The sequence below is a fragment of the Copadichromis virginalis genome, linkage group LG9 (genome assembly GCF_057382275.1).
Source record: "Copadichromis virginalis isolate Kocher_CV1m ecotype Utaka linkage group LG9, C_Virginalis_male_GT1.1, whole genome shotgun sequence".
Taxonomy (NCBI): domain Eukaryota; kingdom Metazoa; phylum Chordata; class Actinopteri; order Cichliformes; family Cichlidae; genus Copadichromis; species Copadichromis virginalis.
This window is the reverse complement of record NC_140626.1, coordinates 23,237,399-23,525,756: the sequence shown is the minus strand read 5'-3', so window position 1 is coordinate 23,525,756 and position 288,358 is coordinate 23,237,399. Positions and strand designations below refer to the sequence as shown.

The window sequence follows — 288,358 nt, the reverse complement described above, 5'->3', positions numbered from 1 at the left end:
TGTATCTCTTGTTCCCATCAGTTTTAAGAAAGAGCCACAAGCTTGACTGAAGGACAATGATAAGTTGCATGCGGTGTAGGTCGAACCCATTTCCCTGAGGTGACCCGATCAATCGTGGGCCAGACAACAGTCTGTCCATGAAGCACTACTTGCTTCTTGCTGCCTTGTCTGTCTGTGCTCATCATCATTAGACTTGGCAGTGACTCACCCAAACTTCTCCAAAAGCCTGTGCTTCAATAACCTTTGTCTAGACTTTTAGATACAGCAAACTCGACAAGAAGAGAAATTAAAGGAAGTCCATCACATGCTCAGAAATGAATGATAATGGTGGGCTGACTGCACTCCCAAATACTGGCTGGAGGGGAGACAATCCCAGGCTACTGAGATGCCATTAGCCACTGGGCTAAGAGAATTAGGATTAGAGATTTAATAGGCTAAATATCTAAAATGGCTTTCTAATTTCTGAGGGTGGTATATAAAGATTAAGTTGAAGCTTGATCAGTTAGGGGGTATATCCTTCTTAGGCTCGCCTCCCTTTGACCCAAATTCAAGCCTTTATGTTGCTGCAAACCTAAGCGGCTCTCTGTCACAATGACAAAACTTGCCCTGTCCAACATTATGACTAAAACCTCCTTTGCCAAGCATCAACCTCTTCTCTCACGCCTGCAGGGTGGATGGTGAGATGTGGGGTTGTGGGGCCAGCCTGAGAGCCAGAGAGCGGAGAAAAGAAGAGAATACGATGGAGACAGCAAACAGAAGAGACAAACAGAGTGTCTTTCACTTCTACGCTCCAGTAGACAGGAGGAATAAACCAGCAAAGACCTGCCTGCTAAACACATCTCTCTCTTTGTTGTCAGGTTACAGCCCTGAATAGGAGGAAAAAGTAGAGCGACAGCAGATGGGGGGGATGGCTGATGGGAGGGAGGAGAAGGATGAATGCCCTACGGCTACTTTCATATACTGTCAACGGCTGTTATTAGAACGCCTTCATGTCTGTCCGGTCCTCGTTCGTGGTTCTTAACATAGATGTTGCTCGTTCGCGGTGCTGGAAGGCTCGCTGCGCCGCGTCAATTACCTCGGTGCCATTTTTATGAGCTTCCTGTATTTAAATTTTATACACAATAAGTCTGAAAGTGAGAACTACCGAACAGCGTGGGCAGGCACACGAGAGTGGGCACCTGAGCTTTGGATTCAAACTTGCCTATTGCAAGGCTTGATAAATACTCTACGTGTCCCACCAATCATTCTCCCTTAGCGCTCTTTAAACGGTTACTCTGCAGAAGTCATTAACGTCCGCAATGAGGCGTTGAGTGGGGAGGGGGGGATAAATTGGAAAGCCCAGCCTAATATTACATCCACTGCACTATCTCTGAGCAGACCTGGGAGGTACTCTGGTGTGTGTGTGTGTGTGTGTGTGTGTGTGTGTGTGTGTGTGTGTGTGTGTGTGTGTGTGTGTGTGTGTGTGTGTGTGTGTGGTTACTGCAAAGGTAGTGAATTTTACCAGTCGTCACCCAATCATGTTATGCTATTTAAAAATGCTGAGGGTGCAAAACTGCCAATGACACATCCCAGCAACTTTTACTGCTTTTTAAAGTCTTATCACTTCTTGTTCCCTTCACTGGATAAGAACCTTTTATTTCCTGCTTAGCAAAACCTTGAACTTGTAAAACATGGAGCCCAATGCTTTCCCACCCCCCCTTCCTCCCCTGCATGTCACAGAAATAATGAGCTGGGCTCGGGAGACAATGAAAGCAAGGGTGGAAAACAGACTCTTCTCATTAAAGACGACCTCATAGTGACTTCTAGGCCCAAGTCTGACTAATCTAATCTTTAAGGTTGTGCCAATTCGCCACCGTAGCAGTGACTGGGGGGGGGTTGTTGTGCTTTCCACCCCCTCCCTTGTAATACAGACACACTGGCGTTCTTTCGGGGGTAGATTGGATTGGGCTGAAATGTAACAGGGCCACAGACAAATGGGCAGCCTCTGGAGAAGAGGATGAAACGAATGGAGCGAGAGGCACAGGAACACACACCTGCGTCCTGACATCTGCTGACAAAGGCATGCCCTTCTACAGGGCCACTTGGGGAGGGCGTGGGCGTGCGTGTGAGAGAAAGCGTTCAAAAAGAGGCTCCTTGTTTGGGTGTGCGTGTGAGTGTGTCTCCGTGAAACGCCATCCGAGTGCATGTGAATGAGAATATGCAACGTGACCAGGGCTGATAACAACCTCTATTCAAGGGCCGAGTAAACATGAGTGGCTCCCAAGATATTGCCTTGGCTGGCTCGCAGAGAACACTGGACCATCAAACGCACGCACGCACGCACGCACACACACGTTGGACGCAGAGTTGAGTTTAAAAGGAAGCAGTTGCCTTCATCTTTGCAACCACAGCTACTTTCTGCGTAAAGGAAATTAGTAGTTGCAACCAAAGTGTGCAGCTTGTTAAAGCCCTAAGCCGGGCGTGGCGTAAATTCTCGACATTTTCTGTCTTTAACAAAACCTCGCCTCTTTGGAACAAACAAGCCAGGACAAGACTCGTAAAGAGTCCTGGGATCAAACTGTAAAGTTGATGACACGTGGCGGATAGACACAATCAGTCAGATAAAACGAAAGAGACAGAAAAAAATAACTTTGAACCTCAGTATAACAAAATGAACATTATTCAGTCTGTTTATCAGGGGGGATTAGTGTTAAGAAGGAGCCACATCTGTTTTGCAAGGCTTGAAAGGCAGGAGCTGCCAAGCTGGACCTGGGGAAAAAAGAAAGAAAAAAAAACCTATTGCTTTTCTGTGCAGCTCTCCTGTTGACCTTGTGTGTCTGGAGGATGTTTGGCGAACCCCGTCTGGCATTTTGCTGGCCATTTATGTTTAAAATCCAGTCAGTTAGTCTGCAGTGAGAGCTCAGACACCACAGGGGAACCAGCCTCATCCTAGCACACATGGTGCAACTTCTTTTCCGTGTCGCACGTCTCCCGCTGCTGCATTTCCTGCTAACCTAGTTTCCCCTCCCTCTCTCCCTTTGTTCCGCCCCTAAACCTGCGATACAGGGCAATGATCCCACATGTTCCAGACATCGGATCCAGGAAATGCCGAGTCACGGCACCACACTGAGGAGTGCATACATGTCTGCTGGTTGAGACAAGCCAACTGTGTAGATCTCTGAATTTAGAATAAGCCTGACCTTTCTTTATCCAGGCGTATGGCTCAAAGGCTGCAAAGTTACAGCGCGTACCACTGGCAGCAGTCTTGGGGAACATCCACATCCACTGGTGTACAACTCCACCATTCAGAACCCTTATAAAAGAGGCTTTGGAAAACATGCTGATCTGGCTGTTCCTTGGACAGATGGCCAAAAAGTGATACCTTTGTGAAGGATAACAAAGACAACTAATCTCTGATTGGGTTTAATGCATCACACAAGTCTTTGTTTCCCCACTCATAAGACTGTACTTGCTGTGACCACCCAAGTATAGTTGGAATTTGTTTTTTTTTGTTTTTTATTCTGTCTGAAAAAATGTGATAGGTTTTTCTAGTGCCCTCACTGTTATTTTGCTACTGTCGAGCAGTCCTTGATCTCAATCACTTGTCTCTTGTCTTATTCTGCAGTCAAACAGACTAACCACACTTTCTTGAACTGAGGCCGGTGACTGAGTTAAGGTAAGGGGTTGGGAGTGCGACATGTAGAGCTAGTGCCACTAGCTCTACATGTCGCCAGCTGCAATCAAAAGTGGTGGATTTGAAATCATGGGAGGGCCACTGTCTTGATACCACCAGAAATACCATGCAGTTCTGCAGGAAACACTGAAAACTAGGCCAATATATTACAGGTAGGGTTTGGTAATTTCCTTCTTTATGTTTGAGTACTCCCTTCCCATGGCTTCATCTGACAATGGACGATGTTCATATTACTGGTTTAATATCTTATTATACATGCTATGACAGCCTTTATTTTTCATTTAAAAGTCAATTAATGTCCATCTAGACAAGCGTGTGAACAGCCTTATGAATATCAGAAATCTTTGCATGTATAAAAACTGAAAGGACTGCTTGTGCCAAGTGGGAGATCAAAAAAGACACTCGGCTCATATAAGAAAACAAAACCAAGACATCGAAAGACTATGCACATGATTCAGTGAGGTACTTCAAGTCTTGATAGAAATGGGTTAGCTGGCTCTTTGAGTTCTGCAGGTCTTTGCTCTGCAGAGAGAATGAGAGCAGGATGAGGAATGAGTGCACAGGACGGCACAGCTCGGGGTTGCTAGTACACACTCCGCCGCTTACTGATAGCTGAAACCCTTTGCCGACCTGAACCTGAGCCACTGCACATGGAGTCACCCCATAAATCCCCTCCGCTGGAAGATGAGGAATGTATTAAGTCACACAGTTTGGCCTCAGACCTGAAGGCTGTGGGTTTGAGGCCTACATCAAGGGTTGTATATTTCAGAGCAGGCGCCAATTATCTCAGGGGCAACCATGTAAGCATACTGAGCAGGGAGACTGCTGTCACTGCCCCTGTACTCTAACCTCTCTACAGACCAGAGGATGCATGAAGAGAATTCCCCTCTACAAAGAGCAAATACACACATATATACATATTTATTCATTTATTCGACATGCTAGAGAAAGAGTCAAACATTAAAAGAGGGGCCTGTGAACATTTCCCTTTACATACAGTGAGCAGTTAAAATGCAGAGAGTTTTAGAACTAGCAGGGGTGGAAATGCCAAAACTGTACAGATGCTACAGATATCCCTAACCTCTTATAATTTCTCTGAGAGGAACCAAGTGCCTTTTGCTTTAATGCAGTGGGCAGTTTTATTACTGCAAGCAAACTGATGTGCTGAAAGGCATATTCTTGCTAACATTAGGGCCCAGGCTCTCCAGGGGACAGAGGATAGTAAAGAGCTGCTTGTTACGGATCAATATTGGCCATCTTAAGGGGTCCAGGGAGAGCTGTGAATGACTGTCTCCTGCACTGCAGAACTGTATCTTCAGGAGCAGGGCATAAGATAGGCTGGGGTGCACACTGTAACAGTAGGAAGCTTTGATGGGGGTGTTGAGGGACAAATCTAAAAAAGAAGCTAGTGGGTGGGATGGGAGGGGGGTTAGCCACAGGCATTTACCTAACCAAACACAGCTGTCAGGCGTGTGTGTGACTGTGTGTACTTGTGTGTGTGTGCACGCGTGTTTGGAGAGAGGAAGAAAGAGAGAAAGGATTATGGTAACACAAGCAGTCTGGCTCATTCAAACAGAGGAAAACACCACAAGGCTCTGGCTTGTACAACACACACATCCGCGTGCACGCACACACACAGTCACACAAACCCTCGGTTCCTCTCCTCCTTCTCTTCTCGCCTTTCCACCAGGGCCTCCATCCAGCGAGGGCAGCCAAAAAGAGGGGAGTCAAGCCCAGATAACTCCCCGTCTTATCCTAACAGGATTCAGTCTGTACACAAAGGCCTATAAGAATAATGAAAGGGGGTTTGGGAGCAGTTGAAGGAGGGTTAAGCGGCGTACACAACCTCCTCTCTTATGTGCTAAGAGCGTCACAATCCCCAAGACCCAAAAACAAAGGTACTAATCACAGACTACCAACTTAAATACTATTTACTGGCCGACCTCAGCCACTGAGCCAGCCTTTGAGACAGAAGGCTCTCACTTAAGCTGCGATAGCGTGCAGCGTGTGATTAAATGAAAAGAAATAAATAAAACTAAAAACAAAACAGGTTTTGATCCTCTTTGTGAAGAGGCACGATGACCCAGAAAACCAGACCATAAGGGTTTTCCTGCACGGAAATTATAAAGGCTTAAATTCTGTCGATACTTTGCCAGAGCAAGCATATGCTGCAAAAAAGACATTTTTTTTCCCCTGCATAAACTGAAATTTTTTTTACAATCCACATAAATCTTAAAAAAAAAAGTTTTTCTACTTGTTTTCTTGATATTTGCACGAAACATCACAACAACCTGTCTATAAACTTCAATATTGTCTCCAAAAAAAATTCCTCATTTCATTTCTTTTCAACAGCAAATTGTAAAAATAATTGCTTCTGTGCAACAAATAAGGTTACATGGGAAAATTATGTGCATATTAGTCAAAAAAATAAAAAAACCTCCCCAACAAGACTCTTGGAGCATGTTTTAAAACCACACCACCGTTTTAAATTTACAGTTATAGTCATTTAAACTGAGGGATTTAAATTTATGTTACCAACACAAAAATAAATCAAGGTTGTGCAGGTCGCAGCTGAGGTACCACATTTGCCTCACGTTGTGCCCGGAAAAACCCCAAACACAAATTGTTTATTCAGGCTTAGCTTCCTGAAGTGACGGAACATTGTAATGGATTATGCAGAGCTTCATTAATCAGCAGCATACCAAAGATGCATCCCCCCCTCCATTTTTTAGAGATTCAAACAAGCTACTGGTGTGTTTGCTCAGAGCTGTGAATGTTTCCTTCCATATTTGCATTAAAATGTTACTGTCAAAACTGTTAGGAAGAACAGGAGATAAGGTCATCCATGTAATCTCTCCCCCTGATTTAGCATCAGTGTCAGAGTTCTTGGGGAAAAAAAAAATACAGTGTTACGTGAAAGGAGCGTGTCTCCTTGTCAGGTGAGGCCAGAGCGTCGAACGAGTCGGTGGATCTGCGAAAGGTGGGGAGAGACTGTAATAGAAAAAGAGGCAGAGAGAGCTGAGAGGTGGGGTGTCTGGGAGTGCACAGATTTGAGTTTAGAGGAGATGAGAGCGCCACTGACTGAGTTAACCCCACAGGCCTGTCACATCCTATTCTCAGCTCCACTGAGCAAGACAGGGCTGAGGACCAAAAAGGGTGCGAGTACAGTCACATGCTTCTGGCAAACTCGCTAAGCTTAATGATTTGGAAGCGAGGACTAGGCTAAATTGTACTAATTTAAGGTTGGGCCAGATGTACTCCATCAAACACAACCATCACCTGATGAATCGGTGAGTCATCTAGCCGCAGGAGAGACGGCAAGGATGGCAAGTAAGATTCGAGCCATGGAAATGAGAAAATGAATTACTCGCTTCTCATGCAAACCGAGTTATTGTTGAATAAGAGGTCAAAATTAAACAGCATCATGTAATTCCGCCGCTTGGCAAAGAGACAACCCCTTGAACAAGCAGATTTATCAAAGTAAAAGAGAAACCTTTCCAGGGTAACTTAAACTGCACCGCTAAGAGGAAATGAGGGGAAAACGGATGAAACTGGATAAGACGACTCTCATTGCACAAGGATTTTTCCTTGTTTGGCTGTCGTCATTTTTGTCTTCCAAAAATATTTATTCCCCAAAGCCAAATTGTCTTCCACGTGACAGAAAAGTGGGGGTGGTGTGTGTGCGTGCAGCACACAAGTGTGCACTCATAGACACCGAGAACACAGAAAACACATTGTTGGCCAGACCCAAAACAACACAGCAGATTGTTTCCCACTGACAAAGAAGGTCTGGTTTCTCATAGTGAATCAGGGCCGATTTACTGCCTGTGGCTTCAAAAGACTGGAAACAGAAGCCTTTCTAAGAGAGAGTGCAGCTCGCTGAGCAGACAGCAGAAATGTTATTCGCATTATTCAACTGTATAAAGCCATAGGAGAGAGAAAGGGGAAAAAAAAGATCCCTATACAACAACACTGCTAGCTGATGACAAAAGGAAATTATTTACGCTAAATATAGCAAAGTTGAATTATAAAATGAGTGAGAGTTTCCTTTATTCAACCTACTGGAGAGGTGTTTAACTACAACCAGGCAAAATAAAGCGTCACTCATGACCTGACAGTGATAAATAGTTGAAAAAAGGCCCGGGTTAGATTAAATAACGAGTCATAAAACTCGGCCCACATTCCTCTATATCTTCTGTTAAAGCCTGTCCCCACACAGCAGCTCAAACCTCTAGCAAAAAATAAAGGGAAAAAAAAATAAATAGGTAGACCAAGGTGTTGTAGTACAGCACGTCTTCTGTTCAATCTCTATAGACGCTATTAATTCTTTATGGTCTGCTGCTGCCCAACCTTGTGCATAGGGCCCTTTCAGTCTCACAGCAAATTTTCTCATCTTTTGAGGTTAGTGATGCTGACGAACAGTCAAAGTACTCAGGATCTGCGAGTCTCTGAGAGGTCTCGCACATTTCTTTGTGCGTTATCTATCCCGGCAGTCTGCGCGCGCCATCGGCTATCCTGCGGCCTTGCGCGAGCAGAGACCCAACGGTTCCTTCTTTTACCCACAGGTCACAAGTTCAGGCTGAGATCAACAATTCATGAGTCCTTGTAAACATGTAAAGTCTCCACGGAGCGGGAAGTGGAAGGAGTTGTGGACAATGTGAGTGCATGATGTGTTTGTGCGTGATGTCTTAAACTATGTGTCCAAGATAAGACTAAGGCCGTGGTGGTGGTGGGAGGGGTGATTCCCTATGCCTCTGAACTGAAATATAACTGAAGTGATGGAATTGTCTGCACACGTGTGATGAAAAAGTAGGGGAGGAAGCCATAGAAAGAAAAAATAAAAAAATAAAAAGGGATGTTGTGAGAATAGGGGAGAAAGGAAGCGAGGGGGAGGGTTGAGTGACCGCACAAAGCTAATCAGATTTTATAGATTGACCAGACTAAAAAGCTGATCCCGCCCTTTTGTCCTCTGAAATGCCTGGAGGTGTCCAGTAACACATGTGGGGGACAGTGAGGCGCGGGGGGGGGCTAGTGGTGGAGGTCAAAACAAGTTATTGAATGTCTACACGGGCCAAGACCATTGTTGTTCTGTCCCCTCGTGAGACCCTCAATGCCAAACAGAAATTGAAATTGATTGGCCGCCTGTTAATCAGCGGGTGAAAAGGATGCGGATGCAGAGGAATACGCCTGCTTTGACATCAGGATGACTGAATAAAGGTGGGTCAGGATTTTTCTCCTGACCTCGTGTCAAAGCTAGACGTTAAACTTTTTTTTTTTTTTTTTTTTTTTTTTTTTTAAAGCATCCTTTTCATTTCAGCAAGATGAACCGTTTGTTTGGTTAGAATGCGTCAAAATCAAGAATGTTCTAATCTTCCCTGTACCGGACAACGAAGCGTCCTGTTGCATTTTCATCAAAACTAAACAGTACATATCCCAAAATCTTCTTTTAAAAAAAAAATTCATAGATAAAGTAAAACAAATTTCTTAAAACTGTTTTTTCTTATAGCAACACTGAAATTCACACAGAAAAACAAGTTAAAAAATATTTCGCAGGACGAATTAAGGATCAAGAATACTGGCACTGATACAGTTTAGCAGCCCTGCAGAGACTGCTCCGTTCCAGTCACACACAAATGATGACAATCCAGTGGACATAGACTTATATTAAAATTAAAAGCAACTTGGACCATTTACAGATGCATCCTTGAATAATTTAAAACTGCCCTACATATGGTGTTAAATATGCAGCACTGCCGCCAGCCAAAAATTGCCTTTTTCCCCTCTCAGAGCCCACAGCTCTTAAACCCTTCTCCATTCTAAGCAGAAGAATATTCTTGCTCCAAATAGCCGGCATGCAGCCTTGAAGTAGCCCTGAGTTTAGGGAGGACTTGATAGCCTGTCTCAGATCTAGGCAAGAGGAAGGAAAGGGATTCCCGCCCTGTAATTTAGTGGGGGCTTTGTGGGCCAACACACTGTTGCACTGATATTCTGAATCTCCGGGAGTAATCCAGGAGCCGCGTTTTATCATCTGCTCTGAAACCAGCTGCCGCCACGGATCATCTGACAAAGACCTCTTTGTCAGATGATCCGTGCATCTTTATCCAGATGCAACATTTTCCTCGAAGAGTGTATTTGCCGAGCATGATTTAAAACCAAAACAAAAAACAACAACCCTATCAGCTCTAAGACTGCTTTATACCCTGTAAACACGCAGATTTTAAGAAGTTCAAATGTAGACACAGTACCTGCAATACGAGTGGTTCCGGGTTAAATGCCAGCGTCATGAGCAGCTGCATTCTTTCCGTGTCCTTGAGGTTCTTTAGCAGGAAGCTGCCAGAGTCCTTGGTTTCGGCGTACCTGCGGACCACACGGTCCAGCAGTCTCTGAGAGGGGCAGTGCACCAAGTCTGACCAGCCCTCTACCACATCTGGAGTAAGCAGTCGAACATCGCCGTTGATCCGGGCAAATTCAGTCTTGTACATTGCCTGGATGAGGTCACATCGCGGCCTGCCTGTGGCCCTCTTGCAGATTTTCTGGTCTATCTCGGCCAACTCCTGGTTGGAGCCGAGCCGTTTAAGCACCACGCGACGAGTGCCCTCCCTGGGCTCTCCGTACTGCGCGAAGTAAACATTCTTGACATTGAAAACGTCTAGAAACCGCAGGCGACCCCAGGTCTCAAAGGAAACCTGGCCGTTCATGAACTTGCGGCACCAGCTGGTCCCAAAGCAGGCGGGACACTTGTTGAGATTGATGAATCGTCTGTCCGTGAGCTCATTCTTCTGGAAGGACGCGAACAGGTTGTGGGTGTTCATCAACAAGATGACAAACAATCCCACCACCAACAGGAGCTTTAGACAGCGGTACAGGCGGCCAAGTTTGAGAGGCAGGAAGCGCAGCATGATGTGGATGGGTCAGGAGTGGGGTGTTGAGGGACAGGGGAAGAGGAGGGGGAGAGGTATTGAGATGATCGTCAGGGAGCTAACCTCAATGCCTCTCCGTCATGGTGCAAAGGGGAACCTTCTAAAGCGGCAGACAGGGGCGAGGTTGGCACAGCTGCACTGTGCCAGACTTTGGCAGTGGCCAGTGCGTCATGTTCTCTCTGCAGTTTGTATGTAAACTTGGGCGAGCAGTTCTGAAATCAAACAGACAAAGAGACGGAAAAAAATCATTACATGAGGGAAAATATAAAAGCTACACCTTATAATACCAAAAATCCAGTGCCTTGCCTTAAGTAACAGTGGAAAAAGGTTGATTTAATTTCCTTCTCACCCTAAATGCTTACATGTGATCCCACCTTGTAAAACAAAATGCAGCTTCTCTGGAATATGAAATAGTCACACAAATTTGAATTGCTTGGGTCATTTGAGAGATTTCATTACTTTTTGAGCAGAAATGAGATGGCCCACAGCCAATGCAATAAACCTGCCTGTGCCTGTTTGAGTGCGTTCTCTTTGGGAAATCATTTCTTGTATACTCAAAGTATAAGAAAAATAAATAAAAAGGGAAAATAAAGTGTCAGTGATCAAATTAAGGGGAAATGTAAAACATCGTCCGCAAGTATTAAAATAAAATGTCCTGCATTCAGAGGAAGAGTCCCTCAGTGGGCCCTCCCTCTGCACCAATAAAAATATCCATCACTTTTTCTAAGATGTACTGCAGAATAACTTGCCATCTGAATACCTCAACGGTTACTTCTAAGCTCAGGAATCTTGATTTTGTTTCTCTTGCTTCAGATGGAGGAATCTCGGTTTGCATTGTGATGAGAGTCACACCGTGCAAAGTTTAACCTTTGATCAGAGCTGCCCTGCTTCGTTTTAATCACGCTTTGATGCGGTTTCTTTGAAAATGGCTGCTGTCACTAAAATAACGTTTCTGGTCGAGAGGGGGGAAAATGAATCTGTATATTTCTACTGAGATTATTAATTTTAGCCAAGAAGGGGGATGGCAAGCCCTATCTGAAGAAGAAAAAAAAAAAAAAATCTGGGATCACAGTGAGAGAACAAAGCACTTAGAAAAACCCCACAAGCCCCACTAAAATCTGTCCACGATGAAACCATGTTAGACCCCCCCACCCCAATCCAGCTTTTAGGCAGTAAGTATTTTAAGTCGCTTTAAGAAATACAATGACTCAGACCATGCAAATTAGCCATCCTCAATTAGAGCTCATTAGGGCATGCCTATTAGGACAGCTGACTTGAGAGGGCATGGCTAACGAGCAGGCACAGTAGTGTGATTAGTTTGTGTGTCGATGGGTTCCCTTGCTTTTAGATCGAAGAGGCAGAGATTCTGGTAGGACACGCGGGTTAAAAGCAACAGAGAAAGCGGCGGCTGTGAGAAACGTGGGCCTGCAGCACGCCAAATAAGAGCCGAATGGAGAAGCTTTTACCCAACACCTCTGTCTGGAAATACTTCGAGCTGATCAGGCCAAGTTGCCTAATGTAAAAATAGACCATATCCAAATAGGGAACTACAGAGTGCCACACTGCATGTTTTTAAAAGGCAAAGAAAAATGTTATTCGAGCATTTTTTCCCCCCCCATTCTCGCCACACCACGCACAATGTGACTCAACACAGCAATAAGGATATGATTTTTTTTCTGACATAAATAAAGAGTGAGATAATGAGTTACTGAGAAACTTTACACCTGCATTTTCTACATGGGTAAAAACCTTTCAATCAAGCTTAAAATGCAATGATTTTAAGTCCTATGGCGGCATTTTTTTAAAAAAAATTCATCTATTACAACACATTACAGTGAAAGTTGGAGATGCACTGATTTATCCGACAATATCGACCACTTTCACTGTGTGTCTTATTCAGCTTTTCATTAACTCGTATTATTGAACCTGGACTCTTGTGAAATAAAAAGCAGGAAAGCCGTCATTGCCTGGCACAAAAGGGATAATGTATAGCTACAGAGACACACAATGACAAAACATCTGTATCTGGAGTGGCCTTTGGCTAAATTGTTATTTTAAACATTGGCCTCAAATTAACAAATGGTGCATCCTTAATGATGGCAATATTTGGCTGGAATCATCTAGAGAGCACTTCGTGAATATATTGCAAGAGCTACTGATTCTCACATTATCTCATCTCAAGATAACTCAGAAGCGGGGAAAAAAAAAAAAAAAAAAAAAAAAAAAAGCAGAACAGAAACTGTTTTTTTTCCCCTCCAATTTATTTCTAGACAGCATTTGAAATTAGCTCTCTGAATAGGGGGGGATAAATACATAAGTAGGCCCACACTGGGCTGTCTTAAACAAAAGGATTCAAAAGGATGCATGTCTGTGCCTTTTACTACAGGGAGTGAGAGAAAGCTGATTGCTTGAGGGGAAAACTGAATTTCCCGTTGTTATAAAATCTCGATTCAAGTGCCATTTAGCATCTGACACAGGCAGCCATGACACTGACGTGACTGCAAGATCTTGGGAGCAGATATGAAATTTATCTAGGATGAGCTAAGGGCTCAGAGAGGACGAACCATAACCTCAGCGAGGCCAAGAAGTGTTTCACCTCTTCATCCGTGAGAGAAAGAAACAGAGAGCCGGGGCAAGCTTAAACAAACCCTGAACAAGACCTGGACAGCGCCGAGTAATGAGAAGCACAAGCTGGCAGCCGGCATGAAGAGAATACATCGCTTCGTATTCCTTGCCAGAAAAAGCGTTAGACCACAATTACATAAGGAGCATTACCTGCATTATGTTAGTAATCACACAATGCGAAAGGATCATTTTCTTCCTCTTAATGAAAGACAACTTTAACACTCAAATTATTGTCAATGAAACACACAAATCGGCCATCTATGGGTTTATAGCGTGCCACGATTAGCATGGCGCATGAGCGGGTGCAGTTTGAAATGCTACTGGAGTTGAGGTTTTTTTATAACCTGCTGCTGCTGCTACAAGCACAGTAATAGTGGGAATAAGATGAAAACATTCAGCTTTATTGGGAGAATGACATGGCAATTTAAGACAGGGATCTCTTTCCCTGGTAATTACCCCACTAGACTGCTTCCTCGTGAATTTTACACCTGCAAAACCATTTATTTAACTCCCCTCACTGACTATTGCGGTATGATGGGAGTTATTTAAGAGAACGTGGTGAGAGAGAAAGGCAGACTGCATAGGGCTCCATGGCAAGGTTGCCTACTCAGGTTCTTGCTGAGGGCAAAGTTCACTTAAAGTTCTAAATTAAAGCCAGATGTTTTTATTGAAGGGCATTGAAATTTAAAGCAGTGTTTTCTTTGGGGCAAACCTCACTGTGCCCACAGAAAACAGTTTAAAATTACCCCCCCCCCCCCCTTTCCTACCACACAACCGTCACAGTGCCTCTTCAAAAGATGGGAGGGATGTAGAATACCAAGAGGAGGGGAAAAAACTCTGTTTAGAATAAGCACCAAATTACTTCTCATGATACAGGGCCGCTGCCAAAAGTGGGCTAAGAAAGTTTTTCAGCGTACTCAGTCTACAAAGTATAGCGGTGAGCGCTTCGAAAGAGAAGCAAAGAAAAGAGGGCAAATCAAAGGATGCCTGACTCCTCATGCATGGAAGATGAGTCCCGCATTCAAAATGTTCCAAGTTTGGCAGATGTTAAGAGCCGCAAAATGGCTCATTACTGGGACTGAAAAGGCACAAGATGAAGCAATAGGCCCCATGTTGGCTTAAAACAGAATGACAAAGGTTGAGACAGAGGAAGATGACATGGTAATATTCTAATATTTCAACTTTTATTAAACTTAGATTTTAAAAGAAAAACTCAGATAAAGAGGAGGGGATTGAAAAGGAAATTTCTTTCTTGAATAATCTTTCCTAAAGCTCATTGTGTAAGAACCAGCTTCAGATAATGGTGTGCAAGGGCAAGGCTACTCTCCAGCTAACCCTTTTCTTGACTGCACCTGAGGCTAAACTTCATTATGATATAATGAAGTCAAGCCACACAAGAACATGCTTGATTAATTCCAATGGAAATGCAAAAGAGAGTGCATGGTGGGAAGTGGGGAAAAGGACTGAAATACAATGGAGAAGTTGGTAAAATAGAGAGAGAGAAAAAAAAAAAGATAACTGATGTATAACTAGCGGCCAGCAAGAAAAGAGAAGCTTTGAGTTATTGCTCTTGTGATTGAAATGACTGGAAATAGATCACTTGAATACAGAGCAGCACTTCTCCATCTCTGAATGGATGCACACAAACACACACGCGAGAGCAGCTACCTGCAGGACCGCTGGCATTACCCCCGAATCCTCAAAGCTGGAGGGGGGAAAAAAAAGTAACCTCTGCCCCTCACCACCACCGCTGCCGCCACCACCGCCACCTCACTTGCTTTGCAATGTGTGGTTCTAGCTGGAGAGAGGAACTACTGTTGCCAGGATTATCGACCGTGGGAGTCAATAATGTTTGATCACAAAAACATTCAGCCGCAGCCGGGTTGCCTCAGTACAGCAAACACATAGACAGTGATGGATAGATACAAATGACAGTAACATTCGCACGCCTAATGGAAAATTGAGTCCTCGGATTATAAGTACCAATTAGCAGCATCCCCACAATGAACATTAGTCCATTCATCTCTGGCCCAAACCAAACACGAGAGGGGTTTTAATGAGAATATCAATAGTATCTGCTTTGCGCCAAAATGACGCAGTTGTTAAGAACACACTGCGAAGACCTACTCTGGATTCCCCAACTGAAAACAGCTTCTCCCTTTTCTGTTTAATTTAAACAGCTGCACGGTTGCACAACCCACGATCTCTCTGGAAAAGTTTGGGGAGTTGGCATGAATCTGAATCCCATGTTAATGCTACTGCAAGGCAAACATGTCAGCCGAGTGAAATGATTAAAACAAGCTGTCAAAGCGAGCTGCAGGTTAAACAATCGGGAAATGCATTTGGATGGGGAGGAAATGAAATCGATTACCTTAAAGACATTCGTTCTCCCACCTTTGTCTGTTTCTCCGTCTGCTCTACAAGTTACTTTATCTGAGACTGATTTGGCATGTCTGGAGGTCAAAAACAAAAATATACTGCTGCTGTGGGAGCTTTTAGGCTGCAATTATGAGACGTTCCCCTGCCGAGCACTCAGAAACATTCAAATCAACCACCAGCAGAACGCCTTAAGTGTATCAGGCTATTTTCATAGTTCCCTCGTCAACTAACCTAGCAGAAAGCCTCCGCAATTAGTCTCCCGATATAGAAAAATTAATTTTAAGCAGCCCGTCCTATTCATTAGACTGTAAAGAGAAATTCCATAGGACTTATTATGAGCTTTGTGTGGAACCAAACACTAAAACTCTTGTGCTAATCTTTTTTTTTTCCTTTGAAGGAATCAAGGGCAGCAGTTTTCAAAGAAAGTGCAATTATTACTATGCCACAGAAATCTCATGGTCAGACCTATTCATTCGTTTTTTAAATCCTCTCAAAGTTAAGCTTATATTTTAGGTGCTTTTAGGCTTGATGGAGAAAAAGAAACAGGCTCAACCTGTTGTGTTTTTGCCAAAAGGAAGGCGAATCCAAAGCAAACCTGTTGAGATGAAGTGTTTTAAATAGCTTGAAACTACAGTGGGAAATTAAGGGGTGAGAATCGGGGGGGGGGGGGGGGGGGGGGAGCAATGTTTTGTTAAATAAATACTAAAACGTTAATAGCGCCTCCGGCAAACATGATACCTCCTGGACACCAGCGTTGTTGCTGTAATTTAGTATGATCTGCATACAAATAGAGTTCAGGGGCAGCACATTGTCTTCACTCTGCAGTGTATCCATTCTCATCCATTTTCCCCCCATTATGCTTTTTCCCCCTTTTTTGATTCAACATCAAATTGTGCATAGGAGTCTTGCTATAGTCTCTAATGCAAGGCAAATAACGAAAAGATTAAAAACAGCGTGTAATTAGAGGGAAACATAACCACCTATGCTTAGACTGTTCCGCTGCAACTAAAATGACACCACCAGCAGTAATAGCGGTAATAATATGCTTCTTGTCACCGCACAGTGGATGTGGGCATCTGATAAGAGTTTGTTTTTAAAAAGCGATGAGGTTTGTTGTCCTTTTTTGCTTTAATTATCTTTGCTTGATCTAAGGTCACACGACGGACACTCGAACTGTTATGCATCCTCTTACTGATATAAAAAAAAAAATCAAAACATTGAGTTTTTATTGCTTTTATGGATTTTTTTTTTTCCTTTATCGAACTGCTCAAAAATAGACGTGTGAGCGACTTCTGCAATGCACAATTTACCTCCTCTCGCTTTAAATAAAAAACAAAACAAAAAAGAAAAAGAGTTCAAAGGCAGCACGGACTGCAAAGAGAAGAAACAACTGTGAAACAAACCTGTGACTTTTCCCCCCTCTCCGGCTTTGTAGTAGTGAAATGGTTAGCGCTCAGCTGATATCATTCTTCAAAGTTGCGGCTACTTACGAGGCGGACGAGAGGGGACTTTAAAACACCGGCGATTGTATCTCAGCCGAAAGCTGCTTCTTCAAAGCTCGACGAAGATCTCTATCAAGCACACTCAAACGGGCTTCCCATTTCTAGCTCTTAGGTATCTAGCCAGCTAGCCTGCTAGCCGCTGAAATAAACAGTTGAGCTGTCGAGTCCTTAACTCTTCGTTTACCGGATGTTTCCGACTGGACGACGGACTCCTCTTTACAAAGGACAACAGCGTCCGTGCGGTGAATTAACGTCCATATCTGTCCGCGTGTTGCGAGTCCCGTCCGCGGTCACGGTATTGCCTCTTTTCTTGTTCTCTCAGGCAGCTGCTCACTCCTCTCCAACACCACAATGGGTTCTGTTTCGACTCTTTTCAACACCAGCCTCTTTACTCTTTACGACAACCGTTCTCTGTTTACGGGCACGGTTGCTAAGCGATTATTCTAATATTGTCTTGTCTGGAATGCCGCCCCCAGTGCAAACTTTACCAGAATTTCTATTTTTTTTCCTTTCATGTCGCTCCAATTAGGCTAACACCAGCCTTTTAAAGAATTTGTAACATTACCTGAAATTAATGTTCATTTTAGATTGTTGTACCGTTTAGTTTAATGTGAGAAGGAAAGAAAGATGCTAGAGGTGGTAAGTAAAAAAACCATACTGCTAATATAAACGGCTGCATAGTTAAAGTAAACTCATACAAGGTCTAATTGATATACTTTTTTCATTTTTTTCAGTCAACAAGAGCACAATAAAATAAAATAAAGACAATACACTGCAAGTAAAAGATGTCGTGCTCAGTCAATGTGGCCTAAAATAAAGACTAATTCATAAACCACTTAATTTTATTTTATTCTCTGTTAATTTCTGACTATGAATGATTCACTTACTGATAAAGAACGATAAACAGTACGATCAAATATCGCAGCAGCTGAGAATCACGCTTTCATATGTTTGTATTGTCTGCCATCTGCTGGAAAATAGGAGGATGACACCCAACGTGTGTTATTTTCTGTGGCTTACGAAAACACCGTCAATATTTTTTATTGCTTTGCAAAAACATAATGTCAGCAGAACAGGTAAGTAACTGTGACACGTATTCTTTTCCCACGCGATAAAGGATTTAATATATCTCTCTCTGAATGTCCAGTTCTTGCGTGTGCTTAACTTTTCTTTGATTGTATCTGATTTCATCGGCCTACATTTGTGTTGCATTAATGACGAAGCATAAAGAAGCTCTGTATTTCGTCATTTATTAAAAAAAATAAACAAACCCAAAAAGCATACCAACACATTTTTATTGCCCTACATTATCTTATCTTTCTTTTTTTAATTAAAAATATGGTGCTTTTCCCCCCTCCAAGCCTTCGCACGAAAAAACTGCAAATTCCAAGTATTACTGAAGGCAGCACGGGCTCTCAGGGCGCTGCTGATGCGGATGTTGCTGTGTCTGAGCCAAAAAAGTAGCAGTTCTTTCCGAAAAGTTTGACCCAGGCTTTTGATGATGTCGGGCGCTGTGCAGCAAAAACAAGATACTGTAGCGTTACCGGTGTTCGCTGCTGTCACCCTGGCACTCATAACCATCCTCAGTGTGTGGAAGTTAAAGCAGTTCAAATATAAATTGGTAAATGAAGCTGGGGTTGCAATGTTTTATGGTAAGTAGCCTAAATATTTACAGACTACGGAAGCCGTTATTCAGCAATACTTCCTGGACTCGGGGCTTGAAAGATGTATCGAAAATGTTTATAGAAGACATTTCTGGGGTTTCAGAGGCATGCAGTTTTGGACACCGGCATCTCATTTTGCTTTATTCATCATTTTATACGAGAACACAGCATCTTTAGGTGACTCCTGATATGCAGGTGTAACAAGCAATCAGTTGTCCTATACTTGATGCATGGAAATAGTTTTAAAATGTGCACATTTATGTCAACATGTGGCACATTGCACTTTCATTCTTTTCCAGAACCCAAAGTTGTTGTTTTTAGTGTAATATAGTGAATTACCCCTTTAATAACAGTTTTTGCTGTTTGTAATTCTTTTGCAGGTTTGCTTCTGGGGTTAACTGTGAGATTAATATGGACTGATAAAGGAGAGCAGTGTCCGGGGAACACAACAGCAGCAAATGAGCAAGCGAACACTTCTAACATCACGATGGTCAACATCACACCACACGGACATGTCGGAAATGAAAAAGGCCAGTTCAGCTCACATCCTGAGGTAACTGTGGTTGTTTGATTTCACCTTCCCTGACAAAACACATCAAAACAGAATAAATCCAGCGATCTGCCCTAAAATAAACATTTTCTCAAGAAAACAAAAATAAACTACATAATAAAAACCCCATTAAGAATATCTGAAAGCAAATAGCTGCATACAGGATGGTTTTTCCTCTGATGTAATTTCTTTTGACTGAAATAGCTTTTGTTTTCATTGTCTTTTCCTGGATCAGATCCATATTGTGCCTCTTGAGTATGCTGGCTATTTACATCAACAGAGTCCTCTAATGGTTCTTAGTTATTGGTTTTCCTTTAAACTCTCATGGTCTGTTTGTTCTTAGAAAAAGTCAAGAGTGGTGGTGCAAGGAAAGGGAGGACGAGAGAGCAATTTAACCTTTATTAAGGTTTTAGTCAGGATCAGATAGTGGGGATTACATTTTCAGGTGTGCCGTGCATACAGAGGGAAATTAAATTTAAGGGACCACATATGGACACAGTTCCAGTCAAGTAAAATGAAGCAACACAACACGGGTTTAATCACTAAACAACAAAACAACTAAATTAAGCTTTTGCTAGCAACTGTAGCGCTTTCTCGCAAAATTGCGCTCTCAAGACATTTCCCTGCTTGTTTACATGCAGCAAGCTTATAATGAGATACTCTTGCAAGCAGTTTTCTCTGCAGTGCAGGAAAGATGTAAGATAGCATCTCAACAGGCATTGCAGCATTTTCCTCTTAGAATAAGTTGGACACTTCAATCTGTGTCAGAGAACACAGTAATGACGCAAGAATGAGGGGCTATGATAAAGTAAATAATACACCAAAACACAAGGATTTGCTGCTGATGATAACAAAAAGACCCAAATAGGGGTATGGTATGATTAAAAATCATTTAATTGGGAGCCAGTTTGATGTTTGTGAAATCCGAAATCTGGTTTGAGCTCCTACAGACAATGATTCGGATTATTCAAGTACCATAAATACATGTTATTTCTGTCACTGAGGTGCAACAGGAGTAATGCTGCAACCTTAAGCCCCAAGCCTGCAAACTAATCACAGCAGTTATTTGTTAAAAAGGAATTAGCAGAGACTCTAACATCACTTCTAAGCAGAAAAGCCTAAGCCTCAAGAGCGGACCTTTGGCTGTCATCAGCATGAACACTGTTTTTTTCCGCCACGCTTTCATATTTTAGTGCCGTGATCAGAGATTTGTCATATCAAAGAAGCCAAACGATAAACCGGAGCTTCAGCCACACATGCACCAACGAGCTTAAGAGAACGCGGAACGAGGGCGTTCTAAATTGTGTTTCTTAATCTCGGTGCCACATTTCACCGCAAGAGAAAGGCAGCAGTGAGGCTTGAACGTTGCGAATCATCCCGGTCGAGTGTAACTCTTCGCTAATGGCTTGGACTTTTTGGCCCCTTTTGAATGCGGGGGTCTCATTAGCAAACCAGCAGAGGCTACCACAAAGGCCATTACATTGGTCAGACCTCTTCTGTGTTGCCTTCACGCCATTAAGCCTGATACATATGGGGTCCTAGCAGGGAGAGATAAGGATTTCATTGCATTACTGAGTCCATTACGTGCCACTGGGGAGTAAGGCATTAAAGTTTGTGGTCTGATTAAATTTAGTGCTGCTCAGCTGAAGAGGCAATTAGTGCATACAACACACCTCCATTCTCAAGTCTGTGGTGCAGATGGCCCTTTGTATAAAACCCCCAGCATATGCATAATTTATTGATTACAGTGTATCTGTATTAGTATGTGTTGCACAGTTTTGTATTTGTCATACACAGCCTGCATAAATGGGGAAAAAACATATATATAGTGCTGTGTGGGTAATTGCAACCACAAAATAGTAATTTGTATTGAGCTGGGTTATGGTAGCAAAGAAAGGAGCAATTTGTAGCTCTAGAAGCACCTCAAGTGTGAATTACTGAGAAAGCATATTGGCTTTCCTTACTCTATAGGGGACTCTACAGCATTCGAAATATTAATTTAAAAACAAAAATGCAATCTTCCAAATGTCCCCAACCTGTACTTGGGTAAATATTCACCAAAATGCAGTGCATCCTGGAAATAGGATTTACAGAGAGAGGCCTACTTTCATTCATCTAAATAGTCATGCTTCTGTGTTGTTGTATTTTTTCCATAAAGCTTCGTTAAAGCAAGCCAAATCTAGGTCGTTCTTAAATGCCTGTGACCACAGCAGTATGTCAGCAAGCGTCACTTCCCCCGTCTCACTCCTTTGGCCTGAAATGTAATTGAACTCGAGTAAGGTTCTGAGCAATGTAAGACCCTGTGCAATGTCGGAACCAAGAAAAAGTAGTTTTATTTTGATCTGAATTGAATATCGCTGCCTTTTGATCTTCAAAATGTATCCACAATAGACTTAAAAAGGATTCAAGGATGAAGAACATGAAAGGCTACCTTGCTTAGCTGCTTGCATTGCATCACATCGGCTTGGGTGAGAAACAGACAGCGAGAGAGCACGCTATGTATAAAAATACTTGTGGGCGCTGGTTTTTATTTGTATTGACAGTAATGCAGTTGGGTTTTTTTAAGATCGTGTTTTAATGACATTTACTTGTTTTCTGTGTGGATGTAGCACTGGGTTACCATAAATTCTGGGAGCTGCTATGATGAAGATTGACAGAAGCAGTTAGACCTCTCTTTTCTTGTTATGCCTTGCTTTAATCAGTGTGAGTCAGAAGACTTGGGCAGTACACAGTGATTATATCATCGAGCCACTGAGAGATCTGAAGTGATGTAACCGCACTGTAGCTGCCAGATTGAAAGTTCAGATTGTTGTTGAGAAGATTTCGTAGCATTTTATTACTAAAATGTTTTTGAGCACACAGATCTAGATAGGTGGGAGCCTGCTTTTGCTATATATCATGAGGTGGAAGCAGTTAAAAGAAAAAAAAGGTGGTACATAAGAATGAACACGGGTGTTTCCATGATTTTCTAAAACGGGGTGACACGGGGTAGACCATGAGCCAGTGAGGGTGAGCCATAGGAAACAATCAGAAATAATTACTAAACAGCTTGGAAACTGATATAAAACTTCAGCATTAGCTGGCTTGTATAAATATTAATGCCACAATAAAGACTAAACTAACAACATGCAGCACAGGCTTTTTGGTCATTAAAAGCAAATCACTGTATTTCACTCATACTTTGATTTAAGTTCACTTTCACAAAAACCAGGACTGAGGGAATAGTGGGCAGCAAACCAAATCATAAAGTTAAAATGTTAATATTTTCATCTATAACTAGAAAAAAGTCTATTATAACATTATTTATTTGTATTATTTATCACTATGCAACATTTCCAGTGTTGCACTGAGGAACCCAGGAGTGGGGTTACTCATTGGTAACCTTTGCTTCCAGGTGTGGAAAATGTACATGTATAAAAGATGGATAGTAATAGTTTGTGCAGACTTGTTTTGAAGGCTTGATATGACCGTTTCTACGATCATAATCCTGGCTTTAAAAACACACATGTGACGAGAAGGAGCAGGTCTTACTGCTCAGATAAGATCCATTTTGAAGCACAGTATGACCACAATAGGCTAATTTGATATGACCCAAAGTGAGTGAGTGAGCCCGCTATCTCAACAGGAATGTGTTTTTCCAGTAGAATTCTATAAGGCCGCAAAACTATCGCCATCTGGCGGCCTTCAGATAGAATGCAGGTTTAAGGCACGCCTATGCACGTAGCACATATCCCACTTTTGTTATTTACAAAATTTGATTTTGTGTTTTTGTTTTGTTTTTTGAAGAAAGGAGATATCAGGTACTTGAACACAATTGAGAAAAGGTGCATGTTTGCCAAAACAGGGCTGCTGAAATGAACTGTGTGTGTGTTTGTGTATGTAATCTGTCTGTCAGTCAGACTCTCTTGCTCCCCGTGAAACATTGTCAGTCACCAACACAGCAGCTCTGTCGTTTACAGGAGACCTTTGATCTGCAGGTCCTTTTCAATCTGTTCCTGCCACCCATCATCTTCCATGGAGCTTACACTCTTAATCAGGTGAGACTGCTCTCCTGACACGTCTCCCAAAAGGGTGTAAAAGGCCATTTCTTTTAATGTACATGGGTTGTCCATCTGTTAAGGACTTCCCATATGGTGCACTGTACTGATTCTTACACCAGATGTATTTAATGTCTACTAAACTGTTGTCTTGTTTGTTTTGTGAGTGTTACTAATTGGACTAATTTTTATTTGTTGTTCTAGAAACGATTCCTTGCAAACCTGGGATCTGTTCTCACCTACGCTTTTGCAGGTACCATAATCAGCTGCATGTGCATAGGGTAAGAATTCTTTGTTTATTTATGCAAATAAACTGAAGTAAAAGAAATACTGAGATGACAGACAAATGCGGTTAAACAATTCAGGCATAGCTTTATGGTGCAGTGGTTAGCACTGACTCACAACAAGAAGGTCCTGGGTTTGAATCTAGCATGTGGGCTTTCTGTATGGATTTTGCAAGTCATCTCTACATTGGTTCTCTCTGGGTACTCTGGCCTCTTCCCACAGCCCAAAAGAATGCATGAGCTTGAGGTTAGGTTAACTGGTGATTATGAATTGACTGTAGGTGTGAATGTGAGTGGGAATGGTTGTCTGTCATGTGTGTTAGCCCTCTGACAGGTTGGTGACCTTTCCAGGGTGTACCCAACCTCTTGCCTGTGACAGCTAGGATAGACTCCAGATGCCTCCGTGACCCTGATTTGGATACGTTGATGGACATTATCTAACACATGTCACCAGTAATATGAAATAGTGTTCTGTAAATGCCCCCATAAGCCAAATCCTGTGCTTACACCTGTGCTTTTGGTTCTACGACTAATCAAAATTTCTGTAATAACACTACAGTGCACCAAACTCAGCACAAGTAATATTGATTTTGGAGAGAGTACAGATATCTACTGATGCTATTGTAGCCTGACATAGCTAGATGGCACTCTCACACTCTGAAAGAATTTGAGGCTTTTTCTAAACCAGTTGTCACTGATGCTCTAATTGCTGCACAGAGCAAGTGAGAAAACCTCAGAATTCCTTAGTTGTTATTTTCTTGCTTTAACTTCAACACGTTTTGTGGTTAGAAGAAACTGAACAGTCCAGGATTTACACCCCCCCCCCCCCCCCAAAAAACAAACAAACAAACAAACAAAAAAACAAAACAAAACCCACAGCATTATTTCATCTAACATTTCCTTAATAGGCTTTTAAAGCTTCTACTAGTTGTCATTTTTACTTATTGTGTTTTCTGTTTATGTATAAATGATCTTAACTCCCCCAGTCAGTCATTTCAAACAAGTGGGTTTGAAGGTCATGTGCTTAAAGTATTGCCTGGAATTAACTGGCTAAAGGATGTTGCCTTCCTTCCTTGCTCCATCTATTATTCCTTTACCTGGAGCAGCATTTGTCAAACTTCCCCGTTCCCTCTGGGAAGCAGGAAAGGTTTTGTTCATGGCGCCTCATGTGCTCCATTTTTAATGCTAAGGCATCAGAGCTGGCCAGTCCTGCTGCTTGTTAGTGTGTCATATCCCATAGGGAGTTAGTGTCGTGAGAGTGTGGGAATCTTTCTGTCTCAATTTACAGTCCTCTTCCTGTCTTTTTCTGTGCCTGACTCTCTCATTTTCTCTCTGTCTCTCTCTGGATGTCTAACACACACACACACAAACGCACAATGCACAATTAATCATCTTAACCGCAAGTCTTCCTTAAAGATACACGAATAACACAGCTTAGTTGCTTGACCTAAGGACAGTGCTTTAAATACTGGCTGCAGGGGGCAGGTCATGTGCTGTCACCGACAGAGCTATGCCAGTGGACAGAAAGGTTCCCCAGAGGACACACTGGCATACTGATTATTATGGCATGCCCCACACTAACTGGATTAGTACTCAGCATACATCAGTTATCACTAAGGAGCTGAACTGACTGGACGCTTTATCAAGTCTTTGTGTACAGTTTTATTTTTTTCTTTATAAGTGAGATAACACAGTGGAGATACAATACTAGATTTATTTTTGTATTTGGCTCCAGAGCTGATAAAAATATTGTGTCATTTATATTTCTGTCAAAGTGCCCTTCACAAAGACTGTTAGTGGGTTATATTTAGTCTTCTAGGTCATTGTGCATGCACACACACATACACACTTATGCTGTTCTGTTATGTTGGAGAGTACCGTATATAACAGTGTCTTAAAAGAATGCAAACAGTTAGGATAGATGGATACTGACCCCCAAGATGGTTTGTGGTGTGTGTGCGTGCGTGGGTGGTTCCATTTAGTAGGTGGATGTGGGGTCGAGTTCGGAGCATATGGATATTCACACTCATTCGCATTAACATGGATAAAATAATAAAATTCCCAGCACAGTCGCAGCTTTGTGTGTTCGCTTGTGTAAAAAGGAGCTACGGCCTGGAAACGGGTCAACTCACCTGCTGGTAGCGTCTGGCCCCATTACCCAGACTACTCTAGGGGAAGCCCTGCTGTGGTTAGAGGGATGACTGATAGACCTGCTCTGGCTGGCGCTCCCTGATGACCTCACAGTGTTTCCTTCTGTCTGTTTGTCCTCAATCCCAGGGCTTGCATGTACGGCTTCACCAAACTGATGGTACTGTTGAGCGAACAAAAAGAAGAATTCTTCCTCACTCACTGCCTCCTTTTTGGTGCCATTATGTCAGCCACTGATCCAGGTAGTCACCCTTTATAAATAACCTTCTGCTAATAGCTCATCACTTGCAGTGGCAGCATTGATCTTGTGGTTTTTTTTGCATATGTGCTTTTATAATTTGTAAAGCAAACGTGCTTTTTTTTCTTTCTTACCACAAGTAAAAGATGAAATGTTTGGCTGTTGATCACAGTCGATATATAAAAGGCCCATCACCAGGCTCTGCCTTATACATACAAATTAGTTATAGAAATAAAATCCATATGTGTTGAGCATATTTGAGGAGCTGCATATTGCTCATTTCTGCAATTTTTTGGGGAGTTTTTATTTATTACTGCAGATTCACTGAGCAGTTAACGTATTAGATAACATGTTTCAAAAGGTCCAACCTGGTGCACACTGTTCTTTCACACCTTATTTTGTTTGGTTTTAAGTAACAAGGTGTAACATTGAGATTGACAGACGAATCTTTGTATAACAAAAACATTGACAGCTAAGGCTACTGTATATGCAGGAACAGAGCCACAACACCCACTCAGTAGCTGTAACTGCTTTAAATTCAGTGCACCTTTCTCCTAAGTGGAGTACACACAATAAAATCAGTGGTCCTCAAGAGCAGTCATGTAGAGTGTCATACAGCATCCTGTGGTAATGTCCTCATTTGGTAATGAATTATTTATACGGTAAGTGGCTGATAGGGGTGAGTGTCAGCGAGGAGCTGTAGGTTATGGTGCGGCTTTCACACTGATTGACATTATTTTTGCCACACCATGCTGCGTTCATCTCTGCCGACTCCGGCTCGCTTGTAGCTTTGATTTGAATCACACTGTGATGCACCGATGGCCGAAACACAGATATGCCTCACCTGCTTCCATCTCTGCAGCGTTGGTTTTCTGACTTTTGGAGAAGCAGCTGTCAGAATTTTCCAGTTCATTTCTCTTCCTCGTGAACTTTCAGTCACAAGGCTGAAATGGACGAACGCAACCGAAACAGGCTCAGTCTGTTACGCTGTAAGACAAAGACGTAGTGATTCTCAGAACAATGTAGACGTGTCATCATGTCATAACCCTTGCTTGCTTGACAGCTCTCTGGTTGTGCCACTGCCACATATATGCTGTAAAGCACAAAACTTTAGTGCTCTTTATTTGAGTTTTTAAAAAATATTTATTAAACAATGGCATTGGTGAGCCATCTGACTGATCCCAAATGTATTTTTCTGCTTGGAGATGACTCCAGAGATATAGCTGCGGTTTTAAAAGTGATACAAAATACTTGATTTGATTTTTTTTTTCCTGTTTATTCTACGTTGAATAAAGTGGAGGGATAGGTAATAGCATTTGCTGCAGAGCTGAAGCAACCTCGCTTAAAGTGTTGCTTAAAGTGGATGCTGATTTTACGCTGCAACTACCACTGAGGACACTAAAGTAATGTTACTGTATTGTTTTTGTGAAATTACCATCTTAGAGGTATAGGCAAAGTATAGATTTTGAGCTTTAGATGAATCTGATATTCTTTAGAACGTCGTCTTCGAGAAAAAAAAAGTCTGTAAGTGTGGAGGGTTTTTCAAAGCAGCATTTAGGCATAACTATTACAGAAAGTCATATGAATATTTCTGTTTTCTGTTGGTATTATCCTCTTTTCAAACACACGGCTCAGCTCAGTATGACTCAACATGTCAAAAATGTGATTAGCATAGTAACCTCTAAACCTAGAGAGATTATATTTGGGTCTTATCCAGGGCCCTATTCTTCAAAACTGCAAATGTACGTTTTCACGTCTTGTCTGTGAAAATTCATACTTGGGAAAGGTAGAGTCTGTCTGCTGACTGTTCATATATCTACGTAGGTAAATTTGCAATACCTCATTGTTAACATTTCACCTTTAATGTTTCATTAGATGAGGCTTCTTCTGGGTTTTATTCATCGTTTTTTGTTGGCAGAAGAAGCAGGCTCACAGTCTTGCTTTTCCTATTTGTTCCTTTCATTTGGCATCTATTGATTTTTAAAAAAAAAAAAACTTTTTAGTTCTATACAAGCCACCACAGAACCATAGCTGTGAAACCTGTTCCTCCAAGACTCAAAATAAAATGCATGGTTCAGGTCACAAAGTGGAACACCTGCTGTGCTGTATCCTCTAGCTGCAGGGATGGAGGCAGGTCAGTGAAACCCTCACTTAACTTCTGAAAGGAATGACTTCTGTTTCTGTGCTACCGTTTTGGCTTTCCTCTTTAAAAAGATTTATAAATACTCTCACACACACAGAGAGAGAGAGAGAGAAAGAGATGAGCACCGAGAGCCTTTGGAGGAGGTGGTCTTGGTCCATTTCCAAATGAACTCCTGAGCGGTTCTTTTATGGTGTGAACGTGATCAGGCCCCGATCTGAACCATCGTTTATTTGCTTCTGTTGCTCCCAGCCCTGATACATCTGCCCAATGACCAAACTGAACATTCTCATGTAGTTTGTAGGGACGCAGTTTGGTTTGCTGAAAGAGAAATGAGAAGTAAACAAACCATAGGTATGGCTCAATATACCAGCAGCATAGCATCGTCAAACACAGAATTTTAGGCATGTTATTGCAACAGAGGAGCAGAAGTACAACATAAAGGTAAACATGGAAGGCCACAATTGGTGCTCACTAAGCACACATACAGTATGTGTTTAGTCTTTATTAATATATAACAGGCTAAGTAAGACAAGTAATGTAATGCTGAATTCTGTGACCGGTGTGGTGCATAATATACAATAATTCATTGTTTGATGTCACAAACACTTTACCAGTTGCACATTTTGGTGCACTGACACTGACTTACAACAGTAATTTCCACCGTCTTGCATCACCTCTTCCTTTAATAACCCTTCGGTTTTTGGAATGGGGGGGCGGGGGGGTTTCATTATTTCTGTATGTATAATTTCATCCAGTCAAAAATTCAGGGCTTCCTTTGTCTTATTTTTCTTTTCATTGCCCAGACTCAGTCACATTGAAGCCATTGTTTTGTGATATATGTAGAATGTGGTTTGGAATTTTCTTGTTGAAAAAAGACAGTTCCAGCTATTGGGCAAGAAAATTGAATTTTCACACAGAAAATTGCCGTCAGTTTTAGTCTTAGTCAGTCAGAATCATTTCAATTCAGCCAGCTTGTGCCTGTTATGAACAGTCTGCATTCTGCCACTCCTCGGTTTTACCTAAGGAAATGCATTTAGCTTGAGGTGGAGAAAGAAAACCATCACAACATTGTAATGGGGGAGCTGGCACTGCAAAAGAAGTAAAACCTGAAAAAACTAGCTCACAAGTGTTCAATGAGAAAGCCAGAAAGTGTTTCCTCAGTATAACTTTTTTCTTTTTTCAAAGGGCCATGAGTATTATTTTTAAGACAATTTCTCTAAGTAAAGTGAATTTAAAAAAAAAATTTTTTTAAAGTGAAGAAAAAAGGCTAACAGGCAACTTTATGAATGCAGGTTGTTAACCACGCTTGCTAGCTTGGGTACATTTACACACATATTTACACTCCACTCTTTCATCCATATGAGGTAATCCCCTAGGTCCAAAATATCAACATAGCAGTGGCTAAATGCTAACATTAGCTAACTTTGACTGGTTCACAATGAACCTTCAAAATGCAGCGTGTAGTGGCTGATGTCACAGTGGCTACAGTGGGGCAAAAAAGTATTTAGTCAGCCACCGATTGTGCAAGTTCCCCCACTTAAAATGATGACAGAGGTCAGTAATTTGCACCAGAGGTACACTTCAACTGTGAGAGACAGAATGTGAAAAAAAAATCCATGAATTCACATGGTAGGATTTGTAAAGAATTTATTCGTAAATTAGGGTGGAAAATAAGTATTTGGTCACCTCAAACAAGGAAAATCTCTGGCTCTCACAGACCTGTAACGTCTTCTGTAAGAAGCTTTTCTGTCCCCCACTCGTTACCTGTATGAATGGCACCTGTTTGAACTCATCATCTGTATAAAAGACACCTGTCCACAGCCTCAAACAGTCAGACTCCAAACTCCGCCATGGCCAAGACCAAAGAGCTTTCGAAGGACACCAGGAAAAGTATTGTAGACCTGCACCAGACTGGGAAGAGTGAATCTACAATAGGCAAGCAGCTTGGTGTGAAAAAATCAACTGTGGGAGCAATCATCAGAAAATGGAAGACATACAAGACCACTGATAATCTCCCTCAATCTGGGGCTCCACGCAAGATCTCATCCCATGGGGTCAAAATGATCATGAGAACGGTGAGCAAAGATCCCAGAACCACACGGGGGGACCTGGTGAATGACCTGCAGAGAGCTGGGACCAAAGTAACAAAGGTCACCATCAGTAACACACTACAACGGCAGGGAATCAAATCCCGCAGTGCCAGACGTGTTCCGCTGCTGAAGCCAGTGCATGTCCAGGCCCGTCTGAAGTTTGCCAGAGAGCACATGGATGATACAGCAGAGGATTGGGAGAATGTCATGTGGTCAGATGAAACCAAAGTAGAACTTTTTGGTATAAACTCAACTCGTTGTGTTTGGAGGAAGAAGAATACTGAGTTGCATCCCAAGAACACCATACCTACTGTGAAGCATGGGGGTGGAAACATCATGCTATGGGGCTGTTTTTCTGCCAAGGGGACAGGACGACTGATCCGTGTTAAGGACAGAATGAATGGGGCCATGTATCGTGAGATTTTGAGCCAAAGCCTCCTTCCATCAGTGAGAACTTTGAAGATGAAACGAGGCTGGGTCTTCCAACATGACAATGATCCAAAACACACCGCCCGGGCAACAAAGGAGTGGCTCCGTAAGAGGCATTTGAAAGTCCTGGAGTGGCCTAGCCAGTCTCCAGACCTCAACCCCATAGAAAATCTGTGGCGGGAGTTGAAAGTCCGTGTTGCTCGGCGACAGCCCCAAAACATCACTGCTCTCGAGAAGATCTGCATGGAGGAATGGGCCAAAATACCAGCTACTGTGTGTGCAAACCTGGTAAAGACTTATAGTAAACGTTTGACCTCTGTAACATAACCTTTGTTGGCAATAACAAAGTATTGAGTTGTATTTTTGTTATTGACCAAATACTTATTTTCCACCCTGATTTACGAATAAATTCTTTACAAATCCTACCATGTGGATTCATGGATTTTTTTTTCACATTCTGTCTCTCACAGTTGAAGTGTACCTCTGGTGCAAATTACTGACCTCTGTCATCATTTTAGGTGGGGGAACTTGCACAATCGGTGGCTGACTAAATACTTTTTTGCCCCACTGTATATCCATACCTCATACTGTCTATTGTTAAAAGTGGTACCTCTTTAGTTTGTTGATTCAGTTGTGTTGTTTATGTTTAATGTGTTTTTGTTGAGTATTTAATTCAAATTATGAGAATTTTTGGCTCAGCTGTCCTTCAGTTCATCATGTGTAGCATCAGTATACAATTGGCATCAATTGTGCCTTCACAGATGTGCAAGCTACCCATGCTATGTGTACTCATGAGCCCCTTGCCAGATGCTGAACTGTGAACTGTTAACAGATCACTTGCTTCCTATCTAGAATAACTTTTATATATTTTACATGCTATATCTGCACTACTTTAATTTACATAGAAATAAGTGACTGTTTAGCAGTGACTTTTATATCTTAAATTTCTATAGTTTTGGTTGGTTGTTTTTATATTATCAGTATAAGCATAACAAATTGATGTGCATTTTAAAGATGTAAACATCTGGGAAATACACTGAGAACCTAAGGCTACGTTCACACTGCAGGCGAAAGCGCATCAAATCCGATTTTTTTGACCCTATGCGACCCATATCCGATCATGCTATGACAGTGTGAACGGCGCAAATCCGATATTTTCAAATCCGATCTGGGTCACTTTCGTATGTGGTACTGAATCCGATACATATCCGATGTTTTAGAAAGCGACTGCTGTTTGAACGGTCAAGTCGCATTAAATCCGCCTTGTACGTCACCGACACAAGACTGAAGCCAATTATCAGCGCCAGAGAAGCGCCCGAGAAGACATCGCGAACGCTTCCTAGCCATCCAGTGTAGATGTCAGTGAAACTGTTGGGAAGACAACGTAAACATTTTATTTGTACTGTATAATCTGCAGATTCTGACAGAAATCTGCAGCTATCCTTTGAAGCACCGCTCCTCTCTTAAACAGCAATAAGGATCATTATTAGGTTATCTACATTATTATGTAAATAACAAAATAACTTAAAGCAAAAATTGGGAAACGTAAAGTCCGAAGTCTTTATATTAACGGCCATCAGTCAAACTGTTTGTTCTTGGTCTAAACAGAGCGCGTTGTGTGTGACATCTTCTTTTGCGCATGCGGGCCGCTTTGAGCGTTCACACTAGAGCGCGTTTGCTGTCGCATTTTATTTGTAGTGTGAACGAGGAGACAAAAAAATCGGATTTGATCAAAAAATCGGAATTGAGCATTAAGACCTGCAGTGTGAACGTAGCCTTAGTTAACTTGTTCAGTCCAACTTGAAATGAAACCGTTATAAAGCCTCAGTTTTGGGTGGTTTTTTTTACAGAGCTGGGGAGATTATAGTAATTCCCTGTTGGCTGTTATCTCCTTCCTAATCCGTCATCTCTTTGAGTATTATATCTGCCTAATTTGGTCAAATCAGCAAGCAAATCCCATGCTTTCTGACTAAGATGGTCGCAAGCTTTGCCTCTGCTAAAACTCAGCAATGGGTAATTTGACCCAATAAAGCTCCCTTCGACCCTTTCAACTGTATTATGTCTGAAATAATTGTCTAGGCTCTCTACCTTATGGTGTTGCTGTGGAAACTGATGAACACTTGACAGCTGTAGGATGGAGTTTCCATGACAACACAGCCAACCAGCACCTTGTGAGTGTGAGTGTGTGCGGCGAGGGTGGGTGTTTTTATTTTTTTCCCTTTAGTGTTGGAGTGTGAGGAGTGCATGACATACTGTCATCGGCCAGGCATTATGGAAGCAGGGAGACGGAGCAATCCTTATTCCAGGGCCTACCCCACACTCTCCAGATAAAGGATTTCCCCCAACCAGAAAGAGCTTTAAACCTGTCAAACACCAAAGAGCCAGATCTGTCAAAACAAGTCCTGAGGCCGCTCTCTGGCCACCGCTCGTATTGTCAGTCTGGTCGTATCCTTGCTGTCCTGCCACCGCTGGTCTGTGTGTTCACAGGGCAAAACTTAGCAATCGTCCTTGGCTCTTTTTCCACATCAGAATGTTTCCATCACTAACTCAGGGTACTATTTTTGCATTTTGAAATCAACAAGTGGAATACTAATCCACCAGGAGTTGTTATTGTTTTGAATATGATAATGTCCGGCCTTCAGAATTGCACATGTCCTTGCATGTGTATGTTTATGACTCCGCATTTGTGTTGTCTTTCCTCATATCTGACATTGTTTTTTGTTATGATAATTTTGTTTTCCTTGTTTGGAACCTGGCCTGACTTCTTCTCTGGCAGTTACTACTGTCCATTATTAGATGCCTGCATTTATCTGTTTATATCAGTCTGTCAGTTTGTGCACCTATCTCTGCATCTCATGTAAAACACTGTAATCTGATCTACTGTAATTGAACCAATTCTAGAGCTGATATCTTGCAGGAGATACTTGAGGTGTCTGGAAGTCTGGAGCTACTAGGCATGTCACTATCTCTTCAGTGTCAGTATTCTGCCTGTCACTCAGTGTCGACACTTAGTCGCCTGCTGAGCTGAGGATGCTGTGTGTGCATGTGCTCATTCATATGCTCAGCATCTTCTATGTGATATTTACTCTTCGTAAACTCACCGTGGAGTTCAAGTCAGCTGATGCTGTGTTGAGACGGGTTTGGCTAAATAATAAGTAAATAATCAGTTTATTAGTATTTTTCACCACCGATATGAATTTCCTCACAAATGATATGAGAAATTAGGATTCCTGCAAGCCAGATTTCATAAATCTCATAAAGAATTTTTACTAAGGCTCTTAAAAAAAATCTGTGTGTGTTATGAGCCGTTCTCTTGCTGATACAAATACAGCCACCTACAGGGTTTACATGATTTCAAGCTGTACCCCAGGAGTGAAAGAGGCATCGACTCACCGATCTACCTCAGCAGGATCTGCTCACTGATTGTATAAGTGTTGCTGCATTGTGGGAATGAGGGGAAGCAATCAGGACTAAAACGGTGGCGTGACCAGAAGGCGGGATGGCAGACATATAGGACCGTTCTTTTCCTGCTCATGATCCCTTGAGCAAATTAGAGCTGTGATGAGGATGAAAGGAAACCAACCACAACTAAATACCGATTTTCCCAAAGATATTGCCTAAATGTCTCTTTCTTGAAGTATCATTCAAAGAAACTGGCTGGCATCAACAAATACTGCCAGTCACTAGAAAAGGCCTAAGGGATAGCACAGTGGTGGTGACACATGGTGACGTCAGAACACACCTGATGCAACAGAACAGTAAAGATGCCACTAAATCCAGACAGTAGTTGTAATATGTAAGATCAACAAGCACACAGGGGAATTAAAAGTGCCTAGGATAGTGTCCAGGAGCATCTGTGCTGACTGTGGGTCAGACTTCCTCGAGCACTGATGGAACGCACCACCAGAAGTGGTTTAGAAAAAGAGATCTTATGGAATTTTAAGTTCCAGATTCACAAGCAGCTGCCAACCAAACAAGCAGACACAGTAGTAGTTGACGAGGAGCAGAAGAGGACAGCGGTAATAGATGTGGGAATCCCATGTGACAGCACTATAAGGAAGACTGAGAGGGGTTAAAGAATCAACCGAAACAAATATGAAGGGTCCAAAGTGGTACCAGTACAAACAGGAGCCATAAGTCCTGTGATAGACTGGGAGAGTAGCTCCAGCAGCTAGGCATATGTTAAAGAGCAGGAAACAAATATATACAGATGGAGAAGACAAGAGTAAAAAATAGAGAACACTGAAAGTAATGGACAACCTTCCATAATTCATCCAAGAGCATACTGACAACATATCCAATAAGTCACCAAAAAAATCCAATGAAAATGGGCATAGAATGACAGGCGTCTCTCACCTCAGTGAAGCTCAGTGGTCAGGAGTTCACTATCTAAAGAGAAAGGGAGAGTGGTGAGACAAGCCATTAAGGCGTTGCTGAATTTCCCTACAACTCACCATTTGGGAGAATGCTCATTCATGCATGCACGCTGTCATTGCATTCACCTTCATTTTCTCCCATTTATGGGAGTTTATCCCATAATTGTGGCAAATCTTTCATTTTAGTCTGACAGATGAGTCGGTACTTGTCCTCCAAAAATTTCCTTCTTTTACTTCAAGTCTTACTTATTTCATAACTACTTTAATGTAAAACCTGCCCCCCATCCTCCCCCTTTTTCCCCTTACCACAACTGCCAGTTGGAGCTATGCATTCAACATTAAACATTCAACATGCTCCAAGCTTGCATCACAAGTTATAATTCAATGCTCAACATATCCATTTAAATGCAGGAAAATCTCCACTGCAACCTGTAAGTACACTGCGCATTGGGGAATTAAGCACAGTGTACCGAAGCGTAGTAATCAGTCAACCTGTGAGTTCAAAATGAAAAAGATCTGAAGTTGTCTGGTTCCTGCTGAGATGCTCAAAAGCTCTTCAACCGGAATAAAGTTCAGGGAGGGACAGACAAGCTCAAAGCTGCCAGCAGGGTCAGTATAAACAGTATATTCAGGTAGCAGTTTTTTCTAGCAGTGAGTTAATCTTTTATTTAAAGCACCACACAATCTTATCTTTTTTCACAGCCAGCCTCCTCTGATTCCCAGTAACCTAGTTGTTATCGCTCTCTGTAGTGAAAACTGTATTAAAGCCTCAAGCTAAAGAGTGTATGTCGATGTATATTCACGGTCACTGAAAATGAGTATGATATGAAACAGCAACACCTGCAGCTCTAAAAAAAAAGGATACAAGTAATTGTAGCAGCTGGTAACTGTGAGTGGCTAAGTGTATCTGAATCATGTCAAGAAATTCAGTCTTTCATATGTCTACTCTCACTACTCCTCCCAGCAAACCAGCAATGTTGTATATTATGTCTTTTAAACACAGGAAATGTGGCCCATGAAACACACAGACACGGTTCTGGACTTTGTTTTAATTATATTGTAAGTGGATTTCAAATTTAAACATGATTTTCATGTTTGAGATTTTAAACTTTGGCATAAATGAATGTAATTTTTGTAAAACTATTTGTCTATTTGGTTTGTGCTGAAACTAATTTGCCATTGGGCCCTTTAATATTCTCTATGCTACCCTTGGGCTGCATATTTGAAAAATACAATATTTCTTATCACTTTTACGCTGATGACATTCAAATTTATTGTCAACTGACTGATGATCTGTCAGCATCACTGCACTTCCTGTTCGATTGCCTGAGAGAGGTCAAAGATTGGCTGTCAGATAATTCTCTCATTTTAAATGAGAAAAAAAACTGAAGTTATGGTGTTCGACCAGCTTGTTGCCCTGCTGCTAACTCTCTCTCTGATTCTATACGTAACCTGGGTGTCTACTTGGACAGCTCCTTTAAGCTCGATAAGCAAGTGTCATCTGTATGGCTGTGAAGGTTCTCAGTCATCCAGGTCATCGTAGTCAAAGGAGCTTGCAAAGAAAGGCGTCTGGACTTCTTTAAGTTACTTGAAGACGTTTCACCTCTCATCCGAGAAGCTTCTTCAGTTCTAAGGTCAAATGGTGGAGAGTCCCAGATATAAACCTAGTGGGAGTAACCCCCCACAGAGGGACAAAAGGACCCCCTGATGATCCTCTAATCACCTGAGCCAACACAGAAGAGCCACCGCCACAGGACAAGACTCAGCAGTCCATCTGCATCTTAAGGATAAAGGACACTCTTTCGAGGATGCCAATGTTCACATTTTGGACAGAGAGGACAGATGGTTTGAAAGAGGAGTGAAAGAAGCTATCTATGTCCACTATGAGCGACCATCTTTGAACAGAGGCGGTGGTTTACGACACCAACTCTCTGCCATCTATAATCCAGTTTTGAGTTCCCTTCCCAGACGCCTTAACGCCCACTCACATCCTGGGCCATCTGATCTCAGGAATTTGCATGATAAGGTGGGGCCAGGTTTCACAATGAACTCACCCGAAACTCTGGCTGATTGGGACCCACACCCAGTTTCACACCTTGGCTCAGGCGATTAGAGGATCATCAGGGGTCCTTTTGTCCCTCTGTGGGGGGTCACTCCCACTAGGTTTAAATCTGGGACTCCCCACCATTTGACCTTAGAACTGAAGAAGCTTCTCGGATGAGAGGTGAAACGTCTTCAAGCAACTTAAAGAAGTCCGGACGCCTTTCTTTGCAAGCTCCTTTGACCAAGTGTCATCTGTAGTTAAATCTGGCTTCTTTCAATTGCGCCGGATTTCTAAAGCTAAGCATTATATACCACACAGGGACCTGGAAAAACTTATCCACACTTTTGTGACCTCCTGGTTAGACTATTGCAATTCTCTCTACTGTGGTCTCCAAGCCTTCTCTCATCGAAGGCTGCAGCTTCAGAATGCTGTGGCTCGCCTTCTTAATGGAGCCAGAAAATCTGATCCTATTACTCCAGCTCTTGTTGATCTACACCGGTTACCTATCAAATATCGCATTGAGTTTAAAATTTTGCTACTCACTTTTAAAATCCTGAATAATATTGCATCCAGTTACCTCACCGAATCCTCAATTTGTACACTCCTTGTCGTGCATTAAGATCATCAGATCAATTACTCCTGGCCCAACCTAAGTTTAGACTGAAGACCAGAGGTGATCGTGCCTTTGCTTCAGCTGCACCCAACCTTTGGAACAGCCTCCCTGCTTCTATTCGTGCCTTGGACTCTATCCAATCCTTTTAATCAAGATTGAAAGCATTCTTATTTGACCTGGCTTTCCTGACCAGTTAATACCCTTTTTAAACTTTATATTAAATTTATTGTTTTATTATTAATTTTACTGCTGTTTTTATCTTCTTAGTAGATATTTTGTATTCACGATCTGACCTTCCTTCTTTCTGTATTGGGGTTTGATACCAATTTTATTTAACTCTTCTGGTCTATTGGTGCCTCCATTCTGTCTGTGCTAGTGCCTGATCTGTACCCTGTTATTGACTTGAATGTTCTTTCTCCCCTAATAACTGTGAAGCACTTTGGTCTGCCTTCAGGTTTTTAAACGTGCTATATAAATAAAACTGTATTGTATTGTATCATCCATTGTTCATTTAACAAACACTAAGTCAACATGTAGAATCAGATTATTAAACTATGCCTGATGACTCAGTAGTTTAAAGAACCAACTTTACAAGCAATAACTTAAATACTGGTTATTGCTGTGCTTGAGAGTTGGTAGAGTATGGTGTTGATGCCGATGTGTTGTGTTTTGTTGTCAACAAACGTGGGACTGTACAACAGCAGTCCCCAATGCCCGGGCCACGGACCGGTTCTGGTCTGTGAGTCGTTTGGTACCAGGCCGTAAGAGTTGAGGCTCGGGTATGAAATTTATGGTTTTCAGGGTTTTTATCGTTAACTCTGTTTCCCTGGGTGTTTTTTTTCCCCCTGTGTTGTAGTTGTGAGCCTTATTTTGAAAGAAATATTTACAAGTTACCATAGCAACCAGAGAGCATTAAGGGGCAGAGAGGAGGATGTTACTCTCTTTTTTTTTTTTTTTTTTTCTTTTTTTTTTCTAAATGACATCAGAAACAGCAGTATGCGACATTACGTGATGGCAGAGCTTCAGTTCATCCTTTGTCATTTTTTATTTTTTATTTTTATTTTTTTTTTTTTTTAATAAATAGGACAGGGGGAATGAATGAGAGAGAGAGGGGGAGAGAAAGAAAGAAAACCAAAGGGGAGAAGAGACGGTGAGAAGGGGGGGGAAGAGAGACAAAAAAAAAAACAAAAAACTCCTGGGTCACCTGTATGGAGAAAAACAAAAAACAAACAAACAAACAAAAACAAACAGAGGAGACAGCAAACAACAAAGAGCAACATAATAATAGAGAAAACAAAGCACCATCACAATAAACTAGCTAGTCATAGATATCAGTATTTACTAAATAATAAACGATATTGTGCAGCACGCAAGATAGACAGCGCACAGTGTGCTTTGAGGCAGCAGCCAAGAAAGCTTTAGTCCGCGTCTGTGAATACCCATGTGTGCATACCTGTGTGGATCAGCATGCTTGCATTCCAAAGGTTTCTCCATGTAATGATCTGCTAGGGAGTGTGGGGGGGCCACAGCCCCGTCCTCCAGGGTGTGAAGCGGGTATGGAGGAGATCAAAACTCCAGACATCCAGAGGCCCCCAGAACACAAGAGACCATGGAAGACCAACAGAGGGGCAGCCGCGCCACTGTTCCAGTAAGAGCTGAGGAGAGTCCCAGATGAGGGCTCGCCCAGCAGCCGCGGAGCAGAAGTCAGGGGGAGTTGCAGTGACGCGCCCGTGAGCTCCGCCGGCCCCCAGCTGCGCCTGAGTGACCGAGCCCTAGGCCGAGAGGCCGGGGGCACCCCACCTCCAAAGGGGCCCGAGCGAGCCCCAGGCCCCAGGCCCCGACAAGCGGCCGCCAAGGAGTGAGCCGGTGTGTACCCGGACGCCCACCCCCAGACACAAAGAACCACCAACACACCGACACCTGAGGGAGTCCGCCACCGGCAGGGGAAGTGGTGGTGGGTGGAGATAGGCCTCCAAACCTTGGAGGGCCTGAGGTGTCCCCAGAGAGGTGGCGTCTGATACCCAACCTGACATATAGACACAGACATACAGGCACACACAGACACAAACATCCATTCCCACCCTCATGCTCTCATATGCACTCACTCCACACTCAACCAACGTAGAGACAGACATAAAGAGACGCTGTACACACAATCACACTCCCCAAGCGTACTCTACAAACCGGGTCTAGGTACCCTTGCCCCTGGAGGGGGGAATTGCACCCAGACCCAGGTGGTGTTACCCTTTTCCCTGCGGTGGGGAGAGGCAGACCACCCCGACTCCGCAGCAGCAGGGAGGCCCCACACCCCAGACCGCAGTCGGACGGCCAACTCCTCCTACTAGCCCTCCCGCTCCAGCAGGCCGCAGAGAATGGGGGTGGGAGAAGACTCCAAACCTCCCTCCACCCGCTCATTGTAGTGTTGATGCATATGTGTTCTAAGGTGCAATTAAAACCCAGGAGGGCATGGAGCTACCTGCCAGAGAGCAGCAGGTAAGCGCATAGTCCCTCCTGCTAACCCTCAATGACTAAGTGTATTTAAAATTGAGAGGTGGGCAACGACGTCAGGGGTGAGGTATACACCCTGATGGTGATTTGGACTCCGTGATTGTGCCCACCCCCAAGATCCTATATGTATGTGTAATGAGAGTGTGAATAATGTGAATGTCTAAGTTGTGGGATAAAATTGAGGCAGAGGCAGCCAGAAGGGGACAGGGGGGGGGGTAGCCTCCTCTGCACCCTGGTGACATACCCCCACTCCAAGGCCCTGCATGTGTGGGTGGTTGTGGAGGAGCGGGAAGAGGGAGGCAGCTGGAGATGGGGAGGGAAGGAAGGGAGGGGCAGGTAACCCCTCCCTGGGGCCAGCTCCCCCGCTGACCCCAGTAGGCACTCCCACCCTCCGCGACCCGCCAGGGAAGGGGGGCCCAGGCCCATCAGACCGGGGCCCAGTGCAGTAGCGCCCCCCGGCTCCACAGAGCCCTGGACAGTCCACCCAACCCCACCACAGAGAAAACTGCACCCACCCCACCAACCACACATCTTCCAGACTACATAAGACGGTAAACGCCCAGGCTGAGATCTTCCTCCACCTCTCCTGTATCTCCCCCTCCTGCAGAGAGTTCCTGAGAGAAGAAAGCTCCTGCAAGATGTAACCATCCCCCCCACCAGTTGAAGAGCCCCCCAGGCGGCTCGATGCACCGGCGGCACCCTGCTCCAGGGCCGGGCCCCCATGCACCCACCCGCCCACAACCCCGGCAACACACCAACCAGGACCCGAGCCCCCGAGGCCCGGCCCGGGCCCCAGCCCAGAGACGGAGCGCCCCCAGAACCTCACGCCCATCCCGGACCCACCCAGGGGCAGCCAGGTTGCCAGGTCAGTAACCCGCGTCCGTCAGCACAGACCCTCCCCTAGCCCCCGCTGCACGCAGCCGAGAGGATGTTACTCTCAATGTTGTTGGTGCATTTCAGGAGGACGCTGCTAATAAAGTTACACAATTACACAGTGAAAAAATACCACTGTTTTCGTCTTGGTGGTATCATTTTATTTTTTTGTCTTTATCTAAGACACCTTAAAGGCCGGTCCATGAAAATGTTGTCTGATATTAAACCGGTCCGTGGCGCAGAAAAGGTTGGTGACCACTGTTGTACAATATGTCTTTACTTTGGTCTCAGCTGTCCAAAGGTTATCGTTGCAGATGTTTTGTGGTTTGTCCAGATGCAACTTTGCAAACGTAAGCCGTGCTGTCACATTACAAGCCTTCCAAACACGCCATGCTTCATGTTTCAGTTCAATATTTTTCTACTTGTACTGCCATAAACTTTAAGTCCTGGGAAGACCAGATTATATTTGTTATGTTCAGTTACATAAAACCTTAGAATTGAAAGACAGTCTACATTTTCCCATAACTGTAATGTATAGGTGATTGATCCAGTGACACAATATAGGCCAAAAACTATGATAAAATTATAATAATTAAATAATTTACTTTTTCTTTTTGTAAAACAATATGCATTGTGTCCATGATGTAGCATTAGAGAACACCAAGTAACTGTATGTCATGTTGATTTAGACCATTACTATATGCAGATTGCCCATTTCAATGTAATGTAAAAGCAATGCTTGTCATGTTTGAGACTATTAAACAGTATAGGAAGTTTAAGGCAGATTGAAGTATTTATATTGGAGATACAACAACTTTATAATTTGTAGCAAAACATCCAAACTCATCATTGGACCATGAAAATGACACACTATTCGGTTACAACTCAAAAGGCTTAACCTTTATCATCACAGGATACATCGTAAAAACTGATAATTTCATTCTTGGTGGGCAGCTGGGTAGAGTAGAGTCTATGGAAAGGGGGAAACTAAAAATGGTAGGCTTCCTATTGGGTTTACGCATGTATCTAAGAATCTGTTTTTATTTCATTGAATATTAAAAGTGGCTGCATAATTTCATGCATGTAGATAAGAAATATCGCATGTTGGTTACTTACACTTTAAAGGGTCTTTCTCTTGCTAAGGCCCACTCACATAATGTAAAGTTTCATGAGTTTTCAAACATGTGTAGCACTCCAAAAGCCTCACATCACTCAATGCTTGGATCCTAAAAAACAAAGAAATGTAACGTTCCACTTATGTTAAACTTTGCATTTTTCTTTCATACTCCAATTTCCAGTTGTTACAGTGGGGAAAAAAGATTATGATGAGCAATGCGCTTAATTTGTTCATGTATCATTAACAAACATAGATATTATCTTTCCCAAGTCATTGTGTAATTTCTACATCCTGTTTAGCTTGAACAAATCTTTGCTTAGTTTGCCCAGTTGTCAAAATCTTTATCCCGCTGCTGTCGTCATACTGTAGTTTTTTGTCAGCTTACTTATTAATTCTTGTACTTTCTCTTCTTTGTAATAGCACAGGAGATACTGGAGGACACTTCTGCTGTGTAATTAACTGAGTAGTTTTTCTTTTTCTCTTCAAGTTGCTCTACTTCCTGCGGCCATTAATAGCAACACTTCTCCTGTTTTGTTTTTCTTTCTTTTTTAAAGTCTCAGTCCTTGGCCTGTTATCAGATCTGCGTGTGGACTTGGATCTGCACATGCTGCTGTTTGGCGAGAGTGTCCTGAATGATGCCGTTGCCATCGTCCTGACACAGTGAGTATTTTGCTTTAGTATTTCTCCAAGCCCTGAGAATGCAATCTATTTCAAGGTTTAATTGCGTGGGTGCTCAGACTTCTCCAAATGGCATTATGGGGGCGGATGTGGAGGAAGGAAGCCTGAGTGGGTGCTGCCAGCTTTAAGGAAAACAGCAACAATCCCTTAAATACTATGCAGCGAACTGCATAAGTGAGTTGCCCCAAGCACTATCAGCATCTCTTTTAGGTCCTTAATGCCAGAGTAAAGAGACAGTCCCATGCTGCGAACTTGGTTATCATAGCTAATGTTGACTTTGGAAGAATACAACACAAAATTCTTGGAAACTCAGAGCAGCCAGGATGCAGTCATGCATTCTCCATGCATTTCATTTGCTTAATTCTTTCCCCTTTTCTCCAGCTTTTTACAAAACTATGCATGCTTCTGTCCTCGCACATTGCTGTCATTGTCTGCTCTGTTTACACAATGCTAGTGAGCAGAGCTAGTCGTGTAGATGTGAAAGCAGATGGCAAGCCGGAGACAGAGAGGGGCGAAAACTCACATCTCCACAGTCACAGACAAGCAGGCAGACACACAAATAAAGCAGGAGGAGAGATAACATCTGTGCTTATTATCTTTAAAAAGACTGATGCAAATATATAGAACCTGACATTCTGACATCTCGCTTTCCAATTGAATAAATATGCTTGCCAATTCCTAGAAGGGGAGCGCAAATTGTTGCATTGTGTACATTGTACGGTGGAGGAGGGAGCCTGCAATTCTTCCCAGACAAAGAGTCAGATAGTGTTCTGTTTGTTCTTAGAGTGGCGTGACCAGCCTACATGCCATCTCCTTTCACTCGACTTGGTCACTCGCCTGCCGGTCGCCCTGGCCCCATGCACAAAGCTGGCCCTTATTAGTGAGCCAGGCAGGGTCCTGGCACTAGAATTTTAACAAGCTCCCAGAGCAGCTCAACCTTACGCTGATGTGCCATCTCACAGTCGCAAAACGTCCTGCTCCAGCAGCCCTGACCCAGCCACCATTCAGCCAGGTCCTGCTTTAACATCTTGGGATCTCAACTGGGATAACAGCCCAAACCATCTGAAGTTACAGTCTCCAGAAGGTCACTCTGATCACTGACTAGTGGGCAAATGCACCACAGGAGTCTTTCTTTTCAGGGAGGAGAGGGGGGTAATAGATTTCCCCTTTTCAGCATGCTGAGCTCATTACCATAGCTTGACTGATTCTTCCCCTCCCGCTATAGAGATTAGGGCCTGTTGTGATGTGTGCTTGCTCATTCCAGCCTGATGGTACTGAAATTGCAGAAACAAAACTATTTTAATGTTAGTAGGAGTATAAGACATCTTATACTTACAGTATATATGAGTGGCTACCAGATGCTGTGCGCGGTGTGTTTGTTTCTTTACTGTGAGCAGTAGCTCTGGGTCCCATTAAATGCAGGGAAACAAAACAAGTGCCACTTTGCTACCGTTTTTGCTGATTCCATAGTTTGTGTTTCATTTAAAACAATCTAAGTCCACGGGGGAGTACATGGGAGGGTCTTTGCCGGCTAAAGAGACTGTGTCATTCCACAAAGGCAGACTGGTTCATCAGCCACTCTCTTGGTCGCTTGTCTGGGCTTGCATTACCACAGGCACCCCCTCCATCCCACCACACACAGACATGCACACAATTTCTTCCTCCCTCTGTCCTCCCTGTGAGGCCTCTTTTGCACTCAATGACTTCCATATGGAGGCCTCCCTTCCTCTCACAAAGTAAATATTTATAGCAGTGTGAATAATGCTGCCATCTTTTTTTTTTTTTTTTTTTTTTTTTACTTGTTTCTTACTAACTACACTGAGATGTCTCTGAAACAAAGAAAAAATCCTAATATATTTTTTTTCTTTTTCGGGAAAAGATGGAAGTTCTAAGGGAAACCATGTAATCTAAAAAAGGAATGACTCCAGTAAATAGCACTTAGCTCAGCATAATAAGAATGTAAATTTATGCTCATTGTTTTCCACTAAGAACCCAGTTGGTCATATTTCTGATGACTGTTCTTATTGCAGAGTCATAAACGTTTTTTTGTTTTTTTTTTTAATTTGTATTCTCAGCATCTGTAGCAATCAAAGTGTCTCTGTTGTAATTATGCCTCTGGCTTGTTTTTGTTCCATAACGGCTCTGTTTGCATTTGCTTCATGTTTCTCCTAGTGCCATCACCACCTACACCCAGATGAATGCAGGACTCATCTTCAACCCCACTGCCTTTCTCCACGCCTTTGTTTTTTTTCTCATAGTGCTCATTGGCTCCTTCCTCTTAGGTCTCATTTTCACAGTAATAACAGCCCTCATATCCTTTTCATCCCGTCCCATCTCTGCCTCTACACCCCAGACTCAATTATCACCTCAGCATCCGCCGCAGTATATCCTGTTCCTCAACACTATAATTGCTTCTCTAACAAACCCCTACTGTACCACTTTTACCAACAAAAGCGATGCAGCTAAAGTCTAAAGTGCTCCTGCGACATTAATGGCTGCAGAGAGGTCGTCAATCAAGCCAATAGCCTATGATGAAGTTTCGACTTGCGCCGTTGTCCGGCGTTTCTCTCTGATCTTCAAGTAATTAGACTTTAGGATGAAAAATGGGAATGTGTCATGAGGGGTTTGGGCCAGGACTCAGCTCTTATTTACAGTGACTAATCTCTGGGTGTAGGCAAACCACAAAGTGAGCATTTATTAGATTTTGCTGATGCTAACCATAGCAGCATCCTGCTCTTGTGTCTGCTATTTGTTAAAGAAATTCACCTTGATGTGTAGTTGCTCATTTATCTTTTAATTAATAACCACACCTGTCCTTATTAATTACAAAAACAATCAGGCTTAAGAAGGTGTATTTTTATTATTGCATGCCCGAGGAGTATTTTAAGCGCAGCCTATTAAATACCCTTCAGGCCTAACTTTGTAATATTTCCAGTAGCCAAACTTACCCTTCGTTTCTTTCTATGTGGCTGTCAGAAATATGAAAATTCTAGTGCCTACTGTTTTGCCCAGAACACCGTGTAAAATATTGCTCTATGGTTTGCACCCAAGCTTTGCCGGAGGGGATGTGGGACAGTGGAGCTCACTGCCCGCGTTTACTCTGTATGGGCGATCCCCTGGCTTGTTGAGCACTATTTGCAGTTGCTTTATTTTTGCAGGCAGCGTACCACAGTTTCTCCAGACTGTAGCACTGGAATGCACTTGTGCAACAGTGGGAAATTTGTCCTGCATTTGCAATATGAACCCTGGCCTGATGCAAAGTGTTAAATACTTCATGATTATCTTATGTATCTTTAACTTTCATTTCACCTCACCAAATTCACTCGGCTGCATGAAAATCCCCTGCTGGAAACGTCAGTCTTCTTCTTGCTGTCCTGGAGCAGCTACCTCTCGGCTGAAGCCTGTGGGCTATCAGGTGAACACTGTGTGACTTATGTTGTTTGTGTGTCTGTGGCCATGTCAGTGCTCTGGGTAGCTGCCCTTCTCCCCTCAGGCGTCTCTTCTCAACTGCTCCCGCTGGCTCGCATACTGCTCTACAGTATCAGTGACACCCAGCATCTGTTTGACTGGCTTCAAGGCATTTTCTGTTTCCACTCACACTCCAAAAACCTGGAAATAATGTGCGCACATACTGCTGTCCAGTCATGACCATCTGCACAATTCCCTGCTTGCATACAAGATACAAGATTTCTCGACTCTGCTGCCTAGAATTGTCTTCTGTTTCTTTACTGATGTGGTGTAATGTTGTTTTGAAATATAAGTCGAGTATACATTAGCGCACATTAGTATTAATGCTCTCTCTTCCTTGGCACTGCTCCCTGTGGCCTGTGGAGGCAGAGAAGATGGTTTTAATGAGAAAGCTTGACCTTTGTCCATTAAATTCCAGATGCCCTGTTTATAAAGCGCATTTTAAATACTGCCCAGTGTGGGAGTCGCACCACAGAAAAACCTCAGTCGGTAATTCTCAGAGCCTCTAGTTTTCTAGTGGAAGTATATTTCTACATGCATTTCCTGGGCTGGTTTTAATACTTTGTTTTGACCTGAAACCTTTACTGTTATAAAATCTAGTTTAATGCTGATATTGTTGTCTAGGTAGTGAAAATTACTGTTTCGGTGATGAATGGTACCCTATACCCTATACAGCATTAACGGTAAAGGCGTTTAATGGTCGCTTTGAGATGAGGCAGCACATCATACCAAAGAATGCAATGACTGATGCGAGTCCTCCCTGGTGTCCTTTGGTAATCGAGGCTCTTTCTGTCTCTGTTAATTGCTAGAGTTTAGTGAGGGTGTGTCTAATGACCCTCAGCCTTGCAGGGAGCCCTGCTGTCATTAATCTTATGCCCCTCACAACTGCTCATTATGAGAAGCATCTAATCTGTTGCAAAGTGCTCTGTGTGGAAAAGACTTAGAAAGAGACTTAATGCAGCAGACAGGTGATGTGTTATCTCTGTCAGTGTTATGTAAACCAAGGACGATGTTGTTGCCCCCAACCAAATGGAACCAAAATGAGATCTGCCACGATGGCGTGCTCCATTAGATGGCGTTGCACAATGCTAAGAGGTATATTTTGACCAAGCATTACTGGAACTAGCATAGTGCAGGTCCATGTCAGCATCCCGATGTAAAGGCGGATGGTGAAGAGAGACTAATGGACTGGCTTAATTTAGCAGTCTGAACCACAGCTGCTATTTTGTCTCTGCTGCCATATTTATTACAGCCAACCGTGTCTTCTACCTATTGCTATACCCATCGCAGCAGTTTCACATTTTTCCACCTTCTGTTATTCGCTCAATGCGAAGGAAGCTAAAATGTGAAATCGAATTTCTGCAATGAACCAAGCGTGTCCTGCGAGGCAGCAGCCCACCTTTCATGCTTTGTGCTTCAAACTCTAGCTCTCTGGTCCAACCAGCCTCCCCTGTGAGCCTAATCACTCTCTCCACCCTCTGTCTTAGGAGCAGAGGCTGCTGTCTGTACGTCTTTCCCTTTTGTACTTTGCTTGTCGTGCATTTGTTTTTTGTTAGTATCTCCTCCCACGCAACTGACATTGTGATTGTGATTATATCACTTTTAAAACTTTTTTTTTAATCGTTTCCAGAGCCTCATGTATCTGGACAAGTAAATGTTTTTATCAGATATATAAATATGCTTGAGTTGGTTTGGGCAGCACATTTTTATTGGAACCAGGAGAGTGGGTGGATGCAAGGTTGGGCTGGTCTGATCCGGTTAATTTTTATATGAGTGGCTGCACACAGGAGGGCTTAATTTTTGGATGTTATAAACCAGTGCTTACATGAATTACTCTAACAGTGCTTTTATTTAATTTATCTTTGTCCTCATCTCCCCACTTTTTTCTGAATGTCGGCATCTCTGGCTTGTTAACAAAAAAACATGGATTGAACCATGGAGACAAAAGCTCTTTTCAGAAATGATCCTCCTGTGATGGTAGAACCTCCTACACCATATTCTCAGCGTGACAAGTCTCAAGCCTCTGTGTGTTAAGCAGCTCCCAAACATACAGATTCTCTCATCCTGATTACTAATATATGCACATATAAGTGGTTTTGCATACTTTCAGCTGATCAGATCCGGCGCATTATCAACTCCCTGCTGTTGACAGGATTCTCATCTATGAGCTTTGTCCACAAAATGTAAATGTTCACATTTAGAAGATGCTGTGGATGTTTGGGGGGGGTGGGGGGGGCCTATATCATTTTTGAATTTTCATTCATTTCAGAAGTATTGTTTATCTTTCAGGTATTGTGGCAGTGATGTTTTGCGGCTTGAGTCAGGCAAGGTACACAGTTCTCAACTTGTCCTCTGAGGGCAGGGCAAGGATCAAGCAGGTGGGTTAACGGAGCGCAACTGAAACTTGTTTTCCTTTTGCTTGACAGTCATTTTTAGTCTTCTCGTTTGTGTAGAATGACTCTTGTCGCCAGCATTTGCAGTTCGCACTCATTAATTGCCATTAGTGCTCAGTTGTCCAGCGGGCGTCCGTGTGGGACATCAGTCTCCAGCTATCTACTTAAAAGGCTGAGCACAGATGGAGGCTAGCACACTGTCACACTTTGCCAGCAAGCTTCATAGAGGAGCAAAACAAATCAGAAGTACACACATATACTTATTTGTGCATTTATTATTCATTATCAGCACCATAGTGCAGCTAACTGTTTATCACAGACACTCCTAAAAGGCAGCACAGTTGAAGCCTCTGCCTATAAAGTGGACTGGCTATGCAGGAGAGCATGTTCACTTGGCAGAATGCCTCTATCTGTATTTTTTAGGGTTTATACATGCAGCTTATGGTAAAATGTGATTGAGTGTATACAGGCAGTAGTTGAATAGCTAGTGGGACCGATACTTTTCTTTCTATGATCCCCAAAAAGTGCACTTATTCAGCTGGATATCTTTTTTTTTTAACCAGAGCTCTAAATCATATAAGAAATAAAAAATATGGTTAATGAAATTGTATCATCTCTTTAATGCCATTGCATGAACAGTATATGACACCAAAGTTCCTCAGCTTGGCTTAGAACATGACAAGCTGGAGCCTGAGTCGATGAGTTGTAATAATCTTCTAATAAAAAGCAGAGTTCATTAGCATATGACTTTTTGGGTCCCTAAAGATGTGCTGTTTTATCCCCAGTACGCTTCAAATGAAATTATTTCACACAAAGATGATGACAAGAACATGTCTGCTGTTACAGGAAACCACATTATGCCCTCGAGCTGTAGATGTTTGCAGCTGCCGCCTCAAAGGGAATAACATAAACACTGGATTTGTCGTGTTTGTACAGATCTAATGCTATTTATCCATTCCTCTACTTCACTTTCAGCTATCTTTCGGCACACAAAGTTGTTTTTTCAGAGGATGTCACTCATTGTGTACTCAGTGCTCGGCTGATTCTGACCCCTACCTTAACCTTAATATGGCCTAACCATAAACACTCACTTGTGCCCTGCTTGTTTGGCCCATTTGTCCTCAAGGGGAGGCAGATACCCAGAATGAAACTCTGTAAATAGATTTATGTGTTTCTAACAGCAAGCATACACACATCTCTCTCATGATCCTCTCAATTCCTTTTATAATTTGCAGCTCTTTGAAGTCTTCAACTTCCTCGGGGAGATTTCCATCTTCGGCTACATGGGATATATATTGTTGAAGTTCACTTGCCATAAATTTGAACCATACTTCATTTCTGGGGCACTTGTATCCTTTTCTGCTGTATGACAGAGGATTTTACCCCCTGTTGTGCAGCTTCTGAATTCCACTCCCATCTCAGGAATAGGACTCAGTTCTGTCTCCTATTAGTTTAATGACAAGTCATTTAGTAGATCATACTGGTTATCCTGTTGTATTTCTTGCTACCTCATTGCAATACTGTTACTTCCCCAGTCCTTGGGGGAGAGAGGGAGGGGCGGTGATCTTGAGAGCTCTGCAAATGTCATCCAGCTGGTTTCCGGCAGTCAAGATCTCTACAGATTCTTATTGTTACTGATGTTTTTGTTTGGTTTTTCTTTAGCAACGCTGTAATTAAACTGTTTAAATCTTTTTGCTGTTTAAAATAATCTTACCGTTCTTTCATTTAGCGGATTGAAGATGACGCTGTTTTAGCTTTTTCTGCATCTTTAACACGATGTAAAGATTTACGCTTTCTGTTCTGTCTTTTGCACAAAAATGTGAAAATATTGATTGGTTGCATTTCAAATATGAATCATATTGTGAATGTGAATAACGAAGCACAAAATTAATCAGCAAAAATATTCCAGCTATCGTAGAGCAAGCAGCCCCACCCCGGACAAGTTTTAGGGCTAATGCAGAGAGACAGACAACCATTCACACCTACAGCCAGTTTAGAATCACCAATTAACATGAATGTGTTTGGACTGTGGGAAGGAGAATATGCAAACTCTACACAAACGAGCCCTAAGCTGCCTGGCTGATTTGAATCTTCTTGGTGTAAGACATCAGTGCTAACTATCACACCACCGTGCCGCCTCACGTTTATCTTATAGCAACGAAAATGAGAGAATTTGCCATTTTTCTTACTTTTCTGTCACTTTACAGTGTTTAAAATTAGACCAAAAACCTGTTACATTAATCAGCTAGTCTTGACATCTAGATGTTTATGCTGTTTAGCAGAAAAAAATCACAGTTGATATCAAAAATAAATGCCAGGTTTTGAAAAAAATATGCTCGGAGATATCCAACGATCATAGCTTCTGCCTAGATTTAATATTTTGCATATAGTGTCAAATATGATACAGGAAGAAATCCATCACAGGCAGGAGATGCATATGTTTCTCCCCTGGCAGCAGCCTCTGTAGACCAGAGTACAATGGCGATAGAACTCGAGTCATCTTATCAAAAAACGATCTGCTCTTTAATGATAAATAGAAAAATCTTACTATCATAACAGATGTCTCGTGTTCAGAAGCTTTATTGTATCCGTCAGCTTTGCTTTCTGAGAGAAATGATTGGGCAGTGATGGACTGATGGCTGCTTGCTGTACAATTGTCCTTTCCTGAGAGCTGGCACGACCATAGTGTATGCTGGAGGAGCGACTCTAGTGGCTGCACTCCAAGGAGCTGTTCTTTCACAGTCCAGTGCCCAGATGGCCAGCAATTATTATTACAATCCATCTTCTACCATAGGGTCAAAGGGGCCGTAGAAATAGTTGACTGAGCAGATTCTTTATTCCAGTACTCTTATGTCCAGCAAAAAAAGAAAGAAAGAAAAGAAACAAATGATTTGAGCATTGGGTCTGATTTCTTTAAAATGTGTTTTTGGCAATCCGCCTTCATTAGATGGAAGTCAGGAAATGTGGGGAACAAGTGCACAGGAATTTAATCGGAGTTTTAAAAAGCTCCGGCTAGCTATCTACATATACAGGAAGATCAACCGGATGGACAAACATGAATAAGTGGATGTCGGTTTCCAGTTTTACGGCTCTAAAAGTGTCTATGAAAAAGAAATAACCCCAGTGATTCCACCCTGTTAATCGCTCTTTGGTTATGCTGTAGATTTTAATCGCTGTAGCTTGCAGCCTTTGCCAGTGACAATAGAGATAGGCTTTATTGGAAATTAGGCTGAGATGAAAGTGCTTAATTACCTCCATTCGAATAGCTCAGAGGCCTTTGATAAAGAAAAATGACTGCTTTTGGGAGCAGGATATTGCTTTTGAAAATCCATAGGGTGCGTGAGATGTAATATTGACTGCAGGGTGCGAGGGAGTACTGTTTTAGTAATAGCCCTGTCAGGCCGAGGTGTCCTGCCTAAAATATTGGTCCCTTTATTTATACCGTTATATTTAGACTTACTAAGGATAAACTCAAATCCCTTCTCTTTCTGATACCAAAGAAGGGTTACCTGTCTGCACAGATTAGTTTTTATGCAACAAATTTCAAAGAGGATCTTTTTTTTTCTTTTTTAAGAGCAAAGAGCTTTCCAAACCCTCTTCACTTTGGTTCACTCAGCTTACCCTTAACTTACGTCAGACTATCAAAAAGGGAAAAAAAAACCTATGAGAGGATCTGAGGCTGTATTTCTAACTTCTTCTAAAAGCATGACCGATGACGTGACGTGTATCCTGGATGGCAGCTATCTCCCTGGTAATTGTACAGATATCATCTTGATAACTTCTGCCCAGGACACTTAGCATTCAGTCTCATCCTACGTGAGACATCAAAGTGTGTGTGGAGGGCAGAGACAGCTGGCGCAGCCTGATTGGCTTCATGCCTCGGCATGGTGCCACGTTGCCGTGTTTTCATCCCAAACGGAAAATATCCAGACATTTTTTTTCTTCGCGTGTTTGCGCACATGCGTAATATTTAGTGTTATTCACAGGTGGACGTCTATAGCCTGACCTCACAGTGTTGCATTTATTTATTTCTGGATGCAGAAAATTGAGCAAAAAATGTGATTACTTATCAATGATATCCAGTTAACCAGTGTGATTTACGGCACTTTTTTATTCCCCGGCAGATTTTCGACAGTATAAGACCGAATGATCAACTTTCCGTGAAACCTGCAAGTCTCATAAATGTTCTCCTTAATCTGCATTCAATGCATACAGCTGTCCGTCTTTCTTTCAAGAGCATTCAACATCTACCCCTTATCTTTCCTGCTGAACCTGGGTCGCACAAACAAGATACCTTGCAAGTTCCAGCACTTCATGATGTTTGCAGGTACACTTTTCATTCTAGTTGTTGTTTTTGCTACGAGAGAAGGGGGGGAGAAGAAGAAAACTTTCACCCTGATTTATCCCATGAAAGCTCTAATTATTCCACTCTCCTCTTCGCCTGCAGCTAATGGCATGAGTAGAGATGCTGAGAAAATGTGTCCTCTGTGGAACAAGTGCGAGCTGGTGTGCGCATTAAGTCAGTTAAGGCGAACACAAAGACCAGCACCTACCTCGGGGTTTAGAATAATTCACCTTGTTGGAGGAAGAATTTTTGCATTAATCAATACTGTCTGAATTTGAGATTTATGTTTTTTAAAGAAGCTTTTTATCTATTTGTTACCTGTGAGTGGAAGCATATATAGAAGTCTTAGTCTTACTTATCTGAGGTATCTGAGACTAGCGGTTGGCACCCTGAGTGATTTGATGATGCAGGAGAAGGGAACCTTTGATGTGGGGTAGCGCCACAGCAGCATGTTTCTCTGCTTGTCTGACCCACTTTACGTCTTACGTAAGGTTTCTTTATAAAAAGCTCTTGTTTTGCTATTTTTCAAAACTCCCCCACCGTCGCCGCTATCACCTCCCTCATCTTTCTTTTTTTTCTCGTGGCAGAAAAGGATTTGCTCTGGGAATTGTTTTGGCTTTAAGCATTATGTCACCACTGTACAGCAATCTTGGAGTTTGTTTCAGGGCTATTTGCTGGTCAGCAAGTGGTCAATGATAGTGACTGTCAGGGTGTTATTTGTTACCCATTGACAGAGTTATTAACTGGCTCAGTTTCTGTGTAATTGGTTGGTAGATGGTTATCTGGTGGTTTAATGGAAGGCATTAATCCAGCTGTTTGCTCAGAAATGTCTTCTCTTGCCTCAGGTTTGAGGGGGGCTGTGGCTTTTAGACTGGCTGTAAAAGTCACAGCTAAAGAAGTGAGTCACACCATCTTCACCACCACCCTGCTGATGATTGTCTTCACCATCTGGGTACTTGGTACGGCTGCTGATCCCATGCTGCGGCGTCTGGACATCAGGTTGGTTCAAACACCTTGTCGAGTGATACAGATAGTGGGATGCGCGAAAGACCTGTCGTCCTGTCTCTCCATCTGCCCATCTGTGTCTTCTTCATTTGTTCTGCCAGTGCCCACAAATTTACTTAATTAGACTCTCACATGTATTCTCTCTCAAAATACAACAGCTCTTTGTAAAAGGAGCACATTTGAATTCTGAAGCCCCCTCCTCTTCTTCCTCACCATCCACACACAGCCTTTGTGCAAACGTGCCCTCCATTAGTGACTGGCACAGCTGGAGTGCACAGGTGCTCCACACAGATAATAGTAAAATATGTGCTCATATATATATATATATATATATATATATATATATATATATATATATATATATATATATATATATATATATGGGCGCGCATATCGAAAGATTTAAAGTCTGTATACTGCGATCAAGGCCAGTGGGTGATAATGATTAAAGAGCGCAGAAGAGGCGTAAAGGATGCAAGGCGGTAATTAGATACTTATATTGTTAAAGGGTAATCTATGGCCCAGATCACAGTGGTATAATTGACTCCCACAGTCTGTGAAAGAAGTCTGTGCGGTGTACATGGTTTCAGCTTGATGCAACTCTAAGAAAGATATCCTTACAAATCAACTAAAAGCAAAGTGTTCGGTATAATAATAGGAAGTACCTAATAGTGAACACGGCCTGATTTTCAAGTATAAATGACACTTCAATAAAAATTAATAAAATGATGAATATGGACAAATTTTGTTAAGTGGAAAAGATAAACCATAAACAAATGTTGATCAAGGGCAAAAAAACAACAAAAAACAAAACAGTAAAAGAATATACAGTAAGTAAAGAAGAGCTAAATGTGTGCCTGAGGATCTTAGGATGAGATCTGGCTTGTAGGATTGCGTCAGTCCAGCTGTACAGTAGGTCCAAAAGCTCCTTTGATGGGAAATTGAAACACACAGCAGCACAATTTGTGATGAGAAGCAAAACCTGGAGCTAACCTGCTGCTAATGAATTGCAGATTGGCTTTTGTAATTGAATCTAGTTGTTCATTTGAGCTTTTATAGTCAAATAAGCTTCATTTAATTGTAATTCTACAGTTTATGAACCAGAGAAAGAGCCAGTATCCGTGTGAGATCTCCCCGGGTGCTGGATTTGTATCCACAAACCCTCCTCTTTTGTGTGGTACAAGCTGAACTGCTTTGCGAACGTTTTAAGGCATTTGGCTGTCCACTAATCAAGCAGTTCAGTCCTCAGCCACTCCGCATACTGAAGTGTCCTTGAGCGAGACACTGAGTTGCAACCAAAGGACGGCCAGTGCCATGGAGAGCAGATTTGCCAACATTTGTGGGACGAGAAACATTTTGTAAAGCTTTTTGTACAGCTAAAGTAAAAAAAACAAAACATATACAAAAATCAGACACTCTATTAGGTACACTTGCTCAGTTAACTGATAATACAAATATCTAATTGGCCAATAACGTGGCAGCAACTCATTTACACATGTAGATATGGTCAAGACAACCTACTGAATTCATCATGGAGCATCGCAATGTTTCAGAAACTGCTGATCTACTCTCACTTCCACCCACAACCATCTCTAGCTGGTTAAATCATGTATATTTCTTTAATTTGATTTGTACTGGCATGTACTGTAAATCTTTACATCCATTATGTTAGACCCTTACATTTAGAGAGAGCTGTTGAGTTGTATTGCTGTTATACCTCCCACTCCCTCCCTTCTTCTTGCTTTTGTGTCTGTGTACATACTCTACATGTGCACCTGTGGATATTTGTCCTGAATAATGCATCTGCCCGCTGTTTATCCACATGACATGACTGTCTTTATGAGTAGTCATTCCGTCAACGCATCACAGTACAGTGCGTCGTGCCTCCAGGGCTGTCATGTTTCAGAGAATAACTCTTTTCCTCACTTCCCATCCCAAACTCCCACGACTGCTTCCCTCTTCATCTCCCTTCCCTCAACCGATTGCATGAAGTAAAGGGACAAGAAGCAATTTTGAAAGACTTCATTTTGGTGAATAATACATTACATTTCTTCACCTGGAGCAAATTTACCTCCTATTCCATCTTTGAAATATAAAGTGGTTTTGTGGAGGAGTCTTTGAAAGTTGTACTCTGTGTAAAATTATTTCTGTATATACAGTGCAAGAGGGTGTGCAGAGTTAGAAAGAACTTGAAAAACACAAGAAGCTATAACTTGTAAAACTAAGGAGAAATATTTGGAGTCTGCACTGCCTCTTGGTCAGAAAGCAAAGGTACAAAAATCTGTATGTAAAGTGCTATTTATAAATGCTACGGCGAGACTTCTTTATGTCGTATTCTCTTCTATTATAGGTAATTTGCTACTGAAAAGATATGTGGGTGCATAAAAGCATATCAGAGTGCTCTTACATGCGTAGACTTGTGAAAAACTTAAGCACACCCTTTCTGCCTCCATGGGAATTAAATGGGTAACCAGCAGCCAGGTGCTGTTAATCAGATGCACTTGATTAACTGATAATCAGCAAGTGTGAGCAGCTCGATAAAACAGAAGTTTTGGCAGTTTTGCTTGTATGGAGCGATCAGGTATGTGCTAACAAAATTACATAATTTTCCCAGGCGTGGACGTTACAGGGAAAAAAAACAACAACACAAGAGATACTGTCTGTGAGTCTACAGACCTTAAATGTTAAAGTGCATGACAGAAAAATAGTTTAGTTAAAAGACTGAACAAATATGGCTTATTTGGATAGTTACCTGGAGAAAGCCTCTTCTATCTAAAAACAACATGGGAGCACAGCTTAGCTTTGCAAAGTTGCATCTGAACAAACTTCAAGACATCTGGAAGCAATGTCCTTTGGACGGACGACATCAAAGCAGAGATGTTTGGCCATAATGTGCAGTACCATGTTTAGTAAAAACCAAGCACAGCATATCAGCGTGAACACCTCATACCAACTGTCAAGCACGGTGGGGTACTTGACAGTTGCCATTTGGATTTGTTTTGCAGCAAAAGGACTTGGGCAGCTTGCACTCATTGAGTTTATTATAAACTCTGTATACTAAAGTATTCTAGAGTCAAATGTGAGACCATCTGCCCATCACCTAAAGCTTGGTCCAGATTGAGTTGTGCAACAGCACAATGCTCCCAAACACAGCCAAGAGTCTGCAACAGAATGGCTGGCAAATAAAATAATCATGTTTTTGCCTTTGCCCTGTTCAAGTCTGGACTTGAACCTGATTGAAAAGCTCTGGCAGGACCTTAAGAGAGCTGTGCGTAAAGGAGTGCCTTCAAACCTCGATGAACTGAAACAATGGTGTAAAGAAGAGTTGGCCTAAATTCTTCCACAACCATGTGAGAGACAGAAAATGATTTCTTCCAGTTACTGCTGCTCAAGGTGGTTTAACAAGATAATGAGGGCATGGGGTGTTCTTTGTTGTTTCACTGGACTTCATAGGAAACTTTCATTTTTTTACATGACTGCCTAAGACAGGAAATGACCAGATTATCTGTCAGTGAAGGTTGTTTACAAACTGACATCAGAATTTTATCTCTCATTATAAAAGATACTGGGAGTTTTCTAACCACAAAGTGGACACAAGAATTCAAGAAGGACAAAGAAAGTAGCTTTTATAGCCAGGCACAAATGGGGGAAAATGTATTTGATTGCACTGTTTTTTTCCCTCTATTCTTCTATCTATAGAGGCTCACGTTGTGCTACACAGACACACAAACAAGTACACGAATACAAATCCATTGATGCATGCTACACACGAGTGAGCTGAGCTTAGAGGGGGTGAAGAGTCTTTTAGACTGCAATGTGAAATTCATGTGCTGCATGCTTAGATAGACTGTTAAAACCATGGACCATATGAGCACTGTGTAATAAAAGACTCCCTCAGTTTTCAGCTCACTGTCCAGACATCACACTTCACTTGATGAAATGTGCTTTTAAAGCTAGACTGTCTCCCAGTCCTCCTCTCCCTCTACAGTTCCTCCATTTCAGTCTCAATTTCAGGGTACATTATTGCCCACACTCACAGCAGCATGAGTTTCATCATGATGCCACAAAATAAACTGATTATTTACACCTTACTGCACGTGGTAATGAAAATGCTATTTTTCTTGATCGTACAGTCCCTTGTAATTATTGATATATTGAGACGCAACTGCAAAGCCGTGTAATCGTTATATTCTCTGGTTCTCCTCCTCTGCATTGTTGCGCTTCTTTCGTAAGCTCAACGGCAACCTCCAGAGATGTTGTTGTACTCAGCAGGGGGTGCAACACAAATTTTGGAAGACCAACTCCCAAAATAAAGACTCCAAAAATAACATTAAAAAGGAACAAAAAAAGGGGGTTCTGTTTTCACTGAAGTGCAATCAAGTGCAGGAGGAGCTAACCAACCAAAGATGAAAGCTCAACCTTGATGCAGTGCAGTAAAGTCTGACAGCAGGAGGAATTTTATTGTTATTGCAAAGCCAGTGTTTAAACATTGGGGCAGATTGCAGTGGACTTCAGAACAAGTTACTTTCAAATCATTTTTATTTTTGCTATATTCATCTGATGCATGGCACCGATAATTATAACAGCTATAAATAGTTGACATAATTATATGTTGGCCTGTGGAAAAAACAAAACGCAGAGACACACTCAGATGCATAGTGTGTGTTCTCAGTCTCGGTCCGTCTCCTCGGCTTTAATGTGGGCTGGAGGTGGCAGGGTGCCCCTTGGGGGATTTGAAACTCAGTCACAGTGAGCAGTCTGGGGCCAGTAGGCTTTGAAGAATAGCCAGTCATGTCCTCTTCAAGCCATTTCAGTTTGAATGTCATCATTTTCCTCAATCACTGTTATTATTTATGATCATCTATTACTAGCAGTGAACTGGTGCTTTGCATACTCATGCATTTATTGGCAAAAAAACATACATTGCTTAAAATTACTAAACCAACGCACAATGTAAGGTTTATGCCACAGCTGCCCTAAATTAACAGTACTGGTAATTACCAGAATACGTCTTTGTGTTTTTAATGTTTTAATAAAAATGTGAGTTCAGTCAATTCAGTCATTTTTAATTAGTTTTGAAGTAATACCCCCAAAGAATCAAATTTTGGGGGAAACACAGGTTATTTCTATCAACATAAGCTCTGTGCATAGCTACAACAAGGAGGCTAACTTGTGACAGAAAGCATAGTGAAAATTAACTGCCAGCTATCACTATTAACAGTATCATTGTAAGCATTTTACTAAAATCTCAGCTCTTGCATTGTACAGCCTCACAAAGAGCCTAGGTCGGCTATAGACTTGTGTAACCTGCGTTCTTCATGTCGTGAAGATGATTGATCGAGGATGTGAGAAGAGAAGAAAGCTCCCATGTATCCCATTTGCCCTTTGTGAAATTATGCCATTTCAAAATACTTCATGGTGCCTATTGAGGGCAGGCTTTGCTCTCTGCTGCGTGTGTGTGTGTGTGTGTGTGTGTGTGTGTGTGTGTGTGTGTGTGTGTGTGTGTGTGTGTGTGTGTGTTATGCCTTAGCCTCAAAATTTGGAGGCTAAGGCATAACAGCTGGAGTCTGGCTAATGACTGGCCTGCTTGTTTTGAGAGGACAGATGGACGGGTGGAAAACTGATGTCACTTACTCTCCTTCATGCCCCACTGACCTCTTATCTCTTTCTCACTCCCTCTCGCCTTCTCTTTCTGTGCCTTTGACATCCATCTGCCTCTCAAGTGTCAATATTGGGAGCTTTAACAGCAGCTTTCATCAAATTATAATGTACATTTGCAGTTTTTGCCCTTTTCAAGTCTTATCCAAGTATTAGAACAAGACTTAACACGTGTAGATCCTCCCTCTTCATAGTAGGCTGAAGGAGAGAGGAAAGTCAGCCACATATCCTCATGTACACAGGCAAATACACACTGCCCATAATAAAGAGACGTCAACCTGATCGGAGGGAAGATACTTCAAAGAACTCCAAAGATGAATGGCTGCTGCATAGGTTTGCCCCTTCTGTTAATGAAAGAAGACAACGGGGACAGAGAGACAGAAGCTTAAATCCATCATTGGTATATTCTTTATTCTGTTCAGTCAAAGTGATTGCTTTGCAACAAAGGAAGATGGAAAAACACAAGAAAGGTGTGTATTAGAAAACAAATCTACAACAAGGAATGACTTTGAAATTTAGACAGGGAACAAATACTATAATTTCTTCCCTTAAAAAATGCAATATATATTCAGTATTGAGATTTCAATCTTAGCTGTACAATAGCCTTGTGAACATCAGAACTTGTAAGAATGCTTGTCTTTCTTTAGTCCTTTTAATGAATAGATTGAGGGGGTTAGGTAGCTGTCTCCCTGTCAGTCTGTTTTGTCACAACAAAACACATTCATTATTAATGAAGGCCAATGATCCAGTGATGGATTGAAGCTACAATACTGAGCCCTGAACACTTTGTCACTGTTGTTTTTCAATATAAAAGGCAGCTTACTTCTTATTCTTCTTATTGTTTTTGTTTTGTTTTTGTTATCCTTACGTCTCTGTTCTCCCCATCCTTTGCTGTACCGAAAGTTAAATCTTATTTTTCATTGTATTAGTCTCATTGCTCTCACACAGTGGGGACTTGTGAGTTCAGCCAGCCGCACCAACCACTGATTAAGCTTCTGAAGTGTCCAAGAGCCGGGTTTTAACTTAACATTTCAGATGACTCTCTTCAGGGAAGAGGATCTGCCAACAAAATACACCCTTGGTCTTTTTCCAGCAGGAGCTCTCAGCTCCAAATATTCATGACCTCAAGCAGGCATTAGCCAGTTTTGTCTAGGCAAAGCAACACAACACTGATACCAGTGAAGCCTGGCAATCGCTGCTATGCTTAGGCTGAAGTTGTATTTCAAACTCATTCTGTATTTATGAAGGAGGAAAACAGTCACGGAGTTCAGCTTGTAAGGTTACAGCGTTGATGAGACTTCAGTGCCATATTCGAGGTCTTAAAAAAGGTTAGTTCCTGGAACAGGTAGGGACCTAGGTAAGGATGTTATTGAAGAGGAGCATCGTGAGACAGATGGAAGCTGGGAGATGAAGGTAAATTCTGATTCTGATGCTGATCAGACATGAAATGTTATCTCTTCACATTAGCCTGCCAGGGTTACTCTCGGGCACCAGATACAGATAGTCCTACCTTACCTTACCTATCAACACACATAGGAGTGTAGATAGTGTGTGTGTGTGTGTGTGTGTGTGTGTGTGTGTGTGTGTGTGTGTGTGTGTGTGTGTGTGTGTGTGTGTGTGTGTGTGGATGCAGACAAAAAAAGGTGATAGCTTGAGGGGAGCATCCAACCTGCTCTTGGTGTGCTGGTTTTCCTACACAGTTCAATAGGTTACTCTCATAGTGGATTGATAGTCGTAGCAGTGTGCAAAGACTAAACAGATTGCCGTGGTAACCACATCTGTCAGATCGGCCAATACAGCAAGTTTATCAGGTGGAGATTGACTCTGGACGGAGGACTCATACACTGGAGCCCTGTGCTTCAGCTTTCACTAAAAAGGCCCAGAGGCACGACCTAATGGATATGACGTCAATACAGAGGGAGGAGGAGGACCATTAAAAGGAACATCAGGGCAAGAGAAGCAGCCACATGTGTGTGTATTCATGTGAGTGTTTCAGGGAACAATGATGCTATAAATACAGAAATAGGGACATTTCGCATGAGGATGCAAAATATGCAAATGGAATAAACACAGGGTTTGTGGATGAACATTTTTTTTGGTCTTTTTAAAGAAAGAGGGAAACAGGTGGGGAAGAATATATTGGGACTGGATCAGTATGTTTTGTGTGTAACATTGGTAGGTGTCTGTGGGCTCAAAGAGGATCCACACATGAGTTTGAATAGTAAAATAGACGTGGGGTGCTTCTGCTGCACGCCCTCTCACGTATTCACAGATGCAAATGCACATTTTTCCACTCTGCTGGTGGATGAACAGTGCTATAAGAATGCAGACTGCATGGACTGCTCAGAATGAAAGCGGTAATGAGGACTGATGGATGGTATCGACGGGGCCAAAATTTGCAGCACTGCAGAGAGCTGCAGAGGTAGAGAGAGGAAGAGAGTTCGAAGCACTCTGGATCCCAGGGCTGCATCACTGTGCGTGCTGTTTACAAGGAGGCTGTGCAGTTTGTTTTTGTGTGAGAGTTGTGGGAGCTTCCTTTTGGAATTGGAGAAGGCTAATGAATTCAGCTTTCCCAGCATCCCCAGCTGCCTCGCGACCTCACCTCTCAATCACTCGCAATGGGTACCTTTTATTTATAGAGCCATTATTTTTAGCCCTCTATAATTTCAGCCGTCTGCCTCTTGAAGAATTAACGGCAGGCACATTGGAAGGAAAGATGGAGAAAGAAAATGAGAGAGAGACAGCCAGAAAAGATTGAAAGAATCAATTGAGTCAAGTTCATTTTTGTACTGCATAAAAGAAAATGATTTTCTTTACAACCTAGTTCTTATTTTCACAGTTTGGGCCTTCGTTTTTTATGAATTATTAAAACATTTTACTCACAGCTTAATTGGCAAGACTTGGAATGCAGCACTGAAGTCAAGAAGGTGAGACACATTAAAAATCTACATCTTCATATACTGTCTGGGACATCTCTTTGAGGCTGTAACTTTCCAAAGTGATGCTTCGAGTTGAATGTTTATGTCAGCATGCAAACATTTAGAGAAGCTCATTTCCCTACACAGCACTTTTTTGCCTAGATTTTATTACAAAATAACTAAAAATATCAAGTTATTTCCTCAATTATGAGCTATTTTAAGTTTGAGTCAGGAAGTGGTAAAATTTGAGATACCTAATTCAAAATGCCGACTTATGGGTAGCAAAGAAAACATTTGATTTGATATATATATCAAAGGCTAGCCACAAGGCTAAAACCTAACCATTTGATCCAAAATCTGCACTCTTAGTCCCAACTGTTATTTCTAGAGTCAGGAAATCATCACCCAGAGAGAGGACAAAAGTGCTGGTCAAATGTGGACTCCCAATACACAGATGAGGAAAGAAGGAAAAATGTATTGTTTCAGCAGATAGAAGGGAGCTGAGTGTCTGTGTGGGGTGGTGGCTAGAGACAGAGAGCGAAATGGATGCAGACTAACTCACTGAGAGACAATCAAGTGAAACGGGAGAATGAGTGCTGGGAACATGGTCGTTTATTCGGCCTCGAAAGCCTCCGAGCATTGGCACTGCACAAATCAAACCCATACAATCAAATCATCATTGAAGGCATCTGTGCGAACCAACCAGCACATAGCTATGGGTGACACTTCACCACAGAAATGTGGGTTTGTGTGTATGTGTGCCCAGCATCTGAGTGTACGGCCTCCTGACTGTTAGACCCCTGCCCCAAGGCAGAACCAGAGGAAAAGGAGAACAGTCTTGGCAGCCATTGAGTGCGCCATCTGTTCCCGTGGATGTGGTCAGTCTGAATTAGACCCTTCTGTATCTCTTGCACGCTCAAACACACACACAGAGATAAACAATCCCGTCTTGTTTCTGCTTGCTTTCTCATCTACTGTATTTCATGGGGCACAGTACATCTGGCTGTCCAGGCTGCCACGGCCCCCTGCCCATGTGTCTGGACTTCTGTTCAGAGGGTCCGTGGTTTCAGGGGGAGCAAAGGCAAAAAGAAAAAAGAAAAAAGAAAGGAAGGGTTGGGGCTGGGGCTGGGGAGGACTCATATCGATTCATACCCGCCAGCAACGCGCCAAGAAACTGCTTTCATAATCCTCCCTCTTAAATAATTCACCACTCGCCCTCAAAATTTCATCAGCACCTACATATAGAGAACAATCTCCCCCACAGCAGCAGCAGCAGCAGCATTTTGAGGAAGGTAGAGGATGATGAGGCAGCAGATGAGTGAGCAGGTGGAAGATAGCCTGTTGATAATATCCCTGTCAAAACCCAGAATCAGCTATCGCAGGCCACTTGTGTGGCTGCAACACATTCATCTGTGCATCTCCAGACATGACAGTATACCAGTTTTTGAGACGTGCGATTTATCAGATACATTTGACTAATGTTCAGACCAGCTGGCTGCAGTCGTAGGAGACAAATTTTACATTGTACAGCCGGCATTATGGAGCAAAGTACTCTATACTGAATAATCTAAAAGCAGAGTGCTGTTAACCATTCAACCATTCCTACAGTTGCCTCTGCAGTGGAAAGAAACAAGCCCATTTCCCTGGGCAACATATAAAATACAAAACAGGATGAAGTTATTGGAATTGCTTTGTCAAGTTAGTCTTGTTACCAGTGATTTCTTTCTCTGAGATTCTCCTGATGTATTTAGGTGGTGTCGGCAGACATCACCCTTGATCCTCAACAAGAAAGAGATGGCAGCATCCAAATACGACAACCAAAGATTAAGACATCCCCTTAGAGCCTGCCGTGGCTCAAAAGAAGGCACTTGATCTCATATCCTTTAGGGTAGTTTGGCAGGAGTGAGAACAGGAAAGAAGGAGAAATCAAGACATGCTAAAGGGGTTGTTCTGCCCCAAAGGTATGAATGATGTAGCAGTTGCCGGCAAATGCCACTAGACTAGTAACAGACTTATTGAAAGATTAATAAATTTGTGATTAAATCTGGTTTGATTTCCCTGATGCCAACGCGGTGACTTGTCAGCAGTAATGCAAGAGGCGAATAATATATTTTCAATCACTTTGTAAGTTATTAACAGTCATTATTCAAGTTGATGTCATAAAGCAGTTCAGCCTTCAGCTCAATATCTGAGCATCTTTACTTTTTACTTCTTTACTTACTTCACAAAAACTCACAGCCACTAGTAGTTCTTGCCAAACTCACCTTTAACTTTCTTTAGCATTGATAATATTATCACTATGCATGTAGACCCTCTAAGACTAAAATAAACATTGTTAAAAAAGAATTCATGTTGGATTTGTGCAGTATTGGGATGTTACGTTGCATCCTTTTGGACAGTTACTGTCCCGCAAAGTCCACGAGACTAAATTTAGTTTCCTTATGACATGCTGAGACATGCAGGTGGACAGCAAGACGGGAAATTAATTCTGTACAATAATAATATCTTTGGCTCGCACAGGCTTCTCCACTCCCAGCCATCTTTGGATACCTCCAGCAACTCAGCTGGCTACAAAGCTAAAAACGCTCCTTCCTGCTGAAGTGACACTGTTTCACACAGTGAGGAAATACTGACATTCAGTAATAATATTCTTTGTTGTTTTTTACATTGCTTTGTATATAATATGATGCACAGCAGGATCTAGATAGAAGATGGCATTGTGCTATGGTTAACTTGTTCTAAGATGAGAAAATAAATAGTCAAAAATACATATAAATATAAATTTCCTACTACGTTATATTGAAAAATTGTTATTTTTCCAACATTTCATTTATCTGATAGTGCCTACACTTTCTTTTACACTCAAAACAGCTGAAACATAAGCTATAATGGATTTATCTAACAAAGTAGTTTGAGCAGAAAGCACCTTTGTAACTGATCACATGTAATACTACTGATCATGATCCTGAGTTTTATACTCAGGATTTTGAGTACTTAGTTTGTATCCCCTAGTTTAGGATTTACAATATTTTATTATTAGTGGTATTATTACTGTTTTTATTTTGTTAATCATGATTAGGGTTTATATCTCATTCCACACTACTAATGTTAGGTTGCTACATATATGTGTGTGTAGTCTGTGTATTGGTTAGTTACTTTGTAACCCTTTGTCTTGTTATCTAGATTCGATTCACCTGTGCGTACATATGGACTTTGGGCATTTCTCTGCCTAAAATAAAGTATGCATTTGAGTCCTCGACCTCACAATTCATGACAATTACAGCCAGCAGCCACTTAAATTAGTTTTTCACAAACTCAAATAAAATGAGAGAAATTTCCATCGATCCATTTTCTTTCACTTATTCACGATAGAATACAGAAAAATATCAAATGAGGGGACAAATTGAAGGTCATTTTGAATTTGATGGCAGTAATACTTCTCAAAAAGTTGGGACATGGCCACTGTGTAGCATCCACTCTTCTTCTTCTTCCCTTCAGCCCATAAACATCTGAGGAGACCTGCAGCTGGACCTTTTGGAGATGACTGTTGTCCCGTTTTTGTCTGATATGTCATTCAATCCAAGGTCTTCCCTGAAAATGACATCATCTAGATGGGAGCATGTGTTGTTCTGAAACCTGTGTATAGCTTTCAGTATCAGTGGTGTCTTTCTAGATAGAAACTAATGCAAGATGATGAGATACTCGACCATTGTTTTTGGACTTTTGGTTGTTGTTGCAGATTTGTGATCCTCTGCCCGTCTTTATTTCTGAGAAACTCTGCTTCTCTAAGAAGCTCTTTTTATACGCAGTCATGTTACTGACCTGCTGCTATTTAACCTAATGAATTGCAAAATGTACCTCCAGCTCTTTCTTTTTTTTTTTAGCACCACTTACTTTTCCAGCCTTTTGTTGCCTTAGTCCCAACTTTTTCAAGACGTGTTGCTGTCAAATTCAAAATGAGCTAATGTTTAACAAACAGTAGTAAAATTTCTCAATTTAAACATTTGATACGTTTTTATACATTCTATTGTGAATAAAATGAGTGTTTGTGAGACTTGTAAATGATTGCATTTTGTTTGTGTTAACATTTTACACATGATGCCAACTTTTTTGGAATTGGGGTTGTAATTGGTGAGGTTTAGAGTTGCTGGTAGGTGGTAATGTTACTTAGGGTGGTAGATGTTTTCCCCTATTACCAGTCCTTAGAGAAATATGTGCAGCTGATTGCTGTGGCGTTATTGTGTTGTTGTTGGAAGACTAGACTGCTATTAATCTCCTAATCTCATCTGTGCAAAAATGTGATGAAGTAATATTTTCAGAATGTCTGTATTTTCTGTTATTGCACAGCACACATTCACATGTATGACCGTAAAGAGACGTTTTGATTGATTCTTTAATTCGTCAGACTGAATATAAACATAAAAGTTCAAACCAAGCATCAAAATGGGGAAGAAAATCGATCTAAGTGACTTTGAATTTGGTTATTAGAGCCAGATGGGCTGGTTTGAGTATTTCAGAAGCTGCTGATCTACTCGTATTTTCACACACAACCATCTCTAGTGTCTGAAAAAGAGAAAATACCCAGTGAGCAGTAGTTGACTTGGCAAAAATTTGTTGTTAATACCAGAGGTCAGAAGAGAATGGCCGGGTGCCATTCCTGTCAGCGAAGAACAGGAAACTGAGGCTACAATTCACACAAAATTGGACAACAGATTGGAAAGACATGGCCCGGTCTGATGAGTGTTGGTTACTGCTGCAACATTCAGATGGTGGAGTGCATGCCTTGTATCAGCAGTCCAGGCTGTAGGGTCTTTACCACACAATATAAAGCGCCTTGAGGCGAAAATTGAATTGAACTAAATTGCTGGTGGTATAATGAGGGATTATCTCTTGCATCCCTTAGTACCAGTTGAGTATGAGTATTGTTGCTCACCACTATTGCATTATGGCCACAGTGTACCCATTTTCTGTGGCACGCAAACTATGTCACAAAACTCAGACAATCTCAAACTCAAAGGACAATGAGTTCACTGCCCTCAAGTTGCCTCCACAGTCACCAGATCTCAATCCAGTGGAGCACCTTTTGGGATTTGGTGCAATGGGAGATTCATATCATACAGCAGCTGACTGATGCTAACATGTCAATGTGAACCAAAATCTCTGGGGAATGCTTCCAGCGTCATGTCGAATCTATCTAATCTCTGAATTAAGGCATTTTTGAGGGCAAATGGGTTTAGCTATCACTTCTCAGGCAGATTATTTAAATTTTTAGTTGATTAAAGTCTTTTGTCTACATGAAATGCAAATTAAATGCATAAAAAATACAGCCCAAGTTATAACAAATGTATTTTAAAAATGGGAAAATTCCATTGCAATGACTGTGCTAAATCTGTGAGTAATTTGCTCAAGGTTCTGACTAGCCAAAACGTCCAACTTGGTATTACATATCCAGAGTTATTTCTGGCCATCGATATCTCATAGCTCAGTTCAAACAACAGAAAAGATAACATAATATTTGGACATCTGCTGAGTGGGTGATCATTCATCAGTGAGCAAAATGGCCGAGCATATAAAAAGTTTTGCCTGGTTAGATGAGATAAGAAGAGGACAACGAACGAACCGTGCACTTATGTAAATGCTTTGCGCATCCCGCTAATATCTTTAGTACACGTGCATCTCAGGCACACGCGTCCCTCTACACTACCCTGCCAGTTTTATTTTTACACCAGCTCAAGTGATTTGAAATTTAGGTGAAAGCACATTCTGGGTCTTTGTAGATCGACCTACATATTACAGTCGAGGACTTGGTCATTTATGACGCTTTGTTTTGCTAGACTGCAGTATCAGGAAGGGAAATTTATGTTCCAGTTTTATGTCCTTATCCACAGCAGAGTCATAACACTGAGCGATACAGGGCTCGGCCATGACCGCGTGAACTTATCTGTCTTAAAGCTTGGAAAGACATTATGTTCTATTGTCCACATCCAAGATTGCAGTATCTTGCACAATATGTAATGTCTTAAACAGTCGCGCTTGACTGTTCAGGCACTTGAAGGTTTCATTTTGTGCATAGTTGTGGAGCTGATCGCACTGCAGAGCTCACGGTGGGGTGCTAGAGTTTTGTGGGTGTGAGAGAGCTCTTGGCTCGACTTTCTCATGACATCTGCAGTTCAAGTTCAGGATTTTGTTTCGGATAACGTGTGATTGTGGTTAGTCATCGCATATCGATAACTTCAGTGTTATTCTTCGGCAGCTCCTGCAGCCCGCAAGGTTTTTAAATTCACATTCCTAGCAAAGTATAAATGCCATGTAAGGATCAGGCGAATATATTTACACGTCTTATGAAGTCATAATCATGTGTGTCATTGTGTTTACTTACACGTAATGCTCGCACAGTGAGAGGGGGGCACATCTTTAATTTAATCTTTGCTTTACTTGAACTGCTGCTTTTTTTTATTGTCAGTGCCAAGCCTACACTACATTGAAATCTTAAAACCAGCCTATGAGTCATTGCAGGTATTGATGTCTGCACTGTTTGGGGATTTTATTTTATAGTCATATACGTCCTTTTTGCGATATAACCCGTATAACCTGTAGCATCTACTCACTTTTACTGATGAATTAACTGTAGTGCAATAAATTATTTGTTATTCAAATACACACATGTACATGTATTTTGCTTCCGTTGAGCTTGCAGTCGCCTTTATATGATATGGCGTATGTAACAGCATCTGTACACTTACATTCAATACTTTATTTAAAGTGCTCTGTTTTCTGGAAGTACTCTGTAGTTATGATTGGGGGTAAAGTGTGTTTGCTGTAGCTGGAAAGTCTGTGGGGCAGAATTTAAACCCAGAAAATATCCTCGCGTATGTGTCAGCTTTGGTTCTAGGCTCTGTTCCTGAGAGCTGTCAAATATGATATCAGTGTGTCCCCGGTGAGAAGAACAGCCAAATGGGATTTTCAAACAGGAAACTAGAAGGATGAGCTTTCCTCTTGTCCATACTCACAGTATATTGCACTATACAGTCCCTGTGAGATTCTGCCTCTTTGTCTTTGTCTCGCCCCCTCCCTATTTCGATTTTCTTCCGTGTTTTCCTTATCCCCTGCCTCTCTCTCGGAGCAGTGAAAAAAAGAACTTGTGCATCGCCTGCGCAGCACAAGGGAGGAGTGCTGTAACTTAATTTACCCTGCCTGCTAAGTATTTCATCCTTGAGCTCTTGGACTTAAAAAGAAGCTTATTTGATTGTTCTTAACTTAAGCTTCCAATTATATCTCATTTTCTTTTCCTTAATAAACAATTGCAAGTCGTTTTTGGGGGGGCAAAATCTCCGCCAAACACATTGAGACACTACCTGTAGACTCCCCCCAGTGTATAAATGAGGTATACATGCAAAGCAGTTGTAGTCTCTCAGGGGGCTTCATGTTCAGTGTGCCTGCAAGACAGTGAGCTCAGCTTTATCAGCCCATTACTGTCAGCTAGAGTGATAACAGTCCAATGGAGACGCGGGCACATATACATTTGCGCGTACACATTCCTACCGCATACTTCATCATTGCCCAAGGCCAAGTTATTTCACTCTTCCACTTCTCTCTCAGGCACAGTGGAAGTATTAACTTGTAAGGAGATATTTCTGTGTGTGCGAGGGTGCTTTCTGCTGTGTAATTCCAGCTTTTATGTATGGCTGCGCAAGATAAGGTAAAGAAAAGAAGTTCGTTCTCTTACATAAAAGAACTCAGGCCTAAAAACATGCTGTTATTAATAGCAATGTTCCCCGAAAGAACCGGCTGAGTCGTCAAGTAAGGGCCCCGTACAAAGTGTTGTGTCCTCCTGGAATATGTCCAGAGATGTTTGAGGAGCACTGGAGCTTATTGCAACACATGATTGTATCAGCACATAAAAAGGCCACTGATTTTGTACAATGCTGAGGACTTGCACAACAGGAGCACCAACTCTGTCTTACAATCTTGCCAGATTGCAGGAGATCGAGTTGCTCCTCTGTGAATTTCTTTTTGACTGACTTTTATTGCATGGGATGTGATTTCCTTACAGAATGGGGGTAACTCTGCCTCATTTGGAGAAACAAGTGGGTCATGGGAGGATCACATATTCCTGTGGAGGCTCATTACAAAAGTATCTATGACTCAGCTCTCGTCTGCGCCCCTATTTTCCTGTAGTAGATATGAATTTATGCAAAGTTTACACGCGTTTCCTCCTCTGTTGCGCTTTCTTTTCTCTCCCGCTGCGTTCCCCTGGCTGTCCACTTTAATTCATTTACAGAGTTATTCATGTGAACTCACAGTCACAGGGTAGTTAGTTTGGACTTGATTTGTCTGAATCCCAGTGCACAGGGTGCGTATCAATTTGAAAAGCAAGGCCGTGAAAGGACACCGGCTCACAAACGCCCACTGCCTTGTTATCTCCTTGTTCCGTTCTTGCATTGGGATTGAGTGAGAGCCCCACATAACTGTTTTTCCATTCTCTTTTATGTCTCTCCCTCTTTGTCTGTCTCTGGCTGTCTTGTCCTATCTTTCACTCACTCTCCCTGCCTCTCACACACACTCTCCAACATAGCATCCACTCATTCTGACACTGTCAGCAAAGATATTCTTCCGTCATACTCAAGAAACTCAAAACTACTTTTTTTGTTGTTGTTGTTGTTGTTGTTGTTGTTGTTTTTTGCTGCACTCGCCATCTCCTCTTTGCTCACACCCGCAGCTTTCTCTTCTCGTTCGCTTCCCTTGCAACATATCTGCCCTTTCCTCTTTCTTTCAGCTCAGCGACAGAGCCTGTCGCCACAGAATGCATTCCACCAGCTGAAGGGGATGCGTCACATGCAGTGCAGGCTGCATGTGCCTGTCACAGCCTGCCCCATCCACAAGGTTCTTCCACAGCCCTAAAATAAATTGTTCCATTTTAGCCCTTGCATGATAAAAGCAGTTCTCAGGGAATTTAAGAATAATTCAGCACAAATTTGATCTCAGTTCCCTTTCTGTTCCTGTTGAGAGAAAGAATTGATCCACGTGGTGGTGAGAAAATAGAGGAGAGAGAGATGGTGGTGAGAAAGAAGAACGAGGATTGAGAGAAGGTGAGAGGTGGTGATGAGAGGAAGAGTGATCTGAGAGAGTGAAATGGATATTGAAATGCTAAAAGGGGAGACAAATTAGCAAAGAGAAGATGAAGTGGGGTTGGAAGACAAAGGGGAAAGAAAGGGTAGAGATGATAGCGATATGAAAAATGTTACATTAAAAAGAAGAGGAGAACGACGGCTGGGGTTAAGTGATGTAAGGTAAAAACTGATGATGTGATAGAAGCTGTGATTAATCATATGAGGCCAGTTTCGCTAGCTACACACAGGCCTGATTACTCCCAGATCTGTTAAATCAAGAAATCACTTAAATAGCACCTATGTGACAAAGTGATGTAAGCTAAAAGATCTCTAATAGCAACACATCAAGCCACAGTCTAAAGAAACAGATCAGAAAGAAAATAATTGACATCTGTCAAAGGAATAATTATTCATATTTAGGGGTTTGTGATTACAGTGTACCAGAGTGAGAACATTATCCACAAATGGAGAAAATTTGAAACACTGATGAAACTTCCCAGGAGTGGCCGGTTTATCCAAATTACTCGATGACGCCTCCAGGAGGTCACAAAAGAACCCAGAACAGCATCTAAAGAAATGCAAGCCTCACTTTCCTTAGTTAAGGACTTTTTAAAAAATATTCCGTGGACTGATGAGAAACTTGACTCCCTTTACATCTGCTGTAAAACTAGCACAACATTTCATAAAAACAACATCAAGCCAACAGTTAAACATGGTAGCGGTAGTGTGATGGTTTGGGGCTGCTTTGTTGCGTCAGTACATGAACAAGTTGGTATGACTGATGCAACCACGAATTCAGCTCTCTACCAGCAACTCCTGAAGGAGAGTCCAGCCATCAGTTTGTGCCCTGAAGCTCAAGCGCACTTGCAGCAGGACAATGTTGGGAAACGCACCAGCAAGTCCACCTCTGAATGGATTCAAAGGGTTTTGGAGTGGCATAGATAAAGTCAAGATTTAAATCAGATCGAGGTGCTTGGGCATGAACTTAACAAGCCGTTCATGCTCGAAAAACTCTCCAAATTAAAACAATTCTGCAAAGAAGAGTGGGCCAAAAATTCCTTTACAGTGATGTGAAAAACTCATTGCCAGTTATCACAAATGCTTGATTGTAGTTCTTGCTGCCAAGAGCAACATAACCAGTTATTAGATTTAGGGGACAATTATTTTTTTTCACATAGGGTCAAGTAGGTTTGGATAGTTTCTTTCTCTCGACAAATGAAATCATCATTTAAAAATTGCACGTTGTGTTTACTCAGGTTATCGTTATATTAGACCCTTTAGATTTATTAGGTGACAAAGAGAGAAAACTCTGTAATAGGATATGCTACCAGCGTATATCAGGTGAGACAACAAATACATTCACGTCCAGATTTTTCTTTATGACAGTTTCAAACTACAGCATCTGTGTCACACTGAGGCACAAAGCAGCCTCCACTGCACTGTAGAAAATACAAAGACTAAGCTGAAATTCGAGAAGCAAAAACAAGATGAGCAGTCATCTGAGAGGGAGAAACTGAAGCACAGTCAAGACAAACATTGACAAAGAGATGGATTATGGAAGAACGGCTGCCAAGACACAATCTGTACAACCATTCGCAGAGCTGTAATGCTCTGATGAGAATCTCCTGTCTTTTGTGTTATTGCACTGCATTCTTAGTAAAAGGCTTTAGTATAGCACACTAAAAAAAAAAAGCAAAAGCACACATACACACACAAATGCACAGAAGGCTATTTCAAAATGTCCCGAGCAGTAATGCCAGGCTATTAGAGTTAACTGCTGACCTGCAGGAACAAGAATCGACAGCCATCTCCCTCCCTGCATCTCTTTAAGCCCCCAGTCTACTGATGGTGCTGCTGGTGCACTGTTTTGTGCAGTCGTATATATGTAGATGATTGCAGGTGGTAGGTTGTTATATCAAGATTTTCACCATTTGGCTTTAAGAAAGTCTGACAGTTTTAGGCTTAAAAGCAGCAAATGCACGCACACTCTGAAATAACACTCTCATTGCGAGACGAAGTGGCTCATGGGGACTGTGTCGGGCTGTTGTTGAGTCACTGTATTTCAGCTCAGAGTGAACAAGCAGCCAGTCGGCCTCTCCTCCCTGCCCTGTCGCAGCAAAGTGGGGTCCACACACCTTGACAGGATAATAACAGCAGCCGCGCATGATATCGAGCATAATTGCGTCGCTGTTTGTCATTTATCAAAGGTTTACCCAGCTGACATTTTCCCAGTGTGATGTGGAAGATGAGGCTGATTTTGATGAAACTGTTTGAAAGGTCATGTTCAGAACTAAACCGTGTTACGGGACTGACTGTCACCTTCCCTGCTAAGCTGCATGCAGCATTAGACTATTCAAACGGGATTGGAGATTTTCTCCAATACCTTTGTTCTATTCTTATAGAGCAAAAGCATCTGAGAATTCTTCTTCTTATTGGAAATTCTTATTATTATTGCACAGTGAGTCAGGATTTCACTGTACTTCTATTTTAATTCACTCTAGAGTGGGGGTGGATCCAGATGAAAACCAGGAGGACCGCATTTTTGAGGTAAGCGCAGTTGTTTCTACTATAGATAAATCTTTTTTCTAAATTCACTATATTTATTCATCCTCTTGTTTTTCTTTCTGGGATCAAATTTTGCCTTTTTTAATAGAAATGTTTATCAGCTTCCTTCTTTATGCACCACATATTATGTGACTGTCAAATAACTGGATTCGGCTAAATATTCCAAATTGATCCTTTTTTTAATTGGTGCTTTCTAAATCCTTCTCAGCACAATTTGCATTGATGTGCAGGCATCGCTTCTCCAATCCCATTTAGAAGATTGTATATTAGTGCCACTGTTTATCGATGGGTTACGGCAAGTTAATTGTCATTCCGTGTGCTTTAACATGCTGAAGCTTGAACATCATTGCAGTCTGTTTACGAATGTATCTGATTTGTTTCAGGGGGCTACTCTAGTTAGAAAGAGTGCACATTAAGCTTAAGAAAATAATGCTTCCAAGAATATGCTCAACACCAAAAAAAACAAGTATTGGCCCAACAGCTTCTAATATTGACTGTCACACAGTCACTTACATTTCACTGTGTTACAAGAAGTGATTCTGCCTACATACGCATTGTGTCGCACTGGAAGCAGCAAGCTTCGCTGAACATGTGAGAGAGGGCAGTCACATGACTATAAAACTTCGAGCGGTTTTGTGGTCAACACATTCTTCTTTCACACTATTTCTTATTTAAATATTGAGAACTGTACATTATAGGGATTTACTAATATGTATAATTTCTGCAAATATTGTACTTGCAGCATATCCTTCCATCCTCTCCTACTGACACATAATGGGCGTCCAGCCTTTAATCTTGGGTCTGCTGTTTATTTTAAGACCACATGGCATTAAAGTGAAGAACACTTCAAGAGGAAATGCAGTTTCGCTTTCGCTTTGAGTGATGGTCTGCGCAATATCCAGAACAGAGCACAACAGAGGCCCTCTGAGTGTGGCCTTTTGTTGTGCATACACCCACCCTGCCATCGCTGCTTCCCAGCAGCTCGCCATTCACTCTCTTATTTGAACCGACGATTATCTGCACGCTATGAATGGGACAAGGTCTGGGCATCTCTCTGGTATCAAGCGGCCAAATAGATAGTGTGGCCAAGTAAAGCTGGAGGAGGATCCCAGTGGGGAGACGAGCTTTTTTATTTCTTTTTTTATGGAAACAGTTGAATGCATGCAAGACCAGAGCAGTTGTTCTTACTGTAATGAGGAGGGATCTCTATTGGTAGTTCAGTTTTTGGGAATAGGATTTTCCCTTTATTAGGTCTGACCCTCTTGTTCAAGCTGTGGTCATGTGATATGGCCCTGCTGACCATGCACAGGTGCAGGTTTTCGGCATTTCCATCAAGCACCGTATACAGCCCACGGCAGACGGGCTTTGTTTGTCGGCGAGTAACATTGGTTCTCTTCTGGTTTACAGATTGCTACAGAGAGGCTAGACACAACACAGGGCCTGTGGCACTCTCTCGACTACAAGTATCCTTTCACTGCTTTTTTCTCCAAAGCACTCTCACATCTGCTTGCACTCACAATAATTAACGCAGCGCTCTGTGGAGCCCTACTGTTCTGTGAGTATCAGAAAAAAATAGTGCTTCATTACATAGACTTTGAAGAAAGACCCTTATCTATCAGGACAAACAGAAAGTTCAGAAAGAACGTGTGTGGCCTGCTAGCAAACATACACTGTGTATGACCTCCTTTGTGCAGCTATATTAGGACCATTTGCACACATGCTCTCATTGTAGTTTCCCTGATATAAACGATTCTTTAGGATGCATTTATCTAAGAGGCTCCTCATTTTCAAGTCAACTTTGAAACACGATTATCCATGTGACTTCTCTCATGTGACAGTTCTCAGCAATCACGTCTTATGAATATCGTGACTATTAAAAGAGTACTCCAACAATGCACTCCTTTTCCAGATAGAAAAGCAGCAAATATTATATTATATCTAAAATCTAATATTTAAATTATTTATAATTCATTTCTGTGGACCAAAACTCCACAGTCTTTGCTCCATGCAAGAATACATTTTGTACATTCCTTTGCCGTTATTAGATAAATTCACAGGTTGCATTCAGAAATTTACTCCATTGTTCACCTTTATTTTATTTTGCAACAATCTGGAAAATATATATATTTGCATTTGGTAAAGGTTGATGTTCTTGTCTGTAGCAACAATAAATAAAGGGCCAGTCAGCTATAGTGACTGTCTGAGGATAACAAAATCTGGCCAGGACCTCTAAAGTCCATTTCCAAAGCAAACAGTTTGCTTCTCTGTCAGTCTTTATTCTAAACAAAGTTAAGGGTTTACTAGCTGCAAACTTATTCTGTGTTGAACTTCCCTCCCCAACTGCACAATAGTATGTGTTATTTCCCAAAGTGCTTAACTATTGCCGCCTCTGTTGGTGTTAACAACGTGTTAAGATGGTCTTGTAAGCAGAGAGTGTAGTTGGAGAAGAAAAACAGTTGTACTCTTTGCAGGAAGATTTCACGAGGATTGCATTAAGTTTAAGCTAATTGAATTTTGCTCCCTAATGGATTCATGACCTGGTGCTTGGTAAGGAGCACATCATCTTACTTTATGGGCTTTATCTCTTCTGCAAAACAGTGCAATGTTGGATTGATGGCATCATCATTAAGAATAGTCATTTAATGCGTAATTGAGGTTTTGTTTGTTTTTTGGGGGGGGTTGTGCTTTTTAATTGAATGAGAGTGCAGAAATGGCATTATCCCGGCTACGTAGCTGACCTTTGATAATGAAACAAATCAGGCTACAAGGTTAATATTATTTTGGCAGCATGCAAAATATATTTAAATACATTTTTTTATACCGGCACCCATGAAAATGAATGGGTGAGTGTGTTCAAACATGACTGATAGTTTAATACAGAGTTTTTTCCCTTCTTCTCTTTGATGTAACTTACATTAAAGCAGGAAGAGTTATAAATAACATAAGTAACTCCTAAACACTCAAAAGGGTTATATAATTATCTATTTAAATTTTATAGGGATATCTAAGAATATGAAATAAATGTTTCTCAAAAGTTTGTCTCTTCTTTACTGATCTCACAGAAAGAGATCAAAAAGGAAAGGAAGGTCCCTGTGTCCCTCCTTTCCTGAAAAGTCATGGTCCGCTCATAACTATTAAAATAAGTAGTATAAAGTGTGTGTGTAGTCTGTGTTCTTGTTACGTCTTGAGACACATTGAAACAGTAGCCTGAGACTGTGAGGTATTAAATATGTTACTCATGAACAGTGAGAGCTGGTATGTGTAGTTCTGAAACCAGATACGACGAGAGAGGGTAGATCTGACTGTAAAACTGTATATTGGCTAACAGTAACAAGCTACACCCTGAGATTAGATTAAACAAACATGTTTAAACAATTACTAATTACTAAAATTAGTAATTATTTTTGCAGTAAAATAACCGTTTTCTAACAATTGAAATGAAAATATCACATATTTATTTAAACTTATATTAAAAGAATATTAAATTGAAATAAAAGGGACCTGTCGTTTGAAGGTGTACAAATTAAATTCTTACCACCAAACACCACATTGCTGATCCAGCCGATGGATCAAGGCATTATTCTCACATTTAAGGTGCTTTATATGTAAAACACCCTGCACCACCTGCCTTTGGATGTACATAAAATAATAAAATAAACATGCTTTCTAATTGATGCTTTTTCACCTATCACAGGGGTCCTGGAACGTAACCCTCACGATAATAGAGGGAATAATTATTTTATACTGCCCAGGGTTTTTTTGAAAAACTGATCATTTTTGGATAAGGGGATAGAGTGCTAAGTTATCAGCTAATGCTAACAGGTTTTGTTAGCAAGGCACATTAATATAATACTGCAGTCTATGGAAAAAGAGCTAATGCTAGAATTTCAATCACCAAAAAGAGAGCTCAAACTTTGTGCATATGCCACTGATAACATTAACAATGTAGGAAGTCCTGACTGATCTATCAAATGTTGCTGATATTACAGCAATATTTTTATGTATAAGTATGTAATATCAATATTATGATATTACATATCTTTTTTTTTATCTGATAAACAAAAATTTTAAAACTAAAGAAGAGATGCGAGAAACACCCTTCAGCCATGTTGTCTGTCGGTCTTGCATAGATTGCTCAGCAGATTTTGAAAAAATTATGCAATTTCGCAGCAGCACACATTTAGCAGATGTTTAAACCCTCAAGTATTGGTCTTAAAATTCCTTTACTGGTTGAGCTCTGACTAAATTCATTTCATGTAAACAAGTGTAAATGGGGTCATTTTTGCTAACATTTCAATAAGTCTGTCTTAAGTTTTAGTCTTGGAAAATCATTTCAAAGGAGTTCATTGTGACATATTTTACTCTGAGAACTGTTTTTAACAGGCAGTATTGGTTTATATTTCAGACAGATTAGAAACCATAAAGTTTGTAAAGGTTGTAATTAAATTCAAATACATGTAGCGTTCAGGCTACTAAACCACAAAACACAAGCAAGGTGGATGTGGTTGAGTGTACTGAGAAATTCTCTGATCTGATTAGGACATATTTCCGTTTTGTTTACGTGAAACGGTTTCTTCTTTCTAGTTTTGCAGCTTCCATTTAAATGTTTAAGACATATTTAGATGTTAAATATTGACTTGAGAATGAGCAGTGGGTTAATTTGATAAAGAATTATATTCACTGACCAAATTTTAAATAATAGTAATCTACTGTCTCTGTCTTATGCAATAGCTTCACCAGTAGCCTTGTGACAGACAGACTGTTCTTCACTATTTTTAAAGAGCCAGCTAGCCAGTCCCTACATGTGCTAGCATGCTAACATTTGTATGATATGTCTGCTGGTTGCAACACACGATTAAAAGCCAAAAAACAGCACGAACTGTACTCCTGCCATGGCTATATTTAAAGCTTATAATATTGGGTTAACTTGCACATTTTAACAGACTGTGTGTTTTTACCAGACCTCGTGTATATATCATGGGTTTTTGGAATCATGTAAAGCATGCAATATGACAGCGGGCGAGAAAAGAGGAGATGAGAGAAGCAGGATGAAAGGCCCGACCAATGTATCCTATTGATGAGGAGGAAAAACATATTCTGAAGGTGCTTTGAAGTGGACCAGGTGAGAGGAGCCTCAGCCGGAATCCTGCTGCCAGGTAATTGAGCCTCAACTTGGCTCACCATCTGCATCATTGAGGCACACTGCTGCTTCCTTAACTGTTTCCCCGTCAGCCTGGCTTTAGGGTTCATAAGGACAAGCACTCATTCTGGGGGACATCAAAGCCTGTTTGATCTTTCCAGCTGAATTGGTTTGCATACTGTGGCGTTAGCCCAGCAACCACGTTTTTGTTTTGGATCTGGAATCCCAGAAGCCCCCCATGTCTTCTCCCGTGTTAAAGAAGTACAATGCCGTTAATTACATGGGTGTTCTGTGGCTTGAAAATCAAGTCTAGGCGTGTTACCCATATTTTTAGCATTACAAGGCTAAACAATACCATACAACAAAGAAGCACCAAGTAGAGCATAGTGGCACCCACTGTAAATATCTCCTCCTTACATTTTGATGTTATGTAAGAAGTGTATACGTATTCATTATGCAATGCAATCAAAGTCTGCAATCATGGAAATTCCCATGTCTTTAGGAGAATAAGCAGTACTGAGAACAGTGGGTGTATCAGTGGAAGGGGCTAACAAAAGGCCATGCATCTCATGGCCTTTAATGAAGGAGGCCAATTCAACTCAGTCCTCTGAGCTACAAATGTACAGTAATTGTACTGTCAGTAAGGTATATTTTGACGTTTCACACTCCTGTGTGCTTTTGTACTCTCTGTTGTAGATGCTGCTGTCTAACAAAGTTATCTCTTCCAGGTTGGATGAGTCACTGACAGATAAACTTAGGGATATGTTATCAACTCAGTTTAAAAAGAAAAAACACAAAGCACAAACTGCCAAGGCAGCTCATCCTCTTTCTCTTGACAATATTTTCTTTAAAGATAAAACAAAAATAAAAAACATGACAGCTTGACCCTATTTGACCTTGAAGAAGAGGTCAGAGGTCCAAAGTAATACACATATTGAATTCCCTATATGCCTATATGTTCTCAATGCAAACAATGGTGGTAAGAAACATAGTTTTAAATAGCTCTATATAACATTATCATCACTTTGGAATTCAGATCGAGGTCAGAGGTTAAATGTGACATGATATTTTACATTTTTATACAGTATTTCTATGTCGACAGTACACACCACACTTGTGAGATACTTCCTAATTTATAAGCCTTTTTGTCATTTTTCTACCTATGAATGAATGAATGAATGAATGAATAAATAAATAAATAAATAAATAAATAAATAAGTGGGCTTTGAAGTACTTGGTGGATGTACATGAAATGGATGTACATGAAATTTTAATGGATTGTTAACTGGACCCCACTCTTCACCCCTACAAAGTTTTATCAGAATACTGTGCATTGGTGTTGAGAGTGTGATGAGTTAGGGTAACTGCAACTTCTGTCTGTTCTCTTGTTTCCTCACTAGTTGTACCACTGGACGTTTTTGTTTATTAATTGATTCGCATTTCATGTGTAATCATTAAGGCTGCCTGTAACAGCGCTTGTATTGGACATTTCCGACTACAGCGTTTGCTTAAATGTTAAAATACTGGTAAAACAATGGGAAAGTTTGTCACACAAGTTATAAACAGGCTATTTACAACCAATTTCTTAAATAGCATAAGTAACTTACGTTAGATAAAAACAGTGTGTTGTTGTTGGAGACGTTTTGCGTGCTATGTTCTAGACCATTTCTTAGAATGACTTGCTGAAATCTGTGTTGGTTTCCTGGCAAACATAGCATGAAAAGATTTCATGAAGCCCCTGAAAAGCAGCAAGCGTTTAACCAAACCACACTAACCTGCTTTGTAGTTTCTGAACTCTAGTAGCTGATCACATGTATTATAACTCTAATACTTGCCCTAACTCATGAAAGGTCAGTAAAAGGTTACCTGCGGGTTGTGCAGCGTGGGACTTGTGCTTGCTGTGATGGTGGCTGAAGCAGCAGTTGGTCTTCTACCCCCACATAACTACTCAGCATCTTTTCACACACACACACACACACGCACACACATATAATCTGACACCATTGTGTAGCAGAAAGCAGAACCAGCAGTTATAATTACCATCACTGTCGAGTATCATGCCAGCATGGAACAGGAGGACGCAGTGCCAACAGGAAGACAACTCACTCAGGCACATCCCAAGGAAGACATTATTCTCTCCTTTTCTCCCTCCTTAGACCCCTCCCCCCTTTTCCCCTTGTTTCTCATTTGAGACATTTTATGAATAAATCCTGTTAGCTGCCAGAATGGTGCTTATAATTCCAACCTCTTGCACATTTTCAACAACAGAACCCGAATGGTGAGAGCTGGTACCAATTTCCATATTAGATTATTTTCCACTTACCCTTGTTCTTTTGTACGCATGCCAGAGGACTGTGCACTTGTGTGCCACATTAGTCCCACATTACTCATAAAAGGCAGTGAGGTACAAAGGTTGACACTGATGGCACTGGTAAAATAGGAATTTGTCCGTTTTTTTTGTTGTTTTTTTTCCCCTCCAAAGCAAAAATTGAGGAAAGTATGACCCCTTGCAGAAAGGTGATTATAAATTAGATGCTAGCAGGGGGCTCCGAAATGTCACAAACATACTCACCTCCACTTTTCAGACCAGAGCTTATAAATATGCCACTGTTATTGTTTAGTTGCCACCTGCACCGCTTCGCTTCCACCGTCTCCTCTCAACGCTGATCGAAAATCAAAATGCACATATCTGCACTTTATCACATTTATAAGGCATTCGTGACCTTGCCTCTAGTTTCAATCAACTGCAAGGCTGACCCAGTTTGCTGAAACTAGATAACGACCCATTTGCTACCTTTCCTTTTTTTTTTTCTTGAGCAAATTATTTTTATCTCGATTTTGGCTCTCATGCAACATCCCCTCCTGGAAAATCTCTCTGTGTTGCATGGGAGCTTTTATTCCTTAAGACAACAACTCAGCTGACAAAAGCTATGTATATTAAATATGCTAACAGCTTAAGAATCTGGAACAAAAATAGCTCAAGTACCTAAAGCTTGAATGACTAATATCCCAGCTCTCTGCAGTGTGCCATCTTCAAAACGGAAGGCCAACTGCACTGAATGCCAGTAAGCTGACAGTGACCTCATAAGGGAAATAATACACTTTCATAATGTTTTTTTTATTGCTTTGAGCACAAGGGGACTATGATTTATTACACTTTTAGATTTGCATCTCTCATTTCTGTCTTCATATATAAACAACTGGAAGTCTGATGGCTTAGATCTAAAACAATTTGCAGTCACACGCTCAGTGATTATGTTTATGATAAACTGCAGTGATTCACTTTAACCACTTCTTTCTAACAAAGAGTTGGGCTTTCCCTCGAGCATCAGCTGCTAAAATAGGAAACCGACCATACCAGTTAACGCTTTACTGGAGTGCAACACCAGTAACATGTAAATTCCCTGACCTTTTATCCTGCACAGGTAAAACACCGTATCTGGTTACTGTCCTACTCATTCTTTCAAAAAAAAAAAAAAAAAAAAAAATATATATATATATATATATATATATATATATATATATATATAATTAATCTGATATGTGCTTTAGTGTTGTTAGCTATTATTGTTATGACTGTGGAGCTGGAGGACAGGCTAGACTACAACCGACCATTTCACCTTATTTTGTGTTTACAGTCACTGACACGTACACACGTTTTGAACAGTCCTTTAACAATGTCACAGATATCTAAAGCCAATGCTGACTCATTGTGGCCCCCCGCTGACTGAGTCACTGCCACAGTGTTGTGGTGTATTTGCCAGAGTCTTCAGTAGCCCCCGTGTGCAGGAGGTAAGACTTTTTTTCTGTGTTTACAACATGCCAGAAATATTGAGGAACATATGAGTTATTTGCCACTCACAATTCAGGATGATGAAGAAGAAGAGCTGTGTGAGATAGAAGCAGGAAAAAACACCCTGGATTTGGGGGAAACGGAGAGCCAGCAGGGATCGTCCGAAAGCGATTCTGCATCCGAGCACCAAGAGGACCTGCTGGACGGAGATCTGGGCCTCGGCACTGCTCCAGCTCAACCGAGGGAGGCAAGCGGCTCCAGTACTCAGCTCTAACCTCGTCTTATCAGCTATTGCTCCCTGATGTCAAAACCCCCACCTCCCACAGTGAATGGAGGTCACTGGTCAGGACATCTGCCAACAGCTGACTGAGAGTTAGAGTTTCAGTGGTTCCCAAAAGGTCATGCACTCCCCCTGTGCTGAAATGCACGCAATGACACAGTCACACAGGAAGGGAGAAAAACAATTACAAAGGCCACCGCTCTTCCTATTGCAACGCTGATGATTTCCTTGTCTCAAACTGGGGAAGTTAGAAACTGAAATAGAAATGTTAAGTGTGCCTTTCACCTTTGTCATAAAGCAGTCATAAAAATAAATAAAGGTAATATGTTAAGTCACAGATTCATTATAAGTACGGCAGCTACATGATACACGGTTACGTAATGCCCGAGTTTCAAGCTTTAGGGAGAATTACTCATCACTGTACTCTGTGATTGAACACTGCAGTATTTCCCTTAATCAGCTGAAATGGTATTTTCTTGCCAACTTTGCTTAGCTCTTCCCCAGCCCCTTATTAAACTTTTATTGCACTGTTTTCTGCTGCAATCCTTTTAACTGATTCAAATGTATTCTGCTAAATTTATTACCACCCCCACCACCCCATCTCCCTCCATGTCTTCCTTAGCATTCTTTGCTGTGCAAGAATGTATCCAAATGGTTAAAAGTACTAACAGCTTTCAGGGGGGAAAAAAGATTATTTGCATGTGAAGTTTCGCTCCAACTGCTTTAATTAAAGATTGCACTTTGCTGCTTTCTATGTGCATCACTGTAAATCTCAGGGCCCCATCTTTTTCCCCCTTGAGTCAAACAGGGGTGTTGTTTACTGCACAAATACGATTTGTGAAGGTTAGGCTGTACGAATATGCAGATGGTTCGCCGTGTATTAATAAAGCCATTGTCCTTGAAGCGGGGGCTTTTCGTTTTATGTTGTGAATGCATGGGCGCGTCTCTGGAATGTGTCTGTTAAAGTATACATTGCGTTCCTCTTTGTATGCACTCAAATTTAAATTTCTGAGCTTTTTCCAAGCAAGAGATGATGATTAACAGCTTTCCACCATTATTAGGCCTGTTTCTTAAAGCTGCAGCTTACTATCAAAGTAAACAAATACTTTCTGAAACACAATTGCTAGTTTTTATGTCATTTGGCCAGAGGGGCCGATGGCGCGATATGGCAGCCTCGTTTCTGTCAGTCTGCCCCAGGGCAGCTGTGGCTACAACTGTAGCTTGCCTCCACCAGTGTGTGAATGTGACAGTGAATGAATAGTGGAATTGTACAGCGCTTTGAGGGCCCCGAAAAGCGCTATATAAATGCAATCCATTATTATTATTATTTGCTAATATTTGAAGCAACACATCACTGTTATATAACACAATCTGTTGGCTTCTGTTGCATATCCGTTTGATGCAGAAAGTTTCCATACGGTACGTAAATCCAATTTCAGTGTTCACCAGGATCTACTTCCGCATGGGAGGAAGAAGCTTCTCTCAAGTCTCCTTTGTCGTTGTTGTGGGAGTCGCCGGCCACTGAGCTTTCAAGTACAATTTTTAGACGTTTTTGCATCCCGAGCAAAAGGCTGAAACTACAGTCAGGTGTGTAAAGACATTTAGCACAATGAATGTGTTTGGATGTTACTTTTACAGGTGACTGTTGAAATGGGAAATTTTGCTAAGGTGCTGTTGTCAACAGAATTGAAGTTGACAGTAACTGTAATTACTTCTTCCACCCAGCTATTAAAATATCCCCAGCTATTGTGACTAGCATGAAGTGCGCGCACACACACACTTCATGCTGGTGAGCAACACCGAATGTAAACAGTTTGCTTGCCAGAAACCTCCACAGGGCACCTTTAGGTTATGTAGAAAATAGCAACAAATATATGACACCTCTCCAGCACAGTGGTTCTCAAACAGTGACAAAAGGTGTGCACTGAATAAAGTTTTGATAAAGCTTATTCATTCAAGACAAAATTTGTTATACATCCTGATTGTAAATTAAAATAAACGTAGCACATTTATTATTATTCTGCTTCAGGTTTCTTCCTATTAAAAGGTGTTTTTCCTTCCCACGGTCTCTAAGTGTTTGTTCATATAGGGTCGTTTGATTGTTGGGTCTTTACCTTACAATAAAACCACCTTGAGGAGAATGCTGTTGTGATTTGGTGCTAAATAAATAAAACTGCATTGAATTTAACCGAATCATTCAATTCTGCATTAAACCCTTCATCTTATTTTGGTGTGCTAACTTCCAGGTTGTTCCCTGCAGCCAATTTTGTGAACCACTTCCACTCCCCCCAAGTAGGCGTTAAAATAACTGAGTTCAACACAAATGCATAAACTGTATTGTTAACTATGAACTTTACTCAATGCAATATTCCCAGATGTGTTTTTTTTTATAAGAGCAAGCAATTGTAAACATTGGAAATGGTAGAACAAGCAGACTGCTGACACCAACAGAGAGACTTTTCCAAATCTGGAGCTATGACATTGTCCACAGTGTATGATATCATCCTGTCAGGATGTGACGACAAAAAATAATAATAATAATAAAATGTAAGAAAAACCCAAATCAAAACATCCCCCTTTTTGTAAAATCTAGCCGTAGCACTACTGCTGTTCTGATCACACCTCTACCTATGGCACAAGAATCCAATCCAGTGATTGTCTCTGACACGTCTCAAATATTAACATTAGCAGTCAACTTCTTTTTTTCTTCTTTTTTAATCAGTTGGATTTTTTAACCCTTCCTTTAACTAGTTTCACTTTTACAGACAGTATGAAGACTGGAAAACAGATTTTTTTTCTTTTGAACATTCAAAAAATATCCCCAAAACATCCACTTTGAAGTGTCATCATAACAAGATACATGAATTATACAGTAGCTTCTTTTTTTCCTCTGAAAGTTGCAGCTTTGAGTCAATTGTTCTTAGACGTTGCAGTGTCGAGGTCTAAGGTCCCGTCTGGTGTTCCGGTAAAAAAGAAGTGGTCCTTTTCAACGGAGCTGCAATTGCTCGACTGACGGTACATTCCAAATGCGGCCGATGTAGATCCAGGAACATGGACTTAAAGTAAAGCTTTATTTCCACAAAATAAGGAAATGGCACTCTATGCAAAATTAACATTAAATTAAATGGTCTTTGGTGGTGAGGATGTTTTCACAGTCTGGAGTGTGTCAGTAGTGATTTGCTCAAGTCCTTGGCCTCCCCGGCTGTTCTCACTCTCTCGTAACCTAGAACTGACATGGAGTGGTGGCAGTAGTCTTCCACTTGTTTGATCTGTTGGATGCTGAGCACTGTTCTCCATGCACTTGCAGCTTGTGTGGCATTCCTGGAGGAGACTATAAATGGCTTAGATGAGGAACTGGAGCCACTGGTCATGTTCAAAGCAAACATCTCAATGTCATGGTTGGTAGTGAGGTTGGCAAAGCGGTAGACGCTCCTCAGGGTCTTAACTGGGTTTTCGACCAGGTCTTCGTAACGTACGGCCATGTACTTCCCCTTCAGCCAGCTGGGTGGATTTAAGGCAGTCCTCAAAGTCCTGGAGGTACGGTCGCAGATCACCTCCATGGCTCCAATGGAGTGGTAGTCTGAGCCATCCTTCTTGTTAGCTTTGTGCCCGGGGTCCACGAAAGGTATCCGCCGAAGTTTGGGGTCTCTGCTGCGGACCACCTGTAAATTCTCCCGTATCAGGCCGTGTCTGGATTTGATCCTGGAGTTGGCTACTGCCCGTGGGTCTCTAACCAAGTGTATCACCTTCAAATCCAAGGACGGATCCTCCATGAGCGGGGCCAGCACATTTACATCCAATATGCGGACCCCTTTAATGACTATGGTGCTATATTTCAGGCACTCTTCCTCCAACAGTCTAAGGCTTTGAGGGGGACACTTTTTACACACCTTATCATCCACCATCCCCACCACCTCCTTCCTATAGGCTGAGCAGAGGGGATATGAGCACACCACTTTATTGAGGGTGGCCCCAAACAGTCCGAGGGAGGTGAAATTCTTACCTCCCGGGCTGTTGTAAAGTTGGAAAACAGACAGATCACAGCGGTATAAGGAGCTAAGCATGTCCCTGGCCGCCCCTTGCAATGACACGGCATCACCGGGGTACAGTTTCTGCCAGATGTGCCACATTGGCTCATACAAGAAGAACACATCTGCATTTTGATTAAACAGCTCCCCAAAAAAGGAAGAGCCTGACCTCCAGGTGGTCAGCACATAGATAAGCTGCCTCTTCTTAGCCAGCGAGGGTCTGTACAGGAAGCGAATGTCAGATCTGCTCTGATAAGTGGTGCTCCTCATCTGATGATTACACTGCTGCGGCTCCTTAGTCCATTTATAATTAGCCAAGTTAAGCATAGTGAGCACGAGCAGTAACAAATAGGCCATAAATAACACAATCCTCTTCCTGCGTAGCACTTTCATCACGATCCCAGGCTGTGCTATTATCTTGGTATGATTCCTGTATGTTTTAAGCTTCCTTCCAAAGCCTGCATCCTTCTCCCAAGGCGCTGTCAACTTCAGTGGTTGATGATATTGTTTGCCTCGCATCTGTACCCTCGGAGAGTGGCTCTCACCGCTGGACGAAGCTCCTTACATTGACTGTGCACCAACACGCTCGGTAGTGTGTTTATGGGCTGCACCGGGAATTAAGTAATGTATTCGGCACCAGTTCGACAGCCACTAAACGATATAGCTTTTTCACTGCACTGCGCAATGTTCGTCATAGAAATGGCAGAAGAGAGGAGCGTTAAAGTTGTCCATATCAGGCTTTGCAGTGATTCTGTGTTTGGCCCGCGTTCAAAACAAAAACCAAGAAGCCTTCAGCATTGTAACAGACGCCCAGTTTGAGCACGTTCAGCGGAAGCATCCTCGCGCAGTTACCAGCTGGAACATCCTCAGAAATGCGGTGGATTCGGGCGTCGGTCACGATTCCGCGCGACGGGCCGGATCCTCTAAATTACTCCGCAGCTGCCATGATGGAGCAGAGAAACGCTTTTATCCGCAGTTAGGGCTCTTACACGTTTCTCCGTCTCGTTCTTCTGCTCGTCCAACTAATACAAACTGGGCCGATTCAATCAGAATAGCAGGACCAAGACCCGCCCTCCGAGAGAGCGCATTGGAGCGCGACGAGTCGACGCTCGTCAGCCAGCTTACGTCATTGGACCTGCTGCGAGCCTGTCACGTTAATGGTGGCTCCGACAGATCACAGCAACGGTAGATGAGGAGGGCATGGGGGATGGATGGTGGTGGTGCTGTTGTTATGTTTAGGTGAAGTCCACCTCACATTGTCTGAACCGTACTCTAGCCTCTCGTTTGTACACATCTAAAAGCGATTAGCAGTTTTCTGTTTTGTTTTTTGTTCCGTTTTTTCAATATACAACCTATTTTTACTATTTCTTTAATAAAAGTGTTAAGGCCGTGATTGTATTCCAAAGCCGGCCTTTACTTTTCCTTTTACGCACGTCCTCCTCATCGTGTGTGACTGCAAGAGAGAATCAATATTTCAGATTAAATGTATTAGCCCCCCCTCACGACAGCCACAAGAGGGTAGCCTGGGGTTTGTCTTAAAAGCAGCAAAGAAAAACCCTGTTTCATTACAAAAGAGCTATGCACATACCACCGAATCTAATTTTTCAAAAATAGAAACTCTTGAATTTTAAACTGATCTGAGAGTGATGGCCTACAGCATGATAGTAGAGGATGTAATAATTTTTCATTGGACGTGATAGAAACACTCAGCGGCAGTGACAAGCACTCCTCTCAAGTGGAATCAGCTGAAATGGGACATTTGACAGCTGTTCCCCAGGAACTGGAAAGGCCATGATGTTGTATGAAGGGAAACACATGCTCTGCAGATTGAAAATCATCTTTCCTAAGAGGCTTGCCTGTGCGGGATTACAACCTTGAACAAGCGGGGTGGGGAGAGCATAGACTGAATGAATTGAAACCGCTCGAGTCCCTTGACCCTCCCCAGCGAGGAACCTCTAAATATGTAGGGTAATATCCACGTTGTGATTTTACTATACTGTTTCTCATCAAGCCCTGCTCAGATGCTGTGCGTGGTGTGAGTCCTTCTGAAGTGCGACATATTAGGCTTTGTGTTGGCTATACAGTATTTCCTTCCTGTTCTCGGTAACGTGTGCTTTCAATATATCTTCATTTTTATTTTTGTTCTCAGCCAATGCGGGTGTCTACAGCGAAATACCTTTGTGCAGACTGCCCTCTGCTGGAGCATTGAGGTCCCACCCTTCAAAACGAAGAGCAGACTTCCACATCATGAACAAATATATTAATCATACATATGACATAATAATTTCTATTCGTTTTTCAGTGTGCAAGCATATAGATAATAGAGCTTAGTTTAAGAAAAATATTTTAATCTTATTCTTTTATAAGGAAGCTTGTTTTTAATATGAAACCTTTCTGTGCAACCGCTTCATTCCACCTGCATTTTACAGATGTTTATAAAACATAAAACAAAAGCTATATTAGGATTCGGTGCTGTTGGAAAGCAAAGAGCCCGTCATTGAATGTGTTTTTCTTGTATCAAGTCAAATAGTGAAGAGAATAATAAGTGCACGTTTTCCTCCCCGCCCTATTTTCAACATGTATTCACACTGTGACAGAAACCCGCCCAGGAAATTACTTCTGTTTCAGTGCATGGTATTTGTTCTGTTTGGCAGTGGAAGTGCTGAGCGTGGTGAGTAAAGTAATATATTTGTCTCACATCATCAGAAATGTGTGTGGTGATGATTTGCAAGCCGATATTCAATATTCACAAATTTCTTACTTAAAAAAAGAAAGAAACAAAGACCTTTCTACATTTTAGAAGCCAACTGTGTTACAATTATAGAAAAACCAAAGGTCGTCTTTAATGACATCTGATTTAAAACGTAATAATAATAATCTCGGTCTTAACTCGGCCTGCATGAGAGCAGACCATTAATTATCAGTGCTTTATCACTAAGCATGCTGACTCACTGTCACTTCATTATGGCTTATTGAGTTGGATGTGAAGGCTTGTTACATTTTGTGTTTTCTTTTGATTTCACTTGAACTGAATGAAGTACATGTTCCCTAAAACTGTATTCCAGTCCATATTAAACCCTTTCCTTCACTGGTCGCAGCATTTTTTAGCAATATTCTTTGCAGGTTGTTAAAAGTGGGTGGATTGATTCCAATAGCAAAAGTCTCGAAAACTGATAGTATCAGATACTAGTGCGATATGACTTTGTTTCTATCTATCACTGTGTTAAATACTTTTTTGGAAATAAAACGTATATCCAAGAAATCCACTATGAAAAAGGTTTTTTTTTGTTATCACTGTTTACTTCATCTATAGGTTATAGAACATTTAAACAACAGAAGCTGACATAAGGTGCTTTAAACACAGACACGTTTACATTTCAGCATAATTATAAAGAGATTTCACTGAATCAGGATACCAGATGTATTTCCTAACAGTCTGTCACGGATTATATGAGCCCATATGCCGCCATATCCATATCCATGTGCACTGAATGTCACCCATGCATGTCCCAACACAGCATTTCCATCAGGACTTTCACATTACTGCAGGAAGTGACCTGAGCAGGAGCCACAGCCATTGCTGATTTCTGTTTATCTCCCAGTCTTTACCGCTTAGCATACTGTATGTGTGTAGTTCATGCTTCAGAGTCAGCACGTGTGCATGCACTGTCACAGTGAACGCTCACACGCTGTGAATTTACACAGTGTACTGTACACGGCAAAGATGCACTGTTACGTAATCACGGCTTTGCGCCTGCGAAACGATCAAGCAGGTGGAGGAGGAAACATGCGCAGTGCAAACCTCGCCAGCAGCATCAGGACCACTGCGATGCAAGTGAGAAGATGGTGCTTGTAAACACGCCGCGAGAAATGACCGCGTTGTTTCGTCTACTTGCCGTCGCCGTGAACACTTTTTAACCCCACGTTTGAGATCGATGGTGCGAAAAGGGCTACAATAGGCGATATTTTAACCCCGAAAAAAGGGAAAAAGCGAACGCACCGGAGCTGGGACGGTAATGCCAGCGATTACTGGCACTGGTTTAAGTCGGCCGCTTTAAACCTCTGCTGCGCAACTACAGAAGCATTCTTCGCATGTCATCGCATATGACGGGATTTCTCGTGTAATGGTCGTCGGTTTCTAGTGGGATGCACATCAGCGTCTTGCCGTACTCGCTCTCCGTCGTAATGGCAGCTCTGTACCATGGCACGGACGCTTCCTCTCCGGACAAATTCCTGGCCTTGAAAGACGTGAGAGAAGTGAAAGAGGAGACGACTCTGGACGAGAAACTCTTCCTCCTGGCATGCGAGAAAGGTTTGGCTCTTGTTTCGTCTAATTTAATATCTGGGCTGTTGTTCCCTGTTTGCAATGCAATGGGATGTCCGTGCAACACGTGACTACGAGCTGAAGGAAGCTCGTTATTGTGATCATTAGGGATGCTGAAGCTACATGTCTCATGTAGGAGGTAGAGCGCACACGCAGTGACAGCATGGCAGATGTCATACAGGCTCATTTAGCAGCTGGCAAACTACTCAATCATTACAGATTCCCCCACTCCAGTGTATGCCACTCACAGCTGCCCACACTTTGGATACTGTGGTAATTTGCCCAAGGGGCAGTTAATAGTTAAATGTCTGCTCCACTTTAAGTTTCTCTCCCTGGTCTCCTGACTTTTCACAAACCCCAACATGGAAAGTTAATGCAAACAAGCTAAATGCCAGCAAGGCAAGACGTAGACAGTGTAAGTGTAAAATAACAAAGAGGCATGGGTTTTCTCAACTAGTCCCCGTGGCGTGAGAATATTTCATTGATAAGTTAAGAACATTGTACAGGCAGAAGTGTGCTAAGCCAATAACTGCCACTGTGACCATATAAAGTCTCCCTAAACGTGGCCCAGCAACAGAAATTGTCCTTTGAGGGAGATGTTATTGTTACACAAGATTAAGGGTTGCCGCTGGATCTGAGCCTGTTCTCTGAAAGAGCTCGCCTGATAACCGGCGCTGTGTGTTTGTGTCGTTTTGGCACCGCGCTCACACTAATGTTTCGCTTCTTCAAAGGATCCGCCTTTGTGAGAACTTGCCAAGGTGGATCACATTTATGATGTGTTGCTTTGTCCTTGACTTGCTTCTCAGGTGACTACTACATGGTGAAGAAACTGCTGGAGGAGAACAGACACGGCGAGCTCAACATCAACAGTGTGGACGTGCTGGGCCGAGATGCAGTGACCATCGCCATCGAGAACGAGAATCTGGACATCCTTCAGCTGCTCTTGGAGTATGGCTGCCAGGTAACAAGCAAGCACAGACTAGGGGTAAAATAATATACACAAGACATCATTTACATCACTAAAATTGTGCATTTCTTTCTGTGTAGGCAACAGACGCTTTGCTGGTAGCCATAGACTCAGAGGTGGTAGGAGCCGTGGACATTCTCCTTAACCACAGGCCAAGGAGATCTTCTAAGCCCTCTATTGCTGTAAGTCTGCTGTTATTACTCGTTTTCAAGAAAAGAAACACCATTAAGGCAAAAACTTGCTTATCAATTTCTATAATTCACTTACAGTATTTTTTTTTTAAATCCATGCTCTTGTCAGAAACTGATGCAGCGCATCCAGAATCCAGAGTATTCCACCACCATGGATGTGGCTCCAGTCATCCTGGCAGCCCACAGGAACAACTACGAGATCCTGACCATGCTGCTCAAGCAGGACATCTCTCTCCCCCGGCCTCACGCTGTTGGCTGTGAGTGCACGCTCTGCAACGTTAAAAACAAGAAGGACAGCTTACGCCACTCCAGGTACAGTTAACTAGAGCTCACAAAATACTTAAGTGGCACTGACTTTGTGCAGACGAGTGAATTAAGAGCACCAGCAGACTATTTCTTTGCTCAATTACTTTAAATTGGAATAGTCAATACCACTTCTGTTTTGTAGGTGATGTTTTGATTGTTTTGACCCAACAAATCAACCCAGTTTTGCTCCAAGTAAAGTGGCTCTTGTGAAACATTGCAGCCTCTTGTTTCGATGGCAGCATTAGGTTGAAAATCCAGTCTGCTGCTCCTAGAAGTCGATGACTTAATCAACACACTGGGTTTTAGGAATTCTTTAGCCATTTTTTACAGTCCAATGAATGCCCAAAGTATCTTCCTTGTCCCCGAGAGGACTCCTGATTTTCTCTGTTATTGTCAAGCTCGACTGATCTAGCTGTAGAGAGTCGGTATTGGTATTTTACTGAAATACAAAATCAATACAAACTCTAATTTAAGGGAAAACAGCAAAACAGCAGCAGTTCCTCTGGGAAGAAGGAGTACTTGGTTTCTGATACCTTCTCGGACTTGCAGATGAGATTTTGCTGATCTCTTCCGCAGGGGCCTTTATTTTCTCTGTGCAGGGCAGTGTGGCCTCCCACACAGTACACTAAATGAATCACTCTGCAGTTTGGCTGCCAAACAACATAGAGGTGAAAGAAGGTATAAATGAAACAGATAGAGGACTGAATGTTTCTCCTTATTTCTTCTCCCATCTGCACAAGTCTGTCATGTTTCCACCTATCCCCTTTGGGGAGGTTTTAACCGCCTCGTTTCTGTTGATGGTGGTGGGTTAGGTTCCGTCTCGACATCTACCGCTGCCTAGCCAGCCCCTCTCTCATCATGCTGACAGAGGAAGATCCCATACTCAGGGCCTTTGAGCTGAGCGCAGACCTAAAGGAGCTCAGTCTCGTTGAAGTGGAGTTCAGGTAGAGTCAACATGCTGCACATGCATCAGAGCGTTAATCCAATTTCTTTGCCTGTAAACAGATGTAAATACATATAGCGATGCTGTAAATCCTTTCTTTTATAGCCTGAGATTGATAAGAATCTTAACCTTTTAATATCCTCTTATTTGATCTAATTTATTTGCTCTAGAACTGACTATGAGGAACTGGCAAAGCAGTGCAAGATGTTTGCCAAAGACCTGCTGGCTCAGGCTCGAAACTCTCGAGAGCTAGAAGTGATTCTCAACCACACATCCACCGAGGATCATGTTGACAAGAGAGGCTTACTGGAGGAGCGCATGAATCTCAGTCGACTTAAACTGGCCATCAAGTACAACCAAAAAGAGGTTTGCATACATCACTGGGCAGGTAGTAACATACTGTTTACTGCTGAAGACACTCATAAGGTTTCTACAGAGGGCAAAAGGGCAATGTGACTAATAACAAATGAGTCCACCTCCTATTTATTGTTAGAATGGCTGCCCTGATTTGTGACAGATTATAGCAGCAAGAGCGTAAGGGAAGGTTAACAAGTTGGTGGTGAAACCTGCTATGTTGTGTGGTTTGTAGACGGTGGCACTGCCTAAAAAAACAGGAAGCCAAGCTGAAGATGCTCATTTAGAGTGATGAAGAGAGGGAGGATTAGAAATGAGTCCATCAGAGGGACAGCTCGGCTTAAGTTGTTGGAGACAAAGTTAGAGAGAAAAGGCTGAGATGGTTTGAGCATGTGAGGAGGTGGCATAGTGGATATATTGGAAAAAAGTTGACGGTAAAACTGTCAGATAGGAAGAGAAGAAGAAGACCACAGAGAAGAAGAAGAATGTGCAGAGAGCTGATGTGACAGAAGAGGATGCTAGGGATAGAGTAAGAGGGAGGCAGATAATCTCCTGTGACGATCCCTAACGAGTATCAGAAATTTAAAAAAGAAATGTTTATTGGTTCTGTTGCCTAAAGTTAGAAGAGGAGATTGATGCTGCTGTCGTGTTTGTGCGATAAATCTTAAATTGCAGTCTGCAACTGATTAGTAGAGCTTACATTATAAACAGGGGGAAGCAGGTTGGGTGTTGGAGCTATCCACAGCTCATCACACAGCTATTTATTCTTGAGCCAGTCTTTGTGCTAATCTTCTGGCTGTAGCTTCATATTTATTCCAGTGAAATGATCATCAAAGCAAACCCGCGCCCAGAAACCTAAGAATTGTTCTCACGAAATCTTTAACTCTTTCTTCACTTTGCTGATTTTTCGTAAAGTTTTTCTTTTTTCGTATTAAACATCTGTCCACCGATGCTTTAACTGCCGTTCTCTCTTGATGTCCCTTTTACAGTTTGTGGCTCAGTCCAACTGTCAGCAGTTCCTCAACACTGTCTGGTTTGGAGAGATGGCCAGCTACCGACGCAAGCACACCTGTCTAAAAATGGCCACAGTTCTGAGCGTGGCCATGCTTTGGCCTCTCCTTTCTGTCTGCTACCTTCTGGTGCCACGCTCCCGTGTTGGCCAAATAATCCATACCCCTTTCGTTAAGTTCATCATCCACAGCGCCTCCTACTTCACCTTCCTGCTGCTGCTTAACCTGTACTCTCTGGTCTACAACGAGAACAAGAAGAACACGATGGGGCCCGCGCTTGAGATGATTGATTACCTGCTCATCCTCTGGATCATAGGTCAGACTTTTACCCCGTAAATAACGCATAATGCTGTTTCCAGAGGCGTGTCATGCATTATATGTAGTTATTGTGCTTTATATATTTTAGCGCTTTGATAATTTAATACTTATCTATTTCCTAATGCACTTTAAGGAACTAGAACTAGAGTCAAAACCCAATCCCACAAACTAAAGGTTAATACGGTAACATGGCATGGTTGAGTGAAAATGAGCGCTTCCTGTTATGATCTGGCTAAAGTCCAGTATCCCGTGTCCATAATCACATCAGGCATTACATGACAAACGGCTGTTTCTACACCAAATGACAGAAAGCCCAGCTTGACCGGATTAAATCCGTCAGCCCTGCTTCTAATTGAGCACAATAGAAAAGAAACTGCAGCTTCTTCTTTCCCCCCTGTGGCCCTTCTGAGTGCTGGTATCAATGAACTCAACACACAGCCGTGGAAACATATTCACACATACACCAGCTATCTTTTCAGAAAAAGGGCGGATAGTGACAGCTGGAAATTGACTCTGCCTCTTTACCTTACCCTTCTGCCAAGAAACCATTAACACGGCTGTTTAGTCTCTTTAATGGCTCTGCTTCCGCAGTAGGCATGTTTGTCTCATTGTTGCAAAAAATCCGAGCCACTTCCACCAGAGACAAAGCATCACGACCACAGCATCTAGGTTTCAGCTCTTTCTTTAATAAATCTTCCCAGTAACTTCATGTGACGGGATGTGAAAGGATTTAGAAGCAATTGACATCTATTATTCAATGATATAAAGTGTTGTGCTGTGCTGTGGGGTAATTGTCAGTTTAGTTTGTACACTGCAGGATTGACATGAGTTTTTCAGTCATTAGATAAGAAGCGTAATAGGGTTTTCCATGGGCTACAATAGCCCACTAGAGGGAGAACATTTCCTTAAGCATTGCAAAAGAGCAGCATCAAAGATAAACTTTGCATTTTTTTTTCTAATGGTTGCGTCATTTTGAAAACAGCCTAAACTCCAAGGCGAGAGGCAATGGTGTACAGTATCCCTGCAGCGTCAACACGTCACCCAAGATGAGTTAAATGAGAGGAATGAGATTACTAACGGTTACCGTTCTCAGACAGCCTCCTGCCTTATGTTATCAGAATGGGAAGGGGAGTTCTTAGAGTTGCAACACTTTTTTGTTTTTTCTTTTTCCTCTCCATTGTTTGCTTTCCCTCTTCCTATCATCTTTCTCCTCTTCCCTCCATCCTGGTATTCCCCTGGGCCAGAGGCCTCACGTTAATGGGAAACTCAGAACTGTTACAGTTTCTGAATCAAGGCATAAGAAAATCCGACTGAACATTAACTTGCACCTGGAGTAATTTTTTTTATTCCTTTTGTACATTTAGAATTGATGAAATACCATTTAAACACAAAAAGACGCTAACCCATCTTAATTAAATTCCACGCACCTCCCTAAATCCCACAGATGACACATTTTCAGCACATTAATCTCTTGATTTCTGTGTCTCACACATTCCTGTTTCCCCCGGGCTCTCTCTGTGAGATGACTGATGGCTGAGCCTTGAAGGGATTTTAAAATGTTGTGGATGACATCCTTTTTCCAGTGGTGGGTGTGTGTGTATACGTCTGTGTGTACGTGGTAATGGTGGATTCTTCCCCCCCCCCCCCTATAGGAATGGTGTGGTCAGATGTGAAGCGTCTGTGGTATGAGGGGCTGGAAGACTTTCTGGAAGAGTCTAGGAACCAGCTGAGTTTTGTGATGAACTCCCTCTACTTAGCCACCTTTGCTCTGAAGATTGTTGCTCATAGCAAGGTACAGACACATAGCACACACTCCTTACATTTAATGGATAGATAATTAGATTTAAGGTTTCGTGGAATAACGCTTGTGCATATTAACGCTACACTCCAGGGAGGTGTTTTCATCTGTTGTTTCAATTAGATCTCAGATCAAGTTGAAAGCTGGGCAAAGCTATTCTAGGAATTGAGCTTTCTAATGCACCATTAAGACTGATAAAGGTGTAATGTGCCTCACCTAAGGCAGTAAATGGAGCACAGACCACACACAGCCAAACAGTTTTGAAATAGAGGTCTAACTTCTGTTTAGAGTTCTCGTTTCATGTCTTTAAGTAGTCTTCAGGAATAGTTCTCCAGGCTTCTTGAAGGACATTCAAAGCTCTTCTTTTGGGTGTTGGCTTCCTTTTGTTCTGTTCTCTGTCAAGACAATCCGACAGTGCTTCAATTATGTTGAGGTCTGATTTAAGGGAGGTCAGTTCATAATTATGTGGGTTTCCTACCCAGGTATTCGTTTACTCCCTTCTTTAAAAATGGTGTCTTGGCAGCCAACTTTTCATTGGGGCCATTTCTGATGAGATTTTGGCTAACAGTAAATGGTCCAGTAGATTAAGGTCCTGTTTTAGGTCTTTTGCTGGATGTTTTCCTCTTTTTTAAGAACTGTTCATCTGCATTATATAAATACTTCTTTTCTTCTCCACTTGGCTCAAGACTTGCATAGTGCTGTCCTTTGGAAAAATAATGCCTTCTATGACATTTAAAGACGGTGACAGTACATTCAGATATGTATCTTTCTCTGAATCTCTTTGCTTTGATCTGCAGTTTAAAGATCAGGAGCAGAACAGGAAGGACTGGGATGCCTTCCATCCCATCCTGGTGGCCGAGGGACTGTTTGCCTTTGCCAACGTTCTTAGTTACCTGCGACTTTTCTTCATGTACACCACGAGCTCCATACTGGGCCCTCTACAGGTAGGAAAACAGTTGGAATATACATTAAAGTAGCTGTGAGTGTTTTGTAGAGAGGCTTGATTCTCACTCAGTGCAAGCAGGCAACAACGAGATATGACTGCAATCCCTGAGGGTTTTAAGTGATATATCTGTAAAGCCCTTTAATGAGAAAAAAATGGCCTTATAGTTATGCAATGATTATAAAACTGCTTCGCCTATTTATTTATTTATTTAATCTTTGTCCCGGACGCCACACACACACACACACACACACCACCCACTCTCTTCCTCTGTTAGTGGATGTGAACACTGCAGGGCGAGCCAACTCTAAGCATCACACCAGCTGTGCTCAGCATAACCATCATCATAAGCATTAAGTATAAGCACAGTGAAGTGAGGCAGCAGATTAATGTGTTCTGCTCTGATAATGCGCACATGATAAACTGAAAAAGGATTTGCAGCTTATTTACCATGTACATCGCCATACTGCTATCATCTAAATGAATGACTGCCTTCACAGTTGATTTATTTAAGTATGTGCAATCTATACGATTTTGGCTGCATGGGAATAAATGCAGAGCGGAGAAGGGAAGCTCTTATTAAATACACTTGTGGGATGTTTTTTTTCTTTTCAAATCAAAATTGGATTTATTGTCTGACATTTCTGACAAGGAACATCTCTTATAGAAAATATATCAATGGAGCACTGTGGAAAATATCCAAGTGAAAAATATTCACTAAGCTTCCCGAAGCCTGGAAAAGCTGCACTGGATTCTCTTGATTAGCCTGTTTTTGTCACGGTGCGGCATGGCACACCGTGGAAGGTGTGGGGAAGGAGGACCCAGGCGCGGTGCTCTACGTATAGACAGTGTTTATTTACAGAGGGTGATATCAAACAACAATAAATCCCCGTGTTTCTCCCCAGACTCCCATGTCGTGTCCTCCAAGTGCTCTCTGCTCCCGTGTCTGCACTCCCGGTGCTCGCTGCTCCTTAAGCCTTCCACGCTCCTCCTGCGGGAAACAATAGCGGCAGCAGTCAGGACACTGAACAATGGCAGGCATACACTACACGACCAAAACCTAAACTGGGTAACTAACGTGGAGTCCCAAGCAATGATCCCGCGTCGGTGGGAGCTCTAAGACTCTCCTAAGTAGCTCCCCCGACGAGCCCTGATCAGCGGCAGGTGTGTGGCTTCGGGTGTGGCCAGTCCTTCCGCAGGGCCACACCCCTCAGGCCTGCAGGTGGCTGAGCTCCATCCTCCAAGCATCCCCGCAGACATAAACACACACACACACACACACACACACACACACACACAATCATGGAGGAGAGCAGCAGCAATACCAAAATACATATAATTATAATAATAATAATAATAAATAACTGCTCAGGGATCCTGGGTCGCCCAGTCCCAGGACCCTGACAGTACCCCCCCTCTAAGGGTCGGCTCCCGACGACCCCAAAACCAAAACAAAAAACAGCACAACCAACCCAGGGCGGGCGGCTGGGGGAACCAGGACGGAGGGCCAGAACCAAAACAAGCAAAAACAACAAAACAACAAACCGACCCAGTCCACAGTCTCAGAGTCAGACCGCGCATCCCGCAGCGGTGCAAAAAGAAAACGAAAAGACGCCACAAACAGTCACAGGCGGCCCATCAACACAACAAGAGAGTTCAGGGGGCCTACCTCGAGCCCAACGGCGGCGACGTAGCAGCTCCGGCGGACGGCCCCGGGTCCGGCGGCAGCAGCAAAACAGTTCAGGGGGCCTGCCACGGGTCCGGTGGCGGCGGCGCTGCTCCTCCGGCGGCCAGCCACGGGTCCGGTGGCGGCAGAACGGTTCTGGTGGCCTGCCACGGGTCCGGTGGCGGCGGCGCTGCTCCTCCGGCGGCCAGCCACGGGTCCGGTGGCAGCAGAACGGTTCTGGTGGCCTGCCACGGGTCCGGTGGCGGCAGAACGGTTCTGGTGGCCTGCCACGGGTCCGGTGGCAACGTCGCTGCTCCGGTGAGCAACAGCGAGGCGTGGCAACAGGTCCATGACGCGCCGATCGCTGACGTGGACGCACCGGACGTGGACGGCGAGGAGGCCGCGCTAGACGTGGAGGTCCCTCCGGTCCGCTGACCTCCTCGGCCGGCAGCGAGAGCTCCTCCTCCTCCGGCTCGCTGAGCTCCTCCTCCTCCGGCTCGCTGAGCTCCTCAGCTGGCAGAGCGGGCTCCTCCGGCTCACTGAGCTCCTGCTCGGGCATGCCGAGCTCCTCCGGCTCGCTGAGCTCCTCAGCTGGCGGTGCGGGCTCCTCCGGCTCGCTGAGCTCCTGCTCGGGCATGCTGAGCTCCTCCGGCTCGCTGAGCTCCTGCTCGGGCATGCTGAGCTCCTCCGGCTCGCTGAGCTCCTGCTCGGGCATGCTGAGCTCCTCCGGCTCGCTGAGCTCCTGCTCGGGCATGCTGAGCTCCTCCGGCTCGCTGAGCTCCTGCTCGGGCATGCTGAGCTCCTCCGGCTCGCTGAGCTCCTCAGCTGGCGGTGCGGGCTCCTCCGGCTCGCTGAGCTCCTCAGCTGGCGGTGCGGGCTCCTCCGGCTCGCTGAGCTCCTGCTCGGGCATGCTGAGCTCCTCCGGCTCGCTGAGCGCCTCAGCTGACGGTGCGGGCTCCTCCGGCTCGCTGAGCTCCTGCTCGGGCATGCTGAGCTCCTGCTGCAGCTGGACGAAGTCTGAGGTTTCCCCGAGCTTGCACTACCCCCCGGGCTTTACGCAGGGTGCAAAGGCAGGCGGAAACTCCCTTGAGCTGGCCGAGGTAGGGGTTTCCCTCCAGGATTGCCTCGATGGCGTTTAACCCCACCACTCTTGCTCTTGTGTTGGTGGTGTGAGTTACCCAGTCCATCAGGCGTTGGACGCGGGTGAGGTCGCTCTCTCCGGACAAGGCCGCTGGAGTGGGCAGTGGAATGGAGGCTGCTGCTGGTGGAGAAGATGGCTGAGCGTGTGATGTGGATGGTGAACAGGATGAAACGGTAAGCGGTGAGGTAGATGTCGCGGGGGATGATTCAGCAGGTGACGGCTGGATCACTAGCCGGGCGATAGGCTGAGGTACAGCGACCAGCTGGGCCGCGGGCTGCGCTTTGGCTACCGGCTGGGCAGCTGACCGTATAAACATAGCCCCAGAGTAAACAGTTGAGGTGAGTGACGATGAATTGTCCATATGACTCACCACAGCCGGCTGTTGAGATGTCTGTGGATTTAGCTGCGGTGAGGAACGCTGGCGGCGCGAACGTCGTTTCCGTGTCGGCGTCGGGGCCGGCGTCTCAGGCAGTGAATCCACCAGCTGTCCGAGCTGGTGGGCAGCCTGAGGAGGAGAGTGGAGGTGGAGGGTGGAAAGTAGGAAGTCCAGGACCACCGCATTAAGGGAGTCCACCAGCCAGGGGAATTTAAAAAGCATCTCCTGCAGCCGCCTCTCCACGGCGTGACGCAAACCTTCCGCAGGCTTCTCCCACCATAAGTCACACATGCGGTACACTTTGTCCATAATTTCCCTCCTGAGCCTCTCCTCGGAGACCGCTGGGTCCATAAGTGGCGGGATCATTCTGTCACGGTGCGCATGGCACACCGTGGAAGGTGTGGGGAAGGAGGACCCAGGCGCGGTGCTCTACGTATAGACAGTGTTTATTTACAGAGGGTGATATCAAACAACAATAAATCCCCGTGTTTCTCCCCAGACTCCCATGTCGTGTCCTCCAAGTGCTCTCTGCTCCCGTGTCTGCACTCCCGGTGCTCGCTGCTCCTTAAGCCTTCCACGCTCCTCCTGCGGGAAACAATAGCGGCAGCAGTCAGGACACTGAACAATGGCAGGCATACACTACACGACCAAAACCTAAACTGGGTAACTAACGTGGAGTCCCAAGCAATGATCCCGCGTCGGTGGGAGCTCTAAGACTCTCCTAAGTAGCTCCCCCGACGAGCCCTGATCAGCGGCAGGTGTGTGGCTTCGGGTGTGGCCAGTCCTTCCGCAGGGCCACACCCCTCAGGCCTGCAGGTGGCTGAGCTCCATCCTCCAAGCATCCCCGCAGACATAAACACACACACTCACATCTACAATCATGGAGGAGAGCAGCAGCAATACCAAAATACATATAATAATAATAATATAATACATAACTGCTCAGGGATCCTGGGTCGCCCAGTCCCAGGACCCTGACAGTTTTAGCTTATAATGCCAAACATTAGTTTAGAATTAGCTTGCATTTTCTTGCCATTTGCAAAAGGTTATAGATGTTATTAACCAAGTAGTGTTACTTTTGTCTGTGAAGATTAAAAAAAAATCAAAATGACTTCATTTGAATATTGGAGATTTCTTTGTAGCTTCAGAGAAGCCAGAAGTCTGCTTTGCATATTTTCTACTCAGGCGCCATAGATGTCCCTTTTTATCATATCAGGTTTTATATTATTATCCAGCTGGCAGAGGGAAATCATGAAGCCTGCCATTATCTGAATTTTTGTTAGCAAACGTGAGGTTCATTTTTCCCAATGTGTGACTTTTAAAGCGTAAAGAACTCTTGAGGTGCGCAGTGAGGTCAGTCCTTCCTGTCATTATTTCGAGGTGCTGTTTGTGGTTGACTTATAAAACAGTCAGGGTGCTCTGTAGCTTTTTAATGAGCATTTTTCAGCTACGCTGTTCCTGCTTCACTCTCGTTTTTTTTCTTCTCGCCCTTCTTCTTCACTCTGTGACATAACTGTCTGGCTTGACAGGATGGAAAATCAGCTTTGAAAATACACTTGGTTTGGTTTGGTTGGCGTGTTCGCAGCCGTACTCGCACTCACGTGGCAGACACACCTCTCCTCTAATGCACACGCACCCACACATTTCCACACTCCTGTGATATCTGGCATGCTAGGATTCAGTCCAGTCGTACTCAGGCATGGACACACACACAGACAGTGAGTCAATACTATGTGGGTTGGAATAATGAATGTTTCTCTCATTCTGTCCGCCCTGAAGAGGCCAGCTCATATTTCCGGTGGGTATTGCCCCCAACTGAGTTTGGAAAGAGTGACTGAAAGTGGGAGTATGCGTCTGTGGTGTGGGTCTATCACAGCCCAGACTTAACCTCACTGACATCATTAATGTGCCATAGGCTAACTGAGAGTCAGCTGGGCTATTTGAGTGTGTGTAAGAGAAATAGAAATAAGTCATGCTAAATGTATACGGATTAACTTTAGATGTTGTAAGCAAGGATTAAATTGAACTGAGTCTGTCTCCTAAACGTACAGCTTGTGAAATACTTTCAGATTCTGTTTCCATTAAGGAAACCTAAGGCTTGATCAGCTCCAGGTGTGTGTGATGATCTTCAGGTGTGGCCAGCCACCTGACAGGGCCACACCCACCAGGCCTGACTGAACCCCAGAACTCACACACACACACACACCTATCACACAAGCATAGAAAAAACACACGGACAGCAGCACAGTGCAGCACACATATCTACAAGATATATAAAAGTCCATAACTGTTCATGGACCCTGGGTCACTCATGACACTATATTTAACATTAACAGTTTTCTGGGCCCAAAACAGCTGAGCTGCTGCACAGATTTCACAGTTTCTGCAGTGAAATCAACAGGAACAAATCTCAGGATGAATCCAGCAACAGCAAAGCTGTAGCTTCCTTTTTATTTACTTTACTACATTTGGTTTAGCTGCAAAGCTGTTTTTGTTGCGGGAATGTCAGTGTTTACTGAAACTAGACTGCTATTGAAACTAGAATGGTATATGGCTGTTTGAATTGGCTACTCAGTAGAGACCCACCAACATAGTCTTCTGCCCGCTGTGAAGTAGGTGAATCCTGACCTGACTAAATGAGGCCTCATACACTTCCATGTCGTGGACATCTCCAGACTGTGTGGAGTTGGCATTTTCTCCCTGTGCCCACTCTGGCTTCCTGCCACACTCCAAAAATGCATTTGTTAGGTGGAATGGAAATTGTTAATTGATTGTATGTGTTAATGTGGGCTTTCAGTGGCTGCCTGTTTCTCTGTATCAGCCCTCTGATGTGCTGTGACCTGCTCAGAGGGTACCCTGCCTTTTCCCCTGTGACAGCTAGAATAGGCTCCAGCCTCAGGAACCCAAAATTGAACAAGCAGTTGAGAAAATGGATGGATAAATAGATGCATTTAATTTTCACTCTCTAAATTAAATAACATAAAATTTCCTCTCATTATCTAACAGTGCTGCATTGAGTATCTTTGGTTAGATTTATTTGAGGTATGCATTAGACCTCCTCCAGTCACGGTGAGGAGGTAATACTATTTCTGTTCTGTTTGTACAGTAACCAGTTTAGGATATCTGTCAGGCAGGGAGCACCCACATCTCCTAAATCAGATGTGTACAAAGTGGCAGATGAATACACTGGGGGAATAAATCACCCGAACAGACCAAACTTTCTCAAATAGACTCCCTGGGTTCCAGCACAAACTCTGTACTCACCATTCATCAAACATCATGATTCGTCATGCAGCCAGAATGGTTTTCTCTTACACTGGACACTTTATATGTGTTTGTGTTTTGCAAGGGTAGGAGTGTGTTCTGACCTTGTTTGACCATCTCGAGGTCCTTATAAACAGATATGCGGCACAAGCCTGTAAATAGTGGGTTTCCAATGCTTTAAGAAGATTTCTGTGTTCTCGTCCTCTCTCTGGCTTCCTCCGTGTTTGTCTCTGTGTTTCTTCAGGTAGGTTGAGAGAACTCTAGCAGCCAGAATAAGTAGGTTTTCTTCCTCTTCCCTGAGGAACCACTACTAAATCTGAACATGGGTGAAAAAACACGCTAAGATGGTCAGAGAGTGGTGAAGCAGTGCGAGCATGCGTCTTTCTAAAGTCTGAATGGCTTTGAAAAGAAGTACTAGAGTAAAAATTCAGTATACAAAGTAGAAACGAATTCTGCTGGACTGTTGTTGAATTTAAATGTACTACAGTGTTACTTTTACATAATTTACACTTTCTGTGACATTTTAAAAATCAGAGAGTTGCACTCTAATATATTGTAATTGTAAGTGTGTCTAATTAATGTGTAGTTGGGCTTTTAATATATCACAGTCCAGTTGCACAAAAGTTATTTGATTAGAGAACATAGAAAATCTAGTTTATCAAATCTTCTAAGTCTCTAGCATTACCCAGACTTTCAATAAACTTGATTGATTGGTGTTTTAAAGGGAGATCTAGTTAGCACAGAGAACGTGATACTGCAATATCTTGGTTGTTTTCATTTCAGGCCAGTGTTGTTCAGATCAGACATTAAGCAGAGTCAAGTTTAATCCAATCCAGCTGCTTAAAGGCTGATGAAGATTATTGAGATTTCTTTGAGAAAGCTGTTAGAGCAAGCAGCACAAGATTAACGGGAAAATGTTAATCTCTCGCTAGATCTCCATGGGACAAATGCTGCAGGAGTTTGGAAAGTTTTTGGGCCTCTTCCTGCTTGTGTTATTCTCCTTCACCATTGGACTCACCCAGCTCTATGGAAAGGACCAGAAAGATAAGGAAAACAATCCACCCAAGGACTGCGGGGGCATCTTCTGCGAGCAGCAGAGCAACGACGCATTCCACACGTATGGGCAAACCTCATTCTGTCATTTTGGACAGCGATGGCGTCAATGACTGTTTAGTGTATATGTTGAGGGATGTTGGAGGTTATATAAAACCTTTATATATGTTTTTATCCTTTATATATGTTTATATGCATACATGATCTTTATATACTGTAAAATTAGATCATAACATTGAAAGAGACAGCAAAGTGTGGGAGCACTTTAACAGTTATGCAGCACAGACTTTATTCAGTACTGTGAAGTCTAAGCACAAGGGTGCTTTCTTCAGAGCTAAAAAAAATAGATAAGTCAACATAGTTTAAAAAGCCTATGAGGCACTGCAAATGCATATGAAAGGACTGTTATAAAAATAAACACTGTGTAGCTCATACATTCTTCAATTCATGTACATGGAAAACACTAATTTAGACAGAATTTGGACAGAAACTAAACAGTGATTTTTAACATAAGCAGGGACAAATGTTAATAGTACAAATAGTGTGCTTAAATAAATACAAGAAATACACAGAAATCTATACAATACATAGAGTAAAACTTGTAAATGTTACAATTCAAGTCAGATTTTTAGGAGAAAATTGCAGCACAAGCTGTGAAGATGAGACAAGACATCCGAAGCATCACAAGAAAACTCTCCCTCGCCTTCCATCTTCATGTAAAAGTATAAAAACAAAAATAACTGATAGGTTACGTGACGCATAATCCTTTTTTTTTTTAATTTGAAAGTAGTCTTTTATGTAATTGTGCACATTACACCTTTTTTACAGATGAGTAAGCACATCTGTGTTCCCTGGAAGCTTTGTAAATCTTATTACGCTCTGAAGTAGTCGGTCATGTGCAGGTTGTGTAATGAAGTCTGCACAGCAGTCAGATTGCTCATGTCTCTCTCTGCTTGCTTTTCTCTTTTGACATTTTGTGCATCGGAGCACACCTCAGTTTAGAGCGGCTTAACAACAAATCATTTAAATCCTACATTCAGTTAAAAAATTTAAAACAAAGGAGAAATTGTTTTGCATTTGAAGTGACAGATTTCAGAAAATTTGGCACATGATCCTACTTAAATCACATGTTAACAACCCCTAAACTGACTAATTGTTGCACTTTAGAATTGTGTTTGTTTTTTAATGCCTGCAGGCCCAAAGATAATGACCACTGAATATTGGTTTTCAGACATTTTCATTGTGTGCAGAGATTTCTCCAGATTCTCTTAATCTTCTAATAAAGTGATATATGTAGGTACTTGAATCTGCATGCCCCCTAGCATTTTTACAATAAGAAATGCTATTCTTAAAATATTTCCCCACATAGTGCTTCAAAGAGTCCTGAACCCTTCCTCGTTTTTATGAAAGACTTTCTAGGGAGCTCTTTTTATGTAAATGTAGGTTTGTATTTATTTCTCAACTTTTTTTGGAGACAGGGTTGTATGTTTAAACCTGACCTGCACACGTACTAGCTTTGTCTCTTTTGCAGATTTATGGGGACCTGCTATGCACTGTTCTGGTACATCTTCTCCCTGGCACACGTTGCACTCTTCGTCACCCGCATCAGCTACACAGAGGAGCTGCGCTCTTTTGTCGGCGCCATGATCATAGGCACCTACAACATCGTGGTGGTTATTGTGCTGACCAAGCTGCTGGTGGCCATGCTCCATAAAAGCTTCAGGCAAATTGCTGTAAGTGTAAATAAGTTTTGGCGCTGATGGTCTCAGTGCTGCCACGGGCAGTTTGAATTTGTCCTGGCATTGAAATCTCCGACGGTTTTCGTTTACTGTTAAGGTTTAATTTTCCTCAAAGTAGCCCTGAATTGTTCCACAGATGTTAGCTACTTTCTTTCCTTGGAACCGCTCTTTGCGGCCTGCTTGATTTCGATTGCAATAAGTGCAACTTATCTTTCACAAAAATCTGTTCCCCTAAGTTTCCACTGTGTGGTGGTTTTGCATTTTCAACATTCCTCCTGTAAAACTGTGTGTGAAAGTTTAAATGCATGAAAGTTTTCCAACATTCCTTCGTTCTTAAGTGTTCTTATTGGCTTTTGGACTCCTGTAGAATCACGAGGATAAAGAGTGGAAGTTTGCCCGGGCCAAATTGTGGCTCAGCTACTTTGATGACAAGTGCACGCTGCCTCCACCCTTAAACATCCTCCCTTCTCCAAAGACTGTCTGCTACTTGGTGACCAGCCTGAGCAAGTGGATCTGTTCACACACCTCGAAGGGCAAAGTGAAGAGACAGAACAGTCTGAAGGTGAGAGATAAACAATATTGTAAAAGTTTGATTCAAACCCATCTTCTAATCTTCAACAAATGACCCTCTGTGTTAATGCTGTCCTTACAGGAGTGGAAGAACCTGAAGCAGAAGCGGGATGAGAACTACCAGAAGATCATGTGCTGTCTAGTTCACCGCTACCTGACCTCCACCCGGCAGAAGATGCAAAGCACAGACCAGGCTACGGTGGAAAATCTGAACGACCTTCGCCAAGACCTGTCAAAGTTTCGCAATGAGATGAGGGACCTGTTGGGTTTCCGGACCTCCAAATATGCCATGTTCTACCCAAGGAGCTAAAAAAAAGACTTGTTATTCTTTCCCCTCCTGTCCTCTTGACAAAATCTTTGCTTCTTGTTTATCTGGGCTGCTGTGTGACCCGAGCATGTGCAAAAAAAAAAAAAAAAAAAATAGAAAGAAAAAAATACTCTGCTCTTTTGAGTCACAGAGGCTATTAAACCTCACTTTAAGCCTGGAACTTAACTAGACAAATATGTATCCTCCACCAAAGCCTCCAGACTCAGGCCTCCTATCTATTACTCAGCTATGTAACCTTTTTTGTAAATAAAAAAAGCCATTGTTTTCAATAGATAAATAAAGATTTAAGAAAAAAACACACACTGGATATTTCATGGCTTTTTTCGTTTTGGCTGCAACAGGTCTGAAAGCAAAACTATTCAGCCAATCCCCGAGCTGTCCGCTCCACGAGAGAGTTGCGCTACAAACACCTCATCCATTCTGATGCTTAGCAGAGCGTGTTTGCCTCGACCGCTCTAAACAGACCCGATATTATGTGGCATTCTCCCAGGTGAAAAGTCTTACACAAAAAGAGGAACAATCTAAAGTGGTGAAAGCGTTTTATTTGGACAGATGACAAAAATAAAATATAAATAATATTATTAAAGTTTTTTCCATAAGAAAATAGTTTTCATTTCATACCTTTGCTTCTAAAAAAAGACACTAAGAAAATATCATAATGACGATGATGCTCGAGAAAAAAGCTTCAGCAAATAAGCTCCTCGCTTGGTTGGCGTGAAACCAGAAGAACTGAAAGAATATTGCATGTATAAAATATTGCACATTAAATCACCACAATTAACATTTCCAAACCTGCCCATTAAAACCGAACTTGGGAATTTAATGGCAGGTGCTAAACCATCATTAAAGCTACGACAAATAGCTGCAACAAATCCCCCCTGTGGATATTAAGCTTGTTAAATTAATGACTGGTCCGCCAAACTTGACATCTTTATTTAATGCATCAGCCCCATCCTTTATTCACATTGTATTCAAGAGCCTCAAAGGGTAAAACTGAAAGGCAGAATATGGAATACTCTGAGGAAAACTGCCACTATGGAATGCCAGAACAGATGTGCATGCACCGAATTTTTAAAATATGAATAATGTTTATCTTATGAAACATTATAATAAATTGGTGTTCTGCCTATTTCAGACACCGGTGACTGGGGTCAGTTTAATCCTGTGCTAGAATCATGACATGAATGCGAAAACCTCGAGTAATTGAAGACAGATGGGAATTTCTCCGTGTCTTGTTTGTTCTGTAATCATCCAATTTACAGTCATGGTAAAAAAAAAAAAAAAGAGAGAGAGAGAGAGAAAGAAAAACAAACAAAAAAAGTAAAGTACACTCACTTTGACTTCTAAGGTTTTATGTATCAGGACATAATAAAAACCACCTGCTCCTTAGCAGGGCTCAAAATCAGATTCAGATGGACTACAAAACATGACATATTACACAAAAACTAACCCTTAAATGCAGAAGCAGTATGTACACCCTTACTGCTTACATGTGAGTTAAGATGCCAATGAGGAGAAAGCAGCTGCTAACCAATGCATTCGATGAACTGATCGTCATCGAGTGTGAGCCCCTATGTGACACGCAAGTTTTGGCAGTTTTCTATTGTCTGGTGTCTTCAGCTGTGTGTTAACACAAAGCCAAAGAGGAAAGACATCAGCGATGATCTTAGAGAAGAAACTGTTGCTGAGAGCTGCTCTACGGTAAGGATGCATGTTTTTGTGTGTGTAAGTGTGTTTGTTTCCAAAGCCGGCCAGTGGGCCAGATTGGAATCTTTTCAGGCTGATTCTGGTCACTGAGCCAATTCTGGCCCGCGGGCCTTGTGTTTGACATCCCTGTTCTATACAGTCATTAAAAATATTCACAGGTGCCAATCTTCCCAGGAGTGGACATCCCAGCTAATTCACTTCAAGGTCAGGCCGCTACATCTCAGACTCTACAGGCCTCAGTAAACTGGATGGTAGCACAATTAGACAGAGACTGAACAAGTGTGGCTTATTTGGAAGGGTTGCAAGGCAAAAGCCTCCTCTCATCCAAAGTACTTAAGCATGGCTTAGGTTTGGAAAGCTATATCTGAACAAACCACAAGATTTCTCGAACAATGTGCTTTGGACATGTGAAACCAAAGTGAGTGTTTGGTCATAATCCACAGTCTCACGTTTGTCAAAAACCACACACAGCATATCAAAGCTCCTTTGTATCCCAAAATATTCTACAGTCAAATGTGAGGCCATCTCTCTGACAGCTAATGCGGGGCTGAAACTGGTCGTCCTTTTGTATAGAGAGCTCACGGTGAGCTCAGTGACTGCACAGTGTCCAGGTCCTGTGATCATCACCCCTCCACTATGGTGCGGTACTTGGCAGCCTGTATGAGGTCTTCATGCTTATATGCTGTTTGGTTTTCACTAAACTTGGGACAGGACAATGATCCCAAACATTCCAGCAAATCTACAACAGAATTGCTGAAAAAAAAAAAGAATCAAGGTGATACAGTGGCCCAGTCAAAGTCCAGTGCTGGACAGGATCTTAAGAATTCATCCAGAAGGATGTGAGACTGAAAAGTCATACAACTAATTTCTAGTTATTGCTGCTAAAATAGGTTCTTAAAGCTATTGACTCTTACTAACCTACTGAAATTGGCTGTTCTACAAGTGGCTTCTACCTTTTGACTTGTTTTTTGCTAAATAAATAAATTTGATTTGTTAAATGTATTTATTATCCTAACACATAAAATATAAGAAGTGACAGAGGATGTACTTTCTTTTTACCGTAACTGGACAGGAAAATGACTGAACACACAAAGTTTCCATCAACTGAATAAATCATGTAGTTTCCATGATTTGCAGCGGCAGCTCCGCAAACGCATTCAGATTTGTTTTCATAGCCTTCGTTTGTGTTCTTGAGAAGGAGATTGCTTTTGTTTTTTTCATGTAATAATTTCCATCCACAGATGAGCCTTGAGCAGACCAGTTAACAGAAGATCACCAGAGCTACCGGAACTCAGCACTGCTTGTTTATCAAAACGTTGAGTCCTTTTTGGTTCTTTGTCTTAAACGCCATAACAAAGTGGTGCGGGGCGATCTTTCCACGGCCCTCCTCGTCCACCTGGCCCATGAAGATGTAGTTCAAGCCTAGTGAGGTCACACAAAAAAAACCTGAATGCAGTGGCAGAATGGCAGAGACATTCAGGGAGGCCAAAATGTGAGAATCTGCCCACAGCAGGTCTGTATACTATATGTTTATATGCATACATATAAACTTACAGTACTTAGAGTTGAATTGACTGTTTGGACAGTGAGTTCTGCCGCTCACCTAACGCCTCAACTGAGAGTGACAGCGCATCACAGGAGGCAAACTCAGAGCCATAAGTTATTCAAAACAGTCAACCAGCATCTATACAATGTCATCATATTGCAGATAATAACCGGGGGAAAAAATTATATCGGGGACACTGAGAAAAATTTATTTCATCTCTACGCTGTACACTCACCTCTTCTGATAACTGGGCACTTTTTGCACAGGATAACGATCTTGGTGCTCATTGTCTTTCCTGCCTGCTGGATTGCCAGGTTGCCTTCTTTATACACGTTGATAATAGAGACGGTGGCGTGCATACTTCCACCTCTAATCACCGCTGTAATAACAGTTCCAGTTATCACTGTTGTAAACACAAAAAGCAGATGAAAAATTACTGAAACATTTCTTAGAAAAATAGTGTATATAACTCCCAAAAAAGCCTATACAGACAGAATACATACATGTAAAATCCACAGATACATTTTCTTGTATAGAAAACTACAACTGCAATGGCTCCCGCAAGTGCTACAGTACCTCAGTCTTCTTCCCGTCACCTACAACTGGGGGTTTCTTCCTGTTAAAAGGGAGTTTTTCTTTCCCACTGTTGCCAAAGGTTTTGCTCATATTGTTTTGCTCTGATTGTTTGGGTTCTCACTGTATTCTCTGTACTATTGTATGGTTTACCTTGCAATGTAAAGGCAACCGTTGTTGTGATTTGATTCCTTAAAATTGAATTGAATTGCTTTAAAGGCTCTTCTGCAAAAAGTGGAGTTTTACTTGGCCTCCAACCTTGTGCAGACTATAATATCCAACTTTGCTGGTCTTGCTTTGTCTTGGCACTTGTTCTGGGGTCTTTAGGCACATCTCTCACTATTTTTCTTTCCAGATTCTTTGAAATTTTTAACTTCTTACCTCTGCCAACATTGTTCTGTACTCTGTGGCTCTCTTTGAAATTCTTGATGATGCTTCTCACTCCAGTTTTAGACACTTGGAAACACTGTGATAACTTTGTATATCCACCTCCTGCTTAGTGAGCCTCAACAATTCTTTTTCTCAAGTCTAAAGTGATATCTTTTGTTTTTGGCATCATGCTTTCTCAAGTGATAGCTCAAACCCTTGCTGAGGTTTATCTACTCTATGTAAATTGGAAGATAACCCTCAGTTTTAACTTGATTGTACAAGTTTTGAGCATTACAAAGTAAAAGCACATCACTGCACAGCAGTGATTGTGCTATGGCTCAATAAAAAAGTCTGTTTGTATAATAATACTGACCCTAGAAATGTTTGGGTTTTGTTTTCTATGAATTAATTAAATTGTTGTGTGCAAAAAGAAACTATTTATGCTTTCTAAAGAAAACCAGAATGTTCAGAAATGCTATGTTGAACATCCCTCTGTTAATAAATTATGGCAACTGCCAGTACTAGCCCCTCATCCTCACATTCACGTTTGGTTATCATATTCATATCTGAGAGAGCTGTGAACAATATGTGCGTGCTACATCTCAACTCCGCTTCTTTGAAGTGCAGCCTGTCTTTAAAAATGTCACTGTGGATTAACAGCATAGACTCTATACATTTCCTTTCAGGCTGTGAGCGCTACACCCTTGTGACCTTTTTTTAAAGCTTCCTTATCCATCTATAAGGTAAAAGCTCCCTTTAATACAACATCAAAGAATTCCAACTCTATCAAACAAGAGGAAATTGAACGTGGGACATCATTAGTGTCACACAGACAGAAAGAAATCAAGGCGATAACGTCATTATAAATCATCTGACAGTTTAACTGCTCAGAGCAGAGATACTTTGCTACTTTGTTCCAGGTTTATTTTCCTGACTGATTCTGCTTAAACAATGCGACCAGTGTGCGGGGTGAAGTTTCAGCCATTTCCTGTTTAGACAGACCAGCTCTCACAAAAGAAAAACATACAGTTTTGCCGTTTGTTTCCACGGCTGGTGGAGAAGTGACGTTTAGCAGTGACAGCTGAGTGACACTGGAGCCGGTGGAGTGGAGGAGGAGGCACGGCTCATTCAGCATGAACAGGATTCTTTAACCTGATGGTACCAATGCGTCTGGACTTCACATGCTGCCTGTTTCATTTCCTGACAGGGATGAAATTAGCCAGAGGACTGCCTGTTTTAGTCGTGCTATTATATCTGTTGCTACTGTTACATAAACCAGCGAGCTGTATTTGATGATTTAATGTGTAGATGCCACATAATTTGATTATTTTAAAATACCAGCAGTGATTGGACCAGCTATTTTCAGCCTTGTCATGTCTCGTCTCCCTGTTTCATTCAGATGCGCCGATCACATAAAAGCGACTTTTTCTGCATTCGCCGCCACATCACTCGTCTTTCCTTTTTTCCCCCTTTTCCTCGACACAAACCGCATGTGTCAGATTGCCGAGCCTGAATAAACGCCTTCATTTATTGCCGCTTTGCCTACAGTCAGTGGCTGAGTATGAGTGTGTGTTTAGACTACAGGTAACCGTGGCCTACTGTATGCAATCATTCACTTCTTGACAGGCTATCAAGGAAGTCTTTGAGATGTGTAAGGGAAAAACAATCACAGAGCAAAGATAGCAACATAATCAGGACTATAAACTGCTACTTAAGGGGAGTTTTGGCTGTCAGCATGGGGTCTACTCATATATATCTTCAGAGAATCTGCAATTCAAGCTGTTTAGGATTAGTATTTGTGAAAGCAGATATGTTAAATGATACAAAAATGGCTGGAATTTATTAGTGACTATGGCTTAATGTGGTTTTTGATAAGTTACAGTAAGCTTTTATGTTCTCACCAAAATTGCTGGAGCAGTAATTGCTCTCAAGCGTTCCTTGTCTTTTGCATTTCTGCCGGCACAGGGCAACAGAGTACTTCAGAGCTGCACAGAGAGAAAAAGAAACACACACACACAAAAATCAGCCTCTGTAATTTTGCCCGCCAGTGACGCGGGCATGTAAGTTATGTTGCCATCTGCTTCTGCTGCAGCCTATTTACTGAGTATTCTTGGTAACACAAATGTCTCTACAGATGGATGGCTGTCAGTATCACAGACAATAGCTCGATTATGTGGCGAGGGAACGTCTGTTTTTGAAGTTAAAGATAGAAGAGAATCCATAAAGGAAAGAACTGAGGCTTGAAGTAAATACAATGTGACTGTGCAAATATTTTTCTTACTGTGGAGGGAAAAGTCGGGTGAGAGGGGGAGATAAGCCAACCAGAAAGCAGTGACACAGCATGACATCATAGCAGGGGGGGCGCCAAAATAACCTGGCCTGAGTGACGGAAAAAAACAACAATGTGTGGGAATGCGAGTCTGACTATGAAAATGAGCTGTGATTGCAGGTGCAGACGCACGCCCACCCCTTGTGTTATGTACAGTTTACACAAGAGAAAAGTCTTATGAGCATAACACATAGTTTTAGCATATGCTGTGTTACAACATGTGCTTGGCTGCATCTGTAATTGGACTACACTTTCCAGTATGTTCTATTGACTCACTGGCTGACTGCTATAATCTATTTACGTGAGCAGAGCATTTGCTCTTATGTGAGCCACATGTGTGGGGACAGTATCAGAATGCATGGCCACAAGCAGCACACTGTACTACTACTTAAGCACCTCGCTCTTTCCTTCTCTTGCCTACATTTGCTATTGGAAGCAGATTTTAGATCCTTCTCAAGTTGAAAGAAGGAGATAAAATCCCACATGTTATCAAAGAATCCAGCAGCACAAAGCAAATACAGTCAAGTCAGCTAATGCAGATATTAGAAGTCTGTGGATGTTAGAAGTTTTTTAATGGTTTCTATTGAATATAAGCTGCTACCTACGTATTGGCCTGGTGGTGACTGGCTGTGTGGTAGTTGCAGGCAGTACTGTTGTGGTGGGGAATTTCTTTGGTCTGAATTTGTAGTGCCCAATGAAGCCGTCGGCAGTCAGGCTGAGATCTGACAGGAACTGGATTAGGAGCTGATTCCCCTCCGACAACACCGGCCTACAGAGCAGCACGGGAAAGCAGACTGAGGATGAACTGAGATGAAATCACATGATGGTTTAGTGAAAATGAACTCTACAGCATGACAGAAATCACCTACGCTGGGGGGCTGTCTCCGCAGTATTTGCCAATCCTCTTCGCATCGTTTATTTCCGGCCCGTTGAAAATGGAGACGTGGTCGTAGCGGCAGTAGTTGTCTCGTTCCACATCGAACTTCTCGAACTTCACCTCAATAATCTGCAGCAGGAGACAAGTTATAAAGTATTCCTCTTTTTTCTAGCAGAAGCTTATAACAGGCCCTAGGGTGCATCATCTGACTAAAGTGTATGCTGTCATTTTTGAAAAGATATACTCCACCTGCGACTCACTGAGATTTCTTAAAAGAACGGCTCAGGTAACTTGCAATGTTTTATTTCAATAGAGTGTTATTCCGCCACTGGCATTTACTCATCATTGATATAGAGGGAAAACATGCACGGAAAAATGACTAGATGAAAAACTTCTGTATCTTCATTTATTTACAAAACTCTGTTTATCTGCTGTGGATAGCTTCTCCAGTTTCCTCAGATTTTCTAAGCACACATCACACACCATGTCAAGATATGACAATTTTCCTCTAAAAACTCTTTGGGAATCACTCTGTTGTTACAAAAATACTATATTCTGCCTGTCAAACTGTGTTTGATATTTGAATGGTGCACAGATATTGTGGCCTAATAAAGAAACAAACAAACAAAGATATTCCCCTGAAAATGTTCAGGTACAAGGACTGGCCTGAAAATGAGTGAAAAAGCAGCCAATGTTCAAAGAAAGCCTTTGAAAACCCTCCAGAAAGCCTGAAGAAGTATTGCTACACAGCACTTGAGAAGACAGTGTCTCCTTGGAAGCAAAATATAAAGAAATTAGGAGTGACTCAAAACTTTTGCACAATCTCCTGGAATTTCAGTTCATTTGAGGCCAGTTATTCAGATAGAAACATTTGCATTTACAAATTTTTTTAAGTAAAAATTTTAATGTATGACCTGGTTCTTTGGTGCTACTATATGCCAGGAGCAGGTCACTCCAGCTGGGTAGTCCTTCTCAGGCCAGTTGGGTGTTTTGAAAGTCCCAGAGGGCTTAACCAGCCTGCCTCCACAGTACTGGTCCCCTGAGGAGAAATGACTGAAGTTAGTGCTAGGATTACACAATTAATTAGCTAAATTCTGCTCCTGTTATTGCTTGAATGAAATAATGAATGTTATTTAGCAATCTTTTAAAAGCTATAATGGTGAGTCAGTAATGTGCTCGTGTTATTAACTGCGTCTGGGGGCTCTCACTGCCTTTTTGTCATTATGAACACCATAAAAAGCAAGTCTGTCATTAGTCATCTGTGGGTTTAAAAATAACTGCCATCAGAGGAACATCAGTTCAGAAAAAACACAAACTCTCAAAGGATCGAATCGCTTAAAAACACGCTTTCCTTATGACATATACTTTAACTGATTCTGCCTTTCCAGCATGTAAAAAAATACATTTAGCAAATTGAAGAAAACAAATCTCTACAAATGGGTGACACGTGGTGCAGCAGAGTTTTAACCATGTTTAAAGACAGGATAGCAACAGTCTCTCTGCCGGCGGATAAGAGCCTGGCTGACTGGTTAATTGACACTGTCCGCTGTCAGCTCCTACGGTACAGAAAACCAGACATTAAACTTCTAAAAACAGTAGATGGCCCAGTGAGGAAAAACGCTAAAGGCTCTAAGTGAAATTTCTGACCTTTGCCTTGCAGCACAATAGCCAAAAAACATGAGAAATTCCACATCACAGTGCGAGAAGAGTTAAAAAGCAGATTTCTTTTAATCCACATGGACTTTTAGCCCACAGACCTGCTCTTACTGAGCACTACACGAATGGATACATCCTGTTGTTTTACTGGGTGTCTGCATACAAACAAGGTAAGATTTACTTCTTAGTAACATTACAGAAGCTCCACATATTTCTGCATTACATGCTTGGATAGCAGCAAGATGTTCTGCTACCCTTGCAAACTTGGCACCTTTGACTAAGACAGCTGTGTTAAGAGGAAGCATGCCCAAGCTTCTTCTTCTCCCCATGTTTTCTTACCTCGCTCATGTGTATGGGCAGCAGAGAAAACAGCCAGGAAGCCACTCCCAGCAGTGTTGGCATCGGATACCATCTGCAGGAGCATCTTGTTGCCTGTGGAAACAAGGGCTCCTGGCTTGAACGTTCCACAGAAGCGACCCAGTCTCTGTCCATTGACATGGCCGCTGTAGACATCCACATAATCATAGCGACACAGGTTGTCGTTCTCCAGATCAATGAAGCGGAATGACAGTACCACCACCTTGCCCTCCGGGACCTGGGTGGGGAGTTGGTTAGTTAAATTATTATTATTATTAGATGGCATAACAAACAAAAGAGCATAGACCTAAATACTGAATATTGTTACTTTAATACTCTCAAACATTTAACCTAATTGTGCATTTTAACCCAGCTTATGCCGTTTTTCCAACCTAATCATCAGCTTCACTGCAATAAAGTACAGAAACATCACAGAGCCACTCAGCAAAGATTGCCCTAAGCTAACTGCGGCTGTGGTTAACTATTTTTAGAAGGAAATTAGGAGTTTGGACTAAGACAAAGATTGTCATACTGTATTTATTTTTAATGAACAATGCTTTATCACTGTCATCATATGCTATGAATGAAAAACAGAACTGGACTCACTGTGATTCTCCACACACATTTGGTATTTGGAGGGTAAACTCCTGGGTACCCCTGGCTCCCGATTACTCCAGACTCTCCTGTGATGTTTCCGCCACATGTAAAGATTGGTCTGAGGAGAAAGATATTTTCCATACATATAAATAAAATAATAACGGTGCATTACAGCAAAATTTAAAAACAAAGTTGATAATATCCATTGGATTCAGTGCATTCAGTTCCTCGCCACATGTCCCGAGGCAGCCCATACTGCACAATATTCTTCCAACTCCAGTCATCTGACGGTGATTTTCAAAAGGCTAAATGGGATCCTTACTTTTTTAATCTAATAAATCTTTCAAGAAAATTTGAGTTTGGGGTAAAAAAGTAAATAAATAAGTACCTCTGCTGGGACTGCGCACAGACTTCTGTCAAGAACAGTAGAGTCCATGCGCAAAAAATACTGCATGTTCTCCACATTGTTGGGAAAACGGAGCAGGAGCTTCGCCTGTTTTCGCCCGGTGGCGTGAATGGCATTGTGCTCAACAGGCTAAAACGGAGGGGAAAAGTACCCAGGAGCTCCTGTAAGGACTTTCAGCAACGGAAAACTCAAGCAAGCAGATGAATATAGCGTTTGTTCTGCGTGGTAGGAGGGACGGGGCGCAGGGTGCACATTTCTTTTTTTTTCTTTCTTTCTTTTTTTTTTTTTTCCCTCAGGGGGGGTTAAAGACGCGCTGGGAGGGGAGGGAGTGGGCGCTTGCATTAGTTGGCTTGAAAACGAAAAACCTTTAAGGAGATGGCATGAATATACTTGACTCCAGAAGTTATCTATGCATGGTTTCACATTCCGATCAACGTGTATATTTCTGAATTCAAATACCTGCATGTGCCTAAAGGTGAATGAGGCAACTTGTGTTGTGTTCTCCAATCTTATTTTTTTATTTTATATTTTATATATCTCTATAAACTGAATACAAAATACAATTACATGAAATATGGCTTGTTAGAGTTGTGTGCTGCAAAGGGGTCATCTGAGGATTGAAAGAGAGCACCACCTGCTGGACAAACTATGGTGTAAGCAATTTTATTATCACTCAAATTCCAATTCAAAAATGTGCTGTTCTCTCCATCATATTATGTTGTTTATTTGATTATATAATTATTATTTCTATTTTAGATGTTACCTATTTGTCCATTTGCATTTCTTGAAATGCTCAGTCCATGTCATTTGTTTTTAAATTTCATGAATAGTGAAATTACCTTATTTTCTTGCACTGGTACACGTGTGGTAATATTTAGGCTCCTTCATTCTTTGTTTATTTACCCTGATATCTTAGTCTGAATCTGCAGTTTGAATTATACGGAACCTGCATGCTGATTATGGCATATACACACCATTCACATCGGAATTTTCAGTGGGGACAAAAACAAACAAACAAAAAGGATAGAGTGAGATTGAAGTCACTTAGAGCAGCAAATGAGAGTTTACGGAAGCGTAGGTACGATTGTACGAACGTGATCCTATATTGTACGAACGTGATAATTATGTATATTGTAATAACGTGATATTATGTTGTTCAAACGTGAAAAGTATATTGTACAAACATGATAGTATATTGTACAAACAGGAAAAGTATCTTGTTAGAACAATAAACCTTTCACGTTATAACGTGATACACTTGTATTTTTCTTTTGCCTGGGTGGCAGCTCTACGCTTCCGTAGTGCAATAGTGGTATTAATTTTATTAATTTATACATATTTATAGTTTTAGTACGTGATAGAATTTTGAATCCTTGTGTCGCGCTTGAGAAACTGAAAGAAGAGAGATGGGAAGCATCGGCGATTCTGTGATTGATTGCGACGCCTGGAGTTTCACAGTTGCCACTATCATCAGCTCGGCGATCGATTCATTTCAGTTCCACAAAAGATGGCGGACCGAACGCCTGGTGGCTCTCAGAAAGCTAGCGCTAAGGTAAACTTATAGTTTGTAGTTGTCTTAGCTCACTTGCACCTGTTGTAATGAGAACTGTGCAAATAATCTTGTGCTTGAACAGCACTAGCTGTTTGCTGTAAAAGACCACAACAGGGAGTGTGCGCAACAGTGTCTGCTAACACTGCCGCGCTACGGCTAACTGAGGCGCCGCAGCCACACTGGCTGGTTTTAGCTAAGCTAAGCTAATGTGTTGGTCACCATAAACTGGATTAATGGAAGCAGTTATCACAGGAATAAACTTGTTCGCAAATCACAAGCTTTACACGTGCATTGTCTTCTGGATGACGTACAGTGGTTGTATATTTCAGTGTGGAAATAGTAAATTAAGCATTTGGGAGCTGGGGCCTAACCGTCATTCGCCGTTTAGCGCAATGCATTCAGTCCGTGGCGCTGCACCAAAAGACGACTTCTTAGGCCTCTTGTTAATTTAGCTAATTTCTTAATCTTTCCTGGTCTCCAGCTGCAGCTTGGTCGTAAATGTGTAATGTATTATACTTAAATAATTAGTGTTAAATGTCTGAGTAACGGTTGCCGGCGCCTATTTAATACAGCCGACTTTATAAACCAGCGGCTACAGTCCGCGCTGAAGTTACCCGTTTACGGGATAATTGTTAGGCATATTAAATAATAATAATAGCAGGACTCAACATTACTTGAACAAGTCGTGGTTGTTTCCAGTTATTAAATAGTCGTAATGTGTGCTTATTAAATACCTGGTGAAAACAACCATACTTTGTTGACATGTACAGGCGCTGCTTGAGAGCAAACTGAAGTCTTTCAGCATTGGCAAGATGGCAGTGGCAAAGAGAACCCTCAGCAAAAAGGAACAAGATGAAATAAAGAAAAAAGTAAGTATGGATTTTCCTTTTGCACAATATTCTCTGCATGAGTAATAGCTGTTAGAGATTTATATGATTTATTTACTTTGACACCTTTGTGCGCGTGTGTGTTCAGGAAGATGAACGAGCGGCAGCTGAAATTTATGAGGAGTTTCTTGCTGCTTTTGAAGGAGGAGGGGAGGGAAAAGTCAAAGCTTTTGTCCGTGGTGGCATTGCAAATGCAACGAAAGGTATACGTTTTGCATTATATATTTCTCAAACTGATTGCAAAATATGCAAATGTTAAAGAACAGTTCACCAAACCTTTTTTACTTCAGAAATTGAAACAGTAATGTGATTGGAGGGCGAAAACTAAAAAAAGGTTTTCTCCTTGCAGAGGAAGCGGCTGCTGATGACAAGAGAGGAAAGTTGTACAAGCCTAAGTCACGTTTTGAGACCCAACCAAAAAGCATCCTGCCTTTGGAAACTCCGCCACAATTTTTAGCATTAGACAAACGGCATGTAAGTACTGTTTCTGAGAATGAGAAGCATCTCGTCTAACTTTTGCATTGAATAACACTTACCTGGTTTCCTCATTGTAGGGCTTAAAGAAGAGCAGTGAAAAGGAAAAGAAGAAGAGTAATTTGGAGCTCTTCAAAGAAGAACTTAAACAGTAAGTTTTAACACAGGAAGGTGTTAAAATATTTTAGTGGCAGAGATTAGATGTTCCTAAGACTTTTGGTGTGGTTATTAAAGTTGTAATATATTAAACACAGATTTTAATCAGCTGTGATATGTGTCTGTGTCTTGTAGAATACAGGAAGAGAGAGATGAAAGACACAAGATGAAAGGACGTGTTAGTCGCTTCGAACCGCTCTCTGGGACAGATGGAAGACGCTCCTGTAAGTGTTGTTTAAGTCGCGTGACTGCCTTACGTGCACTAACTTGGCCTGACAGGGCCCTTTCCTGCCTTACGCCACCCTCTGTCCCTTTGTCCACATCTACCCTGAAACAAAATTTATACTGCTTTTCTGCTTCTTTTAGCGGATGGTTCTTCACGAAGAAACCGTCCGTCCAGTGGTAATTTTGACTTAATATAGTGACCGTGAATACCTTTATCTTGCTAAGAAAATAATGTTGGTCCTGTCAGACAGCAGCAGGAAATTCTTTTCTTTTCTCTGTGTCTGCAGTTTTGGATGACTGTGCACCAGGTTCCCATGACGTTGGAGATCCATCCACTACTAACTTGTACCTTGGAAACATCAATCCACAGGTTTGTATCTAAACATGCATGAAGTGGAAGTAATGTAAAGCATGCCATAAAAGGAGGGGCTTAAGCATGTTGCTATTCCTTCAAAATTTGCTACATATGCCCTTAATTCAGAATGGGAAATATTTATGCAATGTCTGTGTTTCTCAATTTGTATCATTTACTTCATAGATGAACGAAGAGATGCTGTGCCAAGAGTTTGGCCGGTATGGCCCGCTGGCAAGTGTGAAAATCATGTGGCCGAGGACAGATGAGGAAAGGGCTCGGGAGAGGAACTGTGGCTTTGTGGCTTTCATGAACAGGAGGGATGCAGAGCGAGCACTCAAAAACTTAAATGGTACGAATCTCGAATTCTTTTATTAAGTTGTTATATTACATCCTTTTATCTTCTTTCCAGTTCACATGTGCGTGTATAATTTAATGCACATTTACTCCCATAATAGGAAAGATGATAATGAACTTTGAGATGAAATTAGGATGGGGAAAAGGTGTGCCCATTCCACCCCATCCCATCTATATCCCTCCTTCTATGATGGAACATACACTCCCCCCGCCTCCCTCTGGCCTCCCATTCAACGCACAGCCCCGAGAGAGGCTAAAGAACCCCAATGCTCCTCTGCTTCCTCCACCTAAAAACAAGGAGGAGTTCGACAAGGTAATTCAATACGTCAGCCTAGGATTTTCTCATGGGATATGGCAATGTTTTGTTAATTGTGGTGGTAAGATGTTAGTCATAATAAGCAAGTCAGTACAGGATTTAGATTTTGAATTAGTTGTTGTGTGTAAGAAAGTGTCATTATCAAATGTCAATGTGTGCAAAATGCTCAGTGTTACAAAGAGGTGTTACTGTGGTAAAGTATCAGGGTTGTTTGGCCTCTAGTAAAACTGACAGCAGGAAAGGAAAGTTATTGTCTTTTTGCACTTTTTAAATGCATTTTTTATATTTTTCACCTGTTGCCTTTGTAACAATACTCACATTCTATGTTTATTATCTGATGTGACTTCATATACAGACTCTGTCGCAAGCCATAGTCAAAGTGGTTATCCCAACAGAAAGGTACATGTTTTTCTTTTTTTTTTTTAAATTGGTGTACAAACTTAGAAAGAAAAAAAACATCCCATAATGAAACTAATACGTTTGATCATTTGATCACTGCATGCTACAGGGGGCTGGTCAGTGTGGATGAGCAATGGTTGAGGCAGCTGCACGGCGTCTTCATACTAGTACCTAGAATAATACTGACTGAAGTTTGTTTCACATCCCTCCATCATTCATATTTTCTTTACATGTGTAGCCAAACATCATTATAGATCTTAATAACTATGCTATTTAGAGAAAAATATCATTACTTTCACAGTCCCACTCCATACATAGACATTAAATCGTGTTTCTCAACTTTAGTGATGTTGTACTCTGCTACATACATGATCTGCTGATTCTAGATCCGTAGTTGTGAAAACCTGTTCTCTGACCATTGCTCACTCAGACCGTCTCCCCCCTTGGCCTCTGTCACTATGAGGAGCTCAGTAAATTTGGCTCCTGCTGACAAATCCAAACCTGCCATCATTAGTCTATATATGACCTTTGACATTGGCCTTGGTGAGCAGCACAAGTTGAACTGTCTGCAGCAGCGAGGGACCTGAAAAGCATCATGGGATGGATTGGGAAAGTATACAGAATTTTACCCCGTCATTGGTACGATCGGCTCCAATACAAGTAAATGTGATTTGTGTTGTCAAATGAAAGACATCCTTTGTCTTGTTGGCCACTTTAGGCTAATTGTATGCAGCCTGCACAATTTATTTCCTCTACAAATTATCACAGAAGAACTTCTAACGTTCCCATTTGCACAGTTTTAAGTCGGTACCAACTCCACTAGTAGATAACCCGTTTTAAGCCAAAGATCATGTACTGCTTTTTCACGTTACATTAGTAGGAAAGAGTGGGAATTGAAAGGCACTGTACTGACAAATATTCCTGTTAGTACGGTGTCTTATTAATGTCTCGCTCCTGTTGTTCCCAATTCCACTCACCCCCACATTGTGAAATTTGAACTTAAAGATATTTTATATGAAGGTTCCGAGCAGTGCAATGTAGAGCTGGGCGATATAACGATAACGATATGTATCGCGATATAACTTTTACTCGATAGAGAAATTAAACTATCGCGATAGACCTCGCCGCTCTTGTCCTCTTAAAAAAAAAAAAAGAAAAAAAAAAGTCATCCAATCCAAATTAAGTAGCGCAGAGCCGAACCAATCACAGCCGCAGCGTCACGTCACGTGACTTGTTACGTACAGCACAAGTGCCAAGGCGCACGTGCGTATTTGTTTGTGAAGCAGCTAGCAGCTAACCGCCGTGTCGACTGGGTGATGGAGAAAATGAGTGCACCAAGTAGAGAAAAATCAACCGAGAGAACGGAAGAGAACACAGATGACAGCTCGAATGCCGAAGAGATTGTCGAAAGGAAGGGCCGGAAAAGTTCCGTAGTGTGGAGATATTTCGGCTATTTGAAGTCCGACAAAAAACAGAGTAGCACGCACTGTAAGTTGTGCCGACAGCATGTTCCCACCAAGACTGGAAATACAACTAACCTGTTTCATCACCTGAAGCAGTGCCACCCACAAGAGCACGCTCAATCTCTGACTGAAAGTGCTAATTTGTCATCGAAAACAACCGGGGGAATCCCTGCGAAGCAGCAACAGTCAATTGAGTCGGCTTTCTCCAGCGTCTTACCATATGACAAAAAAGCTAAGAGACATAGCGACATAACGAATGCCATAGCCTACTGTCTTGCTAAAGACATGCTACCAATAAACACGGTCGAAAATGAAGGATTCAAGCAGCTAATTAAGGTACTGGATCCTCGTTACCAACTCCCTGGACGTAAACATTTCTCTCAGATAGCGCTTCCAATGCTATATAGAGAGTGCCGTGAGGCTGTTGAGAAGGAGCTACAAACTGTATCGTTCTTCGCTACTACATCCGACATGTGGTCAAGTCGCACGTCAGAACCTTACCTTAGCCTTACTGCCCACTATATCGACCAAGACTGGAATCTGAAAAGCAAATGTCTTCAAGCTGCCTACCTTCCCGACGACCACACGGGTGAAGTAATTGCATTAGGACTGTCAGAAGCGCTTGCATCCTGGGGACTGAGTGAAGACAAACAAGTCTGCATCACAACCGATAGTGGGACAAATATAGTGAAGGCCACATCCCTGAATAACTGGACCCGGCTGCAGTGCTTCGGACATCGACTTCACTCAGCTATCGGTAAGTTGGGAAGCAGAATAAAATTAAAAATGCCTCTTTTAATTGTGTTTTTGAGCCCATGTAAACATATTAAAAGCTAGAGATCTAAATCACTTCAATGGTTATTGTTAAAAAATAAACATCAGAAAGAATATTCTTCATGTCAGCCTATTTATTTGAGGTAATAGTTGCTGTTGGCATGCATAATAGGCAAATATTCAGTCACTCTTCAGTGTAAATCAAGTTGACAAAATGTGCCAAATAAAATTTAGAATTTTGGGGTTCTATCAGGATCCCAATTGGCTAATACAGAACCTCAGCTCTTTAAGAACAAGTGATGAAAACGTCAAACAATGATGTTGATAACACCAGCCTCTGTCACCTTTTTAAATATAAGAAAAAAAAATTTGGTCATTCTGTCAGCAAAATTTAAAAAAGTAAAAGTACAATCATAGCAAGTAAATGTGTTTTCAGGGCAGTGAAATTTATTTGTGACTGGAAAAAAAAAATCAAAAATCTTAAATTAAATTCTGAGGTTAATATGTGCTATTATTTACCTTTTTATCCACAGAAAAAGCCGGCAAAGACAAGAGGATGGAGCGAGCTGTGGCCGTGTGTAAGAGAGTGGTGGCCACCTTCAGTTTCTCTTGGAAGAAGAAAAGGGAATTAGCTGCTGCTCAGGAGGAGCTTCACCTACCCCAGCACAAGTTAGTGACAGAGTCGCCCACCAGGTGGGGCTCACGCCAAAAAATGGTTGGGAGGGTTCTGGAGCAACATAAAGCTATCTCTCAGGTCCTCAGTGCAGATAAGAAGACCAGGCACTTGGTTCCCTCCTGGCAAGATCTAGATGTTCTGGAGTCTGTGCATGTGGCCCTGAACCCACTACTGGAATTCACAGATTCACTTTCTGGAGAGTGTTACGTGAGTGTGTCCTACCTCAAGCCGATGCTTCACCTTTTCAGAACACAGATTCTGAAACCATCTGAGGTTGAAACACAACTTACAAAAGACCTTAAGATGACAGTCATGACATACCTTGATGAAAAGTACAATGACCAGATTACAAATGAACTGCTTGATGTTGCAACCCTGCTAGATCCGCGCTTCAAAGTACAATACATTAATGCAGAACACGTTGATGCCATCAAAATGAGAGCAGTGTATGAGATGTTGGGGCAAATTGAGCACCCATCCACTTCAGCTGGAACGGAGGAAACAGAAGATGGTGGAGCTGCTGCAGTACTACCAACCCAGAAGAAACAGAGAAAGTCACTGGGCAGTTTCTTTAAGAAATCCCACCCCACCAGCACAGGGCTCACTGAGAAAGAGACAGTTGAAAAGGAGCTTGAAAAGTACTTGCTGGCACCTGATGCAGACAGTGAAATGGACCCACTTGAGTGGTGGAAAATCAACAACAGAAGCTTCCCAAGAGTTAGCTGCCTGGCAAAGCGCTACCTGTGCATCCCCGCAACCAGCAGCCCCTCTGAGAGGGTATTTAGTACAGGGGGTAATATTGTGACTTGCCACAGGGCCGCTTTAAAGCCTGAAGCAGTGGATAGACTTGTCTTCCTGTCCCACAACCTGTAGGCTTTTTTCAGACTAAAGTTATATATATATATATATATATATATATATATATATATATATATATATATATATATATATATATATATATATGTGTGTTGCACCTTGGATGTGTACCTAGGATTTAAAGAATGTTCTGTTAGCATCTTTATTTTAAAACTGTTGGAAAAGCTCAGCTATACAACAAGGAGAGTGAGAATTTCCTTTTAGTTCTCAGTTCATTTGATATTGACATTGACAAAAGTTAGTCAATTTTGTCTGTTCTTCTGTAAAAAAAAAAACCTAAGATTTATTTTTAGAATTAATATTTTGTTTCTAAGTGGAAGTGACAATTTAGTAGTCTGTTTTGTTTGTTCTATTTTCAAACTTAAACGCTTTAGCGGCTGCTTTTTGTTTAGTTTGCAATATTTGCCTTTATTTATTTGAAACTGAAGTCTCATTTTCCTTAAGTACATCTGCCCTGTTTAACTTATTATGGTAAATAAATATTTAAATCAAAACAAGCGGCTGATTATTTCACATTTTACTTGTGAGCAACGGCACATTTAAATCTTACAAATTTAGTTATTTGGCTTATATCGTGATATATATCGTTATCGCCTGAAATGAAAAAAACATATCGTGATATGGAAAAATCTCATATCGCCCAGCTCTAGTGCAATGTAATTAAAAGCTGTTGCACTGTAGCTTCAAAGAACACAGGCATGACCTTAGTAGATGCAATAAAAAAAGCTTTTCTTTTCTTTTCCTTTTTTTTTTTTTTTAATTGACACTAATGTCGTACTGTCACAAAATGTTTTTATATACATATTTTTTATTTTTTGCGTGTATTCATTGATGTTATATGTAGGCCCAGAGGTGTAGCCACAGTGATGGTTAATTTATTCCTGGTCATGTGACACACTCTGACAGTCATCTGTTGTCTCATATTCCCCGTCATTTAAACCGTCGCTATAGTAAATAATAAATGGGTATTGTGGTAAGATTTTAGAGTGATTTAGCCATCGTTCTGTACCAAGTATATAATATCACAGTAGAAATTTATTATTCAGGTATAGGTCAATACAGCTGCATTTATGCTTGCAGCATTTCATTGTGTGACATAAATTGTCTTTGCCTAGTCAGCCTGTTGAGTGTGTCAGACCACCAAGAATAAATTAATCTTTAATTGGGAGGTTTTAGTAGTGTTCAAGAGTCCGTCCAGTCTGAATCCGTTTGCTTTAACTGTGTTTTTCTTGTAGGAATTTGCTCTCTCTCATCCATCGAATGATCGAGTTTGTGGTGCGTGAAGGACCAATGTTTGAAGCCATGATCATGAACAGAGAGATCAACAATCCCATGTACAGGTGAGCTTAGCTGCACAATAGAAATGTAGTGTTATTCTGTTAGCTAAAATTCTATGATGTGCTGAGTTACAAAGGTTGTGTATGTCTTTTTATGACAGGTTTTTATTTGAGAACCAGAGCCCAGCACATGTATACTACCGATGGAAGCTCTACTCCATACTGCAGGTTAGTTTTCTATCTTGAAAAAAGTTGCAAAATTTCAGGGGGATCCAGCCATTCCACTAAGTTTCTTCTTTTTATCAATGTGTTCACTGTGATTTATTACTTCCTCAGGGTGAATCACCAGCCAAATGGCGAACAGATGACTTTAGGATGTTTAAAAATGGCTCTTTGTGGCGCCCACCTCCTCTTAATCCGTACCTCCATGGTCCTTACGATGACGGTGAGGAGGAGGAAGATGAAGAGGAGGCCAATAGGAAAGGCTGCTTAAAAGAAGAGTAAGAATATTTGTTTATATTCTGTTACATCTATGTTGTATTTGCTAAATTGCAGAAGTTCTGAGGTCTTTACTTGAAGGAACACTGGAGTCATGCTTTGATTTCTAATTGGCTTTGTTGATGTTCCCACCTGCTCCAGTGTTGTTACAACTGTTAATACTTTGCTGAGTAGTGACTCAGTATTTAGAAATCGGCAGGATAGTCAAGTTTCTCTGCATATCCATTAATTTTAACATCAACTCGCAGCTCACGCCTGCACTCGCACTCTACAGTTTTGCTAATCTAACATGAAAGTAAATGTAAAAACACAAAGTGAGAACCTGAATTGTCAACTGTAATGGAATAAACTTGTGCTTTGCAATTGAAAACCCAGGCCTACCCCAACATGCCCTCTCTGGAGCTCTACAGTTTCAGTGGACAGAAATACTTTTTTTTTTTCTTAACACTGACTTTTATTGTTAAAATTTTAGGTGTATTAAGAAAAAAAGCAGCCACGCAAATGAAGCTTTAATTTATTTTGGTCCTGGCTTTTATTATTGTGACAGATATAGGGCTGTGTGATATGACCAAAATCTCATATCCCGATATAAGACATCTATCGTCCCGATAATGATATAAATCACAAAGATTTAACATTTTCTGTAAATTATGTGAATCCCTGGCAGCTCAACTTGAATGAAGTGTTTCCAGCTGGGCGTCGTGTACCTGGAGTCGAGTGTTTTAACCGATGCATTAAAGGATGCATTTTTAGACATAAGTTGTAGCGGCCGCCGTTTTCTTTGTGAGTATTTATTACACGGCGTGCTGCGGGCCTGTTCTAACGTTTGAGTCTAAGGTTTATTTTTTAGCACCTGACGGCTCTTTTTTGCTTTTCATCCGTAAATAATCTACATACTCTTTCACGTGATTCAGTTTATTTTGAAAAGTCTCAACAGGATCTTGAGCTTTATTGTGAAAGGTTTATGTGGAACATAAACAAGCGGACACGTGATGGTTTTACCGTCGTTGTTGCTAACGACAACGCATAAAAACAGGCACTTGTCCGTCTGTAGTGTGGTTATATTAAATATAAGAGAAAGAGATAACTTTAAGAAATTAATATAGCCACTACAGTGACCATCAAAACGATGAAAAAATATTGCCATAAACAGTTTATTTTGCGACACCACGAAACAAACGATAGCGTAAAATGAAACGATAGACGTTTTTATATCGTCATCCGATATATATCGTTATATGAACAGCCCTAGACAGATATGAAAAGTACAGTAGTGCAGACAACAGCTGGGTTAAATGCACTCTGTCCTCACTGTCCTTCATCTCTGCAGGGAGCGGGACAAACTAGAGGAGATGCTGCGTGGTTTGACTCCCAGGAGGGCAGATATTGCAGAGGCCATGCTGTTCTGTCTCAGCCATGCTGAAGCTGCTGAAGAAATTGTGGAGTGTATCACAGAGTCCCTCTCCATCCTAAAGACCCCTTTACCCAAGAAGGCAAGACATTGACCAAAAGAAGAGAAAGACTTTGATAACAACCTGTTTATAGAATTACCCGAAAACCCTTCCAGAATCATAAACTCCGGTTTGCTCTTTGATGTGTTTCAGATTGCACGGTTGTATCTAGTTTCTGATGTGCTGTATAACTCTTCTGCCAAAGTAGCCAATGCATCTTACTACAGAAAATAGTAAGTTATGTCGTTTGTATACTTGAACCATATTATCATCAATTTCACTTAGTCACTCCTTTTTTCCCAGGAAATAAATTGCTCTTTCCTTGTTCGTAATAGCTTTGAGACAAAACTCTGCCAGATTTTCGCCGACCTAAACGCAACTTACAAAACAATACAAGGTCACCTTCAGTGTGAAAACTTCAAGGTACCAAGTCTTGTTAAGTAAACTTCACAGCCTTGATAATTTATATAGTTAAACATCCAGGTTACTTAGCTCTTTTTGTCCTAATTCTTTTTTTTTGTGTGTGTGTGTGTGCGCTAGCAACGGGTAATGTCATGTTTCCGGGCATGGGAGGACTGGGCTGTGTACCCTGACCCTTTTCTTATCAAGCTGCAGAACATCTTCCTTGGTCTAGTAAACCTCGCTGTGGAGAAGGAGCCTGTAAGCCTTGTTGTGGAGGTAAGTGAGGCTTTATTATTTAGTCTTTTCAGTACCATTAAAGTTATTGTATTATTATTGCTTTGAAATTTTACCATGCTGCTACTAAATTTCCATGTTTTTTCTTTTTCCTCTACATTTGTATCAAGCCTGAGCCAGCAGACGACATTGATGGGGCTCCTATCGGGGATTATGTAGATGGTACTCCACTGGAGGACGTGGATGGAGTGCCCATTGACTCAGTTCCCCTTGATGGGGCACCAATCGATGGAGCCCCTCTGGATGACCTAGATGGAGTTCCTATCAAGTCCATGGAAGAAGACCTAGATGGAATACCTTGTGAGTAGTGCATACAATAGCAAAGCATGTTTCCAAGAGCTGTTGGATCCATCAATTTCCCAGCGACTCAGTTCTTTTCTTTTTTTTCTTCTTTCTGTTAATATAGTGGATCCGTCCAAGGATGCTCCCTTCAAGGTAGCACCATCGAAATGGGAAGCAGTGGATGAGGCAGAGTTAGAATCTCAAGGTGAGGCCTTTTAAAGTGTCAGATTAGTTGTTACCTACATTATGTTATCATAGCTGGCGTGAGGGTTTTGCAATTACTTGACTCATATAATTGCCTTTGTTTGCTCCTCAGCTGTGACAACCTCCAAGTGGGAGATATTTGAGCAGCCAGAAGAAACAAAAAAGTAAGGTTTTTTTTGTGTGTGTGTGTTTGCCTTTTGAGTTTGATGTTTTGTGAATGCCTTGACACGCCTTTGTTTAAAAAAATTAATTGTGTTCACCTCTAAAGGGACGATGCGGACAGTGATGAGGACAGAAGCCCTCGTTCAGAAGATAATCAGAGCTATTCCAACCCGATCAGAGATGACTCTGACTTTAAGTCAAAGATGTCTGAAATGAACGAGGAGAAGCGCTCTAAGCTCAGAGAGATAGAGGTACTCCCCCCCCTTCTTTATTTATAAAGTTTTGCATGTGTAATTTGACATATCAGGCCCAATACAGCAAGTACCAACCGATACAAAGACATATATCAAGACAGATTAGGCCATTAAAATTCGGATGATAACAATAAAACAGAAAAAAAGAAAAACATAACATCTTCCAGCCAACGTGATTGGGCTGGAGGGTGAGGAGCTTTCCAAGAAGGCAAAATTCGACCTCGTGCCAGCAGTGAAGTGAAAGCGATAATATCCAGTTGCTTACGACTAAGGTTTAGGGTGGCGTCCTCAGAAACGCCAAAAAGGGCAACTAGTGGGCATGGCTTGAGAGTAACGCTCAAAACATGAGAGAGCACTTCAAAGTAAAAAGTCCAGTATAATTGAAGTGACGGGCAGGCAAAAAACATATGAGTTAAATTGCCGGGGGATTGTGTTGCATCTGTTGCACAGGTCAGGAATGCCGGGGTATATTTTAGATAGTCTAGATCTTGAGAAGTGTAACCTGTATACCGTCTTAAACTGAATAAGGGAGAGTCTTGCACATGAGGCTGAGGAATGAATTTTGTCAATTACTTTGTCCCAGTAACCTTCAACAAACTGAAGACCCAGTTCCTGGTCCCAACTCGAAGCAATCTTCTCGGTTGAGTAATTGCCCGATGCCATAATTAAAGTATATATTTGTGATATTAGAGCCTTACTGTGAGGCTTCAACTGGAACAAGTCTTCCCACCAAGGCTTGAGAGGCTGACTTGGAAACTCTGGCAAGATAGAAGATGCACAGTGTCTTATTTGAAAGCAGTGGAACAAATGATACGAGGGCAAATCATACAAAGAACAAAGGTCACTAAAACTGAGAAAAATGTTATCTTTAAAAAAGTCATAAAACCATTTGATACCTTTTCTTGCCCATATACGGAAGGAGTCGTCCACCAGGGACGGGGGGAAGAGGTGGTTGTTGCAGATTGGGGTCAGAGCAGAAGCAGAGACTGAATTGAAGTGACGCCGGAATTGATACCATATTTTTAAAGAGCCAATTAGAACAGGGTTGTCTGTGAATTGTAACAGGGAAACAGGAAGGGATGAAAATAATAGTGCTGAGAGTGAGGAAGAGATAGAGGTACTTTACAGATACCACAGACCTCAGACTGCACATGGCAGTATACAACAATAGTTGATTGTATTTCTCCATGCAGGTTAAAGTCATGAAGTTCCAGGATGAGCTGGAGTCTGGGAAAAGACCTAAGAAGCCCGGTCAGAGTATTCAGGAGCAGGTGGAACATTATAGGGACAAACTACTACAAAAGGTGTGTATTGGATCAGGTGTACTTAAAGTTTGGAAGAAAAATGCACACTTTTGATCATTTATTACTGGTTTATAATTGTTACATGCCGTGAAAAAAAAAAAATCAAAACCTAACAAGAGATTTTTTTTTTTTAATCCCTTTAGGAAAAAGAAAAAGAAAAACTGGAGCGGGAAAAAGAGAAGGAAAAGAAAGAGAAGGAAAAAGCTGAGGCACGGTTGAAAGAGTTAAAGAAGGAAAAAGAGAAGGAGGACACACCAACCAGAAAGGAGAGGTCAGACACTTGTTTAATTGCTGCGTGCTTTCAGTGATTCAAAGTGTGGATCTAGGGTTTTTCTTTTTTTCTTTCATTCATGGAACATTGGATTTATTTAATTTCCTGTGTGACAGATATTTGTCCCCTCCGGTTGATAGGAAGCGTCGTCACAGTGGATCACCGAGCCCAACGCGGAGCAGCAGCAGACGAGGCCGGTCGTCCTCACCTCGTTCAGAGCGGTCCGAAAGATCAGAGCGCTCCGACCGATCATACTCTAAAGACACATCCTCACGTTCTTCTCATAAAGACTCTCCTCGATCCAGCAACAGAAAGTCATCCAAGAGGTAAGATGGTGTTAAGCGCTACTAATATTAACATTTTAACATACTCAATGTGCTTGAAGTGGTCACTAAGAGTAGTAAAGTGCTACATATGTAGTCCTGGACCTGAATATTCAACAAATTTGATATTTGCTTTTCTGGGTATTCCCATTTTTTGTTTATTTTTGCCATTTTCTTATTTAGATCACCGTCATCACCTCGCACACCCAAACGATCCAGGAGATCGCGCTCCAGGACACCCAAGAAATCAGCTAAGAAATCCCGCTCCAAATCAAGGTCTCCACATCGATCTCACAAAAAGTCAAAGAAGAGTAAACACTGACATCTTTTTTTTTTTTTCATTTCTTCCCCAACTCCTCCCTCCTATTCTCTGCGCCATGTGTATAAAAATTGACTGATTTGGCAGCTGAAGATTTCTGCCCTGATGTTAAAGTGAGGACAATGAAGTGTGGAGGGTTTTGCATGGGTTTCCATCTGGTGTACCAGATAGATGGCGCCACTGCTGTTTTATATTGTAAAAAAATAAATAACGTGCTTGTGTTTCCTGATTCCCATCACCTCCAAATGGAATTCATCCATGTGGTAGACCACACCTGTAAAGAGTGTGACGACAATAGTCTTATTCATGCTGTCATTTTCTGTTTTTGTAGTTCACATTAAAAATAATTCCTAATAAAGTGATTTTTTTTTTTTTTAAACAAAGAGCTGAGGCAGACACTTTAATCATGTTTTATTTGATTTTCACCTGGCACATATGTAAGGGTGCTTCTTTACAGGTAGTATGTTTAGTAAGGTTTTTCATTTTAAAGTTTAGTGTTTTTGCAGCTAGTGAATAAAAATCAAGCAATCTCACTTTAGGGCCAAAAATGCTTATCGGGGCAGTAATAGTTTACTGCAGTGTAATGAAGCTGTGGCCATGTTTTTAGAGCTTTGCCTGTGCCTTCTTTAGTTGATCTCTGAGTTCCAAATAGGCTATAGAGGAGAGGTGCACCTCATCTGGTCCATCAGCGATGCGCAGAGTCCGCACATATGAGTACCTGAAGACAAATGTAATATTGGCATCATGGAAGGCATTTATCAAAGGCATTTACCATTAATGTGTTGGGACGGGTCCAAACTTACATCTGTGCTAGTGGAACGTCTCCAGACACACCTGCACCACCATATACCTGTATGGCTATGTCCACCACCTTGCAGGCCATTCTTCCTGCTGCAACCTTAATCATAGCAATCTAGTAGGCAGTGATAAAGATAAATGTTAGAGTTCAAAAGACCACAGCCCTTTCCCAATTCCATCCCACAGTGATTTCAAGCTGGGATTGCATATGCTATATTGCCAAAAGTATTCACTGATCTATCGAAATCATTGAATTCAGGTGTTTGAATCACTTCCATAGCCATAGGTGTATAAAATCATGCACCTAGTCGTGCAGACTGTTTCTACAAACATTTATGAATGAATGGGTCGCTCTCAGGAGCTCAAATCAATTCTAGTGTGGTCCTGTAATAGGATGCCAGCTGTGCAACAAGTCAATTTGTGAAATTCTGAGCTATTGACTATTCCATAGTCAACTGTTAGGGGTATTATAATGAAGTGGAAATGACCACTCAGCCACAAAGTGGTAGGCCATGTAAAAACAAAAAACAGCATGGTCAGCAGAGGCTGAAGTTGCCAACTTTCTGTAAAGTTAATCGCTACAGACCTCCAAACTTCATGTGGCCTCCAAATTAGCTCAGGTAGAGTGTCTAGAGGGCTTCATTGAATGGGTTTCCATGGCAGACCAGCTGGATTCAGGCCTTGGATCACCAAGCACAATGCAAAGTGTCAAATGCAGTGGTGTAAAACACACTGCCAGTGCAAGAGCAGTGGCGAGGTTGGTCTTTGGAGTTATTGAGTGATGACTGGAGTGTCTGGAATCTGATGGATGAGACCGGATTTGGCGGTTGCCAGGAGAACAGTACTTGTCTGACTGCATTGTGACAACTGTAAAGTTTGGAGGAGGGGGGATTAGGGTGCCTTAGTTCCAATGAAAGGAACTCAATGCTTTAGCATACCAAGACATTTTGGACAATTTCCAGCTCCCAACTTTGTGTGAGTTTTGGGATGTCCCATTCCTGTTCATGATTGCGCACCAGTGCACAAAGATAGGTCATAAAGACATGGATTAGCGAGTTTGGTACAGAAGAACTTTACTGGAATTCACAAATGGACTTCCAGAAGAGTGGTCAAAAATTCCCATAAACACCTCTATTATGGGATGTCACTCAAGTTCATATGTGTAAAGGGAAGTGATTGAATACTTTTGACAATATAGTGTATGTCATGATAAAAATGACTTTCAAAAAAAATAAAAATATCCAAAACGCAACAGAGAAGCCATTGGTTTTAGAAATACAATGTTATTGTCCATCCCAAGTAAGATATCAGCACATTTATATGTGTTTGTTTTGTTGTTTTAAATGTGAGGGTCAAAAATAGTTTTACCTCCTTACGAGCTGCCCGACTGCCTAGTGTATCCAGTGCATGAGCAGCATTGAGAGTAAGCAGGCGAGTCTGCTCTATCATGAGACGGCACTCTGCTATCCAATGAGCAATAACTTCCTGGACAATAGATAACACAGAGATCCATTAGCTGCATCTAAAAAGCTGTCCACTAGGTGTCAACAGTAGGACATCTCTCAGCACATACTGCCACAGCCCCAAGATTTAAATCTGGCATATCTCTTGGGTTCTCTCTTTGCAATACTGTACATGTTATTCTATTTAGGCAGAATAAACATTCCCAATGCTGGCAAATACAGAAATGAATTTAACTTGCTATAAATGGCACAAAAACTGCGATTATAAACCCCATTTCCTGATATTTTTCTTCTTCTGTATGCTGTAACCCCAAAACTGGCAGAAAGCCATCAAAGCTCTGAGAACCTCTCCTTCAGATACAGCTTCACTCACATGCTGGTACAGTTGTTTTCCAAAGGTGTGTCTGGTGGCAGCCCGCTGGCAGAGTAGCTCCAATGCCAACTCTGCTAGTCCGACAGCTCTCATACAGTGGTGCAGCCTGCCTGGCCCCAGGCGACCTTGGGCAATCTCAAATCCCCTGCCCTCCCCTGGAAACCACAACAGTGTAACACAGAAAGAGAGATAACAGAAGAGGCCGTAATTATCTCATTCACAAAATGTCAAGTCAACACTGCTTTATCGTTCAAACATATTCTGTTTCTTGGGAATATAGACAAAACAATAAAGGCTTTTACCTAGAATAATGCTGGAGGCGGGTACGCGCACATTTTCAAAATGCACTTCAAAGTGGCCACCATGGATCGCATCTGAGAACAGATACAAGGATTAAATCGTGTCAGGAAAGCTCAGATGTCATCTCTGCACGCCCATACTGTGGGGAAAAATAAACAAGGACAGATGATATCATTAACTTACCATCCTGACCGAACACAGTGAGTGGTCTGATGAGCTTTACACCTGCTGTGTCCATAGGTACGAGGATCATACTGTGCTGGCTGTGCCTAAGAGACAGGTTTACAGCCGAAGCATGTGATGGAATTATACTTTGAGCACAGTGGCCATTTTCACAGGTTTTTCACGCAGCTATAAATATGATACTGATGGGAATCTCCATTCATTGCAAGCAAGGGTGTGTGCCTTTTACTGCTGACAAACCAAGGAGAAGAGTTATTATATTCTGGGTGTGGTTGTTAGGAATTTCTTTTAATTAATATCCTAAATTATGCCAATTAAACTTCAAGCAAAATTTAACACACACAAGAATCAACATTAGACCGACTTTTTTCCCCCCTGTGTGTTATACAAACATCAGGGCAGAAAGCTAGACCGGTGCTAAGGGGCATGCTGGGAAGTAGGCTGTGTCTCTAAGCAAAGTCCATTTCAGTTATATTGGCAGCAGAAACAGAAGAAGTCTAGTGGGACAAATGGCTTCTTAAAAAAAAGTTCAAAGGAACACACAAAACAATCTCACATAAAACCAAAACTAGAAATGAACAATACTAATAAAAATCCTGTTGTGGTGAAAAACATGACATCAGAAAACTCTGGAAAAAGGCAGAAACAAATCTTTGCGTGTTTGTTCCCACAAAGAAACGTGGACGTATATTTCACATAACTGTTCTGCTGACCTGATGTTTTCATCCCGAATGCCGCTCCTGCACATGACAATGGCCACTTTGCACTGGGGATTGCCGGCACCTGGCGGGACAAGGCAAAAATCCTGTGGGTCATTTACATTCAGGTCACGTTGCTTTCTGGTGCAATAAATCAATGGGGCTGGTAACTTTTCAGCGACTGCCTCCGTCCTTAACCAGTCCATGACCCCTACTGCGGCCGGAAACTGCGAATTTTGCTGTCACGGATGTGGTAACCATGTGGTTGCTTAATAATGTTAATGACGACAACCGGTTTCCTGAGTTAGTTTTTTTTTTTCCACTCCTCAAATACAGTAACTTTATTACTTTATTAGTAATAAAGTTTGAGATTTGAGATTAAAAAAAAACATCATAGAGATCCTCTAAACAAGATATTACAAAAGTGGTCACAGAAGGAGCAATTGCAGAATCCTTTGGAATTTCCCTGGTTGAGAGTCCACTTTGAGACAAACCCTAAGGGCACAAACAGGGGGACCAACTGATGGTGTCGCCTTCCTGTTTAGGTTTTGGTTCAGCTGGCACAACTGTCCCCTCCAGACAGGACATATGGACACCAGACAGCAGCAGACATCTTTAGTTTAAGAGCTCTCACAACACGAAAACCACGCGTGAGAGCATGTGAATTCTTAAACTTGATTTGACAGGGGTTGAGGTTTTGCATTTACTCTCTGGCTACAGAAACGCAAACAAACAGTAACTGATTATTCTCAGACTGTAGCGAAGAACTTTACAGCAGACACCACCCATAAACCACATTTAGGAAAGCCCGTTTGGCCCAGAGGCAGGTGAGGTTTTCCTGTGAACCCATACATAAGGGTCCATGATCCAAAGCATGCCCATGCATGTCATATCATTCCTGGTATGAATTTAAACCTTCCCAACCCAGTAATTAGACTTCCTGACAGAATGCTATGCAGCTGATTTTTCCAGAAAAAAAAAGAAATCAAGTCAATATGCAATTTTAACATAGCTAAAGGCCCCTTTTCCCCTCTAATGAAAACTAATGTTCCTTTTCTTTGTCTGACTGGAATTTTTATGGATACATTTCATTATTTATTTCTGGCCCAAATCCAATTGTCTTGTATATTTTTGTTTGATATATTTATAAGAGTGTGGCAGTCAAAAAATAGCTGAACGTTTCTGAGGAAGCAGAAATAAGGAAATAGTAGAAAAAACAAAACAAAAAAACATTACTCTAGTTTCACTTGTATATTTCAAATGACCAAAGCTGCTGCTACTAGGAATGAGGCTGGTGAAGTATGTACAAAAAGAAAAGAAAAGAAAAGGACAACCACCAATAGGAACTCCCTGTGTGTAAAACAACCTCTCTTTATATGGTGCATTGCACAGCACAGCATAAGAAAACAGACGACTCAAGGAATTTGTATTCGTCTTAGACATGTCTCCTTGAACCTGATCCACACTCAAACACACACACACACACACGTGCGTGCGCACACGCACTCACACTGACAAATGCTACGTCTGTGTTACGTGGTGAAGGGACACGCTCCTACAGTGTCAGAAGTGAAGGGAGTGGGGTTGGCTGAAGCAGAGATTAGTCACTGCAGTGCCAGAGTGCATGCAACCTTTTTCCTCAGAATACACAACAATAAACGGATCAGTGTTAACTTTACGGTTCTTGGACAGGAACAGAAACACGGTAAGAGCATTTTGACTTTTCTTTCATACCCTTTAGTGTAACGTATACTGACAAGAGATATACTCCTTATATTCCTTCCTTGAACTTTTGTTTTTTTAAATAATATTACACTTTTAAATCTTTAAACTACATCATTAAATACATAGCTACATTTTACATATACTTATTATACACAGAGATATGTGATGTTGTGCATTGTTGTTTTACTTAGTGAACGGTTAACTTTAGTCTTTGACTCACAGTCAAAGTCCTGCTTGGTATATTTTATGACTAAGCTTCTTTATATTACCTCATTAACACTGTTGTGTTAGGTTTGTGTTGCTCTGCTTTTCTCCTGAGCGCATAGCTCTTTGTAAACAAACTGTTCTCTTACTCTTCTACCTAAATACAGGTAGTATATCATTATTACTATAAGCATTGTTGGACTATATCAACTTTGTGTCATAGATTTTGCTTAACTAAAGATTATAAAATGCACAAATTCATAGAAGGTGTACACAATAATGCCACTCCCATGCCCGTGTTCGACACCTTTGAGCAAAGCATGCAGAAAAATAACTGAAAAATATTCATATATTTTCGATCGACGGCTCTTTATACAACAATAAAATCACCTGCATTTGCGATATCATTACTCATGTATGTTACCAAAGCAATATTGACTTAACTCAACTACAAAAGTTTTCACCTAAATACATTTTCTATGTATATCCTAGTGTCATACCTGCTATTGTATGTGTATATTATAAGCTGCTCTATTTATTTATAATATTTTGTCTATCTATTATATGTCCATTTACATCATCTTCCATTACTTTATTTGCACTGATGCCACTACTGTGCATAGGTTCAATTTTTTAAAATATCCTTCCTGGAGTGTCCTTTTATCTTTTTTCCATTTTCTTAATTCCTTTTATTCTACATGTATGTGCAGTACACATATAATTGATAATAAAATCATTTTAATCTTTTTTAATTAATTTGACTAGTGAAATCCAAACAGCCAAATAGCTGCTGTGAAAACAAACAAAAAAAAAAAAAATCTGAAAAAACCCCCCAGCTGACACACGAAGCCCATCTGTAGCCAAAAGTCAATATTTGACATTTTTTCTGAACGTTCCAGTGAACATCTGCTTCAGTAACTACTACTCCCAATTCAGAAGAGAGACACTTGTTATATGGCTCGTTAAGGGACTGCTGTCATCTTTGTAACAAGTGTGAGTTGCCAAAAATGCTCTTGACGTGCAAAATATTCAATGCATCACCTCTTGGTCCTCAGCCAGACGTTACATCATCCGCAACGTAACATGTTTTGCTGTTCGGAGTTCGCACTTTCCTCAATTCTTCTTCCTCAGGAAATGAACAAAAACCTGAATGAAAAGGGATTTATGGTTTCTAATATACAGGGGAACAATACAAGATCTGTCCTTGGAGCTCAGTTAGTTTTTTCAAGGGATTATTGGATCTAACAGAAAAAAAAAAGTATCTATTTGTGACAGTAAAAGTATCCACGCAGGCACAGTATCCCACTTGCTAATGCTTGAGTGAGATCCTTACTGGCAGGGAACAGCTTGGCTAACACAACAATGGGTCTGAATGAAAGAGTCACATCAATGGGACATCCTGTTGAACCAGCAAATGCCACATATAGTAAAAACCAACATCCTGGATTTTAATCTGGCAGAAAAAGATCCCGCACTTGCATGACATTCTCAGGCCTTTCTCCGCATACTTCCTCCTCACTAAACTTTAAAAAAAGACCAGAAATTGGATTGGTGTTAACAAGCTCCAAAAAAAAAAAAAAAAAAAAAAGTCCTGTGCATTGCATAATAGACATCATTAGTTTGCAGAACATCTTTTTCCCTGTAATTAAAGGATTAGCAAATCAAAAGCTACCATTTTCTGGAGTGTGTAGATCACTCAGCACCCACTGGAATACAAAGTAATTCAATTCAAAAACTTCACTAAAAGATGTGTAACTCTATTGTCTCTCTTTTTTTCCCTACTGGAGTTCATTCAAGCCCACACGCTCATTTCTGACAGGCTGAGCTAAAGCCATTAGGGAAACCATGCAGGAAAGATTCCTCTGATGCAGAACACACAAAGAACTCGCCTTTCCTGTTCCTGGTACAAAAAAAAAAAAAGGGGGGGGTTCTTGTTCTGTTAAATGATGCCATACATGTTAATGATGGACAAGAACTCAATTGTTGGTACTCAGAGTAAACTAAAAAGGTGGAGCTTTTAAAGAAATGTTTCTCTTTTTTTCTCTTGTATTTTTTTCCCACAGAAAAAGTATGGCCGACTTTGACTATCACCACGACGATGATTCAAATGAAACTTACGACTACAATTATGAACACACCATCTGTGACAAGGAAACAGTGCGTTCCTTTGCCGGCGTCTTCCTTCCGGTCATCTATGCCCTGGCTCTGATAGTAGGCCTGGCGGGAAACGCCTTGGTAGTGGTGGTTTACACGTCACGGCTGAAACTGCGAACCCTGACGGATGTGTGCATCCTCAACCTTGCCATTTCAGACCTGCTGCTTCTCTTCACCCTGCCTTTCTGGGCAGCCGATGCTGTCCACGGGTGGATGCTGGGTACGGCAGCCTGCAAGCTCACATCCTTCCTCTACAGCACCAACTTCAGCTGCGGCATGCTGATGCTTACGTGCATCAGTGTGGATCGCTACCGCGCTGTAACCAAAAATCCAACGGACAGAGCTGGCACCAGATCCCAAGTCAGGAGACAGTGGTTCCTGGTGTGCCTCATGCTGTGGACTATAGCCAGTATTCTCGGCCTTCCTGAACTTATCTTCTCCACAGTGAAGCACACCCATTACAGGATCAGCTGCACAGCCATCTACCCGCACAGCATGGCCCGACCTGCAAAGGCTTCCCTGGAGCTGCTTGAGGTGATCCTGAGATTTGTGATACCTTTCCTGGTCATGGTGGTGTGCTACTGCCGAGTGGGACTGGCGCTGAGTAAGGCCGTCGCGGTGCGACGAGAGAAAAAGTGGCGAGCCCTGCGGGTCCTCCTGGCTGTGGTGGCCGTATTCCTGCTCACCCAGCTGCCCTACACGGTAGTCAAGCTTTGCCGAGCGATGGACATCATTTACATGCTCGTGACCGACTGTGATGTCAGCAAGGGCTTGGATCACGCTATGCAGGTGACAGAAAGCCTGGCTCTCACCCACGCCTGCATTAACCCGCTGTTGTACGCCTTCATGGGGTCGTCCTTCAGGAGTCACGTTCTAAAGACTGCCAAACACCTTGGACAGCGACTTGGAAGGCACCAGAGACACGTCAACGAGGAGCCCGTGGAGATTGCGCTCCAAGCGTGTAATCAAACCCAATCCCAGTCGGATTCAGAAGAACAAGACACCAGCACCTTTACTATTTAAGACTGGAAATATTTATCTATTTTTTTGTAAACTTATATACAAAATTGCATGTACACAGTATAAATATATTTACGTTCCCTTACTAACATGCAAGACAGATCCCCATAAATATAAATGTTAATTCTCAGTTTAATAATTGTATATGTACAGTGAATTTATATGCACTAACCAGCAAAGTATTTTGTATAAATTATGTATTTTGTTAAATAAAAGAACAAAGTTTTCAATAACACGCATCTGTCGCAACTGAGTGCAGCTGACGCTCTCGTTCTCGAGTTCTTTGCAACTAATCGAATACAGCTTTACAATCTACACCGCCTTAAACGAGCTCATCTGCGTCTCATTTCATTACATCCCGTGGTTTTGGGTTGGGATGACGGATGACTTGACTGCACAGTGGGTGACCCATCGAGTGGAAAAACATTTGGCAAGCAAAGACAGGACAGCAACCAGCAGGAAGCACCCCACCATGCTATCAAAGCTGAATATTGTTTGGAGAAGTTTAAAGAGCGACTGCTGTTTTCATCTAATCTTCTTTTTATCCTTTCAATAACACAAGTTTTATAGTTTGCAGTAAAACCCAATCCACCGTTTTTTTTCCAGATTATGCTTTAAACTTAGAATCTAGGCTCAGCCCTTTGCTGTAGATGGGTGATAAACCAAGAGGTCAAAGTTTACTCAAGCCTTTTTACACAGCAACAAAGAAGAGTCAAAATTCTTGATCACAACTCCCACAAGTACCTCATGAACATCAAAGACAAACATGAATTCACTGTTTACCATTCTTTCCCTCTTGTTAGTCATTCTTTTCCAGAGCAATGCCTTAGAAGCGTGATTGAATGATCCCCAAACTAGGTGTGTCTAGCACATGTTTAGGACACAAGTTGAATAATTTCTAAACAGAGAAACGACTGGATAAACAAACGTATTAAAGGTGCATATCATAAGACAACATAAGCCAAAGTAAGCCCCAAATCCTGCATGATTCCGCTTACCTGAACTATGCCTTTGAAAGTTATGGTAAAAACACAGTTGGATAGGTGTTTTCATCTTTTTATTTCCTGAACAGTAACACAGCCTGGCCAGATGGTGTTGGAGTTGAACTCAGGATCTGCTTGCTGTGAGACAACAGTGCTAACACTGCTTATTTTTTTGGACTTATCATATTGTGGCCTGACTGAAGCCAAAATGATTATGTCTTCTGTAATTCCACTGACAATCTCACAGCTACTGCTAATAATGAAAAGCATGTATATCAGCTCCGTGAGTGTGTATGCAAATACAAACGCCTGTGGCTTGAAGATAAAACACTAAACGTCTGGGAATCATTGTAGTGCATTAACATGCCTATGGGACCAGCTTCAATAGCTTCCACACCGCAAAGCTGTACTGGAAATGTCTATAGACCCTTCCATCTAGCAACAAACTGCCTTTTGCACCACACAGCTTTAGAGAAAAAGGGAACGCGAAAGTGCGTGTGGATTATGGACAGCATTTTTTAATTTAAGGGTTATTTTCGGTAGCTTTTAGTTATGATCGGTAATTCTAAGAGAAAGCAGCAGTCAAGAGATCGCAACTAGGAATGCTCTGCGATTATGACGTAATACAGCATGAAAAAGTCTGTCGTTTCTGTTATTGGAAACAGTGCTGCACAAATAAAGGCAGAGATCCATCTGTTTAAGGATTCCCAAGTACTTGGAAATCATATTGTGGAAAACACCCATAGCACATCAGTGAGGAACTGCGAGTTCATATTACTTTTGTGATAGGAAAGAATGAGTTTTACCATAAAAATAAAATATCTGAATACAATAACCACTGGTTTCACTTCTACTTTTGTTCGAACTAAAGTTGGACTGAATATATGGAAATCTTGTCTCACTCAAAAACAAAAAAAAAAGGAAAAGAAAAGACTGATTTCCACTCAAGTATCATACGTTTTGCAACAAAAGTGACAATGGGTCACACAAAGTATGAAAGAACCCGCAATCACACCCACATTCTTTTCCGACAGAGAGATATATTCATGCGAGGAAAGGAAATTCTCATAACCCCAGAAGATTTGTTTCTCCTGATGGAATTTTCACTTCCAGTCAAAAGAAAAACATTCGAAAAGGACAACATAACCGCCGATGAATGATAAAGTCAAACTGTGCGCTAGATAAAAATGATGAGCTGCAGAAATTCTGCTCAATTTATTTTTTAAAAACTGCAGCATTTCAAGCTTTCAGTTGCGAAAAGAAATTCCAATTAATAAAAACAACAAGCCGCTGCTTTCATTTAACTTGGAAGCGAAGCCCTCGGAGTACACAGACTCTGCAAGCGTCATTCGGGTCTAAGGAGGTTACGCGGGAAAACAAAACCACTACTCTGAGTTTTTGACATTTAACTATCACGATCAAATCAAGTCAAACAGGATGTTAAACACCAAGCTTGTTTATAAAGACAAAGATAGTCCAAATGACCAAGAAGAACAGTGATTCACACATGAGTCACAGATTTGTGTTAACCTCCAGAGCATTAACACACAGACTGAGGGCCTACACACACGTGCCTGTGAGCATGAATGCAGTGTTAGTAAGATTTACCCAACAGTTGTAAATGTTTGCAAAAGCACGTTTATTTTACGATTTTAAGGCCAATTTCTCTTTCATTATGACTCGTATATAATGACTCATTTAGAAGTAAGCTGATGTCAGCTGATTTAGTGGATCCATGACCTTACAGTGCTGTGAAAAAGCATTTGCACCTTCCGGATTTTATTTATTTTTCATTTTCGTTTGCATATTTGCAAAATATTTTAGATCATCAATCTATTTTTAATATTAGGCAAATATAAACCAAGTAAATTTAATTTATCAAGGTTCAAACTTTTTTTTTTTTAAATTCAAACCTACCTAACCCTGTGTGGAAAGGTAACTGCCCCCCCTAAACCTAATAACTGGGTTGGACACTCTTGGCAGCAAGAACTGCAATCGAGCTTTTGTTATAACTGGCTGTGAGTCTTTCACATCACTGTGGAGGAATTTTGGCCCACTCTTCTTTGCAGAGCTGTTTTAATTCAGCCACACTGGAGGTTTTTCGAGCATAAACTGCCTGTTTAAGTTTATAGCAAAGCATCTCAATCTGATTTAAGTCAGGACTCCAAAACCTTCATTTTGGTTTTTTAGCCTTTCAGCGGTTCACTTGCTGGTGTGTTTCTGATACTTGAGCTTCAGGGAATGAACTGATGGTTTAACATTCTTGTTCAGGATTTTCTACTAGAGAGCAGAATTCATTCTTCCATCAGTTACGGCAAGTCGTCGAGATCATTACACTACTATCACCATGCTGCTGGTATGATATTCTTTTTATGAAATGCTGTATTAGTTTTATGCCAGATGTACTCAAACCTTCCAAAAAGTTCAACTTTTGTCTCATCAGTCAACAGAATATTTTCCCAAAAGTCTTAAGAATCATCAAGATGGCTTTTTTCTTGTTAAATGTGAGATAAGCCTTTGTGTGTTTTTGGTCACCAGTGGATTTCTCCTTGAACTCTCCCACACATGTCATTTCTGTCCCGACTCTTTGTTACTGTTGAATCATGAATTCTGACCATAACTGAAGGAAATGACATCTGCAGTTTTTTAGATGACGTTCTGGGTTCATTTGTGACTTCCTGGAAGAGTCATTGATGTGCTCGTGGTAGGCAGGCCACTTCTGGGAAGGTTCCACACTATTCTGTTTTTTCCATTTGTGTATAATGGCCCCCACTGTGGTTCACTGGAGTCCCAAAACCTTATAAATGGCTTTGTAATACTTTCGAGCCTGATAGACGTTGATGACTTTGTTTCTCAGCTGTTCTTGAGTTTCTTTAGAGTAGGGGTGATGTGTTGCTCTTTGAGATTTTTAACCTATGTCACATTCGTTTGATGATTCGTTTGGGAAATAGGCAAATATTTTTTCGGGGCACTGCAACTGTTTGCAGCAGCACATTTATTTTAGGATTTTAAGGCCATTTTGTTGTCTTTGAAAGTTGATTCATGTGTGATGACTCATCATTTAGAAATAAAATGCCAGTTGATCCATGATCCTATACTGGTTCAACCTGTTGGAAAACTGAAGCCAGGTTTCTCAGAAAGGCATGAAGCCAAGGTTTTTCTGACTTTTAAAATTATTTATGTTATATAATCCTTCCCGCAAGAGTCTGTTGCTCTTTTTTGTTGCCCATTTAAGACATTTATGATCAACAACACTTTCAGGTTCACCCTTTTAAAAACATTCTTTGGTTTATGGGGACTTGCTCTAAAATATTTTAAAGCAGGGATTGTGATAAAACAACTGCTTGGTGTTTACAGACTTTAGGCTCTCTAAAGTAAATGCAATGAAATCACACGAGCCACAGCACTAATTTCTTCTCTGTAGCTGTTGCACTCAGTCCTGCTGTTTATGTCAAATCACACCTGCAACATTTCATTAATCTTGCAAACTTGGGACATTTTCCAGCTGACATCAGCATACTACAAAATTCCTGTGGGGTACTCCCTGCAACATTAAGAATCTCCAAGGCCACAATTTGCCATGGCGACAGGAACAAACAAAGTTATGAGCTAACAGCAAAACCAGTTACTTCCGGCATCCTAAACTCAGTACACATGGGCTGGAGCACACCCATCTTCAAACTTGGCCCCCATTCAAGTTTCGTACATAGCTGCATCGTTGACAAAACACTAATAACACTCCAAACTGCTTTTGTGGCAGTTCTGCCAAAGCTGATGTCTCCAGGAGACAAATGAACAAACAAATGCCAGCTAAAAAAAACAAATACTTACCGCTGCTCCACCATTTTTTCCCATTTATGATGTAGTCGTCTTTATCCCTGTGAAGACTGCACTCCATGTTGGTTGCATCACTGGAGGCCACATCAGGTTCTGAGGAGGGGACCACAGGAAGTACTATTTTACAGGAAGTACCACGACAATACTGATAACATATCACAATACTTAATGAAACTCAACTCAGACTCATGTTTTTACACGTCTGGTAACCCAAATTATCTTAAGCTTCCCTTCACAGCCAAAGGGTTCAAATATACAGCAGACGTTACCAGAAGTTTAAATTATTTATCAGTGCACGACAAAGGGTTCTCCTCATCATCCAGTGTAATAGAGTACTGTGCAAAAGTGCTAATTTCTTCTTTTGCTCCCTAATTTCTTTAGATTTTGTTAGGAAAAGGGAAAATGGTTGCAGTGATGTATTTAAAAATGTGCAAACATACATGGAAATAAAATATATTTTGACAATTTTGACAGGTTTGAAAAATCAATATTTGATCTGACTTTCTTTTTTTCTTCTTCACAGCCTGAACCTTCTTGTCATATCTTTAAGTTGTCTTCAGGAATAGTTCTCGTTCTTGAAGGACATCCAAAGCTCTTCTTTGGATGTTGGCTGCCATTTGTTTTATTCTCTGTCAAGATGATCCCACGCTGCATCAATAATATTGACGTCTGCAGTCTGGAGAGGCCAGTCCAGGATTGATAGCGTCCCACTGTGTGCTTTTCTATCCCGCTATGCTTTTGCTGCAGTGGCAGTGTGTTTGGGATCATTGTTGTGATAAAAAGTGAAGCAGTTGCCAATCAGATGCTCTCCAGATGGTATTTCATGGTGGATCAGGATCTGACAACAAAACTGTCAACCCATGTTAACCCATGTTTAAATAAAGACATGGGAACAAATTATGTGTTTTTGTGACAGGCTGCTAGCAACAGTGTTTCTTTGCCAAGTTGTCTCTATGAGTAGACACAACACTGGTTCAACCCTTGAACTGGGTGCCTTTTAGCACTGAAATGACTCATAGGTCAGTGTTAAGTGGCTTAACAAACAAACAGGGAGGAAAAAAAAAGATTCCTCTGAAAATGGTGAGGTATAAGAACTGCAATGAAAATGAAGACAACTTTAAAAGACCTCCAGAAGACCTTGAGAACTCATCAAAGCCACTTTAAACAAATGACAAGAATGTCTGGCTCCTTCAGCACTTCAGACTGAGTACTTTTACTCAATACTGGAAAATGTCTGCACTGCTGTGCAAAACAAAATGTATCCAAAACACTATTAATCTCTATGTGTTGATTAAAAAAAACACAAGGATGTTCGAAACCAGCGTAATCACCTCTGGCAGCAGCATGTCACTGTTTCCAGGCAGCATTAAAAGCAAAAGAGAACAAAACAGGGAGAAATTACTCATCGGGATCTCGTGTTTGCTAGGGCCTTTCACGCAGTCAGTAGCAGCCATGCCTTCTATAACTTAGCCTGATCAAGACCACAATCTGCACTTGGCAGAAAACAATGTGACTGAAGACCACAACACATATTTTGAGAAGTGAACATGAGAAATACTTTGGAAAAGGGAAGAAATTTTATGAATTCATAACAGAAAGTGTTCCAAACGACACCAAGAAAGCTATGCTTATAGATATGACAGATTCCTCAAACTTTGTTTTCAATCACCAACACAGATTTTGGTATGTTTTTCTCTAAGCATTTTTTTGTGACCTGTTCTTGGAACTACCTGTCATACAGAAGCAGGAGCGAATCTCTCCTCTGAGTAAAGGTTCCAGCCATTTCTTCTTCTGCTCCTCACTGCCAAACATGTGGAGCACTTCCATATTTCCTGTGTCTGTGGAAAAAAAAATAGTCATAATCTTCCAGTAATTACTAGCTGAATTTGGTAACCTTTATGCTCTCGTGGAAGACTGATTTGATTTTCCTAACAAATAAATACCTTAAAAAGCTGAATCTGGAGATTTTTGTGTGGTTTGGAAGATATATTTTTAAAACCCCAAAATGGAGTGTTATGACTAAAACGAGGTTGAAATGTTGACATCTGGAGAGCCTTTTTCCTGACTAGAGAGAATCCTACTCATAAAAAAAGGAGAGAAAATGCAGTCTAGCTTCTATATACAAAGAGCAAGCCCATCCTAGTAGAGCAAAGTAAGGGACAAAATTGATCTGTAATATTATCAAAGGTCTTTGATGTAGATATTTTACCAGGAGCCTGGCAGTTAAAGACTTCAGGGGCAAACACACAGTGGCCGGTTTCTTCAGCAATATAGGCATAATCCAGCTGGGTGAGCCCACTGACTGCAGGCAGGAACAGGTTCCACAGCCCGGCTTCCCTGGCTTTAATCTGCACACAGACACATGTTATTATACAGAGTGAAAATGCAAGCCACGGCTTCTTTCCCTGTCTATGCTGATAACAAGCAGAGCTCCAGAAATTGGAACAGATCCACGCAGACACAAATAATAGTAATTTTGTTCAAACGCCAAATACTAATGATGGGTTGCAGTGCGTGGGCGTCTCAGGTGTGCTATTTACACAAGAGTCAAATAAACTTGGGTGTTGAACTTTCTGGACTAGTACTTAATCTTAGACAGTCCTCTATCACATGTGGTTGTATTTTTTTGTTTTGGAGGGTTTTTCCCCTTATCTGTCATTTTAACTATGTAGGATTTGTGTAAAAAAAGAGACTGAGTTACTAAGTTTAAAAAACAAAAACAAAAGAAATCAAACCTACATACCTTCAGATCCTCTATAATTTGAGGGGTGTGCCATCTCTGTGGAGACTCAGCGTGTTTGGTGTAATACTGTGCAACCTCCTAAGGAACAACAATATTTTTCCACAAAGTGAATTGTCAAGTGAGTTCATGTTGATGCTACAAGCACTCAATGGTAACATCAGCTCAACAATATATTCCTGCAGAGATAGCTTCATGGAAGAGCTTGTGGTTCTTCATCTGTTTCACTTTACGTGAGAATGCTACAAAGCCCTGCCATGTGATGATGCCCATATGCAGCATATTTTATGTAACCAGGAGACACATTGTTCTTTGACTCTACTTTATTAGCCTTCAGTGAAGAAACGAACTGCTGTGTACACAAGTTAAAATTTCATCAATGCACACAAAACCCCTCTGTTCTTGGCAGCTCTTGGAACTGACCTTCTGAGCAGGAAGCACATATTGTCTCATGAAATCTTTGACCTGCTGGAGAACAGCCCGACCTTTAGCTGTCTGGAAAAACAATCTGTCCTTTGTTGGACCTGTGAGGGGCCTGGCATGAAACACATTTCAAATGTTAAAATTCTAACAGAGAATATCAGAAGCAACAGCTGGGTGTCAAATTCCAACTGCAGCTGTCTTACATATAATCAACAGGTGGGATCTATCAGTTTTTTTGACCTTCAGTGACGAAGGATTTAAAAATTTTTTCCTGCTATAGCAGAGTGTTTATGCTAAAGTTATGTCTGAATGTGTCAAAGGATATCAGTGCATTGCTGCACAAGGAATTCATTCATTACTGAAACCTACCTCTGCCCAAGCTGCAAGGCAACCTTAGCCAAGGGCTCCACACACTGGCCAAACTGAGCTGCATTCGGTGCACTGGCATTACCCAGGAGGTGACGAGCGTAGATCCCCTACGAAAAACAAATAATAATTTTAAAAAAATCTTAATTTTAATGAAAGATTAAGTGACTACATTATGTGCTTGTCTATAACTTTTAATTAAATTTGAGGAAATGAGGTATGGAGCTCTGAGTTGCACAATACTGTATGCCAGTAAAAAAAAGAAAAAAAAGAAAATCAGCCTAGTGTTGAAATTTGGTACAAACCTGGGCAATTCCTGCCATTTTAAAGACAGACAGGGCCAAGTAGAAATTCAGTTGTGGCAATGCAGGGGGGATCCCCCGGCACCTGCAGTAAATGGAGATCAGGTCTTCCACAGTTGGGATACCTGCTCATTGAGGAATAAGACCAGAGGGACAAGACTGTGAGCAGACATAAACAAATAAATAACAGATATAAAATCATAATCAAATACAAATTTCTGAAAACAACAAATCTGTTTTTCCACTGTCTATAAATGTTAATCACTGTCAGAGTTATCAACAGTTGTTGGCGTTACCCTCTATTCCTTTTAAACTGCCCATCGTGCTGATAACGCTGAGACTTGCAGGCCAGTATTGTGGCATAAGGAAGTAGGCCAGATCTGCCAGGGGCTGTCCAGTGGTAGAAAGCTCCCAGTCCAACACAGCGATCACACGCGCCTTATCACACAAAACAGACTTTGTGAAGTATTCACAGACAAATGTAGCAAAGGTCTAAAAGTAAAGATCAGACAAAGTGTACCTCTGTTGGATGGAATATTAAGTTATCCAGTCGATAATCTCCGTGGACAAGAGTCACCTCATTGTCACTGGCTGGTAGATTCTTCATCAACCAATCAGACAGTTCATTCATGGCTGGAATGTCTCTGTGGGCCGCTGCAGTGTACTGCTTGGTCCAGGTGGAAACCTTTACAGATAAAAAGACATTCTTTAATTTCACAAATCGTGACTAAGTTCCAGATCAAATAAACAGTAAAATGACTTCGATTTAATGAATGTTGTGTTAACTCACTTGTCTCCTGCAATAACCTGGCCCTCTTCCATATGCTTCAAGGTTCACTGATGGCAGATCCAGTGAGTGCAGCTTTGCCAGGACTTCCACCGCAGCCACATACAGAGCTGTTCTCTCTGCTGGACTCACTCCAGGTAGACGAAGATCCCTGAATATGCGCCCCTAATAAACAGAATTGCACGATTGCCGTCAAACAAAAATAATATTTTCATCTTAGAAAAAACCATTAGAAAAAAATATTAGATTCAGGGACTTGTGACTCCTAAGTGCAAAAAAAAAGTACCTTCACATGTTGCATTAAGTAGAACTCTGTTCCAATGACTTCAATATCAGCGCAGTGCAGAAGGGGCTGTGGAACGGGGAAACCAACAGAGAAGAGGGCCTTCTGCACTCGATACTCCCTGTCCACCTGTGAACGAAGCAGAAAAATCCACTTCTATGAGAAACTTCACCCACTGAGTGAAGCTAATATGATCACGTGCTACTTTCCCAAACATTTGGGGAAAAGTGAGCTCTTTCATTTGATTAAATCCAATTAGTTACAAGGTCACACAAAACAGTGTTTGTGCACAGATGGTAAATGTAAAGCACCATTTAGTATTAAACATAAGTAACACGTATGAAGCTTTCATTAGATATAAATATATTCATTCGGGTTATTAAAAAAAATAGCTTAATTTTTATAACTAAACATAGCCAACTTGGTTATATCCTAAACACGTAATAAAAAAACAACATTTCCATAATTGTTTCCAGGAAATCTGCTACATGGTCGTCTAATGACCGCTCAGATTTGTGGCCAGGAACATTTTTGTAAAACTTTTGAGCTTATTTTTTTATCATTGAGCGCTCCCTGACTCACATATTCCCATTTCTGGTCAAATACGTAAATCCTGCAGTCAAACCATATAAAAAAAACAATTCTCACTAAAAAAAAATCAAGGCTGAAAAATAAACTTGTGACTTGTTACCTGATGCACAAAACCACTGTGTTTTGTCTGTATTTGTCAACTATTTCAGTGGTCAAAACAAGGTTATTATACAACCATAAAACCAAACTATAAACGATGACGACTTTATTAGGTACACATTGCTAGTACTGATTAGACGACCTTATGCCTTCACAACTGCCTTAATTCTTTGTGGCACAGAGTCATTAAGGTGCTGGAAACATTTTTCAGAGATTTTTTTATAAATACTGAAAGTATCACACAGTTGCTGCAGATTTGTCAGCTGCACATCTATGATTGAATTTCTGGTTCCACCACATCCCAATCGTGCTTTATTGTATTGAATATGACTGTGTGGGCCGGTTTGATTTTCTGCTACTGTAAACCATCTAATTCAAGGTTCGACGTGTTGTGCATTCAGAGATGCTCTTCTGCATATCTTGGTTGGAACAAGTGGTTATTTGAGTTGCTTATGCCTTCCTATCAGCTCAGAGCAGTCAGTCTATTCTACTCTGACCTCTGATATCAACAAGGCACTTCAGAGCAAATAAATGCTGCTCACTGAATATCTTCTCTTTTTCTGACCATTCTCTCTGTAAACCTTAGGTATGGATATGCAGGAAAATCCCAGTAGATCAGCAGTTTCTAAAATACTCAGACCAACCTGTCTGGCAAAAACAACCATACCACTTTAAAAGTCACTTAAATCACCTCTTTCCCATTGTCTCGCTGGGAATGATCTTCAGCAGGTCATCTTAACCTACACGCAATCCTAATGTAAAAATATCCCCCAGTTTATTTATTGACTTATTTGCTGTTTACCACTTGAGGTTGTGGTTGCTGCCAAAAATAATGAGAATTAATTAAAGCACGTATTGAAAACATATGGCTGGGCAGGCTCCAGCAATCCCTGAACTGGATAAGTGCTGAGTGAGTGATTCACCAGTTAACCCAAACTAAACTAAAACACAGACAGCACGAGGAAGCATTAGTTATAGGAGAACACATAAAAACAAACTAAACCTATCCATTTAAAATAGTAAAAATTTAAGTGAGGAAACTAACTCAGGACATTAACAATATTTTATTTATTTTTTAACCAGAACTACAATAACTGTGGGGGGAGCCTTACCTTGTGAGCTCCTGGCAACAGCTCACCTGGGGGTTGCTTCCTGAGAACATAACTGTTTGACGGCGTCTGGATTAGGAAAGTTGGGTTTGACTGACCAGCACTGAAAAGATAAGCGAGTGTCCCTAGCATGTTATCAGCAGGCGAAACATTTGCACAAGATTAACTTTGACACTACAAAATGAAGACAGACCTGGCTACCTTACCTGTACTGTCTTACAGTCAGGGTGTCATTGTTTGACAAAAGTGTCTTGGCAGTCAGATATCTCTGAAGCCTGCCAACATTGAATTTATGCTGCTGTCGTACAGGAGTGGTCGGTTCCTCCATTTCGCAGTTATAACTCTGGATTAATCATTGTCAGATGTATCGTTGCGCTAGCTACGTTTAGCATTATTGATATGATGGTCGGACCGTTTATCGATAGGCACAACGAGGTAACGCCCCTTAAAAGTTATTTTATTGCCACAAATTTATAAAATTATAAAACCTAATGACTAGAAGATTTTCGATACTAAAATAAAATAATAAAATAAGGGTTTAAACAATCCACTGGTGAAGTGGGAACAATGTAGGGTGTTTAGGTCGTTTTCTCCACGAACACTGTTAACGGGAACACACATCCTGACAGCTGGTTTGAGCAGCGAAGACGTGTACTTTCTGTGTCGATCCCTGTAGGGTTTTTAAATTTACGTTTTTGTGTACAGCATTATTATTTCTTTTACATAGTTTAGCCTTCGACTGTTTTCCTGATGGCGACGGTGGAGGAGCTGAAGTTGAGGGTGAGAGAGTTGGAGAATGAGCTGATAAAGTGTAAGCAGAAGCAGTGTGCCGCGGAAGATGCTCACAGTCAGGCACTAAATAGACCGAAAATTGACAAAATGAGCGCTGAAGTTGTGGATTCCAACCCGTACAGGTAAGTTTGTTTTTTAAATGTATTCATTATATGGTCTTTTAATTGATTTTTGTGTAGACGGCTCACTATGTTGAGAGCCGACGCCTTCCTGTGAGTCATACACCACAAGCTAATCTCAGCTGTGTTTTTATTTTAGTCGCCTCATGGCTTTAAAGAGAATGGGCATCGTAGATGATTACGAGGTATGTTCAAAGTTGTTCTTTGTTTAATAGTGCACGGTTTCTGGTTACTCTCCCTTCCAAGAGTTCATATTTCATATTAAACAATAAAGAAAAACTGCTGTTACAACATTAAATTACCTTTATCTAGCGATATATGTTTATAGAAACCCAAACCCGATATTCATAATAGCATGATTACATACAGATGTTTACCTACACTCATTATGGCCATGAATGTCGTGGTGATTTGGGGCTTTTATTGATTTCTTTGATCTGTTCTTTTTCTGGGGTGGAATGAGTAAGATACATGTTTAATCATTTACAAAACAAAACTTGGGTTCATAAGATTGAATTCATGTTGGATTTTGTCTAATCCACACAGGTTCAAAACATAAATTAAGTAAATAAATAATTACTACTAGTACTAATACTTGGTTAAATGTCTTTCTGCCAGTTGAACCTCAGCTAGGTTTTGCCATAACTCTCACTGGATATTTGGCCACTCTTAACAGCCGTTAGGCATAGTCCACTAATTTTAAATAGAGAGACAGAAAAGAGTTTATTTTAAACATGTGTATATATAACTAAAACGTTTTGAGCACGGTTGAGTTCGGAGCTTTGGGAATGGCCGTTGCAGCAGCCTAATGTTAGTTCTTTTATCCATTCCAAAACCAGTTTTGATGTGTGTTTGGGATCATTGTCCTGCTGGAACACCCAATTTTGTCAAGGTTCAGCCATCTAGCTGTTGATTTGGGGTGAAGCTGAAAAGCCCAAACGTAATGACATTCATCCCCAAGATGAGTGTATGTAAATTTCTGTTCACAACTGTAGCTATCAAAGCAAAGTTGGAGGCTTTTGTGTTGAGAAATGTGAGTAATTATTGTTTATAAACTTGTTGACAGAGAATTCGGACATTCACAGTAGCTGTGGTTGGAGTTGGGGGAGTTGGCAGTGTGACAGCTGAAATGCTCACTAGATGTGGCATTGGTAAGGTAATAGAAGCTTTCATTATCTTTCACTTTTACTTGATTTAAATTTAAATCCATGTCCATCTGTGCTGATTTTACTCTTACCGTGGCTTGTTCTCATTTTGTGGCATCCCAGTTGCTCCTTTTTGACTATGATAAAGTAGAGCTGGCCAATATGAACAGGCTGTTCTTCCAGCCTCACCAAGCAGGCCTCAGCAAAGTGGAAGCAGCAGAACACACACTCAGGTACACTGTTATTAACAGACATCCACTTTTCCACCAAAGCCATTCAGTTTCTTTCAAATATATCTAACTTCCCTTTTCCCCAAACAGAAACATCAATCCAGACGTGTCATTTGAAACCCATAACTACAACATTACTACGATGGAAAATTTTACACATTTCATGGATTGTATCAGGTTAGGATTCATATTGTATATTTTTTGTAGTTTTCTTCCTCTGTCCCTTTTTTGCACCAGCAAATAACTGTGTGTTTTCAGTCATGGAGGGCTGGAAGAAGGAAAACCAGTGGATTTGGTCCTGAGCTGTGTGGACAACTTTGAGGCCAGAATGGCCATCAATACAGTGAGTGTGTATACATGTCAATGTCACAAAAAAAGAGATTTAAAAAAAAAAAATACATGTAACTCTTACAAGTTGAATTCATTTTGGTGTTTGTTTCAGGCCTGCAATGAACTAGGTCAGATCTGGATGGAGTCTGGTGTCAGTGAAAATGCTGTGTCAGGACACATCCAGCTCATCATTCCTGGGGAGACGGCCTGCTTCGCTGTATGCTCACACTTAAATAACAACAACATATCTTTGCAATATGATGACGTCCAGCTCTTACAGAAAAATGTAGTTGCATTCTAAAACCATATAACACCCTCTCTCTTAGTGTGCTCCTCCACTTGTGGTGGCAGCCAACATTGATGAGAAGACCCTAAAACGGGAGGGTGTGTGTGCTGCCAGCTTACCAACAACCATGGGTGTTGTGGCAGGTCTCCTTGTGCAAAATGTCCTCAAGTAGGTTTATTTTCATGTTTTTCTGGGCAGGTTCAAATCTAAAAGTGTAAAGTGAAGTTCAATATTATTTATTAAATGTTTTGTCTTCCAGATATCTTCTGAAGTTTGGTACTGTTAGTTATTATCTTGGCTACAATGCCATGCAGGACTTCTTCCCTGCCATGGCAATGAAAGCTAACCCCCAGTGTAATGACCGTCACTGCAGGAGACAACAGGAGGAGTACAAGGTGTGTGTGTGCTCACTGTTTGCTCATGTAACATGATTCCAAGACTGATTAAAGTCCCATTCTTACTGCTTTTATATAGTGTTAGAAAAGCTAACCTTACTCACTTGTTTTCTGTTCAGAGGACAGAAGCAGAGCGGCCCAAAGTGGAGGTCGTACAGGAAGAGGAGGAGGTTGTACATGAAGACAATGAATGGGGTGAGCAAAAGAAACTTGTACAGTGTCCTAAATGTAACATAGTTTTTGTGTTGTTGTTTTTTTGTGTTAATGTGTGTTAATATACAAAAATGTGGTGCGCAGGTATTGAGCTGGTATCAGAGGTGACTGAAGAAGAGTTAAAGGCTGCTTCAGGTACTGTGCCCGACCTCCCAGAAGGCATCACAGTGGCTTATACCATTCCAACTGAGGTTAGTACGCTTTAAGATACCACAGCTTTGAAACTTTGAAACTAGGAGCCCTGTATGGGTAGACTCATTAATTTTAAAAAAAATATACTGACATTTATATCAAATACTTTTTTGCCTTAAGTAATAATGGTGAAGTCAAATATTTACAGCACTAAGTGACTTTTAGTGACTCTTCAGTTTTACTTTCATTCCATACTGCTTTTAAATGAAATTACTGTGGAGAGTACTGTTGGGCTTGAAGATCATTTCTAAAAAAAGCGGCATTTTGTTGTAATGTTTTAGTGTTTGGTCTTGTCTATGAACCCAATTCAACTCATTGTTTTCTTGTCTTTGAACTAGGAAAAAGCAGATGGCGAGACAGTGGAGGAGACTGAACAGAGCCTTGAAGAATTAATGGCTCAGATGAAAAAACTGTAGGAAACAATCTGAAGGTGCATTTCTGCTGTTAATATGAGACTAACCTTTTCTTGCCTGTTCATTCCAACATCATTGTGAAAATGCTAATTGCTGTACGATACAACCAGTTAAAGAATGAGTTCATCTAACCGCTGAAGACGTGGAATGCAATGCTGCTTGTGGTATTTCACACGCCGGGAAAAAAACCACACACAAAAACATCAGATATGTAATTTGCTGACATGGTAAAATGTTTAGCACTTGAAATGGGAACATTTTCTAATTACATATCAATAAACCTGAAGATATCAGTTAGTGTTTTGCTTACCGAATGTGCGTCCCAACTTTTCAACATCCACAAAAAAAGAAGAAATGTTTCCTGTAACATCACAGAACAATGTTCAAGTTGTCTCAATAAAGTATTTATTAGATGGACATGTTGGACTTTATTTTTATTTTCCTATACAGCTTTTACAGATGTTATTAACATGGTATTAATACATGAATAGATGCAAGCAGTAAAACATTTTGTATCTTGCAATAGGTTTTGGTACAATGTGTCCCTTTTGGCCTTAATGTATTGTACCTGAAGCCTTATATGTCACAGTGATGTCTTTGGTAAGACCCTATAATTATTTTGAATAAATGCATGTGCACTTAATTTTGCATAAACACAGCCTTAAATCAGCTACAGATAATGATTCTTCAGACATGTGTTTTACTTAATGGTCCAAGTTTTCCTTCCTCAAAACACTGTTGGATATGCATTGTATGTAACAAACGTTAAAATATATATATAAAATTCATAATGTAAACAATGTATATTTAAAAACAAAGTGCTGGGATCTGACAGTCGTGTTAATCATCATCAGGAGAGTTCACATTCTAATGTTTCTTCTTCTGCACGTTCTCACTAACGCCCTTTTGTACTGGGTGTTTAGCATGATTCACACGGAACAATTTGAATGCCTAGATTGAAAAACTAACATTTCAAATGTGAATATAATAATATAACCTGTTGTACCATACAAAGTTGGTCATAATTAAGCATGTTTTTATGGCTGGAGTGACTTCATACCCACAAATAAATCTAGGCTAAGCTGAAATTTGAGTTTAGTGTAGTGTAGACCTGAGTTTAAAGCCTGTTAAAGAACTGATTTCTGAAGTGTATTACACATGACTGCATGCAAAACACCACTGGCAGATATGCAGGTTTTAAACATGAATACTGTAAAGTTCACATTCCTTTTGGCAGGTACAGTATGTACCTTCACCCACATGTGATGACTAAATTTTAAATTAGTTTTGGTGAAATCAAAGGATTTCAGTAACACTGTATAATAGTTAGAGCTGTCCAAACAGCCATTACTAATCAGCTGCAACCCTAAGCAGGGTCACCTCTGAGCATGTGGGAGGGGAGCAGGTCCTCTCACACTAAATGCGTCTCCGCTGGAGGAATGGCGAGATGGGGCGTTACCACACACTAATGATGGCTCTGCCTCTTTGATCTCCATTGCACGCTTGTAAAGCTCTGCTGCCTTCTCGAAGTCACCCTCTTCATAGCTAGATTGAAATGTAAATTAAGAAATAAAATTTATAACGTAACCAATAACATATTATTCATAATTAAACTTTTGCTAAATCTCACTCACTAATGTACCTTAGCACAGCCAGGTTTTTGAGGGTCTCCCCAACCCGTGGATGAGAGCGACCCAAACTGTCCTCGTAGATTTTCAGTGCTCGTTCATAAAGGGGCAAGGCATCGCTGTGCTTCTTCTGCCAAAGACACAAAAGAAATCACAGTTAGTTTTGCTCTGCATAATCTAAAATGTTAACAGTCAGTGAGATGACAAATAAAAATTTATACAAATCATTTAAATTCACTGGTTCAATACAAGTTAAATATGCTTATTATAAGTAATTTACTTGCTAGCAGAGGTAACTGCCCTTGCCTGCCTTTATTTACGATTACTGTTTTACATACTCATTCTATGTGCATCATAATATGTCGAAGGGGGGAAGAAAATTGTACTTTACATTTATTAATGTGAGAGTAAAAATGTAAATATATCATTTGATAGGATCACAACATAGATAATAAACATAAAGTTCAAAAAATTTAACCAGCTGTGTCTAAGATGCGGTACTCAAGAGTAGTACTCACATGCATTAGTAACTGTAAAAATCCCATATAAGTCATCATCTTTATTTATAAAGCAACCACAGCTGATGCAAAGCGCTTTACAGTGTTACTAGATAATATAAATACATATGATATAAATAAAAAACATAAAAAAGAAAAAGGCCAGGACAGGGGTTATATGCTCTCTTTTACGATTTCCTGTTATCAGTCGTCCAGCTGCAGATGTGAGAGCAATGACTGACTGACTCCCACATAAAGTGACATGCAGTAGTTCAGACGGGATGAAATAAAAGCATCGATCACTGTTTCAATGTGCTGTGTAGAAAGAACTGACTGACTGTTGCCAATCGCCTTGATGTATAATGTATAAGAAGTACTTTAATTTTGTGAATAAATGTTCATAATAATCTATTTTGATTTACATTTTCCTTAATGTAATGTTTTGAAGTCGGATATAGCTATTTTTTCTTAAGTAAGATGATCCCTTTTTTTTATTGAGGTATGCAATTCTGCAGTGCGCAGTTGAGACAACAGAAGCAGGGTAAGTCTCACCAGTTGGCAGTAGATTACTGCCAGGTTGACCAGTGCGGTGGCTACACTGGGGTGCTTGGGGCCAAAACTTTTTTCCCTGATTTCCAGCGAGAGCTCATAAAGTGGAACAGCCTTCTCTAGTTTCCCCTGAACAAAACACATGAAGTGAAATCATTTGCCTAATTCAAGATAACATCAACAGAAAGTATCATGTGAGTGCCATTTGTCTTACTCTGCGTTTATAGAGCATGGCGAGGTGTTTGAGTGTGTATGCCAGAGAAGGGTGGTCAGGAGACAAGGCTTTCTTGCGGATGTCTAGAGCCCTTTCATACATGTCCTCAGCTGCTTCATATTCTCTCCTTTCAGTGTGCAGTGCAGCCAGGTTGTTCAGTGACTGAGCACAGTCCGGGTGATCAGGACCGAGGACCCGCTGGCGCATCTCCAAAGAGCGGGTTAAAAACACCTTGGCTGCACTGGTGAGGGCAAAGAGAAGGATTTTAGTTGAGCTGATGGAATTTAAAAAAACACACACACATATTACTGATCATTTGAAGTACAGGTACTAGACTGGAACTATACACCGAGGGCATTGAGAATCTATAATATTATAAAGCAAAAACTGTGGACATGCTAGGTGCTGTTTCCTTACTCTAGGTTGTTCTGGAGGTAATAAAGAACACCCAGTTCATTTAAAGTTTTGGCACAGTCTGCAGAGTCTTTTCCTAGGGTCAGCTCTTCCAGCTGCAGGGCTCTGCGCCTCAACAAACTGAAGCCATACTGAAAGGAGAAGTAGATAAAAGACATCCAATATCTCTTATTAAAGGAGTATGACTAAGTGTGTAGGAATCTGAGAACGACACTCACCATATGACCTTTCTGTCGAGCAGTTTTCTGACGGATCTTCACAGACCTCTTCCTGAGTTTCTCTGCTTGTTCATACCTGAACAAAAGCACCAGATGTTAGCTCTTAAATGTGTTTCTTTAATTGAATCCTGACTTGTCAGAGTGTGATTTAGTCCTCTGAATTTTTTTAATAATCACAACAGCTGGTGTTTGTCTTTAATGAAGATATAGCCTGACTGAAACACCTGCAACTATTAACGGCAATTTCATAACATTAGCCCCAAGATAGTCCTGTTTACTTGTTTTGCTTCTGATAGAGCATGGCGAGTGACTCCAGTTCTCGAGCCACACTGGCATGCTCGGCGCCGTAGGCATTCTCGCTTATCTCAAGGGCTTGCTTGTACAGCTGCTCAGCATTTCCATACTTCTTCCATTGGACATAAACTCCAGCCAGCTGGTGCAGAGAGCGAGCTACACTGGGATGGTCTGGATCCAAGGCTGTCTCTCTAATCTCAAGAGACCTTTGTAAAGGTGCTACAGCCTAAACAAATAAAAAATAAACAGAATCAGACATATACACAATTACCATGAGCTCATTCTTAGCAGGAAAAAAAAAGACTAGACTTCTTCAGACAATGTAGGCAAAATTTAAGCCTTTTAAGACTAGGCAGGAAAAGATGTGTGGTGAGGAATAAACATAGTGTTTTTAATATTACAACCATTCACCCTACCTGACTAGGGAGGCCCAGATCTTTGAGGAAACGTCCCAAAGTCTCATACAGATTTGCGAGCCTGGTCATGCTGTCTTCACTCTCGCAGCTCTTCTCGTAGCGCTTCAGAGAGTCAAAATACTCGGTGGCCATGGAGCTTTTGTCTTTGCCGACATACTGCCAGTAGGCCAAGAGCTCAGAGAAATGACCCCTAAAAAACAAAACACACATCTTTGGCAAAGTAGCTGAAGAAATGCATCAGGCTTTGTGACAACGCCTCGTATGTATGCATGCTTTCAGGCAACACTAACATGTACCTCTTGTAGAGATTTTGAGAGACAAACAAGTTCAAGAGGCTGAGCTGCAGTTTAGGTTTGTCCTCCTCCTGCTGGAGCAGCCAGGGAAGTTCATCTGCGACACGCCACGTCACTCGATCCTGGCTAAAAACACACACACATATAGATTGATATGAGTTGTTCTGACAGAGCCGTGTGATTTGTGTGGATCTCTGCAGGACCTGAGTTGCTGGTTGAAGTAATGAATTAGTTTCTCTCTATAAGTGGTGGAGCTACTTCCTCCAGTCAGAAACTCTAGCCTCACAGCTTCCCAAGCCTGTCAGAAAAACAGAAAGATGAAAAATGCTAAATTGCAGCCTAATTCTATTATGCATTTTGTTTTTATTGATGCTGTTGTATCATTTTACCGACTAAGAAGCCTAATTACCTGTAGATGTTGAAACCTGATGAGTCCACAACGGAGTGTTACAATGCAGAGTCTGTTCAAGAGGTACAGCAGAGAGGACAGGACAGGCAACTCTACCTCTGGGAAAAGATCTAGTACCTCTGATTCACTCACTCCATTATGGCTGGCACATACAAGGCCCAGTATCTAAAGGCAGACAAAGAACAATCACCTATTCCTCTGCTACACATTGGAAAAAAACATCAAATAAAGAAAAATTTTCACATTCACATCAAAACCAGAAAGGGTATGTGTTTCTCTGATGCCAAATTAAATTACACACATATTTCAAACTAAAAGCAATAAGGACGGGAAAATCTGTGTTTAAGTCACCTCTCTCATAATGTGGCGCTCTCTGTCTGTGCAGAGAGAGTTCAATGTCATTTTGAGTGCCAGGCGGTAAAGTGACATGGTGTCCTGACACTGCAGACACTGCTCCAGGCTCTTCTCCAGCAACCCACAGGATCTACTGTTAGGAAGCAGCAAAACAAAACAAACAAAATCGAAGTTATTCAAAAAGAAAAAAAAAAGGTTACTATTTTGTGAAGCGAACAATTAAAATTAAAATAATTTAAAAGGGTCAAACAGGCTGTCCAACTCTGCAGAGGATACATGCTGGATTTGAAGGTTTTTATTTTTTTCATTCATTTACTTCTTTATTTTTTTTTTTTAATAATGTATTTATAATTGTGAAAGCAGAGGTGGCGAACCTGGTGATCATCCTTGCCAGCAGTGTGACATATAATGCATTGCATGTCGATGCACAGCGACAGTGCCTTTCCAGCTTCTTCTCCTGAAACAAAATACACACATTCCGGTATCACAATCTTTAAAAAACAAACAAACATACTGCTGCTAAGGATTTTTAAATGTCTTTGAAGGACCTTGTGAAGGGGTCACAACTGACCTGATCCCTAGTAAGTTTGAGATCCATGCTCTGGCACTCTGCATTGACTATACTCCTGACCTCTCTGGGACTCAGTGGGTCTAAGTGGAGTGTGGGCCACAACCTAAACACACAAAGTCGCAGAAAAGCATATGAATAGCCATTTTGACCAATACTGGGATACTGGGAATTCACCGATTGTGTATTACCTCCAAGCCTGAGGACAAGTCTCTACATTGACAGACACCACCACTCTGACATTGACAGGCAGAGGGTCAATTAGCCACTTCATGTGTTTTTCTGCTTGCTAGAGCAAAAGGGGACAAACAGTAGTACAGACAAAAATATACAGCAGAGAGTAAACCCAGCTGAGTTGAATTTTGAATTTTATATAGTTGTAGAGGCTGTTAACCTGTATTTGGTCAATGGAGTCAATGATGATGATAATGTTTCCTTGATGGCGCGCTGACAGTCTTTCAAGCCAGCGGGGAAACTCTTCTAAGATCTTACTGGGCTCCATGGATAAGCCGGAAATGGACCAGAAGTGCTGCAGCAGCTGTTTGAAAACAGACAGAAATAAAAACTGTTTCTTTCAGTAGTTTAATAATGCAGAGTCATCAGTGTAAGAAAGCATTAACAAGAAGCAATCAGAGATATCCCTTACTTTAACTGTGAGGCGTTTGATAATGAGAACTGGCTCTGAGCTTGTTGAAAGTGGCCGACCAACAAAATGATACAGAAACAAGGTGTTGGGGGATTGTTTCTGCTGGAGCTCGATCCTGAAGAGAATTCAAGACTAATTAGCAAAGCAGGCAAAGCATGCAAAAGGTCCAGAATATTCCAGATCATTAAAAAGAACATACTTGTCCATTTAATATATAATATAAAACAAGATTCTTTTTCCCAAGGGTGCAAGAGTGTTGGCCTGAAGTGATTGGAGAGTTCAATTCAATTCAGTTTTATTTATATTTCGCCAAATCACAACAACAGTTTCTTCAAGGCGCTTTATATTGTAAGGTAAAGACCCTACAACAATACAAAGAAAACAGAGAAGGTTGAACGGTTATAATTACTTTGTAACATTTCTAAATGTACTGCTTAAAAGTTTGGAAACCTATTAAAGACTTACAACAGTTTTATTTAAGAGGAATTCATGACGGATACGTTATAATTAACTGAAGAAATTAGTTCTTACCATTTGGAGAGTAAAAGAGATTTTCCTGAGCCTGGACCCCCAGATACCAGGAGAGGTGGTGTTGGAGGGGGAGCAGCTATCATGTCATTCAAACGATCTATATACTGAGGTCATTGATGCATCACAGCATTAGTAATATCAATGAAAAGTAGGATTTGAAGACAAAATCAAAAGATTGAAGGGATCAGTAAGAACTGAAGTACCTTCTGGAAGCTTAATTGTGAGGTGGTGCCACTACAAGCCTGTTGATAGGCCTCGATCTGCTCCTGCTCATCATGTAGGTCCCACAGCACATCTCCCGAGTCTTCTTCGCACCCCTCGTCCATCCCAGAGTCCTTAGACTCAACGTCTGCTACTTCAAGACACAGCAACTCCTGGATGAAGCAGGAAAGAAAAAAAAATCAGACAAAAAAAGGTTTCAGTTTTAATTCTTATACCACAGACTTTAAGCTTTGTGAATTGATAAAAATAAGGATGTTAAAAGACAGTCTGTACCTGCTTGATGATTTTCTCTAGCTGAGCATAAATCAGACTGGCCCCCTCCTCTGCAGAGCCACTATGATCCACTACCTAGTAATGTTCAAAACAGGTTTGGGACAGACACAGTATTAGATTGCATTTAAAGACAATAAACAGAAAAATATCAGCTTTTTCTCCACAGTTATTATTTTATTTATACTGATGCATTGCATGAAATGGGTTGAAACTAAAAAAAAAAATTTCTAAACTTATTAACCATATAAGTACCTTGATTTTAGCAGCCTTGTCTGCAGCATTGACCCGTTCGAGCAGTTGCCTGATGGGTCCATTTAAATTGTGATCTTCTTCGGTCCTAAGATACAGCACCAATGGACGGCCATCTGGATTCTTAACAAAAGCCTCTTCACAATCCTCCACCACAGAGCTACGGCAATGTATTATGCATGAATATTAAACACAAACCTTCGTTAATCTTTCGAGAAAAAAATTATTTGTGTGCAATCTTTATTATAAGGTTATCAATTTCCTAAACTCACCATACCTAGGGACAGTAGATTTGAGAAGAAGAACACACAGAGAACTCCTTTCAATCTCCTGCTTGCGCTCTACAGCGTATGAAGCCGCATTCTCCTCTGGGAAGAAGACATTAAGGTAGAAATGGCCTAGACTCTCACATATTCGCCGCAATACAGAGGTGTGTTTCTGCAATTAAAACATTAAGCACAGTTTTCCCAGACCTGATTAATAATAAGGTAGAAGGTTATAATAAGGTTAAAGGTATTTTTCACAAAAACTGCCATTTTAAACCCACAATCCCACACACAGATTTTCTCAAAGATAAAATCAAGTTTTGTTTTTTCTTTTAATTTGATTCAATTAAAATTCTATGAGTGGATCTGACTCAATGAAATACAAAATGTCCAAAATTAAAAAGAAAAAAAAATCCAAATAATGATTTTACTGGCATATTTATCGAGTCATTCATTTTTATCTTAGCTTAGTTCAGCCTTTCATAATATAACGCTACAGTCCTGTTACTTTAAGCCATGTCCAAGAAACAGCCACGTAAAAGTGGGCAGCGTTATAGTGGTACAACAACATCACATGAAAACAGAATATTTACAGTTTTTACAGTGCTCATCTTACCGACCTTTATAAATATATCCAGCTCAGCTTTGGTCTCCTGGGTGAAGATCAAGTAGCAGCGGACTGTGTTGCTCCACAAGGCCTGGGGAACGTGAGGTGACACCTGCAACAGACTCGCCACAGCAGCATCCCAATCATCTGACAAAGACAGACACATATGGTAAAATATACAAGTCATGCCCATGAAGAGATTAGTGAATATGTGCTTCAAAAATACCTGCTTGCAAACAGAATGATGTTAATAAAAAAAATCACAATAACTAGGTCATCTAGAGGTCAGTTTCTCAGAAACACTCTCTTCCCTCTCAAAGTTTCCTTACCTCTGCTCACATTAGCAAAGGGCCCTTCCACATCTATTAAACTGTGTGCAAACTCTGGTCCTCTGAATGTTTGTTGCAATTGCATCATGCTGCCCATAGAGGGCTCACTTCCCAGCACACCGCCAGTCCAGTACTCGCACTGTGTTCCTGTAGCTGAAGACATTTAATAAATCACTGTGGTGTTTTATCATCATATTTGCTGGACAGGAAAACTTATGCAGAACCGATTGATGGCTTAATAACAAAAAGTCCCCAATAGTGTGAATTTTTGTCTTACCAGTGACAGTGGTTTGGTTGTCATCGGAATCCGAGTCATTTGGGTCATAAACCTGGATTCCCTGAGCCTGTAACTGTTGAAGTTTGGCTTCCAAGTCCCTTTTAGCCCGCAGGAGATCCTGTATCTCCTTTTCTTTTGTCTCCCGGAAAATCTGGTGGTGATTTTGCCAAAAGGTTAAAGCTGCAAATGTGAATACTAGAAAGAATGCAATGCCACAATCGTTCTCAAACTGTGAGGCACAGAGCTGTGTCAGGGCTTGGACAACCAGAGCCAAAATTTTGGGTCAACTAAGATGAATGGATGTTATTGTACTTTTATCATACTTTGACTTTGACTTCAAATTTGATCATTTTATGCTTGTTTATTGTTGATGATTGTAAAAGAAAGACATGTGAGGTATTAGGGGGAACTTTCACCCTCTTGTGAAATGAGGCGTGATGCAGTGTACTAGTGCTGTGGGATACTGCAAATTTTAGTACAGATCCGATACCAAACAAACGCAGGGTCAGTATTTCTGATACTTTTAACCTATAAAGCCAGATTGTGTAGCGGAGAGCAATGTGTCAATAAATGTGTCAATAAATTTACAAATTCTATACAAACACATTTTAATGACCACTAAGATTTAGACATTTTCCATAGTGGGCACTGTTTGAGGATGTTTGATCACTAGTATCAATCTGATAACAATACCAACTTTGGTATTAATCTGCCTACGTCTATGATGTACCTTAAACTGACGTTTTACTTTGTCCCTGTCATGTTCAAATGTGGCAGCCCTCTCCATAGCTTGATATTTTGCCTCAAGAGCACTCTCTTTCTCTCTGAGGATCTTCTGGTAGGTCTTCTGCAGAGCCTGTGGTGACATTGAAAATAGCAGCATCCCACCGTCACATTAAATCATCCAAAGCCCACAACTTTTTCAGTGAAGTTAGAATAAGCCTTGTGCATTTTGTTCATTATCACCTGCAGCTCTGCTCTCAGCCTCTTGTTCTCCTCATCCAGCTTTGCTTCCTTCTTTTGCATGGATGAGATCTCGTTGTTCTTGCTGACACGGAAGATTTCGTACTCTTTACGGAGTCTTTCATACTCTGCAGCATACTCTAGATCCACAGATGCTGTGGATTTGAAACTGGCCCCAATCACACGAGGTCCTCGGCGGAAAGAGCTGCGCAGTAATCGGGCTTTGGGCTTCACCTCGACGGGTATCTCACAGGCTTCCCCGCCTTCACCCCCATACCCGTCCTCGATAACCTCCCCTGGGCTCACCATAGAGGATGCGGTGCCCATGGTGGCCAAATAAGTTGGAGAAAAAGAACTGCTCAACTTTTTTCGATGCTCATAGCTGCTCCTGTGTAATAAAAGACGGGGCGGGATGGAGTGTCAATTAAGGAAATCTTTTTTTGATGGTTTGTCACTGGCATTTCTGATCTTTAAGTTGTTTTTTTCCAGGCCGTCTCGTAAAACAACAACAAGCAAAAGGCTAAGCTCTTTCCACAAAAGCAACAGGTAGCATTAGAATTATTTGTATTTATTTATTCATGTATTTATTATTAAGAACTGAAAAAATGACAAAGCAACGCGTTTGCAGTTACTATCGAAATGGGTTTAAGCATACCCGACTAATAGCAACAAATCCAGATGAACTTAGTTAGCTTCGTTAACATTAAGTTTTGGAGCGGTTCAACACCCTAACTGCGTCATTTATTAATGTAAAAACTAAAGCAACGGCACAGTAAAGTGTTTTAGCTGAGAAGAAACCTGCCTACACGCCCAAGTTTGGCAAATGAAGGTTAAACAAATAGCTACACTCACGGTCCGCTCCCCTCACAGCTTCTTCCTGGCTGCCTTGGTAACAAGGAGAAAATACGGGTACCCGCACAAGTCAAAAACAACAGAAGTTTATTCCCCTCAAAGGTATGGGAATTACCCCATCTCTCGGTAATCAAAGAATTGCGTTTCATGATGTAATAAAATCTGCCCCAACACGTAGTGCTTAAAACATTGTTATTTTTATCATCATCGTCATCTTCTTTGAGCTGCTCCCTTTAGGAGTCGCCACAGTGGATCATCTGCCTCCAGCTCACCCTATAGTTTGCATCCTCCTCTCTCACACTAACCTTCTACAGGTCCTGCTTCTCCACGTCCACGAATCTTCTTTGTGGTCTTCCTCTTTTCCTCTTGCCTGGCACTCCCATATTCACCCCGTACCCAGGAAATACATCATCTATGCCTCCTCTGCGCATTTCACTTTGACTGACCAGGTCAAAGTAGGTCTCACTACCATCTTGTAAACCTTTCTGAAACAAATTACAACATTTTACTTCATGTAATAGGTTTACTTTATAGTCTACATCATCAGGTCTGCTCTTTTAAAAACTGTGTTAAAACTACTCTATCAGTTGGTTCAATGTTCTACTTGTGTCAAATATCAAATAAGGTATTTATATTGTTTATTTTACTATGACATAATCTACAATCACAAAACCAACTGTTCTGTGTGTTTGTCACCATCAAGTGGTCGATTTGATCTGCTGCAAACTTCTTCAATCTTAGACAAATACTCTGAAGAAAGTTACGAGCAAACTATTTAATATTCAGATGATTAATTTTATTTTCAAAATAAGCGATAATTAGGTGCTAAAGCTTCTAAATGAGGTACACTTTTTGTAAAGTGGACAAAACCCCCAACAACACACAGAGAACCTTCAACTTCCTGACACAAAGAAACCAAACCTGTAAAATAGCGTTTCACCTGGGAGGCCTGAGCAGTTGTGCTGCATATTTTACACTACTGAGGCCATTGTAAACACACCATTTAGATTTCTGAAAATGTGCACATTCTTCTTCTTGTTTTGATCCCAACAACATCACAAAAGCTAAAACAGTGGCACGCTTATCACGTTGTTGCATCATCTATTTTTAGCAACATTTTGTAGGTATTAAGGCACTGAAAGCACCACACTATCTATATCCTTAACCCTCTGTCTCATTTTATAATGTACCACGTGGCTCCACTAGGTAACGCATTTAGACTGCAGAAAGGAAACTTTAGCAGTCCACAGTTCTACTGCTGAATAATGCAGTTGCCTAATAACGCTTCTGCATCTGATGTGGATTTAACCTCTTGGCATTCTTACCAGACCCCCCCCCACACACACACACTCACACTATTTCTTAACAATGAAATGTGATTATTAAAGTAGGGTTTTTTTGTCATGAAAACCAGGATTCTTTATTCAAACTTTGAACTCTGGAACCAAAATAGACTGCAAGAGGCAACAATTGTTTTTACTTCCGCTGAGGTCACAGACTTTCAGTTACCTTTTGTGAGACAAATAAAGTATCGTAAAGCAGAAGCTTAGATGTTTCACTCCTTTGGGGATAAGATTTCTGAGTAATTCAGAGAATAAAAATTAAAAATAGAATAAAATAAAAACAGAATTTCAAAAAATGTAAATAAATTTAAAAAAATGTCTCAGTCTTCAGTGCCAGAAAGCTAACAGGTCCCAAACTGACAAATTATCTTTGACCTATTATAGTTCCCTAAACAAGTACTGGCTAATTCTGACAATTTCAAAGTCGATGAATCAGGGGAAGTGCAGTTTGTCTGATTTGCGGTTAGGTGCTATAGGAACCACGCTGATGTTTTTAACATGGTTAGCATTACCTCCATTTTTTCCCCCGTTTGCATTTTTTATATGACATCTTCCCTATTTTTACAGAACAGCTTAAGAAATGTTTTCCTGTATAGACGATTCAAAAAGAAATACATGACAGGATCCAGTATACCACTGATACAGGTGAGTGCAGATGTTATCTGATTGGCTTTTCTCAGCCCCTCAGTAATATTTCCAAAGCTCTGCTGTTGAATGTAGATTATTCTGCACACATGGTAGGGCACAAATGCGAACAGGAAGTTCATCACAACAAGTATAATCATTTTTATAGCTTTGTCTTTCACCGGTCGTTCTTCATTTTGCTGCACTGTTCTTAGTTTCAGCAGGATCAGTATGTATGAAACCACTATAGTGACGAGGGGAATTGCAAATGCCACAATAGTGGAAATTAAAGCTGTTGGATTTGTCTTTTCTAAGTACAGTTTGTTACAAATGCCAGATGAGTTGGTTTGTTTTCTTCCAGAAAAGAGTGTAGGACTCATGCAAACAATAACTATCACCCACAGTATGCCAACCGCTACATTTGCATACAAAGGCTTCCTGAATGATTGTGACTTTAAAGGTATAACCACAGCCAGGAGCCTGTCCAGGCTGATGAAACTCATCAAGTAGAGGCTGCAGTACATGTTTAGATAGAACAAGAAGCCTAACAGCTGACAGATGATGTGTCCAAAGGGCCAGTGGTTATCAGATAGGTGGTAAATTATGCGCATGGGTAAGACGAGGACATAAGATATGTCGGCTACAGAGAGGTTTCTCAGGAAGACTCTTGATGGAGATGTGCTTTTCTGGTGAAAGAAGGCCCACAGAGCCAAGATGTTCCCAGGCACTGCGATGATGAAAATCAGGATGTAAAAAATGGAAAGAGAATAATTCCACAGAGCTCCAGAAGTGCCATAGAAGCTCTCTCCCTCCTCCCCGGAAACATTCATAGTTGTTGCGCAGAGGATCGGCCTGGTCCAGCACAAATTAGACACAAACAGCCTGTTATAACGATTGACAGCCACATGATAGCCTTCGTTCACTCACATGATGTTTTAGTGACTTTTTAAATTATCATAATGAAACTAAGAATGCAAATAGAAAAATGTGACATAACGTTATAAAATCATATGCAGAATCATGTGTGTATTACACATTAGAAAGAGGAACTACTCTTGCGGAACGTCAGTGTAACAAGCAAGCAGGATTACATTTTCATTAACATCAACAAAAGAATAATTACATTCAAGAGGTACTTTTTTTGCTAGTATAGCATATAAAAATGCTATATAGTAGAACTAACATATCCCTGTGTATGTGTCTGTGTGTACATATGTAAAAGGTAAAATCAACCAGAACATGAAAAAAGTCAACCAATCATAAACTATAACAATCTAATTAAATGTATACTGATAATGATACTGCCTTTAAAACCCAGTTAGCGACTTTGTAACTTCATTTGCCAAAGACACTTTGCTCTGTTGCAGAAAAATTCATTTGCATGTTCACTTAAACAATAAAGTGTACCAAACATGGCTACATGACTAAGTACAAAATTATTAGAGCTTATATGTTAGTGAATTACCTAAATGTTTGATAGTTTAATCCAAATGTAGGGTAACTCCAAACTGACAATAATCATAAATCATCTCCTTACCTGTAACAGTAATGCAGAGTCGTGTTTTGCCACCAGTCGAATAGCAATGATGTGTGCACAGGATACGGGCGAAGAAGAAGTGAGAAGTGAGAAGTTGCATATCTAGTTTTGTATTTACACACAACTACCATCTGTGAATCAGCCCAATAGGAAACCACAAAGAACTTGAAAAAGCCACGGAAGCCTGATGCACTACAAGCATGCAAGTCTTTATTACTACTCCAACACACTTTTGTCTTTATTACATAGTTTCTTTATAGCATGATTTAAAGCTTTACAAAAAAAATGAGAGAAAATCAAATATTTACAAAATCTATCTGTGCAAACGTCGTCTTTTACACCACTCTCCTAAAGTAATCAAAAGGCATGCATACAAATAAACTTTGGTATGTTAACAAAACTACTTTTTTTCTTAGTAGAAGCTTTTATGTACACGTGGTAGAACAGGTTTATCACTTTGACTTAAGTACATTTAAACAACAATACATGTTAACTTAACAAACCGAAACCAGCAGTGCAAACACTGAGGTCCACACTTCGGCCATCCACACAGATTGCATGTAAATTCCCCTAAAAGGTCATGACTGAGTTAGGCTTGAAGTGAGTCATTATACAACAACTTTGGCAAATAGGCACAATAAAATGAAAACTTTTATTATTTAGTATACCTGTTGTAAATCTGTAAAATAAACCGGCAGTTCAAATGGGTGGAAACATGAGAAAATACTCTTAAAAAACTAAAGTTACTAATGAGTTTAAAATGTCTGTATACATCGTGTATACATTCAGAAAAAGGCATTTACAAGGGCAGCGTCGAATGTCCGGCAACATAGGAAATATAGAAGATTAAATATACTACGGTTATTCAATCTCTTGTTTCAAAAAAATATAACACAATTTTTTTTTACATGATATTTTGTGATTGTACATCAACTCTCTATTCCCTACTCATAGCTACAGCAAGAAAATACATTTTTGAACACCATGAAAGCCTTCCACTTCAGCTACAAAGTGGCAACACTAAATCGTTTATAGTTACATTGCAAAATATTCTGTCATCTGGAACGCCTTCAAGAGAGAATCGATATCCAAGTAAGCATGATCCAAAATGTGAAAATGAAGATAAAAGTAGCAGTGTGTGAATGCCAGTGTCAAAGGAAAAACATGATTTGAGTCCATCACTTAATACTTTTACAAAAAAAAAAAAAAAACCTTTAATAAAAAGAAAATGAACAACAATCCAAAACCAATATAAAATATGATCAGGTCTACCTGCTATGCTGTAAAAGCCAGAGGGGTGATAATGGGGCTAAGTAGTGTCCTTAGCTGCTGTGGCTGTTGGGATGGAGGATTTGCCGCTGCTGCCGTTGTGGGACCTGTAGCTGGTGAAGCTGGGGGTGTGTATGGTGCGGATGCTCTTTCCACCTGGGCCCAAAGGTGTGGGCGACAGAGGGGAGGGGGAAGAGGATGAGGAGGAGGAGGAGAATGAAGAGGAGGAGGAGTGGACTCGACCATTCTGCGAGGAAAACGAGAGAGCTTTACCTGTGTGCTGTGAGGGTGTGGGAAGTTTGAGGGATCCGTTTGACAGGGAGGGGATATGGGTGGAAGGTAGGGAGCTGGAACGAGGTGGGTGAGAGGACAGAATGGAGGACTTTGTCACAAAGGAGGAAGAGGAAGAAGGGTTAATGGGGTTAGTAGCATCTGAATTCTGTGTGGACTGGGAGCTGCCTTTAGTAGAGCTAGGATAAAAAGCAGGGATTTTAGAGATGGGTATAGTAGGGGAAGTCGTTTTATGATCCCCTCCCACTCTTTTAGCACTTCCGTTAGCCTGTAAACAGAGATGCCAAAACAGATACTTGTTGTCAAAAAAAGAAAACTGGTAAAATAATACAATTAAAAAAGGCAAGACAATGTTAAACAAAACTACAAGTTAATTACATGGACAGACACTATGACTACACAAGCATTAATATAACTAAGACAGAACTAAAAGACACCAAAAAACAAAACAAAAAAAACCAATAAAAATACCCAGATACAAAAGCTGTCTTTTTTTTTTACTGGGTTGCACAAAAGGTGAGAAACTGAACTGACAGACATGTTACCAAGAAACAGAACCAGGCAAAGGTTAGACAGTGCAATGGCAGACAGGATGGGTCTCTCTACAGAGTGGCTGTTTGTTAGAGGGATTGTTAGGCCTTGGGAAGAGTGTTGGAGACATTTCAGAGAATAGATACGCGTAAGAGGTCCGGAGAGAATTAGGTAATAGGGTTAGGTGTTTGAAGAGTGATAGCAGATAGGGGAAAATGTGGGCCAGTGTTCCAGTGAAAGTGACGATGCAAGGTGGGTGGGTTATGCCGAAGTCTTGACGGTAAGAGAATGTATCACCTTGGGGTTAAGTAAGCTGTGCAGTGATGTTGGGTTTGAGCAGAGGTGCATTGTGAGAAGGGAGGAGCATAGCCAAAAAATGTTTTTAAAAAGTCAGATAAGTTTGTATCAAACATAGCCATAAGCATCTTAGGGCTTGGCAACACTGTTTAGGAACTCAGCTGTGATGGGAATTGGAGATGTGATGACAACTCAGATGATGACAGGATAGGATTCCGTTTGTCTCCGCCTTTTTTCCTTCTTTTTTTTTTTTTAGCCACCAACACAGTGAAAACCATGAGCAGTGTGGACATGCAGAAGCATACAGTACAGTGATGTTATGGGGATAACAGTCAAGAGTCAAACATGCCTTCGTGTCAGAGCAGACTCGAGAGAAACGTGAACAGATCCACAGTCGCCACTATCGTGACTTTTTTTTTTCCACAACACTTGAAACCTCACAGCTTTGGAAGTCTTCCCACCCCCACCCTCCCTCATATGCCACATGCTTTCGATTCCCTATATTTGTTCCCTGTAGTCTCTGTTAAGACCCTACAGTAAAACTACCTGTCGGAACTGCCTCTGAGCGTCCTGCAGTTTTTGCTGTTTTCCTGCTTTGTCAGTTGTACCCGGTGACTGCCTGGACTTCGCAGACAAAGGGACGGGCATCCGACTAGTAGGGGAAGCGACACTGGTATTCTGCAGGGGATCCAAATGAAAAACAAAACAGAAAATAAAAAAAAAGATAGAAAAAACACACCAAATAGGAAGTATGAAAAGTCGAGGCACTAACAGGTTTAAAACACCCCAAAAAAATCCCCGTTCATTCAATACGTCAACAATCAACGCCAGTGAAAGATCATGCACCCAGTGGGACCACAAAGCCATTAAACACAAGGCATGCAGTCAAGAACAAGGATAATTAGAGCTTGATCATCATGACAGTGTCTCTGATGATGAGTGTGCCACTTGCTGAAAACCTCTTGAGTTTTAGCAATAAACTGAAGAAGAAAGATGGTAGCCAGGAACCAAAAAAAATGCTACACCCAATCATGTCACCATGATTTTGTACTGAAGAGGGGAGTCATTTCCATTTCCAAGCACCTGTGGGGGGAGGGGATTAATGATTTTGTAATTTCAGTGGTTAAGGTGGGAGTGGAGGTAAGTTAGAAAACTGAAAGAGAAGAAACCCAAAGCCTCCGGGAACAACAAGAGCTAAAGAGAGACCTGTTGTACGGTGCTGGGGACACTGGGGACAGTGTTGGTGTTGGTGGTGGTAGAAGGGTTGATTACAGGGCGTGGAAGGAGCTGAGGTTTAGGCTTCTTCTGCAGTGAATTTTTGCTAGGTACCTTAGGGCCAGACCCTTTGGAGGTAGGCAGAGAGGACGACCTCTTCAGCCCTACTCCGACTGAGCTTTTCCCATTCCCTGTATTTGCTTCCTCGGTGTTAACCGACTCATCAGGGGAGCGTGGTCCCATCTCACTAATCGTGGTCTCTAGCTGCTTGATGGTCTGCTCCAGGCTGTCTAGCGTCTTGTAGGTGTTCTTCCGAATCTCATCCGTCCTGCCGAGAGCTTCGGAGTTCTGCTTTTTCAGCGGGGCAGTGTCTGTTCCCCTGGGAGTATCTGCAAAGGATTTTGAGCGCGTAATCTCATATCTCTTCGCTTCTTTGTGCTGCCTGATTGTACCATCGGATTCTTCTTCATCTTCATACACAACCACCTGTAGCGTCTTCTTGCCTGACTTGGTGCCTGTGCGAATGGCCTGAGTCAGTGCTGCCAGCTGTTTCTTAGGGAACTTGAACTTGAATTTCTTCTTCCCATCCTTGGAGTCTCCATTTGAATCTAAGTTTACCCCGTTGTCTGTTAGTTCAGATATCGAAGAAGAGGATGAAGATGATAGGCTGGCATGATCTGTAGCTCCCTGTGAGCTGCTGATTTTTTTGCCACCAACCATCTCAGCCCCTTCTGCGATGACCGGCAGCCCACTACTTCTCTCTGTATCGGATTCCTCACTCTCCTCCTCAATGCGCTCTTCTGCAAGCATCCTCTCCAGTTCCTCCTCGCATTCAAAGATGGTAGAAAGGCGCTTGTAAGCTGAACGGATATCCATCGGCTCATCAAAGATGATGATGACAGGCTTCTTGTTGAAGCCGTTATCCTGCGGCACTGAAGGATCAGCTGTGGTGTTTCCTCGATTCGCTGCATTGCCTACAGTAACAGTCTGCACACTTCCTTTTTTGGCATTGACCAGTTCTTGGTACTCTCCACAAGACAGTGGCTGAACCTTGGTGTTGGTGATCATAAATGCAATGTTGTCTGGGGGTGGAGGTGCCTCTTCTCCAGGCAAGTCAGGACTGAGACTAGCACCCCCATCAAGATCATCAATAGTGTTTTTAGGTGGACTGCTGTTCTCGTCAGAAGTCTTTTTGGATGGAGCACCATACCGTTTAGGTGCTGCTTTAACAGCACCTGTTTTTGTGGTCGCCACTGGGTCAGTTACTATATTCTTACTAGACGAAACAGGCTCCTGGACGAGCTTACTTTTCTTTTCTGTATGAACTTTAAGGATTTTTCCCTTCTGCATTTCTGCACTGGTCTTCATGGATTCAGAGCGTTTAACATGCTTCTTTGGCAGTTTAAAAGCATTAAGTCCCACAGGTTTAGGTGATATAGGTGGGGGTGATTTGGGTGTTGGAGACAGTGGTGGCCGCTGCTGTTGTTGCTGCTGCTGGCTTGGAGAAATGTCATTAACATTGACATTTGACACCTGTGTCGGAGACTGTGGGGGCTCTCTGTGATGGTCGTTGGTGTCTTCCAGTCGTGATGGGGGTGGATGATCTTTGGGAATCTGGCCCGTCACATAATATATGACCTGTGATTGTGAAATTTAAAAATGTGTCAATGTTTCATAGCTTTCTAACGCTAGAGTATAAGTTAAACATATGTGATTATAGTATATGTAGTTAAAAGTCATACATACCCCTTGGCTCTGTCGAACAGTTGTATTCCCATTTTCGTCTGTGTCTGGATCTTTATCCTCTCGACTGGGCTCTGAGCTCTGCTAGGACAGTGTGTGGGGGAATAATATTACAGTGTAACTGGCGTGCCAGGCTGTGCTGGATTAACTGTGAAATCACATTTGGTTGCAGAACGATCTGCGGCGTCAAAACTACAAGATTGGTCAATTACCTTTCACAACTGCTTTTTTATACTGTTACAGTATTAAATCCTACATAAAAATGCACATAGTACAGAGTTTTGAAAAGCCAAAATAAAATATAATTCATGTTGATGGATGTATAAATATATAAATCACATAATATAAATATAAAACTGAATTAAATATTTTTTCTGTTTTTTATTTCACATATCGAGTTTTACATCATTATACTATATTTAAAAGCCAGCTGTAGACTCAGCATCTAAAAAGTGGAAAATGTGGAAGTGCCTTAAACCTGCATTCTTTCTAATGACCAGCAGGGGGAGACTGCTAAATTGTGACTGTTCAATAAAAGTCTGTGACATATTTATCTTATTTTTTAGTTAATTTATGACCTCATTAAACACATTAATGATGAGCTTAGTCTCATTTGGAATTTTTGAGTCTTTAATGGTGCATGCAGCTTATTTTGTAAATTGTTATATGTTTTAGGGTATGGTTAACCTTTAACCAACTTATCAACCTTTAATTGATAAGATGCTTTTTTTGGGCGGGGGGGACGACATCACAGAGCCTATGTACATCTTTAAATACAGTTTATGTTCCTAACTTGTTTCTCTTTTTTTCAGTGAAATAATTAAAATTTTTAAACTTTCAGCAAAACAGTAAACTTTAATGTAATGTACTATTTACTGTGATTGTAAGCTTAACCAAGTAGCATACCTCCTATTTGTTTCTCTCAGAGAGCAGATACTTCCAGTTCATCTTTTCAAATCTAGTAAAAGTTGATGCACTTCACACACCTAGTCCTATTTGCTTTATCGTTTCGACTAAAAAAAAGGTAATACTCAACATGTATCAAATGATTGGTTAGGGAGGTGTAAAGCTGGGAAAAGCGAACTGAGATGAAGTTGTGCAAAGAGAAACGGAAAAGTCATTCCTCAGAAAAGTATAGGAGAGGAGAAGGAGCATGCAAAGTGGTCAGGCTGACCTCTAGTGAACCAAGTCTGCAAAAATAGATTGTGTCTACAGTGCATTTTACTGATGTTCTTTCAATTGTCAAAAATCTAGGGCATATCAAGCAATTGTCAAATGTCATTAAAGAAAGACACGAGACGATTTAATAGCATGTAAGGTACAGTGCTGAGGTTTTTATTGATTTGGATGAAAAGACAAGTGAGAGTTCTGAAACACATCATAGTCTAGACCAGGCATACAGAAGACACAGCATCTTTTCAGAAGCTCAATTTTATGCAGACTTAATCCTGAAAAAAAAAAATTAAAGCTCTGATATCCAGCAGGATCAAAAGAGGGAGGAAAACTCAGGCAGCAAGGAAAGGAAGCTTTGTGGAGGCAGCTGCTACAGGTTTCTCTCGAGCAAAAGCAAGAGCAGAGGAGTGTTAAGACACAGCCATTGATTGTTTTATACAGTTGGCAAAGGCAGGCAGTTAGCTGGGCAGCTGCACCGGGACATATATTTTACCTTTTTCTCTTTGAGGGGTAATAAAGCCCCCGGTCTTAGCTCTCTGATTTGTGGTTCAATTCGAGCGGTGGGCTCTACCAAATTTTTCACCCCTACATCCTTAACTGTGCACTTCTGGAAAACCTGAAGAGTGGAGAAAGGTGAGGGGAACAACGGGACAAGGGTTTTGAGGAGCATCTTCACAACTGCACAGCTGTAAAACGCCACAAGTGCAGTAAAGTTCAATGAAAGTTATTTCTTTGGCAGCTGTCAGCACCCATCCTTTGCCACTTCCAAGGAAGTCACCCACCACAGGAAAAAATGATAAGCAACCCACTCCCACAACGCAGAAATCAATCAAATCCAGCATCCTAATTTCCATATGTCGGTTAAATTGATTGTATTTGCGCATGTTTGAAAGGAGCGTGTGAGTGTGCGTGTTGTATATGGATCTAACCTGGAGCTCTGCCATGATCTTGTCCCCTTCATCTTCCTCTTCTCTCGTAACCAGGGGGGGAGTGGCTGGCTTCGGCTTGGTCTCCGGTGCAACCTTGGTGGGCTTGGGTTGGGGAGAGGGAGGTGGGGCCTCCTCTTCGCCCTCCTGTGAGAAATAATGTGAGGGAAATTATTCTTGTATTTTTAACAATCAGCAAAGTTTGTGGAAATGAAAATGGATACTGCATTCATGTTGGATGAGCGTAAAGACAGAGTTAAACAGTATCTCTCCTGAAAATGGCAACCTTTACACTTTGGAGAAAGCCTAAATAGCTCTTTCCCCTTTTCTTCCAGTTTTAATGCAGTGGCTTAACTAAACCCCACTTGGCTCTACGCTTAGCGCACAGACACAAGAATGGTTTTCTTTACTCTCTCCAACCTTTTAAAGCACCAACCTGAGTCGAGACAGACTCCTTCCTGTTGGTGTAGACGACCTCACCAGAGCGTGTAGTGGTCATGCCTGAGCTGGAGCTGGGGTAGGTTTTCCTTGGCGGAGGCGGTGGTGGGGACTTGTTTGGCTTTTCAGACCCCTGTTTTGTCAAACTTTCAGTGGCTGCTGGCTTGATGGCAGTTTTGGAGAGTTTCTCTAGTGCTGGCTTGGCAGATTTCTCCACCAGAGGCTTAGGGAGTTTCTCGGACCCCTTCTTTGCTGGTTTGTCTGATTGAGGGCCTGACTGGGGCTCTTCTGTCATACAGGGCAATAGGAAACAACATTAAGGTGTGTAGATAAAGCAAAAAAAGAAGTTGTTTAAGTTACATTTGTGTGTGATTTCTACCTGATGGTAGCTCAACAGGGTTGTGAATGTCTTCTTCTACAATACCAGCAGCAGGCAGTGCTGTGTTCTCTTCCACCTCTAGACTTGGAATTCCCTTCATCATGTTTGCCTGAGCCTCTTGTAGGATCTTCTCAAACTCTTTTCCATCATAATGACCCATATTCTGCCTCCTCTCTTCCCACTCTTTCTCTGCCGCCTGGACAGTGCAGACAAAAAAACATACCAAATAGTCAGAGAAAGTTTACGGCTGTCAGAAGTGCAAACTAAATGAGGGACTATTATTTCTAAACAAAAACAATACATTAAATACATTAGAGATTTTCAGGACACTCATAAAATAAACTGAGTATTAGCACGGCTAATGTCAGCATATACACGTAAATGAAAATTACAAGGTGGGTAAACATACCTTTATGGAAACAGCTCTGCTTTTGTTCTTTTCCTTACTGCTCTGAAGCTCTTCTATCACAAGATCCTGGCTGGCTGTTCCATTACTGTTCCCATGAGTCTTTTTGTAGCGGGTGGGACTCGGTGGATCTGTGTCAACCGCTTTGGGAGCCTCACGGTCTTGACTCTTGCTAAGGTTGGGACTGGAGATATGAGTGGGGCTAGGTGTGGCTGGGGGACTAGGTTGAGATGTCAAAGCCGCAGATTGCTGGGACTGCTGAATGTGGACCGGGGAGCTCTGGACATGATGGATGACCACCGGGGATGAAGGCATCACCTCGGATTTGATGGTGGAGCTCTGAGGCTCTAGCGGGGCTGAGGTTGAGTCAGGTTGGCCTGGTGCTGGAGAAACATCTGCAGGGGTGTCTACTGCTACTGCGGGGCTGTTGTCCACTGTGGCATTACTGGAAAGCTCAGGCCCTTTCTGAGAAAACTCAGTAGCACACCTGCAGAGGGAAGGGAAACAATAAGAAATACACATCATACAGAAACACTGGCGAAAGAAATGTTTGCGCAACAACGCTCAGAAATTTGTATTCGCAAGTTATGGTCTTTTAAAACTGTTATTAGGACTATACTACATCAAATCTTGCTGTAAAGTAGACAAATAATACTACATATTTAATGACATGAGGGATAAACCATCACAAAATCTATAATGCAACAGGTGGGTTTGGCAACAGGGCATATTTTTGGTTAAAAAAAAAACAGAGGGAGAGCAAGAGAAAAGTCAAGAGCCAGTTTGGCATCTGTATTAAAATGGAAATTAGGTGCTGCATTGCCCACCAAATTAATTCACTTATCGGTTGCGTGAAGGTGATGGAAGTAAATCTGGACGCCAAAGCCATCTGTCCGCACAGAATGACCTCTTTGATGGGATGAAGGCTGGCTTGCCACTATAATCAAACGGTACAATCTCCCACATCATAGACCCCATCGAGGAGCCCCGCAAAGTGCTTTTTGTTTTCATCTTCAATTCCCCCTCTCGCACTCAGCTCCCATACTCCAACACATCTTCTCATTTTTCCCTGCTTTATCTTTTCATTCTCCATTTCCCCCCTACCTTCTCAGGCTGCTGAGTGTGTCGGTCAAGCTCTTCACCCTTTTCAGCATACTGTCCAATTTGTGGGGCTCTTCTTTCAAAAACTTGACAGCTTCTACTTCCACCCTGAGCACAGCCCGCATTCTGGCTTGAAGGGCTGGGAACTCTCCTGATGAAATTTAAACAGAGAGGAAAAAAATTGTAAAATACTCCTATTTTAGAATATTTCTGCTCATAATCCTTTTCTCTTTAATTGAGAAATGTTAATTACAATGTGATTTTTTGTGAAAAATTGCTTGTATTTGGCATGGATTTTTGCTGCGCAAACCTGAATGATAATGCAAGTATACTGGAGTAATGAACATTAATGTGATGGGAAGGCAGTCATCATACCTTTAAGCCCTGCCAGAGATTCTCCCACCTTCCTCAGGGTTACGGCTCCCTCTTCCACATCTTTTAGGGTCACTGCTCTGTGTGTTGTGGCTGAGTCATTCTGCAGAGAACCTACATACTGTTCCAGCTCGCTGCAGAAAAAAAGGGAAAGTAATTTAGAGTTGAGTGACTTTAAAAAAAAAACTGCCTGACAAATTCACTCACTGGCCACTTTGATAGGTACACCTGTTCGTATCTGCAAATATCTAATCAGCCAATCGCGTTGCAGCATGTAGACATGGTCAAGATGACCTGCTGCAGTTCAAATTGAGCACCAGGGCGGGGAAAAAAGGTAATATAAATGAATCTGAATGTGGCGTGGTTGTTAGTACCAAACAGGCTGGGTTGAATATTTCAGAAACTGTTGATCTACTGAGATTTTCCCACACAGCTATCTCTACGGGTTACAGAAAATAGTCTGAAAATGAGAAAATATCCAGTAAGTGGCAGTTATCTGGGCGAAAATGCCTGAAGATGCCAGAAGTCAAAGGAGAATGGCCAATCTGCTTTGAACTGATAGGAAGGCAACAATAACTCAAATAACCACTCACTGCGACCAAGATATACACAACAGTATCTCAGGAAGCCTCCTGTCAGCTAAGAACAGCAGAATTATGCTACAATTGGCACAGCCTCACCAAAATTAAGAGAATAGAAGAGTAAAACAAAAAAACAAAACAAAAAAAAAACAATCCCTGGTCTGATAAGTCTCAGTTTCTGCTTAGACATTCAGATATTAGGGTTAGAACTGGGCATAAACAACATGGATCTATTCTGCTTTGTATCAGTGGTTCACGTGGTTTCATTTCATAGAATAGTATAAGCACCTTACTACAAATTGAGCACTGCTTAAACGCCACAGGCTACCTGACTATTGTTACTGACCATGTCTATCCCTTTATGACCACAGTGTACCCATCATGTGATGATTGCTTCCAGCAGGATAACACACCATGTCACAAAGCTCAAATCATCTCCAGCTGGGTTCTTACACGACAATGAGTTTTCTGTACTCAGTCTCTAGACCTCAATGCATTAGAGCACCTGTGAGATGTGGTGAAATGGGAGATTCTCAGAAACTGTGTGATGCTATCATGCCATTATGGCCCAAAATTGGCATCTAATGAGTGTATACTTGAAAAACAAAACAAAACAAACAAGCCAAAAAACCCTGCATAAACAGGCTCTTATTATGATTGTTTGCACTGTATAAACACCAGGGGGCAAGATACAATCATGTTTCTTAAAGATCATAAGCCAAAACTGGGGAAAGGTAGGAAAAGTCTCTGGGATTGATGCATGAAAAGCAATAGTGCATATGATATGTAAAATTCATATTTTAAGCTGCGAATAAACATCTTAACTGTGCAGTCCTCTTTCCTGTCTACACTATATTGCTTAATCTAGACTGGATCTGGTCTTATCCCAAACCCCCAAATATTTACACACTGAATGAGGGCTTATTTGTGAGAAAGCACTTCCTCACATAGAAATCATATCACCCTGCCTGAGAGCCATCCCGGTGCTAGAGAAAGCTGGCTGTTCCAAAGGGAAATGTGCTGTATGATAACATTGTCTGCAGTGTTGGATTGCATGAGAGGGAACTAAAATCACATTTCATTGTGGCCAGGTACCCTTGAGAAACACTCTTTTATAGGAGTCCCCTGAAGGGATTAGGAAAGGCAACAAGGAGACAGTGTGTTAAATGCCCTTCTATGCAAAGGCTTTTTGGTAGTGAGAATGATGGAGTTTTCCTTTTTTATGAAGCCTCCACCAGAACAAAAATACTGTTTGTTCAATAATGTATCCCTCTGTTTGCCAGGGTATAGGAGGCAGCCTTTAAAGACCACTTGCGTTGCATTTGCATGAGGAATTTGGCACTTTTCTTACTTCCTTTCATAATTCTTTCTCGTGAACTGAAACGGGCAGTATGGGACACCAAGAATTCCACTTAAGGCGAAAATAGCTTCAAATACTGCAGTTGTTCAGCTTTCATCCACTGAAAATGACCACTGTCAGATTTAATACGTTTTTTTTCTTTTTCTGTGTGACTTCATTAAGGTTTTCCTGTGTTTTTATGGTATGACTTTCCATATTTTAAGGGGTGAGTTTTAAAAAAAGGTTACAAAATATGGTCTGATAGATTGAATTCTCTCAAGAGGGCAGCAGTTTTGACACCACGCACTCCAAATGGTTCTAAAGCCAAGCAGCTCTAATTGCCATGCCTTATTTAAGGGGCCAGGAGCTGTGTTTTGCTGACTCACAAATGGCTGCATACCAAGTGTAACAAAGGGCTTAACACAGCTTCAGTGCCCCGACTTCCTCCTGTTCATTTCCCAGAATCCAAGAACTGCTATGATTGTGTTTATTGGAGCATATGTTCGCCGCTGTCTAGCAAGACAACACTGTTTGACCTTGTCTGTAAACATCCAAATAAAAAGGATTCAATTACTGCTCCCTGTTGGCAAGACGAGGCGAATGAATTCAAATAAGAGCAGGGCGGTGAGTAATTACTCCACAGTTGAGTCCATTGTTTTAGACCGCTGTCTCTGAGAGGCAGGCGTAGCTTGCCTGCATAAACCTGTGGGCTGTAATTTAGAGGGTGTTGGCTTGTCAAAGCGTTTAGGATTGAATGGCTCAGGTGAGCTGATAACAGCGAAGCCTTTTGGGGGCTTCCTATAAACAAAGGCACAGCAAATGTAGTTGCAGATATGTGCACTACATCAACTGTCAGACTTTTGAAAAACTTTGTTGAATGCAAACAAACGTGTCTATCCATTTTAGACACAATTTAAACAAAACAGCATCTGTTGTGTTGGGTAATGAGCGAGTCCTGAGCAGTCTTACCTGAGCTGTGTGAGGACACGCTCCTCCAGACCCAAGTACTTGTGCCTGTCCTCTTCTACCACAGCTCTCTGTCGCTGAACAGGGTCCTCCATACGCCGCATTGCTTCTGCAAGTTTAATACTGATTTCCTGCTCTGCCCGCTTCAGCTGCACCCGTAATGCCTCCTGATTCTGGAGCTGAAGTGATGTACATAGCAAAATGAAAGTTATTAGAGGACCTGGACTAGTAAACCGAGATATATGGCTTTTTGGGTATCTCACTTAATCACATGCATATACACAGCTGGAAATGTGAACAAACGCAACAGTTTAATTTAATTAAAATGGAGACAAAGTCTTGCCTGCAGCTGCCTCATCTGATGCAGTTGCATCCTGAGGTCAGAAACATTCTTCCTGAACTGCAGGAGGTTTACTTTGAGCGGAACTGAGCCCTTGTCTGGTGGGCTTGCACTGTTCTTGGGAGACAAGACCGGAGAACCACCTGGACCAAGAGAAGAAGAAAAAAACCCACACAGCACAGCTTAAGTTTGTTTTCTGAAAATTACGAGCCATATGTACATACTAAAACCTTTGAAATCAAAGCTCATAATTACTCTTATCAACTGTAAAAATTCTAGTAAACATTATTAGGGAGGCTTTAAAGTGTATAATTTTTTTTCCTTTTTCAAGCACTCACTCTGCTTATTAGCAGGCAGATTGTAAATGCCCGTAAACACACTTTTTCTGACCTAATGTCCCAAATGTTCAGCAAAGATTTCTTCTAATTTTTGTGGCATCATTTCTACTTCATTTGTACTATAGATATGTTAACACTCTTATTAGTTGCAGCTGGAAATGGCTGTCAACTAATTATTTCAGTCACTGCTAAAGATGAAGAACAGGCTGAAACCATGGAAACCAAAGTAACTTACATCCATGGTGGAAGTCCCTAAATAGAAAGTAAGAGCAATATTTCAAACTGCACCATGAGATTGAAATGTAATGACCCTATAGAACTACACGTTCAGTCACAACAGACAACATTGGTTTTGTCAAACACAGCATGTAAAGGAGGAGCTTGAGTGGGTTGCAAAGCAGCTTGCAATGAGCACCAACTGTAGGTGGGCTAAAGCAATTTTAATACTGCACCCCACTTGATCAGGTTACTTGGTCTTTAAGTTTTGTTTGCTAGGTTATATAGTTAGGGTGTTTGTTTTAGTATTTATGTTCTCCTGGTTCTTATCTAGGGGCTTTGTTGTTTAGTTGTTAACACATTTGCCTTACAAAAGTCTTAAAAGATCAAGCCTGGCAGGAAACACAAATCCAGCCTCGGGGTTTCACAGGCTAGTACCGATAACAAGCCTGGATAAATGGGAGGGCATATTCATTTGCTGTGGTGACCCCTTGGGAAATAACAGCTGAAATTACCTCATCTTCTAGCTCTTATCTATACACAGATGTGCTTCCATTTTTTTTTCTTTTAACATATATGAATGCCATCAGGGACTGCAGTTACAGGATCCAAGTGCTCATCTTAATTATCGTGCATTGTCCTTTTTAAATAAACCTGAAACTAGTCATGAGGATATCAGCAGAGGTGTCAGCTGATGTGGGATGACAGTGAGGTCAGCTGAGCTTGACTTTGTGTCCTGTGTAGCTAAATTAACACTGCATGCACTGAGTTTTACAGTAACATATCTTTTCAAAAATGTGTGTCAATTAACCTGGAATCTTAGTTCACTATATAAATAGTTGAAGTTGGGCCAATTTTCTGGTAGAGAGCAGTTTCAAGGTCTGTGTATTATCCACAGTAACTTGGAAATTCTTTCTGAAAGGACGCATTTGTGCTGTATTTTTATCAGAATTATGAAATGAATGTCTGTCTCTGTATATTTGAGACAAATGTGAAAACCATCTGCAAGAATGGATACCAGAAGAGGCAAGTACAAATTTTTTCGTGTAATTAAGAGCAGCCAATCCTTTAAACACAAAAAAATACAAAGAAAGTAGTGTCCATCCATTTTAGTTAAGAGAAACTTACCAGTGCTCCCTAAATTCTTTTTGACATATACCATGACGCAGTGAAAGAACACACTTTTGTCTTTGTAATCCCCCAAATCTATTTACAGCGTGAACAGACCTGAACTACTGGTTACAATGTATATTTTGAAAGAAGGACACGCTGGGTGGTGACAATCAAGAAGCATGTGAGGGATTAAACGAATATCCTCACGTTTTTTCATGTTAGAGGCTGTCTGGCGAGATCAAAGAAGACCCTGTAACTTTTCTGATGTTTTGAAGATTTGCTCAAACACAGCATGACAAGTAAATCCCTCTGAAAACTACATACTCCATGAAATGTTTCTTGAGACACGAGCTTAGCTTTCAAGACACATAAATAGCGTTGTGTTTGTGCTTCGCCACTGGTGAGGTTGCAGATCTTTTTATCAAGCTAAGGTCTGGCCGCAGAACGCTGCGGCGCGGAGATTGAATTGCTGAATCATCTTGGCAGGCTTGAGAAGTAATAGCATCTTGTTTTAAGTAGTGCTTTGAGGGGCTTGTGTTAGCTGCGCTGGCTCTCGTCTCTTAACTCCTATTAAACTGGATGAACTGGGTAAAGGAGTGCAAGGAAATATGAACTGATGACAAGCAAAGAAGCCTGACTTTGTTTTTCCTCCCTCCAGTGCTGTTCATTGCAGACTGCTGACTGACACTGATGTGTGGGCTTGTCTGCACATGATATTATGGCATTTATATCAACTAAAAAGAAAAAAACTCCAGAAATCCCACATAATAGAAGAGATACTAACCTGAACTATGAGCACTGTGGGCTGGAGATGTCGTCTTCGGGGGTCTCTCGCTGCAGTCAGAGAGAAATTTATCTTACAAGAGTTTGTGTAACAGAAATAAACAGCACTTTGCAGCACTTTAGATTTACAGCTCGATATTAGTAAGGACAAACAAGTTAAAATAAAGAATGATGGAGCAGACTGACAAACCAGAAAGGTTAAAATGATGTTAATGATGTTAACAAGCTTCATCATCAGTGCATACAGTAGCTACATTCAAATTCACAGCAGACATTTTAGACTAGGCGTCAAGCAAACATTTCCAAACAATATAAATAAATAAAGAAGATAAAGAGCTGAAAAGCAGCCAGATGAACAATAGTGGCCATTTATCTAGAGGGCAAAAGGCTTCGATAACAGATTCACATTCAAACCGATTTCCTTTTTAGCAGACACTATTTTACCTGAGTGTCTGATATGGCCATTATTGAAGGGATAATTTATCCTTCCTCCTCTGACTGAATCACCAGGCTTTTCTTTTGAAAAGTCCATTTCACCCGATGCCTCCACTCTGGCCTATACTGTGATTGCTTACCTTAGAGGCTCCTTGGTGCCACTAGTGTTTGGGCCCTTTAAAAGTGCATGCTGAACAAGACCAGTCAAGCTGGCAATCTGTTGTTCCATAGCCTTCATTCGTTCTCTGCAGACACATCAAAAAATTCTGCTTTCAACACCGAGGCCTATTGGATATGACAGCTGCCACTGGAGCAAATATTAGCTCAGAATGAAAACGGGAGGGTTGTAAACAGAATAATCAATCGCTTTTAATCACCTAACCATGAAACGTTTTGCCATTTTGTGAGATGATTACACAGCAGAGATTTTTCTTTTGTTTTGGAATTGATTTGCAATATGCCACAAGTAAATGTTGTCTCTGGTAAATATGAATCGTTTCTGAATTACAAATAAAACAAAAATGTAAAAACCCCAAAAGCTCGTGTCCAAATAGAATAAACAAGACGGACAACTTCTTGACACGCCTAAGCTTGACACCCAAGGTGCTCGGGTCATATTGTTTTTTTGACTGAGTCACATGTAGTGACTGCCAAAAAGAGAGTGAAAGGATTATTTGAACTGTATGACACTGCCTTAAGAAAGCCTACACTGTAGGCAGGTGAGGGAACTGGCAACAGAACTACTTTTGCTTTATAAGGCACATAAGATGTGCCTTATTTAGTGTGCTTTCATCTTGTTTTGTCATTTATTTATGTTGTCTTGCTATTTATATTTGCTGCAGAGTCTGTTTGGAGCACCCACGATTTCATTGCACATGTACAGTGACAATAAAGGGCTATTCTGTTCTATTCATAATTTATCTTGAGGCACGGGGCATGTTAAGGACACAGTGCAGACACAAAGTCTATGTGAATACAACAATGACCACAATATTTTACACGAGTATATTCTATGACACCTACAGTTTATTTTGAAAGTGAAGCATGGTACTTTCCCAATCAAATTCCTTCACTCTTTCAGATATTCCCAGGGCATTTCTAATGGAGGTTTTGGGCTTCCCAGGTGGTCTGGCCTGATCTGCATGACTGGCCATTTCAAATACTTTTTCAACCTGGCCAGTATTTGCTTTGGGTTTCCAAGTTACACACAGAGCCCATGTACCCTCCTTTCTAGTTAAGCATTGCTAAGAGGCCAGCATCCCTCTTGCACCCTTTCTGTGTTTATGTGCTCTCAGTCTGAGAAGACAAACCTAACCCAGGTACTAAAATATCTGTTAGATTAACTGAAACTGAATAGAGTCTGTAAGGGGTGTTCTTGTTTAAATATACACTGATTAATAGAGCCTTTAGATACTATCCTGTTTCACTAGTGGTAGCTATGCCTGGGCTTACACGCTCATCAACAATATCAGCTCCAGAATTCGAGTTAGCAAGATAAGCAAGAGCTGGCTATATACACAAACCAAACTCATCAAAATGTGCTTCATGTGCAGATCTTTATGCTGAAGACAGTGAGAGGGCAGGTTATATTTATTCTTCACGCATGGATGATGAAACAGAGTCAGACCAGGTACTGGAAAGCAGCAGTTCATGGTTAGGGTGACACTGGGATGCAGAGTTAGTCCATGCTCCCATGCAATGTCTCGGTAGTTATTTTAACAACCCCCCCCCCAGCTACTATATGCAACACTGTGTCCTCTGCTAGCTTACCGTGTCTGATGGTCACTGGCAGCTGGGATTGGCCCCTGGAGGTCTGGAACCACAGGTGAGCCCATGCTGTTCCGTGGCTTTGTCCCAGTTACTTCTTCCTTCCTGAAGGACTGGCGCACAGGCGAGCTTCTCTCCATGGTAACACTATGAGATGGCATGCCATGAGGAGGTCCACCATGGATGTCAATCATTCGTACCTCAGTCATCCGATGAGGGGATGGCGGAGGTGTCTTAGAACCCAAAGTCGGCAGCTGGCTGTTTCTGGACTTCTGCCTGTACAGAGAGGGGTGATCTATAGTGTCTGTAGGGCTAGGTCCACCATAAGAACTCGTGGAGCGGATGGAGGCACGGTGAAATCCCCCCATGGCATGCTCTGGACCATCAAGACCAGGGCTGGGGTGTGGTCCATGTGCTGCAGCAATGCCCATTCGTCCCTCTTGGAGGAGGTATGGATCTGCGTACAAGCCCTCATTCCCTCTAGAAAGAGTGTGGCTCTTTCCAGCCATATCCTCATCTGGCTTGACATCTCGTCTCTCTAGGATGGCGCTGGGACAAGGAGAGTTAGAGCGGGCCGGTGGGTTGGCATTGGAGATTCTGTCCCTTGGGATGGTGGCGCTCCCAGGTAAAGAGCCCTGCCGTGGGCCAAATGGGATTCTGGAGGGGGATGGAGGCATAGAGTGGGGCGTTGGGGGGAGTGCTGCTTGCATTGGGTGGTGGGACGGGGGAACCATGGGAGGATGCCTTAGAGGGGGCTGGCCATCACAGCCGGCAAGTGCCATTTCACTGTGCATCTAGAAAAAAGAAAAAAAATCATAAAAACACCCAAAAAAAATGATTTAATATATATAAGTACACAAAAAGTTCCTTCTTTTAGTAGAAAATCTTAAATTAAAGATGCATATTTCTGTCAACTTCAGTTACTTCTTACTTTGTGTAGGTCTTGTAACTTTAGACTGGAGCTGCCCTTAAAACAAAAACATCTATCTATCTTACACTGTTGCTTTTCAAAGAATATATACTGTCAGCAAATTTTCCCAGAAGTAGAAAATAGTTCCTGGACACACAGCATATCACTCTAAGCCCTTGATATCGTGCCCACAGGCTTCCATATAAAACAATATTGCATGAAGTAGTAAAGACTATTCTCCCTGTTAAAAAAAACTGCACAGTTTCTGCTTTTTGAAAGAAGGTGAGGTTAAGTGTTGCAAATGCGCTCCAGGAGATAAGACTATGGCTTTCTACCAGAGGTTCATGGAAGCCTTCGGGGTTAGACAGTACCTTGGCTAATTTGCAACAGTATCTGTCTGTCTGAATAGCAAATACAGTCCACAGTTCTTTAGCTCAACCACCTTAAAGCTCTTTGAAGGCTAACGTGCAAAAACCTAACCTCAATTAATTGGAACACTTTTCTTGGTTAAGGGATATAGAAGAATAGTCAGTGCAAAAGTCTTAAAGGTACACAGTGTTCAGTCTTTACATTACTTCCTCTACTTTTATTTTGACACTTTGCATAAGGCAAGACTGTGTTTTGCTTAACGAATAAAAAAAGAATTAAATTATTTCCAAAAAAAGTTACTTGATATGCAACATGCACCCTTGGCCAGCCATGCAGTGAAAGCAATAATGGAAATTTGATATCGGCTCAGAAAGAACAAGCAACAAAACAATAAAAGTCATTTCATTTTAGATTGAGTTTTCTTTAGTTTGTTTGTTTTTCTCTCGCTCTCTTCTTTACTGAACTAAACATGTACAAGCACATTTGAAACCTAAATTATAAACACAGACAGAATTCATGGATACACACTCTCCTAGAGGGTGTCACAAGTGGGTATGAATCGAATCTGTTTTCCAGTCTAACTTTCTATTCCCGTCAAACACACAAACTATTGTTTGTCCGACGTATGACTCACAGGTCTCACCTAAAAGTCAAGACAAGTCAAAAACGTAACGCAAAGTTTTTGTGTTTTCAGTCTCGTCATTATTTATTACTTCCCAGAGTACCAACAAAGATTAGCACAGTGAGGTGAACAATAAAGTGGGTGTGACCCTTGTGTGTGCAAGAGTAGGTGTGAACTGGAAAACAACAAATGCACACAGAGAATACAGTAACAAAAGAGCTCAGGCTTGGCTGTGGTGACAACAGTAAAAAGAAAGAAACTTTGTAGCAGGGAAAGTTCACGCAGCAGTAAATATGACTGCAACAAGTCCGACCAAGCAGCAAAACACTAAGACTTCAGCGCAAAGAGCCACTGCTGACCGTCACAAAACCATAAAGACTTCTACTTTTTAAGGTGCACACTCTGAAGCCCTAAATAACATCTGACTGCTTTTCCAATCCCTGCAAAGCCATATAAGAACATTTTTAGCCAAAAGGCATCAGCTCTTAATCCCAAACAGATGTTGCACCTTTGAAACACCGACCAAAACATCTAAAAATATCCCTACAGTACAGAGATCTCCTTGCTTTGTGACAAAACAAAGAAGTAGAAGCTCGAAAAACAAGCACACGCAAAACCATATCAGGCAAAAAAGATGCAATTTATCTCCCAGACCTTTCTCCTTTCTCCATCAGTCTCTTAAGCTTCCAATTATGAGAGCGGCATGTCTAGTAGGAGTTAACAAAAGTTGCCTCAATCTCTTGGCCTGTCAGAGTTGGAGCGAGTTTCCCGACTAATTCACAGACGTTTCAGAGCCTCACAGCGAACAAAGCAGGCCAGATAAAGAAGAGTCGTGCTGCAATGTTCGTGAAGAAAGTTGTAAATATTTAAAGAGCTGATCGAATGGCTGAGTGTACTATGCGGATGTGCTGTAGGGCACTAAATGGTGTTGGTGAAAGAAAACACTAATTATTAGAATTGTAAGTTGACACAAGATGAGCTGTCATCTTTTTTTGGACAAAGACAAAAGAAAAAATGGTGGATTGTTTTTAGGAGAGCAAATCAGAGGCTAGCTAATAACTCAGCTACTGTTTCCAAAACATCTTCTTAACTGGTGTGTACATACTGTCTCTGTCGACAGCCACTATTGACTATACTGTATGAATTCAAAGCAAAGCTTGAGGCACTATCCCATACATATATAAATATATGTATCAGTAAAGATTAATGAGTCAAACTTTTGAAATGCAATTGCAGGAGAGTTATTTGACCGCCTGAAGTTTATCAAGTTACGTGTCCATTCCTGTGTACATCTATCCAACTCGTATTATTGCAGCAGTTGTTTTTATAACCAGAGACAGCTCTATGCAAGTTTCGCTTGCCAGACATTTTCAAATCGATAGCCGAGATGACTGCAGATCTCAATTTGAATCAGATCTGAGGCCTGGCATCCCTGCAAGGCGAGGGCATTCTCTACGGCCCAAACACATGTGAGGTGCACCTTCAGTGAAACAGTGTTTGAACAGGTGCTAATTAAGCCCTAGCGACACCCTTTTTTTCCTTTGTGCAGCCAATTTTCTATTTCCTCAATAAAAGAGGTTGAATTTTTAACACTGCCAAGAATAGAGAGGCTGATAAATATTACGTTGAAAACTGTGTTGAGTCTTAGAGCTTTTCAATATGTTTGTAAAGGAAGGGAAGTTTGCCAACAGCTTAACAGCTTGCTTGATGCGGAGCACGTTCATCAACCTCTGTTGTTGTATTTAAATAAAGCGACTTGACTGCAATAGAAGCAAACTCTCGAGTGGGAATCAATAAATGGCATTTTAGGTAGTTTTCTGTAGTGTTTACACTTAAAACACCACCCCACAGCCATCCTCTGTATCTGGGTCAGCTGCTGCTGGGTTAAAAAATGACGGCAACAATCTTTTTCTTTATGTTAGCATTGCACTGTGTTTGCATAGGAACCTTTAAGAAGTTGCTTCATACATTTCAGTTCATCGAGTTCCAAGCTCTTTTTTTAACACCTGCAGTTTTGACGAGAACCAGAATTTCAACAACAGCAAAAAAAAAAAAAAAAAAAAGTTGGGGAAAAACTTCTCTACACAATTGGAGTTTTTCTGCTGATGTACTTTGAAACTTTTAAGCTCTCAAAGTAAGATTCCCCTTTTCACTTTTTCAGTATCTTATTTAGCCATCTTTTTTTTTTTTGAAGAGCCGTCTTTTATTCGCCTCCCTTTGAAGGACCCGATTGGAGAAAGTCAGCAACTTGCCTGTCAGCAGCAAAGAATAAAAAAGAATTTCTGCAGCACCTCAATGTCACTGTGGCATCTGAATGAAGAGCTCTTAAAACCATCACCTTAGCTGCCTCATCACTCCTTTAAACTTAACCAATTTCACTTTAAACTTAGGTGACCATACGCAGCACTGCATGTAGTGTTAGTATAGCGGGGGTTAATATTTAAAGCAAAGCAATTGTGCCAAAATGCTAACTGTAACTGGCAGACGGACAAAGCGAGGACAGATGACTGGTCAGGGCAGATTAGAGGAGCGGATCTGAGGAGGAACAGTAGACGAAAAAAAAGGCTCTTTGGGGGTTTTAGTTTGTTACATCAGCAGGAAATAAACAAGATAGAATCAGAATAAAAGAAAAGAGATTAGAGCAGATATTGGGAGGAAGAATTCAGAGAGGAAATAGTCCTGAGAGCTGAGTCCAATTGTCCCTTAAACAAGTCGCACCAGAGCGTGTAGAGGACGGCCAAACGCAGGCCCCTGGGAGAACAATACAAGACCCCCTCTGAAGAGATTAACAAGAGGCAGGGGGACATTCCTTCCCTTTACTGCATACAAGATGTGAGAAACCGGAGACCGGGCTCGCTATTCTATCTGCAGCAAATCTTTTCTCTACTCAGCTGCCGCTTTTAATGAGACAATTTCACTGCTGTGCTGTGGACAGTAAAGTACTCACCCTGACATCGCCATTGGTAGGTCGGGGTCCATGGTTGAATGCCTGTGCTGGATCTTTGTGGTAAACCTTCAGGCAGGAGTGGTCTGTGATGTTCCTGTAGGAGGAAGAGGTGCTCAGTGGTAAGAATTTAGCCCAGATATCGCCATCAGACAGCGGCCGATCCTGCCTCAGTCGGGTTCTCTGCAACAGCCCCACCAAGGGCACATACCCCGACAGAGGCTCTGACTGTTCGCTATTACCTGACATTCTCTCTAAATATTCAAAATCCATAAAAATATTAACTAATACTATCTTGCTACATGAACTGAGAGCACACCTGCTGTTTCATGTCCTGGGCTCAATTTAACTATGGCATTATGGTCGCCCGTACAGCCCTTAAGCTATGACGAGACAATTTTTTTTACAGCCCTGATAAAATATTACTCACAAAGTACACATTGCACTTGAGCAGGAGCTCTGCAGGCAAAGGGCAAAGTTCGTATGCCTTCAAGAGTAAAGCCTTTCCTTCTGAAAAACAACTACAACAAATGGCTGCCTGCTTTCTCAGAAGACAGAATCTGCTGTATTACTGATAAGACATGCAGGTGAATATCAAAGTAGGATAGTACTGGTATGTATGTTTATAAATGAAGCAATGAGAGCTTTTTAAAAAAAAAGCAAATATTTCTTAAAGATTTGCAAAGTCAAATTTTTTCATTAAGACTGGCAACAACCACCAGGAAAGGTATCAAAGTCAGCTAAAAGTAAACCTTAGTTTGTTTACAGTTAATGCTCTTTTTTTTTTAAACTTTCTCTTTAACATTGAAGGAAAGTGGAAGTGAGCCCATTTCCTGACCAGTGACATTTCCTGTTCAGGGAGAGCTGAAGAAGGAAGAGGATGGAAAGTGTTCACAGTGGGTAAATGGAAATAGGTCTATCCGATATCCTCACATTGTTCCATAATGATGTTTGTACAGGATCAACATTGCATCTGACCAATCACATTGTTATGATGTCATAGCTTTGTGACTTGGGGAAGAAAACTGCCGATGTCCACTCAGGAAAAACATCCAAAAAGGGGGCGGTTAGGGTCAGGGTTAGGTTTGAGGGTTAGGATGTGTCGTGGTTTGGGTTAGGGTTACGGGACTATAGTTACGGTTATGGTTAAGGGGTTATGGTTTGGTGTGTTGTGTGACGCTGTTTCTATGTCATAAAACTTTGACATCACGTGTGATTGGTCACTTGCAACATTAGTTATATCGATCCAAGAGCAACACCAACACGACAATATCAGATCGACCTAAGGAAATAATAAACACAGTATGCGATGGCAAATACATGCTCCCGATCCGTTTCTGTTACCATGTTTATCACATGCAAACACAGTGCATCTTTACCTGACATCAGCAAGTTCGTAATACACGTTCCTCATGTCGTCTTTGACGTACACGGCAACACTGGGTGACTCCAACATCTTCATGTTGAGCTGCTGCGGGAAGGCACTGACAAAGAGAGCTCTGATTGTGTCAATGCTGGTGATCTCATTGGGCATGCGAATCTGTTTGGTCTCGTCTCCGTACTGCAGGTACAGTACACCTAAAGGCAGGAAGCAGGGAGACTTGGTGATTAGTCCTTTCAAATGTTTCCCGTGACTAAGACAGTCCTATTTGAATTCCATAACTTGCATTAGCAGTGACGCATTGTTTCACTCCCATATGTTTTCTAAAGGCCTGAAGAATTTCAGCCCTGCACGCAGTGTTAATCTGTCAAGACAAATAGAACATTTCACGCAGTTCACTGAAATTGTGTCGGTGTTATTCCAATTACAAACCAGTGGTCTGCTTTTACTGTTGAGCTACTGTATAGAGTACTGACTGTGCAAGAATGCTCAATATATTGCAGTAAAATCATTGGGCTTATGTTATTTCATGTTAGTGCAGTAAACAATGCCAAAACTGTGGTGGTTAAACAAAAAGGGACGCTTGTAGAAGTTTGGGTTGGTTTAAAAACCCTTCAATGGTGAAAAAAATAAAATAAAATAAAACATCTAACAGCATAATTCCAGCCTTGTAAAAAGAGTTGGCAAGGGCCCATGTGACACGTCTGGTCATGGCCGCTCAGTGCAGATTACTGGCCGGACTCAAATTTTCAAAAGTTCCCGGTGTTTTTTTTCTTCTTCTTTTTTGTTTTGGTGCAATTTGGATCAACTCCTGCACAGTCCCGAACGGATAAGAGAGTCTGAATTGGGCTTCAGCATTTATTCTCAGTTGAACTGTGGCTTGGAAAGCATCAAAAACAAAAGTGCATGAATGTAATCATGTTGTGTGCAGGCTTTTGCTAAATATTTGTAATGCACTGCGCTGAATCTTTTGCTTATCACTTGCACAGGATAAATTATTTGGTACAGGCAGTGAGCTTGGGGGTGGGGTCAGGAAGAGAGGACAAAACTAGGGGTGGATCAGTACAAGTTGTGCATCAAACAGACCAAAGCTTGAACCTCTGAACCCTGGGTGTGGCATTTGTACTGTGCTTTAGAAAAACAGATGGCTCTTGAACAAAATTTATGGCCACGCCTACAGAGCAGTTGTATAAACAGTGCTGGGGGGGGGGAGACAGAAAAAAAACATTTCTATTTTCAATCTGCGATTCATTACCTCAAACAGCTTTGTGCTGATCTTCACAGGCAATCAGTGGCAACAATAGAACGTAATGAAATGATCAGAGCAGTTCAATCAGCTCGTGTTGTTGTTTTGCTCATATTTCATAAGAAATCATCCAAAATGTCACATTTCATTAGCTGCAGAGGCAAAATTGTCACTTGTGCATTTGTGCACTGGAAATAACTTGCTTTAAGGAGAGGAGGGTTTGGTTTTACTTGGTGTAACCCCATAAAAGGAGCTAGCCAGTAAAAGCTACCAGATGTTGGTGAAATATTATACAAGATCCTACATGCACCACGAGACAGAGTGAGACAGAGAGTGAGAGAGAGAGAGAGGGCAAATCCAGGAAATAAAATTGCTGAGTCTATCCGTTGCTTTCTCTCTCTGGTCTGTCTGGGTTCCTGTGTTGGAAAAACTTAACAAAGTGCCCATTTGCAGAATAAATTCATCTTTCCCCTGAGAGCTGTTACGTTAACGGCCGTGTAGTTTTCATCCAGATGTTCGCAACTAGGGCGAAAGAATTTGATGACAAAGCACCATTGATTGAGATTGCATCGTGCACACCTCTGTACTCTTATTTGCTATGACAAAGTTGAATAGCTCAGTTTTAACAGCTGCATTCCTGAGCACCTGGTTTCACTGAGGACTGGAAACAAATAGCTAGTGGGTTTTTCTGACCAAATGGGCACAGTTTTTCCACATCTCTCCAGTAAGACACAAAAGTCTAAAACAAATAAAGTCTAGAAATATATGCTCATCGCAGCGATTGAAATGCAGCGAAAAGGCAGACGACTATAATGCACCCGCAAAATGAAGAAATTCAATACACTTGATGCCACACTTAAGGATGAATTTGATACTCACGTTTGAGGTTTTAAGGAATCCCTGTTTTTCTGCTCGCTGTTAAGATGCTCTCAAAAAGCCAGAAGCTACTACACCAAAAAGACACTTAAAAGTCCCAAATGTCTGCTGGGACCAAGCGAAGCGTGTGCCTGTCTGTTTGTGTGTGTGCATGTGTGTGAGAGGCAGTGGTGGGAGGGACAGTGTTGTGAAGTGGTGCCCCCCACCTCCCCCCTTTTTTTTCTCCTCCCCTTTTTCCTCACACCATAACCCCCCACTGTCTTAACACTCTGTCTTGATGTTTTTGATAGAAGGACAGAGAATGATGGGACATGTGTACGTGCATGTGTAGAAAAACTTTTCAGACAAAGCAAGAGGCACTACTGGCACGGGAAAGGAATACGACACCCTGCAGTTTCATTCATTTTCACTTTGGTCAAAAGTCTCTCAGATGCTTGCCTATTATCCCGTGGCAGACGCCTCGCCGAGTTGTAGGCTGCGCTGACGCTACACTTTGTTTGGAGAGTTTTCTAAGACTTTGCATCCCTCTCAGCCAAACACAGCCACCTAATTCTGCACAGCTCTGAGCCTTTGCTGCATATGTATGCAAATGTAGCACCGTGCACGTTGATAAGACGACCCGTTTCTAATCCTGTCAATACCACGATGGCACACTGTGGATGCTTTTCTCCTATCTTTCACTACAGAAGAAATGAATACTAATTAAAACAAAACTGTGCGCTCAGGTTGAGAAAGGAGGAAGGGTGGAGACTAGCAGACGGATGGAGTGAGAGGAACAGATTTGGACTTTTAGTGAAACAATGACATCATACTGTGGTTAGGAGCTATTACAAAGAGTTATGCCAAGGTTATGCTAAAAGAACGTGTCAAACATTACTAATGCTAGTTAATGCTGTGAGTCTTTAACAGGGCAGATACAGGAACTTCCTTATAGCAAATTTATTTGGGGATTTTGAAATAGAGCATTACAAGATTGTCAACTGAATTTTCTCAAACTAACAGAACTGCCATGAACCCAAAAACTAATATAACATCCAGCATACCTAGTGAGCGGTCCTTTGTCTGATTGGCCGATCGCACAACAGGCAGGCTGGCACGAACCCGGCTGCCACGGGTGAAGGTTGTGGGCGCTTCAGCCTCAGACATGGTGTCCAATGATTCCAGGGAGGCTAAGGACAGGTGGTCGACCTGGTCGCCGATACTGTGCTGGGTGCTGGCGCCGTGCTTTGGGCTTCTGCTCTGAAATGGGAGCACATGGAAACAACACCGTAAGAGCAATACCCTGTACACAAGTGTACACAAGATGATACTTTACATGCTTTAGTATTACATTCTCTCAAGGACACAACAAAAAAAAATATTTTTTTCACAGTATAAGAAACTTCTTTGTGTTATCATGCATTTAGTGGAGCAGAAATAACACTTCCTGACAATGTCAGGTGTGCTGTGAGTCACACGCATTCTTTGCAAAGCGAGAAAAATAAATCTTTAATGGTGACTTTGACTGCAGCAACACACAAAAAACTATGAGTCTACTCATGCAAATGTGCAACAAAGTGTTAATACACGCACTACAGGATCTTCTGCTGCTATTAAATACACACCCACAGGTATGCATGGTTACTAAAAGTACCAACACCCTAAAAGAGTTCAAAGAGATTCCTAAAATGTTGTTCCAGAAAGAGAAATTTCTAGTAACCACTGATTAAACATCAGGACTTGTGTGATCAAAACGTGAAGATCAGTTCACTTCTCTGTAATCATATCTGCATGGCGTGGCATCCTCGAGCTAGGGATACAATAAGAAGATCTGTGACCTGACTCCTGAGCCCACTGAGCTATTGTGCGGTAAGGTAAGGTGAGCTCCACCTCAAGGGGAAAACTCTGAACACTGGGCTCTTTATGAAATTGCTCCCCTTTCTGGCAACAAAAATGGTGATGTAAAGCCATAGCAGATGAAGGCACAAGACTACCAGGCCAGGTCCTATGGGTTATCTTGAACAAGCCAGCCTGCACATGCTGCCATTATCTCACACTCATATTCGCAAGGGCAAAGAAAGAATGTACCGGTAAGCATATTAAGATAAGTGCAGTTGACAGATGTAGTTTAACCTGACAGCCAAGGCTGGCTGACAGACAGGGCAGACACTGATAGACTGACAGACAGGGCAGACACTGATAGACTGATAGACAGGGCAGACACTGATAGACAAGGGGGCACTTGGCTTTAGGAACATGGTCACAAAGCAGATGTTAGCGAGTGTGTGAACATGGTCACACAAACACACACTCTGACAACACTGCAGTATGATGCAGATAAGATAAAAGGCTGACTAACTCTGTGGGGCAATTGGATTTTCATCAAATACCTCTGAATGTCAAGCTCAGAGTGAAGGGAGGAGAGCATGGCCTGTAAAGACTGATGGAAGAAAAAAGAGGAGAGGAGAAAACAAAAAAGCAAAAAGCTTAGAAATGCCAGTGGGAGGTTGAAATGGAAAAGAAATGTTCATCCGACAAAACAGAAGAACCATGGCAACGAATCAATGTCGACGGCAGGCCATAGAACAGAGGAATGAGGCTAAGTGCAAAGACAGCCTAAGTGCAAAAGTTAAACATAGTCTAAAAAGTTAGATTGTATTTACTTTAAATCATCACTTTTTATATGCTTACGTTTGTTAAAATTAGCACTGACATGATAATCCTACAAATCCTACCTCTTAAAAATGTCTACAATAACATTAATTGCAGCCATTTATACAATGCCATATCCTTTAAAAAAAAAGACCATTTAAGCTCATCAAACTTCACATCCCTGTGTGATGTTTGCTGAGTCAGTATGCAAGCATTTTTCTGAAGTACCGTCACAGCAGCTGGGCAAATTGGTGAGCCACACCTCAACTTTTATAATTCCATTAAAATATGCTTATACTGCAGGACTCAGAGATTTAAAGTAATGAATAAAAATGTACTCTTATTTTGTTAATACATGACGATAGCCACTTAAATAATAATAACAATAATAAAAGAGAGGTCACACACAGTTGGGCTGTCACCTGAAACCAGTCATGTGTCTGGAATTTAATCTGACCACTGAATGATACATGACCTTATTCACTGTTGGTGGCCCTCCCACACTGCTTCTCATATGCTACTGTGTCACCCCTGGGAGTGTTGAATCATTTTGGTTTCTTCCATCACCTGTAGGTAGTAATTATGTCAGAGTGGTCTGGCAGTGTAATCCAGTGTTTTCTAAAACTACCGAAGTGGAGAAAACGGCAGCCACATTCAGACTTTAACTTTAAGTTCCCTTAAGGATCACATTTCTGAATTTGCTGTGCGAATTGATAGCGTGGTTTCAGATGTGCTTGGCCATGAGGCTGATATCAGTAAACAAAAACTTAAATTACTCATAGTTTTGGCTGGAACTCAAAATGTAGGGGAGTAGAGGAAGATTAGATCATTTTGTTCTTTGCTGTAACTTAGTTAAGAACAGAGTGTTTCCTCCTTGATTGAAGGCTTTATGCTAAGATAAGATAAAGGTAAGCTAAGCTATGCTAAGCTAAACCCCGCCTGGCTTCAAATGCATATTTAATTAGAAGGTCCTTAAACTATTAATTTTTTTTTTTTTTTTTTTGCCTGTCCCGTTTGGCTCTTTTGCCCTCAGAATTGTTGTCTAAAGGCAAAGAAAGATGCCCAACGGATTTACTTTACCAAACTGACCATCCCAGCCTTGCCGTAATGGTCCATTTGATTCACCTTTTATTGTTTATTTTATTTTCACTTACTGAATACGGGACAGACTTGACTGGGGGAAAGAAGGGGAGAAAGAAAGAGGGAAAGAGAAACAGCTGAGAAGAGGGACGGGGGAGAAGGGCAAAAGACAAAAACCAACAGAACGGGCAGAGAAAAAAAATGCATATATCAATCACCTGGGTCACCTGCTGAGAAAGAAAAAAGAAAGCAAGCAGAAGAGAACAAGAGTAATAGAATAAACAACATCACAATGATATATGGGAATATGACAGTAAATACTAAATGTTAAACATTATTGTGCAGCACATAAGATCAACAGAACACAGTGTGCTTTGAGGTAGGAGCCAAAAAGGGTGTAGTTTGTGGGTGTGATCACCCGTGTGTACACCTGTGAGCATGGACGCGCTTGTTTTTTGTTTTTTAAAAGGTTCCTTCATGTAATAATCTGCTAGAGGGTGTGGGGGGGCCACAGCCCCGTCCTCCAGGGCATGAAGCAGGTGTGGAGGAGATCAAAACTCCAGACATCCAGAGGCCCCCAGAACACAAGAGACCAAGGAAGACCAACAGAGGGGCAGCTGCGCCACTGTCCCGGAAAGAGCTGAGGAGAGTCCTAGATGAGGGCTCACTCAGCAGCCGCGGAGCAGAAGCCAGGGGGAGTTGCAGTGACGCGCCCGTGAGCTCCGCCGGCAGCCAGCTGCACCTGAGTGACCGAGCCCCAGGCCGAGAGGCCGGGGGCACCCCACCTCCGAAGTGGCCCGAGCGAGCCCCAGGCTCCAGGCCCCGATAAGCGGCCGCCAAGGAGTGAGCCGGTGTGTACCTGGACGCCCACCCCCGGACACAAAGAACCACCAACGCACCGATGTCTGAGGGAGTCCGCCACTGGCAGGGGAAGTGGTGGTAGAGGGAGATAGGCCTCCAAACCTTGGAGGGCCTGAGATGTCCCCAGAGAGGTGGCGCCTGACACCCAACCTGACATATAGACACAGACATACAGGCACACACAGATACAAACAACCATTCCCACCCTCATGCTCTCATATGCACTTACTCCACACTCAACCAACGTGGAGACAGACATAAAAAGACGCTGTACACACGATCACACTCCCCAAGCGTACTCTACAAACCGGGTCTAGGTGCCCCCGCCCCTGGAGGGGGGAACTGCACCCAGACCCAGGTGGTGTTTCCCTTTTCCCTGCGGTGGGGGGAGGCAGACCGCAGTCCAGACCGCAGTCGGATGGCCAACTCCTCCTCCTAGCCCCCCTGCTCCAGCAGGTCGCAGAGAATGGGGGTGAGAGAAGACTCCAAACCTCCCTCCACCCGCTCATTGTAGTGTTGATGCATGTGTGTTTTAAGGTGCATTTAAAACCCAGGAGGGCATGGAGCTACCTGCCAGAGAGCAGCAGGTAAGCGCATGGTCCCTCCTGCTAGCCCTCAATGTCTACGTGTATTTAAAATTGAGAGGTGGGCAACGATGCCAGGGGTGGGGTGTACACCCTGATGGTACTTTGGACTCCGTGTATCGTGCCCACCCCCAAGATCCTATATGTATGTGTAATGAGAGTGTGAGTAATGTGAATGTCTAAGTTGTGGGATAAAATTGAGGCAGAGGCAGCCAGAAGGGGACAGAGGGGGGGGGGGGGGTAGCCTCCTCTGCACCCTGGTGACATACCCCTACTTCAAGGCCCTGCATGTGTGGGTGGTTGTGGTGGAGCGGGAAGAGGGAGGCAGCTGGAGATGGGGAGGGAAGGAAGGGAGGGGCAAGTGACCCCTCCCTGGGGCCAGCTCCCCCGCTGACCCCAGTAGGCACCCCCACACTCCGCGACCCGCCAGGGAAAGGGGGCCCAGGCCCATCCAGACCGGGCCCAGTGCAGCAGCGCCGCCCGGCCCCACAGAGCCCTGGACAGTCCACCCAACCCCACCACAGAGAAAACTGCACCCACCCCACCATCCACTCATCTTCCAGACTACATAAGACAATAAACACCCAGGCTGAGATCTTCTTCCACCTCTCCTGTATCTCCCCCTCCTGCAGAGGGAGCTCCTGAGGAGAGGAAAGCTCCTGCAAGATGTGACAATCTCCCCCACCAGTTGAAGAGCCCCCCAGGTGGCTCGATGCACCGGCGGCACCCTGCTCCAGGGCCGGGCCCCCATGCACCCACCCGCCCACAACCCCGGCAACACACCAACCAGGACCCAAGCCCCCGAGGCCCGGTCCGGGTCCCAGCCCAGAGACGGAGCGCCCCCAGAACCTCACGCCCATCCCGGACCCACCCAGGGGCAGCCAGGCTACCAGGTCAGTAACCCACGTCCGTCAGCACAGACCCTCCCCTAGCCCCGCTGCACGCAGCCGCGAGGAAACAGTCACCTGAGAGCCAACAGAGCCCCTAACCGGACATGACCGCTACCCCGGGTTGAGCCCCCCAAGGAAGATGCCTCCGGGGAACCCCCCGACGCCCTAAGCCTGTCCCTACCCCCACACCAATCACAACAGTGAAGGCGGGACCAAACTATGACCCCCCACCCCCACTAGGTGATGGAGCTGATCAAAGGAGCCCAGAGCAATTGATCTGATGTGGTGGCAGAGGCTGTATCAAGACTAATGTAGTCTAATAGATAATTTCTATATTGGTTAGAATTAAGATTATTTTTATTTTTCCAGTTCATGAGGACTGTTTTCTTGGCTATGCATAGGGCAGTGAAAACCATATGGGCTATATTCTTTTCTGAAGTGACATTATCTAAGCTGCCCAAGAAACACACTAAGGGGGAAGTTGGAATGTTACATTTCAGACACTTCGATAAGTCTTCACATATCTCGCGCCAAAACTTCTGAACTGGTGGACAGAACCAAAGAGCGTGGATATAATTGTCCGGTGAATTGGTTTGGCAGTGTGAGCAGTTGTTGGTAGACGTAAAGCCCATCTTGAACATCCGATGACCTGTATAGTGCACTCTATGTAATATTTTGTATTGAATTAATTGAAGACTGGGATTTCTAATTAGATGAAAGGTTTTTAAGCAAATCTGAGACCAGAAGTTTAGGTCTAAGTTAACTGATAAATCCGCTTCCCATTTTGCAATAGGAAGTGATATTGATTCATCTGTTTTAGAAAGCATTCTGTATATTTTGGATAGTAATTTGGGGGGTTTAAGAGTAAGAAATTGAACCACACTTGGTGGTGTTTGTAGTTCAACTTGACCCGGTTTAAATTTCTTTTTTACTATGGATTTAATTTGTTGATATTCTAAAAATCTTTTCTTGTTGATCCCATATTGTGTAACTAGTCCGTCAAATGAAATAAATTCTGTTCCTTCTAGTATATGTTCTAAATATTTGATTCCTTTATCACTCCAATCTGAAAAGTTTATCATATTATTGTTTTGTAATATGTCAGGGTTGTTCCAGATAGGTGTACGTTTGCATGGGATTAATGAAGACGCCGTCAATTTTAGAAACTCCCACCATGCTGTCAGAGAAGAGCTGATGTTGATGCTTTTAAAGCATTCATGTCGTTGGATGTTTGAGCTGATAAATGGTAGGTCTGAGATCTCTAGATTATTGCAGAGTGCTTGTTCTACATCTAGCCAAGGTTCATCTAAGAGGGTGTGTTTTAGCCATCCTGAGATAAACTGAAGCCTGTTGGCTAAGAAGTAGTGCTGAAAGTTAGGCAGTTCTAGTCCTCCTTTATCCTTGGTCTTTTGTAGTGTTTTTAAGCTTATGCGTGGGGGTTTATTTTTCCAAAGGAATTTGGACATACATGAATCTAGAGATCTGAACCAATCTTGTGGCGGTTTAGTTGGGATCATTGAGAATAAATAATTTATTTTTGGTAAGACCATCATTTTTATAGCGGCAACCCTTCCCATGAGTGATATGGGTAGACATTTCCATCTAGCCAGATCATCTTCTACCTTCTTTAAAAGTGGGATATGGTTTAATTTAGTTAGATCTGCAAGCTTGGGAGAAACATTAATACCTAAATATTTTATATTTCCCGATTGCAGTGGTGTAGAAGAGGAATTATGGAAGGAGCAATTAATCGGTAGGACTGTAGATTTTGACCAGTTAATTGAGTAATCTGATATTCTTGCAAAAGAGTTTATCAATTCAATCACCCCAGAGATATTGGTTTGTGAATTTTGGAGAAAGAGTAACACATCATCCGCATAAAGGCTGATTTTATGTTCCACGTTCTTGCATTTTATGCCCTTAATTACTGAATTCTGTCTAATTGCTGCTGCTAGTGGTTCAATAAAAATTGCAAATAGTGAAGGGGAGAGTGGGCATCCCTGCCTGGTGCCCCTCAAGAGACAGAAGCTGGAGGATGTCTGGTCATTTGTTCTAACACAAGCTGTTGGGGAATTATATAATATTTTTAACCAGTTTATGAAAGAGGATCCAAAACCAAATTTGTGTAAAGTTGCAAATAGAAATTTCCAGTTAACTCTGTCAAATGCTTTTTCTGCATCTAAAGAGAATATTGTAGTTTCTAGGTTTTTACTGTATGAGTAGTCTATCAAATTAAGTAATCTACGTGTATTTGTTGATGAGTGCCTACCTTTTATGAAACCAGTTTGGTCAGGATGAATTAAGAGGGGGGTTATTTTCTCCAGTCTCTTTGAGAGAGCTTTGCAGATTATTTTAAGGTCTACATTTATAAGGGATATTGGACGATAGCTTGAGGGATATACAGGGTCTTTGCCTGGTTTTAGCAGGAGATTAATGTTTGCAGAATTCATATTTGATGGAAGTCTGCCCTTTTCTTTAATTTCCAACAACGTTCTGTAGAAAACTGGTGCTAGAATCGACCAGAATTCTTTGTAGAATTCTGCAGGAAAGCCATCTGGACCTGGAGCCTTATTATTGTGCATACTTATCAGGGCTTCCTGGAGTTCACCTGGTGTCAGTGGTGAATCCAGTGCCATTGCTTGAGTGTCCAATAATTTTGGAAGAGTTATATTGTCCAAAAACTGATCAATTTCTTTTTTAGATGGGTTTATTTGTGGTGAATACAACGTTTTATAGAAATTCCTGAAAATGTTGTTTATTTGTATCGGTTCATATAATGTGTTCCCAGATGAATCTTGAACAGCACATATAGTTGTTTTTTCTTTATTTATTTTTAGCTGGTTTGCTAGAAATTGACCGGATTTATTACCATGTTCGTAATTTTGTAGGTGTAGTCTTTGTACTAAGAATTTTGTTTTTTTTTATCAATTATCTCATTTAATTCTAGTTTTGTTTTGCGTATTTTGTTCAATGTTTCCTGATCTTGGTGGGACGCGTAGGCTTCTTCTAGTGATTTGACTATTAATTTAAATGATAGAAAACCAAAACCATAGTTAAAGTAAGAAAATATCATTTTTGGTACTTACTGTATATATATATATATATATATCTATATATTAAAAAAAAGAAGGAACACGAGAAGCTGGAGAAATACCAAGGGCTCAGAGAAGAGCTCGAGAGGATGTGGAGGGTGAAGGTAACGGTGGTCCCCGTGGTAATCGGAGCACTAGGTGCGGTGACTCCCAAGCTAGGCGAGTGGCTCCAGCAGATCCCGGGAACAACATCGGAGATCTCTGTCCAGAAGAGCGCAGTCCTGGGAACAGCTAAGATACTGCGCAGGACCCTCAAGCTCCCAGGCCTCTGGTAGAGGACCCGAGCTTGAAGGATAAACCGCCCGCAGGGGCGTGCTGGGTGTTTTATTTATTTATTTATTTATATATATTTATATATATATATATATATATATATATATATATATATATATATATATATATATATATATATATATATATATATATATATATATATATATATATTTTTTTTTTTTTTTTTTTTTTTTTTTTTTTTTTTTTTAAATACAAGCACATTTAGCCACAATAAGCTATAGCAATATGGCTATAGTGCAGTAGGGTGTCAAAGAAGAATCTGTTTAAAGTGACTTTTATTTTTATGTATCAATAAAAATAACTGTTTCACAGGAAGAACCTATGTGATATATATTTGCATTAATTTAATTTTCTCCCTCACCTTATTTACTTGGCAGCATTGTGCCCTAAATTAATGGGACAGGATCACACTGAAAAAGCAGTTAACTTCAATTGAAGCATAGGGGCTAAAGCTTTAGAGCCAGAATGATACAGGATTTTAAGGATCGATACCGATATTTGGTACTGTTTTTTTTTTTTTTTTTTCCATTCAGACACACAAAACAAACAGAATTTCCTAACAAAACTTGTTTGCAGTTGTTTATTTATTTGTTCATGCTCTACTGGTTGTTGCGTTTGTGCCATTCCAGACAAGCATGCTGCTAAAACGGAAGTTGCAGATTGCCTTGTGGTCAACGAGCAACTCAACACTGATAACATGGTGGAATGGTGTTTTTCCTGTCTCTTCTTAATTTTTTAGATTTTCATTTATCAACCATTATAAACGTTGGATCTGATAGACCGTCGAATATCTGCCGATAATTTCAGGCCCTCAACAAATCGACCAGGCTGTGAAACTATTACACCCTATTCAGTGACATAAACAGTATCCATGGCTCATCATAGTACTCAAGATAAGATCTTTAAACAATGGTGGCACGTTTCTTTGTTACAGCAGCAGCATTTCTTTGCAGTGACAGTACACTACCTTGACTATGCAAAAGAAGAGACATCATTAAATTGACATCCAAAATGAATCTCATTCACATGGAAGGCATGCTTCCTTCTTTACACTAAACAGTGGATAATGCTGGGATGGCACACCCTCGATAGTACAGAATCTAAAAAAAAAGAAAAGGATATTTATTGGATATGTACTCAAATTTTACTTCAAAGGGAAAGTTGTCTTATTTAAAATGTACTTTTTTAATTTCTAGAAAATGTTACAATGGGTACAATGTGACAGTTATTGCACAGGAGAGAAAGGCTGTTAAAGCGAAAGGAGTCAAACATAACGATGGAGAAAATTGCAAATGAGACCTTCTACCTCCCTGTGGAGAGGTGGGGTAATTAAGTTAAACCACTCCACACCACTCCACATCTGACAAATGAGGTGTCTCCTCAAAAGGTTAACAGTTTAGTTCAGATTAACTTCTCCGTCTCTCTCCCTCACTTGCATACGTGCATAGATTCTCAATTCAACACAAAATCTCTGTACATATCATATCGTCCTGAAGTATTTGAGCCACAGACGCTTCCTGTCCAAGCTTACCCCTTCCTGCCTTAAGGGCCAAATGTGAAAGCCACAGACCGCCCGCTGATTAGCAGTATAAAACCTGCTTCTGCCCACACATACCTATAGTACATTCCACAGCAGCAATTTCCCCTCACTTCAGTCAAAACCAAACGGCCTGTGATTCTGCTTTTTCAGCAGCGACTGCCTCTGTACACCACATTGGGTCTGACAGTTATGATGAATGTGAAACTGAGACATCAACATTAGCTCATACACAGGAACATGACAAGTCATAAACTGATGAAAATAGCCCCTTGGGAAGGAACGTGTCTAGAAAATTAAGCTCGAATCTGTCAAAGAAATCAGAAAATGTCGACTTCAACGACGGCTTGGTTGTCTGGTGCTGCAGCCAGTGTCAGCGGCCTGTTTTTCCTTTTTCTTTTTTAAAAAAAAGTAAACCTGTGTCAAATAGTCATCATGATTAGAGTATGTTAGAGCAGCTCTAGAAATAACTCAGTGGAATTTGCCTCATCTAAATGCTGATGTTGTGTGGCTTAGAGCCTTTTCCTCAGGCTCTTGCTGGAAAAAAAAAAGAACTGTCTTGAACACTACTTGCTGGAGCCTTATTATATTAAATGGATGTCAAAAACTGTACAGTGTGGGCAAGCAATAATTAGGCAAACAACCATGCTTGCGGAGAAAATAGATGCAAGATAAAAGTGTTTCAGTCAAACTCTGTCTGTCCCAGTGTGTGTGTGTGTGTGTGTGTTTGAAAGCCAAAGAAAGACGGATACACAGAGACACTCAGTGTGTGCATGAGTGAGTCAGGCCATTGTTCCAGAAAATCTGACCCGAACCCAGGACATCCTGCAAACATTTATGCAACAGTGGTCTGACAAACAGTATGTTGTCATGAGAAAGCAAGCGTTGGCTTGCATGTCTGCATTAACAAAATACATGTAATATTCAAACTTTATAGGTCAGTGCTCTTTCATACTATGCCCCGTACACTTCACTTGATTCACTTTTCACTATACTTCCACCTTGTGATCATGCGTGTACAGTGTGGGTGCTTTTCACTGTAACCCGTCTTGATTATTGCAATGCTACTTTCACTGCAAGGACAATGTTACATGATTTCACAAAGCAGAGCAGAATATGTTATATCACGGTCCCCTGGTCTTAGTCTGACAGGTTGACATGCGGAGTTGAGCTGGGGCGATTAAAGTAAATTACAATTGTTAAGAATAATGGCAGCCACCATCAGGGTCTTACTGTGTCATTCACTGAGATTTAAGTATAGATATGGTCCAAAAATTGCCATGCACCCCACCTGCTGCCAGTCCACACAAAGCCCACTGATTGGAGCTTGACTTCTTATAGAATCAACGTGGTGTTATAATAGCTTAGCCTAGCTTTCACCTTAAAAACAGGGGTATTAGTCTGCTTTCCCTGTAGTCATGGTGATCATTTTCCCCTTTGGGCTGCATAACATTGGAGATCTTTAAAAAAAAAAGACACAATGCAGGTTTCACAAGCATCCCAAAAAGCCAAAGTCGACCCATCTGTGGCTGTATTAGCCTAAACAACATCCACTACCAGGGTCCGACTACAATAGTGTTCAGTCACACGTCATGTTCTATGTAAACAAACACAAAGAATGCACACAGGCAACCAGAGGAACAGGTTTCATTGACTCGTTCTATACTTCCTTGCTGGACATGAAAGAATGTAAACATGAGAGTTGAGGTTGAAGCTTTAAACACAAACTCAACTGTTGTGAGCACAGCTTTCCACTTAAGATGCTAATTTGGCTCGAGCTCTGGGGAGCAGAGCTCGAGCCAAATGTAATTACCTGGTCCGATCTGCATGAAAGACGACGGTGGCTCGGTGTACTGTTAACCCTTCGCTCAACTTGGTGCTATAAGCGAGATATCAGAATGAGACAAGTTGAGCGAAGGGTTAACAGTACACCGTTGTCTTTCATGCAGATCGGACCTGCCGTAGTTGATACGATAGGAATGAATGTGTAGTAAAACATAATCAAGAAAAGAGTTCAACAATGGAAGCGCCAAATTGTCAGAGCTAATTAGCAAACGTGAGTCAAAAACTTAATGCCGCTGCAGTTCTACACAACTCCGAAGCATAAAGCCCCTGTCAGTCAGCTGGTCAGCTCTCAGTCTGTATGTCTGTGGACAGACCATCACCCTTTGTCTACCTTAGCCTAAATGACATTATTCCAAAATCCCCCAGTCATCCATTCCTATTCACTGCTACCGAATCCCTCCCTCCCTCCCACCTCTGATGCATTCCTCCTCTAATCCCCTCATCAAAATCCCCAGATGACCTTTCCAGAGATGGTTATATTTGTTTAATTGTTGCATTCATTTATAGCGTCTACAGCTGACCATGGACGTGTGAAAAGATAAGATCCTACTACTTAAAAAAAAAAGTTCCAAAAATGTATATGCAAACAGTAACCTTGACTGTTACCATCTCATTCGTAAAATATTACACCGAAAAATCAAATGTAACCACAGTGCACTGCAGGATGATTATCTCTTACACCACTTAGGACATGCTGGACAACAGCTGAGCAACACTCCCCAACTGATTTTATCTGCTCACACATATACAAGTGAGCCAGGGTTATCACTAGCAGACATCGCCCTCTCCACTGAACAAGCAAGGTTAAAAAAACGGCAACTCTGCGCAACCCATCGGATGTAATCGTCAATGTGTGGTCATGAAGTAGAGAACGCCAACTTCACGAGGTTGTTTCGTGTCGTATTCGTTTACTTTGCATACAAGAATAAAAGTACAGATTTAGCTAAATGAATATGATCAAGCAAAAATCAAGTTCCACATTAGATGTAAAAAATAAATATATGTGAAGACAGCATTTACCATGCTTCAGAAATGACAGTCTTCTTCCGAAGGTGACTTCCATGTGAGACTGGAAACTCCCTGGCCTAAGGGAAACAGGGTTTCTTCCTCCAGTGTTATTTCAGCTCTCGAAGCACTCAGTACAACTGCCCTGTCCAGCTTCCTTCTCTTTCTGTTCTACCTCACAGCGGATGCCCCCCCTGCGCCCAGTCCAATGCACACACTCTCCCACATCCCTAACGATCCAGCAACACAATACAAACACACACAGTCCACACCAGGCAGACAGCAGGGGGAAGCCATTGTTTTTCTGTGTGCTTTTTACATTTGTGTAACACTAAGACTGTATCGGAGAGTGAAGGACATCTGCACAAGTCATGATGCTCAATATTTCTTATTTTCAGGCCATTCCAACATCTGAGGGGTGCAAAAGATCGGATTCCTGCAAACAGCTTTAAATTCCATGAGGTTTCCATTTTGAGATAAAAAAGGAAAAAAACTAAATACATTTATCTTAAAACAGCAGCTTCAGCATAAACTCTCAGCCCAATCTCAGCTTCCATCGCACTGCCTGAGGGTGCGACTGAAGACAGAAAGATGACACTTGTGTCTCAAGGAGATAAGACCCTTCTCCAAGGATCTCGAGGGCTTGGCAGGCCCTTATCCAGTAGTATAAACACATGGACACACCCATGAAAATATATGTATGATCACCTTGCTGCAGTGTTTCTGGGAAAGCTTTATTGAATGTTGGGATAATTACAAAAACTATTTGTGCTCCTTTGTTAAAAAGCTTTGTTGTGCTTCAGGCCTTGCACTCGTTCGAAGCCGTTACATAAGAAAGCAGGCCCAGACTTAAACTTAGACTGACAGATCATGTACTAGCCTTGCATGCAACGATTTGCACACGTCTATAAATGTGCACATACAAAAAAAAAAATCTCCCTTTCTCACCCTCTTGTCTCTCTTACCAAACAAATACATGCAAAATATTTGCTGACAGGGCTGGAGAGACACGTTCTGTTCAGACTTGCTCTTCAATATGACTTTATCAACAGAAAGACAGGTTTCGTAGTTCCCAACCCTTGGAGCATCCCAAAATAACACAAAAGCAACAGAGTATTCCTTCATGGCCAAAAACCACATCCACGTCCTGGGCTGTCAACACAGAGCGTCTCTCTCTCTGGGGGGAAAATAAAGGACTTTCCAGGTCTAATTTAAGCCACCCTGTGTGCATATCTGGGCATCAGAGGATGCGTGCGTGTGTGTAGCTCTGTGGTCAACATGACAAAGAGGGCTTTCTTCTCTTTAGGGCACTTTTAATCCTGTATCCTCTATGATGTCACACACACTGTATAATCTAATAGAAACAAGGCAGCATAATTTGATTTTCTTCCACCTCACCTTTTTTGATTACCATGAACAGGCCATTTTTTCTGGTTCTAAGTCACAGTATTTTGTCAAGTGTCAAGTCTCCTTCTACTCCCATGAAAGCAAGCCTGATAATGGCTTTGCTATTCGTGCCTAATTAACAAGTCACCAAAGACCACACAGCTCCTCCACCGAACCTAAGATTTATTATACCCGCTCTCCCAGAGGAGAGCTTTTTGGTGTGTCTTTGTGTTTGTGTGCACAGACAGACAAAAAAAGACAGATAATCACTAATAGGTTGAACTTTTCAGTAAGCCTGATCCACATTAGTTTTCACTGTCTTCCCCCTCCTCACCAAGGACTGGCCGTAGCATACAGTGTCTGTTATCCACTTCTAATTCCAGCGTCTTACTGCTGAGCTGCAAATGAGACCAAAAAGTAGCTATTCACACAAATAAATAGACACAAAATGCTGGCCCATGTGTTTGAGGTTACGCAATTGCTATGTGAGATTCAAGTCCTCTTCTTCAACGGAGAGCAGTGGAAATTAAAGCTTAAGGTGCTAAGTCACCATCATGTTTCCACTCTATGACACACTTGTTTTGTTGGCTGTCATGTTAGCACTAACTGCAATGTGTTAAACAGCCCGCTAAACACAATGTAGCACGGGCTGAGTTGCACGACTGTGTGAAGGGTTGTATAAACACGAACCAGAGCTAAGGTAAAGAACTGAATCTGTAGCACACGCTCTACTTCTGTCAAACCGGCTAATTTATTAATTCCAGTATCTGCCCATACTTGCCTGCTATACAGTACTCTACATTCCAGGTGTTCCCTATCTTCTTTATCGTCTTGTTTAGCAACAGTAAAACCTGTGTGAACCTTTGCATCTATACCGACTTCGACTAGCGTTGCTGCACTGCTCTCCTCTGTGCACCTAACACTGCATTGCCTTTATCTTCATTGAGAAGGGCCAAGTGGAAATAAATGCAGGAGATCAAAATGAAGTTTGAACCAGATGCTCAGAACTGGTCCTGTCAGTGGTAAAAAATCCTCTCGGTGTGCCTTTTGAAGTCAGGCTCATACCTTTGGCCTAAGGTGGAGTCCAGATGCTGGGTTGCATGCAAAGGCTTGCAAAAGAAGGGCACAAAAAAGGGGTAAAACAGCCCCTTTTGCCTAGTTATGATGTTTGGAATCTCTTGGCCTATATATAAGAACAATAACAATTTATGATATAAAGTAATATTGCTTATTTTATATTGTAGTGTTGGGATGGTTTTCAAAATCCATTTCAATAGATAATACATGCCCTTACTTGTAATTTGAAGTGTATTATGTTAAGATTGCTCAGAGTGAGTAATGCCTTTACTTTAACTTTGTGTTAAACTAACATTGCATTGAGCGTAACACTGTAAATGAATCTGGCATTTACTCAGGCTTCTACCCAAAGCGAAACTGAGCCCAGGAGTCTGTCTGACGAAAATGTTTTATCTAGCAAATACATTTTTCCTTGACCTTTTATTTTTCTACAGCATCAAGTTAGAATGAAAACTAGTAAACAAGATAAAGGGTAGATTGAATTTACACTCTTTTTAGAACATTTTCTTGTCGACTCGACTTGCAACTTTACCTCTTAAAACAGAGAAGCACTACAAAGGCAGCTTTTACCTTCTTTGTTTTCCTACAGCATGAAAGAGGTAAAAAAAGAAATAAATAAATAAAAAATCTGCAATGCTAAATAGAGGAGGGAGGCTAGCTTGCACACTAAAGGTTTGTAGTTCTCAGATGGCTGTTTCAAAGTTTCTAGACTTATTTTGAGGGAGGAGAAATAATATTAGGGAAAAAAACTTCCACATCAGGCGTGTTGTTGTGGACCGTTCGTTAGTCAAATAGTGGTGATGTTAATGCTCATGTGTTGACCAGCAGGTGTATACAGTAGCAAGCTCATTTGGCAATTTTAACACCAAGCAAGCTAAAGCAACTAAAATATGACTATTTTTAAGTTTTAAAATAATACAGGCAGACATTTAATTGTACCATCTAATTACACTAAATATATTACCCGACATTCCTTCTCATTTAAAGTTAAGGTTTCTTAAATCCAGATTGTTTCACCTCACATCCCTCTTTTTTATTTCCAGCACACCTTAAAATTTTAAAGTTGTTCTAAAATAATAATGATTCTAACTTTGGAGTTTTAAAGGAAAAGATGCGATGCAAATTTTGTGAGTGGCTTTACTGCAAGCCATATTTTTATATTATTACTACTAATATTGAAGAATTAAAACTGCACTGCAGAGTTCGCTGGATGTAATCAATGGGTCCTGCTTTGAACTTACCACACTTGCGAATCTCTAATTATTCAAGACCTCGCAGAAACCTTTTTTGTTCTATGAATATATGTAAATACAATTTTAAAAAGACAGAACAGAAAGTTTGATTTTTAGCATGACCACATATGATATGATATGAAAACACTGACTGCTATAATTTAACATTATTGGCAGGGACAGTGTTAATAATAATGAAGTCAGTGCTAAGTGAAATAAGGCTAGCATGGCGTTGAGTCCCTTCTCCTGTACACAGAGTCCCTACAGGAGCAGCCTTGCTTGTTATCTCTGCAACATAGTGGCGATGACAGGATAACATTCCATTTTAATAAAGCTGCAAGTTTAAAGACAAAAGTTTGCAAGTTTGGACAAAAAGTCAGCAGGGCCAATAAAGGATGGAAATGATCCCCATACCACCAAATGACCAAGAGGTTGTTATTTCATACCAGAGGTACATGAATGTGCACAGTTGACTGGTCAAGCATGCTTATAAAAAGGACCCTCAGAGATACTGTGCTCATCTTTAAGCAATCTTAACCAGCAAAAGGTGGATTAGAAAATGATCAGGGAATCCATTAAGATTGCTGAATACAACTAATTAATATGGGACTCATCGTATATCAAACTGTGCTTTACTCAAATGTCTAATCACCCTTTCCTGAACATTGTAGCTTAGTTATTAGGGTTTGTAAGAGAGCAGCAATGTTAATGAAATAATATAAGCAGTTACTCTCATGTAAGGCTCCTTGGGCTCCGACCGCTGTATTAGAAATGCTCCTGAGTGTTAACAAAGGAATGTAAGGGCGTGAGCTTAAACGTGTCCCATACATCAGACTGCTGCAGATCCTTGTAGCAACTACCTGTACGTTAAGCCAACAATGCATCTGAAGATAACTGCTGATGTGCGACTTTAAGAAGGGCTAATACGGCTCTGAAGAGAAGACTGAAAAGAGCTCAGACCTGATTAGCTGGTCTGATTAACACACTGGCATTGCGTTTGAGACAGTGTGCAAAATTCTGTCTGGCTTCACTCATTATCAGCAGTGATCAGTGGCAGGTCCATCAGGGCCCTCTGTCAGAGCAGCTTAACCGCCCCCCACCCCAAACCCCCAACGACACTCGGGATTAGACACAGCCGTGGCGCCACTCTTTAAACCACTTGTCCCCTCGGTTGGGGTGCTGCGTCCCCCCCCGCCACGTGACCCCGGTTAATTGGCAGGTCAGTGCCTGTCCGTCATTAACCTTGCGGTTCTTGTTTGTGTTACCGAAAGCAGCTCTCAAAGTGTTACTTCATGCAGAGGTGGCAGATGCTATTAAAAAGCAATCCAGAGCCATTTCCAGGGTTTGATAATTAAAAACAGATGTTCTGCCGCAGACCTGCAGGACACACCGACTCATTGTGTGGTTTCAGATGCAAGGTGCAACACAGGGAGTGTCTTGTGAAAAGACATCCGTGGTTTTAAATATTTCAGCATGCAACACCTGAATGTGTGCATGGTGATGTCCCAGTCACTGCACGACTATTGTGCCGGAAGGGACAATGACAAATGATCTTTTCTTGTGTGGGCAGATTACTTAAAATCAGGAACAACACTCCCCCCAAGACTAGTTCTGCTACTTCTTCTGTTTTTTTCCTCTTTTCTCTGATCACGGTCGCATCTCTCTCATGGAGTCTATGCATGTTTGAAGCCAGTTTTATCTAGCTGACCTTGGCTTCAGGGAGCAAGAGTGTAGCAGGGCCACACAGAGAAAAGTATGTGCCTAAATGTTGCAATGCCTTGGACTCGGGGTTTTTCCCTTTTGGACTTTTGAATTGTTCTTTATAATTTAATGCTCCATTGGCTTCTGAGATCGATTATTCTTGATCACTGTCTTTACTCTTGAGTTCTTGGTATCAGTGAATTGTTTTCAGTTAATATTTTGCTTAGGGATTAGTTTTGCTATTTTTTATGTTTTTATTTTGGTAGTCTTTTGTTTTTAGTATCTTGTTTCGCTTGCCCTGTCTCGTCATTGTGGATTTGTTTCAGCTGCGTCTCTTCCCTGGCGTTTCCCATCTCCCTGGTTTCCTCACGTGTTTATTTATAGCCTCGGTCTGTCTTAGATCACTGTTGCGTCTTACTGTTTATTTTCCTGCACGCCTGCCTGCGAGTCTTTCCCCATTTAATTTATGGATGTTGTTTTCTGCCTATTGCAGTTATTCTTCTTTACCTGAATAAAAGCTTGATTTTTGTTCATTTACCCCGGTCTAAAGAATCTGCATTCGGGTCCACCTTCACACCAATACATGACAAATGGATTAAAAAGAGGCTTAGACATAGCATGATGTTTCACATGTGTTGCAGCGTTGGCCGACTGGATGACTACATCAGCGACCTGTGTTTGGGTAGCTGATAGAGTCCACTGTTGGTTGTAATATATAGTGAGGCAACTTTCTGTTGTACCCCTGCACAAATATCGTGACCGCAGGTTGGTGGACTGACAGAGACTGGTTGGAAAACTTTACCCTATCACTCACACATTATTGTGACCATATACCCTTAATTCACGTTTTATCAAACATGTGTGCCATAAATACAATACCTATGGTAATTGCACAGAACACAACATGACAATGGCACCCTGTATATTTGGTATATTTGGGTGCCTTAAAAAGTCTTGTTTAAAAACTCTCTTTAATTAAAGAACAAACTGTTCAGATCACACTCTGACCGTTCATGTTGCAGGAGAACTGCATTATGAGCATCTCCTTCCCAAAAACATTTGCCCATCTTGAAATATGTGCCCTCATAAGACATAGGCCAACAGATTATCACAGCTTGGGGGTGCAGACCTTTCAGTCTGTCTGTCTGTCTGTATGATGCCCACAGCTGCAGACAGCTGTCCTAACATGGCCGCCCCACTCTGGAGAGAAACCCGGAGCCTGGCAAGTCACAGCTCATCAAACACAGACACTGGCACACAAGCGGAAGGAGGGAATTCATTGTGTGTGTGTGTTCGTGACCAGTCGAGCAGCTCGGTTTGTGCTTGTCTAAGCCCCTGGGCAGGGGGAGAGGGATGAGAGGATAGGTGGCGGTCAGGCCAACGGGATCTTATCTCATCTCCCTTGGGTGGAATCCAGGTTTTTGCAGACCCAATGAAGAGCAGAGGAAATTAAAACACTTCTGCTTTTGTTGCGGATTTAAAGATCACAGAAGAATCAAGAATCAAGGGACCCCTTTTATAAGCATAAGGCAAGCAGTCTGTAGCTATGTGTGAGGGTATCTGTGTGATTATTCCTAAAAGACTGGGGTCATCACTTTTCGGGCTGACACAATATCATCTTCCTAACCTCTGGTTGACCTTGAAGCATCTCCGCCTTTGTAACTCAAACCTGCTTCTTCCTTCTGAAGCACGCATCGCCACTGATGTTGCTTTTCCTGTATGGTAGGCATGTTTGAATCTGCGTGAGAACGGTGGCAGGTCTATTTTTTTCCCACACTTTCACAAGAATGTGGCAAGATGACACATTTTCTGGCAGTTATTTTTTCCTTTAAATCTGAATAATTACACCCCTCAGGACACCGAATGACAAACACTTCAATAAACTTGTCATTATTTTCATTTTCTGCTGCTTCTGTTAGCAGTGAGTTATTGCATTATTCTTGACATCCAGAATTGGATCATGCCAACTGCATTCTTCACTCATCTTTTTCTCATTTATCAGCGTTGAATTTATTTTCCAGGCATTGGTGCTCGAAAGCTGCCTGCTTTTTGACAGCGTCTTGTATCTTCATCCTGGACACGATGTATTCAAGACCCATCAGCGCCCGAATCCCATCCCACATGTCTGAGTAACACATATGCAGTTTCTCTCCAAAAGAAAAAAAAAAATCAATTTGAAGGTGTCACGCTTTGCAAACTGACAGTCAGCACCAGCAGATCTCTCATCTCAGTTCAGTGTTTCAGCAGCTGAGAGAGGAACTTCACAGGACATAAAACTTGACATTTTCAGAGTAACTGCATGTCACCTACAAATAAAGACAGTAAGCTCTCTGTGACTCCGGAATGACCCATAACATTTTTTTTTATACAAGCTCATCAAAAAACAAAAGAAACTACCATGTAACAGCATGTTTACAGGCGGCAAGTAGCAGCCTTGATTTTTTTCTGAGTAAATAACCTTCTCCAAAACCCTGAGAGATAAAAAAGAAACCGGAACTGTCCTGGCAGCCTAATCAGGGAAACAAGCCCACAGCTTTAGTCTACTCGTATTAGTGCATAAAATATTAAATGAAACATTAAAGCACGAGCCACAAAGTTTGGGAAAACACAGCAACTTTCAACAAGCTCCAATTGCGGATCTTTTTACGCATAAGCACACAGCCAAAAGAAATATAAGATGACACACAAGATCTCACACGCCTGGTATGAATCTTCACCTCAACTCACCAGCAACAACAACAACAGGAACCAGCCGCGTAGCAATCACAGCTATACTGTCATATAATCATCATCACCATCATTATCACGCAAGATGCAGCACGTTATTAAGGTATAACCCCAGACGTCCGTTCACAATGGATCATTTGCTTTGCAATTATAGCTACATAAGTGGAAAAATTACGGGGATGCTGCACACGGGATTGCACATTTTGGATAATTTACACCTCAAGGCGTCGACCCAATTAAATATGTCGTTGCGGTTAAATACTTTTCGTCGATTTGTATTCTTGGGAGAGAAGGGGGAAAAAAACTCGTGCACCAAGTTTTGCATTTGCCTCTTGGAAGTTTGCAGCACCTGACAGCAGCCTGGTGCGCGCTGCCTCTGGCGCAATAGTGAAACTCCAGGGCGTTTCAGTGTGCTCATAAGAGCAACAATCCATGCATCTTTGTAGTACTTCCACGCGCACTAACATGTGAAAAGGCACTGGACGTCTAGAAAAAAAGAAACCAGTACATTTTCCGATGTATCCTACCTTTTCTTCTTCTCCCCTCTGACTGGACTCTCGTCTCCGTTGTGATAAATGTATTCCTTTGTACTTAAAAGAAAAAAAAGTTTATTCTTATTCTTCCGCGGGCTTCACGTACAGAGAGCCATGCTTCCAAACAACCTTCCGGTCCATAGCCTGCACAGCATTAAGAGCGCTCCTGCACTCACACACACACAGAGATCTCACACTGCCAGGATCCCAGCTCTCTCCGACAGGCACCTACAAGTAAACTGAGCCCTTCCAGCTGTGACATCACGAGTCACTATAGCAACTCTGACTCCACCCAGCCGGGAGCCGAACTTACCTGTCTGACTATCTAAACTTCACAACAGAAGTCTTCCTTTTTATCCCCACTCGTGCGCAGGATAAAACCACCAAATATACACTTACCCCCTCCCCTCCATTTTTCTCACCAATGAGAATCGGTGATTGATTCGAAGGAGAAAACGATGCATGTGCACAGTGCAAGCCCACTGTGTTCAGAAAGCAAACAAACCGGTTGATCAACCTGTGCAAATTCGATACCATCATTCATGACGAGTGATATTAGGCTATAATATTGAAACTGCACCTCATGAAAAGGCATCGCTTTGCATGTGGGCTGGCCCGAAAACAGCACACACACACACACAAAATTCTTTCTTCTTTCACAATACCTTGTGCCATTTCCTGGAGCTCCCTGTGGCTTTGTGCCAGTCTCACTATTACCTCGATTGTTTTGGCTACAAAGCCAGCTAGCCTCCCCTCCATCTTTTATCTCCTCTGACCCTGAGCAAACGAACCAGATCAGGTGAGCCAAATGTCCACCTAGAGACTCCCTTTGTGCTTACGTCCTTACTGACTTCAGAAAGGTGAAGCACAAGGAGAATTTATAACCTTTAAAAGTTCCCACATAACAGTGGGAAAGGCATATTTCACACAAACGCATATTTTAATACTAACACCTGTTAATTAAATAATGGATACCAAAACAGGAAAGTATGACCCGCTGGTTTGACCCGCTTTTTTTCCCCTCCAACTCCTTCATAAAAATACAACCTCATTGCTCCACAGCAGCTGTGGGAGGGAAATGTGACAGGCAGATTTATTGGACACATTTCACATCTAACCTGCAGCAACAAAACAGGAAGGAAAGAGTTGTGCAGATAAAACTGCAGTTTATAAAGGAACTGAAAACTATCTATTCCAAGACTGGATAAAGGCATTTTCATATCTTATACCTAATTCTGTGGAAACTAGTTATTTACTTTGTGACCTAACTTGCACTATCATGTTGAATATGGTCGTGCTGTAATGAACTGAATTAAATCGCAACATTAAATACAGTCTGATTAATGCAATTCTAAAAAACAGTATTATTATCTTCTTTTAGTTCAGCTAAAATGTCCTGTATGTACTATATTGATAAGTACATAGCTATACATCACTGTACACAAATAAATATTATATTATTACTGACAATATTTACTGTCAAGTCATGATGTATATAATTTATTCCAACATCTTCTCACTCTGCACTGCATTGCACCTGTGTACGTATCAAAATAAATATGCTATACATGTTGTGATTATCCGTTTCAATATTCTGTGAAGTACATTGAGAGCAATGAAAAAAACAGAGCCCAATTCCTTGTATGTGTAGACGGACTTAGTCAGTAAAGCTGTCTGTTTGTGAAGTAGAGGAAAACGTCTTGTTCTTTAACTGTTAAGTGTGCCATAAGCAACAGCACCTACCATACAGATGAATTTAGCTCAAAATCAGGTTGAGAGAAGATTTCTTTTTAAAAAATAGGATCTGAAATGCTTGTTGATGCACTTATTTATTCCACAGATAAGAAAGTATAGAAAGAAAGTATAGTGGCTCAATGCATAACACTGTTACCTGTGGGGGGTTCAAACTTGGGCAAGTTGTGGCTGGCACCTTGGCCCAGGACACTAGATCTTCCCAGCATTTGAAATCTCAAGAAGTCTAGTTTTTGTTTATTTATTCATTTTTTTATGTTCAAACCAGGTGCGCCTGGTCGAACAACATAACACACGATGATCTTTCTGCAGCCTACTGACCTGTTCCCTCAGCCTTTCCTGGTGACCCATGATCGCCGAAGCATGGTGGGGGTATTTTTGCTTCAGATGCTCCAGAAAGGCCTCCCTCTTCTTGTCCATATCTGGCGGCTGCATAGCCAGAATCTCCTTGGTGCTGCGAGCTCCTCCTAAAGTGTGCCTTCGGGGGATTGTGCGACTGCCTTTGGCATCCCCTCTTGAAGGGGCAGTCCCATTTGGGGACGCCTGTCTGCGGCTTATGTGCTCAGCGTCCTCTGGGGACGTTACCTTTAGGTTGCTTTTGGTTTGTTCTGAGGAAGGGACACACACACACACACACACACAAACACACACACAAAGAGAAAAGGGGTCAAATGTGACGCACTCACGTTTCGACATCAAGAGCGTGTGTGTGCATGCATGTCATTCTTCCATAAGTCAAAAGTAGGGCATGTCAGTGCAAATCAGCCATCTGTAACTTTGTGAAAAGGAAATAAATAATATTCTCTCTTCTTGGTATAACAAAGTCTGTGTGTGAATATGAAGAACAAACATTTTATGCATATTTGAATGACTGTTAGCAACACTCATATGCAAACACTGGTACACACTTCATTACATATTCATGCAGTTTTAAATTTCTGCAATAAATCCTGGATTGAACGTGACAGACACAACACTGAAGATGAAAACGCTAAATTGAAACAGCTGTTCAGGTTTCTTTCCGTTACGAAACACAAGGAAACCCAGTAACAGAAGGAGGCACAAATGGAGAAACTCGGAGACGATATCCAGAGCATCTGTTTATGCATCAAGTGCCTCATGAAACTGGGGGAGTAAACAGAAGCTGCCAGGTGCAATCATTTCAACTTTTTCAGGAATGAAAATAAATAAATAAATAAATAAATAAATATCAGAGGAGCTACCTGCACATGTGGAGCTCCCAAATATTCCATGTGTTCACAGAATTAAAGAAAAGCAAGCAGCCCTCCAGCCATTTTTCAACCTTTTATGTCCCTTCAGGAACATTTTTTTTTACCCTTTTATCACATGTTAAAAATACGCAGAACACACATATTTTATGTGGTGTGGAACTGAGGTAAACACAGCCCTGTACTGTTGTTATGATGTCTTAAATCAATCATTGCACGAAGAGAAGAGAAGAGAAGAGAAGAGAAGAGAAGAGAAGAGAAGAGAAGAGAAGAGAAGAGAAGAGAAGAGAAGAGAATGAAGGAGGCGGTTCTTCAACTGTGGAAAAGAGGGGGGAAAGCAATAAAGCAAGCTGATCTGCTGCCTTGTTTTGTAGACAGGTAGCTGGAGCTGTAATGTGTACCTTTCAGAGGGTGATGACGGAAAATAAAGGACCTCTTACAGAGTTCAGCTCTTCAACAGCTGAAGGAGGAAATTTCGAGTGATTTGCCACTATTTTGCGGGTTGCTTAACGCAGCTTTTCTTGTCTTTTTCTTTGAAAGCGTGCTGTGAGCCACAGATGAAAAGGCAATTTCTCGTTTTCTTCTCAGACATGTTTGGACTAAACTAGTTTCGGAGATTTAACTATTGGAGTAATTTGTATTTTTTTTAAAAAGTGCTTGTTTTCTTCCAGCATCTACTACATCCTTTCCACCTTTCTTTCAATCTAGAGTTGTGTCTGTTTTGCTCTAACCTGCAGATCTGCAAAGCATAAAACTGCTTTCATCACTAAGCACAAAAGGCAGGCTTAATTTTTTCATAATTATCGTGCGGTGGTGCGTCACGCTCAGAGCCCGTCACCAGCACACCCACACCCCCACCCTGCTCAAGTTCAGAGCAGCAAGACCTCTCATGTATTTCCAATTTCTATTTTTAACTCCCAAACACAGTTTCCCCCACTGCTAACCAAATTACACTCAGCAGACAAAACACACTCAAACCCTCTAAAGGATGTGAATTCATTTGCTGGTTTCATGTCACAAAGCTCATTACCTTCCTCAAGTGAGCAATCTCTGTCTTCATCTGCAATTTCTTCTTCCATCGCGCTCTGAGATCAATGCGCTCAGTGCCCGTGAAAAAGCGAGGCCGGGGGACTCAGCCAACTGCTTGCTTAGAGATTCCAGACATGGCTCACATGGAAAAGGGGGCTTGAGATAGGCCCTGCCCCACAGCCCCAGGATAGACTGGTGGGGATTTAGAAAGTCAACTGCATTCCAGGACAGAGAGTGACTAGATCCTCACCCCTGAGCTAAAAGCTCTACTGTTGCTGCCATGCATTGGTCACAGACTGTGTAAAGCAAATGGTATAAAGACCACTACAAAAGAAGATACTGACAAGAAGCATCAAGAAATCTTTTTAAAACTGGACACTGAGAGAGGTGTCAAACAGCCTGTGACACACAAACACATATGCATGCTCTCACAGACAGAGTCTGTTCTTTATCAAGACTTTGTCTGCAGGCTGTCTCTTGTTTAGCTCTCCGTCCCTGTTGAGGGGCCCACTAGACGCTAGCATGCATCCAAATGTGTCATAACCTATTTCTGAGCCACATCCAAACGTCTCTCAGGCTGTGGCAGCGAGCTAATATGTGATCGAGTTATCTGATCAGCAAAACAGAATAAGACAAGCATCACTCCTGCAGGCAGTGTTGATTCCAACTGGGAAGTTCTCAGGAGACACCAGAGGCTCACGCTGGCTCCTGATCTTCAGCTTCTGTACAGCAACACAACATTTTGTGCAAATATGTTCGCTGGCTTCATACGTGTGTGTGTGTCTGGGTTTTTTTGTTGTTGTTTTTTTTTAAAGCAGGGGGATAGGGAAGACATACATCCAATGTCATTTCTTTGCAGCTGCTGATGTAAGTGACCGGATCTAAATGTAAGAGAGGAAGGCAAAAGTTGATGTACCTTAACAGAAGACGTGAGGGGATCAATAGCGTAGCTTGTGGGCCGTGTAACTGAAACTGCCAGGCCGAGCGCACGAACAAACATGCGGCAGCTGACCTCTAATGTCTAACATATGGAGACGAGGCTTCTTCCACCCACTTTCTGTCTGCTTTCACCCACCCATGTGCCCAGATGCTTCACTGTAAAAGTCAGAATTAGCCGGCCAGTAGACAGGGAAATCATTGAGTCAAAGTGTGAAAAGACATGTGCAAATGAAGTATTTTCATCCAGTGTGACTGCAGATAAGTAGGAAAAACAGTGAGTCAATGCAGCCTGCTGTTTTAACTTTGCAGTAAAATGTTATTTAAAAGCCTTTATTGGCTGGCAATGACAAAATGAGCACTAAGTTGCTTTACTAAAACTAGCTTTGTTGCAAGCTTAGCCATCTCAGTAACATCAGTGTTCGTGTGTGAAAAATTCCTCAGTCAGGACAATGACACATACATCATCCCAAGCAACCACCAGGTCAGTTCGGCTAAACCAAACACATAATTAAAGCAGCTCCTCCAAACCAACAATTACATCCTGCGCTCCTTTACTGACAGCTTTCCAGACCCCAAAAAAATGACCTGCTTCTTTAAGAATGTCACAGGGGATATTCAAGTCAATTGCTTCTCACTCCAGTGGCTCAAGAGTGTAATTCTCTCTTTCACAGCTGCCATGTTGACTAAATGATGGCCCTCTCAGTTGAAAGACAACACGAAGCACTTGTGCATGAACACCAGGTCTTACAAGGAGCAGGGGCGTCCCACTGTTACTGCAGTTACTTTCTCGCCGTCACGTATTTATGGAGGAATGTATCCCTGTGCACACTCCCACTCTCCCCTACTATTACTATCCCATAACTACGCAGTTAGATACAAAGCCCTGTTGTGTGCAATAAAAGTAGGGTTCATGTAGAAATGCCCTAAAGACATGACTGGTGATGCACGTAACCGCTCTGGTCCACTGTCGAGTATCTGAAAGCATTTTTATTATGTAAAACTTATCAGAGTTAGAATATCAGTTAATCCTTCATGTGGAACTGAGCCATGCATACACAGAGGATCTCATTTAAATATGATTACAGTAAGTCGGGCTCCTAATGTTGTAATAATATCCATTTTAACAAGTCATTAAGACTATTACAGAGACAAAAAAAATCCTTGTTTGAATAAACACTGCCTTCAGGGTGTAATGATTATGACCCACTTTAAATTTTTAACCATGCTAGTGGTGAGGGATAACAGTGCTGTGTCATCTGTTAGCCAGTTGGCCTAATATAAAATTTTGCACACACATGCATGAATTCCTCTGACTTCTCATTCAGCCACTGGCAAGACAAATGTTTTACCTCGACATCTCCTGGGTTCATTTATTTCATTTTTTCTTCTTCTTCTGCACAAATTCTGAACATTAAGTCTGAATCCTAATGTATTTTGTGATTTTATTTATTTTACTTTACCCCTTATGTCATCCTGTTAGAGTTTTAACCTTTTGGTTTTAAATTAAATGTACTGATAGAGATCTGGTAGGCAACTAGCTATGGCTAACTCTCTCTCTTCTTCTTTTTTTTTTTTTTTTTTACCGTGGCAGTGACCTGAAATATGAACGTATTGATATACAGCACAGTTCAAAAGCCATTCTTCATCTTTTTACAGTTTGCTCCCAAAGACCGAGACTGGTCTTTCAAAGTTATTTTTTAGACTTTGGCTGCTTCTTCATTCATGCTCAGTCCAGCCTTTGTACCTGACCATGTTGAAAGGAATATTTTTAAGTCACTTAACATTGACCTATCAATCATTCAAGCATAAAAACGGCACCATGCTAAAGGAATAAACCAGTGTTTTGTCTACACATGACAGACATCTTAGCAAAGAACCAAATTTAAATAGCATCTTCAGGCACTTTGTTATTAGCAACCTGTCTCAAAACACTTTCCATTTCTTTAGATGACAAATACCAAAAACAAGTCTGACAGACATAAAAGTGTATTTTAGGAGGCCAAAAAAAGAAGTGGCAGGTGGAGGCTCTGTCGTGGTTTCAACTAGTGGTCTTGGAGGTATTGTATAAACTGATGGAATTATCAAAGCAGAAAAGCACCATCAGATTTGATCCACCAGACAGCAATGCTATCTAGAATACATCTGATTCAGAATGGCTTCATTTTTCAGCATGACAGTAATACCAAACACACTGCGAATGAAGTAGAAGCATACCTGGAAACAAAAACATACACCGGAACACTCTCAGTCCTAGACTAGCCTTAAGCATGGACCTCAAGATTACTGAAGCAATATGGGATCATCTTGACAATGAACAGGACAAAAAGCACCCATATATTCAAGTAAGAGCTTTGAATGTCCTTCAAGAAGCCTGGAGAACTATTCCTGAAGACTACTTAAAGAATTTACAAGAAAGCTTGTCTAAGAGAGTTCAGGCTGTTAAGTACAAACTGTACCATTCTATAGACTACTTCCCATTTTCCTAGCAAAATAAAAAGAAATAAATAGGATGCTAAAGACTTTTACACGGTACTGGAAATTAAATTAAACAGTCCAAATAGTTATTGTCAAAAACTAAAATTTTGTTTTTCCATTTGCTTTCCTATCACTTTTACCTTTTCTGTTAAGACCAGCTGATTCCATGTCCTCCACTTATCACATTACCGTCCTCCACCCACAGCCAGAGCTGCACACTGACACTGCCAAGCTGCAGTCACAGGCTAATGCGAGTGCCATTGGAGGTGACCTTCTGAAAATAAACCAGTTTCTACAGTGAAATCTCGCTGATTGCTGATCTGATAGATAAGCTGTTTCCGTGGAGGTAAGTGACAAAGAATTATAAAACCCCTTTGCAATGCAGCTCTGCAACATTTCTCGAAACTAACTCATATGAACACAAACGCAGGCATTCAAGCATTCGCATGCAGGGGATATCTGACTTCCTGTGTGGGTATCTGTTTCACTTTTTACAGATACGAGGCAGAAAAACGAAAACTTGTCCGGCAAATCAACACATGCAAAATGATTTCTGATACAGAGAAAGGGCCAGATAGACTATTTCCATAAGGAGGAACGCCACTTCCAGTGTAGCTTAAGACTCAAGGAAACTACCCACCAATCAGAGAGGCTCTGTGAAGAAAGTGACTCAAAAACCTTCCCTTGAAAATCCTGTGGCTGAGTGGGCTGTTGTTTTGATTCAAGGGGTTGATTATATCATTTTCAGGTCAGGATGACACCAATCTGCAGAGAACAACGGGCTGTTATATTTGAAAGAAAACCTTGCGATCTAGCTGGAATTCATGACTTATTAGAACTTAAATTTTTATCCCATAATTTTATCGTATGCATGTGTTGTTTTTGTTGCTCCCCTTCTAGTGTAATACAATCCTCTTTCTTCCTTTGCCTTTGTTTACGTGACTTGTTAAATCAGGAGTGCTCCACAAAGCCTCTGTGTGCAGAAGCGCATTCACCCATAGCTGTGGTGTCCATACGGGACACTGGGCCTGTCATATTGCACCCTACAGTAAATAAACAGCAGTGTTTTCCAAATGTCTCTGGCTATCCTTCCCATTAAGAATATAAAACAGTCCACTCCATTGTGGAGGATTTAAACACTGCATATGACATAAACATATTACAACTTACAAAGATATTCCTAAATAGATTCCTCTATTTAGAAATATAATATAAGTTATTTTTCTATTTTCTTTACATTTTCTGCCTTTCTGTCATTTTTTTCCCCCTCAACCCTCCCACACTTGTTCCCATCGCTATCTCGCACCTAATGAGGCATATCCCAGCTGCCCTGTCACTAGTAATGACCATTGCTCTTAGCCAAGACCACCACAACATCTGTCTCAGCTCAAACGAGCAGATACTCAAACTTCCGCGGCGCGCGCCCCGATCACAATTTTCTCTTTCAATTAAGATATATGCACGTAGGTATGCACAGATACAGACGCTGTGGATGTCGTGTGCATTTGAGTGTACGTAGTCAGATACTCTGGCCTTTCCAGACTTTCCACTCTGCTGAAGCCATATAAACAGACAGGCCTGCCAACCTGACAGGCAGTCGGCCAAAAGATATGAGTTACAGACATTTGGTCTCGTGTGTATGTGGCTGTCAGCGCTGGGAAAAGTAGCAGCAGTGTGGTAAAGTGGATGTGATGTGAAAACGGTTATGGAAGAGCAGAGAATGTGACAGCTTAGCATTGCAAAGTGATGGTTAAATACATATTTATCAAACTGGATATGCTGAGAACGTTCAAGTAAAGCTTATTGCTGTAGCTGGACTCAATGAAGCATGGCAAACCGATTTTACTGCTTAGACACTACCTTGAAGTGGAATGGCTTATCGCAAGTGGTGGATGAGACTCGCAGATCTTTAACTGAAGTGCAGAGTCAATGGCATCTCAATGGACTACAGCTTCAATAAAATTAAACTCAGGTCAGGTCTGACATCAACATGCATCGTGGGTAATCCGACGAATAAGTGGACAGCTGTTGAAAAACGCTTGTAATCTCTTTTGTAATCTAAATTCTGAGTAGTATTTGGTTGCAATCAGATAAACATACCATGTGGCCCGAGACAAATTTAAAAAATCAAGTGTGAAGTACTGAGACTCTTCATCGACACTTAGAGCTGCTCATTTGTGATCGGATCACTGCAAAACGCATCTCAGTACATGGTGTGAGCAGAGCCATAGTCTATGACATAAGCAGGACATGGTCTTAGTTTCTTGTGAAATGAAATAATACTTGAGACCTGATGAAATCCTTGATAACACACACACACATTTTGTTACTTCTTGTCCATCTAATAAAGCAAACAAGAGGGGAGGGAAGGCCAGGAAAAGAGCCATGGAAAGAGGACGCCTATTAGTTCAGATAACGCCGTCTAAAGCATTCAGAGGACAGCTCAAACTAACAACTGTGTTCACTGGCAAGCTGCATTCATGGGCACATCCACCTGCTACAACTTTCTAACAGACATCAGCCCTGGACTACTTCAAAGCAAGAAAGAAACTTCTCTAACTAAATATGTTGTGGTAACTTTTAAGATGCCCTGCATTTTCTTCACACCAGGGGGTGCTCTTGAACATGCGCCTGGGATGCTGAGTAATGATTAGGAGAAAATGACAGCGCCTACATGTGCCTGAGCATGAGACGGAGAGAACAGGAAGAAGACTGCGTGTTTGTGTAGCTTTTCAAGCACCCACAAGGAAACAGGTTTGATAATACTGTCTTTGTCATTTATTAACTAAGACAGTAAGAGCTGCTTAATGAACTGGTGTGTTTGTTAGAGTGCCTGTGTGCACAATTATAAATGTGTAGGCACATATGTTTGCCAGGAAACGCCAGCAGCGTGCACACTTCATTAACTCCTGGCCAGAGTAGGTGTAAGTCAACCTAGCCACTGGCTCAGATATCTGCTTGTCTCCCGTGACAACAGTCTCTGGGCCAACGGTGAGGCTGGTGGCGTCCCAAGGGTGAGGGATGGGGAGACGCTGAGAACAGCTGCGACTGGGAGGAGGACAACTACCCATGAGTCAGAGGGGAGGTATGCTACCTCTTGTTGCCTGTCTGAGGGAACTTTTTTCTTTTGAATCTCGAGTCATCCTTCCTTTGTATCCGAATCTCCGGAGACTATCCTGTCTTGAACTCTCTTCCTGGATAAAGAGATACGAGTGCGCTGGGGTAGAAAATATTTCATTGCAGTTAATTGAACGGCAACCGATCCCCAGCGTGACTCATCTGTTTAATACCCTACCAATTGTGACTGGAGCTCGGTATCATCCGAAAAGCAGCACAGATTCGATCTCTGGGTTTCAATATGTTTTGACATAGCTATACCTCACTGGCAAGGAACTTACGCCACTTTCCATGCCCTTTCATTGCATGTGAATTTTATTCTTTATCAGCTTTTCCATGAAAATCTTACATTGCTGATTTTTCTCCTGACACAGAGAGATGTAATTTCTCTGCTGAATTCTGGGCATCTCATGATAACTTCGCCACATATGCCCAGTCTGCCTACAGAGTGTTCATAAGTGATGCAGCAAGTTTAAATGCATGAAGTGATAAAAAGTCAAATTGTCAGGCCTCTCTCACACTGTGTGCTTGGTGATAAGGTATCTCTTATCTGTTTTGGCAAGTTTTCCATGTCAACACATTTACCCATTAAGTGCACACAGCAGAAATGCATGTGTGACTTTTGCATACAAAAGCTCACACAAGCATATTAGCACAAACACACACACACGCATTATATATATATATATATATATATATATATATATATATATATATATATATATATATATATATAAAAGATGGACTCAGACAGATTTTAAGACAGATGAAGATACGCTAGTTAGAGTACAGCAAAGTCCTAAACAAATAAGGGCACATGGCATCCATTTAAATACGCCTTTCAATATGCCAGCTCTCTCTCAAGTTTATTAAAAAGTGATTGCACTGCAATTGACTCTCTTCATAGTGATAAGCAGCTTAGGGCCCAGACTTTTGCAACCAGCCAGTCGTATGCTCCTCACTTTCCCCCTCTGCCCTGCATATCTCTCCTCCGTTTTTCACTCATGCTAGCAGGGCATAACCGGCGTTAAAAGTTGTTTCTAACCGACATTTTAAAAATGCAGATTACAATGGTAGTTTTAATCTGACTGAATTTGAGCAGTCTGTCCCTTTTCTTAACTGCACTTGCGGAGTGCCGTACAGCATGCAGGCTAGGACGAAGCACCTGAAGGAAAGCCAGAGAGCCCCTGGGAGAACATGCAAACTCCACACAGAGCACCCACAGCTAGCCAGGAGATCCAAACCAGGAATCTCCGCACTGTGAGTTGGCCTCTGCACCACGGTGCCGTCCCAGCTTGTGTGAAGCTGAATAGCTGCAAAGGGTTTCTACTCTGGAGAGGTGAGTGCTGTTCGAGCTGATAAGTGATGCAGGTGCTGGTGGTATATGAAACGGGCCGTTGGAGGGGGAGTCACTCTGAGATCCAGAGAACACTAGTGCCTCTGTCCCAGACGTTATCTGTAAAACCTGCTGCCTGCTGTCCATGTGTTGCGTGTTTGTGGCTGTGTGTTCCTGTATTGATGTATGTATATGTGTTTCAGTCAGGTGGTGGACTGACTCCAGGCTTAAACCTCTCTGGAACAGAAGGTACTGAGGCTGGAAGACCCAACCACTGAGACGGAGAGAATTCCTTAATGCACAAAGGGTGATTTAACCGTAATGCTGTAGGCTAAGTGCATTCTCCCCCCTCACTAAAATGGTCATTTTGAAGATATATAGTTTTTTGCTTTACCACAGAAAACATATTGTAAATATTTTCAGTAGTTGAAAGAGGAGACTTTCTTTTTGCTTTGTGGAATCACAAAAGTTCAGGTGGTCAACTGAGAGGTGAAGTAAGAAAAGAAACAACACAAGCTTTATTGTAGTGTGGTTGCAGGATGATGAAATGCTGTTGCTTTCCCATGGCAGAGCAGGAGAAAAGTGAGTGCCTGCAAAGTTTAATAGTTTTCCCACAGTGTGGTGACAAGCAAAAGCTGGGATGAGGTCACGGGAGCAAAGGCTTCTCAGCCAGTGATTAGTTTACCCCAACAGTGAAAGTAATTTGTATTTAAATCTGATTTGATACTATATTAAACTCCCTGAGTGCTCACACTGTTGGCACAATAGGCGATTGTAGCAACTGGACACTACAGAGGTCAAAGCTTTATACTACAAGCTCCACTTTTAGTATAAAGAACAGCTTTATTACCTAACTAACATGTTTTGGCCTGTGACCTTCATCGTGTCATCTTGTACAGTATAAAAACTTTAAAAAGTCGCAATGGGCAAAGTGAAGATGGTTACTCATCGAATGATTTTCAACTGTGCTCTGATCAATGACTTCATACAACGTGCAAGCTATCACTCCTAGCGATGAACTCACAAAGGGGCTTTAAGACTTTCAGTCATCTGTTTTGGTTTCACAGACAGCAACTTTAGTGTTCTGGGATTTCAGCGTTCCTGTTGCTTTGTTTCAAATCTGTTTCCATGGGAAATTCGTGGATAAACAGATTAGATGCTCCCTTTACAGCAGCAAGCAATACACTGACAAAATTAGAAAGTACTTGGTGGACATAGCAGAGCACTTCACAGCTAAAGAGACACTTCAGGAGGCAGCAAAGACCAAAACAGACCTAAAAGCTCAAGCTACAGAGTATGAATTTAATTTCTTAGGAAGCCAAAGTGTCAACTCCAAATGAATTGCTAGTATTTACATCATAACCGCTTTTTTATTAATCATATGTTGGTGCTTAATATGTGCGGCACTGCCCAAAACAGGCCGAGAATCTGAGCTAGTCTGTAAATAAGGGCCACACCAAAAGTAGCTTAACAGTGTAGCTACAAGCGTGCGCCGCCTCATCTCAAATTTTTCTGGGAATCAAAAGCCTCACCAGCAAGAAAAGAGTGCAGCACGGCACTCATCTGTCCCAGAAGACAGACACAAAACAGTTACTTCATTTACTATTAATTTGTTTCACGCTAAATCCTTTAAGACTATATTAACGTGTCTGTCTTCTTCAGCAGAGTCCACTGCAGTTCGCTCCTTCGCTCTGTGGCAGCAGCAGAAACAGCCTCTGATATAAATTATTTTTAACACAGGCCTAAAAATAACCTCAGGAAAAGTGCGCCGGACACAAAGGCTCGATGATTTGAGGAGGGGGGAAAAGACATTTTCAGAGATCTTTATATTTCAGCCTAAGGAGCTAGCCAGACCCTACCACCATCCACCACCCCCAAGTCCCCTGATTGGTTATTAATGACATCATCTCCAGGACCAACCCTCTCCTCAGCTCAACAATGTCATCAGTGCCGAAGCATCTCAGTGATGTAATGCAGGGAGGGCCATAGCAAACAGTCAAGTAGAACCCCTTTCCTCTTTCCTTGCCTAACTCCTTTCTCCCATTTCTTCTTTCTCATTCCCCTTTCCAGCTTCACTATTTGATCACTCCATTTCAGCTCATCGGCTTTAGCCAGATAACATCTTTTCCCACCTGTTTATTAGTGCTTAAATACAGGACACGGAGATTTGCAGTTAAGCCCAGAGCAATTAAGAGATTTTAAACGGCTGCTAAAAAGACAAGGAACAATGACAGAAGCATTTACACTTCCTAATCCTGTCTGTGTCCCGCAGCTGTAATTAAAATATGGATCAAAGATCATGCCAGTTTTATTCCAGCTGAGTGTGAGTAAAGACTTTAAAAAAAACCCAGGTGTGCATTATGTCATTAGATCCTAGTTATAGCCTCTGTAAATACAAAGCATGAGACTAGTCTGTACTCTTAGATGAATGGACACAGTGCTATAATGTTATGTAGTGAACTTTAAATCAAATCTAAGTAACCTAAACTGGCACATACTGTAAGTACGTGCAAATGTGCAGTCAGCTATCCGAGTGTTATGTCACTTTGTCCCCATTTGATTTTTTTCAGACTATTCCTTCTTTTTGGCTTGACTTCACATCTGTTTTTTTAATCACAATTTGTGAGAGTGTTTGTATGTGTGTACGTGTGTCCTGGGCAAACATCCAGAACTCAAGCAGATTAGTGAGGGGACTCTACCCTGATCAAAGCAGCGCAGAATCCAGCTTACTGGGGCATACTGTGTAACACATAACCCCCATGGAAGTGATACTGTACATACTGCAGGCTCACGGACCACCGATTGCAAAGCACTAAAGATGTTTAAATGGATCAGTTGATATTTTTTTTCTTTTTTGTATGTGTCCTTCCGATCATCATGACAGATTTCATCAGAAAAAAAAGCTGAAGTTGAACTCTAAGTGTAGCCATCAAGTGTGAAGCATGCAGCTGTCAGCTGCGCCTTAGAAATTGTACTCGAAATAGTCCAAAGAGTCCAAAGTCCAAAATTTCCTCTGGTGACACGGATACATCTTTGATTCTGAGATTACAACAACATAATTCCAAATCCCAAAAATACAGAACAACATTTATATATATATATACACATATATATATATATATATATATATATATATATATATATATATATATATATATATATATATATATATATATATATATATATATTTTTTTTTTTTTTTTTTTTTTTTTAATTAATTTTTTTTTTTTTAAGGTTTCATGATGTGTGCACATCCAGGCAAACATTTGTTTGGGGTTTTTCTTTGGTTCCTGAGTAAAAACACAATGTGTTGCTAAAAAAGAGGAAGACCTGCAAACTTCTTGAATGAGGCCTGAGGAAGATTCTTTGGATCAAATGTTCCTTTTGTATAACTGTTTTAAAATGACATTATTCCTTGGAGCCAAATAATGTGCAGATCTTTTGTTTCAAGTCTGAACATGCAAATATAGAGCCACTGGCAACACTGTTGTGGAGCTGTGACCCCACCCTGCAACTCAACAAGCACTGAGCAGCTGTTTTCTTGGGGAAATGGCTATGACAACCTCACTGTTCCCCACCTGCCCAGCAATAAAATGCACAACAACCATCTGGGGAAGATAGAGGAACATTTAGTGGCTAAACTGCCAGAAATTGCTCTAGGTTGCAGGATGCAATTATCAATGAAGAAATCTCTAGAGACTTAGAACAGCTTCTGGGAAGCTTGAACTTTCCTGTATATGAGTTTTTAATAGGGTTCAGTCTGCCAACTTTATTGTCCTAGTTTTTGCTCGATTTTGCTAGTTAAGTTCAGAAAATGTTTTAGACTTCCAAAATGAAATGTTCTCTACATCGAACCTTTATTTTTATCTAAAAATAGTGTGAAATAAAGTAAAATGGAATTTTTAGAGAAATATATATTAAATAGATCCTGGATACAAGCATGCCCAGTTGCATTTTGAGGGGCATTTCTCATAATATTTGTCATTAAAATCTCCTACACTGCAGCTATTAATGCAAAAAATCTACTGATTATTCCGTTATGAACGTCAACCTCCCTTACAACCCTGATGTTCAGTTGTTGACATAAGGTTGCACATCTGCATGGTGACATGATCATTGGTTTGCTCTAACTGGGGCCACTGATACTAAGTAAGACATGCATTATGAATGCACTCCCAGTAAATTCAGATTGAGATCGCGACTGTAATTAAGTCATTCTGCTGCTCCAGAGAGAGTCCTCAATCAAACTGCCTGAGCTGAGCATTGAGAGGCCAAATGGGATGCGGCTAATAATAAAAGTGTTCCACAACCATGGCAGGCATCTGTCAGACTGTGCAGACACTTAGGAACTTTTGCTTTAATTCACACAAAGCCAAATATGAATTGATCGCTCAGCATGTGAACGAGGGATGTGAGGCACAACCCTCCTTTTCAAAGGCTTGTTTCGTTATTGGTGTTCCGCTGGCTGAACAGGCAGCGTGCCGGGTTTCAACACAAAATGTACATTCTGGGACGATTGTTTTTGTGATGCCTCTGCGGCTTACCACCATCATCAACTAGCTAATGGCTTTTGCATGTGCCTTGCCGCTCATTGGCTCCAGTCGTCTCAGATCTTGGAGAGCTGAAATGAAGCAGGGCATTGTTGTGCTGCTGCCGGGGAAGGATGCACATGCTTGTGAAAGGAAACCCGGACGGGAAGGAAACTTCGAAACAAAGTGCTAAGAAAATGGTGATAAAAGGCGCAAGGAGAGAGTTGCTGTGTGGGTGAACGTGTGTGTGTGTGTGTGTGTGTGTGTGTAAAGATGCAGTTTTTAGCTCTTCCGGCCTTTTATATAAACTAATGGAAATGCTCTGAGGAATGTTCTTGGCCTTGGATTTTAGGTAAAAGCAGATTGGGATCTTGAGTGAATGGAAAATCCAAGAAAACCAACAGCTAGCCATATTTTCCACCATAGCTTTTAAGGAGAATGTAATAATAGGCTGGTAGACCCTGTGACTGCTCTATATTGCGGAGATGGTGAGTAAAGATGAGCTTCAGAATACACAGGCACTCATCTTGAGCTTTTGAACTTAAAAAGTCAAACCAGAGCCTTCCCACTACTTGGCAAGCTAAAATTGAAGCATACCTAAAGGCTATTGTGATTTTCAGCAATAAAGATGGAAAAATATTACTAAAATATTCTCACCCTAGGGAAAGCAGCTGCTTTTATTAAAAGTAATAATATTATAGAGCTCATTCAGGGCACTGAGGTGGAGTAGAAAGGTATAATACTTACTCAGACATTGAAAATGTCAAGTTTTACAAGATGGCTTTTATTACTCTGAGGGGAGCCTGGGGTGGAATAGCTCACTGGCAGAGCTTGGTCCAGGAAATATGGAGGGAACTGAAAATGTTCTTATACAAAGAGCCTTTGGAAATATTGTATGTATCAGTATTGTTAACAGATCCCAAGACCAAACGCAACAACAAATAGATTTCACTAATGCTCATTTAGCCTACGTGGCCAAAGTCTTACTTATTAATCCCTATCTTGCACTTCTTGTTTTGTCTATAAAATCTTCACTAGAAGAAACAAACTGTACAAGCTGCGGTGGCTGACATGCTCTCTGTTAGGGCGAATGTGGGCTCTTATTGCTATTGATACAAGCAAGCTCACTAAAGCGTCAGCTGAAACCTATCCCCGACAAATGCACCATTTACTCCTGTTTGCTAAAAGTGACATTTATAAAAAGCTAAAATAAGAATGAAAAGGCTTTGAGGATGAATGCCGCAGAGATGCTAAGCATGTTTAGAGGACTGACTGCTGCAACTACAAACTGACTGTTGCTGGTTTTGGTGTTTTCATGGGATTTGTTTCGAAAGAACAACAACTCACAAAGCAGCAGCTCGGGGATGACGTCACACGGGTTTTTTTTCTTTCTTTTTTCTTTTTTTAATTTACATTTCAATACAAAACACTGTGAAGTTGCTGGTATGATTGGACAAAAAGACATAGGATTTACAACAGTAACTGCTGCCACATTGTTTGCCATCCATTAGTCAAGATTTCCAAACTTTGACTTAGTAAATCAAACGTTTGCCACACCTAACTCAATTGAAATTGAAATTTAGCTCTGCTAAACAGGAAACAAGCATCAATCAGGAAACAGGCTCATTCTATTGGCCAGCATTAGCTATTTACAAATCTTTCGGTGATCACATTGACAATGGCTGACAAGTGAACATTTAAGAGTAAAGAAGAGAAAGTGAGTATTGATGTTGCATACATACAAATATGTATCACAGTATTGGATATGATGACAAGACAACTAGAGAAAAACAAAGGTGTCCACTACAGCACATCACAAGGAAAGGATGTTAAAGAAAGAGCATCTCCAGAATCGAGATTCCTGCTCTGAGGAAGAAGTATGTCTGGTTTAAGCTTAATGGCAGTGACATATACATCAAAAACTTGTGAGATATTAGAGTGTCACCTAAATTGGTCGACCCACCAATGAACAAACTAATGTTGCCACACGAGCGTGGAAAACAGTTGGTTAGATACAAACAGAAAACAGCCACAAAACTGGCTATGCTTAGTACGTGTGACAAAATCTGTCCTGAAATGCAATGTGGATTTAAAGTTAAGCAGTGTCACGCTTGTATAATCCTTCTACTACTTAAATAAAGTCCTCAGAGTATACGGACTTGATTCTGTGCCTTCACGTAGCCAGACACAGTGAAAAATAGAAACTCGCTCAATTCTCTCTGCACAACTGTCCTTACTTTTTGACTGGAATGCTTTTATTTGATACTGCCGGGCCTCTTTCCAGTATTTACATGGTGCCGCCTATTTATCAGTCAGAGCAGGATGGAGTTCTTCAAACAGACCATGTCCAGATAGAGGACAGGTTTCCTCAAAACTTCCAGCTCCAGAGCTCACTTAGCCACTGTTCCTAGAATATCCCAGCTTAACAAAAACATCCTGTGTGTCACAGGCTTTACCGAATATATTTACAGAGATTGGCGCTTCGTAATGTGGACCATAGCTAAACGAAAGTGCACCGAGTTTGTCAGGCAGAGGGGTAATTATAAAATCGTGCCACCATAATGGCGTCATTAGTGAGCAGTCAATTGGGTCAATGGAAAACAATAGAAAGCCAACATCTGAGGGACAAGGGCAAGACACTGCAAGTTGTTAAACAGGGTGGTGGACAGAAGTCTCATCCATATTTATTAGGATTAGGCAGCTTTAAAACTCAAATTCATACTTTCCTTAAAAAAACGCTTTATGAGGACAGAAAACCTTGAATGCTTTATATGCTTTTAAAGAGTGAGAATGATGTTAGCGAATAAAGTCTGACAAACCTTACACTCTAGGGCATTTGTAGGTTGCCAATTAGAGACAAAATTCTAATTATCAGTACATTTTTTGCATTTCATCTATTTCTGACATAAGTTTGGTCCCAAGGTTAATTCGCACGGAGACCAGACCCTGTAGATAAAAACATACAACTCCTTTTCATGTGTACACAAAGCATGCTTGGTACTGAACAGAAGGAGAAAAAAAACCCGGGGATGTTCTTGTGTGTTGTGGGAGGCACTATGTCAAACCAAGTGACTAACAGAGGAGATGGATGGGACAGGCGTAGGTGTTTACATTGGGAGAAAAGGGCATTTAACAGCAACTGTCGGCGGCACTGTGTCCCACCTCTATCTACCCCCTTCTCGTTGTTGCCAAAGGAAGAGGATGTTCAACAAAATGGCTTCACTGAGTGAATGGTAAGCCCTGCGTCTCTTCAGCTGTCCCCATCGAGTTAAGGCAAATAAGCCAGCCTTAAAAAAAAGAAGCAAAACCTGTATTTACCAGTTGCCAGGTGTTTTATAGCTGCCCTCTTACTCTAAGCCCAATTTGATCTAAGATCCTCCCTGCATGTAGACTCACGGTACATACGAACTTAGTTTTCTATCTTGGCAAAGTCTCCGTTAGCTCCACAAGCATCTGACGTCACTACAAGTCTATTATTTCCCTCTGTGGATAATCCCTGGCATAGAAGCCGCCCACATAAGTGACCTCTACCATTGCCCATAGCGCCGCAATAACAGACTGAGAAGATATTTGCCATACCACTCCTGTTTTCTCTGTGTGGTCACATCTCAAGATTTTTATTTGTGGCTTAACTATGCATCTCTCTAAAGCTTTAGAAATGTTATAAGGCTAAAAACCATCAAGCCAGACCTATTATAATATCAAAGAGTGTAAAGAAATGAGGAAAAAAAACTTAAAAGGCTGGTGTTAATGAATCATTGTTAGGCGAACTACACATTGCTGCCTTATTAAATCATTTTCTGCTGGTTTGTCACATTTCTCTATTAAAATGTTGCCATTACCAGCCGCCTTTTACTTGTGACTAAGAGGAATGCATAAAAAATGACATATCTTCTGGCGCTTTAAAGAACGGCAAGATAAGGTGTTTTTATACTATCTTACAGCTACTGCAGGAATTTAAAAAAAAAGAAGAAGAAAGATTTTCAAAGAGCACCTTTAACTATTCTACTGAAAATTATTTGGCTTACAATGAGGTTAATTTACAACAAGTAGAAGTCAATTAACATGACAGAGATTCTGTGTGATAACACCTTCTTATAATCCCCACCTCTATTAGACTCAAGATGTTTTGGCCATAAGGACAGCTTCTGGTCTAAGCTGCTGAACTGATAGAAAATCTTCCTGCAAGATGAGATATGTTACTCGCAGCTAATTGAGAATGTAATCTGCCTCAGTCAAAGTCTTAAAGCATAATGACTAAAATAAAAAAAGTTTTATACTGTGGATGTTACACGAGCAGTGGACACAGTCCCAGAGAAATGAAGCTTTCTATCAACTTTAATACCAAGAATTAGATTGAGATTAGCTTGGTTTGAATAACAAAAACTAGAACATTTAGCTCTAAAGGGTCAATCCAAATTATATACACGTACATTGTATCATCAGGATGGCCTGGTGTAACATCTGTCAAGTTAACAACAACCACCTCCGGTGCTGTTGGCCAGCCGTGTGCTGGAGGAAAGTGCGCTACTGTTGGTCAAAGACAAAAGAACAGGAGATGGGAAGGTGTGTTCTTAGGCAGCGAGAGAGAAGGAAAGGAAGGAATGTGGAAGTGAGAGCAGGGCCTTTAAATTTAGGGACCATGACTGGTAAAGAGAGAGGGCTGGCTGATAACAAAGAGACAGGCTGAAGTGCAGGATGCTGGGATTGAAAACGCTAAAATATTCGCTGGGAGTGACCAGGATGGACAAAATAAGAAACAAAGTTAGAAAAGCAAGGCTGAGATGGCTTGGACATGTGCAGAGAAGAGACAGTGGATATATTAGATAAGAGATGTCAAAGATGGTGTTGTCAGGGAGGAGAAAAAGAGGAAGACCACAGCGGAGGTTCATGGAGGACATGCAGAGGGTTGGTTGAGACAGAAGAAGATGCTAGGGATAGGGGGGGATTGAGGTAGATGATCTGCTGTGATGAGCTCTAACAGTAACAAGTCGAAAGATGAACAAGAACAAAATATGTCAATTTAAAATTTGAGGTTTGAGCATAGACTACTTTTCTAATGGCCAGCATGGGGCAACTCCAAGTTATACAAAGAAGTCTGTAAATAAGTCTACAAGAAAGCGCCTCTAACGATCACTTGCTTTGTGATCTTATTAAGAATTTCTTGAGTTAATGGTCTCAACCCTAGTTTACTGACTCTTTTAATTCTTGTTGTAATTATGATGTAAATTTAGCAAATTATAGTCAAATTCACAGTCAAATAGATGATAAAGGAAAGTATGTGTTAGACTGGGGTTTCTCTGTGATTGACTTAAGTGTAAGGATGTCGTGTTCTTGACCTCTGAGTTATAATGTCATAATAACATGTGGTTTCAAAAACCCAAGATGGCTACAAGGTTTCACTTTCACCTGGGAATTTTTAATCTGACAACAAAAAAGTCAGCAAGTCACAAGTTTGACTTGGGTTACTAAATAAAACTCTCCATTTCTCTATTTCTTAGAGTGAACAACTGCAGCTCCCTGTCCATAAAAATATCCCCCATGTGACCAGATCACAATGAGGTCTAAAGTTTAGAAAAATATGCATTAGCACCATTTCTACTCTCTTTCACGATCATTCTTTCTTTTTCACCAACACTTTGGTGATCTCCACTACGTGGGTGTGTTTCTATCGCATCCATAACTCACCCACCAATGGGAGCTAGAATGAAAGCTCTCTAATGAGTTTTGATCAAACCTTGAAGCTCAATGAGACGTGGCGTGAGCTGGCTTGAGGCCCAGCGAAGGATGACAGTGCAGAGAAACACCTGGTTAGGCCTCTCACCCCATCCACCCCCACTGGCCTCACTGCTGCTTGGCCACATGCCGCTGGCCCAGGTGTGTTTCCCCCTAGCTCATGGAAGCCGTCAAACTTTACTTCCCCAGATTTGAATCAGCTAATACATTTGGTCAGGTTAATACCTGATCTCCTGTAGAGATTCAGATCTGCAGTGTTATGTCTGGATACTGATGTAACAGACTAGTCCAGCCAAGTAATCAAGTGCTCGTGTCCTAACCTTAGTCTCTCTTAATGATATTTGACAAATGGAGGCCTACGGTCAGGAGCTACTGTGTGCCTTTGCTTGTAAAAACACTGCCAAAATCACTGCACCTCATATGCTATCACTTAGACGAATAGCTTGGTAGAATTATACTGGCAGCCAAACCCCTGCCTTCCCGTTAATAACGGTTTCCTCTGGTCTTGTGAGAAACTGACAACTTGCTACATCAGCAAAGCGGCGATAAAAACTTGTGAGAGACAGTCTAACGTTGTGAAAGTGCCAAAACGAGCGATGAAAGATGAGGTTTAGGGGCACTGTAAAGGGGTGCGAGTGTGCGAGCTCATTTGTCTCTCTGACCCGTTTACCTTCCCCGCCTGCGGACTGAGGGAAGCTGATGTATTTATTGGTGAGAGACAAAACAAATCACACCCATCACTAAACATCTGAGTGGTAAAAAGTAGATGATGGAACTTAAAGGACCAATATGGCTTAGGGATTAAATACAAAGCACAACTGAGGGTTTCTTTATCTGTCAAAAACAACAACAAAAGAAGAAGAACTTCTGATTAGTTATCGTGTGACTTTATGGTAATAAAAATAGAGATTACACAGTTGCATGTGAAAATCTGTGAAATTAACTCTCATTTTTTTCCCCATTTGCCTAGGATTGGGCAGACCAGTCTTTTCCAGATGCTAATCTACTCAGCAGTGGAAAAAAGTTAATGCAATTCCCACAGTGCTGAAGAGATCCAGACAGGAAAATATAGGCCTGTTAAGACAGTAAAATGCTTCAAATTCGACTCAACTTTAAGATTAGTGACAAACTGTAAAAAGTAGTAGTTCACTGTTTTCCCTAGTTAATACATCTACTGTATGTAGTGTGAAGAGCACAGCAACTTAAAGGTCGCAAGATATATACTGATGTTCCCTTTGAGAGGAGAGAAGCAGCAGCATGGGAAATGTTGCGATCCGCTTGACGTGACCAAACAGCATCACAAAATCTGCACTAAAGCTGATCCCCAAACAGCCACTTTGATGATACAGATTAAATTTCTGTGTGATCTCAAAAGGCAGATGAATTTTAGAAGATTAAGAAAACTTGTTAGTTTATTCTAAGTTCTGATCCCAGACAATTAATGTAACTGATAGTTTGTGCAAGGGATGTGTTTTATAAGAGGGACAGCGCTGTTTTTCCAAGTTCACCCTCTCATGGTTTGACCCTCACCACTCTTCTCCCTCCAACAGCTTAATTAGACACAGCCACACACACATTAGATGGTCTCCCCCTTTTTTCTCTCTTTTTTTTTGCTTCACACACTGAATGGTTGGCTGCGGTTCAAGGCACAGCAAAAAAAAAGAAAAGAAAACAGCTATGGAAAACAAGCAGCTTTCGGAGCCAGGGGAAACCATCAGCAGGCAGCACACACACACACACACACACACACACACACACACACACACACACACACACACACACACACACACACACACACACACACACACACACACATCAAGAACACCATAGTGAATGCAACTCCAAAAAACTGTCTGGAAATTTAAATGACACTGCATGCAACAGTAACAGCGTGCCATCTTCTCTCACAGTGCAGGGATGTCTGCCTTACAGTGCACCAATCTGAATCTATGGATGGAAAAACTGATGAAGATGGGAGTTTATAGTCCCGTGAGCGTTTATGTATCGGTGTAAGAGAGGCGTGTGCTCTTGTGCAAGATGTAGCTACTCACCTTTTCTTTCTGGTAGGCTGTGGTAAAGTATGTCCTGATAACCAAGTCTTTTTTTCTTCACACTCACCCAGAGTGACACAAACTAACACACTGCCTCAGTCCCAAAACTTTTTGCTCTCTCCCGGTAGATCTACACTTCCACTGATCCCTCCCTCCCTCCGTCTCTTGCTCTCTCCCTCTCTCTCTTTCTGTTAGACTTCCTGGGCTGCTGTTTATGCTCCAATCAGGCCTTCCAAGAAACTACCGCTGCCCCTCCGCCCACCTACTCTCTCTGAGCCAGCAGCGATTGTTTGGCAGGGGCTTGTCACATGTAGACGCCTGTCTATGTATGTGTGTGATCCCTCATGACTAAGGTTTTTTTAACCTCTTGCCACTATCTGGAGCTGGGCTCTCCTCAGTCACGAGAAGAAGAGTTTGGGAGACGCAAACTATGAGCTAAAAGAGCGAAGGTGGAGGGAGGATAGGATAGGAAGGAAAATGCACAGTGGGGGCTGCCAGCTTCAGTCTTACTGAGACAAATACACTTTTTCAGGCATGGGTAAAAAGGGGGTTGGCTGTGTTGACTGAGAGCTGGGGGGCGTGTCTGGAACTTTCTCTCCAAATCCAACAGCTTGTTGTTATAAACCGCAATGAGGCTCAGCCCGTCACAGACCTCAAAGCTTAGTCTCCACAGCAAGTTCCCTTTACCATAGCCTGCCAAAGGTTTTCAGTGTACTGTATGCGCTCTCACGGTGCCAACCTCCAATTCACAGTTTCACTATAGCTGCCCAGCCCCATGCATCCCCAGCTCTTTCCAGCCTCTGAGTGAAATAAGAAAGAGTAGAGGTGTGATGTGTGTGTGTGTGTGTGGGGGGGGGGGGGGGGGGGGGGGGGGGGGTGCAGAGCAGTGAGGTGAAAGGTGATGTGTGGGAGGGGACAGGTTGACAGCAGCACACTGAGCTTTTGTTGGCGCTGTTAACAGTTCTATCATCACAAGATGGTAACACCATGCGGGGTGTGGAAGTCCTTAGACAACTCAGGCACCGCGCAAGCACTTCGACTTTGTACCTCTTATAATCTGCTATTAAGGTAAAACTTTGCACTGGAATAAAAAGAAAGCATTTCATTCAGAGGATAAACATTACGATTTCTGGATTATGAGACAAACATAGATGATCTAAACCACTTTGTATGATGGTAAAATGAAAAATCACAGCACTGCAATGGGGAAAATAATAAACCAAACTACCGTAAGTTTGGCAGATTAAAGCGGATTCTGCTCAGAGGTGTTTACATAGATCGTTTCAACAATAAGGCTACTGTAACTCCGCAATTTTCTTTCAAATACATTTGTTCCAGCTAGGCATGCGAGTCTTTTTAGAGTTCAGCCGCATGGGTAGATTGGGGGGTGTCTCTGTGCCAAGTCGAATTCAGGAAACATTCATCTTGTTGTTTAGTCTGGGCACCATGTGCTGGAGCAGGGAGCCTGCTCTCCTTCACGGACCCCTCCTCTTCTGAACACAAGCACAAAAACCCCCACGCTGACAGACATGATCCAGACAATCACAACTGCGGTTCATTGTTTAGGGGCTCAGATGCACAAAACAGCAAAACTTCAAAGCAGCAGTTAGTACAAAAACAGCATGAAAAGATCAAATGTGCTCAGTCACTCCCTCGGCAGCTCAGGTGTGCCGGCATGTAGGCTTTGTACGTCAGCATTTATTTCTCCTGCTTTTATCACATAATAAAGACAGAGAAAGAGCTTTTGACTCTGTGCACGATAACAGAAAGCAGGTGCAGTGATGTCTATACAGTGCCGTACTTGGATGGGTGTGTACACATATGTAACTGTATGCCCATGTACTCATGAACATGTTTCTGGACTTGTGTTGCCATAAGAAAGTGGAAATACTTCTTCCTTACTCTCTTCCTGCATGCACATTATAAACAGGGCCCACTCTGACTAATCCTCTAGCACTGAATCCTTCCAGTGCTGAAAAGACATTCAGAAAAATAGAAGTGGAAGCAAAATAAATCAAAACATTCGGGATTTAACGGCAAAGAAGCAGGTGAGGATTACACCTGAGGCTATTCAGCCTGGCGGCTCAGCCTGTGCCAGTCTGCCACCAAGGAGCCGAACCTGCAGTCACCCAGTGAATGAGCCACCTGTGTGCCTTGGAAGAGGCTGAACTCAGCCGTGCTCGTGTAAAGCAAAGAGAGTGAAATGACAAGCCGTTCGCTTTCAGCAGCACAAATTAAGATTCGGGAAAGGAGGCTCGCAAGCTAACTTTTTTTTCCTCTTTAGGCCAACGTGCTTAACAATCTAAAGATGAGTCACATGAAGAAAAAGAACTGGATACACTGTGTCACCTCCTTTTATCTGAAAAGGACAGCTTGTCATGTGACCTTTGCTTTAAGCCAGCTGATGCATTGCTGCTGGATGTGTTAAACAAGGCTGATACAAGGACTGCAATGTAATGCAAAAAACCAAAAAACATTTGAAACCTACTGGTGACACTGACATCTATGATTTTAATGTACTTTTTTTGTTTTTTCTCTTCTAACATTTAAGCAGCGTTAACAATGAATAAACTCTCAGCCTTTTTAATTGTTATTGATGTATTTAGCAACTGTTTTTCCATGAAGTTGAGTCTATAAGTGGCACAGATGGAACAGTCAGTATATAAACTAAAATAATACACCTGTTTATATCTGTTTTTACAGTCAGGGGTATTGTTGCTGAGTTCTTTTTACTTAAAAACTCTGAACTCAAAGTGACAGTTTTTGTTGGCTCTTATTTTTGGTTTTAGTTTGCAGGGCATCTTTCAAACTGATACAGAGCGCATAACAAAAACAGCAAAAAAAGGAGGCACCAAAGGCCTTGGCTGCCTTCCACCCAGATCCCACTCTACCCTGTGGACCGAGCTGCCTTTTACATATATTTAGCCTGAAATCATCTAAAGCCCCGTTGAGCTGCTGCTCTGTATTTTAAAGCCACTTTCATAATCTTCCACAGGGAGGCTTCAGAGCTGAGCTCATGGCAACAATGGAGCCACTGGACGAGTGTGATCTCTGAGTCAGCATCGGATACTCTGAGAGGAGTCTTATTGAAGTTTAGGCTCACTGCCCTTCAGGTTTGAGGGACTGTCTGAAGATGATGAGCTATCATTATGTAAACAATGCACAGTACCGTGCATCACAACCTGTGTTTAACCCATCACAAACACACATCTGAGCCTCCAGAGACCCTACCAGTCAAGCCCATAATTTGATGTAGCAGCCCGATGAATCTGCTGCCATTATGCATTTCCGGGGAGGAGATCTTAAACGGCTATTGATTAAATAAATTAATAAGAGCCTGAAATAATGAGAATGCGAAGTGAGAGGTGTGAGATCACAGCTTGGCCGGAGAAGTGAATGTGGCACTATGAGGCCAGTCTGATTGTCCTGTGGCCCACTGCAACAGTGACAGAAAGGAACAATGAGACATAACTCACCCAGGAAACATAGCACAAAGGGTCAGAGGGGTCACATGACTCTGTTTCTGTTTGTCTGTCCTTGAGTCACACGTGCATAAATGAATTAAAGTGGCAGCACCGGAAATTATATTCTACAGAGAGCATTATGTGCATCATTCTGTGGTGAAGACTGGCCAGCACTGATCTGTCAGAGTCAAAACTCAGAAGCAAAGAACAAGACAACCAGAGCGAGGCATCGAAGTCATTACAGATTAAGACAGGAAGCTACTTCAAAGTCAGCTAGCCTGCTAACGGTTTGAAAAACTGGCCTGTGATTTTAAGATCACAGCTCTGAATGTAAAACTGCACAGACATTTCAGTAAAGAAACTGGTTAATACAAAGTAAATTACATAAGTGGTTAATCAGGAAGTTTACAATTTTAGATTATTGAGAAGGGAGTGAGGGCAGCTATAATATATCTGTGGAGGTATGGAGATGTTCACGAGAGAGGCTAGCGAAAATTTTAACCTAAAGGTCGGAAGGAGCTTCACTGTGTGTTTGTGAATCTAGAGAAAACATATGATAGGGTGCCAAAAAAGAATCTGTGGTACTGTATGTGGACATGTATGACGACAGTGAGCCAGTGGTGAGGTGTACAGTAGGAGTGACAGATAGGATCATGGTATAGGTGGGACTATGCCAGGGATCAGCTCTGAACACCCTTCTTGTTTGCACTGGAGATGGACAGGTAGACAGATGAGATCAGGCAAGAGTCTCTGTGGACTGTGAGGTTCACAGATGACGTGGTGCGCTGTGAGAGCAGGGAGCAAGTGGAAAAGAGATGGAAGTATGCTCTGAAGAGAAGAGGAGTGAAAGTCAGGAGAAGAAGGTTGAGTAGTTTGGACACAAAGTTAGAGAGGCGAGGCTAGGATGGTTTGGACGTGCAGACGAAGAAAAGTGAATATATTGGACAAAGTATGTTGAACTGGGGCAGGAGGAAAAGATGGAGACCACAGAGAAGGTTCATGGATGTGAAGGAGGAAATGCCGAGGGTTGGTGTGGCAGAAGAGGATGCTAGGGATAGGATGAGACAGACGAAGTGTCATGGCACCTGGGTTGTTGACCCAGTGTTTGGGGTTTGGACTTTTTGTCATTGTTTAGTTTCTCGAGTCGGTTTCCATCTTTATTGTGAAAGTCTCTTGTCCTATGTGCGTTAGGTTTACTTTTGGTTACTCTGTTTCATTAGTTAGCCGTGTTCCCACCTGTTACCTATCCTGTTATTATCCTGTCTCTTTAAGAACTCAGTTGGTCTCTGTTTCCGGTCATGCTGTCGTAATTTCCTCGTGTGCATGCACTCTGTTTATTTCAATCGTTTATTAACCTAGCTCCAGTTAATAAAAACTGTGTCTTTCATTTGGGTCCTCTCTCTCCATTCCCAGACACCTGATCGTGACAGGAAGATCCTCTAAAGGGAGTAGCAGAAAGTAGGAGAAGACACAAGCAGTTCTCTCCTTCAGGAGCAAGCGTCAGAATGGCTTAAAAACTGCTTTACATGAGGAAAAAAAGAATCCAGAATAGAAAGAAAATCCATTTACAACCATGTGCAGTTGTAAAGAATTATGTTAATTTTTCACACCCTTTAAATCTTTACTGGTTGATACTCATAATGATAATGTCTTAGGTCTCAGCTTCTATCAGCATTAATATTGTAATTGTTAATATATCTTAAATCTTCTTTATATTATAAAAACAGCTCTTTCATCCCAACTTGGGAAAAAGATTAAATGCATGTTTTGGAAGTGGTTTCAATGTAACAGCTTGTAACGCCATAAAATACAGAAAAAAGGGTCCAATAAGAGCCGCCGGGCAAAGAATATGACTAAAAACCAAATTTTTTTTCAATTTAACAATTCACCCCATTTTCACTCGAGTCAAAGACTCCAGTGCTGTAGGGTGTAATTATGTGAGCAAAGTATTACAAATACAACACAAAGAGACATTCATGCATTAAAGTGATTAACCAAACTCTGATTCAACACACCCCTGCCAAGTTTCAGCTTCTTCTTTTTTTTGCTGATTCTCGGCTTGTGGGCCAGTATAACAGAATCCTTATGGCTCGCTTCAAGACAGATTTGAAAAACTGTGAACCCGCTGTTTAAATCTACAATAACTCACGGCAAACAGCTGGATCCTCACTTTGATATACAAACACGTGTTCTTTATCAACCAAGCTGTTCATGCTTTAAAAAAAACTGTGAATAATCGTCTTTGCCTGACAAAACATTGGTATTTTGAAAGTGGACTTAGGGATGCTTTTAAAGTCCATGTTATGTTCAAATGTTAGGCAGTGTTCGACCTTGCATACAACTCTGACTTTCACACAGTGCAGCTCGTTGTTTTGGCTACTGCAGCAACATTTTGACTACTAAAGCGCAGCTTAAGTGAAGCATGAAGCAACTGTCAGAATGACATAAGGGACGCTCAAAGATAAGGTAATGCCATTACCCTCTGGTCCTCCACAGACATCCGCTTTGTATCAAATTGCTATACCCATGAACCAACAGGTCTTAGTGAAAGTCTGCAGATCTGTTGGCCAATATTGAACTATATATCTCCATGTGTGCTGTTCAATTTCCACTGATATTAATAATATATATATATATACATATATACATATATATATATACATATATATCTATATACATATATAGGGGTGCAACGATATTCGTATCGATATTGAACCGTTCGATACAGTGCTTTCGGTTCGGTACGCATATGTATCGAACAATACAACATTTGTAATTTATTTTATCAATTTTCCTTCTGACGATGCTGTCTGTGTTGAGCGCTCAGTGAATCAGTGTCTACTCCGCCTAGGCTGCACTGTCGAGCGCAGATCCACTGAGCGCTCAACACAGACAGCATAGACAGAAGGAAGAGCGCAGGGCACCTCCCCCACCCTCATTCAGATCTGGCGTTTGGAATTATTTTGGTTTTCATGTGACGTATGACCCTGAAGGTAAGCGAGTCATGGACTAAAGTAAAACAGTATGTTGGATGTGCCATGCAATGCTCAATTACATTGGTGTGAACTAGTGTGTTAGCGCAGTTAGCTCGTTAACGTGTTGGCCGTCTAGCCCCATGCACGGAGCGATCGGCGGTAGCTCGTTAACGGAGATTTGCCGTGTTGTGGTGTTAAGGTCATTTCAACGAGATTAACCTGAAAGCACTAGTGGGAACACAACGAATATGACTGCACATTTACGCCGACATCATCCTAGTGCAAAGACAAAAACAACAAGCATGCTACTAACTTTAGCCGAGTCATTTAGACAGCTGTTAGCACATGATTCTCCTTATGCTGCTGAGAATATAGCCCAGAAGAAGCGTATAGTATAGCTTTTATTTTGGAAAGAGACATTTCTCTGTAATAAACTCTCTTTTCCAAAGATGAGTGATTCCTCAATCAGATACAGGGCTCGCAATATCGCTAGCCCGACGTCCCGGAGCTAGCGATTTTTTCAGTCGGGCTACCAAAATCTATCTCTGCCCTGCCCGTCGGGCTATTGTAGGAAGGAAAAATATATGTCAATGCTTTTGCATTCTTTCGGAAATGTAGCTGGGTAATTATGTCATTGGCATCGGTGAGCCACTGTCAATATGTGACATATTGAAATCACGTTTGAATTTGCGCTTGTTTTTTTGCTTTCACTTTGCAATCGCGTGAACTGTGTGTAGAGAGCGACAGTACTGATTGGTGAGTGATGATAATTTGCGCACCAATTCCTCTGGCATCGTCTTATCAATTGTTAGCTTACTATGCAAACATGACAAGTGAAATCTCCCGCAGCAAGCTTAAACATGTGAGAGGTTGATCGCGCAGAGAATTGCTGAGCGTTATGTGGGTGTGTGTAAAAGCAGCAGGATATATATTTTAGTTCTGCTGACAGGTCAGGGTGAAGAAGTGACAGCCAAAGAAAAACTTACCACAAAATGGAAAAGTTATGACAAATCAGACTATAAGGCAAAAAGAAAGTGCAGCTTTATGGTTTCATGGACAAAATAATTTCTGTGGCTGCAATATGACGAGCTATATAACCGGGGCTGCACATAAGTGGTCCGCAGGTGCGCATTCGCTGTCATAATAAATAAAAAAAACGCGCACAAGATATGAAGTTGCAACGCGTGTTTGCATACATAAGATTTTCTGGAGGAGGACAGACATTTGTTTAGAACTCTTAAAGATGTCGAAGAAGCAAGCTCCTTTAAGCAATTACTTTGGTGTTCCGCCTCCAAACAAATGCCAGAAGGAGTCCTAACCACAAAAGAAGCACGTATTCTCGGAAAAGTGGTTGCAGGAGGTGAGCTGGCTTCAAACAAATGATGAACGCACAGAGATGTGGTGCGGAATGTGCCGTGAAAATCCCACTCTAGCGGACAAAAACAGTGCTTTGCAACTTCTTATCTGGTGCGCGTCTTTTATTTTGACAGCGAATGCGCACATGCGGACCACTTATGTGCACCCGTGTAAATAACATGATGTTCTGCCGGGTGTATTGTTGGTTTTCTCTCGATTTCTGAGTCAACAAGCGCCTTTGTTACTGGGACCAGTCATTTTAAGAAAGGCCCCCATTAGAACCCATGAGAAATGCAAGAAATGCATTATTGCTCAGTCTGCAATATCTTTCCCAGAACAAACACCAATTGCAAATAACATACTAAAAATAAACCTGAAAAATCTGTTTAGAACAGCGTACTATGTTGCAAAGAGTGAACTACCACTGGCAAAATTTAGCAGTCTTTGCAAAATTCAAAAAGCAAATGGCCTAGATCTTGGTTCCACTTGTCTCTTACCCGTGACTTCAGTGGAAATTTCAAATTCAGGATCTGACACAGACTGATTCATCTCCTACACAGTTCTTACAAGTTCATAGAAATTTCTGTTCAATTAGAACCAAGTATTTGAGTTGATGATTGTAATTTTTATACAATGTTGTAATTTGTTTTTGTTTTGATTAATGTTTTGTTTCCTTTACAATATTATACTTTAATGTATAACATTGTAAAGGAAACAAAACATCAATCAAAAAATTGCTCTCTTTTTTATTCGGGCTACTTACATTTATTTTGGGCTACCAAAAACTGAAGAGTCCCTGCCCAAAGGGCTACCAGGGATTTTGAAATTTTGAGAGCCCTGAGATATATTTATACCCATTTCGTGCCCATGAAGTAGTATTTTGTGGCCACAATTTATTTATTTTTTGGACCATGTCATCAGAGGGGCTCCGTAGCTTTTACATCTCCACATCTGTGCAAATCCAAATTCAAATTCAAATTTTATTTGTCACGTACACAGTCATACACAGTACGATATGTAGTGAAATGCTTGGACAACTGCTCGTGACCTAAAGAAAACAAAAAAGGAAAAGGCTATGAATAAGATAGGAAATAAATATGAAAAATTAAAAAGGGTAAATTTAACTAGGAAGGAATAAAATATAAATTAAGGTTAAAAATGAAATAACTGTACAACACAAATTAGAAATCCGTGTTAGCAAAGGAAGCAATCTGCAGCAAGGTGCAAAGACCAAAGAGACCAAAAAATTCATTTGGTGACTCCAAGCTATTGTCAGAATGGTATCAAGTGTTTTCCTGATTCTCGTATTTTGACAACCTTATATAGTATATTAACACAACACACTGCCAAGTTATGGGAAACAAATCTTTACATAAACACTTCCTAAAAGCTCTGAACCGAAATTCCATCATGGGAAATCTAACACCAAAACTCTGGTAAGGTTTGGGTCTGAACTTTGCAAAGACACAACAAAAATGTCCCAGTTAACAGGTGAGTTCACTTGACATCAATCAGCTTATTAACCCGAGGCATGCAGGTTTACAAAGCGAAAGAAATCTGAGACTAACCTGTGAACAAAGAGGTGAGAGACAGACAAAAGGCGATGACTGATGGAAATGCTGGGCCACCAGCTGGGTTAGTCAGTCAGGTCAGGCTCTCTTCCTCTCCCACCCGAGTCTACATCTGGCCATCCCTCCATCCCTGCCTCTCATACATTCTCTCTGTTACGTAACTCTTTCAAATCACAGCAAGTGCAGCCCAGGAAACAATAACAGTAAATGCATGTTTTTTGTTGTCACAGAAATGTGATTCCTAATCAGGTTTATTGAGTAATAAAAAGCATTTAGCTTAATTGAGTTTGCCCCATAAGTGCACTTTTGTGCCTTCTGGTGCGAGACACGAATTACAGACTTCATAAAATGCATTTATAATGTCCAAGAATAATGAGACTAAAATATTTATCAGATGTTTTATGTAATGTCACAATAAAAATGAACAAATAAGTATTCCCTATAAGCAAGGGCTTTAAAGCTAGCTGCATCGTTGCAGCAAAATATTTAACATGCAAAGCATGTCTGCAAGGAATTTAGAGATAAAGCAGCCCTAAAGATATAAGTAATTTGCCTATCCATAAAAGCACTCTTTCCTGGTACTCTGGAAAATGTTTCAACGATGAATAATTGATGATTGCTGGTTACGCATCACATTAACTGCTGGCTGTCTCACTGTGAACTGTGGGCCTCAATCAGCAACTTTGCATACCCTTATTGACTTCCCATTTATGAGAACGCTACCCGTCTGCCTGTCAAAGGATTTTATGGGATCACAAAACAGCAAACAAACGTGTTATGATGCAGCACTAAGAATTAATATTCTGCCTCCGAGAAGATAAAACGACAGCGCAGAGAAAACAAAAGAATTATTGCTTTCTCATCTCAACTGTGGCAGTTCTGCAGCTCCGTATGGTCACAGTGTGAAGATACATCTGTCCACGTGCAAACGCACAAAGTGGAAACCAAACCGCTTTTGGTATGCTGACTTCACTTTTACTCCAACTTTACCACCACTTGCTTGTGATGAACAACTGGGAGCAGTCAAACACAGAAGAGGATGGTTTAATGCAACAGGGCTAGATGCACACACACACACACACTGTGTGTACATCACCATCCAGGAACATGACACAAACCATCTTTCCTGACACTATACACCTGTGGATTTGTTTGTCTTGAAACTGTTGTTGTTCAAAGGCGGGTAAAAAGAGACGACTTCACACCAGAGTACTCCAAAACTTTCTTTGCATGCAAAAACACACTCTACTGCATTTCCAAAACAGTCACATCTGAATCCTGTCCTTGTTTCACTGCCAGTTGTATAACAGCACGATGGCTCCTGTTTGTCCTGCCTTACATTGTCTTTTTCGTCCAGTCTCTCTGGTCATAAGAAATCAAATCTTATATAACAGGGGATGTGAGATAAGGGTTTCTGATGCCTATCAAAGCCATCTACATTTTTCTGCTGGGCGGCTTGCAAAGCTGTTGGTCAGGACGGATCAAGACAAATGGCCACTCGGCTAGGCGTAATTCTAGGAGACAATCGTTGTCAGGAAGCAGCTTCAACAAATAATGGCTATGAACAATTGACTTGTGCAGAATGAAAAATAATCAGATTTAAAGTTTGCACTGAATCACTGAATGTTTAATTTGTTTCCACTTCTTAAACCCCTGACAACACATTAACCTTTTTTTGATTAGATTCCTGAACTGGAATGTCTTAGTTCGGAGTTTAGATAAAAATAAAATGTGAAATAATGTGGAGAAATCGACTGTCTCAGAATTCTTCCCAGTTTTCTGTGAAATATTAAACCTCCAGCTGTTCGCACCCGTTCAGCAGAAATCCCCTCATTCTCTGCCTGCAAGCTCAGGCTGAAATGCTGCGTCAGTCTCATGATAGCTTTAGCTGCCTAGCTGAAAACCACGCTTGCCTCACCAATGGCTTCATCACACAGCCACACTGTATTATTCCCTTTTTGTAAAAATCCCCAGATTTAAATGTGGGTGGGGGAGGAGCGCACTTGATCCCTTATTCAATGATTCTAGTGTTTAATACTGTAAGAATGTACCAAAGATGCTCAGAGGCACAGGGCTGCTGTCAAACCCATCTCAGCGTTTCATATTTAGGGGGAAAGAAACTTGGCGAGAAGTGAAGTTTTTAGTCACACTGTAATTGAACAAGCTGTGCTAGCAGGGATAAAATGAATAAATGTCACATCATGCACTTTGACAAAACAGCATGGGAGAAGTGAAACTCTAGTGTGGGGAAAAATTAATCAAGTTCAACTTGAAATCCTATTAGCTGTACAGCTGAGGGCACTACTGTACATACCAGGAGCTACTGAGCAGCAGGAGTATGTGAAGCCGAAGACACTTTCACCTAAGTCAAAGATTCAAGTGCTGTAAGATGTAATTATGTGACGTGATAGGAAACCTGAATCAAAAGGAAAAGATGGCGTGTGCCATTTTTGACCAGGAAGTCTGTTTTATTTCTAGCCAAAAAAAAGTTCAATTTAAAATTCAATGCATGAGGCATAAATCTCTTTTAGCAGAAACAAATATAATATGATCATTTTCTACATATTCCTCGTGTCGTGTGAAGAACAGACATGCTACTTCTACATTTAATATTAATATCAAAAGACCAATAAAGCTGGATGTAAAAATACACTTAGCTGCTGTGTTAGAGGAAACAAAAGTCAAGTAAAATGACATGTCAGACACATAATTCAGGACAAAATGATAGAAGCAGTAGTCTGTGTTATGAATCTATTCTTTTCATTTTCTTATATTAACCGAAAACCAGTTTATAATTCAGGGTTCACGGGTTAGCGCCATCTTAATGGCTTCAGAGCAGAAAGAACATGTACAGCCACTGTGTTAAATGTGGTTGATTGAGACCCTGCTGAGGAGATGGCAGTTAGATCACATCTGTTTTGCAGGAAAAGTGGTACATTTGAAAATTGGCTCAATTATTTTTGGTTAACACAGTTAGGCTGCACATACGGAGCTAGTGCCTGTCTGAGTCCAGTGTTCGTTTTAGACAGTATTCTCTCATCAGTGCCTTTAAAGCTACTGGATAGGTCAGGAATATGTTTAAAATAATAGCTAAAAGCAATCCACAAGTATGTCTCACACATCTATGTATTGTGTCGAAGAGATGCCAACTGCAGTTAAAATGGGTTCTTACTGAAGCTTTGTGTAATAGATGGTATGGTAGTCACTGCCATGGTTCATTACATTGTTGAAGGATGCTTCTCTTATCTTCTTGACTTCAATAAAAACTATTTTAACTAATGTCTGTCTTGTAATAATAGCTTAAAAACTGAGAAAATGATTAATGTAGCTCTATACCCTCATTATGAAGTTAATTTTGTAGTATAAATTAATAGGCAGAGGTTTCTGACACAACGTTATGCACAAATTGCTCAAGAGTTGTCCGCTTGTTGGTTGTGAAAGAATATTGATCGCTTCTCAACTGGCTGGCAAATAACTCAAAGCGGTTGCTAGATGACAATGAGGGTGTTGCACTAAAACCCTCTTTAGGATTGCTTTGGCCGAAAAATATGGAAATTACACAATTAGACTTCCCATTACAGTCTCTTTTAGGAAATAAGAACCAAGCTGAAAAATTTTACAAAGATTTGAACCATTTGACCCGGTTCACCCTGAAACTATGGTTCAGGGTTGTGGGGAAACTACAAATAGAAAAGCAGGCTAAGACCTTGAATTGGATAGCTTATGACCCGGAGTTTGTACCTGCCAGGCTGGATGGGACCTTTAAACAGTGGACTCTGAGAGGAATTACTTCTTTTTGTTCACTAGCAACAAATGGGGGATTCCAAAGCTATAAAACCATCTCAGATACATACGGATTGGCAAAGCATGACTTTTTTAGATACTTGCAGGTTAGAGACTATTACAACAAGACGTTGCTAATCAGAGATGAAAACGAATACAACCTAATTCATATCTTTCAAGAGTCATACAAGAGAAATGACTCTAAAAAGATGGTCTCAAAAATATACGGTAGTATACAAGCCTCTAAAAATCACTCTACGCTGTACATTAAGCATAAATGGGAGAGGGAATCAGGCTCACGAATTTCGGAGGACAGCTGGTGGGGAATATGTGAGTCTCAGGCTACCACTGCAAATTCAAGGTCCTTAAGAGAGTTTGGTTGGAAGAATGTAGTGAGATTCTTTAACACTCCTAAACTCACAGCTCGGCAAACAGGCTCTCAGAGCCAGGGCCTATGTTGGAGAGGTTGTGGAACCCCTATGGCAAACCATTTTCATGTCTTCTGGGCCTGCCCAAGGATTCAGCCATATTGGGGGGAGGTGGCCCTTGAGATAAACAAAATAATTGGGATTACAATAGACTATTCATTTGATACGTTGTATCTTGGCAAATTGCCTACGGCACTCCCACATAAAGATATTTATTTATTGAAAATACTTTTGGCTGGCTGCAGAAAGGCCATAACCCGTAGGTGGCTAAAGGCAGACCCTCCAACTCGGGCCCAATGGCGTGGGATAGTGGAAGAAATTTTTGGAATGGAAAGGCTTACCTTTGTCCTTAGACTCGAGCTCGAGAAATTTAAGAAGCTCTGGGAAAAATGGGTTGTGTACTCCCCTTAGCACTGAATAAATGAATATTACCATGATGTAAGTAGATTGCTATTACTGGAACTGTGAATGTCTCCCATGCTGACCTTAAGTTTTGTATTCCCATACTGTAAAATGATCAATAAAAAGTTATAAAAAAAAAAGGATTGCTTTGGTTGCTAATAGGTTGTCGTGATCAACTGTTGTTTTCATGGGAAAGGCTAACTTGTCTGCAAATGCTCACCAACCGCTAACCAAACGATAGTGAAAACCTGAAAATGTGTGACACCAAGCACTTTTGCCTCCAAAGTAAAAGTTATGCCAACACTTTTCAAAAGATTTAACAGTCTCTGTTTCCAGTATATGGAATATGGAATAAGGCTACACTCACACAAACTGTCATCATGACTGTCACACGTCCACAATGGTGGAGAAGTTAGCGTGTGGTTAGCATGACTGGAAAACCTCAACAGAAAGCTACTCTTGCCACCTCTTGTGCAAACACAGTGGGTGAGAGAGACAGTGGGTTGTCCCATTTCCAGCATGAAGAGGAAGACGAGAGAGGTCTGATTCCCACTTAACTGCATTCAATAACAACAATGGATGAATAAAGCAGGGATTATAAGTCCACTAGGGTCCCACGGATGTCAAATTCGTCATCAGACAGTAAATGTGAGGGTACGTGTCTGCCTGCATGTTGACTAATTTACATTTAATTTTCATTACTATGCACCAACTACGCCTGTGCCCAGGCGGCACATGCAAGTGGACTTCAAAGAAGTATAACAGGAATGATTACTCTCCCTGTCCGTGTCCATAACAGAGTTTAATCCAGGCTTTAGCTCTCTGTAAATAATTAAACAAATATTAGTTCAATGGTGAAAATGCCTTTAAGTAACTGTAGTTTCCTTTATATTTGATTAAGTTATTTTTAGCTTCTTTATTACTTTTTGGTGCTTTTTTGAATGTTTAATAATTTTACTTGCAGGCTATATGTTAGCTTAACAGTAGCGTTATTTTGTTAAAAATCCCTCATGCTTATACGCTCAGCGTTCAGCTTGCAGCAACAACACAATGAGGATTTCAAAACCATCTACAAAACGGTTAACCAGGGTGTACCGGACCATCTATCCATCCATCCATCTTTTCAGTTTTTACTTAACCATTCATCCAATTTAGGGTCACATGACTGGAGCCAATCCAAGCATTCATAAAGCGCCCCGTGAACATGGCTGACACAAAGAAGCAGAAAACCACTCACTGCTAATGTACCACCACAATCTCGAATCAAACATTGGATGTACTTCTTGTTTACTGGACAGCTACATCAAAACTTTCTGGTAAAACACTGCCCCTTGGTGGTTCAAACTTTAGGTAGAAATGTCAAATTATTAAATTATGCAAACAAAAACTAACTCTAACTATAAGCAGCCACTGTACTTTAGTGCTTTGGTGAATGGGAACAGTGTGAGAAACAAACATAATTCTCTACTGTTTCACCTCATTTATAATGCATGATTACTCTGGCTTTAAACCCTCAGTGGTGCTGTGATGAGCCAAGGTCAACTCTATACTCCAAGTTTTTGATTAACTATTTGATTATCAAAAGCCTGAAGCAGCACAACTCATAAACATTTAACGACTGGGGGGGGAAGCCCCTCTCACTTGACTCCTGGCATTTCACCCCTAAAAGTAAAACCACACACATGCTTCAGGGTTTACGGAGAAACTGAAACAGTTGGCTTTTGCAAATAAACTGAGGTGGGATTTTAGTAGCGAGAAAACACTGATGGGGGTTGAAATAAATCTCAAGCAGTGGGGATTGCCTGACTTATCAGTTTCACATTCACAGAGAGACTCTGAAAAAGGGGGATTTTTTCACTCTGAGCAACAGTTGGCTTCACAGAAAACACTCCATGTGTCTCAACTTGCAAACCCAAAGCAAGCTATTGCTGAAAGAGCTGTTTACTCATTCGCTACTCTAACCATTATTTATCATCCATGCAATGAATCCGGTAGAGTACCCATAATGTCCCCCGCCAAAAGGGGAAACCTCCATATCAACCACGCAGGTAACTACAACTCTGCGTAAACAAACGTTTTCATATCGCACCTCACAGCGAGCTTTATTAAATACACGTTGTTACATGTACCCGTATGAACTGTCTCAGGGCTACAGCTGTGTTGTGACTAAGAAACGTCATGTGTGCTGCCAAGAAAATATAGAGAAAACCTGCAAAATACAAAAGCAAAGTTCGAACCAGCTATATCCGCCTTTTTTCCCCCGCCTCCAACTTTTTTAATTTCTCCTCTTCATCTGTCTTCCGCTCTCACAGGAACAAGAGAGAGAGAGAAAGGGAGTGATAAAGAGAGAAGACGAGGCCTATACATCAGTGGGATTTAATGCTGCCTCATCTTGCTCAGCCCTCGTATCACATGGTGTACAGCATCAATAATTTTTACGAGCCAGCGCCTTCCTGTTGGAACCACACGCTCCCAATCAGGCATCTTGGAACTCATTTTCCATCTTTATTTTCTGCATGTAATTACATAAAGACATTTAAAAAAGAGCCAGCCAGCCAGGATATAATACCACTAGCTGGCTGAATGGTGATATTAAAAGACAGGATGCTGGCTGTGTGCTCGACTTCTTTGACATAAATAAACGAAAAGTGAAGAAATGTATAAATTATCTACATCTGATAATTTATATATTATCTTACGTGGATAACTATCTGGATCACAAATGAACAAAGTTGAACAGTTCTTTAAGAAATCAAGGTTTCCTTTTATCTTGTTTATTTGCTGAGCTCTGTGACTGTCGCACCAAATATGATATCTTCACAGTCTTCTGTCACTTTTAGTGCAGGAAACTGGAACAGAAGAGTGCACTTCTGAGGCACTAAAAGCTGCTGTTGCAGTAAAGGGGCACAGACGACAGGGTAAAGTCAAAAGGGAAAATCCGAAATGACTGTGGTGCTTCAGACATGGATGATGCTTCAGATTTTGATTTTGTAACTGCATTTACTGAGCAAAAGGAGGCTTTTATTCCAGCGGGGAAATGGAATTCTGTTAACACAAAGTATCCATTTCCCTTCACAAAGAACAAGGGTCAACTAAAAAATCAAATGCGCTCTCTGAACTCAAGAATAAATAGAGCCCTAACTGACAACCAACCAAAAAATGTACTTTCAAGAAAAGACCTTCAATGTATGACCTGATGGAGGATCTCACAGGGCCGTCTGTCTACTGAGCATCTTGGAAGTTTCTGATTTAGTAAGTGGGCTTAGACATCCTGCTTTATCAAACGCACACCACACAGAGTGCACAAAGAGGCCAAATGAAACAAACTTGGCAGATAGAGAAACTTTGGGGTTTCACTCAAATGTCTGGACACACTTTCAGAACAGTGACTGATTGTTTTTTTTTATGTTTCTGATAAATGATTTGCATGAGGAGTATTTAACCAGAGTAGTGTCAGCTAAAGGTCAGCAGGGCTTAACCCAGAAATTCAGTTTCAGTTTTATTTTCATGTGTGCCTCAGTGTAACATAATGACAGCACAGTGTCTAAGAGAGCGACATTTCAGAGAAGGAAAATTGATTCCCCGATAGAACGACAAATTTCTACATTGTTTAAGGCAGAAGAAGCACAAACGAAACACTGAAACTTAAAAGGGGCTTGAAAGCAACATCATGTTCTAATCCAGCAGCCACATTGGATCCTATGGTACACACAATCTGGTAACTGGTGGTAGATGTATACTTGTTCTTGGTGTTAGTTTGGTTTCTACTTTATTCCTTGTATCCCTGTTTATTCCTGCCTCCTTTATGGTTTTCTGTCTGGATTGGTCTTTTTTGTTCCAGTTGTGGCTCTCGTCCTGTTTTATTTCGTTGCCTGTTCTTCTCTGTATCGCGTGCCTTGGTTAACTTCCTCCAGAGTCATTACGTGATTTATCCCCGAGCAGTGTTCCCACCTGTTTTCCATTCAATCATTATCCTGTGTATATATTGTCTCAGTCTTTCTTTGTCCTTTGTTGTGTTCTCTCTCATGTCTTGTGTCCTTCCTCGAAGTGTGAGTTTTCTTGAAAGAGTCTTAATGATTAACTACTTCATCCTGACCTGCTTTATTTTGTGTTAAATGAGAGCTCTGCATTAATGTTGCTTTTGAGTTTATTTCTCATTTCCTGAGGTTTGCATTTTGGGTCCAACTCCTTCCTGATACACAGCCTGTGCCTGACAGACTTTCTGTGTTAACACTACAATGGACTGGTGACCTGTCTAAGTTCTACCCTGCCTTTTGCTGCAGGGTACAACACACACTCACAGCTGGGACAGGCTTCAGCTCCCACCCCGACTACCATGAACTGGACAAGCAGTTAGGAAAATGGATGAGTGTGCACTTTATTTGCCCAGAATAAATGAGGAAATGATGCCAAATCAACATGAAAGTGATACATAGGCATAAAGACTGGTGGACAATAAATTTGTCTTGTTTAATCTATTCGCAAATAAAACATTGCTTTATATGTTTTATATTTTAGTTTTTGTAAAAAAAAAACAACCCCAGGTTCATTGCTGAGTTTTAAAGGGTTTTCGTGATTTGTAGATTGGTGATATTTCTCAATGCTGAAGAGAGCTTTTTGGGGGAGGGGGGTTTCCTCCTGAATCAAGTGTTCATTCCACTTCACTCCAAATGTGTCTTGACTTGACCTCCACGGTCTTGTCATCACTATAAGGTCACAGTAAATGGTTACAGCACAAAACTCATTTTTGAGTTTTCACAGCAAAAGCTTGTTTATATATTTCCTTACTGTTTTTTTTTTTTTTTTTTTATTGACTGTGTAGCATATCCATTGGCCAAATTAAGTTGTATGTGAGTTTACTATGTGACATGTTAGTAGACTTATTTTCCATTGGTCTCCACATTGGACTGTATATAAAAGATGGCATTTGACTATAGCAATGTGGCCACTTGCATCTTTCTCTGGCTAGAAGTGACGATATTTCAATGACAGGGTTAAGTATTACATAATCAGCTAACAATAGCATCCGTTAAGTGTAGCAGACAGCTAAGGGGTGAAGTTACTATGCAAGCACTCTTCTCAAAGAGGCCATTCTTTTAATCATGCATAACTAAGGAGGAACAAAAGGAACAAAAATCAGCTAGTGTACAGTGAGGGGTTTTTGTGTGTGTGTGTGTGTGTCAGATGTTGCATATTTATTCCTGCTGTAGGTTTTGTCATTTTGGAATCTCTGGAGACATATTTATAGGGCTGAAGTGGCTGTTTGGGACACTGCAGTTTCCAGCACTTGCATGTTGAGTAATTTTTCAGTCCACAAGATTAGTGCTCATGGCAGATTTATGGTGCAATGGTTGTGTCTGTTTGTGTATGCATTTGCCTATGAAGCACTTACAAAGAGCCTTATGCAATCTATTTGCAAACATACTTGTGTGCAGTCCTTCAAAAGATCAACAGCATGTAGCTCAGCGTAGATGACGCTGTGCATTAGTCGAGCGATTACTGGTTTAAAAGTGAGCCGGAACAGGGAAAGGAGTGATAGCGGATGTGGCCACAAAGAGAAACGCGTGACCGTACAATAATACAAAGAAAAACAACAATCAGACGACCCCCTGCATGCAAGCATTTGGCGACAGTGGGAAGGAAAAACTTTTAACAGGAAGAAATCTCCAGCAAAACCAGGCTCAGTGAAGGTCAGGCATCTGCTGAAGCCAGTCGTGGCTCCAGGAGATAGTTTTCACTGTTTTAACACTTGTTTCAGCTCCTTCAGTACAAGTTTGCTCTTCTCTGCAGCTGGATGAAACACTAACAGCAGATAAAGCAGAAGTAGCCCACAGACTGGTTGTTTATGAACCTGCCCCCTGGTGGCAGAACATACCTACAGCATGTAGACGATAATCTGAAAAGCTGTCTGTACTTAGGACCATTATTCTCACTGTTCTTCAACACCACATTGACATGAGAATGGACACAACAACAGTCCCAGTAAGAAAGGTAATAAAGATATTTCCAAAAAGTATTGAACAGTTTCTTTCAAACATACCTTCAACACAAATCAAAAACAGCTTTGCTTCTTATCTGTACAGCACATGGACATAACATTTATTTAAATAACTCGAACGATTAATGAAACATATTCATGAAAATCCAGTTCCCCTCAACCATCAAGGAAATAAACACAGTAGGAGCTACAGAGACGAAAGTATGAGAACATTTTGCAGTTTTGGCATACAGCGATTTTTGTGCACACACACTCATGCTCACCCAGACATGCTGAAAACCACACAGACACACTTATGCGCACGTACACATTTGCCTGAGGGGCAAAAAGCTGTAAGAGGGGGAGGTGGAGACATATTGATTTCTCTGTCAACTCTTTGATAGAAAACCCTGAGGGAGCCCTTGCATCCGCTTACATCCCTTTAAGCTGAGTGAATTAACCACATTTACGCTTAGGGCAAGAACACACAAACATTGCATTAAACTGAAAAAAATCTAATAGTGAGATGTCTACTCTGAAGGAATTTTATGCCCCATTTCCAGTATTAGCTTTGAAGAAACTGTCTGTGTAATCAAGCCAAATGACAGGCCACAGAGGAAAGTAAATATGCAAAAGACATGTAGGGCTGATAACCAGTTTGACATCAACAAGTGAAAATGCTGGAACTTGAAGTCAGGGCCGGCACGAAAGAGATTAAGGCTTTTGTTTTATCCTTAATCTGACATGCAGTAAAACCCAATCCCCTCTGCTGTCTCTCTGTGAGAACCACACCACACAGCCTCCGGAATCAGGAAGAAGCATCGCCGCCCCGAGCTAAACCCCCAAAAGAAAAACACACACCAGACTCAACAGTACACACTCATGAGTTAACACATAACCAAAGTTATTTGTTCTTGCTCAGTGGCCCAATTATTGTCTGCTTTTTTTTCTTGACGGATGAGTCACATTTCTTTTTCTGAACACAGACCCCGGGTCCACACACACCATTAACTCACCTACTCCCAGACTGACTCACTGGACTCCTCTTCAGTCACTAGGTACTTATTGACAAGCCAATGACAAAGCTAAGCCGTCTCCCACAGCTGAGAAAACACCAAGGCTTTGTCGCTTCCTCCCTTGCGGCATTTGGAGGAAAAGTTCTTTCAAAACTTTAGTCTCTGCTAATTGACTTCAGTCAATAGAGGCACAAAAGCTCCAACCTTAGCAAAACATGCTGCCTCCTTTAAATTATGTTGACATTTATGGTCAGTATTTTAATTTTCTGCTGGTATGCTGCTACTGCTCTCACTGTGTGGTCTTTTCTCGAATACTACTGAGATAGCGCGGTGCATTTCTTTTTCATACGGCGTAAAAGATTAAACATACTTTCCTCAGTCGTATGCAAATGAATGCGAACAGCAACTCATCATATAAATCCCAGCAATGAAAAATTGTGATTGCTTGATTCAAGGTGGGAGTGCTGGGGGTGGGAGGTGGGGTTGCTTAAAATCAACCCCCTGCTTACTGACATCAATTTGTCAAGTAAATCACAAAAATGTGGATGGTGAAAAAGGTAAATGGAACTCAAACCTCTTTTGGCAGAATGAAACGCAGCTCACAGATCCTCAAGAATGAAAACTTTTATATAAAAAGTCACTTAAACTGATTCCTGAATTCAAATGACATATCTGTTTTACTGGGCCAGTTGTTGTGGTGGTGGGAGCATTTTGTATTCTTAATAACTCTTGTGTGTCTGATGGTTGTCAAAGAAGAAAAAGTCTGGGACAACTGGTGGCTTTAAGAGTCACGAGAGACTGCAATTACTGTAATCCCCACTTTTGGGTTCAGTTTCAAAGAAATGGATGATCGCATCCCAATTCAGAAACGCATTCCCATCACACAAAACAGTTTCTCCTACAAGGAAGTGAGACAGCCACTCATAGATACAAACTATGAGTGGCTATTACTCAAGATTATTAACAATTAATGATTGTGCAAAGCTGTGAAATATACTGAAGGGTGAGCAGAATTACATGCAGAAACATGTAACCCAGTGAATCACGTCCATATGCTACTAACACTGTTGTCAACAGGAAGCAGTCTTAATAACCTCTGACACTTGAAAACAAGCTGAAGCAACTCTTCACATACTGATGTGGTAACACATTTCAAAACCACGCGAGGCAGAAAAACTCAATAAAACCCGAGTGCAGCCCATGTCTGGACTAGCTAAGCAAATGCAGGCATAATTTACAACCTTTTATTGACACACTTTCTCAATCACCAGACGGTGAGGTCATCCAGAATCTGAGCAGTGACTTTTATCTCAAATGCATCTTGAGAACAAATCCTTGCCCGACTGGTCAAAGGATCAAAGGATTTAAATGCTTATTCACAAGCAGCAAAACTTTCAAGTTTCAGAAGAAATACAGAAAAGCGTCTGCGAGGTTTGAAGATAGCAACGACTGATGTGAGTTAGAGAAAGGTTAAGTCATTATCAGCCAAAGTCTTCCCAGACTTTAACCTTTCCATGGAGTTTTATCAACTTCCCTGCTAGCTTTGCACAATAGTTCGGGTTGATGTTTATGGTTAACTCTTTAATTCCAGAAAATAAAAGCATGAAGATGAATGGACTGCACTTTTAGAGGATAAATAACAGTAATCGTGCCTTGAAAAGTTGGAATATAAAAATACACCTTCATCAGTTAAGGTAATACAATCTTACTTGGTTTGGTACACTCAGTAAGTAATAATGGTTGATAACAGCGACTGGTGTGTAACTGATGTTATAGCGGAAGTTATCTTGTTGAATTCTCACTTTTTTTTGCTATTTTTCATGTTTTAGAATTGGTTGTAGGTGTGAATGTGAGCGTGAATGGTTGGTTGTGTCTAAAGCCCTGAGATAGACTGGTGACTTGCCCTGGGTGTCACCCCCCTTTCACCCTACAACATCTGGGATAGGACCCAACTCACACTGTGACCATGAGCAGATGGAAGAAAACGGATGGATTGTTCACCACGTTGTTTACTGTAACTGAAGATCACCTCCAAAGTACAGCTTGGTCTAATTAATCCTGGTCTGATTATTCTTTTCTAGTTTTGAATGGCAGAAGACTCGACTGAACTAAACAGACCCCAGACCTCCATCCCACCCTACATCCTTGAGAATAATTTTTTGCGAGCTAAGCCTTATCATCCAACATCAGAGCCAGACCTCACTAATGCTCTTGTTGCTGCAAATCCTAACAGCCGGGTTCTAAATCTTTTTCAAAGCCTTCTCAAAAGACGGAGGTTTCACAATCACATTCAGGTTTAAAGCCTGGGTGTCAGCTTCCTTTTTTCTGAACTTGGCATACTCGATAAGAAGTAAATCCAATCTATAAATGCACATATAAGATGAGCGACACCTAAAGAAAAAAAGCGTTTGACAAAATGTTTGATAGTGGTTTGCTGCAGTGTTTTGCACCATCAAGGGAAAGCTGGACTTTAATGTATGCTTGACACTTGTATTACACCCTCCCTGGACAGAAAATGTCAAACGGATTTTGCTTTTTGGTGGAAGCTGCCACTTTAAGGATGAAATTGGGCCCTTTGGTGAGCAGCAGTCAGCTCTGAAGCTTTCACACGGCGGAAATGTCACCTGTCATACAGACTTACTGTTTGCTAGCGCTATGTGCATCACTTCTGTTTGACCCTCTGGGTCTGTGCTTTAGCTACCGTCATGCCCTATAACTGCAATTAGCTTGGGAGATCGAGACCTGCTGCCGTCAGAACCCCCTGCATTAACCAGCCTGGCTTGTATAGAGACTATGAATGACTAGGGAACACGAGGAGCTGCCCATTAGGTTGCAATGAAAGGGTATTTAATAGTGCTGGCCTACTTAAAATCGATTCTTGGGCAGCACATGACTCTATGTAGTGAACAGCAGTTCCATGTCCTGTAAAAGTAAAGCGTGATGTATCAAAGGGTAGAGGAATCACTCCACTGTATAGCCAGTTTCTAGAGAGACTGAAGTGCTGATGCACTGGCTTTTCAGTGTAGAACTTCAAAGTTACTGTCCAGAAATGTAGAGTTCTCTCAGCCTTCAAAAAAAAAAGCTTTTTGAAATGCACAGTGGGACATGGGTGAAATATAGAGAATACACACAGTTAATCTATTCTTTTTCATGGTCTTTTGTGAGTTTATACGTGTGTGTGTGGGGGTGGGTGGGTGGTGATGGTGGCATCTTTCAATAACCGATTCAAATGCTGTCAAAGCTAGACAGGAGAAAAAGGAATGAAGAGGAGAAAAACTTGTGGAGAAACAAAAGTGAAGAGGGTGTTGTTGAGACAAAGAAACACAAGACAGTGAGCAAAAGAAAAATAATGAGTGAGATGGGAAAAAAGCAGAACTGCGCAAGAAGATAAAAGAAGAATTACTTTAAAAAGTAGAATAATGCTTTCTATGTCCTTCAGCTGGAGGTGTATGTTGTGTTCAGTTTAGATTTTAGGTCTAATTTCCTGCTCCTATCTCTTCTTTTTTTTTTAAAGTAGCTTAGTTACTTGTATTGGAAGCAAATGAACTGAGTAGAAACTGACCTTAACACTTAAAAAAGGAATCCACTGTGTAGAAAGGCCATTTATTTCTATAACACCACAAAGAGCATCTGGTTTCCAGTACAAACTGCCCCCCTTATAACCTGTCTTTACTGCAGGGAGGGATTCGCACACAGAAACAGCTCCAGACCTGTTGATTTCCCAGCATGCCCTGCTTACATTCCTGACCTCCTTCTGTCACTCTTTTACTTGACTCACCCCTGTTGCCTACATCGACGTCACCCCCCCCACACTTAAAACCCCCTCACACTCCTCAACTGCTGCCTCTGACTACAGGCTGAGCAGTCGAGAGTGATTCGAGAGTGATTGTCAGTTCGCATTTTAAAAGATAAGGAAAAAAAGATAGTAACAGCTTGTATGCACAGAGGACACAAATTTCACCCTCGTGGAATCTTGGTCAAGTTGCCTTTGAGAGTGTGAGGTGACTGTGTCCTGATGAGACATGAAAGCCGCTGCCCTGCAGAGCTGTGAATCTAGTGAGAAGGCCAAAAGGGAACGATACTTTGCTCAACCTTCTTGCCTCATTTTTTTCAAAGAAAAATGTGCACCCAACAGAGTTGAACACAGTGCGATAGTGAAAAAAGATCCCATAAACAGTTGTTTCTCCCAGCTCAGACAGATCATTACTCAGTGTCCAAAGACAAACCTTTCCCATTTGTTTCGGTGAGACCAATACATCAGCACAGGAGAGTTAAGGCTACACAAGGCACAAGAGAAGAAACATTGAACACCACTAATGCAACATGGTGTCCAGCAAAAACTCTTTTTTTAATCCTGCTCTCATTGGGAGGAGTCTGGCATTCAAAAATCCTTAAAACTCATGGACATACGAGTCAAAGTGGATGCTCTGATTCCTGTTTGATCTGCTTATTGGCTGTGGGGACATGTTATCGTCAGTGAAAATATATCATTTTTTTCAGTCTGATTTCAAGGCCTACGAAGTGCACATGCTTGTACCCATCCGTTGTCACGAGACAGGGAAGAGACAGCAGATAAAAGTCATAAACCTAAAGTGTTAAACAGTCTATAAGGATGCAGACAACACAACTTGGACCATGACAGTAGCAATGACTGCACTGTTTGCAAGCTGAAATCAATTTGTAATTTCTAGTTTCTACTGCGAACGGATCATATTTTCACACGTAAAACATTACTGCGGTGTGTGTTTGTTTATTACTTACTGTGTTTAGAGCCTTGCTGGTGACTTGACACTTTAGGTGGGCTGATCCTGCTTTTGGCAGGGACCCCCTCCATATTTTGGCTCTTCTCACCTGGATTCTGGCTAGGGGCCTGAATCTCAGACTGGGTCTCACTCTGTGCTTTGTCCCGTGCCACAGCTGCCGTTAAAGACTTTTGTCTGCTCAGGATAGCATCACTACCTGCTCTCATCAGCTTCTCGCCCACGCTCAGGACCCGGGTTCGACCTGCAAAAGCGGGCGCACTGGGGTATTCCTTCCTTGGAGAGGGCAGCTTGGATCCACCCCCTGCCGGAGGGGGCCGCGAAAGCCTGGAGGCTTTAGACATCCTGCAGGTTAGTGGATCAGTAAAGCTTCTCTATCCCTCTCAGCTGATGGTACTGCAGCTATGTCCCATGAGCAATCCAGAAGTTTCTTAGGTCTCAGTGAGTGTGACTCTGTTACTCTTTAGCTCCAGCGTGCTGTGTGGTGGTGCAGGTAGGCTGACAGGGCCAGACGGAGGGAGGGCAGGAGGGAGGGCACTTTTGGGAAACTGGGTGGGAGGCAAAAATGATGGTGAGGGGGTGGGGAGCTGTGTGGTTGGAGGTTAATAGCTCCTTGGAAGGTGTTGCCTTCTCCTGGCGTGGCCTCCTGAGATCATCATCCAAAGCAAACGGTAGATGTGTGTGTGTATGTGTTGGCAAATGGGTGTGTGTGTGGATAAACCTGTGGAGTGACAGGATGTGCTGTGCCAAATGCAAACAGAAAGTCAGGTCTCCAGTGTCAGCGCATTCCGGCTTCTTAATCCCCTCTCTGCCTCTCTTTTCGCGTCTGTCACACTCTCTCGTTCTCCATCGCCCTCTCTCTTTTTCTCGTGCCCCCTCTCTTCTTCACTTACGCTCATAATATGGTTGTCAACTTCTTCTCTTCTACTTCATGGTAAATACTTCTCCCCCATGTCACTGTCCTCTTGCGCCTCGTCTCTCCTCTTCCCTTTTGCTTCGGTTCACTCGCTCTTCTTTGCTGATGCACAGCGGGTAACCATCCCAGCGCTCCGGCAGGCGGTAAACAGAGAGAGTGAGAGAAAAAGATTTAGAGACTGCGGGGGAGGAAAAAGAGCACCGGGGATACAGAAAAAGTGCCGGCAGAGGCTTTGTGGAGGAGCCCTGCTCTTCAGGTGCAGCTGCTCAAGCTGTTCCAGATGTGTGTGCAGCACTTCACGTCATCAGCCAACCGCTCAGAGCCACGCTCTGGTAGAATCACCACTTCACCTCGTCCTATTTTTCCTTTTCCCTCTCTTTGTTCATCTTTTTGCTCTGATGGTCTCTAGTTATTAACATCCAGTCAGCCTGTAGCCTTCCCAATGTGATGAGATGTTCGGCTTCCAGAGGCAGGAATGCACACACACGCACACACAACACAACACACTCAGTGGTGGAATTTACAGAGAATTACAGAGCCCTAAGAAGTGGAATGTTACAGCGTGTGTGTGTGTGCAAAACACACACAGAGAAGCTATTCTGAACTGCGGCACCGACGACATCGGCTGTGACAAGGGAAAAAAAAAGAGAAAAGAAGTTGGCTGGGAGAGAAAAAGACAGGAACATCAAGCTCTTCTCTCTCTCCGAATCCCCCAAAATACTCTCTTTTCTCACATAAAGCAAACACATTTATTTTTCTTTTTTTCTGACAATGTGCTTAAAACAATCAGCTGACCCATGAAATTTCTTCTACAGCACACAGTGATCACTGCCAGACAAGCACATAAAAGTATGAATCCATGTTGGTAAGGCAAGCAGAGAAAGAGCATAAAGAAGCAGCTTTCAATCTTAAAAGCAAAACACTTCTCATTTATTTTTATCTGTTTATATGGTGTAAAAAATTTAGATATGTACATACATCTCTTTCTCTCTCTCTCTCTATATATATATATATATATATATATATATATATATATATATATATATATATCTATCTATCTATCTATCTATCTATCTATCTATCTATCTATCTATCTATCTATCTATCTATCTATATATATATATATATATATATATATATATATATATATATATATATATATATATATATATATATATATATATATATATATATATATATATATATATATATATACACACACAGTTTGCTGATGCTGACAGGCTCATTAACTCTACCAGCAGGTCACCTTTTTTTTTTTAAGCTCTGAGGCTGTGGCACTTGTGTAATATTAACAAGGATGCAAAATGGACATGTGATATATTGCACAGGGATGTGATTGCGCGCGTACTGACTAAGCACTAGAAAATGGATTACAGTGAGCGAAAGGATCAACTGTGGCCAGGCAACACATTATAAAAGAGCAACAATCCACATGGACTGGGCTACGAGCTCAGTGATGATTTCTCTTTTTGAACCGGTTCTGCACCACTCAGATAGGAAAAAAAAAACACAGAAAAGTCCCAATACAGAAAAGCCAGATGTGACATCCACTGCTATGCTTGGAACTATTAAACCGGATGGCATGATAGCGCAATAGAAGTTTACATAGCAATTTAGAGGTAAAACACACACATGCACTCTCTGTACAGAAGATTTAAGCTCCTCCCTCCAGCGGATTGCCATTTTCACTACTAAGCCCTCTCATCATGATGGGAAACATTACTCATCATATAGATATGAACTAATAATTATATGGCCACATATCTGTATTGCTTTAGATAAAGAGCAAAGCAGATTGACCTACATACTTTCCCAATGAACCGTTCGCTGACAAAAAATCTGAGGGCTAAGAACCTCATGGGAACTGCTGTATGTCAGATGGATTTTAGAAAGGGAGAAAAAGTGAAGAAGCTAGAGACATTACCATAAGATTAAACATCAGAATTGTGTCAGATTATATTTCTGTGTCACCCGTTTGGCAGAGTTCTCCCATGTTTACGAAATCGTAATGCCAAGGATTACGTCAATCCTAAAAAATAAAAAAAGTGACCGTGATAAAACCAACTCCATATAGGTTTTACTCTGTGACTGAATGGTAACTCTCTCATACTATAGTTGAAGCTATTTGTGCATCTGTATGCTGGGAGTAAATGAAAGCCCTCTTTGTGGGCTGGATGCCTCCCAGGCTTGAAGCCAGTTCTGACTGTACAGCAGACAAACGCCGGGAACTTGATTCAAAGGCTTTTAAAAACATAGTATTTAGGCATGGGAATGTAATTTGAGTTTCCCAATTGAGCCTGCAATGTGATACATTATAAAATAGCAATATCCAGACATGGCATCGATGTGCGTTTCAAACTAGAGGAGCAAAACAATCACCCACAAGTATTCCACATTCAGAAATAGTCGACGCGTCATTTGAAGCTTTGTAAGATCACAAAAGACGCAGGAATAAGTAGTAGGGTTTAAGAGTGTAATAACGGACTGAAACAGAAGATGGCAGTACTGCATGTACAAGGATGCCAGCTGCCGTTAAACCCCGAAGAAGAAGAAGCTGTGTCCCAGAATTCATAGCGCAGCCCAGCTCAGTTTCCAACAATGGCGGCAGCTAGTTAGTTTTAATATTGCTCTTATTATTCTTTCTGGGTCACAAAATAAACGTTTAACATATTTTCAGGCGAGAATGTAGCTGTGTAAACCTCAAATATCTGCTCAGTTTATCAAGACACCACATATTTTCAAAAGTGCTCCGACGTTTTCGGAGACGTCTGTTACCCACTAGCTCGATAGCTAGCCGGGGGCAAGGCTCACTAGAGCCCGTGAGAGCACCGGACTCCGGGCAAATCGTTAAACCCACCACCGTCTTTCGCTACTCAGGTTAAATATATATAAGTCACTTAGATAACTTCAATGTTATTGTTTGGCTTTTTTTTAGTATTTTATTTGTTCCTGAGTAAATCGGTTTGGCTGAGATTAAAGTTATAGTTTTTGTCTGTGAAGGTTCTCAGTCATCCAGGTCATTGTAGTCAAAGGAGCTTGCAAAGAAAAGCGTCTGGACTTCTTTAAGTTGCTTGAAGACGTTTCACCTCTCATCCAAGAAGCTTCTTCAGTTTTAAGGTCAAATGGTGGGGAGTCCCAGATTTAAACCTAGTGGGAGTGACCCCCCACAGAGGGACAAAAGGACCCCTGATGATCCTCTAATCGCCTGAGCCAAGGTGTGAAACTGGGTGTGGGTCCCAATCAGCCAGGGTTTCGGGTGAGATCATTGTGAAATCTGGCCCCACCTTATCATGCGAATTCCTGAGATCAGATGGCCCAGGATGTGAGTGGGCGTTAAGGCGTCTGGGAAGGGAACTCAAAACTGGATTATAGATGGCAGAGAGTTGGTGTCGTAAACCACCGCCTCTGTTCAAAGATGGTCGCTCACAGTGGACATAGATGGCTTCTTTCACTCCTCTTTCAAACCATCTGTCCTCTCTGTCCAAAATGTGAACATTGGCATCCTCGAAAGAGTGTCCTTTATCCTTAAGATGCAGATGGACTGCTGAGTCTTGTCCTGTCGAGGTGGCTCCTCTAAGTTATAGTTTTTACATAGCTGAACAAACGTCAAGCAGACAACTGATTATCAGAAGTGTGAGATATTTTAGATAGCAAGGAGTTTATTAAACTTCACCGAAACAATCTGCAAATTTCATTAAAATTTAATAAACTATCATCTTGTCTTTATTTTTAGTTAGCACATACCTTAAACACTTAAAGTTGTAAGCTAATGATAGTTATATAAGAGCAGATGCTGCTGGTGCAATAAGCTGTACGCTTTACGTCCAACGGATGCATGATCTGATTAGTCGACTAATCGCAAAAATAATCAGTGACTAGTCGATTATCAAAATAATCGTTTGTGGCAGCCCTACTGTCAATGTTTCAAATATAAGCAGGGAGTAGGCAGCAGTTGGAGGACTGATATGTTTGAGTTGTGGCACTGTGGCATTGGTGGTTATAGGAGCAAAATCCTAGAAAACTTCTGCTTATGGCTTATATGTGTGGGTAGGAGGGGCTGTTTGGCATACTTAAGAACGTTAGAAGACTCAGCAGGGTTGTCTGAGTGCCTTTGTGGTATTTCTCTAATTAACTGCCTTCAGAATCTGACAGTTATTATTAGACCTGGGGGCAGAGGTTAAAAACTCACTCCCCATTAACTGAGCTGTAGCCTCAGCTTCCTGTATATTTTCCAGCATATGCACAGTTTTTGATAATCAGCAGAACGCTTGCTGTCAGACCTGACAAACGTCTGACAGAGATAGTCTAAAGCTGCTATCACGAACATTTTTGTCATAATAGGTCAGGTGGTTATTGGAGTTTTCTGTGACTTTCATCCAATTATTTTTATTTTACCCAGACGCAGCTCTATTTTCTTATCCCTATCATCACTTTCAAAACACATTTTTCTTTAGTAAAATGCCTTTAAAATTGAATAATGACCAAAACAAACTGTGAACATCAGCAACGTGGCTTATGATGAACTTGAAAGTGCTTATTTACTATGCAAGAATCTTTATATTTTGCTTCAAAGGAGCCAGACTTTCTTGCAGCCTGTTGAAGAAACATATTTTTCCAAATTTTTTTTGTGTTGAATAGTCAAAAAATTGCAAAAATAAAACAGTTTGACAGACAAAATTTTTTTATTTTTGCAGCAACAAGGTGATTCCCCCCAAGAGCTACTTGGCACGCCTCAACATGATGCGCTGTGTGTCCTTAAAAATTCTGAGGAAACTGAACAGGTGAAGGACAAAAAAAGAAGGTGCAGGTCTAAAAAACAAAAAAACAAAAACATCTGCAGCAGTTGAACAGGAATCATATCCTTAAGAAACAGGAAAAATCCAGCAAAGACCTGAGATTGGACTGCATCTGGCCCTTCAGATGAGCAAGTGTTCACTGAAGTATCATCAGAAATGGGCTCAGTGGAAGGGTGGCTGTTAAGAAGCCATTCCTAACAACGGGAAATCCAAATTTAACATTTTTGGTTTGAATCATTATTGATATATACAGAGGTGAGGAGTGACCGCAGGGTGGAGGCTCTGTCATGGTTTGGAGCTTGTCAAAATCTGTGAAATTATGAATGCAGAAAATGTACTGTTAGATTTTTAGCCATGCAGTCCTGTCTAGAAAGCATCTGACAGCGGCTTCATTCATTAACAATGATCCCAAACACGCTGTCAGTGCACTAAAAAGGATACCTGAGTAAAAAAACATGCAATGGAACAATATCAGTCATGGATTGGCCTCCCCAGAGCGTGTAGCAGTGTGTAGCAGTGTGAGATCATCTTGGGGAGAACAGGACAAAAGCCAGCCAGCATCCAAAGAAGAGCTTTGAATGTCCTTCGGGATGCCTGGAGAACTATTCCTGATGACTAACTATAAAAACGACACAAAAGCTTGCCTAAAAAAGTCCAAGCTGTGTTGAAAAATATTGACTTTCAAGCGCATTAGAATTGTACAAACTCTGTTTTTGCCTTGTATTTCTGTGTATGTTTGCACATTTCAATAAATAGTTTTCACCTATTTCTCATTTTTACAACAAATACGAAGAAATAAGTTGTGGCTCACGACTTGCACAGCACTATTTTGGAAAACGCCCATCTCTTTATCAGCAAAAAGCTCCAGTATGTTCACCAACTTTGTCTGGGAGCTGTTTCGCGTTGAGCAGGTGGGTTTATCAGAGCTGATTTCCTGGAAACAGCTGTCTGCTGTGGTTGATGAGAGCTAAAAAGAGGGAATCAAAGCTGCGGATCACCGCAAAGTATCTGCAGACAGACTTGACTGTCTGTTCATGTAAAAAAAAAAAAAAAAAAAACCCAAAACAAAAATGTCAGTATCTGTAACTTACAAAGGACAAGGAGGTGGACCTGAGAGTTGTGGGATTTAGGAGGGAACGGAGGTGGGAGAGGGTAAGTTGTGTATGTTTTCCAAGCCCTCGGGGGGTTGGTTGTTTCTTTTCCTACATTCCATCTCAGAGCTCCCTCCCAACCATATCGTGAATCATTACTGACTGTAACATTCACTCAATATCAGCAGCTGAATCAGTTACTGAAGGCACACTACAAGCTTGACAGAAACGCACAGGCACACACAGACACAACAGCAAGCAGGGAGGCAACTTGTGCTACAGTGTCTATGTGCAAAAATGCAGATTTTCAAACTAGGCTGCAACGCTCTCTCTCTCCTGGCTTTTCTGTCATCGTCCAGGACGCATTACACACCGCCACAGAAATACTGTTGAATAATTTTTAAACATACAGCTCATTGGAAACTGCTGTATCGTGTAGAACGGGTTTAGTCGATTTAACCAGGCAACCCACATCACTGAGAGTCAAACTCTCATGGAAGCTACAGTAAAATGTAAATGTTCTTCAGAATAACAGCTCCTCAGCCAAGCAAACCACCACATTTTTGTTCTCCGTACTTTACATACTCATAAAATGAACGTTTGAGTCTGTCTAGACCTCACACTCTGTTTAAAATTGATCAACAGCATCAACAACTTAAAACTATCCTTCTTTTTTCCAACACAAAATCCTTTACTCTCCTCTTTAGATTTAGCTGTTGGACTGGTTCCAGCTCCCGGGGTAAAGAAAAGGCAACAAAAGAAGTCTATAAGACGATGAGACTCACTGACAGTCAGAACCAATTAGTCCCAACGCTCTGCTGCTCCCTGGGGAAAGTCACCTAGCATGTCACATTATCTGCTGCTTCAAGACATTAAATGCAGGACTGATCACAGCAGCAGGGGCTGTCACTCACTCAACAGACAGCAGAGACGACTGCCCGGTCAGGAGAGCCGCTGTCTAGAGCATTATCATCAGCTGTTGCTTAAACAAACAAAATTGACGAAGGCGAGTCTACATTATTGTTGACTCATCTGTGCACTAATTAAACATCAGAGCGCGGCTTGATGTTTTAAAGCTGGCTACAGTCCACTCGCAACTCTTTTCTGATCAGACTGAAACTTAAAGGACGACACAGCAGCTTTCAGTAAGGCCACAGATAATAAGTAGGATATGTTATGTCGGTATATCATGAGCGATGAGCTGATATATACTCACTAGCCTCTTCATTAGTTGCACCTAAAGCCTTCAGAACTGCCTTAATTCCTTATGGCACAGATTTTTGAATCCATAGGAGGATCAGGCTGTGGAGAGATACATGCTTACATCGTGTTTGCGTTAAGTTCTGACCCTACCAGCAGAAATCAAGACAATGGTCTTTTTTTTAATGTTCTGTTGCAGATTTTGTGAACTGTAGCTTTAGTTGTGTGTTCAGAGACGCTCTTCTGAAATAAGTGGTTATTTCAATTGCTATTTCCTTCCTATCAGCTCAAAGCAGCACCATCCTCGCCTCCTCCATCACCGTGTGGTACGCTGGAGCCACTATCAGGGACAAACAGAGACTGCAGCGTGTTGTGCGCTCTGCTGAGAAGGTGATTGGCTGCAGACTCCCATCTCTGCAGGACCTGTACACCTCCAGGACATTGCGGCGTGCAGCTCGGATCTCAGCTGACCCTTCTCACCCTGGACACAGTCTGTTTGACCTGCTCCCCTCAGGCAGGAGGCTCCGGTCCATTCGCACCAGAACCTCACGCCATAAGAACAGTTTCTTCCCCTCTGCTGTTGGACACATGAACAATAACCATATGACTGTCCCCGCCACTAACACATGACCCTACGCTGTGTCACTGCACCATTCCATGTTTGGCACTGATCACCACCTGCACTCATGTATATATCTTTCCACGTAGCACTCTATTCTTATTCTCATGTATATATCTCATGTATATCTCATGCACATATCTTTCTATGTAGCACTTTTAATTCTTATTCCTACTTTTATTTTTTCATGTCTATTTAAGTGCTATTTATGACACTATGTTTGCACTGAAGCACCGCAGCAATTTCCTAATGTTGTAAACCTGCTCAACATTTGGCAATAAACCCCTTTCTGATTCTGATTATGATTCTCACTGATCACTGGATATTTTCTCTTTTTGAGACTAATCTCTGGAAATCCCAGTAGATCGGCAGTTTCTGAACTACTCAGACCAGCCTGTCTGGCACCACCATTTTTCCTCACTCTGATGCTCAGTTCAAACTTCAGCAGTCATGTCTACATGCCTGAATGCACTGAGTTGCTGCCATGTGACTGGCTGATTACATGTTTGCGTTAACAAGCGGTTGAACAGGTGTACCTAATGAAGTGGCCAGCGAGCGTATATGATTTAGAACTAGGAGCACAGAACACAACAGAGTTGTCCTGCCAAACAAATTGCATGATACGTTTTTGTTAAAGAAGTACAGCTAGACTGTGACATATTTTTTTTATAAGATTTCTAGACTCTTGGTGGATTTGACACACGACACCACTGCTCGACAGCCTAAAATACACAGTGGTCTTTGTTACTTTGGCAAATTTACAAGTTTTTTAATTTATGATTTTCATCTGGTTGCGCTATGCTTCAAGTGTCTGATCACTAACCCTTGGAAACAAATTGCGTTTTTAAAGTTTCAAGACTTTTCAGGTGTGGTACCAGGTGTGGACATCTGGAATATGCTGAAATATAATAGAAAACTTCAAACTTCTCATTGGAGCCACTAAGCACAGAACGGGAGTTTCTTCAAAAGGAAATGATGAATTTATCTTCTCGTATCAAATGATTTCAGAGCACGTTAGAGCACGTTCAGAGAGTTTACAAGATCATCAAACAACTGCAGCTCCATGTAATTATAATGTGACTTAAGCAATGCCTGATGTGAGCTGACTGATCTGTTGTATGGACTCTACCATCTACCTTTAAAATGACCCCGACAGAAAGCAAACTCTATGGTCATACCATCTCATTTTGGTGTGATCTTGTCATTTTGTAACAGAGGAAGAGAATGAGCTGAATGAAGAGTCATTAACACAGCTTTTAGTAAGAATGCTGATTCTGCGTCACTGTGAAGTCTACCTCCTCAAGTCCTGTCTTTGGGGCCCCCCTGTGGCTTTATGAGTCACTCCGGCTCTCCACCCTCGACGGGCACGGACATGTGAGCAGTCACATGCTAACAGCCTCCTTACACACAGTTTGGAAATGTCCAAACATATATTTTCCCCCTTTTACCCCAGAGGCAGCGGCTAAGCGTTAAACTCACAGCCTCGTCCTATCCTTTACGCCTCAGCATTTTATCAGAGCTTAGCTTCTTATCTGGACAGCCTGTCGAGTATGTTATTGGAGGAAAACTGAATGCTTCTGCCTGAAGTCTATAAAGAGGATATGAGGACAGACAAACTACCTCTCCATTTAGACTGATGTAAATAAGAGGCTTCTCTGCTCTCTTTATGGCTTATTGATTTTTAGTTCAATCACTGGCTGCAGACCTAGACAGAAAGAGGAGAAAGCAATAAAAAGAAAAGAGACAGAGAGGTGTTGTTGCCAAATCCTGAAAGAGCAGCATCTGTCTTACAACAAAGACAGAGCACATTCATAACAAATGATATCATAAAGCTCATGGGAGTGAAAAAGTATGGACTTGCATGCATACAATCCAGCAAAAAGTACCAGATTCTTATGGCATAGATTCCTGTGGTACAGTGCTTTCTGTCTCTGGTCAAGGTGGAAAACTACCAGACAGATGTGATAGGAAACCACAAAAAATGTATTATGTTGTGAAAACAATAGTACCTCTGTGAAGGAATTAGGCAGATGAGGTTTCAAACATCAGCTCTGAGCTCTTTTAGATTGAGCAGTCAAAGGCAAATGCTCCAAAGCAAAGGATACCCAGGAAAAACACTTCCATCGGCTCTTCTTCTCTTACAAGCTGGGAAAATATAAGATATTCAAAAGCAAATAACTCCAAGATGAGATATCTGAAAAACCTGTAATTTTATCTCCAAGCTGCTCGTCATTAGCGCAGCTTAATTAGATGTGAATATAAAAACATGCACACATGAAAACACCCAAGTAGGAGCACACGAAACCAAGCCGTAAGGGCCTGTTAGATCTTGTTTTTAGGAGCATGTAAACAGCTAGAAGGAGCTAAAGGAGCCTTTTAGGGAATGATATATTATGGAGGACGAACGATGGCGTGCTGGGACAGCTGCAACCTTGGTTTCTTTCTGCTTTTGGCTCTTAAAGAAAGAGGGATCAAGCACACGTTCAAATATAGACCATAAATTCACTCATGAGTAACAAAATAGCGCACAGAATTCAAGCTTTAACTTTATGGAAATATAAACTTACATGATGTGTGTCGTGTTCTTGGTTCAAAGGTCAGCCAATAGGTGGTTCCACTTTATGTGTCTTTATTGATACATTTTATTTGTTTTCTCCTATTTTATTCACCAGTGAGCTCACATGGATATAATTCTATGGTGCAAAGAACAAAAAATATATATTTTCCAGACGATGGTGAGGATATTATGATTTAAAGGTAAGAAATGCTTCATCCTAGCTGACATATGCTGCTCAAGAATCTGCTGGCAGAACAATATGAGCCTTAATGTGGCCAACGATAAATCCTGCAGCAATTATTCAGGAGGTTTTTCAACCTGAAGTAACCAGTGTTTTATATCGATGACTTCCTCTCTACTGTCGCAGCTGCAGTGTGTCCAAATTTATGCTCACAACAGCTATTTCATTTGTGACCTTTAACATGTGAAAATGCCATTTGTCTAAGCGCTCTCAGGGGGATTGGAAATAATCTGTGTGTGTGTGTCTGTGTCTATATCCTGCATGTGTGCATGTCTGTGTGTAAACATGCTTGCCAAGAAAGTAGATTTTCATTAGAGGTTTTCATGGCTTCAGTCTCAAAACTGAGCTGACAGCTTTCAAATGAGCGATTACCAGCCCATAATTTTGCACACTTTCACTGGTAAAAACCACTCCGCACCACATCACAAATATATCAGTCATTTAAATTATATCACAAGTTGTAAATCAGACTATGTGGAACACACTATGGGAGTTTTACAGTGGTAAAGAGAGTGAGGCACAGAGGCATGCATAAAACATTATAGGATTGTTTACAACGTGACCTCATCAGTAATAAATTATTTGTCACCACTTAACAGTGTCTATTAAAATCTGTAATTAATTTCAAAGCTTGCTTTAATCTCAAAATCTTTATACGTACATGGGAAAAGGGAAGACAGATTAAGCTAGCCAGCCATGCAAGGAGCTCTACAGAGCTTCAGTGGCATTAAATTTCTTCCATTCCTCATTGAGCATCTTGGGCCTCCTCCAGTGCATAAAACCGTTTATCCTGCAAAGTGCTTGCATGAGATGTGACTTACAGAACTGAGAAAAAATCTCGAGCCAACCTTCTTTTTTTTATGTGTGGTTATAAGCAATAGTTCTTCAGGCTTTCTGAAGGTCTTTTAAAGGTTTTCTTTGGGCACTGGTTGTTTTTTCACTCGTTGTAAGTCCCAACCTTGTACCTGAGCATTTTCCGATGTATGTTTGGTTGTTTGTCAGCCCACCTTACACGTACCTATGAATAATTCAAGCATAAAAAGGCGCCTCACTCAAAGCGTGTGCCACTGTTGTGTTCACACATAACAGACAACTTAGCAAAGAACCAATTTTAAACTGTCTTTTAGCCTGTCATAAAAATACATGATTAGTTCCCATTTTTTCAATTCAATCTATGCAAAATCATAAAAATAGCACAGTTCATGAAACAGAAAATATATTTTTTTTTCACTAACAAAGTGATTCCCAAAGAGAATTAGCAATGTGGAGTGTCTCAGCATTCTGTGCAGTGTGTCCTTGAAAATAAAGTTGAAGTAAATGAAAAACAAAGGAAGCAAAAGGCCTAAAAAAAGTGATGAACAGTATCTGAAAGTCATATCCAGCAAAGACACGGCAACCCAGAGATAAATCTGGCTCTCGAGTTGAACTAGGTTCAGGTTACTTTATTTGTACCCGTAGGTAGATTTGGTCTACAGTCATGAGTCATCCATCCTCATTGCACATTTTCAACAGACAGCAGATACTGTAAGCGTGGTACAAAGCACTGTAAAAAAATAGCTAATAATAATTTTGAGCATCACATAACCAATAAAGTAACAAAGCTATGACAAAGGCTGAGGTATGCCAAATTAAAACTAGAGACAACAGCAACACGTAGTCTAAAGAGCTAAAAATGGTTTGGAATAGGGGGTTACAAGAAGTAGCCACGTGGGGAATAACTGAGGGTGTTCTTTGGGTGTATTTTAGGGCAGAAACTATGCTGATCATGTTGATAAGTTATTTCAAATATGTTTTTTTGTACCACAACAATGTGTCACTCAAAGGGATGGGCGACAAGAACTAATTTTATAGTGGTGCTGCTATCAGTGTTTATGTAACCTTAATTCATTCAAACATATCTGATGTTTTCAAATGTCTAGTGACAATGTCTACACATGTTTCTTTTCCAACTATTTATTTATTTATAAGTGACTTATGTATGTATGTATGTATATATATGTATATATTGTACTATTCTTAGTTAGCGTATTGTCTGTCTTGTCTTAATGTTGGTTTAAAATGGAGCACTGTAACAAAAAATAATTTCCCCCAGGGATCAATAAAGTATTTTGATTCTGATTCTGAAAGTTTTCTGTGTCATCCAGTGATGTTTGTTAGTGCTGTGCTTTCCAGTCGTGGCTGACAAAGGAGAATGTTCAGAGTGTGGATTTGCTTTTCTATATTTAATGAAAATGCAGATAAATGCAGTGCATGTATTTCAAAATGTAGTTGGCCATAAAAACCAGAAGCCAGAGGAAAGGCTGACAAATAAGGTTTTGTTTTTTTTTACAAGAAGAAGTGCAGCATATTTTCTTGATTTATCATGACAGCCACTGAACTGGCATGCTCATGGTAACAATTGTTGTTGTTCTGAACTCAGGACAAAGTTACCTCCAGTTTTGAGCACTAAATGAGCAGTAGATCCATCTTTGTCAGTTAGGATATCAATCAAACCCATTCTTGATTGTTGAATCGGGAAAAACAAGAAAGGAAAAAAAGTATTTCATAGGGTAGCCACTGAATTTTTTTGTATAAGATTTACGACCCTTCATTACAGTGGAGTCTAGTTGTTTTAGGTACAGGATACTCTGTACCCAATTGTTAGCATAGCAATGAACAATGTCTCCTATATATAGTTAGCCTAAGTTTGAACTTAGCAGGAACTGTGCAGAACTGCTTTTGACCTTAGATGCACAACACCCAAACACCCTCAAATATGCTAAGCTTGGGTTGATAAGCTTTCAAAAGTAGCCATCCTCACTGTTCTGGCTACAGGGAGTATTAACAGTAGCATCAAAAAGGTATCAACTGACCTAATAGCCACGTGCAGAACAAGCTAGTATCAGTTACACATTTATATTACACATAAACATTAAGAGTTTTCGAGAGCCAGAAATCTAAGACAAAAAACCTACATAATAAGTATGTTTTTTCCTAAATGTATGTGTCTGTGTGTGTGTGCGCGTGTGTGCAGTTCCCAAAGTCTCTGCAGTAAGGGAGCAACAGTGGGGGCAAAGCGACACATGAACTGCAGTGACAGCAAACACCAGCATCCATGTCACAACACCACAGGAAGTCCTCCAGCGGTACGCATAGATGCGAGTGGGCAGACCTACATACACACACGTGCACTGCCACACAAACACACAAGGCTTCAGTCAGCAGCAGAGATCTGCTGAACCAACAGCATGGGCTCCGCCTGGATAAACGCGGGACAGAGATAAGCATCTGATGAGGAGGGACACAAAAGGAATGAAGACACGAAGGGTGGCACATTGGGGTCTAAATATGAGGTGTGAGATAGGTGGGTGGTGTTAAATTAAATCGCAGTTAATGGCGCTATGAGTGATGGGATGGAGGTAAAGTTGCATGACTGAATGGACAAGTAACAGGGGTGCAGGGGCCACTCATGCAAGATATGAGGCTGAGTTTTAAGGGTTTTCTCTCAAGACATAAAGAAACATATTCAGTAGCTCTGCTCCTCTTCAATATGTCATGCCTGAAATTCTGCAGGAATAATGGCCCCCAAGCTTTATGGTTTTCCTCTATGGCAATAATCTGAATTAACAGTCCAGTTCCTGGGCTAGAAATAGCATTTGCTTCAGGCTAATTGTAATAAATTGCATACAAAATAGCTAGCAGCAAATGTTGGCAGCCCAAGCTAAAGGGAAACAGTGCATTAAGTCAAAATGTACTGAAGGACAAATCTATTCTCACGCAACAACATATTTATCTGCTCAGTCTTGAGAAGCTTTGGGGGGGAAAAAAACACAGGGTTTCTGTCAGTGTCATTTAGAAGTGAAATGTTTTGCAACCACTGACCGACAAGACTCACTCACAAGCTTCAAGACTGTGCTGTACTTAAGCTCTACACTTCAGTGGGTCTTTATTTTCTAAAGTTAATTCATCAAACGTGTCTTTTCATGAGGAAAGGGAACATAACTAGAGCACCAGCCCACACGTGTTTTTGGTTGGCCTTTGTCCTTAGAACTTAGATCAGAGGTTAGTCAGGGCCCAACCCTCATCTGACATCTGCCCTGACCCTTTGCCTTGTCACAGGCTTGTGTACACACACGTTTCAGCCTTCGGGCCCAGTCCAGACTGAGCTGGACCCCCCTTTGGTGTGTTTCCTGCG

At 41.5% G+C, this 288,358-nt stretch overlaps 12 protein-coding genes, 2 long non-coding RNA genes and 2 pseudogenes across 26 annotated transcripts in view; 7 read left to right on the top strand and 9 right to left on the bottom strand.

Moving 5' to 3' along the window:
* dipk2ab (divergent protein kinase domain 2Ab) overlaps positions 1-27,394 on the bottom strand; it is a 35,448-nt gene extending 8,054 nt beyond the window's left edge. The window contains exons 1-3 of one of the 4 annotated variants that reach the window (XM_085468281.1): positions 26,865-27,394; positions 25,767-25,945; positions 9,919-10,805 (exon numbers count right to left, since the gene is read on the bottom strand). In XM_085468281.1, coding sequence (XP_085324407.1) covers positions 9,919-10,572 — 654 coding nt within the window. In that variant the 5' untranslated portion in view covers positions 10,573-10,805; positions 25,767-25,945; positions 26,865-27,394. Of the gene's footprint in view, positions 1-9,918; positions 10,806-17,000; positions 17,507-25,766; positions 25,946-26,864 lie in introns of those variants that run through there. The other 3 variants (XM_085468279.1, XM_085468280.1, XM_085468282.1) reach the window with 3 other exon arrangements.
* LOC146701884 (sodium/hydrogen exchanger 9-like) lies at positions 18,075-84,469 on the top strand (annotated as a pseudogene). Its single transcript, XR_014922249.1, has 16 exons — positions 18,075-18,751; positions 19,144-19,316; positions 23,273-23,350; positions 23,555-23,631; positions 25,912-26,024; positions 42,768-42,873; positions 45,064-45,202; positions 46,201-46,306; positions 48,649-48,737; positions 49,988-50,101; positions 52,968-53,079; positions 53,943-54,096; positions 74,290-74,335; positions 75,761-75,816; positions 83,180-83,285; positions 83,363-84,469. The product of XR_014922249.1 is annotated as a sodium/hydrogen exchanger 9-like (transcript).
* Positions 57,039-83,421, bottom strand: LOC146701885 (uncharacterized). Of its 2 annotated transcripts, none has more exons than XR_014922250.1 (3): positions 83,356-83,421; positions 60,039-60,104; positions 57,039-59,958 (listed from the first exon to the last, which is right to left on the bottom strand). It is a non-coding gene; the product is annotated as an uncharacterized LOC146701885 (long non-coding RNA). The 2 variants fall into 2 exon arrangements; XR_014922251.1 differs by adding an exon at positions 81,360-81,448 and having other exon boundaries at positions 57,039-60,104; positions 83,356-83,408.
* Positions 84,470-85,896: 1,427 nt separating the features above from the next.
* chst2b (carbohydrate (N-acetylglucosamine-6-O) sulfotransferase 2b) lies at positions 85,897-88,656 on the bottom strand. Its single transcript, XM_085468277.1, has one exon. It carries the CDS (start codon positions 88,111-88,113, stop codon positions 86,716-86,718), a length of 1,398 nt encoding a protein of 465 aa, XP_085324403.1. The 5' UTR covers positions 88,114-88,656; the 3' UTR covers positions 85,897-86,715.
* A 2,643-nt stretch (positions 88,657-91,299) lies between these two features.
* On the top strand, positions 91,300-109,014 carry trpc1 (transient receptor potential cation channel, subfamily C, member 1). Its single transcript, XM_085468270.1, has 13 exons — positions 91,300-91,906; positions 92,725-92,879; positions 92,966-93,067; positions 93,186-93,388; positions 94,195-94,326; positions 94,496-94,691; positions 95,669-96,005; positions 97,660-97,799; positions 98,603-98,749; positions 106,128-106,312; positions 107,780-107,981; positions 108,355-108,549; positions 108,640-109,014. The coding sequence occupies exons 1-13, from the start codon at positions 91,741-91,743 to the stop codon at positions 108,865-108,867; spliced, it is 2,388 nt and encodes a 795-aa protein (XP_085324396.1). The 5' UTR covers positions 91,300-91,740; the 3' UTR covers positions 108,868-109,014.
* Positions 100,129-102,297, bottom strand: LOC146701882 (uncharacterized; annotated as a pseudogene).
* Positions 109,015-109,418: 404 nt separating the features above from the next.
* Positions 109,419-119,518, bottom strand: pcolce2b (procollagen C-endopeptidase enhancer 2b). The gene is made up of 9 exons (XM_085468272.1): positions 119,285-119,518; positions 118,906-119,014; positions 118,282-118,537; positions 117,201-117,325; positions 116,279-116,415; positions 116,015-116,178; positions 114,982-115,065; positions 112,374-112,541; positions 109,419-112,014 (listed from the first exon to the last, which is right to left on the bottom strand). The coding sequence occupies exons 1-9, from the start codon at positions 119,416-119,418 to the stop codon at positions 111,884-111,886; spliced, it is 1,308 nt and encodes a 435-aa protein (XP_085324398.1). The 5' UTR covers positions 119,419-119,518; the 3' UTR covers positions 109,419-111,883.
* Positions 119,519-120,771: 1,253 nt separating this feature from the next.
* u2surp (U2 snRNP-associated SURP domain containing) lies at positions 120,772-135,229 on the top strand. Of its 3 annotated transcripts, none has more exons than XM_085468268.1 (26): positions 120,772-120,854; positions 121,625-121,723; positions 121,830-121,944; positions 122,091-122,215; positions 122,296-122,366; positions 122,507-122,595; positions 122,738-122,773; positions 122,884-122,966; positions 123,135-123,300; positions 123,407-123,618; positions 123,977-124,020; positions 129,045-129,149; positions 129,248-129,314; positions 129,423-129,586; positions 130,915-131,077; positions 131,189-131,268; positions 131,371-131,458; positions 131,576-131,713; positions 131,842-132,031; positions 132,138-132,218; positions 132,330-132,381; positions 132,486-132,630; positions 133,827-133,937; positions 134,081-134,208; positions 134,349-134,534; positions 134,715-135,229. In XM_085468268.1, the coding sequence occupies exons 1-26, from the start codon at positions 120,810-120,812 to the stop codon at positions 134,851-134,853; spliced, it is 2,922 nt and encodes a 973-aa protein (XP_085324394.1). In that variant the 5' UTR covers positions 120,772-120,809; the 3' UTR covers positions 134,854-135,229. The 3 variants fall into 3 exon arrangements, with proteins under 3 accessions (XP_085324394.1, XP_085324393.1, XP_085324395.1); XM_085468267.1 differs by having other exon boundaries at positions 134,325-134,534; XM_085468269.1 differs by lacking the exon at positions 122,738-122,773 and having other exon boundaries at positions 134,325-134,534.
* On the top strand, positions 125,895-127,806 carry LOC146701879 (E3 SUMO-protein ligase ZBED1-like). The gene is made up of 2 exons (XM_085468276.1): positions 125,895-126,240; positions 126,791-127,806. Exons 1-2 carry the CDS (start codon positions 125,955-125,957, stop codon positions 127,804-127,806), a joined length of 1,302 nt encoding a protein of 433 aa, XP_085324402.1. The 5' UTR covers positions 125,895-125,954.
* A 15-nt stretch (positions 135,230-135,244) lies between the features above and the next one.
* Positions 135,245-155,695, bottom strand: acad11 (acyl-CoA dehydrogenase family, member 11). The gene is made up of 20 exons (XM_085468271.1): positions 155,495-155,695; positions 155,292-155,391; positions 153,493-153,618; positions 153,210-153,371; positions 152,940-153,104; positions 152,716-152,857; positions 152,423-152,544; positions 152,121-152,227; positions 151,752-151,863; positions 151,332-151,409; positions 150,798-150,936; positions 150,319-150,426; positions 148,583-148,681; positions 138,681-138,750; positions 137,968-138,053; positions 137,787-137,858; positions 137,485-137,639; positions 137,017-137,133; positions 135,654-135,763; positions 135,245-135,568 (listed from the first exon to the last, which is right to left on the bottom strand). Exons 1-20 carry the CDS (start codon positions 155,614-155,616, stop codon positions 135,454-135,456), a joined length of 2,307 nt encoding a protein of 768 aa, XP_085324397.1. The 5' UTR covers positions 155,617-155,695; the 3' UTR covers positions 135,245-135,453.
* Positions 140,212-145,331, top strand: ackr4b (atypical chemokine receptor 4b). Its single transcript, XM_085468275.1, has 2 exons — positions 140,212-140,370; positions 142,658-145,331. Exon 2 carries the CDS (start codon positions 142,665-142,667, stop codon positions 143,769-143,771), a length of 1,107 nt encoding a protein of 368 aa, XP_085324401.1. The 5' UTR covers positions 140,212-140,370; positions 142,658-142,664; the 3' UTR covers positions 143,772-145,331.
* On the top strand, positions 155,659-159,820 carry uba5 (ubiquitin-like modifier activating enzyme 5). Of its 2 annotated transcripts, XM_085468274.1 has the most exons (13): positions 155,659-155,723; positions 156,016-156,202; positions 156,339-156,384; positions 157,266-157,355; positions 157,468-157,577; positions 157,665-157,751; positions 157,833-157,917; positions 158,017-158,121; positions 158,231-158,358; positions 158,450-158,585; positions 158,705-158,780; positions 158,883-158,989; positions 159,329-159,820. In XM_085468274.1, exons 2-13 carry the CDS (start codon positions 156,039-156,041, stop codon positions 159,404-159,406), a joined length of 1,212 nt encoding a protein of 403 aa, XP_085324400.1. In that variant the 5' UTR covers positions 155,659-155,723; positions 156,016-156,038; the 3' UTR covers positions 159,407-159,820. The 2 variants fall into 2 exon arrangements, with proteins under 2 accessions (XP_085324400.1, XP_085324399.1); XM_085468273.1 differs by lacking the exon at positions 155,659-155,723 and having other exon boundaries at positions 155,901-156,202.
* nphp3 (nephronophthisis 3) lies at positions 159,718-170,519 on the bottom strand. Its single transcript, XM_085468266.1, has 28 exons — positions 170,473-170,519; positions 169,624-170,008; positions 169,388-169,513; positions 168,658-168,808; positions 168,381-168,533; positions 168,065-168,198; positions 167,456-167,616; positions 167,182-167,338; positions 166,930-167,004; positions 166,638-166,808; positions 166,435-166,538; positions 165,904-166,018; positions 165,652-165,795; positions 165,449-165,546; positions 165,261-165,363; positions 165,064-165,146; positions 164,687-164,822; positions 164,336-164,500; positions 164,130-164,224; positions 163,930-164,052; positions 163,634-163,823; positions 163,202-163,443; positions 162,924-162,999; positions 162,709-162,836; positions 162,292-162,532; positions 162,081-162,206; positions 161,046-161,161; positions 159,718-160,948 (listed from the first exon to the last, which is right to left on the bottom strand). The coding sequence occupies exons 2-28, from the start codon at positions 169,945-169,947 to the stop codon at positions 160,780-160,782; spliced, it is 3,906 nt and encodes a 1,301-aa protein (XP_085324392.1). The 5' UTR covers positions 169,948-170,008; positions 170,473-170,519; the 3' UTR covers positions 159,718-160,779.
* A 733-nt stretch (positions 170,520-171,252) lies between these two features.
* On the bottom strand, positions 171,253-174,118 carry LOC146701873 (uracil nucleotide/cysteinyl leukotriene receptor). The gene is made up of 2 exons (XM_085468265.1): positions 173,977-174,118; positions 171,253-173,291 (listed from the first exon to the last, which is right to left on the bottom strand). The coding sequence occupies exons 1-2, from the start codon at positions 174,105-174,107 to the stop codon at positions 172,355-172,357; spliced, it is 1,068 nt and encodes a 355-aa protein (XP_085324391.1). The 5' UTR covers positions 174,108-174,118; the 3' UTR covers positions 171,253-172,354.
* Positions 174,119-174,164: 46 nt separating this feature from the next.
* kiaa1217 (KIAA1217 ortholog) lies at positions 174,165-273,813 on the bottom strand. Of its 2 annotated transcripts, XM_085468263.1 has the most exons (22): positions 272,745-273,813; positions 224,892-225,178; positions 202,682-202,762; positions 201,387-201,582; positions 198,220-198,418; positions 196,844-196,937; positions 191,999-192,789; positions 190,369-190,473; positions 189,795-189,844; positions 187,347-187,486; positions 187,007-187,182; positions 184,121-184,251; positions 183,749-183,896; positions 182,648-183,131; positions 182,239-182,434; positions 181,858-182,147; positions 181,425-181,568; positions 180,989-181,111; positions 179,326-179,406; positions 177,571-179,217; positions 176,911-177,042; positions 174,165-175,804 (listed from the first exon to the last, which is right to left on the bottom strand). In XM_085468263.1, exons 1-22 carry the CDS (start codon positions 273,085-273,087, stop codon positions 175,286-175,288), a joined length of 6,357 nt encoding a protein of 2,118 aa, XP_085324389.1. In that variant the 5' UTR covers positions 273,088-273,813; the 3' UTR covers positions 174,165-175,285. The 2 variants fall into 2 exon arrangements, with proteins under 2 accessions (XP_085324389.1, XP_085324390.1); XM_085468264.1 differs by lacking the exon at positions 202,682-202,762 and having other exon boundaries at positions 179,326-179,403; positions 272,745-273,811.
* Positions 233,244-263,712, top strand: LOC146701872 (uncharacterized). 4 transcript variants are annotated; one of them, XR_014922245.1, is made up of 4 exons: positions 233,244-233,327; positions 234,503-234,698; positions 234,899-235,002; positions 263,303-263,712. It is a non-coding gene; the product is annotated as an uncharacterized LOC146701872 (long non-coding RNA). The 4 variants fall into 4 exon arrangements; XR_014922247.1 differs by lacking the exon at positions 263,303-263,712 and adding an exon at positions 251,889-252,076; XR_014922244.1 differs by lacking the exon at positions 263,303-263,712 and having other exon boundaries at positions 234,899-237,155.
* Positions 273,814-288,358: the final 14,545 nt, after the last annotated feature.

Coding starts and splice junctions, on each gene's coding strand:
- chst2b (XM_085468277.1), bottom strand. CDS start 88,113: ATGCGAGGCAAACAATATCATCAACCACTGAAGTTGACAGCGCCTTGG.
- trpc1 (XM_085468270.1), top strand. CDS start 91,741: ATGCACATCAGCGTCTTGCCGTACTCGCTCTCCGTCGTAATGGCAGCT. Junction 93,389..94,194: donor GACAGCTTACGCCACTCCAG/GTACAGTTAACT, acceptor GTGGTGGGTTAG/GTTCCGTCTCGACATCTACC. Junction 107,982..108,354: donor AAAGCTTCAGGCAAATTGCT/GTAAGTGTAAAT, acceptor GGACTCCTGTAG/AATCACGAGGATAAAGAGTG.
- pcolce2b (XM_085468272.1), bottom strand. CDS start 119,418: ATGCCATTCACGCCACCGGGCGAAAACAGGCGAAGCTCCTGCTCCGTT. Junction 112,542..114,981: donor TTACTGCTCCAGCAATTTTG/GTGAGAACATAA, acceptor TGTTTACAACAG/TGATAACTGGAACTGTTATT. Junction 112,015..112,373: donor GTGCCCAGTTATCAGAAGAG/GTGAGTGTACAG, acceptor TGACCTCACTAG/GCTTGAACTACATCTTCATG.
- u2surp (XM_085468267.1), top strand. CDS start 120,810: ATGGCGGACCGAACGCCTGGTGGCTCTCAGAAAGCTAGCGCTAAG. Junction 129,587..130,914: donor AAAGGCTGCTTAAAAGAAGA/GTAAGAATATTT, acceptor TCATCTCTGCAG/GGAGCGGGACAAACTAGAGG. Junction 132,032..132,137: donor AGACCTAGATGGAATACCTT/GTGAGTAGTGCA, acceptor CTGTTAATATAG/TGGATCCGTCCAAGGATGCT.
- LOC146701879 (XM_085468276.1), top strand. CDS start 125,955: ATGTGGTCAAGTCGCACGTCAGAACCTTACCTTAGCCTTACTGCCCAC. Junction 126,241..126,790: donor TCGACTTCACTCAGCTATCG/GTAAGTTGGGAA, acceptor TTTTATCCACAG/AAAAAGCCGGCAAAGACAAG.
- ackr4b (XM_085468275.1), top strand. CDS start 142,665: ATGGCCGACTTTGACTATCACCACGACGATGATTCAAATGAAACTTAC.
- acad11 (XM_085468271.1), bottom strand. CDS start 155,616: ATGGAGGAACCGACCACTCCTGTACGACAGCAGCATAAATTCAATGTT. Junction 153,105..153,209: donor CAGGTTATTGCAGGAGACAA/GTGAGTTAACAC, acceptor TTATCTGTAAAG/GTTTCCACCTGGACCAAGCA. Junction 150,937..151,331: donor AAATTATAGAGGATCTGAAG/GTATGTAGGTTT, acceptor GTCTGTGTGCAG/ATTAAAGCCAGGGAAGCCGG.
- uba5 (XM_085468274.1), top strand. CDS start 156,039: ATGGCGACGGTGGAGGAGCTGAAGTTGAGGGTGAGAGAGTTGGAGAAT. Junction 157,918..158,016: donor CCAGAATGGCCATCAATACA/GTGAGTGTGTAT, acceptor TGTTTGTTTCAG/GCCTGCAATGAACTAGGTCA. Junction 158,781..158,882: donor ACATGAAGACAATGAATGGG/GTGAGCAAAAGA, acceptor TGTGGTGCGCAG/GTATTGAGCTGGTATCAGAG.
- nphp3 (XM_085468266.1), bottom strand. CDS start 169,947: ATGGGCACCGCATCCTCTATGGTGAGCCCAGGGGAGGTTATCGAGGAC. Junction 168,199..168,380: donor CTTTGCTAATGTGAGCAGAG/GTAAGGAAACTT, acceptor TGTCTTTGTCAG/ATGATTGGGATGCTGCTGTG. Junction 165,364..165,448: donor ACTTGTCCTCAGGCTTGGAG/GTAATACACAAT, acceptor TTGTGTGTTTAG/GTTGTGGCCCACACTCCACT.
- LOC146701873 (XM_085468265.1), bottom strand. CDS start 174,107: ATGGTAGTTGTGTGTAAATACAAAACTAGATATGCAACTTCTCACTTC. Junction 173,292..173,976: donor ACTCTGCATTACTGTTACAG/GTAAGGAGATGA, acceptor GTGCTGGACCAG/GCCGATCCTCTGCGCAACAA.
- kiaa1217 (XM_085468263.1), bottom strand. CDS start 273,087: ATGTCTAAAGCCTCCAGGCTTTCGCGGCCCCCTCCGGCAGGGGGTGGA. Junction 202,763..224,891: donor AGGAAAGGCTGAGGGAACAG/GTCAGTAGGCTG, acceptor TTCTTCCATCAG/TCTTTACAGGCCATGCTCTC. Junction 182,435..182,647: donor GCAGAGCTGTTTCCATAAAG/GTATGTTTACCC, acceptor TGCACTGTCCAG/GCGGCAGAGAAAGAGTGGGA.